We start from the raw sequence: 288,358 nt of genomic DNA, 5'->3' as shown, positions 1-288,358 counted from the left end.
CAAGTGCCCAAGAACAGATGACTGGTTAAAGAAACTTTGGTACATCTACACAATGGAGTACTATGCAGCTGTTAGGAAAGATGAAATCATGAAATTTACTTATAAGTGAATGCTCATGTTCAGTATCATGAGTTAACTTCTTTAGAAATCTCTTATAGTCTCAGAGCTTTACATACCAACTATTAATGGAAAGCTCCTAGACTATGCCTCTAATTGAAACTCAGCCATCAACTGTAGAGTAACACTGACCTATGCAGATAAACATCTTCACAGAGATTCCTACTTGACACCTCTAACCCAACACATCAAAATGACTCTTGAAACATAATATCCCTTGTTATTTAAAATTCAATCAGAATACTATTTAGAATATGCCTCAGCAGAATTTGGATTTTAATATTAAAACTAAAACTAAATTGAAGGAGGAGAGGCAGTCTAGAGTGACACAAGCATCTTGGTGGTGATGTATAAAGTGATTCTTCTTTATACATCAAAAATATAGACACTAATACTATTTTGATCGTGTTACCTGAACTATAATAGAAAATTGAAATTTAAAAAATTTTTTAAATTATAAAACAAAATATAATTTTCACTAAAACTTAAATCTTAAATGCATAAGATATCCTTACTACTCTGTTTTCAGAATATGACAAATATTCATGGGGATTGGAATCACATTATAGATCCTCAAAATGATTTCAGAAATAAAGCATTTTATGTAAAGAACTAAAAAACTATTGGAAAAAAGTACTTAGAGGAGCACAATCTTTATTTCATGGACAAATAAAAACTGCTGTGTTGAAGAGACTAATATTATATCAGAAACAAAAGCATACAATATATGTGGATGAAATGGGACAAGAGCACAGAAGTGACTAATGTATGAAATCAGATTTTAAAGCACATTCAGAGTATCCACAGCTTATAAAAAGATATGATGGTTCAACACTGCACAGATCCATTTTAAAGGCTTTCTTTCTCTTTGTGCTTCAGAAATCACATCTCTGGATCTGGGAAACCAGTAACTGAAATTTGTAATTTTTGCAAACTGTTTTCAGAATAAAACATCATGAGCTCAAAGCCCACAAGCTATAGGAACAAAATAAATTTCAGGGAATCTTCAGAGGTTCCCTGATTCCAGAACAGAGAAAGTTCAAATCTGAGGGCCCCAACCACCTGACAATATTCAAAGTGACTCTTTGCTCCTTCCTGTAATTGCTTAGGAACCCACCCGATATGACAACGCCTTACATGACTCCTTTTTACTATCTGTCTAGTCCACCTAAGGATGAATCCCGATAACTAAAGCTTACATGATAAAGTGTCAGCTTTTTGTTTAAAAATGCCAACAGTGCATTAGCTCCTTGCCTATCCTGGAGAGCAGAGTTAATTGGACATAATTTCACTGATTTCTGAAGGCTCAGCTGCTGCCAGGAAGACAGTGCAATATACCAGTAAGAACAAGACCTTTTTAAAGCTATATTAGGTATAATAAAAATAAAATCGTGAGATACTGAAATATACTTCATTGTGATTATATATAATGGATTTCCACTTAGCTAATTAACACATCCATTGCCTCAAATGTTTATCTTTTTATTTCTAAGAATATTTATGTACTACTCTCCTAGCAAACTCTCAATTATGTGATACAATGTTATCAACCATCATAAGATCTTACCCATTATATAGCTAAAAATGTATACTTTTGGGGCTGGAGCAATAGCACAGTGGATAGGGCTTTTGCCTTGCACGCGGCTGAACTAGGTTTGATTCCCAGCTTCCCATATTGTCCCCTGAGTACCGCCAGGGGTGATTCCTGAGTGCAGAGCCAGGAGTAACCCCTTTGCATTGCCAGGTGTAACCCAAAAGGTAAAAAAAAAAAAATAAGTATACTTTTAGCTAGCTTCCTCCTATTCCTCCCTGTTCTTTACTAACAACCACGTATTTTAGCCCATTTTTATGATTTTGAGGTTTGAGCATTTTTTAAAATTTAATCAGTGCCACGATTTACAAAGTTGTCCACAATAGGGCTTCAGAAATACAATGTTCCCTTTTCTAATGCCACCACCCCATGACCCCTTCCCTCCACCAATGACACAGGTCCCCACACATCCCCCATCCAATCCCTTGATAGATACAATTTTTTATTTAATTATTGTAGTCTGGGTCTCTTGCTTTCAATCATGTTGGATTTACTATTCAGCTATGTACACATAGCTCACCTTTACCATCTCCTCTCCCTCCTCTATTTCTTTTACATTCCCTCTCTTTCTCCTTTCTTCTCTATCTGTCTCTCTCCTTCTTTCTTTCCTCCCCCTCTTCCTGTCTTTCCATTTTCCTTTATCTCTCCCTACCTCTCTCTCTACCTTTGTTTTCTCTCCAGACTCTGGGAAACGCAGGGCATGTGAGCAGTTAAGTGAGAGAGAGAGAGAGAGAGAACTGGGACTTAAAGAAGCAAGAAGAATGAATTAAGTCAAATAGCCTCACAAAAGTAATGTTGCCCAAATAGGGGGTCCTTCACAGCCCCACCACCTCTGAACACTAGGGAAACATATCTAGTTTCCTTCAAATCACTGGCATCATCATCACTGTCATCCCATTTTTCATTGATTTGCTCGAGCGGGCGCCAGTAATGTCTCCATTCGTCCCTGTAGCTTGCTAGTATAGCCCGATGGTGTACTGGGGGGTCTTTCAGGATCAGGGGAATGAGGACTGTTGTTGTTACTATTTTTGGCGTATTGAGTATGCCACGGATAGCTTGCCAGGCTCTGCCATGCAAGCAGGATACTCTCGGTAGCTTACCAGGCTCTCTGAGAAGGACGGAGGCTTTTGAGGCAGCCTCTAATCACCTTTACAGGTGTTCCCAATCTACCAAATGTAAGCTTTTTGTCGACTGGCATGTTGTAAGGATCTGCACACTGACAAACACGCACCTGCCTGCATCTCTGACAGTACCTGGGACAGCTGCAGCCTCAGTTGATCTCCTTGAGGTTGATGGAGTGCGCCCAGAGGTTGTTGAGCAGCTGGCAGAGCAGGACCCTATCATGGAGGGTCTATGCCAGGTCGAACACCTGGGCCGAGTCCCAGGTCACCCAGTGGTTGGCTGACAGCACCCCACAGTGGATGAGCCACAGCACACTCTGCCACCAGGGCTCTGTGTCCTACAGCGCAGTGACTCAGCCCAGCTGGGGAAGGCTGCAATGCTGCGTGTTTGGTTTTTACATGCCCCGCCGACACCATTCTGTCCGAATCTTGCAAAACAGCCACTGATGTCCATCAGGAACCACGCATAGAGTTCCAGCAGGGATCATGCGTAGAGCCTCGTGCCTAGAGCTTCAAACTTTATAAGTGATATTGTTATTCTTCATGTGTGAGTCTCGTCCAAGCATGTGGAGAGCAGCCTTGAGCATGACTGTGGCTGGGTTCTGGAGGTTTTGGGCTGCGGGCTCTGCTTGGGGCAGGGAGGGAAACTTAACCCAACCCCCTCCGAGGGGGTCCTGGTGAAGACAGCCGGCGCCGGGGCAGGAGATTCATGAAGGAACGGGCAGAGGAACCCAGGTATGTGGGACCCATGGCTGAGATCTCCAAGCCTGCTCGGATAGGGACTGGGCTAACATTCTATATGTTGGCATAAAGCTGCAGTGTTTCCTTAATAGTCAAACTGCTTTCCCTAAGAGTAGGCCTACAGTGCCTTGTGGGATTAGTCCCTTTACACCAGAATTTAACTTGTAGGGACACTGGGCAGGGGTTATAGTAATCGCATCAGGGCAGGAAGTGCAGCTTTGGATATTTCCTGCGCTGATAGTTTCCTTCAAATATACCCTCCAAATAAGTATACCATGTCCAAGAAAGGATAGACCACAACTTGTTAACCAGCATAAAATGTGACACAATGCTACCTGCTTAATCCAAAGTAAAGGGCCTTGAAGGCCAGAATTTTCAAAGATTCTTTCACGTATTCCTGTGAGTCTGGGTCCTGACAATATTACTATGATGTGACAGTGATTGAGAAGCCCCAACCAGTCATTCCTAAATTTTATTTTCTTTGGTGGTCCTCCCACTATAATATGAGCTTTCTACAAGTCAATCTGCAATTTATAAAAATAGGTTAATATAGAGTGGCAAAAATGGAGAAAATTTATCTGAAATAAGGTAGTTGATGAGGTCGCCAATATCTGGAAGAATTCAATGGGGCAGCAAGTAACAAAAATAAATAGCTCCACTGGAAATAATGATGATGGTTAGAGCAGGATTCCGAGTATCTGTTGACTCAGAAGAACCCAGTCCAGGGTTGAGAGGACAGACAGGGTCCCTAGATGAGCCTGAGGAAGGGTTCATCCTTGATGCTTGTGATTCTGTCCCAAGTAGCAAGACACATTCTGTTCCCTAAGGAAACTCCTGCAGGATTCCTACCATTTTCCATTAGCTTGGCAATCTGGAGAACCCTAAAGTAGGGAATGGAGATAGGGGACTCTGTCGGCAAAGGGAAGATGACAGAATAGGCTTCCCATGAACAATGTCATGAACAAAGGTGGTCACACCCTTTAAAGGGACAAGATTAATCTAAGCCAACAGGGGAAAGGCCCCTTCTCAGGGGGTGGCACTTCTCCACTAAGCAGAGAGAAGAGGACCAGAGAGAGAGAGAGAGAGAGAGCACATGGGATAAGGGGCTTGCTGGTAGCACAAAGTCCACTGAGCACTGCTGGAAGCAACCCCGAGCACAGAGCCCAGCGCCTTGCATGAGTACCACTGAGCATCGCCCACCTCCCACAACCAAAATAAACAGAATAGCAGCACAGTGTTTACCACTCTCGTTTGCAAGACAACGGCTAACTAGACAGTTTAGTTTAAGGCCCCTTTTCCCATTCGATGCCTCCTGCCTCTCCGGCTCAGAACCTTCTGTAGCCGCAAATTTACATTCACTATCTTGGCCTGGTGCAGATCGTGAAGCATGAGTCACCATCACTGTGTGACACCACACATTAGGCTTTCAGGCTCCAGCCATCCTGCCTCTGTAGGCAACTCTGCACTTTTCCAATCTGCAAACTTTTATCTGTGGCCCTCACGTAGTCTTTTCATTCCGTCCTCATTTCCATGGCATAAAACCAAGGAGTTCTGGCAAGTCCCACTGGATTTCTGGCTCCAGGAAAGAAATTCACTTCCCCCGGTGCGGCGGTATTATTCCTGGTCCCAGTCACACCACTATGAAACCCTCCAGGTGGGAGCAAAAAAAATAAAAATTAAAAAGAATTCAGGCCGCCTTCTGTTACTGTAGCCCATTGTGCAGCTTTGTCTGCCTGCTGCTCTCATCCGATTCCAGGTCTTGGTTTATTTTTAAAAGGAGCCTCTTATCCTTTGTCCTCCCTTCCTTATTAATAGCTGCAAATGTCACCTCTAAAACTTTTCCCCCACCCCTGCTTTGGCCAAATAATGCACCCTCCTTCCCCACATCCTCCCCTGGCATTCAATATCGTATCAAATTCAAATAAATCACAGTTAACTTTAACACCCTCTAGCAGTTCGTGTCTGCCTACATCAACTCCCACACTCTTCAGTTGCTCTTGTCACATAAACCGCCTCACAGCCCTCTCTCCTCCACCACTTGCCATTCTTTCCCCTCTTGCCTTGCTCTCTCACCCACCTGAATCGACCTCCCATCACTAACTATCAAATTACTTCTTTCAGAGGAAGCAGAAAAGGTTGAGTCAGGTATCTCGCTTCATCATCTCACCCCACTGTGTGACCTTGAGAAGTAGCAATAATAGTAACGAAGGCAACAATACACATTTATCAAACACGTGTATGTGCCAGCCCATTTGCTTGTCACAATAACCCTACAAGATCAGGACTTTCACCATCCCCCTGTAAGGGCAATAACAACACTCCATCTTTTAAAACCCAGGTCTTTCCATTTAAAAATGAGAGACCTAGTTTTCAAGAATAAAAATAATTTATGAAATGCAAAACATACAATTTATGCCAACTCCCTCTTTCCTAGCCCTATGCCAAACCAACAGTAGTCACTATTTTCTACAATTTGTCTTTTTCATTCAAATGGAGAAGAAGGGTGGGGGACAGAATTCTATTCATCTTCAGCAATTGAATGGTGTCCTTCTTTCTCTCCTTCACCATGTACATAAATTAAGAACTAGGAACCAGAGGTTATACCTGTGAGGCCCCAGAAACAGAATGACCTAAAGCTGAGCGCCACTGCTCCGTGATCCTTGGTTTGATATGTAGCAAAAATAGGAGTTTCTTTTTGGAGGGGCTGATGATTGCACTGTGTGGAAAAGTGTCCTTTCTCTTTGCAGCAAAAGCATCTTTCTACCTATTTCCTAAAATTTCTTCACCAAGGAATGATGCTTTTCATTCCAGGTTTAAAAAGCAAATGTAAGTGGATAGTAGATGAGCTAATCCTTTGAAGTGACTCCAAGTTCCCAGTTTCCGATCTTGTCAACAGGCCATGACAGAGACTATAAAATTACCAGAAAGGGAAACAGGGCAGATAATGAAGACACAGAGACAACTCTCTCCATTTAGCATAAATAACCAAGAGAAGCACCTTTCCTCACTATGGTTAACCTCTTAATAGAAGATCCACAGTTCTCTACAGTAATTGAGATTACTAAAATTTCATATAACATATAGGTAGGGGTATAATTTACCATTCTTAAATAAATATCATCAAGTTATAAGATTATTGTTTATTCCAATAAAAGGTATAGAATAAAGCATTTCTCTATATCTTAATTATTTTCTCAAAATAAACAAAGTTAAGAAATAGTTACTGTTAAGGCAGACCTTTACTTCTAAGGAACCCTAAGCAATGTCACACACACACATTCACACACACACACACACACACACACACTCACACGTCCAAGATTTAATGTCTTTCTATAGCTATCTCTCTTTAGAGAAGAGTTATAATTAGGACATGCTCCTAATTAATTGGAAATGGCACAAGTGAAAAAGCTATAACTTCTCAGACGAGATTCTAGATAGTAGCAGTGATTCTTGTGTTCTTTCTCACCTATGAAGTTTTGAGTTACCCACATATGAATTCCATCTAGCAAAGAATTAACTAAGAGAGGAGATCTCTAAACCAGCAGCCAGCATGAAATCAAAGCCCTCATTTTTAATAGTTTCAAGAAACTAAATTCTTTCAGAAATCACAGAAGCGAGCATGAAAGTGAATCCTCCCCAAGTAGAACCTCCGGATGAGAGCCCTGTCCCAGCAGGGAGCATGACAACAACCACTGACCTGAGGAACACCCAGAAAAAGACAGATCCAAGTTCGCAATTCTGAGCCATTATGAAAACAACAATATGAGAGTTTTAAAACCACTAACTTTTCGGATGATCTGTTATCCAGCAATACAAAGTTATCCTTTGTACTCATTTTCATTAAAAGCATCAAAGGATTTGTAATTTTCAGGATCATAAAAAATAATTTCTATACCAATACTTAATTTGTTAATGGATTCAAAGCATCAGACCAATTATAGCTTTTTGTTCTCTGTGACTCTTAGGACTAAAATGAAAATCAGCTTCAAGCCTTCTTATAACTCAGAACTTCAGAGGTATTTTATGGTAGAATGTAAGGATTATATGGTAGATTGCAGATCAGTTTGACGACAAATCTCTTGTACTGACATCCATAAGTTTCTTGGAGAATTAGAAGCATTTTAGTGTATCAATATCATCAAGGCTGTTGAAATTTATGCAAACTGAGTTCAGCAGGGTAAAGTGACTCTCGTCTGATCCTGGAATTAGTAGATGGCAGAGTTCAGACTGAAACTCACATTTTCTGACTTCAGATCATTGCTCTTTCCAACTCATTACTTTGAAAAACCAAGAAAGTTTGGCCAGCTGTACCCGTCTTGTCCATTTTACCCAAATAAAAATGGAACATCATCAGAGGAAAATTAAAATGCCCTATAGCAGCACTGCAATCCCTAGTTTGTTGTTATCATTTTCAATTTGCAGTCAGCATCTCAGCAGCAAATAGCTAATTGACTGACCAGTTTATAAACACTCCTGATTTTACAAGGAGATTTTTATGGGGCAAGAGCTCTCCTGAGGGTTAACTTGCTCATCACATAGGTTAATTTAAATGGCAGTGAAAATTTAGCTTGAAAGGATAATTATAATATTTCACCTCCTTTTATCTCAGTTATGTAAATGAGGCTTTAATCTCCTCACAGTTCATATTATATTAATACAGGGAATAAAAAGATCTCAATATACTGTGTGCTTTCAGTCAGTTGAGAAGAATACGCTCACGAAGTCATAGTGGATAGGAATTGCGCTAATTCCCATAATCACAGAGCACATATATTATCAACAAGTAAACAGATGGACAAATGCCTTGGCAGCATTCTCACCTGAGCATTGTAAGCTGTCATTTTTACCAGATAGTAAAGTTGGGAGGGAGAAGCTTTTTTGACATTTCTCTCCAACATCAAGAGTATTTACTAGACTGTCAGGGACAAGCTCCCCCCAAATCATATTCAACTTCTGCCCCCTCTTAACCTACAATTTTCACTTCCTGCAAAAGGTGATAAAAGTACTTCCCCTGAGTGACAGGCCCTGTACTGTTGCCTTATTCTCTCCTTTGCACCATGGCTCTTGTGGGAGATGCTGTCATTCACAGTATTGAAATGAGAAAAGTGATAGCTGGAGAATGCAGCCACATCCAGTCGCATAACCATCAAGACGCTGCCAGAGAAGTTGTAACCTCAGGGTATGTTTTTAAAAATCAAAATATTGTTCTAGACCCACATAGCATTAACACAATACAGTGTATTTAAGCTAGCGGTGAGAGAGAATAACTTAGTTTTTCCATTATACCTCAAGGCCAAGCTCAAGGTCAATTGCCTCCAGGAAGTCTTCCATGATTAGTACCACTCTCATAACTCCTTCAAGTGCAGTCATGGGACATTACTTGTTCAGTGTAGAATAACATAGCCTCAGGTAGTTTAGGTTTATTGGGTTGTTCCCATCACAGTGCTCCCTTTCCTCTGTATTTATTTATAACTTTTTTCTTTGTGCTCTCTTGACTTGTAAACCTTGTTTTTCTCTCCTTCCTGAGTCCTTTGCATAGTTTATTCAGAGCCATTTCCTTTTGTATGGGCACAGGAAGACAGTAGTAAATGCTATGCTTTTGTAACCTGGGAGTCATTTGACTCTACATGATATTTTCCTCCTAGGCATCTGTTATATCAACCTAAGCCTCAATTACCCAAAGGCAGGGTCCCGATGAGGGATGGGATGGACCCAGGGCAAGCAGTGAGCTATGTGCTACCCTGGCATCGAGATGGGCCTGGCCAAAGTGCCTAATGCTTAACTATAAGTTAAGAGCCTGGTCATGGACAAATGCTGTCATGATCCAAAAAGTAATAACTTGATTTGGACCCTGCTAGGGTTAGGAATGGTTAATCTGGCCTGAGCACTGTAGTCTGAGTCTGTGGCAAGATGTTCCCAGGGAAGCTGCGCTACAAGCCTCAATGTATCTTTTACTGTGTCCATACAAAAATAACTAATATTAATATGTTACTTAAGATGCTAGGAGGAGAGGAATACCCCCAAGTGGTGTTTCCACCCCTGAACCTTATGAGAGTCAAGAAGAGCCTTCTTATGCTGATTTTCTACCAGACTGGGTGTAGTGGGCCCAGAGGGGTTAGGGGAGAGAGATGAGAGAAGCAGAAAACAGAGAGTGAGGGAGTCCTTGGGAGAGAAGCAGTCAGTCAGAATCCAAAGGGAAGAGTCAGAGTCAGAATGCAGACAGGAGAGAGAGAGCCCAGGCTGCAAGATGGAGCACAGAGAGATGAGCAGGAGAGACAGGAGGAGACGGGAATGAGGGGCAGTGTGAGACTAGAATGGGGAGCTCAGAGAGACTGGAGCAGGTGCGTGGAGAGAATGGAATAAACGGCAACTGATCAATCAACCCTCGTTCCCTCTTCCGTCTGCCCCATGGCCTGGCTGCCCCAGCTGGGCGAGTGGCCCGAGACCACCCTCAAACCCGGGCACCACTGGGGAGAGCCATTGGGGCCTCCCCTGGCCACCCCTGGCAGATTTTATACAGTTCAGGTCAAAAGCAGTATCTAATAATGCAAAGTTTAAGTTCTGTGACTTCAAATTCTCGCACCACTACTCACTAGTTACATGGCTCAGGGGAAAAAGAAAAACAGCTTTGTCTTGTCTCAGTGTTACTTTTGAAATGAAGATAGTATTTTCCTCTTAAATGGCTGGCGATAATCATGAGAGAACATAACTTCGTGGGAAACTAGATAATAAAGTTTTTGAATGATTAGTCAGTGTCAATCAAGAATACTCACTTATTGTATCTTTAAGTACCTAACTATAACAACAGCTCTCCAGTTAAATACTATTGCTTCCATTCTACAATCAGGAAACCAGAGTTTAAGAGGTAAAGTTGTTCACTCCCAAACACACTGTTAATAAAGTACAGAGACAGCATCTAAACTATACCATGACAGGACCAAAGTCCATGTCTAGAAAGTGTCACAGCTCTTCTACTTAGGAAAAGAACTACCATCAGTCTTCAATAACACCTGGATGTATACGTATCTATATTCTGCTCTGCATTGTTAAATTTCCCAGTGGTATGAATTGTTTTACTCTACTTAGGTTTCCCAATGTCTGACAGAACGTTTAACCCATAATAGATGTTCATTATATTTTCTTGAAATTCAGTGGGTTGAGAAAGTTACAGTTTCCAAACAGGAAATGTAAAGAAAGGCTGAAAAATATCTTGAGCAAAAGAAATTTTTGAAAGATGCACAAACACAACCTTATGCCGTCAAAGCCAAAATCAAACAGAGATTCCACCAAAAGTATCTATCCTCCAGTCCACACTTATTGATTATCCTCTGGATGTTCAAATCATCTCCTGGGCACATTTCCCTCCAGATAACTATGTCACACTGACTTCTGTAATTTTTAGAGAACTGGACGGCTGACTCTCCCACCCTAAAGGACACTGAAAACTCTCAATTTCAAGTTGCCCATAAAATCTTATCACTCCCTAATATAGATATCTGTCACACATAAGTCCGGGCTGAGATAGAAGTTAGGATTCTCCATTGCCAATGAGAAAAAAGAAGTTTGTGGACACAGATTCTTCTAGGAAAGGAGTTAATCCATAAGTGTGAGATGAGAAGTTTATTTTTTTATGTAATCATAGTTGGTTAAAATGGGAAGTTGAATGAAGTAGTTCTTCCACAATTGGACTCACTGGCCCCTTCTTACTGATGACTGAGGCATCACCCATTTCTCCTTAATTTTTATCAGAATCTGACTTTAATCCCTGTTATTTAAAAAATCCTATTTTAGGGCCGAAGCAGTATCACAGTGAGTAGGGCATTTGCCTTGCACACAGCTGACCTGGGTTCTATTCCCAGCATCCCATCTGGTCCCCCAAGAACTGCCAGGAGTAATTCCTGAGTGCAGAGCCAGAAGTAACCCCTGTGTATTGCCAGGCGTGACCCCAAAATGCAAAAACAAAAATAAAAAACTCATATGGCTCAATGAAAGATAACCCAATTCAAAAATTGATAAGCACACCTTCTCCAGATGGAGCCCTGGCGACACTGAGCAGCAACTAACATGGCTCCGGGATTCGGGACTGGGACACATCTGAGCCACGGGGGGGCACTGGAGTGGGGCGGCGCCAGCCCAGCCTCCAAGTGGTCCCGGCTGCCAGAAGTCACGCCCTCGACCCACCCTCGGCGCCATCTTGCCACATTCAACAGAGAAGCAGCCAGGAATTCTGGTGAGCAATGCAGCCAGACAATGTTCCGGACCTGAATCGGGGCCAGCAACACTGGGGATCTGGACGGAGGAGGTGCAGCCACCACACCTTCTTCATATGGAGCCCTGGCGACACTGAGCAGCAACTAACATGGCTCTGGGATGCGGGACTGGGACACATCCGAACCTTGCGGCCACTAATGCAGCCACGCAACCTTTTCTAAAAACTGAAAACATACAATCTTTTAATGGAAAACTAATTATCAAATGCTTCCTTAGTAGGGCTGTCTTTCTGGGGGGGAAACTCCCACAACAATAGTGAGTTTTGTGTTGAAATATGGAACGTAATCAAGGTAAAGAGAAAATGAAGTGAAATTCATCAGTTATACAGTTGGGGGTGGGGGGCGGGGCCGGGGGGTATACTGTGGATTTTGGTGGTGGAATATGGGCACTGGTGAAGGGATGGTGTTTGAATATTGTATAACTGAGACATAAACCTGAGAACTTTGTAACTTTCCACATGGTGATAAAATAAAAATTTTTTAAAAATTGATAAGATCTATTTCTCCAAAGAAAAAGGTACTTCTGCAAATGGTCAATAAACATATTTTTTAAATATTCACCATAATTAGTCACTTGGAAAATACAAGTTAAAACTAAAATGAGATGTCACAGCTTACCTATCAAAGTTGCTATTTTAAAATGGGAATTTAGAGTCCATGAAAATGATTCAGGAGTCAAAAGTCCTGCCTGGCAAGCATGAGGAAATGAGTTTGATCTCTGGTGCTGGCCAGCTTGTGTGTGAGCAACAAGAGTGTTGGAGAGAATCTCAGGCAAAATATGAACAACTAAATTACTGTGACCTCCAGGGAACACATGTTTAAGTTCCATAACCATAGTGCTTCCTTCCAGCAAGAGCCATAACAGTGTATCAGCTCTATAATCAAAGGTATGTGCAGCCCCCAGTCATCACAACTATCATGAGAGGAGGGAAGTATATGTGCATGGGTAGCTGGACTGCAGATGAGGCTTAAGAGGAACATACAACTGGAGATGGTGTCTGTGCAAGACCGTAGGTTCCATCAGCATAACATGCACCCCAGTGCCACCAGGTATGACCCTGATGGACCAAGAACTTCAGGGTGTATTCCCTGGGTCCCATGAGTACCATAGAGTGTGGCACTCCACAACAACAAAGGTAGCTCTAAGTGCTGGCGAATATACAGAGACAACATAATGCTTATACACTGCTAGTAGGAATATGAAATGGCAAAAGCGCTATGAAAACAGTTTGACAGTTTCTCAAAAATTGTACACAGAATTACACTGTAACACAGAATTGCACTGTAACCCAGCAGCTCCACTTCTGGTTGCATATCCCCAAAATTCTGAAAACAAAAAGATATAGCTATGTGCCAATGTATACTGCAGCATTCTCCACAATAGTCAGAAGGTAGGAATTATGTACAGTCGCAGTGTACAATGAGATCATCAATGGAATCCTTCTACTGGTGTATGTGTGTGTTATACATTCAATGGGTTATATTTATCAATAAAAAGAAACAAAATCCTATACTTTATACAATTATGAGAACACAGATGGAATGAGTCAGTCACAAAAAGATAAATTCTGTATGAACCTACTTACATGAACTTTTTTTTTCTTTTTTGGGTCACACCTGGGGATGCACAGGGGTTACTCCTGGCTCTGCACTCAGGAATCACTCCTGGCGGTGCTCAGGAGACCACGTGGGATGCTGGGAAACTCAGGTGGACTGCGTGTAAGGCAAACGCCCTACCCGCTGTGCTATCACTGCAGCCCCACATGAACTGTTGAAAACAGGCAAATTCATAGAGACAGAAAGTAGATGAAAGGTTAAAAGTGGGAAGGGAAATGGGAGTTGTTGCTTAATGGTTACTGTGTATCTATTTGGGGAAGGAGATAAAAAAGTTTTGGAAATATTAGGCATATGTTCACAGTATTTTGCGTATAATAAGATTAATATCCCTAGATTGTGTTTGAAGTTATCAAACTGGAAATTTTTACATATATTCCATCATCTCATAAAAACAACTTTTAATGGGGGGGGGGGCAGCAGTAATCAATGAGTTATAACCTGCCCAACTTTCTCCAATCTTTGGGTCAACTCCATCTAATCAGAGGACACATATCAAGGTGTTGCATGTGCTACTGGACACTGAGAAATCCTAAAGTCTTACATTGAACCTTTCCCATCATTCCTTCTCCCTCCTGTCCCATGTAAAACATAGCAGGATGTCACTCAGCCAGAAACTATCTCTTTTCACGTTCACTCCACTCCATAAAGAATTGGCATATGAACTTGGCTCGAGTGACAATATTCCTGCTCACAAAATGACAAATAGCAAGGTTAGCAGGAATATTGTCTAAATTCATTCAAAAACCCAGAGGGTAAAAGAAACAGCACATGAATTTCACTCCAAGGTTTGAAGTTAAAAAAATGGTTTACAGGAAGCTGTTATCTTTCTCTTGGGAATTAATATGCTGTTTTCCTTTAAATATCTTACCTAAACTTCCCCTGAGCAATAAAGTGGCAATTGTAATAAGTAAGAGCATATATTTAGCTTCTTGAATGTCTTTGAAAAAATGATGAACATTGTGTTCTACTTAGAAGCAGATAGTGAGTGATTAAGTGTAGACTGGTAATCCATGATGAGACTTTTCAACTCAACATTCTGCTGTGCACATCCCACATGACAGTGAACAAGCAATGACTATGAAGGAAAACCCTGGCAACCACAGAGCCCTGCATAAATATTCGCAAGCAGTCTGCAGAACATGGAGGGGGAGGAAATAACTGATTCCGTTGTCCTGGATTAAGTAAGCAGTCCCCCTAGAGAAAGAACAGCAAATTAGTAAAGACTCGCTTCTGACAAGTATGCTGTACCCATACAAGTCCAAATCCCCATTTTAAAGAAACACCCAAGATTCACGAAAATAGGCAATTCAAACTAATATTTATGTTTTTCATTTTTACAAAGGAGCAGATTGAGTCTTCCAAATCTCACCTTCATTTATCCTTGAAGGTGATAGTCTAGGTCTCCAGTGCAAAAGAATCCATAAGTATTCTCAGCCCCCTCCCCCACCCCCATTATCTATGCAACATACTATCTGTGGCATAGGAATCCAAGCCTTGTGGGGTAGAGTTTTGGAGAAGAAGCGATTCTTGACAAAAATCACTTATTTTGAACAAATAACTTTGAATGCCTGTTATTTGTGAAGCAGTTTGAATTGAGGGGCACGGTCTTGACGTCCCACTCTCTCCTCCAACCTCTGCACTTTCTCTTCAGACTCTCCATGCCCCCACACTTACTCTCTCCAACCTCAGAACTTAACCTGTATAAATTCTTTGGCGTTCACTCATTCTTTCTCTCCAGTGCCATGAGTAAGGTGTGCCTGGCTTATAAACAGAAAGTTTATAAAGGACTGAAATAAAGTCATGAATAGATATCTGCTGATGAATAAGTGAATGAGCTTCACTATGTCTATTTTAATAAAAAAGCTTTACCCTTTATGTGTAGGCTCAAAATAAGTAGCAATTACAATGGTCCTTCCTCTTTATAAAAAGAAATCAGACAATCCCTGGAGAGAAACAGAGAGAAGAAAAGTGAGAGGCTAACAAAATTATGTTTATTGTGTAATGGTTTAGTTTACTATGGTTTGCTTTCATTTATTTGGCCATTTAAATTTTGACTACTGAAAGTAGTAGATGACATATGTTGGAAGAGTCACTTACTCTAGAATATGCTTGCAACTAATGGTTGACATCGTATGTTTATTATACAGAGAAGAGTCTAGTTCAGCCTTTTATCCTGGGTTTTTACTGTAATATTCGAAGAGAGAAACTTACACTACTTTACAAACTAAAGCCAAGTTTGAATATACTAAGTCTTAACCCTCTCTGTAATTAAGCTCTTTAATGTTGCTAATAAAAGCTAGCAAGTTTAAGTGCCAATTTTTAAATTAAAAACAAATTAATCTCATGAAATGACATCCTCTTCCTCCTTTCTGCAATCCTCACCCAAAAGAAGTCAGCTGAATCTCTAGCCAGATTGGCCCTGACCCCTCACTGGATGGCTGCTCCTGAAGAATTGCCATGAAATTTCACAACTGTTTCAGTAATCAACATTCTGGAGAACAGAAGTTAATGGATTATTGCTACTAATGTGTTTGATGAAAAGTTCATGTTCTTTGGAGTCAAACTTGGTTTTCAATTTCAGTTCTAATTATTTCTAACTAGAAGAAGGAATAAAATTTTTCCTAACAAGTTAACCTCCCTATGCCCCAGTGCATTCATCTATTCAAAAGTTTGTGTGAACAGATTTAAGTGGTTGACACAAAGGAAACATTAATAACCCAATAATAACCGTTCTACTTGGAGAAAATGATGGAAGACAAGGAAGGCAAGGCGTAAAACAATCTGGGTGCCTGTACACCATGGATGAAAAACAATGGGAGGAAGGAAGAAGTGTGATTTTGAGCCCCCACCATGTGCCAGTATGGTACCAAGATCACAACTTCTGCCTCAAGTGACAGAGGGGTGTGAAAAGGGTGGGGAAGGGAGGGAGAGAGAAAGAGATTACAACCAGCATCTGCACTTCACAGATAATTAGTGAAGCTACAGAAGGTTTTAGAACATTTACCAAGTCACACAGCAAAGAAGAGAAAAAATGAAATGAGTCAGAAGGGACAGACACAGAATGATTGCACTCATTTGTGGGATATGAAAAAAACACAATAATTGACTAACACCCAAGGACAGTAGAAATAAGGGCCAGGAAAATTGGTCCATGGTTGGAAGCTTGCTTCAAGTGCTGGGGGAGAAGGCAGTGGAAGAGAGAAGGGACCACTATGACAAAGATAGTTGGAAATTATCACTCTGGTTAAGAACTGTGTGCTAAAAGTAGGTAAAAGAACAAACATAGCCTCTCAGTATCTGTATTGCGAACCATAAGGCAAAAAAGGGGCTGGGGGGGAGAAAGAGAGAGAAAGAGAGAGAGAGAGATTGAAGGAAAGTACCCGAGTACCTGCCATAGAGGACTGGCTGAATCATGGGCAGGGGGAGTGTTGGCAGGAGGATTAAAGGATTAAAGGGAACATTGGTTGTGGGAAATGTACACTGGTGGAGGAATGGGTGTATGAATGAAACTGCATCATGAACAACTTTGCAATTCTGAATCTCTCAGTGATTCGATAAAAATTAATTAATTAATGAAAGAAGAAGAAAGAAGAAGAAGAAGAAGAAGAAGAAGAAGAAGAAGAAGAAGAAGAAGAAGAAGAAGAAGAAGAAGAAGAAGAAGAAGAAGAAGGAGGAGGAGGAGGAGGAGGAGGAGGAGGAGGAGGAGGAGGAGGAGGAGGAGGAGGAGGAGGAGAAGGAGAAGGAGAAGGAGAAGGAAGAACAAGAAGAACAAGAAGAAGAGCTGTAACTTGATTTTGGTCCTTATGACTTCAAAGCACAAAGTTGTTTTTTGTTGTTGTTGTTTTTTATTATTTTTTAATGAATTATTATGAGGTACAGTTACAGACTTACAAACATTCGTGCTTATGTTTTAGTCGTACAATGATCGAGTACCAAACCCTTCAGCAGTGCCCATTCTCCTCCACCAATATTCCCAGTATCCCTCTCACTAACCTCCTGTTCCCCTCCCCTGCTTCTGTGGCAGGTGCATTCTCCTTTTACTCTCTCTCTCTCCTTTAGGGTGTTATGGTTTGCAGTACAGGTATTAAGTGGCCATCATGTTTGGTCTATAGTCTACCTTCAGCACACATCTCCCATCCCAAGTGGGTCCTCCAAGCACCTCCAAGCATCCCATACTGGTAGTCCCTTCTCTATCTGAGCAGCCTTTTACCCCAGCATGTGAGGCCAGCTTCCAAGCCATAGAGCAATCCTCCTGGTCCTTATCTCTACTATGCTTGGGTGTTAGTCTCCCATTGTGTTACTTTATATTCCACAAATGAGTGCACTCTTTCTGAATCATTTCACTTAGCATGATACTATCCCTGTTGATCCACTTATATGCAAATTTGATGTCTTCATCTTTTCTAACAGCTGCATAGTATTCCATTGTGTAGATGTACTAAAGTTTCTTTAACCAGTCATCTGTTCTCAGGCACTCGAGTTTTTTCCAGATTCTGGTTTTTTCCAGATTGTAAACAATGCTGTGATGAACATGTAAGTGCAGATGTCATTTCTACTACACTTTTTTGCCTCTCCAGGATATATTGCCAGAAGTGGTATTGCTGGGTCAAATTGGAGCTCTATTTCTAATTTTTCTAGAAATGTCCATACTGTTTTCCAAAAAGGCTGAACCAGTCAGCATTCACCAGTAGTGAAGGAGAGTCCCTTTCTCCCCACATTCACGCCAGCACTGGTTGCTTTGTTCTTTTGGATGTGAGCCAGTCTCTGTGATGTAAGATGATATTTTATTGTTGCTTTGATCTGCATCTCCCTGATGATTAGTGATGAAGAGTAGTTGTTTCATTTTGTTTTTTTCACATTGCATCCTAGTTTGAAGATTGGCTGATCTTTTAACGGAATTCAAAATATGACGATTATAGTGTATCTTTCAGCTTGGTTTCTCAGGCAAAAAGCCCAAGAGACTATAATAAATTTCGTATAATAACCAAATTAATCATGGGAGCATTATGTGGCTGTATTAGCACATGCTTCATTTTGCTCATATATTTAAGCTTCACCTCAGCATTAGCCAACAGCGGGACATCATTTCCTTATAATAACAGTCAGCAACACCAAAACTCTCAGTTCACTGGTGACATTCAATTAGTGAAAGACTAGATTTTTCTATTAAAAACAATCCAGGATAGTTTTCTAGATCTCCAGAAACTGACCTCAACCCTGATTGTGAGACATTGAAGGCTTCTGTTGAACGATATGGAACTCTGAGCTTTGAAAATGCCAGTCCTTTGCTTTTGGATATTCATTTCCATACAAGGAAGGGGGTCACCGTATCATCATTCACATCTTACCATGTTTAGGACTTGGCTAGGCTGGCAAGAAAGCAAAGCAAGAGGGACTCTCCATGGTGTGGTTGGGTATTGCTCACAAGAATACACACAATGTGATAAATTAGACCACTGTAAACTAAATTAAATTACAGCAAGAGGAAATTCAGGCATAGCAGGAAGATGTGGATGGGGTGGAGAGAGATTAAATGAAGATATAGTGTCATAGAGTGTCATAGAGGAAATGTCTTAGAGAAAACAACCTTAAGCCCAAAGTAGAACTGTGAGATTCTGAGGGTCTTTGAGTAGCCTTTTCTTAGATAAATTGAGTGGATGATAAAACTCACTTTTCTTTCAGAAAATCAAAGAATTCCTATAAACTCCTTCACAAAAATCAAAATATTTTCTTGGAAATTTTACCTATATCAGTAGACATACATTGTAAGGTATAGGTGAATTTTAAATTTTTAATGACCATATTTTAAATGCATTTAAAGTGCCATTAATTTAATAAAATTTTAATTCAAACAGTCAAAAATATTGTCATTTCATCATATAATCAGTACACATATTTGGAAATGAGGCTTTTGAAAAAAAAATTTTATAAATTGTTTATAAAAATTTCAAAAGTGAATTCTCATATCCAGATTTATCCAATATACTTTAAAAGCTTCCCAACTGCTGAATATGGATTCTGAAATTTAAATTAAGTAAAAAGAAAGTACAACCCAGCTTCTCCGCCCATTTGCTGTATTTCAAATTGCCAATCTGTGGATGGCACAGGTCGAGGTGAGAGATCTTATTTATGTCTTCATAGGATACTAAGTAAAAGAATATAGTATCTTCAGTAACACCGGAAAGAAATTTTGATTTCTTCATGACATTCTTCTGTGGCAACCAAATGTCAAAGTTGATCTCCATGTTCAACAAAGTTAAGGCTCGAGTCCAGCTCACGCCACTTGCTGATGTTTTCAAATAATAGAATATCTCTGAAGTCCTTTGTCTAATCTCTATGTTATCTCTCTTGACTAGATTTTTAAATTCATAGACTTCAGATAGTATCCATAGGCAACAGTCAGACTTTGCATAACATTTTTCCTGATTAAGAGTATACTATATGTTTCCAAAGTGCTCTGGTAAGAATATCCAAGAACTAGAGTCTCTGGAAAATATACAAAGTTCTTTCTCAAATTAAAGAGATTGCTTTAGAAGCTCATGACAAAATACAAACAATATCAAATTTCTAATACTACTGAAATACAGAAGAAGGTCTATAAGAAAGTATCCAATTTATTTTTATTGAGTCACCATAACACATACAAAAGCCTAATGAAAGTTATATAACTTTTCGTGCCTGGAAAAAAATTAATTTAAAATGTCAACTTTTAGAGTCCAGAGGGGATAGAATCTCAGATAAAGTGCTTGCTTTTCATGTGGCTGACTCTGGTTTGGTCCCCAGCACCCCTACATGGTCCCTCGGGCCCTGCCAGGAATGATCCCTGAGTTCGGAGCCAGAAGTAAACCCTGAACACAGCTATGTGTGGACCGTCAAAAAAAAATTTTTTAATGTCAAAACTTAGTTCTGTTTGCTTTGTCAGTGAAATGTCCACATCCCATTTATGAATAGGTATGAGTTCACTGATCAAATCTAAAAATACTTTGCACTCTTTTCCTAATCTTAATTTCTGGATCTCTCTAATCCAGGGATAAAATAAATGAGTTTCAGCATATTATGTCAAAGGTTAAGAGAGGGAGAAATGGCCAAAATATAAGCTGAGTAGCAAGGCGTCAGAGGATGTCATTGGAATTCCTAACGTGGAAGAAATATAAAGAATATTTCCCTCCTCTTCATTTGCTGGAAACCTAACACACCAGTTCTGTGTACAAATCAGTTTTCCAAGGAACTTCTCGTGCCAGGGATACGTCCATCTCTTGAGAAGAATCCTGCTAGCTAAGGTTCCTCTGGTCCCATATCGGAACTTCCTTTCCAGCAGCCTAAGATGATTATCTACTCCGTGGGGTGTGCAGAATAAATAAAAGTTAAATGATGATCAAAATGTGGACAACATCTGAGCAAGCAGCATGCACCATGGCAGGAGGGATATCAGCATTAAGCCAAATCACATGCAACTGTGGAAATAAACTTGTCAGACGCAGGTGGCTACTGTGCTCGCTACAGACCTTCTAAGCCATGAGCAGGCTCCTGAGAATGTGTCCTCTGAGGGATGGGTGGGCCGCCCAGCCCTGCCTTCGCCACTGGTTGTCCACACATGTCAGTGATCACCGCTCTTGAACTCCCAAGCCCTCATTGACAGAAACCAGACAAACCAAATGACATTATCAGCGTTATTTAAATGTGAGAACCTCACCAATTTGATCTGTGGAGCTCTACAGGGAGTCGGGAGCAATTTGGGGTGGACAGTTCTGAAAAGAGAGTAAATTGGTGTATTCCACTCATGAAATGGTTCTTTGGGTTAAAGTCTGTCTTTTTTTTTTGTATTTTTCAAATAAAGAAACTAACATACAGAGAAAGTAAGCGGTTTTCCCAAAGTCACACAGCTAAGAAATGGGGCAACTGAAATGTTAATCCCAGGTGGGGACGCGAAAAATTTTTCTTAACCACAATGCTGCAGCGCCACCTATGGGTCCTCTAAAAAACCTACTCAGCAGTCAATTCTTCCATCAAGAAATGGTAGGTTTGTACATGAACAAAGGCAATTGCATGCATTACATATATCGAACAGAAAGGAAGCCTCGAACAATGAAAAAGAAATATAACCCAACAATGGAAAGAGGAAACTTGTCATTTTTCGTGGCAGAAACTCAAAACCATGTAATTTAGGGGAGTGGGTTTATACCGCAGGATTTGGGGATGGCCCTAGGCCCAGCTCTGTGCTGGGGTTGGACACGTGCAGCCAATAGGAAGTAATTTTAAAAGAAAATGATAAGGGCATATGCACGTGATATTCTTTTTTTGCTCTTGTCTACTTTTGTATTTCCTTTCACAGATTTAGGTTGCGTCTAAAAACTACTCAAACTTTTTCCAGTTCAGAAAACAATGCTCAATCTGAGTTTACAAAGAGATGGAAATTAATAAAAATTGTTGCTCATTGAAAAAAAGAAAAGAAAATCACTCCAATTAATTTTAATAATGTCTTCATTGGAATCTGAAGAAATAATGTCTTCGATTGAAATAAAAAATTTTGAAATCCCCCTTTTCTGGAAGATGTCATGTTGAGGAAAGTAAGTCAGAGAGAGATGGACAAATCCCCATGTTCTCGCTTACCTTGAAAGTAGCAATACGGGTAAACTCTTAGCCTGAGGTTACAGAAATAAGAATCACAAAGAAGCTGGAATGGCCTAAAGGACTAGAAAAGAACAGGCTGACTGGTTGTAACATGCAGCCATTGACTTGGGTCTTAGACACTTTGGCATCAAAGCAAGGTAATTGAATTCGTCAAAAGCTTAAGAGCCAATTTTATAACATATGTCCCAAGTTATAATAATTAAGTCCAAAAATGAATCTGCTGCGGAGTCAGGATGAGGTGATGAAAGGGGACCGTGGGGCACTGGTGGGAAGGCTCTGACACTGGTGCGGCACCGGAGCCAGGACACAGTGTGCCTGGAACTCTTCTCAACAGCATGCACTGCTAAATTCATGGTGCCTGAATAAAAGTATTTCATGTAAAACAGCAAAATTGTTAGATCAGGCAATAAATAAATGGTGTCTTGCCAATTCTAAAAATAAAATAAAATTTCATCTTTTGTTTTCCTTTTCCATCTGTTTGACATGAAATTAGACTCCTAAAATGGCGCCAACCGTTCTGTCTTATTGTTTCTGAAGTACGTGGAAGACAGTGACAATAATGGTAAGACCCTGAGGAGGGATATAACTATTCTTGTTATAACTCAAGTTTCGTTTGTGCATCAGCATATACTTACAGAGCACTTTCAAGATTTCAGAAATTGCTCCTGGCACTGAGGCTACCCCAGTGAGCAAAGCGAACCCAACCCCTGTGTTCCAGAAGGGACACAAGTATATCCACCCATGTCAGGTGTGAGGAATGAGAGGAGACAGTGTGATGACGGGGGCAGGTGTTTTTACTAGAATGATGAATGAACCTCCCTAAAATGATACTTAACCCAGGACCTGAAAGAGGTGCCAATGGAAACCATGCTGGAACCAAAAGAAAAGCTTCCATGCAGAAGGAAAGCTGAGGCAGAAAGGACTAAGGTAACAAAGATTGGCAATATATTCAAGAAAGAAGCTTTCAAGATAAAACCCACCGACTTAGTAAGTCTATAGCATCCTATGTATATGTTGGTGTACATAAAAACCACCACCCCCTTTTTTTTGTTTTTTGTTTTGGTTTTTGGCGTACATCCAATAGCACTCAGGTCTTACTCCTGGCTCTGTATCCAGGGATCACTCCTGGTCTCAGGAGATCATATGGGGTGCAGGGGATCAAACCAGGGTCAGCCACATGTAAGGCAAACATCTTACCCACTGTACTACTGTATTGCTCTGGTCCCTTGGCCCCTTAACTAGCTTTCATCTACATTAAGTTTTCCATTGACCCCTATCCACTATTATGCACACACAGACACACACACACACACACACACAAACACACACACACACACACACACACACACACACACACACACACACACACCCAGAACTTCCTTTGACCTCACATAGCTACCTCTTTAGACTTGAACCCAAGGCCTTATACCTCCGGGAGTGCTGAAATGAGCAGCCAGCCTGTGACTCCCAAGGGAATTAAGTGGGATTGTTAAGTGCTTATTTAACTAAAGAAATGGCAACCTTGAAACTTTTATTGACAGTAAACCCTTTCAAAAGACTGTGGCGACCTGGCTAAAAGCGTATGGATGGTGTGCCTCTCCTTCACTAATGAGGCCGTTAATCCTGAAAATTAGCACGATTCCTTGAGTGAGAACCAGGCGTCTGGCGTGTTGAAGGCGCTCCAGGCCTTTCTGGAAACCCCCAGCCACGGGGAAGCAGCCCCTTGCAGCAGAGGAGGCCTGCTGGGATTGACAGCTCTGCTTATTGATTTGGGATTTTGAGAACAAGTCCCTGGGGAGGCCGGTCTAAGTCAGTGGCTGGCAGAATTGGACAAGGCAAGATGGGGCCCTGAGGGAAAGCCTTGGAAGGCAGAGCCGTGCCGCGTGCCCCTTGCCTGACCCTCAGAAATGCTTCTCATTTCTCACAGGACTCATTCCCACCAGGCTGCATTTGAAGGACATGATGGCCCAGAAGAGTCTTGCTCTTGAGGAAAATTTAAAAAAGCCTCTTAAGTGCAAACTTCCAAACTGCCACCAATACGCATGCGCTTTGGCAAAGACAGGAGAAGGAAGAGTGTGGGGCTCAGGCATGCCTGCAGACAATTTGGATTGTGTCTTGAGGATGTGTGTGTGTGTGTGTGTGTGTGTGTGTGTGTGTGTGTGCAAGCGCATGCATGAGCATATACATACACTCTCACATCTGCTTGTGAACAGATTCTAGCAGCCTTGCTCAGGGTAGACTGTGAGGGGCGGAGGCGCTCACCTAGCACCCCACATCACCTGCCAGCCAAGGCAGATGGCAGGAGGATTCTGAGCAAACACAACAGCAGGCCGTCTCTGTCTCCTAAACAAACAATTCTCAGACACGCTCAGGTGGAGCACCCGGGAGTCCTGGGGGTTGGCCACACACACACAGAATAATGATGTGCTTCACTCCGTCTTACAAGAGAGGAGCTGCATCCCCTGGCAGAAAACAAGACCCCGTGCTGTGTGTGCGGAGGACCCTCCCCACCAGGGACAGCCCTGACTGCGCGCTGAGACCCAGGCTTGGTCTGCGCGCGCTGTGTGCTTCCGGCGCGGGTTCTGCATCCACCGCCTCTTCCTACAGCATTTGCAGCGCTTGCGCTCATCGACTCTCTCATCGCTTCCCTTATCTGCACTGAAGCATTAGCAGGTGCCAGAGCTTTAATTTAAAAGTACGGAAAGACAGTTTTCAGCAGGAACCGTCCCCATCTAACCTTGCTAACTTTGCTGTGGCTGCAAATTAGAGCAAGTGCTTGCTTGACTCTGGAAGTGGAACAGCCGCTCGCTCGGTGCGGCAGGGTGAGTGGGTACCACAGTCCCAGAGACTGCCACAGAGTCTTCCTCCTCCCCCTCCCTCCTGACAGGGCCCCTGCCAGCACCACAAACTTCCGAAGAAATAAAGGCAGCTATTTCAGATGCAGAAAACTTGCCGGTTCGCCACCGAATCTGTTCTCTCTGGCTCCCGGCTTCGAGCGTCCGGCTGCAGCCATACGACATTCCCAGCTCTGCTTTTGTCAACCTGAGCTGTAGGACATGGAACATGCCTCCTGCATGTTCCTGGTGCTAAGATACGAGGCACAAGTCCTTCCAAGGAACGTGACCTTGTCACTGAGGCAACTTCAACCAGGCAGAAAATAGCAACAATCCAGGAAACGGCAGGCCAGCTGGAGAAAGAGCCAGCCTGCCTCCCCGGCCTGTTCCCATCAGGACTGTTTCAAAAGACAGAAATAAACTTCACTGTCCATTAAGTCCTTCTGTTATCCGGACTGCAGCCCTATCTCACGCAGGAATCCCTCCCTGAACAGACAGGAAGCTCAACCATAGATTGCTAGGTGGCAAACGGGCCTTGCTCAAGGCTTTCCGTGGTTTGTTAACTTCTTCTCTCTCACCTTTCTAAAGCCCCTTCTTCCAGGTTATCTCAAATGCCGCTTCCTGCAGGATGGGAGGCAGCCACGCTGCAACCAGTGCGAAGGACCCCTGCTGCGGATGTGCCTCAGGCAGAGCCCAGCTGGAGGAGGCAGAACATCTGGTTTCCTTTCTGCCTATTGATTTCCATATTCCAACTCAATCAACTTTAAGAAGAGTCTTTCTTCTGAAATGTGACTGGAAGATGACTAATTGGGTGGTATACCAGTTAACTAAAGTGAAGAGCAGAATAGCTCTGAATAGAAAAATAGTTGTTTAGAGGTGAAAGTTCGGTTGCAGAGGTTGTCTTCCAGAAAACAAGTGAGTTCTTGGTAAGAAGTTGAAAGCCAGTTGGATAAGAAAGTTATGGAGCTGGAGAGATGGTATGACTGACTGGTCAGGTGTTTGCCCTGCACATGGCCAACCCTGATTTGATCCTGCTACCCCTAAGGTCCCCTGAGCCCTACCCTGAGTGTGGAGCCAGCAATAATCCCTGAGCACTAATCTCAGATGTGGCCTAAACAAAAAGAAAAAAGGAAGGAAGGAAGGAAGGAAGGAAGGAAGGAAGGAAGGAAGGAAGGAAGGAAGGAAGGAAGGAAGGAAGGAAGGAAGGAAGGAAGGAAGGAAGGAAGGAAGGAAGGGAGGGAGGGAGGGAAAGAGGGAGGGAAGGAGGGAGAAAAGAAGTCCCATCTGAAGACAACTGTATCGTCCTTCATGGACTAATGAAACAGCACATAATTGGGTCTGGACAAAAGATTTTAGTCCAAATAACACTATTCTCTACTCGGATGAGACCACCAGTCAATCACTTTTAGGTCTCAGTATATTTGCTTCGCTTCTATATTTGAAAAAAAATGAAAATAATAATGAATATGTCCAAAGAAGATTATACGGTGTAAAACTACCCTAATAACGACAAAGGATAATATATATAAATGTGTATAAAAGCACCATGCAGACAATATTTTTGCCACTTTTTAAGTGGCTGGCTCACAATTCACCACTTAGCGGACTTCATGCCTACCAGTGGTTTACCAATCCTACCAGCCAGTGCCAGTGCCAGTTCCCCACCCAAAAGTGCCTCATGCCCATGCCTGCCGCTCCCCTTACTCTGCCCCAGAATCGCCACAGATTTTACCTAAGTCTAGGAATTGACTTTGTTGGGTTTTGCCAGTCTGTTTACTTGTTATTTATATTCCACATGAGTAAAAGCAGCCAGGAACTGCCCTACTTTTTGGTGGGGGGAGGGGAGGTGGTTAGCATGAGGACACACAGTCATGTTCAGGGCTTACCACTGGCTCTGAGCTCAGGCATCACTTCTGGAAATGCTTGGGGGAACATAAGGGGTGCCAGGAATAGAGCCCAGGGCATCCACATGCAAGCCAAGTGTCTTACCAGCCATCCTATCTCTCTAGTCCCAGGGAATCATCTATTTTTAATGATACTACAACCCTACATATTAAATCCAGCTATCTTAGGCTTCAAACCAAATGGTTTGTTTGTTCATTCAATTACTGTGTATTGGGCTGGAACGATAGCATAGTGGGTAGGGCTTTTGCCTTGCACACGGCCAACCTGGGTTGGATTCCCAGCATCCCATATGGTCCCTCGAGCACCGCCAGGAGTAATTCCTGAGTGCAGAGCCAGGAGTAACCCCTGAGCATCGCTGGGTGTGACCTGCCCAAAAGAAAGCAAAAAAACAAAAAACATTACTGTGTATTAAGGCATTGAGTATGTTTCAGATGCCATATTTTAAATAAATGTAACTGACATTTTTAATTTATGATTTTAGAAGCTTAGTTCTGTGTTCAAGTAGCGAAATAATTTATGGAAAGACATGAGTCTATCTTATTTGAAAACCTTAGAAAATTATATTTGTATACATCCCTGAGTCATTCAACAAATATCTGTGAAATATAAACCATTTACAAGTATAGTAATGAGTGTGGAAGGAATAATCCAGAAGATGGAAACTTACCTCTATTTATCTTATGTGTTTCATTAATTAAATGATACACCAGCCCTAATCACATGACAGGTACAGCCATCACTGGTGTAATGATGTGGAAACTGAGATCTGGATCACACAGATGATGGAAGCCAGAATCCCACTAACGCTAAAATTTGACTACATCAGCAGATGTGTCCTTTTCCAAATATGGGAGGCAAAACCTAATTCAAAATATTAAGGCAGATACAAACCAAGATTTAGAGATCCAAAGTTGAAAATTGACTCTTAACAAGACATTTAGAAGTTTTTAGTAAGATAATAATTTGTCATAAAAGATGCATAAGAATCAAAAGGCAAAGGGAAACAGAAGCAGAAAATAATATTAATTATATGTAAAAATGTAATAACAATGCCCTAACCTAGAAGTGTGAATAGTCCTGTTTGAGTGTAGTATTGGTTGATAAAGGGTTTTAGTAGAAATTTGTAGAAAACAAAGAATGAATGGACTGTGAAAAACTTAAATATTTGACAGTAGTATCTGTAATTTACAAACTAAGTTAGTTTCACTCAAAACATTTTTTTTAATTTTGGGCCACACCTGGCAATGTTGATAGGGCAACTCCTGGCAGAGTGATGCCAGCAACTGAACTCAGGTGGGCCATGTGCAAGACAAGAGTCCTACCCACTGTACTATCTCTCTGGCCCCTCATTCAAAACTTTTAATAGGATCCACAAGTTCCTAAACCCACAAGAGTTATTTATACTAATTTTTATTGATATCCACGATGAGCTGAAAGTATCCTTGCTTGATAAATGCATTCAAATGCACATCTACTATGCATCTAATCCACGTTGTCATTTCAGGGGAATTAAATTCCAATGACATATTATAAAATAATTGTTTAGCTTGTGGCAACTTGTGGCAAAAACAAATTTTTTGCTCCACTCAGAACTTAGGTTGGCCAGAACTCATGTACTAAGACTTCTGATTACAACTAATGAAAACCAACTGATTCTGGCACAAACTCATTCTTGCTTTTAAAAAAGGAAAAAAATCAAGCAACTTACTGGCTCCTGTTATTAAGAAAGCTCTAGCTTAGAAATGTCATCTGCATCCAAGGTCTTACATTACATAATAGAAATTAATATGCTTCTGCTCTTCTGTTTCTTTCTGCTTGGATGTCCTTCAACCAGCAGCTTCTCACTTAACTGTAACTAAACAATGTTTACCACCAGATCCCCATGTTGATACTAAGGAGAGAGAGAGGCATCTCTCCACACAATTTCAACCATAGACAGCATCAAGCCGGGGCTGTGCCCATCGGTGATCAGTCATTCTGCATGACTCTGTCTCAGAGAAAGTTGCTTCTATCAGAAAACATACAGAATACCCTAAGAAATTAATTCCGTGCATTGTGTCAGCCTAGTCTCTCTCCCCCTTTCTGCACACACTCAAGTCCCTCAGTCTTCACCAGATGTAATATTGTGTGCTTCCCTAACTGAAATTCACACACTGAAACCATAACCCCAGTACTTCAGATTGTGTCGGTTTTTTCAGAGAAAGTCTTTAAAGTGGTGATTATGCTAAAATGAGCCCATTAGTTTTCCTTAATTTTATCTGTCTAGAATTCTTAAGGGAGAGGGGGGGAAAAGGGACAAGCATGAGATACCAGGTATGTGTACAGAGGAGAAATCACATGAAGACATCATGATTTTTAAGATCAGATGAAACCCTCTACCGTAGTCTTAAGGGAAACACTGATTGGAGTTAGGCCTCTGGGTAATGCCATCAGATAAAAAGGTAAAAAGTCCATCTTGCCTTGAGACCACCAGAGAGAAGGGATCTGTGTGGAGAAGCCACATTGAAAGAAGCTCAAGTAGTGTGTGGTCAGAGTAACCTCCTAACACAGACGTGAGAATGGAGACACCATCTAGGACTCTACACCCAGTGATTCTGCAAATAAATGCAGTTCCTCTGACATCTGACAAGAAACCTAAGAAAGATCCCCAGAAGAAATGTCTGACAAGGCTCCATCAACCAACGAGAGATAGAAAGACAAACACAGTATTTTTGGTTTCTTTTGGGGGGGGTCACATCCGGCAATGCACAGGGGTTTCTCCTGGCTCTTCACTCAGGAATTACTCCTGGCGGTGCTCAGGGGACCATATGGGATGCTGGGATTAGAACCCAGGTCAGCCGCGTACAAGGCAAACTCCCTACCCGCTGTGCTATCACTCCAGTCCCGACAAACACAATATTTTAAGTCAATGAAGTTTTGAAATAGTTCCTTATGCATCTGTAGATTTCCCAAACTCTAAATTAGTATTTTTAATTAGATAAAAGGCTATTCTAAATCAAGCCTACTTTCTTCATGATAATATTTAACAAATATCCAAAACTTTGTATATTTGTTTGCTGGGGCTGCCGTGACAGAATGACACAAACTGAGGAGCTTAAAGGGCAGAAAATTGTTCTCTCACAGTTCTGGAGGCTTCGAGTATAATATCAGTGTTGGCAAACTTTTTATAATATCAAAGTTTTCCCTGCGGCCTCTCTCCTTGCCTTGTAGGTTTTCTTACTCTGTCCTCATGCACCTTTTCTCTGCTTCCATCCCTGGTGCTCCTTCTTGTCTTATAGGGACACCGATCATAGTGGGATAGACTCACTCAAAGGGCTTCATTTCCACCGCATTGCCTATTCAGAGGTTCTCTCCAAAAACAGTCACATTCCGAGGGACTAGGGGTCAGGGCTTTCACTCAGAAGAACTGGGATTCTGACTCAGTTCAGTTCTGAAGACTTAGAGCACTGTCGCCACATAACTGTTTCTACTATGAAATAGCATCTGTCATTACAAGTGAACCCAGGCTTGATAAATGACTGAATAAGTAAGCACTACAGGGACATATTTAAATTTGAAAGAATGTACATGGATCATCCCAAGTTAGATGTGCCTAGTCAAATATCTACAACTCTACATCTATATCCATCTAACCTAGAGAGACATTTGCTGGGTTTTGCCACTTAGTGTCTGAGCAGGGAAGAGATTGAAAGCCTACTAGAATTCTATATGCCTATCAGTACATGGTCATGTGCTCAGCACCTTGAGTCCTGTAGGGGAAACTGAGTCCCATGACAGAATGGAAAGGGCACAGGTGACCTTGATGACAAGCACAGTGGAACAATAAACACAGAAAGTGCTCTCTCTGGAAGCCAGAAGAAGGGTGAAGAGGGACACTTTACACGGTGTATGCACGTGCATGCACGCGCGCGCGCGCGCGCGCGCACACACACACATACACACACACACACAGGCACGCACGCACGCACGCACGCACGCACACACATATACACACAGGCCATGCTGCACCTGGCATATCTCCATAGATCTCAGGATAACATTGCGACACTAACACAAGTCAGCAGAATTATGTGCTTCTGTTGCCAGCATCAGTATTGATTTACTTCCTGCCCTAAGAGAAGCTCTATAACCTCCCAGGGACATAATCCCCCATTTTCGCTGAAGGAAAGGCCCTTCTTGACAGAGGCCTAGGGAGAATCTATTAGCTCCCTGTCACACACTGGGGTTTCAGAGCCAGCACAGACAGCTTAGTTTTCAGACTTTACTTCCCAGCTAATGAGTCTATAGCCTCAACCTTAGGCTTAAGTTCTTCACCCCTGGTTTCACCCGGCCCAGACAGCTGAGCCTTCTTTGGGAGTTCTGAGGTGATAGGCAGTTCCGGTTCAGTAAAGCTTAGTTCACCCAACATCTGAGAGTCTCCATGTTGCTCTCCTACTGAGTCAGCAAATTAGCATCCTCTATTGGACACTCCTTTTCTGGTTCGGGAGGAAAGTCTACTCTGGATCAGTAGATATAGCTCTTCTGGAATAACACCTAACATCAAAGTCGAAATGCACAGCACACTCCCCCTTCTATCTTGAATTGCGATCCTCTCCACACTATTCATTTCACTGAGGCTGCTGGCTGGGGGTGGGGGTGGGAGATGCCTTTACCAACCAACAGACTCTCATTTCCATAATGTGCAGGTTCAATGGGGAGTCCAGAATGTAAGAACCAAGAGACTGAGGACTTGTTTGAAGTTCTGTTTGTATAGCAAGCATGCTGGCTCCACTTCTAGTTATTGGGAGTTTGGTGAAGCTCTATGCACTGCAAGCTACCAATTTTTCACATCTTCTCTAGAACAGTGAATTGTATGATCAGTCACCTTAGCCAGCCATGAGGTGCCCATCACTTGTCACTTGTCACTTGCCATCCCATTGCTCATTGATTTGCTCGAGTGGGCACCAGTAACATCTCCATTTGTCCCTGTCACTTGCTAGTGTAGCCCAAGTGTAGCTAATTCCTGGCTTCTGCTCTCTCCAGGAACACGAAGAGCATCAAACCATTCATTCAGGGTGTTGACAAAGAAGACTGACCACCTCATAGGTGAGCAGTCAGGCATTCTTTAGATGTCCTATGGAATACAGTTGGTAGCAGCTCTAGTTCAGCTGTCATCTCCAAATCACATTACATGTCCAGCCCATCTGATCTTTAATGCCTTGGCAAAGGAGACAGCATCCCTGATCCTCTATCATGGACAGAGGTCGGAACTCCAGATTCCTTCTCTCACTTGAGTGAAACGTGGTACTCCAAGCATAGCTCTTTCAATTCCTCTTTGGGAAACCCAAATAGTGTTGTCATCCTATTTTCGTAGGGCCCGGGTTTCTTTCTTTTATTTTTAAAATTTTTTTAAAATTTTATTGAATCACCTTGAGATAGTTACAAGCTTTCATGTTTGGGTTATAATCTCACAATGATCAAACACCCATCCCTCCACCAGTGCACATTTCTCACCACCAATATCACCACCAATATTCCCACCCTCCCTCTGCCTCTAAGGCAGACAATATTACCCATACTCTCTCTCTACTTTTCAGCATCATAACTTGCAACAAAGACACTGAGAAGTCATCATGTTTGGTCCGTTATCTACTTTCGGCATGCATCTCCCATTCCAACTGGTTCCTCCAGCCATCATTTTCTTAGTGATCCCTTCTCTATTCCGTCTGCCTTCTCCCCTCCGCTCATGAAGCAGTCTTCCAGCTATGGGGCAATCCCCCTGGCATAGGGCCCAGATTTCTGAGGCATATGTTAGTCCAAGAAGAATGGTGGAGTCAAAAAGATGTGCCCAGAGGCAAAGGTTCTTCATCCTCTTAACAACTTCTTTGACTCTCTTTAAGGCATTCCACGCCGCTCTATTCCTCCTGCACAGTTCTTGTGCCAAGTCTTGGGCTATATGAGGTGGCCATATAGATTTTATTTCTGGGTGCCTCTGAGGGTGTTTCCAGATAACATTTGAATCATGGGTGGGAGCAGTCAGAGAGAGGGCTCATCTTCTGTGCCCCGGACTAGGATTTAAATCAAGCATTTTGGGACCTGAACTGAAAACGCACCAGCCGCTTTCCTAGATCTCCGGCTCACAGGCAGCAGATGGTGAAACTTCTCATTCTCCACAGTCATGAGCCAATTTCTGGGAAAAAAAGCTCCTTTGGAAAGCATAAAATTCTATTTTTTGTTTGTTTGTTTGCTTGTTTGTTTGTTTTTGAGAGCCCAGACTAATGCATACCCTGCGTTATTTAAGATGGCTTTGGGAGAGTGGTGGGAATTGGGAGAACAATAAAGCTCCCTGTATTCACCTCTGGAGTGGCCAATGACTAGAATTACATCTCTTCCGGTAAGATTTGAAAGAAAACCTGGCACCATCCACTTACGCATGAGCCGCAACATGTGTGAGAATGACAGCTGGGAGAAACAAGTGGTCCAGAGGAGGTCACAGCAAAGCCAAGCCTGAGACAGTGAGGGCCATACAGTTTCATGGGCTCAATCAGTCAGTCCGAAGACCAGTCCCTGGAGGACTTGACAAAAAAAAAAAAAATAATAAAATCAATCCAGTGCTAACAACTGCATTGATCCCCAAGAAGCATACACTGGGTCACCTTTAGGCAAGTACTCTGAAAATAAAGGAAGAAACATCAGGGCTACCAAGTTGTGGTCAGACGTTAGAACAAATTTAAGTTGCTGGACTCCAGAGCGCCAGGCTCTCTCCATAGGCATCTTGCCCATTAGCCTGCCAGTGTCTTGATTCAATACCCTTGAGGTCTCTAAGTAGCAGCTTTACAAGGGTAATTGAAAGGGTATTACTGGCTGTCTATTTATCATGGCTTGATCACCTAACACTAGGGTACCTATTAGGATGAGCTACTAGACTCTGTGCTAAAGGTTGCCTCAGCTGGAAGTTTTTCAGCTGCTTATCCAACAGGAGATAAACAAAGCAAGATTCTCCTCAAATCCTCTCATTTTGGACCAATCTTATGTGCTAATTAATCATGATTACTCCTCCATACAGTAAGCATATTTGAAGAGATTAATCTACCCTAGCCTCGGGTAGTGTCCTAATTAACAATATGCTGAAGCAGCTTTCTCCTTGTAAGTGTAAATACAGCATTGATGGCATTTGCAAGACAACAATATGACTTTATTTGGCATGCATGCTAATGGAAGCTACACTGATCTATTAAAAAACTTTCTGTCCTTCGACCTTTCTGCCTCATTGTCTTGGCTGCATAGTCATGTACTGTCAAGTACTGGCAGAATATACGGCTCAGCTACTTAGGCTGTCTTAATAAAAAAAAAAAAGTTAAATTTAAAAAAATTAAAGAGTATGGCCAGGAAAAAGTCCTAGTTAAGATATTTTACTTGGGCAGGGGTGGAGAGTTATTTGTTTGAGGACCACACATGGTGGTTATCCTTAGTTCTACTATACTCAGGGGTTACTCCTAGCAGTTCTTGAGAGATTATATGTGGTGCTATGTATCAAATTCAGGTTAGCCACATGCAAGGCAAGCACTTTACCCACTGTGGGTGTGTTCATCTCTCTGTCTCTCTCTGTCTCTCTGTGTATCTCTGTCTGTACCCCTCTCTCTCTCTCTCTCTCTCTCTCTCTCTCTCTCTCTCTCTCTCTCTCTCTCTCTCTCTCTCTCCCTCTCTGTCTCTCTGTCTCTCTCTCTCCCCGCTAAGCTAACACCCCTCCAAGTTAGGATATTTTCAAGCTCTATTGTTCACATTTTTCCACCCAGTCATAATAGTCAACACATCATTATGAACCAGAGTTGAGTTGAATGTGATAGATAATGCATTTTTTCCAACTGGTTTGCTCCTTTATTAGTAGGGAAATAAAAAAGATTAATCTGCAACAACAAATGACTACCCATCCCATTCACCTAAGGCTAACCGCCTCAAGTCATCCTTTGACACCCTTCCTACTCCCATATATCCTTCCACATTTCACTTTCTCTACACCCCACCAATTTCAAATTATATCTAGGATTCCCATGTCATAAAGAAAGAAAAAGAAAATCAAGGACAGAAGAAATACTATGTAATCTATTTACAAAGCCATCCCAGATTAGTTTCAATTTTCTCAAGCTTTTGACCCTAATTTTATAAAAGAAAGGATCCCCTGCAAAAACTAAGCTGGAATAGGAAATATAATGTATGATATGTATAGGTAAAGGCCAGGCACTTAATATTGGAAGAAAGCATTTACATTCTAATTCTTCCAATGCAAACGTACATAACAGATGAAGAAAACAGGTAGGTATTGATCCGAGATGTCAAATTTTGTGGACAAGAAGAGAATGATGCAGTCTTAAGCAAAAGTTGGTTTGTGATTGTATTCCAACCAAAGTTTCAGTTAATCTCCTGGGGAATCTCTGAAACTGAAACAAGCCTTCAGATCAATTACTAGATGAGAAGAATAATGAATTACTACATTTTGATAGTTTTATGAGAAAGACCCTTTTGTAAAAAACTTTTTATTAGTGAATCACCATGAGGTACAGTTACAGACTTTCATGCTTGCATTTGAGTCATACAATGGTTGAGTGCCCATCCCTCCACCAGTACCCATTTTCCACCACCAATGGTCCCAGCACCCCTTCCACCACCTCGTCCTCCCCCCACCCCACCCACCTCTGTGGCAGGGCATTCCCTTTTGCTCTCTCTCCTTTTGGGTGTTGTGGTTTGCAGTAGAGGTATTAAGTGGCCATCATGTCCGGTCTATACTCTACTTTCAGCCCGCATCTCCCACCCCAAACAGGCCTTGCTAGCACCTTTTACTTGATGGTCCTTCCTCTATCTGAGCTGCCTTTTCCCCCAACATGTGAGGCTGGCTTCTAAGCTGAGGAGTAATCCTCCTGGTACTTATCTCTACTGTTCTTGAGTGTTAGTCTCCCATTCTGTTACTTTATATTCCACAAATGAGTGCAATCTTTCTATGTATAACCCTCTCTTTCTGACTCATTTCATTTAACATGATACTTTCCATGTTGATCCACCTACATGTAAATTTCATGACTTCATCTTTTCTAACAGCTGCATGGTATTCCATTGTGTAGATGTACCAAAGTTTCTTTAACCAGTCATATGTTCTATGAGACAGATTCTTAATAAAGGTGTGTATATGGTATTTCAGGAGTTCCCAGGGGAGAGAACACTAAACTAGAAATCAAATGCAGAAAGCTTTGGGGAAATCTGCCATGGAAGAACAGCGGGGAGAGGGGTGAGAAAGAAGCTTAGCTTTCCTTCTTGGACAATATTTGTGGTTCACTCATGAGAGGGGAAATTACTAAAAACTCATTATAAGTCAGATACCAGCTATTAAGAATTCAAAAGTGAATACAGTCTCATAAGTATCTGTTCACATGGAGCTTCTATTCTTGTAGAGAAGAAAAGGAATCGTCAACAAATTCAGGCATATAACATCTGCTTAGGGACTTTTATGTTTGATTAAGAAAGAGAAAATAAGACTAGGGAATAGAGTGATAAAGACAGTGGGTGGGTGATTTTAGATAAATTAATCCAAGAGTAAAAAAAAATATATTCAATGGGGCAACTGAATAGAGTTGAAAGAAACCAAAGAGTGACTCATGAAATTTCCTTGATGAAGAATATTCTAAAGATAATGGCAAGAAATGTCTAAGAAACACTACTACTTTTAATGAATTGCTGAATTTCCTCATTCATCTGTGCCCTAATTGATGAGTATTCAGGATGCTTCCAAGTTTGTCCATTGCAAAAATTTTGCACATAAATCCTTTTGTATTGTTCTATGGGATGAATTCTCATGAGATTAATTATAGGAAGATTTCTGGATGAAGGGACATACATGTTTTTATAAATAATCTTCAACAATATATAGCAACTCACAGCCCCACCAACAAAGTATGAGAATTCCCATTTTCCCACATTCTTGCTAGCATTCATTGAAACCTACTTTTTGTCAATCTGCTGACCAATCTGTATATCGCATTCCATGATTATACATAGCAAAGCAGTTTCATGTTTCCATCCATATATCATTATTTCCTAAATTGCTTGCCCACATCTTTTACCAAGTTTTCAGTTGAGCTATATGTCATTTCCTTGTCAAATTGAGAAACATTTTTGTAGATCAGAGATCTTATCTCTTTCTATATTATAATTATTCTCTTCCTATTGGTAATTTGATATTTTTTGTCTATGGTTTATTTTTTTCTATGTAGAAGTTTGTGTTTTTAAGTTATCAAATCTATCAATCTGTCTTGTGTATTTCAGTAAGATTAAACTTATCAGTATCAAAGCAAATATTGTCATCCCTATCAAACCCGGAGTCTAAAGCTCAGAAAATATTCATTGTCAGAGATATTGAAGTTATAAAATTGAATTAAAGACATATCATTTGGGCAACTGAAATCAAAACTGTATTTATAAAATATCTTTAAATATTTTTTTTCTGAATAAAAGAGATAGTGCAAGGGTTAAAGCACTTGCCTTGTGTACAGCTATTTCCTGGCACACAGCCAAGTCCTGGTCCCCGAGAGCACCACCAGGAGAAACTCATTAGTACAGAGCTAAGAGTCAGCCCTGACCATGGCTGGACATAGTCAAAAATCACTCCCCCTCCCCCCCAGGCTGGAGTGATAGTACAGCGGGTAGGGCATTTGCCTTGCATGCGGCTGACCCAGGTTCAATCCCTGGCATCCCATATGGCCCCCCAAGCACTCCAGGAGTAGTTCCTCAGTGCAGAGCCAGGAGTAACCCCTGAGCATTGCTGAGTGTGACCCCCCCACAAAAAAGCAAAAAAAATAAAATCACTCCCCTGCAAATAAATGTCATGTTTCACCAGAAAGACATGTTATTATTTTAAAGTAATAATATATCAATTTTTATTTTATTTTCGTGCTTGAAATTCCTGAAAGTTTCTTAAAATTTCAGTGAGGTAGTAATAAATTTCATTACTACTGCTCAGTCTGGCTCTATATTCAAACGACCAATGTCTTCCTGATTACGTGACTCAGGAGATATTTCCTTCCCCCTCCCAGATCATATGCTGTCAAACACTCTCTCTTTTGCCTTAGCTCAGGACTCCTCAGATCCTCCTCACAGATGTCACCTGAATATCTTCTGAGTTCACTGTGTTTTATCTTCCTTTATCTTCCCTAAAGACTCACTGAAAAAATCTTTATTCTTCCTCTGCCATCTGCTTTACCTCCTCTTTCTAGTCCCAACTCCCAACTTCCTCTTTCTAATTATCCTCAACAGAAATGACTCACAATCCACACAATTTTGTTTTTAGCAGGAACTGAGATCCCAAAGTTACCAAACAGCAGTACACAGAAGTAGGTTTCCCTCAAGTGCAGTGTTACTGAAGAAAAATTATTGCACTTGAATTTAGATTTTTTTTAAAAATCACAGGTACTAAGAGAGAAGGCTGTATTCTGGTTTTGTAAGTGTTGATGTGAAAATTAACAAGTTTAGTCATATACACTTTTGATGTGAGCTAGCAAAATTATATTAGTAACAGCAATTAAAAAGATTAACATACGTTATTGAAAATATATATCCAGAAACAGGGGACATCAGTCCTAATAGCGGGAGTAAGAAGTATTGGTATTATCTTCATCAACCTCCAATCTAACCACCATCAATTAAAAAGCACCAATATGATTGGCTTAGGCAAAACAGATTCTCCACCCTTGGCATCAGGTTAGAGACTAGTATCTGAAGCAGGTCATCAGACAGTAGATCCATTTAAAACAAGTCCTATTAAAAAACAGAAAAATATATGCTTCCCACTCTTCAAACTTCTTTTCATGTTGAATGTAATCCCATTAGTATAAAACTCCACAATCCTCTCTACTCCCCTAATCCCTTCCATTCAGGTTAATGGGAAATAACTGGTAAATATGGAAAGAAAAGTGACCGAGCAGGTTCCAGCACTGCACACACACCCCTTATTGAGGCTGGGTAAGCATGCAATCTCCTCTAAATCTCACTGTTCTATATTTTGTAGAGAGGCTAACATTTAATTCACAGAACATTTGGTTTGATGATCTAGGAACATTAGAAAATAGAGCAGGTATAAAATGTGAACCAACAAAATAGTCAGGTACATATTCAGGCTTCTAAAATACAAGGTACTTGGGTTTGGGTCTTTGGTATGAGTGCAGGGATAAGGTGCTATGATCTTATTGGTTCCTACAAACTTAATTTTCTCTCTACAGCTCCTTTTTTATATGTGTATAACAAAATTTGAGAAGGCCAGACCAAGAGACATCTTACTAGACATCTTGGTTCATTAAGAAGCTCAGAGTAGCTTCTTCCATGTGACAGGATCTAGCCACCTGCAATGTCTAGCAAAGACATCTGAGTCACATAAAAGGAATGGAAGTCAGAAAAAAGGCAAAGACTATAGAGTCCCAGCCACAAATGGGTAGCCTCAACCAGCAGCAGTTACACATGGTTTGGTAAAATTGAATTCCACGCTCCTCTATTCAGCAGATCTCTGTGCCTTTGCCACACATGGAGACATCTTAAGATGCAGGTTACTCATGACTGACCTTGCACCCAACCTTAGCTTTTTCTAAGCATGTATTGACTTACAATTTTGTTCAGTATTCCCAGATGCGAACCCAGACTCCTGTGCAAACAATTTGTTAAAAAAGTGTTTTCAGGATAAAATAATAAGGAACTACACAGGACAGGAACTAATGAAAGTTACAGTTTTGGCTCAAGTCTTTGTCACAGTATGAATCCTTAGGACTACACTGGATGATATATTTAGTTGAAGAATTTATTCTGACTCCAGGCAAAAATACTGGGTACTCCTACTCCCCAGAAAAGTGATGAATACACTTTGATAGTCCTCTGAAGATGAGATTTGTTCAGGGGAGGAGCTTGCCTTGATGCCATATTACTTATGAAGTTCATGTTGAAACTCTACTCTACCTGAGCATTAAAAATTTCTCTACCAAAAACTCAACAAAATCAGGGTTTACAAGGTGAATCTTAGACCTAGTGGGGATGTTCCAGCAATATCTTCCACAACCTTCTGACAGCCTTGACAATGGAAGCCACCCACTAAGGATGAATCGAAATGGAATAAAAGATTTAGGTCTCTACCAACCTTCCTGCAGCAACTCTTCCATGTACAGAGTCTCAACTTTGGAGTTTGTATTACAGGATTAAAACTCACTTTCAATTTATCTGTGCCCCCTGTGGACATTTTTCTCTTCCCAGAGTCAAAATCTCTACGTAATATCATTGATGAGCACCTTTAAGGTATCCTAAAAACACTAGAAGCAAAAATATTATTTGGGATTTTGGTGTTGGTATTTTGGAAGATCAAAAATTATTACATCTTCCGTTACCAAACCGATGTTCAACATGATATAATTTTTTTCATTCATAAATCTGTTTATTTATTCCTTCAAAAAATATTAGTAAAGCACATTCAGCTTGCTAGACCCTGGGGGTGTTGGGCAAACAAGATAGAGTTCCTCTATCAAAAAAAAAAGTGCAAATTCAGTGGGAAAGCAAATCAGTGAGACAAATATTACAGTGCAAAGTGTCAAATTCTATGATAAATGTCTGAACAAAGGGGTCGAGGAATCCCAGAGGAGATGAGTTATTTCTCTGGCAGCTGGAAGGAAACATGCAAATAGAGGCATCCTTGGCAACGAGCCTCAAAGAGGAAGAGCGTATCAAAGAGGAAGAGCGTATCAGTCCTCACTCCACAGGGAGGCCTCCAAGTCATCAGCTGGGTGTTTCAGCTGTCCTTTCTGTTTGAAAAGGAGCCCCAGAAGCCACCGTGTCTGTACACATGAAGAATGAATGAACTGAAAACTGTAGGTTGGATTGTGATATGGCAGACCCTTTCCTGTCCCTCCCCACTACACACACACACACACAAACACACACACACATAAAGTTCTTTCTCTTAATCTCAGCTTCAAGTTCATTGAAGGAACCAAAGAGATATGGCCTGGGAGAAATCTTTCTTTGACTTACTATGTCAGGGCACATTGCTGCTTTTACTGCTTCCTATGAAGCTGCCCTTGTGAAATTTACTCCCTGAGATTGAATCCTACATTCTAGCCACACTTCATACTTTCAAGACCATAGTGAGTTTTCAACTAAACTATGTGCTATGCATGTTATCAAGTAGAATTATTCTTTTCTAAGACACTAAGAAGGTTGTTCACTTACGAACATGGGAACATGAATATATGGGGACCTCCATGGAGTTCTTCCAACCCTAAGAGTTGTGATGTAATCAAGGTGATGACAATATGAAAGCTTCAGAACCAAAGGAAGCACGCAAGGGTAAGGCACCTTGCAAGCAGCCAACTCTGGTTTGATCCCTAGCACCACATATAGTTTCCTGAATACAGAGCCAGGTGTAATCCCTGAACACAGAGCCAGGAGTAATCCCTGAGCACCACTGGGTGTGACCCCAAAACCTCCACAGAGAAGAAAAGGAAATTAAATAGGCCATTGAGCCTGGCAATTTTAATGCTCAGAGAGAAAAAGACAAGTATAGTAATAAAAAATTTTAAGTATTTGGCTTTGAATACAGCCCAAACTAAGCAATAGATTCCTTTATATTAAAACTAATATGTTGACCAAATAAGGCATCTTCCCATCAACCACTGCCACAGGGAACTAAGATTCAGTTATAGGTTACCTAACACAAGTTATATTTAATTTTCACTTTTCTGAAATCAAAAATGGTGCCCCAGTGAGCAACTGTCCTGCAAATGATGAGGCTGTGACATAGCTGCTATATACATACACATATATACATTGAAATTATATATCGTCCTTCTAATCAAGTCTCACCTTTGATAAGATTTATTCATTAAGAAATCACAGTCAATTAAGAAAAGATCAATGATTCTGTCTTGAAACTCTATTCCTAAAGCATAACAAATTGAGCTAAGAATGAAAAAAGAAAATAAAAGGCAAGAAACACACGCACAACAGACATATAATCTTACCCCAAGAGACCGCATTTGTGTACTAGAATCTTGGCAAAACTACTCTTGCAAATGGAAATGCTAATGTGTCCTTAACTCTTGATAAAATATTAGCAGAGATGTAGGTACATTTGCTCATCTCCAGGAGACCACATTTAATGGATATAACTCCCTGACCTTTAAGATTTTACTTATATTTTTCAAGATGCCCCTGAGAGTCCTTTCTCTGTTCCCATTTAGCCATTGGTCATAGGATAACAATGCTCTATGATATAAGTAATTGCTTGTAACAGTCAATGCCCTCCAGGGCTTCTTTGGAACCTGGAAAGATTATATCTCTAGGTTGGAGGAACTGGAAGAGGTGATTTAGTCTCTTCTGGCCTTGGGGCTAGAATGTACTTAAAAGCTGTCCCAACTAAACAGAAATCTGAACTTCCCTCAGTAACCCTTTCCAATTTTCATCATAGCAAGGAATTCTGGCTTTATTTAACCTAAGTATGTTTCATTGCAGCTAATTCACATTCCTCTCATTTTGTCCTCAGGGAAGCAAGAGATATTTGGCCATCAGTATTCTAAGTTCCTTACCCATTTGAAAATGCATAAATTAACTCTATTGACTGCTTCTCCACTTTATGTTTATTGGAAGCATAAAGATATACAACCTATTGTCTGAGAAGTAAAAACATGTTTATTAGAAATAATAATTAGAAATAACAAAGTACCACTATTTTCAAATACTATTTCTTGTCATGTATATCAGAGTTTCTCTTTAACAATGAACCTCAGAATAATGTAGACACACTGTATAACAACAAAGTCCCTCTCAATAAAAACTGGACCAACAGGCTTCAAAGAAAATTTTCGAAGCTATCTGAGATAAGGTTGTAATTGACTTGACTAGGCAATTAAAAAAATTATCCTCAGACGAGAGAGGTACACGGGTTAAGGTGCTAACCTTACAAGTACATGCATGTGCACATGAGTATGTGTGTGTATGTGTGCACACACACATACACACACACACACACACACACACACACACACACACACACCACAGAGTTCCATCAGGAGTAATTCCTGAGCACAGAGCCAAAGGTCCCTGAGAATCACATACTCCACATATACCCAGAACAAGAAGTCACAAGAAATCATCCTCATGATCACATATGATGTTGGTTACCTGGACCAACATCATATGTGACCTGTCAGTGAGCACCATCTTGTGTGAAGTTTAAGCTGCGTGCTCTAGCACCAAACTTCTTAAACCAGGGTCATAACCATCACACAACCGCATGTCAGAAAAAAACTTGACAATGGTTAAAGATTTCTGGATGTGTAATAATCAAAAAATAATTCCAAATCAAATGCATAATGAATCCAAAGTCTTTCTAGCAGCAGTTTCCTAAGTTGCATTTCTTGGGCCAAAAGAGTTCAGGAGTGGAAAAAGTTTAAGAAGCCCTAATACACCAGGCAAAAAAACACTAGATTCTGCCTCTGGAAACTCAAAGAAAGGCAGTCTATTTCAAGAATAGTAATTACATTTCCCCCTGCATGTCAAGTCTTACTGATTGATGATGTCTGTGCCAAGTGCTATCTTGAGAATGATGAAGCTTAGTTTAAGGTTGGCGGGAAAGCACCAGGACTAATTAGCAGAGTCTACCCAGACATGGAATAAGAGGGCGGCAGCAAGTATCCCTGGGTGTTAATGTGTTTTTTTTACCTCCCCCGTCAAGCATTTCAGACTGGAACTCAACCCACATAAGGAAGATTGCTTCCTCTGTCTAGCACCTTCCATCATCATTGTCTCCTTCTGGTCCCACAAAAATAATGTCTCAAAAGATAGCCACTGGAGTTTCCACTGCTTGTGGGCTTGGTGCTTATATTCCAGCTCCCATGCCCAGGAAGAAAGGAAGTATCTCTGTCACTGTTCTTTTTACTCCCAAAAGAACACTCAAATTCACACCAACACTGATCTTCCTATTCTGTCCCCAGCCCTGCACATGTTTGGTGTGATAATATCTGAAAGCCAAACAGAAACAAATTGAATTACAGGAAGTAGTTTCAATTTCCAGGGTCAATTTTTTTTAAGTTTTCCTTCACGTTTCTTCACTTGGATACTATTATACCGTCACTAAGGAGAGGAAGCCACTGTGACTGGCTCACCCTTGAAAATGGTGACATGGGGATATGGTGCCACCAGCAGGTCAACCTGCACCTGTAGGGTGAGTGCATCCGCAGCCTGTTGGTGACTTCAGGCTTCCTGATACCCCAAAATTGCTGCTGTGCCTTTGGCCAGACCCCAACAAAATGGGGCCAAGTTTACCAAAAAATTAAGCGGTCAAAAGTTAGATATGTGGGGGGGCTGGAGAGATAGCACAGCGGGTAGGGCGTTTGCCTTGCACGCGGCCGACCCGGGTTCAAATCCCAGCATCCCATATGGTCCCCTGAGCACGGCCAGGGGTAATTCCTGAGTGCAGAGCCAGGAGTAACCCCTGTGCATCGCCAGGTGTGACCCAAAAAGCAAAAAAAAAAAAAAAAAAAAAAAAAGTTAGATATGTGGGAGCCACACCTACAAATCACCTCCAGCTATACAAGCTAATTTTTTGGCCTTATTTCAGAGACTCATAAATAAATCTCAAAAGAGATCAAAAACCAAAGTTAATCTCAGACCCAAGCATAGCTGAGTAGACCAGGGTAAATCAGAGGGGTAGGGTTAGGTTGGTGACCATCCAACAGAGCCCCCTGGCAGCCACTTGCTTCCACAGTCCCAAATCGCTGCCATATCCCTGCCCTGACTCCACCATCTCAGGACAGACCTCACCAAGATATAATCTGCTGAAAATTTGGGTATGCAGATTTGGTGACTGAAATCTCCAGGCTTTCTCGGGGGTCGGGATGGGCTACCTCCCCCCCACACCTCACTTACTTCTGGAAGCCTCATCAGTCATATCCACACCTCAAAGTAGCCACCCAATTTTAAAGCTACTCCAGCCTTACCATCTTGATAAAAATATTGAGTGCCCTCTTGGCACATGTATTGCAAACCATAGTGCACAAAATGAAAAGGAGAGAGAGAGCAAGAATGAAAGTGTCCCCCATAGGGGGAGGTTGGGATGGTGGATGGGGTGTTGGAGGATGTGAAACGGGATATTAGTGGTGGTAAATGTACACTGTGAAGGAATGGGTGCTGCATCGTTGTATGACTGAAACCCAATTATGAACAGTTTTGTAATGGTCTATCTCACAGATATTCAATTAAAAATTTAATTAAAAGAAGTAATGTGGAGTTCATACCCAATTCAATCAGCATAATCAATGACTAAATAAAAATCAGTATTCCTACATTAAAATTTTAAAAAAAGAAGAAAAAAGGAAATGGTGACCTGATGATGGAAAAACAAATAATTTCTGAGATGGCCTGACACTTTCACAAAGAACTTTAGAAACGTCTAGGAGAGAATTTTTACAGAAATAAAAACAGGTTTCCAAATCATAGATCTATCAGCCCTTAGTCGACCAAAAAATCACAACTAAGATGACTAAGCCTCAAAGAATTTCCTCCTCAATTAAGTGCACCCTTATCCTTTGTGGACTGCAAAACCAACAGAGGCTTTTATTGGTTTCTTCCCATCTCTCCAAATGTTATTTTCAGGTATCTATTGTCATTTCAAACCCGGCACCAAATTTAAGGACCAACTCCAGCTCTCTTTTCATAGTTTCTCCCTCCCATCTAGAGTCTACCTCCTCAATTTTAGATCTTAGTCACCTACATCTTTTTCCAAACCAGTGATGGCAGCAGTGACTAGTACTCACTGTGACCTACCAAAAGATAGGGTGCAGTCTTCACTTATTCTACAAAAAGTTTGATTCGAGACCTTCGAGCTCCCATCTGTGCACAGGAGCAAATGGTCTTCAACAAATCTACCCAACGAAATCTTTTCATTTTCCAGCTCATTCAACAAGTTTAGTAAATGAGACCCTCAAGTTTGACTCAAATTTGAGAAAAAAAATGAACATAAAATTCCTTTAAAAAATATATAAATGATCAAAAGGCACATGAAAAAATGCTCCATTAATCATCAGGGGCATGCAAATCAAAACAATAAGGTATCATATTATACCACAGATTACAAGAATAACCAGTACTGGTGCAGATGCACGGAGAAAGGGACTGTCATTCATTGTTAGTGGGAATGTGATTGGTTCAGCGTTTTTGGAAAACAATATGGGCATTCCTCAAAAAACTAGAAATTGTGCTTCCATATGACCCAGCAATACCACTCCTGGGAATATTTCTCAGGGTGCAAAAAAAGCATAGTAGAAATGACATCTGCACCTGGTATGTTCATTTCAGCATTGTTCACAATAGTACCTGGAAACAACCCAAGTGCCAAAGAACAGATGACCAGTTAAAGAAACTATGGTACATCTACACAATGGAATACTATTCAGTGTTAGAAAAGATGTCACTGTAACTGTCATCCCATTGCTTATCGATTTGCTCGAGCGGGCACCAGTAACGTCTCTCATTGAGAGACTTATTGTTACTGTTTTTGGCATATCCAATACGCACAGGTAGCTTGCCAGGCTCTGCCGCATGGGTTCGATATTCTCAGTAGCTTGCCAGGCTCTCCAAGAGGGGCAGAGGAATCGAACTCGGGTCGGCCACATGAAAGGCGAACGCCTAACCACTGTGCTATCGCTCCAGCCCATAGAAAAGATGAAGTCGTGAAATATGCTTATAAGTGGATGGACATGGATAGTATCATGCTGAGTGAAATAAGTCAGAAAGAGGGACAGACATAGAATGACTGCACTCATTTGTGGAGTATAGAACATCACATGAGGCTGACACCCGAGGACAGTAGAGACAAGGGCCAGGAGGATAGCTCCATGATTGGAAGCCTGCCTCATATGCTGGGGAGGAAAGGCAGTTGGGATAGAAAAGGGATCACTAAGTCAATGATAATTGAAGGGATCACTCGGGATTGAAGATGTGTGCTGAAAGTAGACAAAGGACTAACATGATGTCCTTTCAGTATCTGTATTACAAACCATAATGTCCAAAGTAGAGAGAAAGTAAATAGGAAAAGGCAGGCCATAGAGGCAGGGGGTGGGGTGGGGTGGGGCTGGGGGGGCCAGGAGAGATATTGAAGACATTGGTGGTAGTTAATGTGCATTGGTGGAGGGATGGGTATTCGATCATTTTATGACTGAAACACAATCATGAAAGCTTTCTAACTATATCTCATAGTGATTCAATAATAAAAAACTAAAAGTAAAAATAAAAAATAAATTTTTTAAAAAGTTTGACCCCATTTTGAGAAGCTGAGGTTGGTTCAGGCTCAGCAATAAGAGGTACAAAAATTAATTAGCAATGTCAACCTTGATATGGGAAGATCATTGGTACTATCCTCAGACACAGGTAACATCCGATTTTAAATGCACAATGCAAAGTTCGCAAATCAGAGAAGGACCCCCTTTGCTGGCTGACTAGTCCAAGAAGTCTGTATTTCAACTGAAAGATAAAACTGTCATACCAGTAACAGAAATCTATAAGGCAAGGTGTCTAAACTGGAGATTAGATTAGAATCATTTTTCAATTTAATTGTAGAATTTTTCCACTTCTCCTACCTTTGGTCAAAAGGAAAACCCTCCTTAAGAAAATACGTATTTTTCACATGGTACTTACATTCATCCTCTATTACATGGCCTCTATTACAAGGCAAGCATGCACTTGCCTTGCATATGTCTGACCCAGGTTTTATTTGTTTACTTTATCACGATCAGATCAACACTACTGGTATCAGGCAATTTCCTGGATGGTGTAGCATTCCAGCATTCTGAGTAAAATTGAGGATAGTTGGATTGCTGAGCCACCCCCAATTTTGGGATTGTGTCCAATCCAACTTATCACTCATGTTTTTAATGAAAGAGATAAGTGATTTCCTTGTCAATTAAAGAAAAAACAGGGAGGGGCTGGAGTTATAGTACAGTGGGCAGGGCATTTGCCTTGCACGTGGTCACCCCGGGTTCGATTCCCAGCATCCCATATGGTCCCCTGAGCACCGCCAGGAGTGACTCCTGAGTGCAGAGCCAGGAAGAACCCCTGTGCATTGCCAGGTGTGACCCAAAAACAAAAAATAAATAAATAAAAAGACAAAGAAAAAGAAAAAAACAGGGACCAGAACAATAGCACAGCAGGTAGGGCACTTGCCTTGCACATGGCCTACCCAGGTTTGATCCACTTCACCCCATAGGGTCCCCCAAGCCCACCAGAAGGGATCAATGAGTGCAAAGACAGGAATAAGGCTGAAGCATGCCAATGTGTGGCCCCAACCCCTTTCCCACAAAAAGGGAAAACATTGGAATTTTAACTATAACTATTCTCACAATTGGTATGAAAATGTCAATGATCCTAAATCTAGTGCAAAAAAAAAAGACAACCACATCAACAAGACTTAAAAAATAAGAGATAAAAATTAATTATAGGGAGAAATAGAAGAAAGTTATCCTCTATACTGTGAAAGACACACAGCAAAAAATGTCAGTAAACAGAATTGTACATTTTTAAATATTTCTCGTATGTATCACTTGTCATTTGTATCACTTGTCATCCAGTTGCTCATCGATTTGCTCAAGTGGGTACCAGTAACATCTTCATTCATCGCTGTCACGTGTGAGTGTAGCACAATGGCGTCTGCTCACTCCAGAAACACGAAGACCCTCAAACCATTCATTCAGTGTGTTGACGAAGAAGTCTCATCATCTCGTAGGTGAGCAGCCAGGCATTCTTTAGATGTCCCATAGAATACAGTCGGTAACAGCTCTGTCCAGCAGGCATTTCCATATCATATTATGTGTCCAGCCTATCCAATTTTCTTTTTTTTTAATTTTATTTTATTTTTATTTTTTGTATAAAAATAAAAAGAAATGGAAAGGGCGCGCAGGCGAGCGAGGCAGGCGAAGGAAGGAAGAAGGCCAAACTGGTTGCTCGATCGGTTTATTTCATGTCCATCTCCATTCTCCTCTGATTCTCCTCCTGCTTCTTTCTCCCCCATCCTACTTCATTCTCTCTCTCTCTGCCTCTCTCCCGGCTCTCGGTCTCTCTCTCGATCTGTGGATCTGGCCCCCGTGGATCTGGGCCCCGTGGATCTGACTCCCATGGATCTGGCGCCGTGGATCTGGCCCGATGGATCTGGCTCCATGGATCTGGCGCCGTAGATCTGGCCCCCAACCCACTCTTCCAGCCTAGTTAAATCTCCACCGCATGAGGGGGTTGGGGCATACACATAGGTGTGGTCAGCAATAGGGTAAGGTTCTTTTCCCTCAGGGGATGCTTCTCCTAGGACTAAATTCTCTTTCAGCAGGAGGATCCACCCAAGGGCAGAGTCCCAAGAATGTGTTTCTCTTCTCCTCAGCCAGCAAACATATAAGAATTCATAATATTAATTATTTTGTATGGACACAATAAGAGATGAATTAAAGCTTATAGAATTGCTCTCCTGGGGCCATCTCAATCTCAGACTACAGTGCTCAGGCCAGATCAGTCTTTCCTATCCCTGGCAGGGTCCCAGTCTCATAATTACTATTGGATCATGACAGCATTTGTCTATGATCAAGCTCTTAACTTATAGTTAAGAATTAGGCACTTTGGCCAGGCCCATCTCGATGCCAGGGTAGCACATAACTCACCGCTTGCCCTGGATCCTTCCCGTCCCACGTCGGGGACCCTACTTTGGGGTGCTAGGAACTGAGGGCAACTGAGGCTTAAGTGGAGAAAGCAGATGCCCAGAAGGGAATATTGAGGCCAATTAAGTCTTAAGTTATAAAAACATAATATTGTCTTCTTGTGTCTATACAAAAAAGACATAGCTTTAAAGTAAATTATTCAAAAGGCATAAAGAGGAGAGAAAGGCAATGTTATAATAGTCAGTGTCCTAGGAAGTTCTGACCTTACCAATTAACAGAGTTTGATTAAGGGAAGAGCAGATAAACTGGTAGAATTGGTTACAGATAAACAAAAGAATGGGAGTGACTCGGGAGCACTTTGATGGGTGTGACTGATAAACCTAAGCTCCTTGTGGCAAGGGGGAAGGACAAACCAATGATATCCAATTTTTTTTAGTTTATTTTTAATTAGAGAGTCATCGTGAGGGTACAGTTACAGATCCATACATCTTTGTGCTCATGTTTCCCCCATACAAAGTTCGATAACACATCCCTTCACCAGTGCCCATTCTCCACCACCAGTAAACCCAACATCCCTCCCCCCCTCCCCAGTCCCGTCTCCCCCCCTCCACCCTGCCACTATGGCAGGGAATTCCCTTTCGTTCTCTCTCTCTGATTAGGTGTTGTGGTTTGCAATAAAGGTGTTGAGTCAGCCTATCCGATTTTCGACGGCTTGGTAAACAAGATAGCATCCCTGATTCTTGATTGTCAACAAAGTTCGGAACTCCAGATTCCTTCTCTCACTTGAGTGAAACATGATATTCCCAGCATAGCTCTTTCGATTGTAGGGTCTAGGTCTCTAAGGTGTATGTTAATGAAAGAAGAACGGTGCAGTCAAAAAGATGTGCCCAGAGCCAGAGGTTCTTCATCTTCTTAATAACTTCTTCGACGCTCTTGAAGGCGTTCCATGCCGCCTCTCTTCCTCCAGCACAGCTCAGGTGCCAGGTCATTCATCATGTTAAGTTCTCATCCTAGGTACACGTTAACTGCTTGCTGCATTCAGAGATGTTCATTCCGTTGAGAGCAAAAGGAACGTCAGGAACTAGTCCGTTTCTTATGAACATTGTCTTCATGAGATTCAACTGCAGTCTGACCTTCCACACTCATGGTCGAAATCTGCCAGCATTCATGCCATTTGGTTAATGTTTGGTGTTATTAGAACAATGTCATCAGCGAAGTGGAGGTGTTGTAGTTGCTGACCGTCTATCTTCACTCCCATTCCTTCCCATTCCAGTCTTCACATGACATTCTCGAGGGTGGCACTGAAGTTTTGGTGAAATGATATCGCACTGCCAAACCCCTCTCTTTATGTCAATGATCACCTCCTTGTAGAATGGTGAGATCCTGGTGGTGAACCCATAATACAGCTCACGGAGGATCCTGATATACTGAGTTTGAACACCCTATTTGGCTAGGGCTTTGATGACTGCTTCAGTCTCAACAGAATCAAAGGCCTTCTTTCATTCAATGAACATTAGACAGAGCGGCATCTTGAACTCTCGCGAAACTTCAATGAGCTTGGTCACATTGTGGATATGGTCGGTCATGCTGAATCCTTTTCAGAACCCAGCTTGCTCACATGGTTGTCCTTCGTCTAGTGTTCTGCCAATCCTATTCAGGATGTCTCGAGTGAATAACTTGTAGACAACGGACAATAAGCAGATCAAGAGATAGTTGCCAATGTCATGGATGTCTCCCTTCTTGTACAACAGGACGGTCCTGCTGGTTTTCCATTGGGATGGAACCTTGCATTCAGACAGGTAGCATGTGAAGAGCCAAGCCAGTGTATTGACAAGTACTGGTGGTAGATTCTTCAGGTATTTGGGTCTGACCTTGTCTGGACCGGGTGCTGTATGCTTCTTTACTGACAAAATGATGTGTCGGATTTTGGAAGGGAGAATGCTGGGAACGACATATCCATCCTGCAGAATTTGGTATGTGGACAGGTGGACATGTCTATCAAAGAGATCCAAGTAGAAGTCGTGGATAACCTTTTCATTGCTCTTCTGGAAGATGTGATAGATTCATCAGAACATCAGAGGACAGTCATCTTGGTCTTATAGTTGGCGAAGGACAGGCAGGCATTGTGAATACTTTTCCTGGCTTCTGCTGCATCGGCCAACACTGCTGCTCTTCTCTCTTTGAGGTCTTCCTTTATCGCTTCTTTGAACAGTTTTGTGAGCTCGGATGTTAGCTTATGATTGCCTGAGGCTCGTGCCAAACCACATTGACAAATGAGCTCGAGGGTTCTCAAAAACAGGCATCTTCTTGTGGCTTTCTCACTCTTGGCATTCCTCGCACAGTCATGGAGGTGCTAAAGCAGTCGATCATATTCCTTGTCAATGTTATCAACGACGGCATCTTCCAATATTGCCACAATAGCAACAAACTGCTCCCAGTTGGTGTTCGCTCTGGGAGTTCTCTTCTTAAACTTTGCAGCCCTTTGTCCCTGCTCCATGAAGTAGAATTTTGCATGAAGGATATGTGGTGGTCTGATCCCATTTGCAATTTTGGGACAATATCGACATTAGTCAGGCAAAATAGTTAATTGAATATGATGTGGTCAGCTTCATCGTGGAACTGTCCACCGGGAGATTCCCATGTCCAATCTTTAGATTTGGCCTTCTGGAACTGCGAGTTACCACGGATGGTCTTGATCTACATGATGAACTCAGATAGTCTCTCACCCTGTTTGTTCCATTCTAGGCCATGGGTCCCGAATTGGAGTTCTTCAAACAAACTTCTTTGTCCTATCTTGGCGTTAAAATCACCAATAATGACCTTGTAGAAGTCTTCTTTATAGAACTTCTCCAGCTCCAGCTCCATATAGAACTTCTCAATTTCTTCTTCATCATAGTTGGATATTGGTGTGTAGACAATGAAGATAGAAACTGCCAGCAATGAACCACATCTATTCATATGTAAGCATTCAATTCAGGTTGTTAGACATTCAAATGAATCAGTGCTCATGGCCAAGTTCTTGTTGAGGAGGACACCGACACCATCGACACCTATACCGAGGAACAGTTCTTCTCCAGTGTCGAAAACTGGTGTAATGTGATCGTTGTCTTCTCATCTGAGTCAATCCAATGACATTGTACTTGATCTTCTGTGCTTGCACCATCAGGTCCTCGATGGACGCTTCCAATGCCAGCATACATGCATTAAAAGTGCAGGCAGTCATTTTAGTCCTTCTTCATTTTGGCAGCCTAGTTCATCCCTGAGATTTTAGAAGCCTCTACCTGCTCATCCTTCTCAATGCTGCTGTATTGGGGGCTCTCCAAGGGCCAAGAGAATGAGTCCATTTTTGTTACTGTTTTTGGCATATCAAATACACCACGGGTAGCTTGCCAGGGCTGCCGTGCGGGGGGGGCAAGTTGTAACGATCTGTTCTCAGACAAACACCTTGTGTGTGGATATACTGCTCACGTACAGAAAGTCCTGGCCAGATCGAAACAATTGATGCAAGGAGTCCAGCCCTGCACCTGCCTGCATCTCTGGGCAACACCTGTTGGTTCACTCTTCACCAGTTGACACCATTGCCATCCCCTCACCACGATGAGGCAGTGAGCCATCAATGGGTGGTATACATATAAATATGTATGTATGTATACATATAAATATTTTAATACTTTTTTGATTCTAATAGGAATCTCATGGCTTTAAGTATGTGAGAAACAATGTTCATTAAATCTTCCTGGTAGCAACTGGACTAGGAAAACAGGAACTAGAAAACAAAGAATGGAGACCCAGCAAGTTTGTCTCACTATTGAGAGGATTTTCATTTTATGCAGATTCAGAGGTCTGGGATGCTAGCATCAGTGAATTTTAAAATAAGGAAAGCAAGATTATGGTTATGGCTTTACAGCCATTGAAAAAGGGATCAGAGAAGAACTAGACAAAGTCAATATAGGAAAACAGACTAACTCATTCAACCCACATATTTAAATCAGAGTTCAAGTTGAAAAATCTTTTAATTTGATACTTCTTTGCCATGTACTCTGTAGGGGATTGAAATGTGTTTCCCAAAAATGTATCCAAATCCTAATACTAGTACTTATAAATGTTACCTTATTTGGAAATAGCCTTTGCAGATATGAATAAAGCCCATTTGGGACTTAAGTTAGGACAATAACTGGCGTCATTGAACTCGAAATAGAAAGGAAATGGATATTTGAGATACCATAAACACAGAAAATAAAGTCATATAATGTGTGTGGGGGTTGTAAAGATTGACAGTTTTAAAATCATGAACCAAGAAATGCCAAGAGCCACCAATAACCAAAAGAGGTAAAGGCTCCCCTAGCACCTTCCTTGGGAATACGGCCCGTCAATACTTTGATTTTGGACTTGTTGCCTGCAGAAGTATGAAAGGATAAATTTCTGTTCTTTTAAATCATTTATTTTGTGATAATTAGGTAGAATCACCCTGGGAAACTAATATATGATAAGTTTAGAGGGGAAAAAAAGCAGACTAACATAAGGACAGATGTCTAGCCTTAAACAGTTACATATACTAGTGCAATTTATTAAAAATCAGCTTTCTATTTTTATACAGAAATCTCATGTACTTGGCATGATATGACTATGCCCCAATGATAAACCCTCAAATCTAAGTGTCTTAGCATCTCACAAACCCATAAAAGGTTGACATGGGAGAATATTTTACATATTCTCTCAAGATCTGAAAATTCCAAACATAGTTGCTGTGCCATATGGAGTACATCACCTCCTGTGTTGCAAGAGCAAAAGAAAACGCCTAGAAATTTCATATCAACACCTCTATGTCTTAACCCAGAAGAGAAAATTACAACCCATGTACAGAGCGCAACAGCAAAGGCAATTTTAAAATGTAGGCAATAAAGGAAGTACATTGTGAGTATTACTTTTACTGATAAACTTTATTAATACAAATCAACTTTCTAAATAAGTAACACTGTAGCACTGTCGTCCCATTGTTCATCGATTTGCTCGAGCAAGCACCAGTAATGGCAGAGCCTGGCAAGCTACCCGCGGCATATTCGATATGCCAAAAACAGTAACAATAAGTCTCTAAATATGTAAATAAATAAATAACCCCTTAGTAGATTCTAAAAGGGAATTATTGAGTTTTGTCTTTGAACTGTGACAAACTTTTCTTGATGCTTTTTAGCAGTATATCAGATAGCTTTCTCTGGACCACATGCTCTTGCTATTTTAACACAGTGTGCAAAATGTATTATTTTTCACAGCTACAGTACAATAGAATCAGAAAGAAGGGCCCCAAGTTCCACTCACATCTAGTCTTCTGTGGTTTTAATCCAGATAGTGACAACTTTTGGCAGCATCGTATGTGTAGTTAAATCATCCTTCCCCAGTACAGCTACATCCTATAAAAGTTTGATTCCCCATAAGTCTCAAGAAAGATGTCCTGCAGCATCTCAACTCTTGCCAACTGAAGACCAGAAAGAAAAATATGCCAAACCTTTACTACAAATTCTTCCTAAAATATCTATAGAACACAGTGAGTTATTAAGTGGAGTTCAAACAAATATAAAAGAATTTTTGATATTCTGAATGGTGCAGTCCTGGAAGGTCATTATTCTTAACAAGAGACTGATCTCAGAGGAGAATCACTCCTCCCAAAGCAAGACAGCAAGACCCCCATACCTCGATCAACTCATATCATAGAACTCATTGGAAAATCACTTGGCATCGTGCCTATCCTGTTTCACCCAGGTCTCGAGAGTCCGACTCAATCCGAGTTTACATCCCAACAATTTGAAACAACAACAAAATCTGGATTCCAATAATTACCACTGAGTATGAATTAGGAGTGGGGGTGGGAGTAAACACTCTTCAAATTGCAGTCTGCAGCAATTTCCAGCTGAGGTAAACAAGTTTCACAAACACAAACGTTTGCAGAAAATTCTTCCTGTGCTGGTAGAGAAAAACGTTCGTAAATTGATGCAGGTGGTCCTGGTGAGACTCCAGTATTGCATTCGGGTATTCCCTTAAGGATGTGCTCCCTTCCTGCTACTTGTTATTTTTGTCTACAAATTAATAGGCACAGTTAACCTGGAGTTGGGATTTAACTGGTGAATGGGGAATTGGGGCCTAAGAGACCGCTGCACAAAGGAAAGAGCGTGGCCTCCCCCACAAGGCACTGTCAGTTCCCGGTAACAATGCCTTAAGGTCAGAAATAAATGTCTTACCTTGCAACAGAATTGGCCTGAAGGAAGAGCTAAGAAGCATTCATTTCCCTTACAGCAAACTCGACCAAAATGGTGGAACATATTAAAGAACTGTCATGTCCTGTCACCTGTCTCACAGCAGGGATCTCGAGACCTTTTGTTACTCCCCCTACTCCAAAGCACTCAACACCACCGTGACCAAATTCCCAAGTACTGTTGCACACTGCACTGTCATTGTAGCAGTTGTTCATCATTTGCTCGAGCGGGCACCAGTAACGTCTCCATTGTGAGACTTGTTGTTTCTGTTTTGGGCATATCAAATACACCATGGGGAGCTTCCCAGACTCTGCCGAGCGGGCGAGATACTCTCAGTAGCTTGCCGGGCTCTCCGAGAGGGGTGGAGGAATCAAACCCGGGTTGGCCACGTGCAAGGCAAATGCCCTACCCACTGTGCTATCGCTCCAGTCCAAAACAAAATGAAGGAATTTAATTTTCCAAAACGGAATCATCAGGGTATCTGGTCACTGGACCCCCAGTGTGGTGGAGCTTCTGGCTTTAGCTCTTAGTCTAGAGGGCCTGATCCCAGCAAACAGGGTTTATTGCTTTCCAAACTGATGTCCAATGGCTCTTAACACAACAATCCTGCATGTAGATGACACCTCTGTGAGCCCGAGAGTTGACATGTAAAACTTACCTACAAGTCATGCCAGGAATTTCCATGACTTTCCACAGATTTCCTTATGTGCTGCAGCTCCCTGGCTTGCTCTGTTCCTAGAAAGGCCCAAACACTGTGCCAATAAAATGAGCACCCGCTACCAGCCCACACAGCACCCAAGGGAAAGGAAACCAGATGAAAGACTACAAAGACAGCCAAGTGCAGAGTCGTTGCCCTGTCAGTGTGTAGGTGTCTCGGTGCCTCGCCCTTTAGCCGTGCAGCTGGACCCAAAGTGTCCACACAATGGCCACACTGACAGTCTCCATCCACATCCGTCCATCCCACCAAACTCCAACCATGGCCATGGAGGGAAGCAGAGAAATAAAGTATCTTGGTGTTTTCATGAGAAATACAAAGAAAAGAAATATAGGCAGAAGTGCCAAGTGGGGGCAAAGGGTTTGGACAGAGATGTCTTCAGTAAGAAAGGCCTTAGTCCCAGTGTCCAGTGTCCAGTGGACCGTTGCACAAGTCAGAGGAGAACAGATTCAGCACCCAATGACTCTAAACCCGTGGCACTGATCTTAGGTGATTGACGAAAGAGAAACATGAAATACTGCATGTACCAGTGGGTAGCTTACTTAGGGTTAATTTAGATTTGAACATAAGGGCTGTTAATACTGATGGTTCCAAACAGTCCTGTATTAGCAAGTAGTTAGTCGATAATGACTAAATGGAAATAAATGTGTTGCTTTTCTCAGCAAATTCTGATAAGGGTTTGATAAACCCAAATGATAGTCCAAACTTAAATGATCTAGATTCATCTATCAATAATTAATCACTATCTATTGTGATAGACTATCCAACATCTTTGACTCTTGTTTAGAAACAACAGTTCAATTTTGTTCAGGGAAATATTCCTTCCTTTATTCTCATTTGATGATCTCTAGATTATATTAACTCGACACCTGGCCTGGCTAATGAGAACATTACATCCTTCAGCCTCACTGATGGGTCAGGGATGGCTAAGCATTCCAATTAAAATCAATGACTTTAGCTGGAGGGGGGTGCCAAACGAGGGCAAGAGAGAGAAAGGGAGAGAAAGAGAGACAGACAGATTGGCTCCATCTCTTCTCATTGTTTTATGTCCCAGACTGGTGAGAGCTAGATGGAGATGTCTCAGCTGAGAATCATAAAAACAAACCTTGGGGAGTAGAACTGAAGGCTCTAGAAATCCCAGAACCTGGCCATCATTTGTGACATGAATTGAGCATAAATCCAGACATGACTGGAGGGGACAAGTTTTCAGCTACTTTAACAAATTCCTTGTGGTTGTTTCAACTCCTTGAGCTGGCATTGTTTAGACATAGACTTACACAATTATGTTTCCACACTGTGAAAGTAACTTTTAAGATATAAAACACATAGACTATTCCCACAAGAAATTTGCATTCTGGATAAAATAGCATGTATCATGGGACCCAGGGGCAGACATTTATTGTCAAAATGAAACAACCTGCCACTATGATAAGGTTTCGTGAAAATTAGAAAAATAGAGCATGACAAGTTATTATAAAATCCAGGGTTACCCAAGGTCCTGTTTTTAATTCTGACTACTTTGTTAAGAAAACCCATTCCAATGATGATTTGAGACCCTTGCTAGCGCAGATTCAGAAAGCTTGAAACCTCCCTCCACCACCATCATTTCTTGCTTTATTGTTCCTTGTGCATGGAGCTTTAGTTTCTGAATTCTAAGCTGTTCAGAGTAAAGCTCTGACACTAGAAGCTCAGTTACAGTTACACAAAGCACAGAGAATGTCAGAGATGCTATATAAATTATACACAGCAGAAGTGATGAGAGAAAAGGGGTTAGAAGGAAATTGTGCTCTTCAGAGTTTTATGAACATAATATTTCAAGCTGAAACTAGAAAATCTGGGAAACAATTTGTACTACATAAGAGTGGAAATATTGGGGAGTTAAGGTCTGTGTTTCTAATATGTTATGATTAACCTAGGAATAGAAATAGAAATTTTATGATCTGTATCATTCTCCCTCAGTGGAATAATATCTTGTACTTATTTTTTTAACTATATAGAAATGAATCTTCAGATCAAAACATCAGATCTTTTTATGGAGACTTTTTCTCCTATGCTCTGAGTATTTATAAAATTAGCATATAAACTAATTCACAAAGATTAAAACTATAAAGCATTTGGAAAAGCATTCAAAGTATTTGTATTCCATGAAAATATGTATAAAATTTAAAAGAAGTAATGTTGTTCTTCAAAGTTTAATGTACATAAAATGGCACAAAACAGCAACAGAGGTTCCTAAGAAATACTTACAAGATGTGCTAGAGAGATGGCACAGTGGGGTAAGTCTCTTGTGCATGCAACCAACCAGGGAGTTCAATCCCTGACATCCCATATGGTTTCTGAGCACTGTCAGGAGTGACTCCTGAGTGAAGGCAGAGCCATGAGTAATCCCTAAGCATCTCCGGGTATGGCCTTAAAAAGGAAAAGAGGAGGGGATAGGATTGGGGTGGCAGGAGGAATACTGGGAACATCGGTGGAGAATGGGCACTGACGGAGGGATGGATACTCGATCATTGTATGACTGAAACGTAATCATGAAAGTGTATCAGTCTATAATTGTATCTCACTGTGACTCATTAAAAAGTAAATTTAAGACAAAGAAGAGAAATAAAAGGGATTTTTTAAGTGGGATATAGACATACACTCCCTGTGCCATTCTCTGAAGTATCGTCCATTTTCTCTCTGTATTTCCCCATTCCCCAAAAGATATTTAAAGGACCCACACTATATGGATACTCATAAAGTAATCACTCATAAAGTATCACACTAAATACTCATAAAGTATCACAGTAAATGGATACTGAAAAAGTAGTTATATATATATATCCTATAAAATGTTCAATTCAAGGCTCATTCTTCATGGCATCCAAGAGAGGAAGAAAAAAAAATGTGATCCAACTTTGAAAAAATAACATTTGGGGGCTGGAGATGTAACTCAAAGGGTGGAGCGTGTTCCTGGCATGCACAAGGCTCTGAGTTAGATCCTCAGGACTACACAGTCCTGCCCAAGCCTCAGGCCACTGTCAGGCTCAAGCACTGAACTGCTATGTCTGACCCTCTTGGGCAGAAAACTGCCAGGAATGGTTCCTGCAATAACCGTCAACACCTGTGGGTGTGGCTCCTATAAAAAATTAAAATAATGTCTTTAACATAATCGGAACTGGAGGGCATCATGCTGAACTAAATTAGTCCAAAGTGCTGGAGTAATAGCACAGCGGGTAGGGCATTTGCCTTGCACTTGGCCGACCTGAGTTCGATTCCCAGCATCCCATATGGTTTCCCAATCACTACCAGGAGTAATTCCTGGGTGCAGAGCCAGGAGTAACCCTGAGCATCACCGGGTGTGACCCAAAAAGCAAAGAAAAAAAAAGGAAATAGATAAGTATTGAGTTATCCCTCTCACATGTGGAGAATAAAGAACATAGTAAGAGTGAAAATGGACAATGACAACAGTCCCCAAGAGTCAGTCTATAGAATTGTTTGCTAACAGGGAGTGGAGTGGGGGGAAGGACCTAGGAACAGTGGTAAAGGGATGCTGATACACTAGTGAAATGCAATATTGCATTCCAGGAACACTGCCATAATAGTATTGTAGATCAAAGTACCAAAAGGAAAATAAATGACAACTTTATTTAAATCCGATTAAAATGCACATTTTAAAATGTAAAACTTATAAAACTTTTGAAGCGTACAATAGTTTATAGTGTAGTCACAAACTACAGGTATTTACTACCCACCAAATCTGTAGAGTTTAGTCATTTGTACAATGCATTTATATTATCTAATTAGCTGGTATGTAATTGTTCATAGCATTCCCTTACATTTTTTATTTAACTGACTTTGTAAGTTAAAGTCAGTGCCCCCTATATTTCTAATTTTGATCTCTTGGGGCTGGAGCAATAGTACAGCGGATAGGGCGTTTGCCTTGCACGCAACTGACCCGGGTTTTATTCCTCTGTCCCTCTCAGAGAACCTGGCGAGCTACTGAGAGTATCTCACCCGCATGGCAGAATCTGGCAAGCTACCTGTGGCATATTCGATATGCCATCAACAAGTCTCACAATGGAGACGTTACTGGTGCCCACTCCAGCAAGTACAATGGGACGACAGTGATGCAGTGATACAGTGTCTTCTACCCCCAGGAGGTGTTTGAGTGATCCTGACAGGCAGTAGTGCACTGGCATACAAATGGGGGGAGGGGACACTTTCTTTTCCCATCATCTCTGAGCACAGAGCCCTGTCTCTATTTTTGACAGTTTAGGAAACATCTGGGGAACCAGAGGAAAGGGGGGAGGGTTCAGGATTGCTGGTTCACTTTGTTTTTGTTTATTTAGGGCCACAGCTCGCACTTAATTCTGCCTCTGCTCACAGGGATCACACCTGGTGGCCTGGGGCGCCATAGGGATGCTGGAGGAGGAACCCTCCCCACTGTGCTTCCTGGTGCACTTTAGAAAGATTAGGAGCCCCTGCTCATTTTGTCTCATGGAAAGGTCACCAACCAAGCACTTAACTGGGGGGCACTTAATTGTTCGGTTCAGTTAAACATTAAGATAGATTTCCACGGGGAGGGCACTGAGTAATTGTTTTCCTGAGATGGAGTAGTGCAGTAGGCCAAATTGTTTTGACAAATCTACCTTAAGATTTGTCCATTTGACTGATAATTCCAAAGAACAAACTTCCATTTAATAGATATTTTTCTCTGTTCTTCATTTCTTCACTTTCATTTATGTCTACCCTAGTTTTTATTTCCTTTCTGTATTTGCCTGGGTTTTAATTTGATCTTCTCTTTTGAGTCTCTTAAGGTAGATTACATATTGATTTGAAATCTTTATTTTTAATATAGATGAGTAATACTTAATGTTCTAAGCACTGATACAGCTACATAAGATTTTACGACATGAATTTTAATTGTCATTCAACTCAAGGCATTTCATAATTGCCCTTCTGGCTTCTTCCCTGAGTCATTGGCTATTTGGGAGTATGTTACTTAATTTCCTTATAATTATAAACATTTTGACTTTCCTTCTATTGAAGATTTCTAATTTCATCTCTGGTGGTCAAAAAATGAATTTTGCTTGGTTTTGATCCTTTCAAACTTGCTGAAACTTATTTAATGACCATTGTCCATTGTACATATTGTACATATCGCTGCCCGTGTCCTTCAGTGATGGTCATTGTTGGGTATCATGTTTACAACTGTCTATTAGGGTGAATTGGTTTCTGTTTTTCAAGTCTTCTATTTCCTTATTGATCTTAAATCTGGTTTCTCTGTTCATTTTATTATTGCAATAACTTTGTCTTATTATATAGATTTCTGATATCAAGCTGATAAATCAGTGTCTGTATATAGCACATGATGTTCACCATGCTGAATTGTAGCTTCCACCCACCTCTATAAAATTGATCCCATTTTACTGATTATAAATGTGTCGTTTGTTGATGATAGTGAAGATAGAAGCTTCAAACTATTATTTTTAATTTCATTTTTCCCTTCAATTCTCTTGGTGTTTCCTTCATGTACTGAGAAATTTTATTCTTAGGTGCATATATGTTTAATATTGTTACTCTAATTCTCCTCAATGTATATTAGTGTGATTGAAATACATGTTCTATTCTCTTACTTTCAACCTTGTGTCTCTGAACGTGAAATGCCTCCTGTAGACGGTATACAGACATTTTACTATTATGTACATAGCTTCTTTTTCATTGGAGACTTGAACACCTTTACAGTAATTGATAAGACAGATCTTAAGTCAACCACTTTTGCGGGGAGGTGTTTTTTTTGTTTGCTTTTTGTCTTTTGCTGTTGTTCTTTTTCCCAAGTATCTTATGTCTTCGTTGTTTTGGATAGATTGTTTAAACACTTTTTAAATTAAATTTTTTAATATATGTTTTTATTTATATCCTTAGTAATCTCCAAAGGGTCAAAATAAACATCTTAAAATAATCTATTTCCATTAACAGCAATTTAATTTTAATAGTGTACAAAAATTTGCTCAATGTAGGTCTAGTTACTTTGCCCTCTCTTATATGTCATCGGACAAATTGCATTACAAGGTTACCAACACAGTCTTGTAATTATTGTGGCATACAATTATCTCTTAAGTCAGATAAGGAAAAAAAGGTAACAAATGAAAATGAATTTAAATTGTGTTTAATCTTTACCTAAAGTATTACTTTACTAGTACTCTTTTTTATTTCTGGATTCAAGTTCATTTATGATATCCTTTCATTTTAGTGGAAGAATTTCCCTTAGTCTTTCTTCAAGAACAGCAGTTATATTGACAATAAATTCCCTGTTGTTATTCTTCTGGTATGTCTAATCTCCATCATTTGCAACAGATCACTTTAGTTAAATATGAATTTCTGATTGATACATACTTTTCTTTCTGCATTTAAAATATACTAGCCATCTGACCTCCTCAATAAGAAATCAATGTTTAACTGTATCAAGGGTTTCTTGTACGTGATAAATCAATTATATCTTGCTACTTTAAACAGGATCTTCCTGTTCCTGGAGCAAGCAGATTTCATTGGGTTACACTAGCACGCAACAGGGACAAATGGAGACGTTACTGGTGCCTGCTCGAGCAAATCAAAGATCAACGGGAAGACAAATGACAAGTGACACTTTAAATATTCTTGTCTTTACCATATCTATATATACACTACTATAACATGTTTGATGAGTATTTTTCTGAGTTTATCCTCTTAGATCATTGAGTTCATTGGATGTGCAGATTAAATTTGATCAGATTTGGCACATTTTTTGTCTAAGATTTCCTCAGATATTCTTCTGCCCCTACTCTCTTCTCACCTTCTAGGACTCCCATACTTGATAAAGTCCCCAAGGATCTGAGGTTTGTTCTTTTCTCATTCTTTTTTTTTTAATTATTCCTCAATTTGGATATTCTTGGTTGACCTTCCATTAAGTTCCCTCACTTTCACCATCCAGTTCAAATCTAAACTCAATCATAAATGTTTTATTTTAATATTCTACTTCTCATCTCTAGAATGAGTTTTTCTTTGTGTTCTGAGGCCACACTCAGGGTGCTGAGGAGATATTCCTATCTTAGTGCACAGCTTTTGCTCCTGGAAGTCCTCAGAGGACCATGTGATACCAGTAATAGAACCAAGGACCTCACATAGATAAGGCCCTACCACTAAAGCACATTCCTAACCCAATTTGCTTTCTTTCTTATAACTTTAGTTTATTTAATAATAGTATATTTGGTTTAAAAATTTATGATTCTCATACTGTTTATTATTTTTTAAATATATTTCTTTGAAAATATGTATGAATTGACTTTTTTAAGTTAGGAAGCTGAACATCTAGAGAAAGTTTTTATTGTGTATTTCTTTGTTCAACTATATTTCTCTGCTTTCTTCATGTGTCTCAATATTTTTACTGTCACTGTACTATCACTATCATCCTGTTATTCATCAATTTGCTCAAGCAGGTACGAGTAATATCTACATTGAGACTTATTACTGTTTTTGGCATATCAAATACATCACAGGTAGCTTGCCAGGCTCTGCCTTGCAGGCGAGAGACTCTCCGTAGCTTGCTGGGCTCTCCAAAGGAGGTGGAGGAATCAACCCTGGGTCCGCCATGTGCAAGGGAAATGCCCTACCCACTGTGCTATCGCTCCAGCCTATAAATTTTAAATCATGTGTCAGCTCTGTAATGTGATTCTCCTCTCCAGAGCGTGTGGTTGCTTCTGCTTCTACCTCTCATTCGTTTAGTGGCATTTCTGGACCAATTCTGTAAAAGTCCACATTCCTTGTGCTATGGAGCTACTGAAGTTTCTGCTTGGTTAGCTTAATAATTACGGGACAGAAATCCCCTTAATCCCTTGCAATCAATATGTTTCCCAATCTAGGTAAGGGCTCTCTGTGTATTCTGGGACACATATTTAATGATCCGTCAAGCAGTTCACAATTCTTCATTTACTTCATTTACTGTTCTTGCAGAGCCTCAAGTTAGCCTTTCTTTAGAGAAAGTACCTTAAAGTTCCCTCAGTACTGTAAACATGCCTTTACAGTGTCAAGAACATGTTAGAGTTAAATAACGCTAGGGACACCTCATCTCCCAGTTTTTATTTTTAACTTTTGTGGTCCACTTTTTGTTAGCACCAAGAATTTCATGACCCCTTGCAGTATGATGTCAAACATTTTCACTGATTGTTTTCAACAAATGTCTTCAGGTCGGACTGTTTTAGGAGTCATTCCTGAAGAATTCTGATTTATCAAATAATTGCCTGAAAAGGGCTTATTTCAAGAAAATGCCAGCTTGTTCAAATACTGACTGTGAGGCTTTCCAGGGAAGTACAGTCCCATTGTGTCTTGTCCAGTGGTTGCTCAGATGCCGGTTCATTGTTCTTAAGGCCATCACAAGACAGAAAAAATGGAATGAAATTAGGACAAGTTAACATGCCACAAGACTCTTGTTTTTTGTATTTTTTTTAATATTCAGCTCTTTTCCTTCAGCAGACATGATGTAGATTGCTATAAGCTCTTTTATAATTTTCAGAGTTGCAAAAAAGTTGATTTTAATGGCATTCCCACTGTTTTCATTGCATTCATAGAGCAGCAGATTCTCAGAGAAACTTAACTCTGCCATTCTCAAGTTAGATCTAGTAGACAGTTATTGTAACAAGTCTTTTTTAAGTAGAGAATAAAAGTGTATAAATAAATAATAGCACATGTATAATTGAGTAGTAGAAACAACTAAAATCGCATAAAAATGTAATAGAAATAAATAATAGTGTGGTTATTAAAATGATTGCTGCTATTTGTTTACTTCAGCCTGTCTAATTCAGAGTCCCTACTGATGGGCCAAATGAATTATTCAAGTCGTACTTGATGTCACATTCCAGACAAAAATTGACAGAAATTAGTCCTGAAACTTTCAAAAATGAGCAGATATGATTCTGTGCATCAATAAAATAGATTGTATTACAATTACATAATAAAAACAAAATATCAATTACTTGACCCAAAATATCCTATCTCTCTCATACTTTATGTGCAACAGTAGAGCGCAGGGTAAAAGGATAGAGGAACTCTGATCATGACAGTGACCCAAGCTGATGGAGACTGCATCTAACAAATAATTTTGTGAAAGTACATCTGCTACTGATTCTTAAAACATCTACACAGAAGCACTATAAATCCTGTTTAGGTTTTATAGCTTGATGGGGCTCTTCCCTCATTCAACAATCATTGGGCAACACAAAGACAGCTGTGCCTAGCTCTGATGGAATCAGAAACATAACATCCAATCAGATCATAGGAAGGAGAGAAGACTCAAAACATTTTTGACCAACTAGCATGTTTACTGCAGAGATCTTCTCATTTTATTTGTTTGTTTTGGGGCTTTTGGACCACACCAAAGAGCTTACTCCTGGCTCTGTGCTCAGGGGCCACTCCTATGGTGTCAGAAGGTACTATATGCAGGGTTAAGAATTGAAATAGAGTAAATCATGTACAAGGCAAGTGCAAGTCATGTACAAGGTTAAGTGCCTTAACCTCTGTATTATCTCTCAGCCTTTCATTTTATTCTTTATCTTTTACTTATGTATTTATTTATTTATTTTGCTTTTTGGGTCACACCCGGCGATGCACAGAGATTACTTCTGGCTCATTCACTCAGGAATTACTCCCAACAATGCTGGGGGACTATATGAGATGCTGGGAATCGAACCCGGGTCGGCCACATGCAAGGCAAACTCCCTAGCCACTGTGCTATCACTCCAGCTCCTATCTTTCTCTTTCTTAACAAGCACTTTTGAACAACAACAACAAATCTACATTTTTCACAATGAAAATGTCTATCAGTTCCCTAACCAGGTACCTCAGAGGTTTCTGAAGATCGCGGTTGTTTTCTTGTTGTGCAGAAGTTTGAGGAGAAAAGCAAAGGACACAGACTGAACCTGTCCCTGTCATGTTCACAAATTGCTACATGAAGCATGAGATAATGACAGACTCCATCCTCTCAAATCTGTGAAGGTGCTTTTCGGATAACCGGTTCAAATAACTTCTGGTCCTTTTGTATTCTCAAACACAGATGGCTCTGACTGAGTTCATCTATAAGACCAAAGGATTGCTCGGGAGTGATGAAAAATGCTTCTCCTTTTCCAGTTAAGTCTATTCGAAACCAACTTCCTATAGTCCACTGAAAAATCTTAGAAATTAAGTGTCTTCTTTTTTAAAAAGACAAACAAACTATATATTCTTTCTGTGCAGATAATTACAAGAACCAAGACCCCAGTGTGAATCAGTCAGAGAACTCTGTTGACTGCAGCGTAGGACTGCTACAGGAAATCTGGACCAGCTCCTACAAGTAGATCATTGGGGAAAATAATTTGTAAAATTGGCACGCAGACCTCAGATGCTTTGGTATTGTAGTTTCATTGCAGATGGCTTATGTAAAGTGGGGAAGAGAGGTAGGAGCCTCAAAAGGGGAATCTAGCATCTTTCTTTTTGCCTACTCCTGTCACCAGGGAAGTGCCTCCAAGTATGCTGTGAGCATCCTTCACAGAACAGATGCTTGTGCATTACCAGCAATACCGGACAATCATCTGATTGTGTCTGAATCCACTTAATCTTCACATAATGGGAATGGGGTCCCACCACCTGATTTCTCCAGGAGCCACAGCTTCAGGCTGAAGCAAGGAATTTCCCCTTTGGGGGAAATTTTTAAAAGTCAGTTCAGCCCTCTGTCTATGGTTCCCCATGCCCCTCGTTTTCATCACCTAACCTCACAGAAAAAAATTTTAGAAGAAAATGAATAGGGAAGTGAGATAAGTTTATTTGAAAAATACGAGGTGAGAGAGCATTATGCATAAGAATGAAGGTTTTCGGCCTTATCCAGGACTGGATTACTCTGAAGATGGGAATATATATGGATATTTTCCAGAACTGGCTGAGTCTGGAATATTTTACACAAGTATTCTGTACTCTATAATTTCTATCATTTCATAGAAATAAATTAATAATTTATTTAATTTAAATGAATAATTTCATCATTTCATAAAATTATAGAATAAATACTGGGGCTGGAGAGATAGTACAGTGGGTAGCGTTCTTGCCTTGTACCTAGGCTTGATCCTTGGCATCCCACATGGTCCCCTGAGCACTGCCAGGAGTGATCCCTGAGTGATCCCTATTTCTTTGTAAATTGTGAACTTTACCCAATTTTCAGCTACCGAGAGTATCTACCCACCCACATGAAAGAGCCTGGCAAGCTCCCCATGGCTATTCGATATGCCAAATACAGTAACAATGACAGGTCTCATTCCCCTGACCCTGAAAGAGCCTCCAATCGTTGGGAGAGACTAGTAAGGAGAAGCTGCTAAAATCTCAGGGCTGGGGGATGAATGGAGACATTCCTGGTGCCTGCTGGAGTAAATCGAACAACGGGATGAGAGTGATACAGTGATTCTGTACTCAGGGTTTACTCCTAGTTCTGTGCATGGGGATTACTCCTGGAGCGGCACTGTATATGAGGCCTCGATCTTTGAGGCTAGTTTTGTTTGGAGATACCATGTCTTTCCCAGTGCACATTTTCAGAGGCCTCTTTCTCCTAGTCTGCAATAGTTTTATTTCACAGGTTAAATGGGTACTTCTAGGTCCCCCAGGTCTTGTGTTTACGGCTTTGGTCCAGGTTTCCCACTGGTCACTCAATGGTCTATACTGTGATTGCTCTTGTCCTCCAATGACCTTGTCCCTCAATGGCTGGAGCTCTCAATGACCCACTGGTCTTGCTGATATTTGCTATTCTTTGTCCCTTTCAGCTTCCTTTGTTCTCAGTCTACACACACATGTTGAGAACTGCTATTTTTTCTGCCATCCACCCAGACGCAGGTGAGGGAAGTTGCCTGACCCGTGTTCTCTTTCATTTCTTTATTCCTGCCCCTGGCTATTTCCACCACCCACTTGACTGGCTATGCCTCACGCAGGTGAGATTTTTAATGACCAACTAACTAAACTAAACCCCCTGCCCCTTGCCCCCTACCCATCCCTTGCTACTTCCACCCACCAAAACAAGACTTCAGTTTGACGCTGAAAAACTTCCTTCACAAATTTCTCCTTTCCTAAACTGAATTACTCCACAAGCACAATTATTTCAGTCAACAGATTCAGAAGTAAATATGTATGTCAATTTCCAGAATGCTGCTGAACAAGTAAATACATTTTTTAACTGTGTAGAAATGTATTAAATTCTAGTCATCATTCAGTTTATTTCCCTAGAGAAATTCTGGTAAAATTAATTCCAGTAGGAGAAATCTGGTTTCCTCATTTAGAATTGACAATGACGGTAACTCTAGGAATATTTTGGACCACAATACCACTTGGAGGGAAAATTAAAAAAGGTTAAGAGGCAGCGATTCAAGGGAAGACAAATGTCTGACTCACTGAAGAGAATCCTAAAGGGAAGTTCAATCATTGCTAAAGAACTGCCGTCTGGGAAGAAAAGGATGCATGTACATTTTCTCATGTTGAAAAGGCCAGAGATCTATTTCATTTGACTTCAACGTGGGAGTTGTCTGCAAACAACTGCTGTGTTATACACTGAGCTAAGCTCCCTGCGCCCAGGTGCCTGTCAAGCTCATAGGGGCTTAGAAGCCCTTGGCCTAGTTTCTCCCAAGAGGACATGCTCCTTGGTGCCCTGAAAGTGATGACTTCCCCAAATAACACAAGAAGTAGAAACACCCAGGAAACAACACAGCCAGAGCCCAAGAGGCCTCTAACCTTGTCCTTACCAAAAAGTAAAACACATTGTAGGTATCTCACAGTTGTTTGGCAAACTAACTTATTTATGTTTTTAAATAACATCATTAAAAGATAGGGAGAGAGAGAGAGAGAGAGAGAGAGAGAGAGAGAGAGAGAGAGAGAGAGAGAGAGAGAGAGATTATTGTTTTACCAGTGGGGAGAAAGAGTGAAAGAGATTGCTTCTTCCCAGAAGCTATAGACTGTAAGTGACTTAGGGCTAGTGATCCCCACTTTCTCCTAACTGCCTGCACCTACCTTCTCCTGTGGCTGATTATTGGGGAACAGCTTTTCCCCAACATGCCCAGACACATTGCACATCAGGTCCAGTCAGACGTGGGGTAAAGGATGACAAGCATGTGGAGAAACCACTCTGAGAGACAGCTGATGGTCATTCACTTTATTGCCAAATGCACACATACTTTATGAAGGGTCTCAGCTTAAGAGGATGGTCCAATCACGTAAAGTTTAGCATTACTGACCTATCACCTTTCCAACTCTGCTTTGCCCTGGCCCATTCTCAACTAGAGCTAGATGCTGTAGTTATGAATGACTAAGGTGACAGATCTTATTTGCTATGCAGGGACAGATCTTATCTGCTCTGGTGCCTGTTGCCATGCTCCGCAACTGATATCTCATTTCTAATATCACTATTCCTGTCTCTCTCTAGGATATCTAGTCTTTCCATTGCCTGGTCCATTTTATTTCTGTTATCATACGCCATTGTGCCAGATTTTGAACTAAGGGCATAAGCAATTGTGTTACAGGAAGAAAGACTATTTCCTGTTCTGAAGGAACTACCCTTCAAGAAGACAGAACAGAGTAGAAGACTGCTACAATAGAGGTAAGAGGAAAGTGTCTTGAGTCTTTACTAATTTAGCTATTGACAAATACTTTAGCATTGAATAGCCTGTGTGCCAAGCACTAAGGTGACCAGAGAACAGCTGTGAGGATGCCATGGCAGGAATGCTCTACGCCAAGCACTAACACTCGTGGAGGAGACAAAAATGACTGCATTGATGAGAGATGATGAGACAGGGATCTGGATTGATCTCTAGATGAATGATAGTCAATAGATAAATTAATGATAGACTGATGGCATTAACTGGTAGATGATAGACTTACAAATGGTAAATTGCTGATAGAAGGATGGATGCCTAAGAAGAGGACAGATACATAGCAAAGTAATATTAACAGTGCTGAAGGTGAAGAAAGCAGGAAGAGAGTATAGTTCAAGGTCTAGTGTGAACAGGGAAGTCACACATAGAGGTACACACATAGATGCATCACCAGCACTGAGACTTACAAGTCATTGAAGAGGGCAGACAAGTACCTCTGAAAAAGCTTTTAGGCCAAGTGGACAGCACATATACCAGCCCTATGGAGATGTACATTTCCCTCCAACCATGGCCAGGGACAAGATTGTGAAGACGAAGCATGAGCTAAATTAAAGAACGAAGGTACTACTGATGGAATAGGAGGACAACCCTACTCAAAGCAGAAGTAGGAGGTCACAAAGCCAGGAGACCACGCAAGAGAATTCTTTGTGGTTAATTTTAAAACTGGCCAAGACAGACACCAAATTTACCATTTATAGGTCTATCATCTATCAATCAATGCCATCAGTCTATCATTAATTTATCTATTGACTATCATTCATCTAGAGATCAATCCAGATCTCTGTCTCATCATTTCTCATCAATACCTTGACCAAGGTTAAGGCCAATGGCCACTGGCGCAGGCATGTGACTTAATGAAAGAGCTTGCCTCACATGTGTTTAACCCCAGGATCTGATTTTTTTTTTGCTTTTTGTTTTTTTAATTTATGGTTTATTTCTGCAATCTGGATAAACCTAAGGACCCGACCCAGATAAGAGGCAGGCAAATAGCAGGTATGGCCCATGGCTACCAAGAGCCCCCCTAAGACTCTCGAGGAGGCCTGCCCTCCCTCTGATGGTTAGCTCAGGGCTGTGCTGGACCTTGCTGGCTTCTTTGCAAGAAAAAGCAGTGCCTCAGTTTTTCCATCAGTCTAAACCCTCCTGCTCCTCAGAGTCCTGAGAGATGAGCTCAATGCAGGCAGGAAAGTCCAGGGAATTCTCCAGGCACAGTGCTCTGGAGGTACAAGTTGTAACCTCTGTCTGGGCAGCAGAGGGTTTTCATTTCTACATTAACTCTCTGGGGTTTTTTGTTTTGTTTTGTTTTGTTTTGTTTCTTAACCTCAGAAACAATTCCACCACACAGAAATTCACAACTGGAGAGAAAGAGAAGAGAAATTTTACTTCCACATAATCCAGAACATATAGCCCATCCATCTATCACAAAGCAGGGCAGGAGGATCCAGGGAAATATCATCAGACAGAAGGAGCCCTGCATGGGGGAGAGCTACCAGAGGAAGCATGTAGAGAAAGGAGTGATTTGGCCAGCCTGCTGGAGGAGAAAGGCAGAGAACAAGCAGGGCACCCCCACAGAGAGAGGCAACCACTGATCCGTCCCCCCTCATCCCCAGAAACAGGAAGTCCAGAGAAGGAGCCCATAAAACAACCAGCAGCTCATTCCCTGAGCCCATAAGCCAACTGCTTCTGCTCTTTGATGCCCTGCAACCAACCGAACCACCAAGGCACTATCAGTTTGCACTGCTAGGAACCATTTGATTCTACCTGTTCCCTCACAGCACAGTCGGTCACGAAGACAACCTGTGACACTCAAGGTAGGGCTTTTATCACAACCCATAGCTGGGAAAGCAGAACTAGTTTCCATGATGTTATGTCTTATGTTGAGGAAGCAACACCAGCTCCCACTTTGGGCACATGATAGGGATACTTTATTCATTTTCTCATAGATCTGACAACTAAATACAGTGCTCCTGCTGTTCTGAGCATTCGGGACAAGAGTATTCAAGACTGAGAGGATTCCATCCCTGGATTGCTCGTGTGCTATAAAGAGAGGAAGTGTCAGGAGAAGTGACTGACAAGGCATTTAAAATGGATGTGCAAAGGTAGGTGATAGGAGGTGATCACTGAGAAATAAGAATGCCGGCAGGCAACTCCCAGACATCACAGAAGTGACAACAAAGTCAAAGTGAAAGAAGGGGAGGGTGATGAATGGATGGATGGAGGGATGAGGGAATGGATGGAAAGATGGACAGAAGGACAGGTAGGCTGACAGGTTGAGGGGAGTGTGGTGGAGATGTTACAGATTCAGGCAAGGCAAACACAATCTCTGAGACCTGACAGTCACATAGATTTACCAGCTGGAAGAGAACAGCTTGAATGGACCAGCAGGATCAGCAGGGATCATGTTCAAACAGAAACACCAAGTCATTTGTTGTGGGGTGAAGTCTGAGTCTGCATTTCTAAAAGCTCAGTGGATCCTAAGAACTCCTTGGTACATGAATCCATACTTTGAATAACAAGGAAGCAAACTTCCCATAAGCAGGAAATGAGGTCTGGAGGAAGTAGCAGGGCTACTACAAAGAGAGAGACAGAGACAGAGAGAGACAGAGAGAGTGAGAGTCTGGTGTCTGTCTGTCTGTCTGTGTATGCTCACACACATGCCTACACAAGCTCATATTCTTGCAGAAGATATGGGTTCACGACTAAGTATGAAGCAGATGAGTGAGAAATAGAGACATCAGCCTTAGAAGACCACAGCACAAGGTACATTGTTTTGGTAGAAAATCAAGAAATGGCTCAGGGCAGATTACTGTCCCCTCTCCCAGCACCCACAGAGCACTCGCCGGCCGTGCACAGTCACCGGGGTCAGCAGCCAGCTGAGAGCCTCGGTGCGGGTGCAGGCCCCTTCCTCGGGAGGCCCCTGTAACTGGACTGACTGCTCAGGCTGAGTAAGGTCCTGGGGTGCTTGGACTTGACAGGAGAAAAACAAGTGGACCCCAGAGTCAGCACACTGCTGCAAGAGCGAACGAGTACCCAAGCCTTTTTATTTAAATCTAAAAAGAGAGTCAACCTCCGTCTGAATATTAAGTCTGTAGACCAGACAGATTGCTTACCTTTAAGATCCGTGAAAACAATAAAGCTATTTTCATTTGAAAGAAAGTAAAAGTGCACAAAGGGCCTGCCCTCCTGGAAATTGTTGCAGATGGACTGCAAAATCAAGTATGCCCACGCTTTTCCAAAATGTAACCTGGACTGGCAGCTCCAATACAAGAAGTCACAAGAATGTTCTTGTTATTTGTTATTCAATGTGGACCCCCTCCCACCACCACAAAAAAAAAAAAAATGAGTACAGGAAGGGCATTAGAGCTGAAAGAAATACGGAAGCTGGAATGGGTTTGTTACCTGCTCTGTCAAGCCTGTCTGAGGCTGGGAGGACATTCTGGGCTGCTCCACCTGCCCTTCATGCTCAGGTAAGCTGCACTAAGTTGGCGTTTGAATAAACAGAGCATGGAGAGATGTTTCTCGGCCGAGTGTACTCCGTGGAACACAGACGAAGAAAGAGCCCACCTAGAGGTTTCTTGGAGTTCAGAATCAACTCTGAACACGTTCGAGTCTGTGTTTCATTTCTCCAGAGTTTTCATTTGTCTGGTCTTAGAGTTTGACAAGATGTGCAAAAGGACCTCTCACAGGTACGCAAGACAAGCTTCCTACTTCTTGTCATATAAATGTGTGTATTATTTCAAACTAGGATCAGTCAAGATCCTGAAGACTCAGGGAAAAAGTTGACCACTCATTCCCTCAACCATCTAACAGAATGGAAGTTGAGGGTTTTGCCCAGATTGAGGATTATCCACAAGAAACAACCCTTCCAACATAAAACCTATCTAGAAAGCAGGTTAAACAGCCACAATGCATGTGGTCCTTTCATGTAAGTCCATTTCTTTTTGATATTTCTGGCTTTATCTATATTCCTTGGATCACACACAAAAAAACAAACAAATTTATTTTACTGACATATGCTTTAGAATTTATGTCCATGTAGAGGTAAATTACATACAAATTACATATAAATACATACAAATCTTCATTTGTATTACATACATATTGTATGTATTACATATATACTTGTATGTATTACATACATATTGTATGTAATACATTTGTATTAAATGCAAATCTTCATTTGCATGTAATTAAGTTCCTCCTCCTCTTCTTCTACTAAGCTATATGATGTTCATTTGATTTTTCAATCAACCTGAGAAGAGCCCTATGGCACAGGGCTGATATTTTTCTCTATCCCTACATTGGTACCCTTGGACAAAAGAGTGAATCGGGGTTTGGGTCCCAGGAAGAAAGCCTGTAGCATCCCTAAGCTTATCCTGATGGTTTCTGGCCAAGAAAGAGAGACAAAATTGATTTCTTGCCCATGTTGTCTAAAGTACTACTGACTGGGTTCTGGTTGTAGGTCTTAGATAATTCCTCGCGAGACATGTGCAATAGTATCATAAGCAAAGAAATTCCCTTCTATTCTTATACTCCAGCTTGACATAAATCATCCTATTGTTTTGTCTGGACAGAATTCTTTCAGGGTGAGCACCATTAGTCTCTGTTTAAAGAGGGAAAATGAAACTTCGGTGCAGTATAGATAAGGAAAGGTGTGCAACTGCTAGTGCTTATGGAAAATAATTGTATCTAAGAAGCAACAATTTCCCAGTACCAGGCGTCCTCTGTGAATCAGATTTTTCCAATAGAATTTTGGTGTTATGTTAAGTATAAATTCAGCCGGAGCCTCTGAAAAAGTAGGACATCCGGGAATCATTAGATCACGCAGGCTACTTCACACCACTTAGAAGATTAGTAATCTAAGAGGGCACACAGAACCCACTTTGAAATTTCTTTTGCTTTCCAGCATCTAACTTGAAACGGCTTTCAAATATATATATATATATATATATTTTTTATCAAACTTGTATTATGAATATAGCTGCTGTGAATCAAGGGCATTTTGGAGGAAGGAAGGTTAAGGAACCAGGGATTTGCAAAGTTTTAAATCAGTTCGCTCTTGAGTTACTTTTACAGAACAACCATAGAGTTGCTCAGCGCTACTTAGGGCTCTGGGATCCCCATTATAATTCCTGTCAAGTGCACATCTTGACCAGTGACAACCAGAGTAAAAGTCATATTTAACAGAACTAAAGGAAGAGATTCATTTTCATATTTCCAAAGTATTTAGAGAATTTAGAAAGGTGTTTTATGTGGAGCCCTTCTGACCATTTAAAAACTCAGAAATTCACTTGAAAGATATCTCCTGAAATTCAAATCATAGAGTAAAAGCTAAAAATAAATATGTGATAGATGAAACCCGTCAGAATCAAGAGAAGGCACACAAATAAGGCTACGCTGAGACAGTTCAGGCTGGAGGGTTTGAAGGGGCCAGTGGAAATAAGAAGCCTATGAGAAAATGGCATTTGGAGGGCCCATGCCCTGGGTCTAATTCACAGCAGATGCTGCTGCTCCACTTGCCTTTGAGGGAGGGAGATGGTTAGGATGGGGGGGTGCGAGGTTCGGGGGAGAGGCAGGGCCTAGACAGATGCATCTGCGCTCTAGTGAAAAACAAAAGCTTGATTGTAGATTCAAGAATCAACCTCAGGCTGGAGCAATAGCACTGCGGGTAGGGCATTTGCCTTGCACGCAGCTGACCCGGGTTCGATTCCCAACATTCCGTATGGTCCCCCAAGCACCGCCAGGAGTAATTCCTGAGTGCAGAGCCAGGAGTAACCTCTGTGCATCTCTGGGTGTGACCCCCCCAAAAAAAATCAACCTCTAGTCTGTGAGTAGTGAAACTTCTCCGAGTGCCCATAATAAAAATATACTGAGTGGCTTCTTGGTGCCCAGGTCTGTGATGGACATTAGTAATATACAGATAAATTTTAAAAGATCCAGAACTTGCACTACTGGGACCATTAATCAAAAAGAACAATAAAGAAACAATATTCTAAACAGACCAAGTCGCCAAATCGTCACAGGTAGATTGATCTCCAGGCTGGAAACCCTGCAGCCTTCTCAGAACTGGCCAGGAAGGTTTTCCTTCCTTTCCCCATATGACCCCAGGCAGCCTCCACACCAAACTCTTCATATGTGAATGGCCCAGCTCCACAGCTCCTGGAGTGAACAAACAGGATACCTCCTCCAAATTTCACAATACTAACAGCCCTGTAGGAGCACAGAAAATTTGATGACCGAGTTACTTAGAAGCCCACCAAACTCAAGGAGCAAGAACAGTGACACAGAAGGTTCAATCAGCACCGGCCAGCTCAGAAAGCCTCAGTCAATGATGCTGGTAACACCACTGTGAAATATAATAATTATCACAAACTGACTTTTATTGGTGCATTTTCTGATCATTTCATTTCTCATTTTTTTGCAATAAGCAACATGAAATAAATTTGCAAATCATGGTGTTTAAATAGAAACTTTTTTAATTGGTCAAGCAAAAACTTTTTAAAAACATAGACACTTGCAGAAAGAAATAAAAAAATGGGAAGGACCTGAAAGTACTGATCAAGTGGACCTGACTTGACCAGAAGTTTAAGAAATGCCTCCCCAAAGAAGTGAACCAAAATAAGGAGTAGGGGGTGAAACAAAGAGTGAAACTTATAGCATTTATTAATTCAATGAATTGTCACAACTCTATGAAAGTATAGAGAGCAATTATTCCCATTTGACAGGTAGGAAAATTGAGCTATAGAGATGATAGTTAGGTAGTGCATCACTAATACATCTGTTATTTGCACAGTTTTTGAAAGATCTCATCTTACTTAATATTGAAAACAAAAAAGAAAAGAAATAAAGAAGACGGGAGAGATCACTCAGCAGCTTGGGGTGCAGGATTCATACGCAGAAGTCCTGCTTTCTGGCACTGTGTGGTCCTCTGAGCATCACCATAAGTGCCCCTGAGCACAGACCTGGCAGTAGACCATAAACACAGTTGGGTGTGATCCAAAATCAATAAAGATTGGGGAAAAAGGAAAGAGTAGAGGGGGGAAAGGAAGGGAGGGGAGGGGAGAAGAGAACGTATAAAAGGGAAAGAAAATATTCTAAAGATAAAAATCCAAAGTCATTTTGAGTTTTTCATTTCTCTTAGCTCTGGAGCATTCTATACAACAGGGAGTGGAAGCAGCAAGGACCATGAGTCATCTCTGAAAGTGGTCCAAGCATTCTTTTGTTCTGCACTCACAACTGATAGATGAGTCACCTGGGTCCAGCTCCCTTGGAGAGCCTTCATCGTACCTGAAGCCAGTCAATACTAGCCTCCGCCCCTCCTTCAGTTTCTTTTCCCACTGCTCTAGTAAGTGGTCCATGACCTTGTTTTCCTCAGACGATGCTCCTTCTCAGCTCTCTCATACTGTTTTGTCTGCTCTGCAGGGGTGCTATTTCTTTGTTTGGCTCAGATGTACCTAGTCTCCCTTATCACTTCTTTGCTAAAGCCAGGTTGCTGTCCTATTCCTGAAGTGGAGTTGCAACATCACTATTATGAATGGCATTCTGTCACCTCTTGTCATACTAATTGACAAGTCACTCCCCTTACTTATCAGACTTCGTTCTCCTGTGGACAGTTTGTGCCTTCAAAATACTAACTGAACCTCTCCGACCCCAGCACCTACCCTTGAGTTTTACTTTGCTGCTTCAACAGCTTTTTTCTCTAACCAGACCATGCTTGTCCTTGCTCCTAAGTGTTCCCCCTGGTACTTCCCATAATTGGTGCTTCTGCCCACTTTTATTGTCATGTGGAGGTCCTCTTAACTGTTCTCTTCCCCAACCACACTCACTGTCTTAGCCATTGCTGCAACTACATGCACCCAACTCTTCTTGCTGCATTCCTTGCTTTTCTTTCCTTTTCCTTATAGAATGAGATAATTTCAGGTATGCATGTTCACTCCTTTTAAGTTTTCACCATTAAGTTGTAAATACCATGCTGAGAAAAATGAACAGCTTTTTCTCCTTCTTCATTCCTAATTCACCCTTACATTTCTAATTCACTTATAATACAGATTGATAAAAAAATCATATATGTATATGTGCACACACACAAACATACACACACATAAACACACACACATTATGAGACTAAACTAATGGTTACCAGAAGGAAAGGGACAAAAGGATTGATTGGAATGTGAAAAATACGATTGGGCTTTCAGTGGTGAACTTCAAGCCCTAAACGTATATACAGAGATTTATAATGATGCATATCTGAAAATTAATGGTATAATACAATGTGACTTCCATTTTTTAAAATTCCATAAATGTCTTGAGATGAAAGGGCCAACCTGGGCCATATGCCTCTCTCTGCTTTTGATTGCCAAGAGATATAAAAAGGGAATAGAATCAACTGCACATCTGCCTGGGTGATGACAGGAAACAGCACCTTCAGTAACCCTGGGACAGTGAAACAGAAAGACTGTTTGCAAAGGTGAGGACAGAGATGGGGAAACTCAAAGAACTTTAGGGCTGGGAACACCCAGGACGAGAAGGACACAAGGGAAGACAGTTAACAGAATCCAGAGATAGTGGAAGACTGGAGTGAGGGAAACTGGCCAATGCAGGTACCAGGCTAGAGACAGCGAGAATGACCAGCTCTCACTTCAACTCTCCGGACCTCTTGCTGGGTGAATATAACAAGAACCCAAGGGGAAGGTGATGATGTGACTCTCACAGCTCAATATCCCAGACGGGGAAGACAAAGGAGGGATTATATCTAGGGTTCAAGGGGAAGTTACTTCTTGTGTGCATGGTTTTTCTTCACACCATCAGGATGGTGCAATAGAGAAGTAATTCACCAGAATGATACTGAGCATAATTCCACAGTACATGCTGATTTACAAAAAAAAAAAAATGATCTCCTAGTCCATTCACCATTCACTCCTTTTTTGTGGGTCATACCCGGTGATGCACAGGGGTTACTCCTGACTCATGCACTCAGGAATTACTCCTGGTGGTGCTCGGGGACCATATGGGATGCTGGGAACTGTACCAGGTCAGCCACGTGCAAGGCAAACTCCCTACCTGCTGTGCTAACTCTCCAGCCCCCTGACCTCTTTAGACTCCCCCCTTTCTATCTCCCCTGAGTCCCCACGATGCCGGAAGCTGCAGGTGGCTGCAGCATGCGTGAGACCGTTTCCTTTCCAGGCTGCTACTGCCTCCGGGGTGATGCCGAAGAAACTGGAAGCATAAAACCGAGCCGTGTGCTGAAATCCTGAGCTCAAAGCTGCAGGAGATGGTAGTAGAACAAGAGATTTGAATTTCATGCCCTCTATCACCTGGGCCTGCGTTTGGGAAATGCAGACGCCCTAAAATGCTTATCTCGGAAATGACATGATTCAGGCTCAGAATCTTCCAAAGGATTTGGGCCGCTCCGTGTTTTCCCTGCAGATGTGGGCGTCTGCTTCCTCCGCACGGCGAAAGCCGGCAGACGTGGTCTCACATATCCCAAAGATGCCTCGAAGCTTTTTATATGTGTTTTGTTTCTTAGGAATCTAATTCTGTGCTTTGCCCCCCCTCCCCAGCTCCCTATCACGGGTACAGTCGAGTATTTTCTAAGAAAATCTTTAAAGGGAGCTCGTGGTTAAACATACAGGAAGTGTGAGCAGGGACGTTTTTATATTTAACCTTCCCCTCCCTGTTTAAGGAGGCAAATGCCCTGCTCCAGTTAGCAGCCCATTGCGTGGGAAGGTCTAGTGCATGAAAAGGCCCCTACTCTTGGACCAGGGCCACAGCAAACAGCAGCACCAAGCAAACTTCCAAACCCCTGCCGCCAGAGGCTGTCGTTTGTTGCTTGCTTTCCCCAAGACACTGACCCTTCCACTGAGGAGTAAACACTGACCGCAGCCATGTTGCATCAGGAGCATCAAAGATCCAAGCTGCTTCCTGGGAGGGATTTTGAAGTACTAATTCAGTGTCCTGGATCAATGGAAGCAGAAACACCTGGTCGTTTGGGGGGGGGGGGGGCGGGGGGGTGTTATGCAGCAACACCCTCGTGTTTTGCACATAGCCCAAGTTGAGACCCGGTGCCGTGTCTGCAGAAGCACTCAAGGCGGGCTCTGTGAGGGCGCTGCTAGGTGCTCCCTGTGAACAGGTTAGGGGGTGAAAGGGGGAAGCAGAAGGAAATGAGACACGGGCGAGCAACTGTAGGGAAAGGCATTCAGAACAGGGCAAGGTGATTCGAGAGCTGGCACTCGGCCTCTGGGGACTCCTCACCCCTACCCTGCTCTCAGAGGGTGTGCGCTGCCTGCCTTTTCCACCACAGACGCTGCCCAAGGCCCTGCCTCTGAGAAGGCACACAGTAGATATGCAGCGTGGCAGTGCATGTGACAAGACCAGACTCCGATAAGCTCTGATGAGCAGTTGGAGGGATATGGTTGAAGTTGCTCTTATCTTGTCCTTACCCGAGACAAAGCCTCTGAAGTGTGCTTGGCCGTTCAAGCCTACCACGGTAGAATACCCTGTTGTTTTCTGTTTCATCCTCTTCTCCCTCTCCTCCATGTACAGGGGCCCACTTCTGAGTTCACCCAGGATGTTTCTGTGTTTACAACGCAACATGTGAGAAGAGAGAAGGCAACAAAGAGGAAATTTAAATGACCTGCCCAGTCACTGCTCTAGAAAGTAGAAGAGACAAAACATATATTCAAGCCTGGTTCTCTAGGGAGTCCAAAGCCCAAATCCCTTCCATTAGAACTAGATTAGGGTGTGGCACAGTGGCTCCAAACATGATAAGGGCACCCTCCAAAGGGGAAGTTCCCCGTGGGCTCTTTGGCTCTGATTTCTGCAAATGCGTTTTCAGTGTGTCTGTGTGTGCCAGAGGATGGGCCGAGAATCATGGGGATTCGAGATAAACAAGTGTTTTTATCACCTTGAGAAACCCATAGTCTAATGGGGCGGTACCTTTGCAAATAATTGATCAACATGAAGGAAGGGGGAGAAGACCAGGAAGTTCACCAAGTGGATGCAGTGAGAGACTGATCTAGAGAATCACACCAATAAGGTGATATTTGATCTGCATGTGGAGGAAAGTTTGGGATTCAGACAGCAGATGATGACAAGAAAAGGTGTTACAGGCAAAGAAGCAAGCACTCATCAATGATGATAATGATGGGAGCAATGTGTGGAAGCATGGAGATTTCTCTCAGTAAAAGCATCAGTATCCTCCCAAACAGAACTCCACCCCAGGAAGTAAGAAATTCCTCACTGCTGGAAAGGTCTATGGCAATATGAGTCATGGTTGAGTCACCTCGCCTCCTGGGTGGTCCTGCAGGAGTCAAACTCAAGCCTGGCACACCCTGGAGTTGGAGGGAGGGGCGCAATGGGGGTGGAAATGCCCCCAATCAGATGGTCCAGGTTGGACCCTGGCTTATACACTGACTGTACACAGGAGGGAAGTGACAGAGCCTCTCTGAGCCTGGGGCTCTATTCCTATGGCCTCTACCTGCAGCCTCACTGCTGGAATTACATGAGCCTCCCAGGTAGGGTGAGCATTTATCCCAGAATCTAAGAGTTGAAGCAATAGTACAGCAGGTAAGGTGCTTGTTTCACACGTACCTGACCCAGAGTCAATTCCCAACACCCCATATGGTCCCCAGAGTCCAGTCAGGAGTGATCTGTTGGTACAGAACCAGGAATAAGCCCTGACCACCACTTTGGTGTAGCCCTAAAACAAAACCAAACATAAATTGAATATTAGTTCACAACATAGAACCTTGAACAATGTTGATCTTATTACCCCCCAAAGATTAGAAATAGACACTGAGGCATCTGGACCCACTCCTCTCACCTAGGCAAGGTGCCCTTGATGCTGGAGGGGAGGGTGTTGAGCGGCACTGGGAAGCAGTGGGAGGTACTGGCCATCCCATGCAGGGCTGAGGAGAGAGACCCTGTCAGGGGGGATTGGAACCTGTCTTCATTGCAAACTACTATGAACCTCCTGGGTTTGTTCACTTGGGTTTGCATCTCTTTTTCCATGAATTAAATCCATCAGTGTCTGGATTCCTGAGCACTGTGGTGCCTACTTCAATAGGGCTCCCTCCCTCCCCTTCCCTGCCCCGCTCCTTCCCACTGCAGCACCCACAAAAGCAGCCCGATGGGCCTCACCTTTGCCTATATGATCCTCCTTCCCAGTACCCCGATGCTCTGTGTGAAAGGCCCAGGAGTCCTGGATGCGAAACCAAGTGGCTCCTGGCTTGGTAATGCCTTCCTACAAGGTGTCTCCTTTTTTGGTTTTAATTTCCCGTCTTTTGCTTTTTTTTTCTTTTTGGCCTACCCTATTGTGACTTTTATGGAATTTTTAAAAATAATAAAACTTTCAACGCGAAAGGTTGAGAACTCTCCATTAGAAAATCAACCAGAATTGAGCTTTTACCCAGAGCAGCCAAAGGATGAATTGAAATGAGTACATAAAATTCACATCCCTCCAATTGAGAAGTCTTAGGGCAATTTTTACCAAGAGCCAGTGCTCTGAGGCCTCTCTGGCAGGTGTAAAGTGCCTCGGGCTTCCACAAAGCCACAACCAGCCTTGTTTTGCAAAGAGCAGGAGCCTTAATCAGCCTCCGTATTAGCAGCTTCCTTAAGTCCCCTTCCTGCTGACTTCTCCCCTTTGCGGCAGCCCTAAACGATGCTGTTAAGTAATTCAGTTTGAAGAACTCTTATGGAGATCAATTTTCCTAATGCACACACAGCATAATAGAGACTGGGCGACTGGAGAGAGGGAAATCGCTCGCTTTCTCTCGCGCTAAATCAGAGTGGGAGAATAGGAATTACTGATCGGGCTGTAGTGCCAGTTTAGGCTTCACTTCCCTGTGGCTTAACATTTCCTGACTTGGCACTTTGCAGAAAGGTTACAACTATTTATGTTATGCGCAAGCATTGCATAGCCATTAGAACTTCTGTACAGCTTCAACTGGGACAGGGTTGGGATCTCAATGCCTACATCAGAGTCCTTGAATTTTGGATGGCAGTTGTCACTCAGAATTGACAGCACAGGGCCTGTTTTGGCAGAGGTGTATATCTCCATGCGTGCAGTTTTCTAAGCTATTTCTCATAGTCCCAACGCACGGTACAATCTTGATTCCTTCACTAGTTAACCCTTCTATAATACATTTTTATATCCTGAATAAAAAATGGTTACGTTGTAACTTAGCAACTATCCAGCAGATGCAGATCCTGGATAAAGGCAAGTCTGGGTAATGTGTAAAGATTTACTGCAACTGTGCAGCATAAATAAAAGGCTAAAACCTAACAGACAGCAAGCCACAACAGAACAAAGCATTGGCTGGTCAAAAGTAAGAAGCAAGAATATTCTAGAAACTGATCAGGAAATTGCTTTGGGAAAGGATAAAGTGCCTGCTTACACATACGTGTCCAACAATTTCTGATTATCATGAGCAATCCAACATGGACGTGATGTAACCCATGGCTGGTGTTTTCTGTGAAAGCTGTTCTCTTCAAAGCTCCGAGCTCCCCACTGATACGCCTCTGTGATTCAGATTTTCCTAGTAGCATTTGATTTATATATGAATATGTATATATATATATGTATATATATATATATATATATATATACACATGGAAAAGTAGGGCATCAGGGACATTAGATCACCAGGCTACTTGAGACCACTTAGAAGATTAGCAATCTGAAAGGGCACGGGGACCTGCCTAGAAATGTCCTTTGCTTTCCAGCATCTCATTTGAAAGAGCTTCCAGGAAGAGAAGAGAAGGGGTGTGAGGGAAGGAGGCAGCGGACACGGATGGGGCTGCTGGGCATCAGACGCATTCACAGATACTGTCAGTGAACCCAGGTCCCCGTGATGCCACACTCTCCCCCCATCCCCTTGCTTTTGTCTGTTTCCAGAGAAGCTGGTTCATTGCAAAGAAGCTCAGGACCCCACTGTCATTCCTATCACACTCATTTGGGTCAGGCCAGGCCAGGGAGAGAGAACGCCAGGCTGCTCCCCCTCCAGCTTGTCCCTTCGCTTCTCTGGGTGGTGGCTTTCCCTTCTGCAAAGCACCCCTTCTGCTTTCCTCCACAGTGGAGGAAACGAGACTTTCCCCCCAAAGACTTGAACTTCATCCCATGTCAGCGTCACATTCGGGAGAGGGCTGACCAAGGGTGCTCAGGAGAAGATCAAAACCCCAGGTGGGAAGCGCATCATGTAGCCCAAGGGCCTAGATGACAGACTGGTGGCAGCCAAGGTGATGGAGATAAGCTCTTTTTGGAAGAAAGGGGGACATCAGGGTACAGTTCCACTATTAAACTTTCCACAGAACATCTTTCTCTCCTTACCAAATGCCTAGTTTGATGCCCAGCAGAAAGTAGGTCTTCCTTCAGTGAAGAGTAACTGAATGTTGGGGTTGGCAAGAGGAGAGAAGGGGTGGGAAGGGGAGGGGGAGGGTGTGGAAGGGAGAGGAGGGAAGCAAAGAAAAGGGAAGGGAAAGGAAGGGAGAAGGGGAGGGGAGAAGACAAGGAAAGGGGTGGGGAGGGAGAGGGGAGGTGGAGGGGGGGGAAGGGGAGGGGAGAGAAAGGAGAGGGAGGGGAAGGGAAGCAGAGCAGAACAGACTAAGGCCTGACCTGTCGTGATTCCAGCTCACAGCTATGCTTCTTTCCCGAACACAGAGCCCAGGGGAGGGTCTCCAGGAAGAGACCCCAACCCCCTGCCCTACACCGACAAGGCTCTAGTGAGGCTTAAGTTTGCAGGCTTATTCTGTGCAATCCTTTTCTTTGCGTGTTTCATTGTTTGGGTTCAGGTTTTTTTTTTAATAATTTATTTATTTTTAATTAGAGAATCACCGTGAGGGTACAGTTACAGATTTATACACTTTTGTGCTTATACTTCCCTCATACAAAGTTCGGGAACCCATCCCTTCACCAGTGCCCATTCTCCACCACCCATAAACCCGGCGTCCCTCCCACCCTCCCCAATCCCATCTCCCCCCCACCCCACCCTGCCACTGTGGCAGGGCATTCCCTTCTGTTCTCTCTCTCTAATTAGCTGTTGTGGTTTGCAATAAAGGTGATGAGTGGCCGCTGTGCTCAGTCTCTAGCCCTCATTCAGCCCGCAACTCCCTTCCCCCACATGGCCTTCGACTACAATGTAGTTGGTGATCACTTCTCTGAGTTGCCCTTTCCCCGGAACGTGAGGCCAGCCACGAAGCCATGGGGTCAACCTCCTGGTACTTATTTCTACGGTTCTTGGGTATTAGTCTCCCACTCTGATATTCTATATACCATAGATGAGTGCAATCTTTCTATGTCTGTCTCTCTCTTTCTGACTCATTTCACTCAGCATGAAACTTTTCATGCCCATCCACTTAACTACAAAATTCTTGACTTCCTTTTTTCTAACAGCTGCATAGTATTCCATTGTATAGATGTACCAAAGTTTCCTCAACCAGTCATCCGTTTCGGGGCATTCGGGTTTTTTCCAGATTCTGGCTATTGTAAACAGTGCTGCGATGAACATACATGTGCAGATGTTGTTTCGATTGTACTTTTTTGCCTCTCTGGGATATATTCCCAGCAGTTGGTGGGACATAGTGAAAAAACTCAACGAAATGAATGCCTCACCAAGAATACTTTATCCGGCTAAACTCTCACTCAAACTCGAAGGAACCATACACTACTTCTCGGATAAACAACAGCTCAGGTCCTTCATAGACTCAAAACCAATCTTGAAAGAAGGTCTAAAGGGGCTACTGTAAGACAAGGAGGAGCCCCATAAGAACAACAAATCCCACAGAAAGATGACACAAAACCACATCACAATAATCTCTCTCAATGTCAATGGCCTAAATGCACCTATCAAGAGACACAGAGTGGCTAAATGGATCCGGAAATTAAACCCAACATTCTGTTGCCTGCAAGAAACACACCTGAACAAACAGAGTAAACATAGACTCAAAGTCAAAGGATGGAAAACAATCCTCCAAGCAAACAACCCCCTTAAAAAAGCTGGAGTGGCCATCCTGGTATCCGACAACATAGGTTTTAGGATGAAAAAGATCAAAAGGGACAGCAAAGGTCATTTTCTGTTTATCAAGGGATATGTACAACAGGAAGAAATCACACTCTTAAACGTATATGCTCCTAACGAACGACCGGCTAAATATTTAAAACGACTCCTAACAGACTTCAAAGAGGACATCACTAACAGCACAATTGTAGTCGGAGACTTCAATACGGCCTTATCGCCTCTAGATAGATCCACAAGAACAAAACTCAACAAGGAAACACTGACTCTGAAAGAAGAAATTGAAGAGAGAGGCCTAATAGACCTATACAGGGCCTTACACCCCAAAAAGAAAGAATACACATTCTTTTCCAGTGCACACGGAACATTTTCTAAAATAGACCATGTACTGGGCCCCAGAACATACCTCAATAGAATCAGAAAAATAGAAATTGTATCAACCATTTTTTCAGACCACGATGCGCTGAAGATAGAAGCTAACCACTCACAAACACGGAAAATCAAATCAAACACCTGGAAACTAAACAATTCAATGCTGAACAATGAGTGGGTCAGGAAGGAAATCAAGGAAGAAATCAAAAGATACTTAGAAACTAATGAGAATGAAGACACGAGCTACCAAAACCTATGGGACGCAGCTAAAGCCGTGTTATGGGTTCAGGTTTTTTAAATTTTTTTATTAGCACCTGTTGGGCTGGAGCGATAGCACAGCGGGTAGGGCATTTGCCTTGCACACGGCTGACCCAGGTTCGATTCCTCTGCCCCTCTCGGAGAGCCTGGCAAGCTCCCCGTGGCGTATTCGATATGCCAAAAACAGTAACAACAAGTCTCACAATGGAGATGTTACTGGTGCCTGCTTGAGAAAATCAATGAGCAACGGGATGACAGTGATACAGTGATACAGTGATTAGATGCTGCCTCCGCAGGAGCAGCCCACTTTGGCTTTGAGAATCTCATCATGATCAGCTGGGCCGGGGCTGGTCTGTGTGAGGTAGAAATAGGGCTGCAGAGGACGGAGAAGAACAAGAGGGGAAGAGGAAGAAAAGGAAGGCAGGCGGGGAAAGGAGGGGAAGAAGGGGGGAGAAGGAAGGGAAAGGGAAGGCGGGAAAGTGGGGGAAGAAGAGGGGGAGAAGGATGAGGAAGAAGAGGAAAGGAGGGGCAGGGGAAACGGGGAGCTAGAGAAACAGCTCATGGGCTGAGAATCTAGTCTACAAGCTGGAGAGCAGAGATGGGTTCCCCACATGTGCATTCCCTCCACAGGCAGGAGAGACCCCCAAGCTGGAGCACACAGCCTCCAGGGGTAGCCGCTGAACACGGCAGAGTGTCCTGTCACAACGAAAGAAAAAGAGAAGAAGGGAGAATGGGAGAAAAAGAAAGTCTGGGAGGAGTGAAGAGGAGTAAGAAGAGAGGCAAGAGGGAGGAGAAGAGGGCAAAGGGCTGAGGGAAGGGGAGAGAAGGAAGAAGGGAGGGAAGAGGAAGTTGTAGAGAAGGAAGGGGAGCATGAAGGATAGGCTGGAGAAAAGAATGGAGGGGGGAAGGCGAGGGGGGTAGTGGAAGAAGCGGAAAGAAAAGGGGGTGGGGCTGGAGTGATAGCACAGCGGGGAGGGCGTTTGCCTTGCACGTAGTTGACCCGGGTTCGATTCCCAGCATCCCATATGGTCCGCTGAGCATCTCCAGGAGTAATTCCTAAATGCAGAGCCAGGAGTAACCCCTGTGCATCACCGGGTGTGACCAAAAAAGAAAAAAAAGGAAGGAAGGAAGGAAGGAAGGAAGGAAGGAAGGAAGGAAGGAAGGAAGGAAGGAAGGAAGGAAGGAAGGAAGGAAGGAAGGAAGGAAGGGAGGGAGGGAGGGAGGGAGGGAGGGAGGGAGGGAGGGAGGGAGGGAGGGAGGGAGGGAGGAAGGGAGGGAGAAAGAGAGAGAAAGAGAGACAGAAAGAAAAGGAAGGAAGGAAGGAAGGAAGGAAGGAAGGAAGGAAGGAAGGAAGGAAGGAAGGAAGGAAGGAAGGAAGGAAGGAAGGAAGGAAGGAAGGAAGGAAGGAAGGAAGGAAGGAAGGAAGGAAGGAAGGAAGAAAAGGGGGTGAGAGAGGGGAAGGGGGAAGGAGCAGGGAAGGAAGAGAGGGAAGGACAGAGGGGGAAGGAGAGAGGCAGAAGGGGCAGGGAGGGAGAAACCAAAGGAAGGAGGGAAGAAGCCAAGTGGGACTAAGAAGAGGGAGGAGGGGAGGCGGAGGCGAGGGGAGGAGGGCGGGGATAGGGAAAGGGAGGGGGCTCCAAGGCCTCAAGGGAAGAAGATGCACAAAGGAAGGGTTGGCTGCGAGGCCACACCCAGGAAGCCACGCAGCCGTGGACTCGCAGTCCTGATGTGTGCAGGGCTGCCTGCCGGGGAGCCCGCGCTGGGAGCAGATGGCATGCTGCGGTCCCATGGGGAACAGGGGAGACTGACCACGGGAGCCGGGGCAGCAGCCACCTCCCCAGGTGCTGAGGCATTGTGAGCACACACCAGGAGCGGTGCCCGGCAGCCTGGAGCAGCCCCGGGAGGGGCCAGGGGCCTCCAGCCAACTCCCAGAGGGAACCAGCCCAAGTTCTAGCAAGTCCCGACGTGTCTTCCCCTTTGGCCGGGTTCCACGGCTGGTTACCTTGCTGGGCTCCCTGACCCACGGTGGCAGCCTCTCTCCTCCCCTCTCCTCCGGGTTCTGTCTGTTTCCCTCTGTTCTCACTTCCTGCCCCCCTCCCCCCTCCCACCTTCACCTGGAAAACGCCTCTCTATTCTTCGTACTCACCTTCCCTGCTCCAGGTCGCCCCCAGGGCCCCCCAAGCTGGACCTCTAAGGTCCTCGGGTCACCTTCGAGGCAAAAAGACCACCTAGAAGCCTCTCAGAAGTCCTGAATGTGAGGACATGGCAGCCAAGAACCTGAACTGCAGCGGAAGAGACAGACCTTCGCAGAATCCAAGGAGTCACGTGGGTGGGGCAGTGAGGGGCAGAACAGCCCCCACAGGCGCAGGAAACGGGGAGCAGCCGAGCAGCTGGGAAGAACTCAGAAGTGTTGAAGACATGAAGGCAGAAGCGGGAAACCCAAATGGGTGCTTGGAGGCAGGAAGGTGGCCTGGTGGAGGCAGGGAGGATGGCTTTGTGGAGGCTGTGAGGTGGCCTTATGGGCTGTTTATGGAGGAAGAAGAACCAGATTGTTCAGACTGTGGTTGTTTGTGCTCTAGGTCATAGACCTGGATTTCTGGGTTATACCTGATGGGCCTGTTCCCATCAGAAATTGTTTAATGTGTGCCAGTGTGTGCATGTATGACTTGGGGCCACATATCCTGATATTGAGAGACTTCCCCCAGCTCCCTGCTTAGGGACCCCTCCTGGTGGTGCTCAGGGAATGCTTCAGTGCTGGGGGTGGCACCCGGGCCCTGCTTGCAAAGCCGGCTGAGTTCTTTCTTTGGCCCCAGAAATGATTTTTGCACCAAGATTGAGATAGCAGAGACAGAAGGTTACCGAGAGAAACCTTCCCCCAGGAGTAGCTAAGAGTCCCTCATCACCACTGACAGTACTTCCTGCTGTCCAGTCGGCCACTACCAAGAAAGCAGAAGCAGCCCCCTGTAAAAACTGCACCCAGAAGACCCCTGTTCCGTGCAGTTGTTCCTCCGTCAGGACCTGTCCACACTTGCACATCTAATAACTCTCTACCTTTCTCTACTGACTCAAGTCAATTCTTTAACCAGCCTGTGCATAGGATTGGTGACTTTGTGGAACGCTTTGAAAGCTTTAAGGACACTTGCTCTGCCCCTCACCACTTGTCCCCTAGCACAGGCACAGGGACAAGTTATGTGGCTGCTTTTGAAGGGGGCTCGGCAAGTGGAGGCACGGGCAAGGAAGTGGCAGCGAAGAAGATACCACAGCTCACCCCACTTCTAAATGACAAAACAAGGTGGGGGGCAGTCAGATGAAGGCAGGGGACAAGAGCTTAAGGCTGGACTTGGAGCAAAACGGAATTCAGCTTTATCTGAAGTCAGCCCACGGTTTACAAAACGTGTATCGAGCCACACTGAGTCATTAAAGGCAATGGTGCAAAAGAAAAGAAAGAAGGGAGACACTTTAAAAAGCACAGATGAAAGAGAAAGAGGAAGGGGGATGAGAAGAAAGGACAAAATAATAGTTGACGCCCCCAAATATAAATGTTTACTAAGCACCTAGTAAGGGCCAAGTGATTTTATAGGCAATGGGATTAAAAAAATATGGAAAGACTATGAATAAAGACCCTCCCCTGACAAAGGATGCGGATAATTAAAAAGCTAAATACATTCCAAATGGGGATAAGCAATACAAATTAAAAGTCACCTACATAATGCTCTGTCACTACTTGATATCGTTTTTCTCTATACCAAACAGTCACATCAAACGGTGGCTCTGAACCACTGCGGTCATTCAGCTTGTCAAGACACAACAGCTTGGACAAGGGGCAGTGGGGACAGTCCACGTCTGTCCCACTTGGGTCACTGGGCTGTCCAAGGGCCGGAGACTAAAGTCACTAAGAACTGTGGTTTGGTCTTCCTCACAATATGGTGGGTGGCCCCAGAGGGAAAGCAGAGATGGAAGGAGAACATCAAGCTGACACCATGTTACCTTTCCAACCCGGCCTCGGAGATCACTCAGTGCTACCCGCTGTCATTCTGCTTACAGAAGGGAGCCGACCCCCTATTCAAGGGGACAGTATCAGCCCACAGATGTCTGTGGGAGGAGCTTCAAAGAATATGCAGATGTCACAGGGAAACATGAGGCCGGAGGATTGATCTTTCAGAGAAGCTGCTTTGTAAAAGCCACCAATTATCAACCCGGGTTCTCCCGCAAAAGAGAACCAATAGGAAATTTGATATATTTGCATATCTTATAGACAGTCTATATTAGGGATATTTTTAAAAAAATAAGACAGACTGGGCATAAGTATACATGCATGATGAGATGTTTATTCAACAGAGGGACTCTTTCCATTGTTGGAGGTGGCAAATCTGAAATGCCACACAAAGCAGACAGCCAGTAGCTGGAAACACAGTGGTTGCAAGACTGGAAGGCCTTAGAAGACTGAACAGGGTGTGTGGACGTGCCCCAGGTCTGCTGGAGCAGGCCCTAGCTGTCTGCAGGAGCCAGTTTGTTGGAAGAGACACAGGAAGAGGAGGAAGAGGAAGCCACTCCCTGGACACAGGAGCCTGGGAGGGTGGACAGTGCAGGGGCCATACTGGACACACGCAGGACACTGAGCACAGTTGGCCGCGGGACAGAAGCACAGAGGCCCAGAGGCGGTTCCTGGTGGAGGAGAAGTGGGTCTGGAACGAGAAGCATCAATGCTCCGAAGGCAGAGCAGAAGCTTCAGGACCAGCCTGGTGTCAGAGGGGCTACGCACTGTTCCCCAACTCCCGGCTCGGGAGTGAGCAGAGGCGAGAACCCGCTGACCCCCCAGGGGCAGCCCCTGACAAATCTGACTTAGGTTCAAGGAGCCGCAGAGAGGCGACCCCAGGTGAGGAGAACTCATCTTCGTCTGCCCATCTCTCTCCGGGAGAGGCGGGCCAGAGCCAGTGGGGAGATGCAGGGGCCATGCATTACTTATAAGCCTCCACTGAAATGTAAATTGGGGTGAGTTTATTGGTTCCCTCGCTCTTAAATGGAATCATAAAGTATTCATTGGGTCCAGCCAAGGCCTTTCAGATCTGGAGCTCCACAAGAAATATGTGGCATGCTAAGGTTACATTAATAAAAAATAAATAAATCCGTGTCCAGGAAACGCGTGCGCATGCACTCTAAAACTGCCCATTCTGTAGATATTAATGTTTAATGCGTTGGTTAAAGGCAGTCAGCTTTGCCGAGCACAGCAACAACAACAAAAAAATGCCGCCACGTTCACTACTTAACATCTCAGCGCAATACCTGATGTTTGGGGTGGGGGGGCACACAGACAGGCTGGAGATGCCACCCCCCGCCAGCTATCCAGAAGGGTGCTCCAGCAGGGCTGGGGGCCACCCCCTAAAGTAGCTTCGCTCCGAAAGTCCCAGCCTGCAGGCAGCTGTTGAGAATGGAAATTCGAGTCTCCCCTCCTGCTCCCAGCCCTGCATGCTCAGGAGTGCGGGGAGCAGCTGCTGTCTGCAGAGCTGCAGGGCTGAGAAGCCTCTCAGAGAACAGCTACCTCCGCAGGAACACGATCCACTTCCCAGGGCCCAGGCCCTGTGCGTCATGGAGGCCTTGATTCCGCCCCCTTTCTGCGCCTGCTGGGGTACAACCACCAACAAAACTGACCACGCTTGTTTTATTTAGAGGAAGTGGGGTTGGAGATCGGGTGAGACAGCAGCTCAGGGGCGCCCAAGTCGTGTTTTGCTTCGGGCCACTTACACTACCTCGGGGTTTTCTGGTTGTTGGAGGAGTGTTCGGAACCATGGGGAGCCGGGATCAGATCCCACCCAGCCGAGGAGGGTGCTGTGTGGCTGAGCTGCGTCCCTGCAGCGCTGGGCTCGGCCTGCAGGCTGCAGCGCCCGGGACTGGCAGCTCTGGTTGCTGCCACTTGTCACTTTGGGTTCCAAATCAATGCTGCGAAATGCAGCTTCTCTTCAGCTGATTTGCAGTCAGAAGTCACCTGCCATGCCCTGGACCTGCCAGCCATCCGCCTCCCCCCACCCGCGCCTGGTTATCTCTTATCCTCAGGCACCTCTGGAAAGTGACAGTGAAATGAGAAGGGACAGGTTCAAAGAACAGAGCTGCCTTTCAGGGCTATGTACTTAAGCTGGGGGGGGGGGGCGCTGAAGGAGGGGGGAGCGGGCACCTCACACCGAGGACAAGCTAATTCAATGGACACTGGAGGAGTGGCAGCGGGGCCTAAGAGAATAAGAGAATTGCCCTCCTCCCTTCCTCCCTCCCTCCCTCCCTCCCTCTCTCTCTTTATTTCTTTTTCTTTCTTTCTTTCTTTCTTTCTTTCTCTTTCTTTCCTTTCCTTTATTTCTTTCTTTCCTTCCTTTTCTTTCTTTCGTTCTCTTTTTCTCCTTCCTTCCTTTCTTCCTTCATCCTTCCTTCCTTCCTTCTTTCCTTCCTTCCTTCCTTCCTTCCTTCCTTCCTTCCTTCCTTCCTTCCTTCCTTCCTTCCTTCCTTCCTTCTTTCCTCTCTCACATACACCCCTTTCCTTCCTCTCTCCCCTTCCCACCCTCCCTCCCAGTCCCATTCCATTTCCGTGCATATTTCCAGAACACTGCATCTTCACTGAGAAAGGGAACCTTGTCTCTAAGCCTTCAAAGGAAGTGGCTTCTCACACCTGGTTTTAGGACAACTCTGTGCCCACCCACCCCTCAACCCTAACTGAGGTATGCTGAAGTCCAAATACTTGGCCTTGGAATGACTGACAAGCTGAAAGAGTAGAAAAATGAAAAGAACCTCCTCCTCATCTGGTTGACATTGCTTACTATTTTCTGCAGTGCTTTGGTGCAACTGATGCTGGGAAGCTTTTATTCCAAAATTTAAATTTAAAAAAAGTCCTCTCATATGCAGATGGCCTATGGGAAAGTACTCTCGTCAATCATGATTAGGGATATGCAAATCAAAACAACACTGCATACTATCTCTTATCTCAGGCCAGTGAAAATGGCACGTATCAGAAATTCTGAAAATAGCCAGTGTTCGCAGGGTTGTGATGAGAAAGGAATCTTCATCCACTCACTGTGGGTGAAAATGTCATCTGGTTCAACACTATGGAAAATAATATGAAGATCTCTCAAAAAAATAGGAATAGAATTCCCATAACCTAGTGATACCACTTCTTGGCATCTAGCCCCCAAACACAAAAACATTAATTCAAAAGAATATGTGGAATACTATATAGCTCTAAGAGCAAAATAATGAGATTGTCAACAACATGGGTGGAGCTAGAGGACATCATGCTGAGTCAGACAGAAGAAAAGGGATATGATCTCTCTGTGCTAAAAGTAGGTAAAGGACCAAGCATGATGGCCTCTCGCTTTCTGTATTGCAAACCTAATACCCATAAAAGAGAGAGAGTAAGAGAGAAATTGTCTGCCGCAGAGGAAGGGGTGGGATGGTGGGAGGGGGAGGGATACTTGGAATATTGCTGGTGGAAAATGTGCACTGGTGTAGGAATGGGTGTTCAATCATTGTATGACTAAAACTCAAACAAGGAAGTTTTGTAACTGTAGCTCATGGTGATTCAATGAAAAATAAGATAAAATTTAAATACAAAAAAAAAAGAATTAGAATGGGACTCGAGGGTGCTCTCAGGAACGTGGGCGGCACCGGCCCCACTTGCCACCAAGATGTGATCCTGGGGGCCACACATGTGCGGCCTCCCCACAGCTGCACGAGCATGGAGCATGACTCCAGAGCCCAGCTAAACTACTCTTGGTATCGGCAGCTCCTTGCAGAATGTCTCCAGACTGAGAACTAAGCCTCAGCCCCATGCCGGTCCAGGAGGGGAAAGGTTTCTCTCTCTCTCTCTCTCTCTCTCTCTCTCTCTCTCTCTCTCTCTCTCTCTCTCTCTCTCTCTCTCTCTCTCTCTCTTTCGCCTTTTCCTTGCGGGGGAGGGGGGAAGGGCGTGGCGACCGCCATATTATGAGGACCACAGATGACAGTTACAATCTTGCAATGATCCAATATCTGGAAGAAATTTCCCTGGACTTATTTGCTAAAATACAGAAATCCAAAACCACACGGCAGCTATCGCGGCCACACGACCTCATATCTCTTCACAACAGGTCTGACTCTAGTGGGGAACTCCTACAATAAAAGTGAGGTTTTTGTTGAAATATTGAATGTAACCAAAGTAAAGAGAAAGTAAAGTAAAATTTATCAGTTCAGGAGCGGGATGGGAGGTATACTGGGTTTTTGTTTTTTGTTGTTGTTGTTTGGTTGGTTGGTTTGGTTTGGTTCTTTTTTTGGTGGTGGAATATGGGCACTGGTGAAGGAATGGTTGTTTCAGTATTGTATAACTGAGACTTAAACCTGAAAGCATTGTAACTTTCCACATGGTGATTCAATAAAATAAAAAAATAAAAGAAAAGAAAAGAATGATCTCTCCCAGATGAGGGACGTAGAGAAATACAGCCAAGAGAAATGAAGGGTCAGCAGCAACACCAAAGAAGATCCGATCCACACAACTAAATTTGGGGGTCCTGACAGGAAGGGGCCTTGAGTGTTACTGGGGGAGGGAGGCGGATATACTGGTGATGGCTGAAATTATGTGCATCAGAAACCATCATTGATGCTACTGTAAATCACAGTACCTCAATCAATAAAAAAACTTTTGGAAAAAGTGTCTTCTCAGATTCCTGACCTGACTTAAAGGCGATGCAAGCTAAGCTGTTAAAATTCATGGATACAGCAGTCTTCCAGCTGAAAACTCTGGGCATCCTTGGGAAGGGCCTGGACAGAACGAGACCCTGTCCTGCCACAGGCCCAGGAGCTGCACCCACACTCACAGCTGCCACCACACTCATGGTCCAACTCTGCTACTTCACAACTAATCTCTACAGAGATACCAAACCAGTAAAAATCCCAGATACACCGGGTTTCAGGCTGAATCTCCTGGGATCTTTTCAGAGTGGAGGCAGGCAGCCACAGCCCCCACCCTGTACTTCCAGAAGCCATGCCCCCAACCCACAGCTGCCACCGTGTAATCTCATTGGCCCAGTTCACAGAACCTGAAGTTTCTGGAATACCTGGCCACCCATAATTTCACAATACTGACATCCCGGTAGGAGCACACCAAGTTAGACAGGAAAGTAACATAGGAGCCAACTGTCACTATCACTGTCATCCCATTACTCATCGATTTGCTCAAGCGGGCACTAGTAACATCTCCATTGTGAGACTTGTTGTTACTGCTTTTGGCATATCGAGTACGCCATGGGAAGCTTGCCAGGCTCTGCCGTGCAGGCAGGATACACTTGGAGCCAACTAAGCCAAACAAACAAAAACAGTAACGCAGAAGACTCAGCTAGCAACAAGCAGCTTAGTAAACCCTGAGACAAGGAACTTACTGACCCCATGGTGAGATATAACAATTTTCACCAATTTCTTTTACAGAAGTATTTTTTGATAATTCTATCAGCCATTGAGAGTCGTAACGAGCAATATAATTTTTTGTGCCTGCAAGGAGTCAGGCTTGGGGATGGCGGGGGGGAGGTTTGGGAAAAATGGGGGCAATGGTGGAGGGAAGGTCAGTCTGGTGGAGGGATTGGCGTTGGAACATTGGATGGCCATAACAGCTGCATTATGAACAACTTTATAAACCACAATGCTTAAGTAACGTTAATAAAACAAGTCTTCTCTTTCCTGAAATTCTTTGAAGACACAAAAAGAGCATCCGCCAGTGGACTGGTGAGCAGGTTGGCTGAAGGCAGGATTTTCTCCATAAAGAAGCCCCCGCAGGCCCTGGGCTGGGGCCCAGCCTGTCCCAGCCAGTGGCAGAGTGGGCTCCGCAGGCTGGCTGACGCTCCAAAACACTTAGAGTGGGTGTGACATGTTCAGTACCCCACTCCTGTCCTGGTCCTTCCTACATGAACCTGCCACACTCTGCTCTAGGGTCACTCACAGAAGACCCAGGACCAGGCTCCTTCCAGGCACACCCCTGAGGAAGATGGTCCAAAAGGGGGTGCCCAAGGAGGGGGATTTGTGCGGGGAAACACAAATGGGAAGGAGCAAGGGACAAAGAGCATCAGGGTCCCTCGGACCCCATATGCAAACAGACTGCCCACACGCCCCAAACCCCCTACTTCCTTTCCAGCTCAGTTTAAGCAGATCTCCATCGGGGGCTTGCCTCGCCGAGGGTTTTCTCTGCACATTGTGGATGGCCACGTGCACAGAATTGACTGTGTCTCCAGCTGTCAATCACCCCCCAAGTCTCACCCCAGTTGAAGTGACCCCAAACCCGCTCGATAGTTATTGCATTAAGTACTTAGAGTACTTAGGCACAGTGGGGTCAGCAGGGTGGACTCACTCCTACTCTCTCTGGACTGTGGCTTTATTTAGGGGAAAGGGAGCTACGCTCAACAGTGCTCAGGGCTTACTCCTGACTCTGTGCTCAGAAATCGCTCCTGGTGGTGCTTGGGGAACCATATGAGGTACTGCAGATGAAGCTGGGTTGGCCAGGTTTAAGGCACGTGTCCTACCCTCAGCAATACCCATGCAGTGCCTGTCGTGTACTTTAAGATACTTCTTGCTTTACTGCTACAGGAATTGTGTGCGTGATCTTTAGATCTCTGCTACTCATAAACAAGGGGACTAGTTGTCACCCACCCAATGACATCCTAGTGACCTCCCTGGGCCACTTCTGCTCTCTTCCCAGAGAGCATCTCCTGCCCCGGTGGTGCCCTGGTGAGGCTCCTGGCTCAGCCCTGACTTTAGACAACATGGCTCAGACTTCGCAGAACAGAGTGCCCTGATTTATCCTTCCCAGGAGGCCTCAGGGAATCTAGCGCAGCCCCTTCTGGAAGGCACTCGCCTCACCACACTCCCACGGGGCTTGCTAGAGTCTTCAGAATCTGTCTTGCAACCGTGTCCCCTCTACAGACCCCAACGCATTCATGCCTAGAGCTGCTGCATAAACCTCTACCAACTGGCAAGACGGCGCACTGGGAGGCCTCCTGTAGTTCTGGGGCTATGGGGTCTGAAATGAAGGGCTGGGCAGGCTCCTGCTTCTCCAAACCCTCCAGAAGCTTCCCTTGTGGCTTTCACACTCCTGGGGCTCCACAGTCCTCAGTGTAGTTTGGCTGTGGTCGCATAGAACAAACCCTGCCTCCATCATCACATGCCCCGTCCCCCATGGAACCCTGTCTCCTCACCGTCTCTTCTGAGGACGCCAGCCACACCCAGCCATTCGGCATCTCTCACTGACACTCGGTTTCTGATCAGCCCCATCATTCCCTGGTGCTGGGTGTCAGGACTTTGCCGTACAAATGCTCCCAGCTCCTAAAGGGTGACAGCAGGTCCCGGAGCCGCAGCCTGTTTCCCTCCCCTGGCAGAGCACCTTGGGTAGAGTGGTTTATGCCAAGGGCAGGGGAGACACAGTTGTGTTCAGTCTGGCACCAGGGGAGCGGCAAAGAACTTCTAATAGACTGCAGGGGACCGAGACATGGCCGAGCCCAGGGCTGCCTCACTCTCGCCACCAACCGCGCTTCTCGGCGCAGGAGGGCAAGCCCGCCGAGCTTGGCCGGAAACAACTCAGACTCATTACTCCATTGATTTTGAATTCGGTTTTGGCTGTTGTTGTGCTCAGATACTTTTCGCCATCGCAAAGGTTTTCACAACCCCCTCATTATGTAACCCGCTCATGGAACGGTTTTTAAAGCCAGGGCAGAGAGGCAGAGACCACTGTACGGGTGAGGACACTGAGGCTCCACAGTGGGCAGTGGCTGGCCCAAGGTCACAGCACTAGGGGGAGCGGGTCGGGTCTTGAGTCAGGTCCCAGGCACCTCTGAGAGCTTTTCTCCCCCCTCAGAAATCCTGCCTCTCCTTGCAGGAGGGACTAGCTACCACCCCACCGATGCGTCCTGAGTCTGTCTTCATGAAAGAGAGACATTTTTTGGATGTAAAGTTTTGGAGTAAAAGCTTTCCAGAGCCAGTTGCACTAAAACACTGCAGTGAACAAATTCACCTTCAACCAGATCAAGAAATGATCATCATTATCATTATTTTTCAACTGATCTTCAAGTCCATGTTGCCAGAGATATCCAAGTATGCCTTTTCTTTCCTCCTGTGTCCAGTTTTAAGGAAAAAAAAAACAGAGAAACTGAATCACAGTTTCAGCTAAATCCATATTTAATTCCTTATGTATTTTTTATGTTTTTTGTTTGATGCAGGACTGTTTACCTAGTTAATAATGGAGTGGAATCTATTGTCGGCAAGTTTCTAGACCTTTCTTTCTTACTCAGTCTCGAAGTGCCCCCTAGTGAAAGGTTTTGATATTTAAGAAGCTGAAAATCAGGGTTTTCAGAGAGCTGAGGAGAATTTTTGAAAGAAATAGGACCAAATTGGGGGCAGAAAGGAATATTCTCCTGTTTCAAGGGAATTAGAGCTGGATTGTCTTCAGATCTATCTCAGAGCTCAATTCTGGATGCTCCCGCTTGTCCCCATGACCCTGACACAGGAAGGGATCACCCAGAGAGAAGACCACAGAGACATTTCACAAGCCCCACCCCAGCAGCCAATCAGCAAGGCCGGACACTGCAGCCACGGGGATGCTGACGTGTGGGAGGCAGTCAGGCAGGGCCAAGAACCAGCACCAGCATCAGATTGTGTTTGAGCAGCGTTGGGAGAGCGTTTGCAGGAACAGACAATGGACGTCGCCTCTTGGTCATACATGTGGACTCTGAAACCACGTTGGGTGAGGGGTGTGGAAGCGGAGGTTTATGTTTTAAAGCCAAAATTGTATCACTGTATCACTGTTATCACTGTCATCCCATTGCTCATCGATTTTCTAGAGTGGGCACCAGTAACGTCTCCATTGTGAGACTTGTTGTTATGCAAGTAGGACGTTTGCCTTGCACGCGGCCGACCCGGGTTTGATTCCTTTGTTCCTCTCGGAGAGCCCAGCAAGCTACCAAAACTATTTCGCCCGCACGGCAGAGCCTGGCAAGCTACCCATGGCATATTCAATATGCCAAAAATAGTAACAACAAAACCAAAATTGTACACATGAAAAAAAAAATTTGGACTCAAAAAAAATTTGATAATGCAAAGCAAAACAAAGCAAAAAAAGAGAAAAGGTTCAAAGGAACTAAGCACCAGAGAAGCAGGCAGCGAAGCATTAGCTCCAGCTCACCACTGGTTAGCTCTCTAGCTGCAACCCTCGCATTAGGATTGCCTTTATTTTATGTTTCTGGTTGAGGTTATGTGATTTATAGTACTTTAACAAAAGTTCGTCACACTCTTAATTTCAGCACAACACCCAACACCCATCACCTGCATACTCCCTCCCTCAATGAGCCCAATATCCACCTTCTCAATCCACCACTCCTCTCCCCATGCCCTCACCAACTCCATTGTGTGGGTCAGTTCTCCTGTTGTGTTGCCTTTGGCCCATTGTTCCTACCTTACTGTGTTACTTTAAGTACCACATATGAGAAAAAAACACTGTATCTTTCCCATTTCTACTGACTGGCTTCACTCAGTTTGATATCCTCTAGTTCCATCCATGTGGTAGAAAACTGCATGATTTTGTTCTTTATTAGAGCTGCATAATATTCCACTGTACCTTTGGCACTGTTATAAATATCCACTCCTTTATCAAAAGGATGGTTATAGCCACTGTTGATGTGGAAGTGGTGAAAATGAAACCCTGAATAAGATAAGATAAGAGAAGATAGATAAGATTAGATAAACCAGATGGATGACTTTCACACCAGTAATGAATACCTGAATACCGGTGTGAAAGTCATCTATCTGGTTCAGCCTCTGTTCAAAAACAATTTGAAGATTCCTCAAAAGAAAGAAATAAGAATAGAATTTCCATATGACCCAGGGGTTTCACCTCCTGGTATCACCCCCAAAATGCAAAATCATATATGTAATATATCTGTACATATATATGAGCAATCCTATATTCATATTTACATTTAGAACAATAGCCAAGATATAAAAACAACTCAAATGCCAGATTAATGATAGATTAATGTATAAAGAAGTTGTAATATTTATATATATAATAGAATACTACACAGCTATAGGAGAAGATGGAATCATGAAGTTCACTGAAACTTGCATGGAACTAAAAGGCATTATGTTAAGTGAAATAAGTAGTAGAAGCATGTGGCTGAGCACGTGGCTGTCTGGTATCTGTTCAGCAGCAACTCTTCAAGCCTCTGTCCTCAGCAGGTTGAGAAGTGGCTCAGAAGAAGGTTCAAGATCCACTCCCCCGATAGCACAGGGGGTAGGGCATTTGCCTTGCACACGGCCGACCCGGGTTCTAATCCCAGCATCCCATATGGTCCCCTGAGCACTTCCTGGAGTAATTCCTGAGTGCAGAGGCAGGAATAACCCCTGTGCATCACTGGGTGTGACCCTCCCAAAAGAAAAGGAAAAAAAAAGTCAGTTCTTATCACATGAGGCTGACACCCAAGGACGGTAGATACAAGGGCTAGGGGGATTGCCCCATAGCTGGAAGCCTGCTTCATGAGCAGAGGGGAGAAGGCAGATGGAATAGAGAAGGGATCACTAAGAAAATGATGGCTGGAGGAACCAGTTGGGATGGGAGATGCATGCCAAAAGTAGATAATGGACCAAACATGATGACCTCTCAGTGTCTGTGTTGCAAGCCATAAAGCCCAAAAGTAGAGAGAGTATGAGAATATTGTCTGCCATAGAGGCAGGGAAAGGGTGGGAAAGGGGGGGTATACCCGGAATATTGGTAGTGGGGAATGTGCACTGGTGGAAGGATGGGTGTTTGATCATTGCGAGATTGTAACGCAAACATGAAAGTTTGTAACTATCTCACAGTGATTCAATAAAATTTTTTAAATTAAAAAAAAAAATCTGCTCCCTGGAGCAAGTCCCTTGACTATTCCCAAGCTTAGAGTTCTCATCTCAAAACAGAGATAACAACATCCATGGGAAGCACAGCTCTTGGCACACCTGGTAGGTGCTTGGAAAATGCTGACTCCTTTCTTCAGTGCAACCTCTAGTGCCTTTGCTCATTCCATTAACTTCTTGCATGGAAAAGCGTGGCCACACCCATCAGGGGAAGAACCTGCAAAAAGTGTCAATCGCTGCTAGAACAGGCCATGCACCGGAGAACAAGTGAAGAGAGCAAAGACGTGTGTGTCCCTGCCCCTCTACCCGCCTGTACCCCTGTTTCCCATGCCAGGGCCCCATCAGCAAAAAAGCCATTTCCCCTGCCCTGCAAAGTGCCCAACACAACCTCCCCTCCTGCCTTTCCTGCCATCCAAAAGCCCTGGGTCCCTCCTTAAGCCTAATGAGCAGTGCTACCCACCCCAACCCCACACCCCACCCTACTCCCCCAAAAACAAAACTTACATCCAAGTGTAAAGGGATCTGCCAGAGAAAAGAGCCGGTGACAGCTTAGGTATTCCCGTCCAGCTGCTCCCAGGCTGGGAATTATGGCCCACAAAGGTGAATCCGTTCTCAGAGCTGCTTCCCCTGGCAACGGCTCCGGCCGCTTCCTGATGGATGTGTATACAGAAGTCACAGGCGCGACTCTGCACGCCCCATTGGGTGAGCCACCCTGGAAGTCTCCGGGGCTGATGAAAGCTACGTCTGCCCACCCTGACTTAGCCCATTTATCTGCCTAGAGGGAAAAAAAAATCACAGGGAAATAGAACAGCCAATTTGAAGACCGAAGTTGCTTTTTCATTATTGTGAAACATTTAGTATAAAAGGATATTTATCACCCATTGCTTACTGCATTCCACTCTGGTGGCTAAAAATAAGTCAGGCAATGTCCCCACTCTCCTGAAGGTGGTTAGGATTGTGTTAGCAAAGCTGCCAGGGGTTGAAGCAGCACCCAAGGGTGAACCAGGAGCATTACTTGGTGGAAAGTAAACACAGCACCCCCAACAGATGCCTACCAAAGACAAAAGCGCACAGATCAGGGTCTTGGCAGAGGACATTATGACTTCTTTCTGAAACCAATGAAAACACCCGCAATGTGACAGGTCCCCTCTGCAAAACACACCAAGTGAGCAATTTCCAGGAGGCCAAACTCTTTCAACCTTCACATTATCCCTTCACTGACCCCATACTCTCTCTTCCTCTAACCATCTGGATGAGTCAAACATTTGCAACCGCAAGAGGCAGTCCCATGGCCACTCCAGGGCTAAACAAGCAAGAGGCACAGTGACAGATTAAGAAAGCTTTGTTGTCCTCATGATACTGGGTTGGAGGATGGGTGACTCATGTCATCAATGCAACCTCCTAGTTTGCTCCATCAGACTAAGGGCTATTGGAAAGAAAGGGAGCAGGCAGGCATTGACAAAGTCTGGGTTGCAGATCTGGGTGTGTCAAAATAGACAATAAAATCTGCTCCTGAAGCCCTAAGGCACATTCTGTCTTACTTGCAAGCTAAGCAAAGGAAAGCATTATAGATGATTTATGTGAAGTGAAGGAAAGAAAGAGAGGAGTCTGGAGAAGGGAGCCATCTCAGTCACCCAGGAAAGTGCCCGGGGAAGTTTAGCACTGATGAGAGCCTGCCAGGAGCACCTGTAAGGTGCTTATGCATCACCTTATGCATCACCAGCCCCATCATCAAACTGCTCCCAAGTTCCACGTGATCTACACACGTGCAAATTCATCCCTGCCACCAAGTTTCTCAGGATCCATAGATCTGAGACCGAAGCAAGGAATCTCTCTTTGGAGGAAAAAGAAACTCAGTCCTAATTTCTACCCAAATTCTTTACAGGTTCATCACTTTCCCTTGCAGTAAAGAATTTCAGGATATGAGGGAGGAGAGAGAGAGAGAGAGAGAGAGAGAGAGAGAGAGAGAGAGAAAGCGAGGCAAGGCAATAGTACACATCTCCAGTTGAGAAGCAGGCCTCACCCTGGAATAGGAAAGTGCATCACTTGCTTTTGCAAAGTGGATTTTATAGCTTTTCCCCAAACTGCCCCCATTGGGGCTTTCTATGTAGATGAGAATTGGATATTGCCACGGCGCTCTAGACTTTTAGTGAGCCACCTTTATCTTCCTAACATGGCCTTGTTCCTGCTGGAGCTTCTCTCTGGAGGGGGTCCAGTCATTTCTGCGAGGGCACTGGCACCAGTTAAGATTCTTCCATGCCTCGTGTATCCATAAAGTGGGCCTAGCCTTTATACTTTTTCCCTACCTTACGGCTAGCGGCAGAGTAACTTCTTTATATCATATCTTGCTATTATTACTGTCCAAGAATCCATGGTCCTACCTAGCTGCCTGTTTTTTCAGGGAAGAGTGATAAGAACAAGAATTCTTATCTAGGGAAACTTGATGTTCTTCATTTCTTGTTTGTTTGTTTGTTTTTTGTATTTTGGGTCACACACGGCGATGCACAGGGGTCATTCCTGGCTCTGCACTCAGGAATTACCCCTGGCGGTGCTCAGGGGACCATATGGGATGCTGGGAATCGAACCTGGGTTGGCTGCGTGCAAGGCAAATGCCCTACCCGCTGTGCTATTGCTCCAGCCCCGATGTTCTTCATTTCTTTGGGCTGGTTTCCAATTCTCCACTCAAATAGCCCATGCTTTCTGTTATGCTGGCAGAGGAAGGGGTGCAAGAGGTGGCAGCTGACCTGGTTAATGTGATTGGTCCTTTTCAATCTCACCTGCAAAATGATAACCAGTCAAAACAGATGACAGAAAGGACTGGGGGTGGGAGAGAGCCCGGCCAGGCAATTTCCTCTTTGACCTCTCACTGAGCCTGGGTGGAATACAGGGGCAGTTCTCTCGCATGGCCTGTAAACAGCGGAGAGCCCAGGGAACAGGGGGACACTGGGCCATGGTCCACGGGGGGAGGGGGGGGGCGTGTTCCAGTGACAGACTACAGAGCAGCAGGCAACATTAAATGGGCACGAATTCCAGGCCTCCAGCTGCAGACCTCAGACTTGGAAGCCGCATACATGGAACGGGACCAGGCCTCTGTATACTAGACCCAAGACCATGCAGGGACAGGACAAGTGACAACAACACACTAGTTAGAGAAAGAGAGAGAGAGAGAGAGAGAGAGAGAGAGAGAGAGAGAGAGAGAGAGAGACCAGGAGACCAGGACCTTAGGGAGAGAACTTAAACCACCTACTAAAACTCTAAATTCTTAGAAATCTGGAGTTTGGCCATCCAAATCTTTAAACATAACTCAAGGACCTACTCTATCACTGTCATCCCATTGTTTATCAATTTACTCGAGTGGGCACCAGTAATGTCTCCATTTGTCCCAGCCTTGAGATTTTAACAGCCTCTCCTTACTCACTTTTCCCAATGATTAGAGGCTTTTTTCAGGGTCAGAGTAATAAGAGCTGTTATTGTTACTGTATTTGGCATATCAAATATGCCACAGGGAGCTTGCCAGGCTCCATCGTGTAGGCAGGATACTCTCAGTAGCTTGCCGGTCTCTCCGAGAGGCAGATATATATATTTCCCTTTATGATGATGTGTCCTGGAGCGTGGGGGCAGTGGGGTACTGGAGGTCGGCTGCCAAGGCAGGCTCTCACCCGTCCCCCTCTGGGTAGACCCTGGTGCGGAGTCCAGTGGCATGGTCATGGGGGCCTCATTTCATGCCCCCTTCCGGGAGAAGCAGCTGTGAGTTCTGGAGGGTGGCCGATGGGGAGATTATCTGGCGCCGGCAGGAAGTGGCTTATGGGTGTGTTCCCTGGGTGGCCAAGACTGGGGAAAGCAGACAGAGGATCTCTGCTCTTGGGTCCCGTTGAGCCCAGAGTCCAAGATTACAAAGTTCCGCATTACCTGGGTTCCGAGGGACTTGCTAGGACTTACTAGGGAACAAAAATCAGATTAAACCTGACATCACAAGAGATTCCAGTAAGGAACTCACTACTGAGTTCCTTACTGGAACTTTGTCCAAAAGTTATCCAAACTCTGGCTTCCTGTCCCCAACCACTCTTGGGAGAAGCACTTGTGCAAGCACATGCCTGGCCTGTAGGGGACACTCATTGGGCTCTGGTGACAGAATAATGAAATACAGGCACCACTGGGCCCATCCACAGAAGGAAGAAGGCAGCTCACTCAATTCATGATTGGCTTCTGTCATGCACAGACATGAGGAGAAAATTCCCTCACCTCTCTGGATTTTTCTTATGCTGGGGGAGGAAACAAATTCATGTCAGACATTAGGAGGAAAGAACAAATGTGATGACATAGAACAGATCAAGGGTTTTGACCCGTGAGTTAATGGGTGGAAGAGGGGTCTGGGTGTCTGGAAGAGAGAAAGGGATATCCCCCGACTCCTATTCTCTCTGCAGATACTGATGGGTTTCTCAGCTAGGGGGTCTTCATGCATGTGACTCTATCTGGCTCAGACTTCCCATGTGAGGGACCTTGAGACCAGGGGAGAGTATCTCAGCCTCCAGCCCTGCAGCTGGCCTCAATTCAAAGCATTGTCCAGGCCAGTGCGGACCACAGGCCAGTCCTGAGGAAGTCACTTCTGAGGCTCTCTGGGAAGCCGGTTCTGAGCGGGACCAGCAACATCCCAGGAAAGAGATACCAGACAGGTCCAACTGAAGTGAGCCAGCAGACAGGGGCAGGGGGCCCTGGGAAGTTAATTTCAAACATCCCTAAAGCCAGGGTGTGATCTGGAAAGGAGTTCCTGCTTCCAGCTCCGGATTGAGACTTCAGCTCAAACACTCAGCACAGGCCCCCACAGAGACCTCTGCAGACTCATGAAAGGCCCCGCTAGAGGGGAAAGAGCCAGAGAAGACTGACTGGAGGCAGCTGGCCTTTCCCTGCTGACCGCCCTGGAAGCAGACTCTGATCTGTGTAGAAAACCTAAGCCCTGGGCAGCCCAGCATAAAAGGCCTCTAAAGCCAGCTTTGTACGCATCCAGCTGTGTGCGTCATCTGGGAAGTCGCCCCTCTGTCTGGTGTGAACTTCTCCCCTTTCTGGGGTGACTCCTCAGGGGGTGGGAGGCATTATCTGCATCCTTCCTTGGGGTGGAAAATGTCTTGCTTTTAATTTCTGGGGGGGTTCTCTTTTCTTTCTCCTCTCTCATACTTTCCAGTATTCCTCACTCTCCAACTCCTGAAATTCTTTGCTACAAAAATAGCCCCTGAAGCTGCCTGTGCTGTGCAGAATCTCCTATGGGCTCCTGTGAGTTCTGAGCTCCTGGGCATTGAGCAGAAGGTGGTGTCACCGAGCAGGAGGGCAGCAGCTCTCTCCGTGTGCCTACTGCCTCCCCGCTCCGGGCTCCTCATGTTCCCCGGCTGCGGTTGATTGTTCAGTCTCTGAGCTTCAGTCTCTCCTGGTGACACTGGCTTCACTCTTGAAACCCAGCTGTCAGGAATGCTTAGGGATCACTTCAAGCCAATGTTTTTGGGGTATCTTTGGAGGGTTGTTGGGCCACACCCAGTGTTGCTGTGGGCTTATTCCTGACTACACTCAGGAATTCCTCCTGACATTGCTCGATGGACCACATGGGATGCCGGGGATCAAACCCAGGCTGGCTGCCTGCAAGGCAAACACCCTCGCTGCTGTACTATCGCTCCCGTCCCTAGGCCAGTGTTTATTAACCCGGGGCCTAGAGGGTCCCAAGGACCGGATGGGATACCACAGTGAAAAATTATATATATGTCGGACTAGTAGGACAGGAAGGAAACTAGGTTTGGGTCGGGGAAAGGTTGCAAAACAAACAGGTTTACACTGGTGGGCAAGCAGTTTAATAGTGCTAACCCTGCTCCAGTCCTCAGAGGCTGGAGGAGGAGGACCATGGAAACGGCTAAAGGGTGGGGATAGTAACACTGCAGAGGGGGACACAGGTCAGCTAACTGCCTTCCTGGGACCCTAACTCGGAGTCTCTGCATATGCCCAGACAACAGGAAGTCACACTTGTCACCCCTATATGTGCTTGGCTAGAGAACCAGGAAAAGCCAAAGGGATGGAGCCGGCAAACACCAACCAGGGAATGCAGAGGACAAAGCACCCACCGCAGACCTGAGCACCTCGGGGCTCCCTTCACCCCCAAACAACGGAGGGACAGAACCAACGCCTGAAAATAGCCTGAGACTTTACAAGAGAAACAGTTTGTTACCAGGGTGGCCCCTGCACCATCCTGAGAAGTCACAAGGACCAAGAAGAGTGGGCGGAAGTGCCAGGACAGGTGAGGCTGTGAGGGGCCAGGGAGAACTCAGTGTTCACACCTGCCCTGCAAGCAGGAGGCTGGTAAGACCCAGAAAGTGATCCCGGCACCGACCATAAGTTCACTCGTGACTGAGCAGCTCTGCTACCCAGGTCCCTGCACCGCCACAAAGCAGCATCTTCTTACAACACAGTGCGAGTTCTGCAAACTTCTGGGGGAGACCCCACCCCATATCGCAGGAGAAAACAGCCAAGGCGACCCCAAGCCCCAGTTCCGGTGTTTGCAGCTTGAAAGCCAAGATCCCAAAGACAAGAACCATTGGGAAAATAGCATGGTTTAATTCAGGGCTGCATCTGAGAAGGAAGCAGACTGACTCCTGCCTCCCCACACCCCACCACCCCATCTTGGGTACCTGGTCATGGTGGCCATTTTTACAGAGAAAACGGAAGCACCACTCCAGGAAGCAGGGCATCAGGGGGGTCATGAATTCCCTCCTGGGCTGACCCCCTGAGGCCCACTTCTCATGTATCTGCAGGTCTAGATTTCTTTTTATTTTTTTTTATTTATTTCTTTTTTTTTTTTTTTTTTTTTGCTTTTTGGGTCATACCCAGCGATGCTCAGGGGTTACTCCTGGCTTTGCACTCAGGAATTACTCCTGGCAGTGCTTGGGGGACCATATGGAATGCCAGGGATCGAACCTGGGTCGGCCACATGCAAGGCAAACGCCCTACCCTCTGTGCTATCGCTCCGGCCCCTCTTTTTATTTTTTAAACTTTTATTTTATGTGATTGTTTTTGTTCCATACAAAGCTGTTCATAGTTAGGTTTCAGTCATACAGTGTTCCAACCCCCATCCCTTCCCCAGTGTACATTTCCCAGTACCACCAGTGTCCCCAGGTTCCCTCCCATCATTCCCCACTCCCCCCAGTCTCTCCTTCTCTCTGTCTCTGTCTCTGTCTCTGTCTCTGTCTCTGTCTCTGTCTCTCTGTCTCTGTCTCTCTCTCTCTCTCTCTCTCTCTCTCTCTCTCTCTCTCTCTCCCCATCCCCACTCTTGGGGGTACTGTGGTTTGCAATATAGGTACTTCTTTAGCTCTTTCTCTCTACTTTTCTTCTCTCCTCCTCCTCTTGTCCCCTTCCCTCCCCTCCCCTTACTTCTCCTCTGTCTCCTCTCCTCTCCCCACCCCTTTCAGGCATTGTGGCTTGCAATACAGATACTGAAAGGTTATTGTGTATATCCCTTGACCTACTTTTAATACTCAGTTCTTGTCCAGAGTGATCATTTCCAACTATTACCGTCATACCGGTCCCTTCTCTCTTACCTACTCTCTGCCCCCCACACACTGGTGGTTGATTCCAACCACTGAGCAGTCCTCCTAGCCCCTGTTTTCCCTGGCCTTGGATATTAGTTTGCTACTATAATTTTTTTATATTTCACAAATAAATGCAGTCATTCTATATCCCATCCGGTTACAGGGTAGAGGGGAAATCTCAACACTTTCCAGCCATCCCTAACCAGACAGATTCTTGTTTCTAATACTAAATTCAACCCACTTCCTTTGGGCCAGCTTCAAGGGGAAACAGAATTAAAGACATGTGTCACCCACATTTTCACTGACTAAAGCATGACCCCTTCCTCCCGCGCCTTTTATCTGACCTGTAATCGCTGTATTGCTGACTCCCCCATTGCCAGATGTATCTTAGGGCTATGGTTGCTTGGTTATGCTCTATTAATACACCGCCACAAATATTTTCACATCTATGTCACAGAGCCCTGCTCTGGTTTTCTTGGGGACTTTGGGGAGGGGTGGTGAGAGAGATTCCCCTTTTTCTTGGAGTGAGAAACTCTCCTGCTTGTTTTTTCTTGGGGATTCTTTTCACAGGGGCTTGAGAGAGATAGCCCCTGAGAGATTCCAGATCTTTCCTTCCATCCCCCGGGCCTTCATTGGCAAATCTATTCATTCCTTGGAGGGCACGGATTGCTGTCTGGAATTTGCCATTGTAATCATTCCTTGAGAAAGCATTTGCAAACACTGTTGTGAAGGCTCAGACATTCAGACATGAACCCTGGGCAGGATGAGGAAGGTAAACCTGATATTTAAGAGGGAAAAGCAGAAAACAGCGTGCACTGTTATTTCCTCTGGAAGAAATTCCTCTGAGAATCACACTTAGCCAGAGCCATTTTTACAAACTCCTCATTGGAAAGCGGGTCTGGGGGAGGGGGGTGGTGGGTATTTCCTACCAGGAGAGCTGCAGGCTTATGTTTCTTTATAGCAGGTATTAATCTCCACATTGGGCCAAGCTGGCTTTTGCTTAGTCAGCACAGCTCCTTTAAGTGACCTGATTCTGTAGTTCTGTTATTAATGTGATGAAAATGCCTCTCCTATCCACTATACTTTGTGCTCTCAATGGAAAACTGTAGCTCCACAATGCCGTGGCTGCCACGGGATGACTTACATCAATATGAACCCAGGTAATCATCAGCCCTTGTGCATCGGGCACGTGGTGCCCCTGTGGCTGGGCCGAACCTCCCCTCCCTGGCCCAGTGGCGTCGGGACCACCCACTGCAGCTTTTCCAGCCACATCTTGCAACTTTTCCTCTCCATCCCTGTCAGTGATGTCAGCTGTGTCCACGACCCTCACATCTGCAGGACGAGGTAGGGAACTGCATGTGCTAAAGAGAAAAAGAAGCGTTGATTAGGAAGAGTAACCAGCCCCGGGAAGAATAAATGTCAGAACAGCAAAGAGCCTCTTCTTTCTCACTGTGTGAAACTGCCTTAGGGATCTGCCTGATGGACAATTTTCAAAGCCAAGAGGATGGGGACTGGAGTTGCAGGAGAGTGTAGATTAGATGCTAATCAGGAGGCTTTTTGATACCATTCAGTGCCCACCTGCTCCCACCTAAACTGGGATTGTCAGGGGATATCTACTCATCGCTGAGCGAGAGGCAGAAAATTAAGGCATTGGCCCCTGGGAAGTGGGGGCTGCAGGGGAGCGGATCCCACCTGAATTATTTGACGGCACCAACAAGTCCAATCACTTAACCCCCTCTGCTGAGAACCTGGGCATCCCAGAGCCGGCAGCTGGCCGGCTGGGCACGAGAACACATCATCTCACCACCCCGGCCTTCTTCTGAGTCCTCCCTGCCTCCCCACACAGACCTTGGACCATTCCCTCCTGCCTCGCCCGGGAGGCGCCTCCTCCGTTAGACCGCGTTCAGGCAATGCCGGCATCGGGCGCGTCCATTCCAGGCCTTTCCAGGCGACGGAGGAGAGCCCCATTGTCCAGCAGCAGCTGTTCCCAAAACCTAAGGCCTTCGCGACTTCACTCCAAACACCCCAAACAGGGGTCTGCAGCCCAGAAGGCGTTTCAGGTTCCTTTCATTCAAGTCCTATGTTTACATTCCCCTCTGGGTTACATTCCTAGTGTGTTACTAGGAACATCTGGGAATTACGCTCCGGATGAGATCTCTGGACACGAGCAGCTTCCCTCTGGCATGGCCTTTGTTCTGGCCTTCCTCTTGTTCCTTGGTATCTTCCTAAATGAGAGCTGCTTTTTTACTGAGAACTTAATTTGCACCACGCACCCCACCCCATGTCCCCCTCCCCCCAGCAGGCAGAGTCATTACGGTACAAAGTACATAATATCTCCATGATTCAGGCTCAGGACGATATCAATACATGTGACAGTGGGTTAACACATGTGTGAAAAATGTTGCAGAACACACTGGAAAGGAAACCTCCCTGGGAAATTAACCCCCCAGCAGCCTTTGAAAAGTGTTGATTGGAGTTGATTCTAAATCAGTATATGCTAGCGACTCGGACTGTTACAGATATGATTATAGTAAGTATAGTATCCCTAGTAAGAGGGATACTAGAGGGGAAAGTTGTATTTTTTTAACCCTACAAAAGACTCGGGGATGGGGGGTGGGGGGTGGGGGGTGGGGGGTGGGAGTGGAGGAGCCACTTAGCGATACTTATAATGAAGCTGTATTAAATTGCAACAAATAAATGTCCTCTTGAAAAAAAATACCCTTACATTAAAAAGCTTCCACGGGCTGCTGAGGGCCAGGAATGTCAGAACTGGAAGGCAAAGTACCAATAATGGGCTTCAAGGTCTTCACTTGACTGGCGGTGAACCAGCCTCAAGGGGATAAAGAGACTTGGCCCCCTCCCCTGATTAGTGCTACTGTTGCCCTCTTTCCTCATGCAACAGTTAATTAAACTTGGACTAAGGAAAGAGGGTCAGAGGAAAGGAAGAGCTGATTCCAACAAACTGGAGTGGAGTACTGAAAGACTCAGACCCTCTTCCCTCTGAAGCCAGCCTGGAATGTAGCAAGTGCTCAGTGACATGCCTTTCTGAAGCGGCTAATAATTACTGGTACATAGGACAGGGTAAGACTCAGCATCACAAACAACACATTCTCTCTGCAGTGACCAACAGTTCGTTAGAAGGACCCCTAATTGTAGAGTTCTTTCCCCATTGCTGTTTTCACAAAATCCTCATGCTTTATTGTAAAGCCACAGATGAACCAGCTCTTGATGAAGGAAAGGGTGAGGCTGGTTGTCTTGATCCCCAGAAGATGAATGCTACGATTCCCAACTCCATTGTACCTTAGGGGACTTTTTTATGGAAACTTCAAAATTACTCTGCCAACCTCTTGCCTTCAATGCACAGACTCTGATGGGATAGGAGACTGAGCGTGAAAGTCTTTTAACCCAAACCCTTGTGACAGTGGCATTATGATTTATAAAGGAAATACATGCTTTAGTTCCCTCCCCTCCCCCAGCACGGATCCCCTAAAACCAATGGAATTACCTGAGCTGAGAGTGACCAAGTGTTATTTGTTGCATTAAAAGAGTGACATTTGGACCGAATCAAAGGCTGGATTGTGATTAGAGGGTTGAAGTTTGTTTATTTGTTTGTTTTTAAATTTTTTTATTGAGTCACCATGTGGAAAGTTACAAAGTTTTCAGGTTTAAGTCTCAGTTATACAATGCTCAAACACCCATCCCTTCACCAGTGCACATATTCCACCACCAAGAATCACAGTATAGCTCCACCCCATCCCCCCACACCCCTAGCCCCCCACACCCCTAGCCCCCACCACCACCCCTAGCCCCCCCTTGCCTGTGTAACTGATAAACTTCACTTTACTTTCACTTTGATTGCATTCAATATTTCAACGAAACTCACTATTATTGTTTGGAGAGTCTCCCCCCTAAAGTCAGACCTGCTGGAAAGGAAGCATTTGAGAATTTTTTTTTCCATTGCTGAGAATGAAGAGGTATGAGGTCGAGTGACTGCACCTAGTGGCCTCACGGTTTTGGGTTTCTGTATTTTAGTATTTTAGTAACTAAGTCCAGAGAAATATCTGCCAGAAATTGCATCACTGCAAACTTGCACTTCTCAATTATTTATATTCCACATATGAGTGCAATCTTTCTATGTCTGTCTCTTTCTTTCTGACTCATTTCACTCAACATGATACTTTCCATGTTGATCCATTTATATGCAAATTTCATGACTTCATGTTTTCTGACAGCTACATAGTATTTCATTGTGTGTATGTAGAGGGCTGAAGTTTTCAACCCTACTCACCCCATGTACCCCAACCCTCTTCGGGGGATGGAGCTTGCATCAACAACCGCTGGCCAGTTACTTTACCAATAATGCCTACAAAGCCAAACCTTCATTAAAAAAACTAAAAGGGCAGGTTCCAGAGGGCTTCCAGGTTGGTGAACATCTGAGGTGAAAGAAAGAAGGGGAGCACTTAGAGAGAGCGTGCGAGCGCCACGCCCTCTCCCAGTGTCTTGTTCAAATCCTCTCTTCCAAATGGCGGTTCTTGAGTTTATATAATTGTTTATTAAAACTAGTAGTCTATTAAATAAAATATTTCTCTGAGTTCTGAAGTCTCTCTAGCATATCCCACCAACCCACAAGAGTAGATGGTTGGGGTATCCAGTGTAGTATGGATGACAGCAAGGGACTGTATATGTATATGTTTGTGAGTGTGCATGTGTGTGCATGCATTCTGAATAACTAATAATTAACATGGGGGCTGGTAGATGATTTGAAGGGCTGGAGCAAATGCTTTGCCGGCGAAACTCCCAGGTTCAGTCTCCAGCATTGCATGGATCCCTGTGTACTTTTGGAAGTCCACTGCTCACCCAAATAAGGACAACTAAGATGCTATTTTTATCATTCACCTGCAGCGCTGAGGTAGGGTGCTTCAAGCTACTTTATGCAGAATAGGCTTCAAAATAGTTCCTGCCTCAGACTTTCTTACTGCTGCTAGAATCTTCTCTTGACCAAAACTCATCTTCCTCTCCATATAAGCCAATTAATGGTCCCAGAACTCTGCCTACACAGAACCAATGCCACATTTTAATATTCTTATGGCAGCCTGCTCTGAACATCAAGGCTCCTTGTCTTTCATTTGTCCTTGAACCTCCTCCATGTTTGCAAATGTTTAACCCATTAACGTTCAGGAAGGGTCGCCATGTCTTTGTACTGCCTAGAACACAAGATCTTTGCCTAACAATCAAGGTTTCCTGCACTTTCCCAGTTCGAGTCCTGGGATAGCAATCATGCGGTAAGTGCACCAAATCACCTATTCATTTATCTCCTAGAAAATAAGTCCTTAGCAATTGTCACTTAAACCTGATTAGAATGGGAAAAGGGAAGGAAACCAGGATTTAAATAGATGGGTGACTTTAAAATGAGATTCTATCGAACACACAAAATCATTAGCAAATGTGAACGTGATGGATGGAATATTATTACATGGAGAGCAATTAGGGAAAAGATTCACTTTGTAGCACTCACTTATGAGAAGGTCATCAAACCACCTACTTCAGGACTGGATTTGTTTTTGCTCTAAGATTCAGGCACCAGCAGGGAATCATCCATTCTGCCTTCTGTCTGTAGAGCTGCCACGGGCTCCCCAGAACCGCCAACTGCTTAGAGACAGACATGGAGACACCCTGTGTCATCTGTAGTGAGGTTCACCACGGCATGTGCTGCTCCATGGAGTTGTCACTCAAAGAAAGAGAGAATGTTGGGGGCTACAAGAAGGAAGAGCACATTGGGGCCGGAGCGATAGCACAGCGGGTAGGGCATTTGCCTTGCATGCGGCCGACCTGGGTTCGATCCCCGGCATCCCATATGGTCCCCCAAGCACTGCCAGGAGTAATTCCTGAGTGCAGAACCAGGAGTAACCCCTGAGCATCGCTGGGTGTGACCCAAAAAGCAAAAAAAAAAAAAAAGAAGGAAGAGCACTGCCATCTCTGGGGCTTGGGGAATACATTACAGAAACATATTTACAAACAGCCCATTTGGAGGGCATTTTTGGTATTGTAGGGTTTGTTTGTTTTTTTTTTTTTTGGCTGCTGAGATCCTAGGAGAAGCTGAGTAGGCGCCCTATGAATAGTAGGGATTTGAAGGACAGTGCTTATTGTCCGCAAAGCAGGCTAAGCTCAAAGCCAGGAAGTGCGTATAAGGGTTAAGACACTTGCCTTGCACATAGATGATCCAGTTTAATCTCCAGCATTTGATATCTCCACTGAGCACTGCCAGGAATAATCTCTGAGCCAGGAGTCAGCCCTGACCCCCACCAGGTGTGGTTCCAAAACAAAAGATTTTTCACAAGGAGAAGGCTAGCTTGACAATGGGGTGAAAAGGAATAAAAGTAGTTTTGGTAAGAAAAATATTTTCCACAAATGATGAAAGTCAGGCCATGGGCAGTTTGAGCTATTAAGACAACTAATATCAATCCCACTGCCCCAGCCACGTAAACTCGTTAGCCCAGTTCTACAGATCCTAAAGTTTCTGGAGCGGCACCTCCAAATTCCACAATACTTTCATCCCAGTAGGAGCACACCAAATTAGATGGGAAAGTAACATAGAATCCAACTAAGCTCAATAAACAAAATCATTAACATAGAAGGCTCAACTAGCAATGAACATCTTAGTAAACACTCAGAAGAGAACTTAATGACCCCACGATGAAATAGAATAATTTTCACAAATTTTATTTTACTGGATTATATTTTTCTATCATTCCATTAGCCATTTAGTTGTGATAAATAATACAAATTAATTTTGTGCCTGTGAAAGTTTTGGTGGGTGGTTGGGGAAACGGGGACAATAGTGGATGGAAGGTCACACTGGTGGTAGGATTTGGTGTGGGAACACTGAGCACACGAAACACTGTATTATGAACAACTTTGCAAACCACAATGTTTAAAGAAAAAAAATATTCTAACAAAAAGACAACTAATATTCTCTCAGTAAACTGTGGGTTCTGGAGACTCAGGGATGGCTGAATGGTTCAGCACTTGTCAGAACCTTTTCTGTCCTCCTTCAGTTAGTCATGTCATCCCTCAGACTGCCATCAGCTCAGACAGAGACTCCACCAAGGGAGTCTTTCACCAGAAGGCAACATTTTCCCAGACCCGTGTTCCCCAGGTGACTTCCTCTTAATTTTGGAAGTAGGTTATATGTCCAATCTAGTGCAAATGGGAGTTGAGAAAATGGAATTGAATTGCCATGACTGAATGAGATCCATTCTGAAGGTCCCCGAGGAAGGTCATACACTTGGGCTAGTAACCAACAGTGCTTACGAATATTGGAGACACGCAAAGCAGCAGGAAAGAAAACAACTCATCACCTGGTTCAAAATAAAGAAACAACTCACTGCCAGCATGGTTAAAGCCTCTTCTGTTATTCCAGCTTTCCTTCTCTCCTTTCTTTCTACAGGAGGAACACGACAAAAGGAACATTTGTCATGATTTTGGGGAGGGGAAGATTGAATGTTGTTCATTTGCATTATTTCTCTCTTTCTCCCCCTTCCCTATTCCCAATTTTAAGACACTTGCATATACTGAACTTTCATGCAGATATTATACTACAAATATTAATTTGAAAATTACTTTCTTTTGATCAATATTAAGTTTGTAGAATTAATTCATATTGATCCAAAGTTCTAGTTTATTCCTCTGTGCTATGTGGACTTCCATCATAAAAATACACAATTTATTTCTCCTCTAGGATGTTTCCAATATTTTACTATGATTATTTTTCATGTCTCCCAATATATGTGTAAAAAACATGTGTATACTAGAGCTGTATACATGTAAATACACACACAAGTATGTGCATATATATGAATTCATATAGATTAATATAATGGCACATATCTAAAAGTGTAATTCTGGGTACTCACATCTTCAACTTGACTTATTAATGCCAAATTTTTCCCTAAATCATTGCACTAATTTTCGTTTCTAAGAGCAATATCCAAGATTATTATCCATTATTTAAGTCCCGTTATTTCACTTTTTTGCAGGGTAGGGTGCCCACCAAAGAGAGTTGAGGGAACCGAGGACCCCTCTCATCAATTTTTGGCCAACTGGACTGGAGGGTCAATGCAAGGGCCAAGGTCATGGTGCGGCTCAGACCCTGCCAATCCTGGCCACCAGCAGTGAGGGGGGATCCCGAAGGGCTGCACCCAGCAATGCTTGTGAGGCCGTGTGGTGCCAGGGACAGAACCAGAGCCAGCCACACGTCAGGCTATACCTCAACCCTGTGCCATCTCTCTAGAGCCCAGCACTACTCTACACCTAAGTAAAATGTGATGCTGCCAAATATATTCGTATTTGTCAGTTTGATGGGGTGAAACACCAGTCTGATGTGTAAATCAGCATTGTTTGTTTCTATCTTCCTTTCGCTTACTATGAACTTAAGACTCTTTCCCTGTGTTTATTGGCTATTGGTGTCTCCACTAAATTATATCTTATCCACTCTGCCTTGTTTGTCACTTTTTCTCCTCAAATTATAGAAGTTCATTTTATATTCTTTCAGAAAAAAACTAATTCTAATGCAAATTGTATGCCTCTATTTTTGCCTTGGCTTGTGAGTTTGAAACACAATGAACTCCCTTCCTCCATTAGGTTCACACAGATACAAAGATGCCCTTTTTATTCTTTTCTTTATTTCTTCTTTATTTATTTATTCATTTATTTATTTAGTTGTTAGGTTGGGGAGCCATTCCCAGCTGTGCTCAGAGCTTGCTCCAAGCTCTATGCTCAGAGATCACTCCTAGCAGGGCTCTGCGGCCTTATGGGATGCCCGGAACTGCACTCAGGTTCACAGATGGCAAGGCCAGGGCTCACAAGCAGAGTTCCTGTTTGTGGGAATCTTGAACCAGGCAGTTTCCCATTCTAGACTCATTCTTTGGGGATTGAATTCAGTCACCCACCAGTTTCTCCCTCCGGATGTAGAAAAGGAAAGAGCACTCAGCGGACCAATCTTGGCCATGCAGCATAGTCCACGCAGTTGCTCAAGGCCCCGGGGACTTGGCCTAACACTCACCTATTACCCTCTGGGACTCTGTAAGGATTTTATGTTTGAAGCATATTTTGCAAGCGGAGTGCTTGTGGGAGAACAGAGCTTGCACATGAGCAGAGGAGATAACGCCCGTGGGCATGTTGGCCTCTGCCATGCTGTTCATGGGCTGCATGAATAAATGCCAGGGGCCTCACGTGTGAGAGATTTCAGCAAGTGTCTCGGACCATGGTACAGAGTCACTGACAGCCCTCGAAGCCACGCTGTCCCTTGTCAGTTATGAGGGTGTCTCTTTATAGGAAGGGGGAGCCGGCCACAAAGCACACAGAAAAAGAATGCCGGGGCTGGAGCGATAGCACAGCAGGTAGGGTATCTGCCTTGCATGCGGCTGACCCAGGTTCGATTCCCAGCATCCCATATGGTCCCCTGAGCACCACCAGGAGTAACTCCTGAGTGCAAAGCCAGGAGGTAACCCCTGTGCATTGCCGGGTGTGACCCAAAAAGCAAAAAAAAAAAAAAAAAAAAATGAATGCCATGTGAAGGAAGCCGAGTTCTGTTGCCTGAAGAGAGGAACCCACCAAAACAACCCTTGGTTGCTTTTCCCAAAGAGCCTCAAAGAGTGGAGGGGAGGTGGGTCTGCTAAGCCAGCCTCTGCCTCTCCCTGCAGGCTCTGCAAAGATAAACTCTTGATGCCACCCCTGGTGAACAGTCCTTAGGAGGGCAGCCCAGCAAAGCCCATCACAGCCCTAGAATTTCTTTGCTTCTTCCTTCCCTGTGCTCATCAACCTCTGCTGCAAGTGGTCTTAGAGACGGAAAGATGAGCATCTCTTAATTCGTTTTTCTTTCCATCCTTTTACTCAGCAGGAAGCTAAAGGTGGAGAGTATTGGGAGAATGTTCCAAGAAATTGAATTATAAAGCGGAGTGAGTTTTGAGTTTTGTGCAGCCTTGTTACTCTGCTGTAAGAATATGTGTGTGTGTGTGTGTGTAAGCTTGTGCACACTGCAAAATATGCCTATGTCATTTCAGTAATTATATGAGCCAAATGCTCTTGTATTTCCATTTAAAGGAGGCAATATAAGGATCAACAATAAAAAATCATATTAATAATTAAGTGCTTAATTTTTTGTTATGTAGAACATCAAAGAGCAAGTGTAAAATGCTAGGACAAATTGAAAAAGGGACCACAGAAGAAAGGATAAGCTCCATATTTCATGACCTTTTTCCTGCTTTCAGAAAAGAAGGACCTACATTTTTATTTTATACTGAGCCCGGGAAATTATAGCCCTGGCCCAGTTCTGGAATCCGACAAGGGCTGCAGAAAACATTATTTCCACTTGGTGCTCTGAACTTTTGGCTTTTCCCCAACTCCCAAATCTGGATCTCCCTGATATTGTTCCTTCTTCCTATTTCTATGCATATTTCAAACACAAATTTTACATAATCACAGTGCTCAGGTGTGCAAAAATGTCACCTTTTTCATTTCTCCATAACTGATATAAATTTAGCTCTCGAGACACCATTCACCAGTGATGGAAGAAAAACATTCTGCTGATTCAAGGAAACTCAGTGACCTTGAGAGGTTGAGCTCCATCAATTCAGGACACTCTCCCTGCAAATTCCCCAACACAGACACATACCTTCACCATCCACACAGATAATGAGACTCAGGCACATACACACACATACATAAAAATGAACTCATATACACACACACATACACATACAGAAGCATGTACTTACAAATACAGAGACACTGACACAATAACATGCCTACATATACAGGCACACAAGTACACTCAGAGACTCAGATATAAACATATGTATATATTCATGCGCATGCAGATAGTCACAGACACATGCAGAGGAGTGTGTAGGCACTACGACACACATACACATGCACATAGGTATAATCACACACAAATGCAAGCATAAAACTCTACACACATACACAAACACGTACACGCACACACACACACACACACACACACACACACACACACACACACACACACACACACACCTTCCCCCAGGGAAGACTGGAATCTGAAAGAGAAGACAGGACCAGGACCTGGAGCACAGACTCTGAGACTCTGCCTACAGGATCCTGGGGGTCCGATCTTCTGTACCATGTGGTCTACCAGGCAACACTCTGAGTGACCCGTAAGCAGTGGGTCTCATGTGGTCACAAAACCAAAGCTAAAAGTGGGGCAGGAATCCCTGGCAACAGCCAGAAACATTTTTCTAACATGCTTGCTTCGTGCTATGCAAACCCCCTTTTCTTATTCCTCGTCAGCTGAGACCCTGAGTCTGCACCAGAGGCCTCTGTTCACACAGTCCTCATGCTCATGCACTGTCTTAGCCCAGTTGCCCACCTCAGCCCCTCTCCTCACTTCTCTGGAGTCCCTGGAGATGGAGCTGGACTCACATTCAAGATGGCTAAACTATGGCCCAGGGACCAAATCTAGCCTGCTACCTGTTCTCCTCACTCGCATTTTATTGGAACACAATTAGGCCCATTTATTGACATTCTGCCCATGGCTACTTCCACTCCACTGGGGCCGAGCTAATTCATTGTGACAGAGAGCATACAGCCCACAAGCAAAGATACTTATTTACCGACTCCTTATAGGAAAAGTGTGTCAGCCCCTGACCTACACACACGGGTTGTACCTTGCACTCGCTGTTATTGCAAGGCAGGACTGAGTCTCTGCTTGAGCAGGTTTTCTGAGGCAGGAGGCCAGGCTTGAGTTCTCTGTCGCCTTGCTGAATCCTCCAAATTCATCCTGGGGTCTCCATCCACCCTTGGGTGTGACCACACAAGTGGGGGAAAGGGAAAAAGAGGGACCCCAGATAATCTGCTTCATCCATAGGGCAGTTTCCATCTCACCTGTCTAGACTGCTGGTGGGAATGACTCAGGACCTCGGTAGCCAAGACATGAGATTGCCAGGGACAGGTGACTTCCTCTTTGACTCCACACCTGGGTGGGTGGCAGTTCTCATACATGTTCACACAGAGGGAAAGCAAGTGCTGAAGGGACAATGAGTGGAGCAGAGCAGAGGGGTGACGGATCTTGAGGGGCAGAGCCCTGAATCACCTGCAGCTAATGTCCAAGCTGGACAGCTGGACACTGTCCATGTGAAGGAGGGACAGAGACACTGTACATAAAGAGGGACTAGGATACTTGCACCAGGAATGAGGCACCAGGACACCATAAAATTTCCTCCTAAGAAAAAAGCAACCAGGAACGTAATCGCTTGTTTCCTATGTCTGCAAAGCCGCTGTGCTAGATCATTTGGATATATTCTCTTATTTAATTCTCATCCGCACAACTACCTGGCCGGAGAAAGATTATTTATTATCTCGGGTGGGGGGTGTGCAATGAGATAACAAGCTCAGAAAATACAATGTGCTTTCTTCAGAGGAAGCCAGAAGGCAGAACCGGTGTCTTGTCCCAGATCCGCAGCCCTTCAGAATGATCGCATAAGGGGGACCCTACTGTCCCCAGCAGCTATCAGCTGGAGATGTTTAAGAGAAACCTTATGTGCATGTTAAAATAAACACAAATATATTGTGCATCAGGAAATTTAATAAACTCGTTCAGGCCAGCTAAGTGCCATGCTTTGTTAGGACTTCATACCAAATGCTCTAGAGCTCAGGCTGACGTTCCCTCCATGAAACATGATGGCCAGAGAGCTACTCAAGGGGTAAGGCACTTGTTCTGCATGAAGCAACCCTGGTTTAATCCCCACTGAGGCCGGTGGGCCCCCTCGGGTGGCTTATGTGAGGCAGAGAGGGGAAAGACGGTCACATACTCCCGACCTGCCTCTGTCATCCCGGCTAGGAAAATTGCACTGCACTGCAGTCCTATTGTTCATCGATTTGCTCAAGTGGGCACCAGTAAGGTCTCCATTGTGAGATTTGTTATTATTATTTTTGCCATAACTAATATGCCACAGGTAGCTTGCCAGGCTCTGTTGTGCAGGTGGGATACTCTCAGTAGCTTGCTGGGCTCTCCAAGAGGGATAGAGGAATCGAACCCCAGTCGGCCGCATGCGAGGCAAATGCCCTACCTGCTGTGGTATCACTCCAGTCCTAGGAACACTAGGGCTGATAAATCTGTGATGAGCCCTGAGCGGCAGGTGCCAGATCCCGCCAGCCCCACCGGGTGGCTGTCAATATCACACATGATATCCACTTGGCACAGGAGTTGATCCCCACCACTCGATTTCTCGGGAAGCCATGGACTCAGGTAGGAGTGAGGAGTTGCTCTTTGCAGGAAAAGAAAGTCAGTCCTCGGCCTTACGCAGTGTTACTGACTTCTTGGCTTACGTCGCAGAAAAGAATTTTAGGAGTAGACGAGCAGCGAAGTAAAGACAGATTTCATTTGGAGGCTTTTAGGAAGAAGAGAAAGTTAGAGAGTAACTCGTTCAAGGCAGAGAGAGCCCCTATGCACCTCCCAACATTAACTATGAAAGCATGAGATTACACATCTCAAGAGGGGGGATGCCGGTGACACACGTGTCTGGGTGCCAACATGTGCTCTGCCACAGGGGCACAAGCAGTACATGGTTCGAACAGCATCTGTGTACACTTCCTTTGTTCAATGTGGCTTTTATAGTGTTTTCCCAAGATGCCCCCACCTGGGCTTTCTAGCTAGGTAAGAGTCCATTTCCAGGCTGGCTGCCAAGGCGGTGGAGCTGAGAGTGGTTGAGGGTCTTTGAAATTCCTTTCCAGGTCATTTGTTTCTGTTGGAGCTTCTCGGATGGGGATTTCAGCCTTCCCTGGTTCTGTTGCTGGCGCCAGGTGAGGATCTTATCAGGCCTTGGCTCCTGTATTGCTGCCTTGGCCTTATTGGTTTTACTCCTTCCTGGGAATCCCATTGTCATGGTCCCTTCCCCGTCTACTCGCCTAGATCACCACCACTGCAGCAGATAGATTCCAAAGCATCACCAAAAGTGATCCCTAAGCAAGATCCAGGAGTAAGCCCTGAGCACCACTGGATGTGATCCCAACACAACCTCCCCCCAAAAAATTCACAAAACCCAATTCTGCACAAGCTTACAGCAGCAATGCATTAATATTTTGTTGGTGTTTGAATACCGTCTGGATTCCCTGTGGGACTTCCAATGGAGCCTCTCCCATACATGCGGAAATTGATGCTTTGTCTTTATCCCTGTTTCTCCCCCACCCAACCCCAGCTTCCCATTTTCAGCTCTGAAATGGATCCTATGGAGATCCTGATAAGGGAAAGGAATGTTTTGACTTGTTTGTTGATTTCAGCAGCAAATCCCTGGAAAATACCACAGCTATTGTGTTGAAATTCACCTGGGGTGGGGGGAGGGGGAATGTTTCTGCTTATTAGAAAACAATCTTTGCAACAGGAGCAACCTGTGCAGAACATGTAGAGATCAGAGAGGAGAGGGGCCCAGACAGAGGCCCTGGGGTTGCTCATAAACTCTTGAGATGTGCTAATGGGTCCAATCTGAGAGGGAAGCAAAGGGAGCAGAGTGGGACAGTTGAACGGTTTAGACACCCACTGAAACTCTGGCTTTAGCCCGAACTGAAAAACACCGTTTAGAAAGCGTGTTACCAACAGCTCGTTGGGAATTATGCCACAAGCCTCCTCTTTCTTCCAGCAACACTGTGGGGTAAGAATTGCTCCCAGCTGGAGCCCAGAGAGAGAGGGTAGGGGTTAAGGCACATGCACGGCCCCCCATGGTCCCCGAGCGTCGCTGGGTGACGCCATGGAGGCTGCCAGCACCAGCTTACAGGACATTAATCCCTGGCATCACGTCTTCCGGTTCTTGCATGGACCCCCCTGCCCAGTTGGGCGAGAATTTCCAGACGGGGCCCCAAGCCTCCTGAGCACCACCAGGGAGCCCCCTCCAAAGACATTATTTCCATTTTACTTCTGAGCAAAAACAAGGCAAAAGATCATGCCCTTCCCTTGGTCACTAAGCTATGAGGCAGCAGAGAGGAACTTTAACTCAAGGAAGCAGGGGGCACGCAGCGAGGGTGCCCATACTCGGTCTGCCACGCTGATACTGGCAGCATTATCACCGCAGTGTTAGTGTCCAAGTGCTCTGGGGTTTTGTTACTTTTACATAAGAAATGCTTTATCCTGACGCACTGCTGATCTAAAAATCACCGCCCTGTAAGTGCAGCTAAGAGGGTGAGTAACGGCCTTTCCTCTGAGGGACCCGGTATAGGAACTGGGCAGAGATGTGAAGAGGTCGTAAGTTACAACCACAAGAGCCAGACAGACCTGGTTGTCTAGGCAGGGATGAGACAGGGCCTCAGGAGCAATTCGTGCATGTCCAGATGGAACTTAACACAAATCCACTGTCAAGGTCTAAGCCAAGTCCACCACAGGTCCCACGCTGGACACGTCTGCCTTGATACACTGTCACAACCCAATCTAGGAACTCCATTCTTTAGCTCATCTCCTTTTGTCCCATAAATGTGTTATGTTACCTAAAATTCTCCTGTATAAGTGATCTTGTATTCCTGCTCAGGGCCATAATCTCAGACAGGTTTGCCTAATTACGGTGCGTCAATATTAATAAAATATTCTTTTTTGCCTTAAGATTGACACCGTGTCCTTGAGTAAGCGAACTTCGTTACAACTCCACTCACTTGACTTTTCCTGAATTGTACCCTTTCATCATAAATCTGTAAACTTAAAACAACAAATGTAGCTTCTCTCAGAGCATCAGCCCAGGCACATGCTAAGCCTAGGGCTGTCTGGTATCACGGTTGTCACACTCTGGATGCATCTACACACCCTCGGGGCAAAGGTTAGTGCTGTCACAGTTTGGGTTTGGTCAGAAATCCGGCAAGTGCCAGCCACCTACAGCTCGGTGATTCCATGAGCTTCTGCAGAGAAGGGAAGAGATCCTGCCCACGGCCAGCCTGGAGGATGACTGGTCCTCTCACTTGCCACCTCTCACTTGAGCGCCTCCAATTGGCTGGTCATAACGCAAAGCCAGAAGGGGAGCTGGAGTCTCCTGCAAGTCTCCCGCCTGCTCCCCAGGGCACAGAAGAGCAGCCAGCGAGGCCGCGGCTTCCTGAGCAGGACACAACAGAGCTGACCGAAACGCTGGACAGTTGGTTTACAATCACAGGAGCTGGAGACACAGACACAGGTTAAAGCATCTGCCTCACATATGTCCAACCCTGGTTTGAGCCCCGGCACCGCTGGAAGCAAGAGTAGTCCCCAAGCACTGCTACATGTGACCCTAAAAAATGAAATTAAAAATTAATCCAAATTTGTAGATCTGGGAGTCGTAAGATAAATTTTGTGGCTTTTTTTTTTTTTGGTGTAAGCTTTGTGGCTTTGTAAGCCACACCCAGGGGTGTTCAGGAATCACTCCTGACAGAGCTGGGGGCCATCTGGGACTGGATCCCAGTTGGCTGCATTCAAGGCTGGTGCTTCCCCTGCTGTGCTCACTCGCTGGCCCAAAAGGGAGTTTGGTTTTGGGGGACCGGCAGTGCCAGGCATTGCGACCAGGGCCCCTGCACCTGATGCATCGCATTCTAGCACTTTCTAGCACCTCTATTGGCTTTATATAGCAAGTCAGGAGCCCCCAGCCCTGACCCTAGAGAAACAGCCTCATCCACTCATGAGAGTCGTCCCAAAGTCCTGTTCTTATGAAGGAAGAGGAAGGACACAAAGTGAAAATATTGCTACATTTTGTGAACATCTAGAAGATTTATCCAGTAACTCTGGGAAAGAGGTCGGGGGTCCTCTCCAGGAGAGGGTGCAGTGAGAGGCGCCCCTGACTCTCAGTCACTCCCACAGGGCCCCCGAGAATCGTCCCCTGAAACATTGCCCTTCCCAGTCGACTCCTAGCACCCCAAGAAAGCCCCAATCCTAACCTCTAAGAGGCTGAAATGTCTCCTCCACTGTAGGTAGGCCTGGAGCGGGGAGCCTCGTCTGACAAGTTGGGAGCAGGGGACATCCAGCACCATCCGGCTCTGGAAAGACCACAGCAGGTGTCCCCGCAGCTCCCCGAAGTCATTACGGCTTCCGAGCCCACTGAATTGCTCGCTAATCACAATTCCTTGCACTCCGAGAACGCTGGCCCTCTCCGGACTGCCAAGTAATTTACAGTCGCTTATTAATTAATTCTCAGCCCCCCCCCAGAGACGACAAGGCAGAGTTGACAGATGTGTGAAGTGGGCCCAGGGAGGCGAATGCCATTCAGCCACGGCCGCTCAAGGTCAGTGGTCTGGCGGCTCCCCGCACCCAGCCCCCACGCCACGGCGCTCCTCGAGGCTAGCCTCCCCCCAGCTCTTCCTGAAGAGTCTGAGTTTCTTGGGTCAATTACAGGAACTTTGCTAGTTCATTTCCGGGGTGACTGGGCTGGCAACATGGGGTGTCGGCAGGTTTATGATCCACATTGGGGATGCCACGGGAGTGAGCTCAAAAAGCTTCCCTTGGCCTCTTTGCTCTGCAGGGAGCGTGTTTGCAGAACCCGCGGAGCTGGGCTGTGACACTGCTAGAGCCTGAGAAACGTGGCCTCACCTGACCCCAGCTGCAGGAAGGCGCACACACTTCTCCCAGCAGAGAGCGTGGATACCACCAGGTGTCCACATGTGAGGCCGCTCCCCTTAGCAGCTGAGCAGCGTTACCCAAAGCAAGAGGTTCCGAAGCTTCCTGGAGATTGCCGGTGGGCATCCTTTCCCAGATCTGCACTCAGGAAGGCTGCCGCCCAGTGCAAACCAGCTCCAGCTGAGCAGGTGAGTGTCGGGAAAGGGAGAGGCTGCAGCTCTGTCTGAGAGGCCCAGGATGGGGGATACTCACACGGTGCCGCAAACAAATGGAGAAAGGATGGGGCTAGGCAGGAGCAGGTGCTGGCGGCACGCGACCTGCAGCAACTTGGATGGAACTGGAAGATACCGCATTAGGTGAGACCAAGCACAAGACGCTCTCACTTCTCGGTGGCATAGAGAAGAACAGGACAAGGGAACTACAGGTGCAAGAACCCTCGGACCTGGAGTATAGAAATGAGAGGCAAGAGGAGGAGACGGAGTTGGGGGATAAAAGGAGGGGCTGTGGAGGGAACACAGGGACAGGGGACGGGGCCTTGGACTCAGCAGGGATCTGAGACACCGCTACAAGCAGGAAGAAGACAGGCTGGGGTGGGAGCCCCACTGGTAGGGGGACTCTGCCACTGGGGCTGGGGTTGGAGCTGGAACACCGGATGCCTGACATTATTACCGACAGCTTTCTAAGTCACAGTGCCTAAATGAACATTGGAAGAAGGAAAAAGAGAATGAAACTGCTGGTTGAACAGTGGGGATAGGAGAGAGGCACCGGGTAAACTAGTTGTTCATTTAACTGATCATTTTAAATCTCGCTGGCAGTAAAGTTATTTGTGCAAAAACGGATTTTCCTGTGCTGGTGGGTTTGTGAGAACCGCACAAAAGATTCGCATACAAAGTTTGAATGATTGAAAATTAGTTTATTCTTTTGTATAGATAAAGCAGATGGGTCCGGGCCCCTCCCCATGTGTGCAGGACTCTCCTGTACCTGTGAATGACCTCACTGGTCCTGGCCCTTATGCTGCCCCACCCGTGACCGACTTCCCCATCTATGCAGTCTGCTCACCTCCCGTGAGTGACGGCCAGGCCCTGTCCCTGCGCCTCTCTCTCTATCCTGGCCATGGTCTCCAGGCTCCGGTCATGGCCATAAGCACGTGCACAAGATCCCTGAGTTCTGTCCCTGTCGCTGGGCCTGTCAACTCTACCCCAGCAGTTCCTGCCACCCTGTCCCAGTGTTCCTACTCTCTGGCCACAGCCACACGCTCCTGGGTGGGACTCCTGTGCTCAGCACCTTGTCACCACCTGGGCATCCGAGCCCTGCCCGAACCTGAGCTTTCCCGGGCCTCTGCGCCCTGTGTGGATGCTGCCTGCGTGGCCCTGAGTGACCCACCTGTACTGGCCCCTGTCTGGGCCGGGGCAGAGAGGAGAGAGTAGCTCAGAGAGAGTGGGGCTGGCGGCTGCTGTCAAAGCCCACCCCCAGCCATCCCATTCTCCACTCTGATTGGCTATCTCTTCGTGGGCGGGAATTTAAAGTGACCTGGTGCCCCACAGCCCTGTTCCTGCGGTCCCAGGTATCCAGACAGGTATCCAGTCAAGATAGGTAACTGGGCGGAAAAAAAGATAAATAATAATTGGATGCTGTAGTGGGAGAGAGTAGGAGATAAAAGGGAGCCCCCAGCCAACGTGTTTTCACTCTCCCCTGGGCCCAGATAGACCACGGAACAGCAGGTTTTCTCACCCACGTGTTGCTGTGGCGAGAGACTAAGGAAAGCTGAGGGACCAGGAGCCTCCAGGATGCAACTCCACAGTGGCCAGTGACAGGTTACAGAGCAGCGGCCCCCAGCCCGGGGACACAGTGACCTGCAGGGCTCCAGCTGCAGAACCAGAGCAGGAACGTGGACAGTGGACAGAGAACAGTGTAGTGCAAGACCAGGTCCCTGCAAACTGGAGGCAGACAGACAGCCTCTGTCAGCGCCCCCCTCTCCCCCCAGATGCCATACACAACCAGGATGCCACACTCGAAACCAGGAGTCAAGGGACAGGAGGAAAGAATTCAGGCAAAAGGAGACGCTTGACATGGGGACGAGACCTGGATTCATCTACTTAAACTCTACAACAATTTTCAGTCCTCAATCCTCTGGGTTTTGTGTGCAAACCTCAAGCAATTCATGCAGTTCTCAAGACCCCTGGAGCTCAGGAGTTTATCCACCTGCGTGGCAGCTCTAGCAGAGGAGGGCAGGGGGGTCGGGGGGACAACAAGAAGTAGCACTGACAGAGGAGGACACAGGGTGACAGGAAGTAGCACTGGCAGAAAAGCATGCAGGGGCAACAGGAAGTCTTAGAGCCACAGTCAGACAGGTGGTGGGGAGGGGTCTGCAGGCCCCAAGAGTTGCAGAAGGGGCTGTGATGTCTCGGCGGGGGGGACTGCTCCGGGCTGGGGTCCAGCTGTGTGTTCAGTGCATGGGTGAGACTTGGCTTCCTTCCACCTCCCGGCAGTCTCGCTGAGCCCTTCTGGAGAGAATGACCCAAAGTCAAAATCGGCAGAACAATCAAGAAGTTCCTTGGACAGACACTCCCTTGTCCCCCTCTCCCTTCAGACCTGCGTGGGGTGGGGTTCTGCCCGGGCCTGGTGTCCTTCCTGGCAGATGAGGGAGCAATCCTGGACAGTGGTCTAGGAAACATCTAGAAAGGCCTCGGGAAGCCACAGGTGCAGTTTGCCCTCGTTTTAGGCTGCTTCACTTTTTTGCACTTTGCAGCCTTAATGTGCTGGTTTCTGTCGTGAGAATTGAAGCTTTGGTAGGAGCCTGTACCGATGGCGTCATTTTCCCAATGCCCATATCACACCTCAGTGTCACATTTCCTTAAGGCATCCACATTGTATTCTTTGGCATAATCCAATGGCATATTTAATAAACTCTAGTGCACATGACTTTTATTTGCGGTTAATGAGAGGGTTCTGTGTGTGACATATTCCGGCACAGTGCCCTCCTCTAAACTGTCTGCTTCCCCCATTTGTCCCAGTGTCCCTGTCCCTCCCTGCCATATGTCTTATTCCTCACCTTCACTCCCCTGTGGTAAGCTTCCTACTAAAGATCAGTTCTCAGTTTCTGTTGCCTTTGGGCATTTATTACTCCTCTCACTTGTTTCTTTACATCCCACCTAGGAGAGCGACCATTCTGTAAACACAACTTTTAGATGCCCTAGAGAGGCTGGAAGAGAGTCGGGGGGAGCCACTGGCTTGCACATGGCTGACTCAGATTCAGTGCTCAGTTCTCACAATGCCTAGAGCCTGCCAGGAGTGACCCCTGAGCACTGCCCAGTCTGTCCCAAAAAAACAAAAGTAGGTGCAGTGGGAAAGCAAATCAATGTCTGTGACTTAGTTATTGTGTGATTAGAATGGGCTGGTTCCCAGCTCGCCAGATCTCTGAAGGGCCCTGGACTCTAGCTGTGGAAGCCTGACACTGAGTGGCTGAAGATGCACTTAGCAGGGATACCTTGAAGGACGGGCTGGAGCAATAGCACAGAGGGTAAGGAGTTTACCTTGCATGCGGCCGACCCGGGTTCAATTCTTCCATTCCTCAATCTACCAAGAGTATCTCACTCGCATGGCAGAGCCTGGCAAGCTGCCCGTGGCGTATTCGATATGCCAGAAACAGTAACAACAAGTTTCCACATTGGAGACGTTACTGGTGCCCGCTGAGCAAATCGATGAACAACGGGACGACAGTGCTACAGTGCTACCTTGAGTGATGTGAAGCAGTGATGTGATCCATGGATTCAAGCGAAGCATGTGGCAGGCAGAGGGAGGGGAAGAGGGCAGCACGGGCCCATCAGTGCGCCTGGGCGGGGACAGGACCACACCGCACACTTCACACTTGCTTCTTGTTCACCACACTCTTCTCGATTGTGTCCTGTCCTGAGATTAATCTTGCACTTCTCTGCACTGCAGGGGAATGGGTGCCCTAACACGAGTTTTATGGAATGGCTCACTACTGAGTATTTATTATCCTTAATTCATGATTTCCCCTCCACCTGCCCTCCAGCACTAAATCTTGATTATTCATAATTGGCAGTTTCTGATCTTATCTCTGCTCCCACACAGCCCTGGGAGAAACTACAACTGCTGCATCTTATCAGAGGCATCTGAGATCTGTGACTAAGTGTTGGAAGGAACAACTGGAATCACTCTAGAGCAATTGACACACACTGGACGCTTCATGTTTTAAAATGTCATTATTTGATTTGATGGCACACTTGGTTGTGCTTTAGGACTTAACTCCTGGTGGTGCTCTTGAGTCCTTATATGGCGGTGGGAATCAAACAGACAAGCTTACCCTGTACTATCTCTCCCACCTTCATTCTTTCTAGCTGCCTTCTGACTTCATTTTCTGAGTTACCAAGTCGAGTTGCCCAGACAAACCTATACTTGATATTGGTGGTAGTCTTCATGACTACCAGTCCTTTAAATTGGTACTGGATGATTTAAGTTACAGGTAAGAGAATCAACACTGACACTACAGGAGACAAAGATAGAAATGAGGCCCAATGTTGAGAGATAGGACAAGTGAACAGAATCACAATGAGATGCTTCTCTGTGCTCACCATAAGGGTAGAGACCAATTATTCATTTATTATAAAATCTTATAGATTTAGCAGTTTGCAAAAGATTTATCAAATCAGTGCTCTCCATATTTGAAAAGATAATACTTTCCATAAATTTGTCACATGAGAAGCATATGATGAGACAGAGCAATGTGATGGCAATAAAACAAGATGCTACCAAAAAGTGGTCCGAAAAAGTGTATAAAAGAACTCGAGAAAAAAGAAACATGGGCCCTTAGTCAAGAGTGTGCTGGCATGGGGTAGGTCCATGGGTGGCCGATCAAGACCAGTGGGCAGGTAAATTAAAATGGGTTCCATGTAAAGTGCGAAGTTTGACTAAATAGTGACTGTTTGGAAAACATAGCATCTGGGGAGTTATCAGGTACACTGGAGACAATTCCCTTTTTTCCTGATCTAGTTGGAAACAAAGGATGAAAAAAAATCCTGAGATATTCTAATTCTTTACTAGAACCCTCCATTACCTGGTCTCTATCTCTGCCCAAAACCAAAGATACCTGCAGGAAAAACCTCACCTGCAGCCAAAATCGCCATCATTCCCTCTTCCTGCCAGGTGGAGCAAAGTGCGACACAAATCTTCCAACCGCCTCCTTCCCTGGATCCTACACAGCCCGGCAATATTCTCTATCTCCCTCCTGTGGGGGAAAGCACTGTACCTTCATCTGCATTTTATTCTGAGCCAAACACACTTTGGGCAAATCAAAAAGAGATGATGACTTGCTGTCAGCAATGTCTTATGGCTTAATTAAAGACAGTAATGACTCCAGGGATGGGGAAGCTGTTCCCGCTCTAAGCCAGCCGGTGACTAGCATGTTCCTTCAATTAGAAAGAGAGGAAAGGAATAGAACAGGACAGTGCAAGAGCAAGAGAAGGTCGCTGCGCCAGGCAAGGGGGAGTCCTCCTCTGATTTGGAAGGGAGAGGCAGAAAAAAGCCAGAAACTACAGCTTTAGTTGACAGAGCTGCCTTCGTATCTGACCTGGGAGACAGGGACACACAGATCACAGATGTCCCCACAGAAGCAACCCACAGTGTAAGTAGGTAACCCAAAGCCAAGCTCTCCACAGTGGAAGAATGGCTGGATTTCACTCACAGACACACACTGGCATACTTATGCATGCACGCATATGCACACACATACTTCAGAAATACTGAAGGAGATGCCCGTAAACAAATTTTAAAGCCTTATTTTATCACTGCAAATTCAGACTCCTGAACTTCGGCAGTCAAAAGCATCGTATGTATCTGAGGAAACCTACCTTCATCTCGGTGATTCAGAAACCTGCAGACATCCCCTGATGATGGGCAGAGGCACGGCCACAGCTCCAGTTGGAATGAGCCCCGTGTCACAATCCCCCAGAGCTCCCCAAATGCCTTTGCCATCTATCGCTGATTACAATGTAGGAAGACAAACATAATAGGTTTATTCAAATTTAAATGCACATTTGGGAGACAGGTTTGTATTTTACTCAGCAATAACCCTGACTTTATCCATTTATTTATTTCGCTGCTTAAAGAATATAAACTGACCAGATTTTTTGGTCCAAAAAAAGGAGCAGTCTTATAAGTCTGGAGCAACATAAAGACCGGAGGAAGAACCCTTCTGACGATTGCAGCATACAGTCAGAGCACAAAACAGAGAGCTTCAGGCTTTCCTGGCTCTGCTTCAGAACTATGTCTGCCTGCTTTTAAGTTGAGCCCAGCCACTTAGGGTTGCTGCCACGCAACATTCTCTCCAAAATACATCAAATATTAAAATCCCTGTTTTGCAGAAAACACTTTACACGCTGAAAAAGGCAGAGTCCTGTTGAAGCAGATTCCCCTTGTTTTCTACCTAGAGAGACTCCAGCCTCTTCCTTCACCTCTTACATTTTATGAAAAAAAAAAAAAAGAAGATATTCCCTTCCTTGCAGAACCAGCAAGAAACCGGCCACAGTTAGAGACCACATTGGATCCAGGCCAGGGGGGACCTGATCGCCAGGGCCTCCAGGTCACTCGGGAAGCCGGAGATGTACCGCCACACGTCTGCGGGCGGATCCTCACTGGGGCTGCAGAAGGCAAAGCAGAGCTGAGCGCTGCTGCCGCGAAGCCTGAGGCCCGTTAGCCGTCCCGCCTCTCCTTTCCTTGCAGAAATTGGTCCTTCAAGCCTAGAATACAGATTCCATCCTTTCGGGAATCATTTGTTCTTTCAAGGATCTTTAAGACTCATAAGTTATAGATTCAGAGATTTAGGTTATAGATTCGGAGATTTAGATTTTTAAAAGCATGCAATGGAGGGCGCGGGGTGGGGGGAGGCCAGGTCTCTGGGGTGCGTGTACGTCTCCTACACCTCAGTGTGTGTGACCCGGAGTGACAGCCACATCCATCAGCTCGTTCGTCCAGACATCCCTCAGGAAGCCACAGGCGCTCTCCACCCTGGACTCCCAAAGGAACGTTCCATCACCATCCTGGCAGGCAGGCGCCCCTTCGAATGCAGGCTTCCCCTGGCCCTCTTTAAAGAAGTTTCTGATTTTACTCAGGGAGGCATATTATTTTGCCTTCACCTCCATAAGGTCTGTATTTCTTTTTTTTTTTTTTCCGTTCCATTTGCAGAGCTTGGCCCGGTCCGTGACTCCCAGATTACAATTCTCCTGAGCACCGCACTGAAAGCTTCATTTCCATCTGCAGACCGTGTCTGCTTATTGGGGAGATGGTTTTCCACGGGGGCGTCTTCACACCACCTCCAGCACAGCCCGGCTCTTCTCAGTTTCCAATTCCCTCAAGTCATTCAGCCTTTGCAAATTCTGTCAATTATACCCTGAGCATTTGGACGGGAGAGCTAGGTCTAGCCCAGGACTTCCAGGCCTGAGGCAAGATGAGATTGTGCCAAGGTGGAAATGCAAACCTCAAACTCCTTATAACAAGATCCCACTCGCCAAAGGCTGTCGCGGTGAAAGTACATGCTCTGCATAAAAGGTGGCTTGTCTTCAATTTTTTTCTTTTTTCGTGAAACTGGGAAGGCAGCTGGGATTTTAAATGTTCCAGAGGAGGTGGATAGTTCATTGCTTTGACACAGATTTCATTTAACCCCAAGGTTAGAGTCACTGAAACTCTGGGCCCAAAGATAACCATGCCCCTTGCTTGTGGGAGAATTTTTTAAATGACCTCAAAGCGGATGGATGGAAGATCTGGAGGCACCTGGACAGAGGAAATCTCTGTCCAGAACGACTTAGTGAAGGTGAGAAGTCTTGCCTTGTGGCGATTTACCACAATAAAGCAAATCCAATTGGCACCTTTGACCTCTGTCCAGCAGAGTCAGTTGCAAAGAATGAGACAGACAGCGGGCGCGTATCCAGATTTCAAGCTCGCCTCCCCAGCAGTGAACCAAGGGATGCAGGGCTACCCCTGACACGTGCGCACTGCTTATGTTTAAGGGTTCATTAGGACACTTTGCAGGTACATCAGAACTAAAAGGTACATTAGGAGCAAAGACTGGACTATTTATATAGCTGTGACTATGCCGTGAGAAAGTCAGCATACCCTTTAGTATGTAGCACTGAAGTCAAGGCAATCTCCTATCCTGCCCAGCTGCACATTTGCAGCCCACGTTGTCTAAACGAGATATTAAAGACATGATAATCTCCTCTTATTGCCTGGGTGCACATCTGCAGCCCTGATTGTCCAAATTAGCTAACCTTACCCAGGGGACTCTCCTGACCTTGGGGTTATTATGAAAAGGACGATTTCCCCACTTGGCCGCAGTCCAGAAGGACACAGAAGCAAGAGGTAGTGATAAAGCCTGAGAGGGACGAGGAGAGTGAATGACGACCACACTCACGCCTGATGCGTGTGCACTGCCCCAAGGAAAAGCATTGACTGAAGGAAAGGAAAGTAGCAAAGACATTGCCTCAGATGTCGGGGTGCATGTTGTGAAGCATGGCTATAGGCACTGAGCAGGCGAGACCCGACCCTGCAAAGCGTCCCAGCAGGGAGTATCTGGGCACAGTTGGCAAGAACAGGGTGTCAGCACCAGGTGTCCGGCCTTGAACCTCACTCGACCTCCTCGTCACCTGAGCCCAGGACACAGAAACTGTCACGTGTGCTTGGTAAGTCACCCTAACCACAGCAGCTCGCCTTAGCTGGAGTTGGACGGGGCAAAGCAAAGTTGGTGAGAGGCAATAGCGCCAGCCTTTATGTGGTTGGACTGGGCTGTAAAGCCGAGACCCTCTGTAAAACATGAGTGAACTTGGCAATAAAGTGAATAGCCATCAGCTGCTCCCGAAGGGTGTGTTCTCTGCGCGCCCTTCATCCTTCGTCCCACGTGTGTCCAGACCCTGGTACGCAACGTGTCCTGGCACCGTTGGGGAAAAACTCTTCCCCAACAGGTGGTGGTGTATGGGTGTCCAGGGGTGCACCAAGTCTGCCTTGACTTAACCTCCTGTTGTGGATTTCAGACTTCCCACCTCTCCTAATCCTCCCTTTCCTCCTCCCAAATAGCTGGGATCTGAGGGCCTTTCCTGGATTGTCACTGTCACTGTCATCCCACTGCTCATCGATTTACTCGAGCGGGCACCAATAACATCTCCATTGTGAGACTTGTTACTGTTTCTGGCATATTGAATATGCCACGGGTAGCTTGCCAGGCTCTGCCGTGCGGGCGAGATACTCTCGGTAGCTTGCCGGGCTCTCCGAGAGGGGCAGAGGAATCGAATTCAGGTCGGCTGCATGCGAGGCAAACGCCCTACTGCTGCGCTGTCGCTCCAGCCCCTGGGCTGTCACAGTAGCTATAAACTGCCATGAGCTGGCAGGCATGATTTTGATATGTTAAAGTACAATAGCGATGATGGGAGCCGGAGTTTGCTCAGAGGTCACCCGAGACTGGCCAGCACTTTGTGCCTCGGGTTGTAACACAATGCGCAGAGGCCGTGCTGGGGGCTCCCAGAACTTCAGCGAAGTTCCTGAGGACCATAAATGAAGCCAGCCCCCGGCTGGAGCCTCACTGTCTCCGAGCCTTGAGCCTGCCTCCTGACCGCATACACTTCCTGTCAGCCTCCCCAACAGAGCCAGCAAAGACAGGTGGGGGCGTCTGCAAGGGTCAAAGGCAGGAGTGGCAGAGCCCCTCACAGGCAGGGGTGGGTGAAGTAGGGCTGCTTCCCAAATCTCCCCGCTCCTGCTGGGTGGGGTACACACACCTTGTACAACACACGACCTGTCCCAGGGGCAGCTTCCATAGAAGTCAGGCCGACCTCCGAAGCCAGACTCAAAGCAGGACGTGCACATTGCAGGTAGAAAGCATGGTTCTGGGTGGGAAGGTTTTGCAAGTAGGGCGGAAGTGAGGTTGTTTCTCTCAGAGAGCAGGAGAGGGTCACTGTGAATTCCAGTTGTTAGGACAGGGTGACACCCATTCCAAGGACCGTGAGATTTCCAATGAAATCATGACAATTGTCCCAAGGGTACATGGATAAAGACTCTCTTCCTGGTGCTCCAAAAGGATAAATATCCAACAGTCAGCTGAGTGCTTCCAGTTGGCCCTGGACATCCCCTGGCCCCTCCACCCTCATACCCCAAGCTTGTGGGGCACTGGGGAACCAGGTCATCAGGAAAACCCAAATACCTGAAAATGGAAGGATAGAAGGACTCCATGGAGTTCTTCCCCAAGAGTTTGGATGTAATCAAGGTGATGGCAACAAAAAGTTTAAGGGCAGAAGAAATAGTACAGGGTAAAAGTACTTGCCTTGCACATAGATGACCCTGGTTCAATCCCCAGCACTAGATACAGTCCCCTGAGCATGGCCAGGAGTAAACTCTGAATATAGATGCAGGAGGAAGCTTTGAACACGTCTGGTATGTGGTATGCCCCCCCACACACACACCCCCAATCCCCTGTAATCCCAGCCCCACCCCTCACTCACACCCCTTTGAAGAAAGCATCCATTCGACCTTACACCAGTGCAAGATGTAACCAAGCTTTTGTGAGCAGGAACACTGGGGAACTCAGGTTCCATCCTCTGCAACAAGGAGATTTCCTGGGACCCCAAAAGACAGCACTGGGCCATCCCTAAGCACCAAAACCCAAGGCTGAAAACAGTGACTATGCCTGAGGATGAAACTGAATACTTAGGACTTGCCACACACCAAAGCAAATGACATGGAATAAACTCGAAATGGAAGATTTAATTAGCAGCTGCGCAATGACTGTGCTCTCCAGCCATTAATCTAATTCTCACACACAACTTCCCCTCGCGCACTTGCCGTGTTTCTGTTCGAGGCTGACACGAAGCTCACATTTGTCTCCTTCTGGATCTGTCCAAACGCCTCCCCCACTCCCTTGTAGAACAGACTGTTTTCTGCTCCCTCACCTCCCATAGTGGTGGGGAACATTCATTAGCCACAAAACAAAATCAAGCTATTGCTCCAAATGAGAAGCGTTGAATGTTCCGAGCACACGGAGAGGGGCTATTTTTCCAACGCCCGCAGCAGATGTGGCAGCTGAATGTATGTGCGCTCACAAACCCGCCGTGAACAGCCCGCATAATCGGAACAATTACACATTGCAATATGTTCAGTTTAGTGTAATCAGCCCGGGCCATTCTGGGGAGGGAAAGGGAATAAATAGGATTGTCCTTTTGTTCTTTTAAATATTGCAGCTTGTGGACTCTACCTGCTCACTGATAAATTTGACATTATTGAAAAAATACTGTAATAAATTTAGAAACAAAGATTAGTCTCTCTGAAAAAAATTACACAAGGAGCTTGTGGAAGCAGGAATAGGCGATAGCTAAGACTATACTGCCATCCAGAGGCATCCAGGAGAAACTACAGCCCCTTTACTTCACAGAGAAGTGAAAACCATCTAAATAGAAGGTGGTTAGGTGGTAGGTCTCCTAATGGCAGGGAAAAGGAGCCTCAGGTTTCTAAATAGCAAACACCTGACGATTTTATGTGGCTTAGATCAGTGCTCTCCAAACCTTTTTGTTCAGTTACTTCCCTGGGGCCTGAGATATTGGAGAGGTTGAAAATGGATGCGGGGGGGGGGGGGGGTGCTTGGAGCGATAGCACAGCAGGGAAGGTGTTCGCCTTGCACTCGGTCAACCCAGGTTCAATTCCCAGCATCCCATATGGTCCCCTGAGTACCACCAGGAGTGATTCCTGAGTGCAGAGCCAGGAGTAACCCCTGTGCATCACCAGGTGTGACCCAAAAAAGCAAAAAAAAAAAAAAAAAAAAGGATAAGGGGCTATTGAAGGGACGCCCCAACTCAGCCGGCACTACACGGGGACCTGAATGAGTGACTGGGATGTGAAATGCCTTGATCAGTAATTTAAAAATATATATTGTATATATATATATATTGCTTTTTGGGTCTCATCCGGCAATCACAGGGGTTACTTCTGGCTCATGCACTCAGGAATTACTCCTGGTGGTGCTCAGGGGACCATATGGGATGTTGGGAATTGAACCCGGGCTGGCTTCATGCAAGGCAAACGCCCTCCCCTCTGGACTATCGCTCCAGCCTCAAACATTACATACTTCAAGGAGAGTAAGAAGAGAGAGACAGGAGGTAACAGGCGAGGGGGCAGGGCCTGGGCACATGAGTGGTATAGAAGTATGATGTATTTATCAGTCTAAACTACAAAGCCAACAGCACTGTCACAGGCGATCCAAAAGTCAGCCACCACATTTTAAAACATTGCTCACAGAGGCTGCTTGGGGCGGGGGGGAAGGGGGAGGAAACCTGGGTTTCACTGGACTGAGGCTGGAACATGGTACGTCCATGGAAACCACAGGGCTTAGACTTTAACTTCAAATCGAGGGAAAGGGGCCACACAGCATGGTGCCAGGCTCTGCATGTGTCTCTACTGCTCAAATAAAGGTTTGCAGGTTCAAACAAAACATCCTTCAACTTTCAGTGAGCAACTGATGGGCACTCTCTGGTTGATGCCAGGTGCCTCGTCCTCTGAGGCCACGGGTTTACACCGTCAGAGACCTGAGAGTACCAGTGTCATGATTTCACTGTATCACTGTCACTGTCATCCCGCTGCTCATTGATTTGCTCGAGCAGGCACCAGTAACGTCTCCATTCTGAGACTTGTTGTTACTGGTTTTGGCATATTGAATACTCCACGGGTAGCTTGTCAGGCCCTGCTGGGCGGGCAAGATACTCTCGGTAGCTTGCCAGGTTCTCCGAGAGGGAGGAATCGAACCTGGGTCGGCTGTGTGGAAGGCAAACGCCCTACCCGCTGTTATGAAGCTGAATCCCCTAACTTCTGAAGGAGAAAGTCTGCTTCCCCCTTGACCACTGCTGCTCGTAGCTCCATTTTAGCTGACTTAAGTCTACATTTCACACACCCTTGCAGATTTCTGGACTCTGAGACTGGGTAGTTGACTCTTTCTCATAAATTCTGCCCCAGCTCTCGGGCTCACAGGACACTCACGTAAATACCAACCCTAAATACCGACAGGGTGTTAGCCGTATCTTAACAGCACAGATGGGCGCTAAATTAGCAAGACATCTCTAGGATACAAAAGGGGATCTTTCCATGCTCTAGTAAGTCACACAGAGAAACACCTTTCCTGTAAAAAGAAAAAAACCCACAAAATGAGCCAACTTACTTAACAGAGTCCTATACTGAGTTCCTCTCCTGCTGGGGCGTTTCTCTCTCTTCCACTTCCTTTCCAATAAATGTTTATTTTCTAACTCTGAATTTAAAAGCATCTTTATCACTCGATAGTTTCACCTTTGAAAATATTGAAGAATCTGGGAACCACGGACCAACACAGGCTCTCCACTCCTGCACCAGCCTGGGTGGACAGAGGCGCAAAGGGAGGACCTTTCACCAGTAGGCGTGAAGGGACTGGAGATGGGGGCACGGTGGGTGGGTGGGGAAAATGCCCGGTTCACAGTGTATCCCCTCTCCAGATCCCCCATACACACACTTTTCCCCTTTTACTGAATTTTGTGTTCTTCTAGTTCCAGCAGTTTATGAGAAGTCCGATGCAGCTCTGTCCAGTTAGGGTTGTGAATTGACCTAGTTCTTTCCTGGATTCTTGGAGTCCTTTTGCTCCTTTGTCTTCACTCCTCCCTCCCAGCTCTCCCGGCTTCTTTGTCCACAGGCACAGAAGAGCATGTCAGGAGGAGATGGATAGTGAAGTGGAAGAATTTTGTTTAGGAAATTGGGAGCAAGGGAGGGAGGGGGTGGGGGAAGAGAGGGAGGGAGGGAGGGGGGAGGGAGAGTGTGGGCATGGGAGTCATGCTTTAGAGAGAACAGTCAGAACTGTTCCACTTCAAACTGGAACACAGGCTTCTCGAGAGGGGACAGAGCCTCTCAGGTTTTCATTTCCTGTTCATCAAAGCTCAGGCATGTGCCTATGTACATTTTTTAGGTGATTTCTCCCTTCCTGGTGCATTAACTCCGTCACTATGAAATGCCCTGGTTTATATGGAAGGATAATCTTCGCTTTGAAGTCGACTTTGGGTGGAGTTGCTAGAGGCACAGCCGCTTTCTTATACTAAATCACAGTGTATTATTTCTTTCCTTTCCTTTCTTTTTTTTAAATTAATGCACCACAATTTAAAAAGCTATTTATCGTTGAATTTTAGGCAAGCAATATTGCAGCAGGATCCTGCCACCAGCGTCCACCTCTCTCCACCAATGCTCCCAGGTGTATTATTTCTTTTATTTATTTATTTTTGCTTTTTAGGTCACACCTGGTGATGCACAGAGGTTACTCCTGGCTCTGCACTCAGGAATCACTCCTGATGGTGCTCAGGGGACCATATGGGATGCTGGGAATCGAACCCGGGTTGGCCGCGTGCAAGGCAAACTCCCTACCCGCTGTGCTATCACTCCAGCCCCCCAGGTGTAATTTCTACTCCTTTGTTTACAATTCCAAATACATGTAGTCTGGAATCTAAATTAATATATTTATAAATGGAATATTGTTAAGTCTTAATTTTCATCCAATTTCAACCTCTTAAATCAAGAGTTCAGTCAATTCATTGAGTATTCATATAACTGGGCTCATTTCTATCCTATTTATTTTCTCTTATTTCCAAACATTCTTATTTTATTGTTTCTCCATTTCTCCTTGCTTTTTCCCCCTTATGGCACTGTAGCACTGTTGTTCATCGATTTTCTCGAGCAGGCACCAGTAACATCTCCATTGTGAGACTTGTTGTTACTGTTTTTGGCATATCGAATACTCCCTGTGGCTGAGCACATGAGGCACCAGAGCACATGTGTTGCCTGCATCTCCCCTCTTGAGATGTACACTTTCATACCTAATGCTGGGGTGTTGGAATATAGTTCTAAATATTTTAGTCCTGACTTTGGTTTGTCCTTTCTCCCTTGCTATAAAGACTTTAGCTTTATCTGGTAATTATCTCTAAACAATTCTAGACAACATTGGTATGTCCTGTTCCCCTTGCCACAAGGAGCTTAGGTATATCGGTCACGTCCATCAAGGTGCTCTCCCATTCCTTTGTCTATCTGTGACCACTTCTATGCTCTCTTCCCCCACCAGTTAATCAACTTTTCCCCTAATCAGACTCTGTTAATTTGTAAGGTCAGACCTTTCTAGGACAATGAACTTGTATTGTAAGTTAATATTGCCTTTCTCCTCTCCTTATGTCTTTTGAATAGTTTACTTTAAAACAACGTCCTTTTTGTATGGACAAAGAAAGATAGTTGTTAATATACTTTGGTAACATGGGATTTAATTGGCTTCGAATATTATTCACTCCCGGGCATCTGCTTTCTCGACTTAAGCCTCAGCGCCCTTACTTCCTAGCACTCCCGAAAGCAGGGTCCCAACTAAGGACAGGACGGACCCAGGGCAAGAGGTGAGTTATGTGCTACCCTGGCATCGAGATGGGCCTGGCCAAAGTGCCTAATGCTTTATATGTTAAGAGCTTGGTCATGGACATGTCATGTCATGATCCAAGAGCAATTGGCCTGAGCACTGTAGTCTGAGATCGAGATGACCCCAGGAGAGCAATTCTATAAGCTTAATACATCTCTTGCTATGTCCATACAAAATGATTAATATTATGAATACTTATATGTTAGTTGGACAAGGAGAGGAGAAACACACCCATGGGATTCCGCCCTTGGGTGGGTGTCCTACTGAAAGAGAATCTGTCCTGGAAGCAGCATCCCCTGAGGGAAAGAACTTTACCCCTATTGATTGTGACTCCTATTGATTGTGACCACAATCATGTGTAAGCCCTGACCCCTCATGCTGGGGGATTTAAGGAGGCTGTAAGAGGGGGTTCAGGGAACAAGCAGAGAGAGAGATGGGAGTGTATAGAGAGGAGACTGGAATAAACTGCAACCGAGACCAACCAGCCTGGCTCCGTTCTTCCTTCACCTGCCTCATCATTGCCATCAACCTCCCCGGGGTGGGGGAAGCGTCTGGAGACTACCCCCACCAGGGCGCGGGAGAGATAGAGCACTGCTGCCCTGTGCCTGGTGTGGTGCCCCCTCTCCCTTCCTTTTTAGTGTGTTTACACACTGGGTATGTGTAGGGACTCTCTCCGCCTTTGGAGAAGCCAGTGTTCTGTGGAGTGCATTACTCTTTCTCACTTTCCCTCCTTCCCCTTCCTAAACCTCCAGATAAAAATCTGCTTTTACTTCACAGATCATCTGCTCCTGAAAGTCTTTTCTGTGAGACAAGACAAGGACCCATTAACTCTGGGTAAAGCACATAAGTCACGGGGTGGGGGGGTGGGGAGCAGGGGGTAGGACATCAACTTCAGTGTGAAATATAAAATGCTTTTAAAGAGAATGGTGTCATGCTTCTCCCCTATGTTATTAGTGTTATATATTTTATTCTGCATGTTTTAAATTCCAAAATTCAGTACACCTTTGGCTTTCACTTGAATTTTGTGGCCAAAAATATAGTATAGGGGTTAAGCACTTGGCATTGCAAGTAGTAGACCCAGATTCAAAATCCAGCACCATATATGACCCCTCAAGCACTATCAGGAGTGATCCTGAAACTGCTCGGTATTGCCAAAAAAAAAAAAAAAAACCCAAAGCACATAAAGTTTTGTTTTGTTTTTTTTATTAGAAGAAAAAAATTAAATACATTTATCCACAGATTTGCTATTTTCAATTATTTGCAAGGAGTTTTTTCCTGGATGTTATTTCTCTTAAGGCAAAATTAAATTAAAAATATGGTGGTTTATCATTTCATGTAGTACACATATTATGGCAACAAATTTTGTTTTTATTTATCTGAAATTCTGTTTCATCCTATGTTCATGCTAGATGGAGAATTCTTGGGTGATGATATTTTTTCTCTTTATGATTTAAAATGCCAAACCACTGCTTCTTGGAAGAAGTCTTTGTCATACGCATCATTTTCACTGTAAGTAATGGGTTTCCTTGGCTGCTTTTAAGAGTGCATCTTTGTTTTCAGAGAATGACTATGATGTATCTAAGTGGAGTTTTCTTAATACTTGCTTGGAATTTGCTGAGCTTCTTAAACAAATAGGTTCATTATTTTCCTATCAAATTTGAGACATGATATTCAGGAATATATTTCCCACCTTCCTTACCATCTCATACTTTTGCTTTTTCTGCTTCTTTTTTTAATATACTTGCCTGGGGTGGGATGGGAAGGGGAAGGAGTACATGTGGTTCTGTCCTCGGGACCTGGTCTCAGGGCCCTTGTACTCATTCTGGTCACCCTGCTCAGATATCTGGTCGTAGGAGAAAAAAATATAACCCTCCTTTTGGAGCCACTGCTCTGCTGTGCTCTGAACGTTGCTGAATGCAAGCCTGTTATAATAAAATGCAGGGGTTAAGGCACTTGGCCGTGGCCAGGGCTGACCCCGGCTAGATATGGGTCACCTCATAGGGCCAGAGCACAGTGGCAGCAAACAAATGCATTCCTTCCTCTCCCTCCGAGGCGAGGCCTTGCTGCCATTTGTTAGTGCCTGGCACCCACCCCGTCCCCCGCGCAGAAGATTGTGGCTGCCTGACCAAGAGTCCCGCAAGGCAAGTACACAGAGTAGCAGGGTGACGGGCCCAGAAAGGCGGAGTAGAGACCTACCATTCCCCAAACCTGGAGAAGCTCCTCGCGTACAGAGGAGGGGACAGCAAGCGTTCCCTGATACAACCAGAAGCTTCCGAGAGGCTTGCGGAGAATGAAGCTGCTGCTGCTGAAGGTCACCGACTCAAGACAGGGCACCCAAGGTGTGTTTGGAAGGAAGTCCCCTTGTGCCGTGAACACCCTGGCTGAGAGCCACCACTCTGTGCTCCACAGTGGTTGGATTACACCTACCCCAACCCCCAAGTTCACACACAGACACCAGCACCCTGCACTGTGGAGACAGAGGTGCAGTGCACGTGTGCGCGTGTGTGTGCATGTGACATGCACACATACAACCAGACAAGGAGGGAGCAAGAAGGCAGCCGTCTGCCAGTCAGGAAGGCCTTCATCAGAACGGAGCCATCCTGGTACCTAAGTGATCACTGAACACTTACTGACGGGTTTCTTCAACAAAGCAGGTGCGGATTGTTTACACCTTTGGTACTGTCATACACCCAGTGCTCAGCACATTCAAAGCTCTGGCTATGTAATTATTGAAAGAATAAGCTCGACTAGCACAAGTAATCACATTAATTGCCAGGTACAGAGAATAAACATTAATGCTGAGCTCAGGAGAGGAAGTGGAACACCAGAATGGGATAACTTACTTGAGGCCAAAACACCTAAATAGTGGGGTGAGAGAGAGTTCCGGGAGTAAAGCACTGTCACGTGCACGACGGCTTGAGCACTGCCAAGGGTGAGCCCTGGGCGCAGAGTCGTAAGAAATCCCCAAGCACAGCCAGGTGTAGCCAGAAAAAAGGAAAACAAATAAAAACAAGCAGCCTGACTCAGTCTGTCCTAATAATCTATCCAGAATGCACTGGGCATTCAGAGTCCGACTCAAAGGCCGTCTCTCACAGAAGATGTACCATCCTGAACTCTTCTCAGAAATTTCATAGAAGACAACGAAAAAAGCAACATACAATGCACATTTCTCTTGTGCAGGTGTTTTCTGATGATGACTGCAAGTGCCTGTGAAATCTGGAAAGAGAATGCCCGTTACTCATTTCTCCATTCACCAGGAGTGTAAGTATTCAGTGTGTCCAACAGGTCCTGACAGCCCAAAGGCAGAGCGCAGAAGTTTTCTTTGCTGGGCAAACAAGCAGACCTGCTCTTGGAAGGTCCTGGGGTGGCTGCTGAGCACTCACGCAAGAGCCACCTCACCCAGATCCGGGGCCAGCTGGAAACCTTCCTAGATGGCAGAGTTAAAAGATTTAAAGGTTACACATCTACAAATGGACAACAAAATCCAGGCAAAAGCAGCAGCTGAGAGTTAGAAATTGAGGAGGAAGCAACCTGGCTCATCACAGAAACCTGCATGAAGTGGCTGGGACCGGTGAGGGGATGCCGAGATGCGAAGGTGAAGACGAGGAAGCAAGCCCCAGATCCTATGGTACTCTACTGGGGCAGGAGCGGTAGCACAGCGGGTAGGGCGTTTGCCTTGCACACAGCCAACCCGGGTTCAAAACCCAGCGTCCCATATGGTCCCCTGAGCACCGCCAGGAGTAATTCCTGAGTGCAGAGCCAGAAGTAACTCCTGTGCATTGCCAGGTTTGACCCAAAAAGCAAAACAAAAACAAAAACAAAACAACAACAAAAAAATACTACCCATATGGTACTCTACTGGTCTCTGAATTTGAGTTTTTCCCCTATAGGAACTGGAAAAACAAAGATTTTTAACTAGGAAATATCCTTTGCGTTTAACTAGGATTAGCAAGTGTAGCAATAAGTGTATGCAGGTGAGGTTGAATTTGGTTAATTTACTAAAATTAATAAAGTAGGAAAAAGCAGCAAGGCCTGGGACAGTACTAGAGATTCTGGCGGAATATTCTGGGATTAATCTGACAGGGTTTGGTGATGTGACAGTACAAGCACCTTTCCCCCCACTCTCCCAAGGTCCCATTCCCTGGCCCATTTCCAAAGGCAACCTCTGACACTTCAACCTAGAGTGGCACCCGGATTTCATGTTATCCCTTCCATCCAACCACCCTCTTTTCATTTCATGCCACTGTATTACACACACACACACACACACACACACACACACACACACACAGAGGAATATCTTGGGTGCTTATAGAAACCTTTTTCAAAAATCAAACCTGAATCGCTAATCAGCTAATCATTTTAAAGCAAAATAAAACAAAAAGTCTTATTCTAAGAAATCAAATACCTAGGTGGTGCCATCTTCAATCTCAAGGAGCAGAAAGAGCCATCATTTTTCAGCAGTTAACAATCCCATCCATGAGGGCTGAAGCGACAGGAGAGGGAGTAGGGCGTTTGCCTTGCATATGGCTGACCCCGGGTTCAATCCCCAACATCCGATATGGTTCCCCAAAACACTGCCAGAGGTAATTACTGAATGCAGAGCCAGAAGTAACCCATGAGCATAGCCAGATGTGACCCCCAAAAGCCAAAATAATAATAAAATAATAATAATAATAACCACCCAATCCCATTCATGGGCAATTAGCCCACGAGCCCACGTGGATATTTCAGAACTCTGATGCTTCCATTAAAGAGGAAGCCCTTAAGAGAAAAATAAACACAAGATACTCTTAGCAGAACCGCTGCTGTGAAAGCATTCGAAGCTGCAATGTCGCCATCTCCTGGAAGAAGCAGCAATGTTGACCCAGAGTCCTGCTTCAGCAGGCGCCCACAATCTGCTTTGCATGCTGGGAACAGGGGGAAGGGGGCTGCCCGATGCTACCCCTGGCACACCCTACTGTCCTCACCAAGTGCTGGGAACTGCTGCCCCACCCTCAGCTCAAGGTTCTCTTTGGCTGATGCAGCATACCCAGTGAAAACAGTGAACTAGTAGAGAATCCGCTGGGGAAATTTCTGTAATTCATGGAAGGATCCTCAATATCTCCCCACGAATAAGAAATGAAGACCTGGAACTGAGGTCTCCTGCAAGGGGCTGTTTGCAGTGACAGTAAACATCAACCGTGATGACTGCCTGGAGGTCGACTCAGAAGCTTTTAGGAAAACAGTCCTCAGTGGGTTGAGAGGGAAAATCTCAAAATGTGAACAAATGTTTTCCAACAAGGACTATGCCCTCTTTTAGGGTTGAGAGGGAGGCAATCTGGACTTATGCTAATGCTGTTTCTCTTTCTGGCAGACAGTTGTCCAAAAGGAATATCCTTAGTGTCATTTTGCTGGAACTAGACTACTGGTTAGGAGACATCCTAGAACTTGCCCTTGGACTTAGGGGTTTTGACCCTCGAATTTAATTGTTCTAATTTGCTTCTTTATAGGAAAATTAGGAAATTAAATTTAACCAACCTCAATTTAACAATATGAGCTACAACTCCTCTCCGCTTTGCCCAAAAGTTTCCATTTCCCTAGCATTTGGTTCACGTTTTCTGCCACTGTCCTCCGCCCAAGGATCTCCTTCAATGACCCTCCTTTGAAATATCAAGCTTCTTCAAGACCTATTTCCGTCTCATTCGTTCCTTCAGGACAGATCTCTGTCTTCGTACCTCCTGAGCACATCAGGATACATGGTACATGGAGAATGGTACCATGATGGTACATGGTTGAACAGAGTAAGTGGATTCTAGATTGCAGTTACCTATAATATCTGTAGAAAGACAGACTTCAACCACATGAGAAGTAAAGCTCTCATTTAAGACCTAAAAACAGATCAATCTAAACAGTATAAATCTGAGGTTTCTTGGCTTACTTTTTAATAAACATGAAAAAGGACTGAACTTAGAAAAAAGAAGTATGAGTTCTATCACTGAGTTACATCTTCTATATTTTTGAAAAATTATTAGTTTACAAATGAAGAACTAAATATACATGAACAAAAAACTTCACTGTAAGTGAAGAACAGTACATATTCAAGAGCTACTACATTTGAAACATGTCAAATTTTAGAAAAACACTAAGACACTAAGAGTGTTTAAAAAACACTCAAGAACTTAATGGGCAACAGACATGAAGAGACAATTCACGAAAATATACAGAACATAAAAAACTTTCCAACTTCACATTACAATCCTATTAAACGAGCAAAGTTTTAACCAAATGGATATTCAGAAATGATTTTGAAGTAAGGGTACTCACACACTAAAGTGCTGTGTGTATATGCATATAGACACATAGGATATGTAAGTATAAACAAAATATCTTCATACTTTCTGTACATTTCTATACTTAAGAAATCAAAATGTTGATTAAAATTTGCTACGTGATTTAGAATAAGGTTTTATCATGTGATATGACCATCAGCCAATTAAATCATTTTCTAAGCTTAGTTTCCTACCAATGAAATGGGAATTGAAAAAAATAAAATAAAAAAAGGAAAATCAAACAGTACATACCTAGAAAGCTGGTGTAAAGATTAAATGAGAATAAATTTTAAAGGTAAAAATAATGTTTGGCATATAAAGTACTCAGTAAATGTTAAATGGCATTATTACATCTATCAGAAAATTGTGAACTCCCAAAATTCATTTTAAAAATAATAGCACATACAATCTTAAAATATTGCTCATGAAAACCTTTTAATGATGTTAGAGCAATGATTGTAATTTATTAAGTGAAAAAGTATAATATAAATTTAAGTGTATTACTGTGATTTCAGTTATGTATGTTACACTATCAATACATATAATATTTAGCAAAAACTTATGCAAGTATCAAAAGCAATTGGGGCAATATAATTTCACCTGCGTGCATTTTTCTTCATACTTTTCAATGATGAATCTTCACAATAAGGAAGACAGCACTTTTCAATTAAATTTGGAAAATGGCACAGTTTTATAAGGCTAAAATAAGGTAACAAGTGGGTAATCCCGAAAACTTATAGTCAACTCTTGACATGTAAACCACGTAACACAGAAGTGATGGCTTTCCAAAGCATAATGATCTGCTTTTGAATTTACAAATATACAGCACTGCTAAATAAAATACAAGCTGATTATCACTTGGTTGACTCTGCTTATAAATAAGTGCATGGTATTTAATACAAACAATGCCACCCCTGACTTAGGATGGCTTGTGGTCTCTATACAGCCACTTCCATCTCAGCCAACTGCATGGTCTGGTACCCGTGTGGTATCACTGTATCACTGTCTTCCCGTTGCTCATCAATTTGCTCAAGCAGGTGCCAGTAACGTCTCCATGGTGAGACTTGTTACTGTTTTTGGCATATCGAATACGCCACGGGTAGCTTGCCAGGCTCTGCTGTGTGGGCAGGATACTCTCGGTAGCTTGCTGGGCTCTCCGAGAGGAGTGGAAGAATCGAACTCAGGTCAGCCACGTGCAAGGCAAACACCCTACCCGCTGTGCTATCACTATCCATCCAAAATTCCCCTCCGACCCTAAGTAGTAGTGCGCCTTGCTGAGAGCTCCTGGCCCCGATCACCCCCCTCCTCACCTCACTCCAGGCTTCAGGACTAGCCTTTATCTTTCCTACCGACTAACCCAGGGCTTCCCAACCTTGTTCCAACCACGGTTCCTTTCCCAATCTTGTCCCCTTCCTGTTCCTCTGGCTGGTCCCCGAGTCTTATGTGTCTCCCCACTTGCCATTTTCTCGATTTCCTCCTGTGGCCCCCTGGAACGTCCTAGAGGCCCACAGTGGGGCGTGTGGCCTTCAGCTTAGAGACACTTCATGACACTATAAAGTTTTCATCCATTTGCAATTTTCAAAGGGAAGATTCTTTTAAGAGGAGAATTCCAGGGGCTGCAGTGATAGTACAGCGGAGAGGGCGTTTGCCTTGCAGGAGGCCGACCCGGATTCAATTCTCAGCATCCCATATGGTCCCCCGAGCACCACCAGAAGTAATTCCTGAGTGCATGAGTCAGGAGTAACCCCTGTGCGTCGCTGGGTGTGACCCAAAAAGTAAAAAGAAAGAATTCCTCCAGGTCTATGAGAAGAAAATACAAGGCGTATTTCCTCCCTCCATTTGGAAGTCTTTCCAGAATGCTTTTCAGTTTTTAATGCATTATTTCTCCCCCTTTGCTAGCAGCAGTTGTAGAGTCTCCGTTGCTCAACATTTCCTTTGGGTTTCCTTACCTTACGAACTGTGCCACACAGCCTACTCAGTCTATCAAATATATAAATGTCATTCAAGACCTTCGTAGTACTTAACAACAGTACTAGGGAGAATAGTAAGCGTTCGTAATTAACTGGAGATTTCAGGAAATTTTATACTCAACACAATTTTCTCTTGGAGCAAATCTCAAAGAAACTTCCTATTCATGAAATTTCCTCTAACCGGCACTGGATCAGGTATCCAAATTTCAGCCAGAATGCTAAAATAAATAAATAAATAAAACCTCTAGATAATTCAGTTTTTTACCCAAATACCCATCCACATTGTATTAACCTGATGATACATCTCTTAATTTAAAACATTTAAGCAGAAACTTCCCAGATTGTTAGTGTACTCACTTGCACTGTGATAATCTTCCAACAAATGCAACCCTTATAATAACCTGTCAGTTTTACAAACTCCAAGCTTTACAAATCAATACAACACAATCTAAATGCACCATAAATTTATATTTGTTAATCTTGATATTAGAACATTAAGACATTTCAAACTACATAAAAATATGACAAACAATATAAAACAGAAAGAAATTTGTTGACAACTTCCTTCCAAAACATCACTATTTCTTATATTGCAACTAAGCAACAAGGCGGCTTACACAGTTCTCCAGGAAACATAGTGTTTTTAGTGGAGTGTTATCAACAAAAATCAGCACAGTCCCACACAATAATGTCTCCAATTTATTATCATTTCCACAGTACAAATTTTTCACAAACCATAAATCCTTTGCAGTTATTCAAAGTCTGTAAACAAGTTTCCGACCCCCCAGTGCCCCCCACCCCACTTCAGTTTAAGCTTGTGAATGTTTTAAGTCCTTCGATCAAGTTTCAACTCTTCCACTTTCATAAGGAATCAAGAGCCTTCTCTCTTAAAATTATTTCTAGTTCTATCATACAGCCTGCAATGCAGTAAATCACAGTGAAAGCCCTGGGAAAAACAAAACAACATGATCTTTACAGCAGGACTTGAAACTTTATAATATTAAATGCAGTTAAAGAAGCTTCCCATAATAAAAGCGTGGGTTTTCATTTCCAGAAATCAAGTCAATTAGAAATCCTAGGTTCTACTTAAAAACCCATTTTGATCTAAAAATGAAAACAGTCCCCTATCCATAGTCATTTTATAAACTCTATACAGTTTCACTTGCAGAGATTTGTTTTTATTTTTTTTTCCAGTCTGGAAAACAGTAGTGCAATTAGTTTTACTTCTTTTAAGTCACTTAGTCCAAGATGTAAATAGCTCTGTGGAAAGGTAAGAAGATGCTCTGGTAAACAAGAAATTTTTTGCAAGCCCATGCTGGCTTACTAGTTCATTAAAGCTTGTAAGTCCATAGTGGCTTCCACAAAATGTTGTATATACATCACTAATAACAAAGCAGAAATAAATAGGCAGAATGACTGTAAACTGTCTCATCTCAATGATTTCTTTTTTTTTTTTTTAGTAATAACACATGACGACTGATTAAAGAGTCATTTAAATAAGCAGACAGTAGACAGCTGCCCTTAAGGACAATCCACTGTGGCCTCCACTCTGGATAGCCCCAGCAGTTACATTCCTAAAATTAAAATGAAACAGGGGTGAGATAAAGGTTTCAAGATGCCACTTCAATGCAATCCCCAGTCAGTTCACTTCGATTTCTTCTTAAAAAGGTTTTTGATTTTAGATGGCTTTTTGCTTTTCTCTCCGTTGTGACAGAGGTCATGCGGGATGCTGCTTATCCTCGCTACGCTTGGGGCCTCCTGGGCTGGTCTACTACTGTCGTTGCCGGCCGAGGAGCATGACGTGTGGCGAGGCTTAGGCACCGGGATGCCGCTGGAGAGCTGGTTCATACTACAGGACTTCTCCAAGATGCCGTTGTACACCTTGCTCGCGGGGCTGAAGATCATGCTCTTGGTTTCAGTGAGGCCCACACAATCAGGAGAACCCCGAGAGAGATCTGCGGCCACGGGGGAGTCGCCCCGGGACGAATCCTCGAGGGAAAGCTCATCTCTTGAAATCTTCCGAGGAGACAATGTTCGGTATATCTCAAGGCTCGAAGGAGGAGACTGCTTCCTTCCAATGGAAGAGTTTAAGGAGTCACATTCGGAAGCGGTGTCTGGTACTTCCCTGGATAACAATAAAAGCCAAGGTAAAAAATCCTGAATACGCCAAAGAAATCAAGATTATCCAGTGACTTTCTGACTTCAACTAAAATCTAAGAAATTTCAATTTCTTAACTTATGAAGATGGAAAAGGGAGAAGTGCATAAAATTTCTTTATGCATTTCAACAAAATCACTACATTCAATGACTAAACCACATGGCTTAACAAAACTCAAAGTTAAATTTGAGCAAGAATTAAACAGTCATAATGTGGTTTCCTAAGGAAAGAGGAAAGAAACATATGAAGCTAAAAAATAAGTTCCCCAAAACTCAGTATTAAAAAAAGAGGGAAGGGAGAGAATAGATTCAATAAGGAAGTGGAGAGGAAATGAAAGCCAATAACAAAAGCTATTAAAAAATACCTATAAATCCTCTCAGGCATTTTCCTTTGTAAATTTTACCCCTTTCTTCACAGTAAAAAAAAAAAGGGAAGGCACAGAGAAAGAAATGAAAAAATAAGGCTTATGCCCTTAAGTCAATATGTGTAGCATTCCTTCCCAATATAACTCATATTCACTACTTGTTTCCCCCTCAGTGTACATATACATCCCTCTTCCTAAACCACCATGAAGTTACTTCAATGACTGCAATAGCTTCTGAATTATTCTATTTCCATTCTTTTCTTCTCAATGTAATTTTTTAATTAAGGTAAATATATATATATAAGATAACATATATAAGATAACAACATATAATGTATGTTGCCAGTATACAGCACAATTTTGATATTAGTATATACTAATCTCATTTAAAAGTCTGTATTTTCTGGCACTGCCATGTAAAAAACTCCCTTCAGCTGTTTCTCCCATTCACTGCACCTTCCCCTCTGGTAACCATCTGCATCTATTCTGGTTCCTCCCTCTTACTTTTGGCTCTCTGGACAACCACCAATCACAGCCCATCTTCTCAAATCTTGCCAATGTTTCTCATAAAAAAATTCAAAGCCCATGTCACAGCCATGGGGCCTTGGTCATACCTCCATCTGCAAACACCTTCTGCCTCATTCCCCAGGCCTCACTTCTCCCCCGTGACCATCCTGTGACTCCCGCGGGGCTTGTGCCCCACACACCCTCCACAGGTAAGAGTGCCAGCCTGTCCTCGCTACCTGGCTCACTTCCAGTCACTGCTAAAGTGCTGTCTCTCTCCAGAGATGCTTCTCCGAACCCCTGTGCAAGCCGCATTCTCTGCCCTTTAATCCTTGTTTATATCCCAGCACTTCCCATATTTTCAAATACTTAATAATAACTTGTTTATCAGTTTCCTCAAGAAAAAGGAAAAAGGTAATGAGGAAAGGACTCACTCCCCCTGTTCTTTTTTTTTTTTCACTACAATAATGAAAAGCCCACAGAAAGCATGAAATTAATAAGTGACAAATGAGTGAGGAAATACACAGATGAAAAAAAAAAGAAATCTGGAAGGAAAAGGATCATGTCTAACTTTCTTTTATTATACACAGAAATCCTAACACAAATAATGTTCATTCCATGAAAGAAAGAGCTAAGAAGCAAAAAGTGGAGTCAAGGTAAAAAGTGACTGGCAAAGAGTAAGCAAGAGGAAGAAGAGAGCTGTAGACAGCCGAGAAAGGGGAGCACGCATGATTACCACCTACCAGACAGAGCTAAGTCAGTACCTTGTCTCACTTGTCCTGGCAGATCAAGTTATTAGCAAGTGCAGCACAGCATGGGCTAGATGCATATTTATAGAATGAATGAGCCGAAGAGTCCCTATCCTTGCATGACCTATGACTGCTAGCATTATTTGTGTCATGACAAGTATGCTTGCTGGTGGGACAGCATTCACTTCTGAGTGTATCCTATGTTGACATCATATATTTTAGACATACATTAGATTGCTGAATATATTTATCTGTGCCCATATTACTCACATGTGGACATAAAGATTCTCTTTCTTAGACTGTAAGCTCTCAAAAACTACAGAAATCCCTGGGCAGATAAAAATGTAAATAATGGCTTTCTACAATACAGTTGCACGTGCTACATAATTTTCAAATGCTTTCTCAATCTAGTAACAAAGACTGCTGGTAGAGGGGAAGAAACGACTTCAGCAGGAAGAGAGGATCAGATTCAAATCAATCCTTGGTAAGGTCTTTGCCTTTGGTATTCTTCTCATCAGTCTGTCACTGCTCCCTGAAGCAGGTCAGCTTCCAGGCTCAAAAACTCATCTCTTAACAATTTTCGTTTGTTTTTAGTTTTCAGCCACACCCAGCTGATCCCAGGGCTTCCTCCTGGCTCTGTGCTCAGGGATCACTCCTGGAGCAGCTCAACGGGCCATATGTGGTGTCAGGAAGCAAACCTGGCTGGCTGCCTGCAATGCGAGCACCTCGTCTGCTCCCGACCCTAGGTCCAATGTTACAAATGCATTTTCTATTCTGCGATGCTGTTTGGCTGAATGCGTGTGTATGAAATTTTAAGCTAGGTTAAAAATATTTTTAAGACTAGTCTGTAAGTTCCAAACAATGTGTTAAAGAATACAGATCTAAATTAGGAGGCCTGGGCTACTACTGAGGTCGTGTCATTAATCCACTGACCCAGCCTGGGCAAATCATTTACTTTGTCCAAGTCTTAATTTTTTTGTTAAAGTAACAGAATCTGATTAATGTCATTATCATTTTTGGTTCTAACAGCTACTTACAAAACAAAGTGATTTGAAGTGCTGCTTCTGATGCATAATCAATCAGATATGAAGTGAGATACTAGATAGATTTCCTTTTTTTTTTGGCTCACATCCAGAGATGCTCATGGGATTCTCCTGGTTCTGCACTCAGGAATTCCTGCTGGCAGTGCTCAGGGGAACATATGGGAAGATGAGGGTTGAACCCAAGTTGGCCGCAAGTGAGGCAAACACCCTACCTGCTGTCCTACTGCCCCAGCCCCAAGATAAAATATACTTTAAAAGCTCCCACTCTTTCCATTTCTTTGGAATGCTGAATTTAATTATGTGCACCATTTACTTATTTTTATATTTCTTCTCTACGCCCCCAGAGTGACATGTAATTGAATTCAAGTTATATCTAAAACCCATATAACAAGAATTTAGTTCAAATTGAGGCTTAAATGAATGTATACCCGCATGATGCACAGATTTATGAAAGATCCCTAAAAAGAAAATGTTATTTTTTGAGGATTCTGGTGGTTCAACACTTAAAAACACTGACAATGGGGAGATGTTTTTGACTTCTAAATTCGTGTACTCATATTTATAAACTGTGAATTTTTGACATTACTATTTGAAACAGGAACTAACATTCTATCCATATGAGAGCAGAAATCCTATTGGGTTGAACAGCTCCAAGAGTTTTCCTACAAACTTCCATAAGCCATATAAAATCATTTTTGTCAATCGTCACCTTGCTGGGTGGCTATAATTATTTGCAAAGAATATAATTATATCCAAAGGCTAAAATTATTTGGATATTTTGGCATATCCAGGTTTTCTGTGTACCAGAAAATAAGTCTAACAATAAGTCTCTCAATGAGAGATGTTACTGGTGCCCGCTCAAACAAATCGATGAGCAACGGGATGACAGTGACGCAGAAAGGCTAATCTTGCAAGTGTTAACCAAGAAAGCTCCATCAAATTCTCTAGTTGCAACAAAAACAGGAAATATAAACTATCTTTTTAGGTGTATGACAGTAAAATCATCTGTATCTTTACTAGATGAAACAGTGAAATGTGAAAACAATTATCTAATGATGTCAACTCAGATAAAAATCATATGCTAAAGACCTATAAAAAACTACTGAGTACATCAAACCTATTCCCACTGGTTTTGTTTCTGGTGTGAAATTGCAGGGGTCAGCCACCTGTGAAGGTGCAAACGAACAGCAAGGGAACAGCATGCTGCTCCAAAGAGGAATGGTGCTTAGGAAGAGACCCAAATCACAATAAACCTCACAGAGCGTTAACATGTGTAAGGTGAGCCAGAACTTAATGTTGCTACACCTATTCTGTAGAAAAAAATTACTAGAAGTATGATTTTTTTTCCTCTTCAAGTTCCTGAGATGTTTCTAAAATCTTTGCATTCTGCTGTATCTTGTCAGTTAGCAAGTATTAGCACCAAACAATCATTAAGAAGCACAAATATTTTAAAATTCAAGGCCTGTTTGATATCTCCTTGACACTTAAGCTCTTGTCTATTTTACATGGGAAATTATTCATGAGACAAATTTATGTCTGAGACTTGAATCAACTGTGTACGATGGCCTCTAAGCAGCTGTATCACAAAGTATCTGTGACGTGCAGAGTCCTAAGAAAGAGCCCAAATCCCCAGCCCCAGTGTTCACACAACTAACTACTCTCAGTTATTTATTCACGATATCGGTGTTGCTACGAAGGGACTGTGCAACAGAGTCCCCACGCGCTTCCATCTTACTAGAGAGAGATTACTGTCCAAGTGAGCCTTTTCCATTTGGGTGTAAGAAGTCAGACGGAGAAAGACAGACTCACAGCAAAGAAGGGATTTGACAGAGGGAAATTTCTGTTGCTGGCTTTGAAGGTTCTACAAGGAAAAGCAGCCAGTCTCTAGGAAGCCGGGGCAGCCCAAGTGCAAGCAGAGAAGCAGGGACCCAGTGCTGATAAGAACCACAGGGACTGAAAACTGCCACCGCCAAGTGACCCAGGAGGAGGACTCCATGGGCCACGTAAGGAGCCAGTTCAGCCAACTCGCTGAGCTAGTCCTGCCAGGTCTTGAGGAGGAAAACCCAACCACATCAAGCCTGGATTCTATCGTGCAGAAGAGAACTGACAGCGACTAAATGGGTAGGACTCGAAGCCCCCAAGTTTGGGGTTCAAGTACTATGCAACAAGAAAAAGAAAAACGCACACATTCTCTCTCCCCACCACACACCCACCTAACACCCGTCCACCCAACACAGACTGTGCGTGGTGCCCGGCCAATACCATTGTTTTTCGGCGGAGAAGTAAATGGCCTCCTCCTCCTCTTCGTTTCGATATAGAGCAGGGCAACTGGACACTGAGAGGATATCTGGATCGGGGGAAGGCAACGAGTGCTGGGAGTGCTGGGGGTGGTGGGGGTGCCGAGGGAGCGCCGGGTGTGGAGCACGCTGGGACTGTGGCGAAGATGGCACAATGCTGCGACGGGAGCGACACAAGCTACTGCTTCTGGCTAACGATCCGGCGGGCTTAGCCATGGTCCCTGGAAACCAAGACAGACATATCAAAACGCTCATAAAACCCAACACTGCTCTCGCGGCACATGGTAAATACGCGCGCGGAAGAACGGATGTTACTGACGCCGCGCCCGCCAGTCTACCTTCACTGACGTAACCACAATCATTACCATCCTGGGAAGCTAAGAAAGAGAAACAAAAACACAGATCTGAAAAATAAACAAGTGAACATGGAAACACCAGGCTGTAACAGGAAGCGGGACATTATTACCCCCAGGGCTGAAAACCTTACCCAAGGTAACAAATGCTTAAATTTTAAAAAATCAGAATGGCATACTTCCAAGCAAACTGTGTATTAATCTTTGGAGAATACTAACAGTAAAATGAAAGAATCAGCTGGATTTCCCAGGACTTGTCTCTTGAGATCTCGTACCTGTCATAGACAGGAAGAACAAGCCAACCCTTGTTTCTTCAGCACTGAGGACTGTAAAACCAATCGCAAGTGTTCGGTCACCCTTTTCCTGCTCCAGTCCCAGTTTAGATCCTTTCATGCAATAAACTTCCATACCCGCGTGATTGACTGAATGAGAAACTCACTGCTTTCATTAACAGACAGAGCCTCCCAAAGAAAGATCTCCTCAAGTGTCAACTCTTCACTCTTGGGTAACGCTGCGCAGTTCATTGTTACGCTGGTGGTGCTCTCACACGCCGATAACATATAAAAACCCGGCATCTGCACCCTTCTGAAGCCTGCGCTTTAAGGGTCGTGAACTTTCCAGACCCATTTCAGGTGTCACTTCTGGACATTCTTCTATTTAATCTTACTCAGAGACCTACAGGTAACTCCAACCACTCAGGGGTTCTCATCTTTCCTCACCTGACATTTCCTTCCGCTCCACCCCACCACTATGCCTCATCCTGCCATCACTCACCACTGCCCCCTTTTTGAAATTATAAATCAGGACATCACACATCTAGATCCTGACTATTTCTACCTTCCTAGAAATTCACCACTCTCTTCCATCCACTCCTCTGCCCCCACCGCCCATCTCCTTTCCTACTTCCCACAGCCACTTACAAGTTAATGCTGTGAAGAGAGAAAATCAGATAAAAAAATAAAAGGTAACAGCCCCCCACACCTCCCCCCAAAAATTTCAGAGTGTTTTACAGCTAACCCTTTGAGGGAAAAGAATTAGATCTACGTTGTTTCTCCCTCTCAACTCATTCCTCTTAGCTCATTCTTCGGCCATTTAGCTGCAACTATTCTAAGTTCACGATCTGCTTCCTCCTACATTAAGTGAATGTCTCAGGTCTTGACGACTGACGAGCAGCACAGGTCAGAATTACTTTCTCCTGCCCTTGACTCCTGACCACGTTCTCACCTCTTTACTTCTCCTTTAACTGTTGCAGACCTTGTTCTAATCCTGTTCCATAATTATTATTTGTTTAAAGTATTACAGTTTAGATAACACAGTTACCTAAACAGTCTTTCCACTGTCTGTTGCTGTTTGTTTTGGGGCCACACCTGGCTATGCTCAGAGTTTACTCCTGACAGGGTTGAGGGGACCAGACTGGGTGCCAGAGATCAAACCCAGGCCAGCACCCCACCCGCTGTACTATTTCTCAGCCCTTTCTACTATTCCTCTGGAGCAATTTCGTCTACTCCCGTAACTTCGAAACTTCAATCATCACTTGCATTGCACAGCCGCCCAATCTAGACTCCACTTTAACCCTTCTCATAAACTTTAGAATTGCCTCTTGGACACTGGACACCCGAAGAGAAGTCCACACATGCAACATTTTCCTCCTTAAACTCACTCCTGTTTTCCTTAAGAAATAACACCAGTATCCACTAAGTTTTCTGAACTGGAAATACAGATATTTCTGACTCCTCTTTCTCCATTGTGATTAAAATCACAAAGTGTTCCTAAGTCTACCTCCTTGATATTTCTCTAAACTTCCAGTCCTCGGTGTCTCTCCATTCTACCCACATCCCCCATAACCACCATCTGATTCTCCACAGCTATACCCTCTCCTATTTAATCTCTGCCTCCAGCTTATTCTTCATGACACTGCAGCTTGCATAACAGCCCACATGACTACCCTATAATGGAAGTGAAATTTGACATTTTATTGCATAAAACCTTTAAATGGCTCCGTAATACTTTTGGGATTAAAATTAAGTCATGGTCCTTACCAAAGCTCAAAACGCTCAAGCTATCTAGTCTGTATTTCAAAACTCGTATCTCTCTTATTTATTCAAGAAAATTAGGCACACCTAGAACAGATGACTGGTTGAAGAAACTTTGGTACATCTATACAATGGAATACTATGCAGCTGTTAGAAAAAATGAGGTCATGAACTTTGCATATAAGTGGATCAGCATGGAAAGTATCATGCTAAGTGAAAAGAGTCAAAAAGAGAGAGACAGACATAGAAAGTTTGCACTCATCTGTGGAATATAGAATAACAGAGTAGGAGACTAACACCCAAGAATAGTAGAAATAAGTACCAGGAGGTTGACTCCATGGCTTGGAAGCTGGCCTCACATTCTGGAGAGAGGGCAACTCAGATAGAGAAGGGAAAACCAAGTAAAATGTGGTTGGAGGCCATGCGGGGGAAGGGTGATGCGTGCTGAATGTAGACTAGAGACTTAACACGATGGCCACTCATCATCTTTATTGCAAACCACAACACCTAATTAGAGAGAGAGAACAAAAGGGAATACCCTGCCACAGTGGCGGGGTGGGGTGGGGGAGATGGGATTGGGGAGGGTAGGAGGGATGCTGGGTTTATTTGTAGTGGAGAATGGGCACTGATGAAGGGATGGGTTCTCGAACTTCGTATGAGGGAAACATGAGCACAAAAATGTATAAATCTGTAACTGTACCCTCAAAAAAAAAAAGAATGATTTAGGAAAAATAAAAAGTGTTGAAACATGAAAAAAAAAGAATATTAGGCACAGAATACTCCCCCAGCTCCTCAGAAATAAAGTGTTGGCTGGAGCGATAGATAGCATAGCGGGTAGGGCGTTTGCCTTGCACGCGGCCGACCCGGGTTCGATTCCCAGCATCCCATATGGTCCCCTGAGCACTGCCAGGGGTGATTCCTGAGTGCAGAGCCAGGAGTAACCCCTGTGCATCGCCGGGTGTGACCCAAAAAGCAAAAAAAAAAAAAAAAAAAAAAAAAAAAGAAATAAAGTGTTATCTCTTCCTTCACACCTCTGTTCCCCCACATCTCCCCTTCAGCTCCCATTTTAGGACTTGACTACACTGACGATTCTTCCAGGAAGCTTCCCAAGCCCCTCCAACTTTGAGGTCAAATTGCACCAGCTTGTGCTCACATAGTAACACCATAGTCCATTTCCCCAATGACATAGTTTAGCTCAAACTCTGTTTTTCCTCCATCAAACTGTAAGTTCCATGGATGCACTGTGTACCATGTTCAACACTGCATCATAACTAGCAATGTCAGACCTACCCAAAAAGCAGATGTACAATAGGTTATTTATTGAAAAGATTAAGGGATAATTCCAATGAAACTAGCCAAATAACTTAATGTATTAAAGGAGAAAATGAGCTGAAATTAAAAAGAACATTTTCAGAATTCCTTTTGAGGTGGGCGGGCCAGGGGAGTTGTGGGACACACCTGGCAGTGCTCAGGGTTAACTCCTTGCTCTGCAAACAGGGACCACTCCTGGCAACTCAGAGGAGCATGTGGGGTTCCAGGGATTGAAGGCATTTACCATGTGCAAGGCAAATACCGCCTCCTGTACTGTACCTCCAGCCCTTATCTTCAGAATTCTTGACTACTAAATTACTATAATACTACATAAAGCTTTTCTCAATACTACACAAAGCTTTTTCCAATCATAAATTGTAAAATATGGAAATAGTTGTAATTTAGAGAGCAAACAGAATTTTCTCTCATTTATAATGATTCACAAATTGGAGCAATAGAAGAAACCATGGAAACTTTTAATCCAATGACCTTATTTTGGCAAAGAAACTATATTCTACAAATACTATACAGGAAACTGTACCCTACAAATAAATTATATACAAAGTGACACAAGTAAGTCCCAGAAAAGTCCCAAACATTTTCACTGATTGCTGGTTATTTCAAATATTCAGCAAATCTTAGATTCAGCATGACTAATGTGTGGTAAGAAGGTCTAAGAAGACTCAAGATTCACTAGAAAAATGAATACTGTACAGAAAGAGGAAAGCTATTCAATGAAGTTTTAAGAAGAAAGCAGAGAGTTTGCAAGGAAAGTGTTAAGCAACTCTATAAAAAAAAAAAACATAGCTAAAGATGTGAATCAACACAGCTAGAAACTGTTCATAATTTTAAATCTTCTCCAAGCATTTTCTTCTTCTATATGTTGTGACCTGTGTCTATGTATATGTACAAATCCCTCCCATAGAATTACATCCAGCTGGAACTAAGAACCCTCTTTGTTGCTCGAAGGGGCCAATCTACACAGACAATGTACAATTACACTAGCACAGAATGCACATAGAATTAACAATCAGTACACTTTAATCTTGTAACTAGTTTTCCTCTATATAACATATGTTTTATGATATCTTCAGGCTATTATTAATTCCTACAGAAGGGAAAGAGCCATCCGCATCTCTAATTTATGAGTAGTTAAATGAAACATTAAAGTTTAATATACAGAAATTTATTTCCAAGGTAATTATTTATTCTAATAGTAGATAAACACACCCTATATTGGCAAACTATACTTTGTAATGTGTTTCCTGAGGCAGAGAAATACAATTTTGTCTCAAAATATAGATTCTTCTCAACAACAACCCAAAACAAGAAGTGATATGTGGCATTGGGTTTTAACAATATATGGCAAAGATAGCTTGATCAACTTTTCACAGCCCTAACTACACACCTTAAATACCTTCAAACACTCCAATATACTGAGTACAATCTCACTACAGTCTCCAATGCACAGCTCAGTCTACACACAAAAAATTTAAAAGTCTAAGATGCCACAACAGAGAAACTAAAAGCAGAACTAATAGGAGTAAGAACAATGCTGCAAGTGCTGTGAGACTCTCAGCCTCCAGAATTTGAGGGTCTGGGTTTTAACTGGAGATATAAGTGAAGTCTTGGGTGCACAGTAATCTATTTTTCAAGAGGGTAAGAAAGCAATAGGCAAATTTCAAAGATAAACAGATGAACACAAGCATATATATAAACAATGACAAATAAAATAATAAAAGTAACGACCTGTGGAACATTCAAAACATTCGGCAACATTAATATATAAGATGGGAAATGGAAATTAAAATTAAATGATTAAGAGATCCACTGGGGAAATGACAAAAATAGCTGCAAAGAGGTATGGAAAATAGAAACCACAAAAGAAGTCCAAACAGGTCAGTGAGCAATCAATGTGACTAAGTTAAATTTATCTTAGTTGGCAAGAGATCCTCAAATAGGATGCAAACCTAAACCAGATATTGCTGTTTATTATACAGAGAAGTGTGATGACAGAAAGTCCCCCTCACCACCACTTTGTTTAAAGGCAGAACATTTTTGAAGAAAGCAAAGAGAAGGTAGACAGAAGTAATCTAGAAAGCTACTGTTGCTATTTTAAAGTCAGAAAGTACGAATTTGAAAGCAAAAAGTAATAGTTACTATAAGGCAATATTTGCATAATTATTAAAGAATCTGAAAGGGAAAAACAATTCACTATTTCTGGCTTTACTGGGGAAAAAACTCAGGAAAATTCAGTGTTTCTGTATAGCGATCTGCATATACTTATAAGCATTTCTGGGGCTGGAGAGAGAGCAGGGGCTAAGGCACCTGCCTCATATGCTGGCATCTCCAGTTCAATCCCTAACACCAGCAACATATATGGTTCCATGCGTACTGCTAGGAGTGAGCCCTGAGTGCAGGGCTAGGAGTAAACCCTGCACACTGCCATGTGTGGCCCAAATAAACAAAAGAAAGAAAAATCAAGACTGTTAATACATCTGCAACAACTAGAGTATGATCTAAAAAAAGAAAAAAATAGGGGAACCAGTATCCAAAAAACTACCCCTCCCAAAGTTTCTTCTGTCAGGCTCCCAGAGATTAATCTTGTAAAAAGGGTTTGCAGAAATGTATTGTAAGATTTCACGTTTTACTTAAACATATCCAAGAGGGGCCAGAGAAATGTACAGGAGTTAAGATACATGCCCTGCATGCAGCAGAGCCTGGTTTGGTTCCAGCACCACATGGTCCCCCAAGTACCTCTGGGTACAGTCCTGGAAACAGACACCACCAGGTGGCCCAGATAACCTCTAGGATGGCAGGCCTGAGGAACACAACATCTTAGGCTCTTGCCTGTGAACCCAGGACATGATTGGCCAATAACAAGAGAGAGGGGCCCTTGGGCCTCTTGAGGACCTCCTAGGAGCCATCCCACAACAACAAAGGCATAAAGGTAGACCTCAAGAAATAGAACCGATGACTACCAATTATTTCCAAATAAATCAATAAATCCACAGAAACCTTAGAAAAAGTATAATGAAATTATTTAATGGAATCTCATAAGCAGATCCTAAACTCCGTAATAATTGGCTGACTGCAAATTCTGAATCCAAAATATAAGGGAATATTTAGACAGATGACACATCAATACCAACTATAAAGCTAAATATAATAACTAAAGCAGAGTGGTACCAGTGGGACAGAATGTTTTAAAGGTCTTTTACGTTATTTATGGAGAGAGTCGATATTACAAGTCAGCAGGGACAGAACCGGAAGAAGCTGGGACGACTGTTTACTCATACATAAAGAGGTATATTTAGGGGCTGGAGTGATAGCACAGCGGGTAGGGAATTTGCCTTGCACGAGGCTGACCCAGGTTTGATTCCCAGCATCCCATCTGGTCCCCTGAGCACCACCAGGAGTAATTCCTGAGTGCATGAGAAAGGAGTAACCCCTGTGCGTCGCTGGGTGTAACCCAAAAAGCAAAAAAAAATTTTTTAATTAAAAATTATAAAAAATATTTTTTAAATAAAGAGGTATGTTTAGATTCATGCCTCACAGGGGCCGGAGTGATAGCACAGCGGGTAGGGTGTTTGCCTTGCAAGCGGCCGACCCGGGTTCGATCCCCGGCATCCCATATGGTCCCCCAAGCACCACCAGGAGTAATTCCTGAGTGCAAAGCCAGGAGTAACCCCTGAGTATCGCTGGGTGTGACCCCCCCAAAAAAATAGATTCATGCCTCACTATATGAGCAAAAAGAATTTCCAGGTGGATTGACAGACTAGGGGACTAAAGCAAAATGTTAAAACTTATAGGAAAGCAAACAATCCAAAATAACATTTAAAAAAATCAGATTCTTAAGTTTTAAAATTTTTAAAACATTATGATTTATAAGAAAAAAAAAACAATAATATAGCACAGCCAAAAAAAAAAAAAAAGCAAGCCTAGGAGATAATATCTCAAAAGTCAAATAACCAGGAACAATAAAAACTCTTCCAGATCTGTAAGGAATCTTGAAGGGCACCTGCAGGAGGAACAAGCAACTATGAGGGGAAGAAATCCAAATGGAAATGCCAACAGACACATGATACTCGAGTTCAGTGGCCATCAAGGAAATAAAAGTATTAGTAATAGAAGCATCATATCACATCCTTCAAGATAGAAGGCAAATAAATCAGATTATTTTCAATTTCGGTGAGGATACAGGCAGACACTCTTGTCGTGTGAACTGGCAGAACCATTTTGAGAGCGGGAGATGCCTTTCCAATGGCTAAGAAATGCAACTTTCAGTTCTCCCCAGAGAAATCAAAGCCACGGGCAGGGAAAAACTACAGAAAATGCCTATTATTGCACTGTGTGCAGGGACCAAGAAGCAGAAAGACCCCATCTCAGCAGAAAAATGAATAAACTTTGTTTATTATTATGATAAATATATAATGATGGTAAACTCAAATAATGAATTTTTTTCCTATTTTTAGACGTAAAGTAGAATGGAGAATGAGGCATGTGAGGGAGAGAAAAAGGTGCTCGAGAAAGGATGCTGGATTCTCCAGCGCGGAGAGACTAGGGTACCTCATAAAGTAAAAAGAGGCTTACACACATCAGGTGGAGATGCGGGTGACCCCCAAAAGGTACATCCCCATTTAGGGGATGTACCTAAAAATTAATTTCTGCATTATCATTTATCAAATAATAGTGGCAATTTACACATAACAACAGCAAAATTTTAAAATCACTCAGGGAAGTATGCAATCAAAAGCCTTTATGTACTCTCAACACTAGTTCTGTCGCCAAGAATGTGTTTTTTCAAGCTCCCAAATTATGGTTTTAAAACTAAACAGAGTGGAGTACCAGAGTTGTGCCACTGGGTGGCGGCAGCACTCTTAAATTGTGGTCTGGCTACACATTACAATCTTTTTCCAGTGCTAATTCACTTGAGCACAGCGTTTCTAAAACATCATCATACTGAATTTGAAACCAACTCTTGTACTTTTTCATATATAAGAGCTCACATTCTGTTAACTACAATCACATTTAATGGTAAGTGCTTCCTTTTACTGCCCATATGGATATAACAAGGAAGAGCTTTTAAATAAGGACTAAGCCGGGGGCAGGGTGACAGGTGCTTGCCTTCGTGCAGCTGACCTGGGTTTGATCCCCAGCACCCAATACCAGCCCCTGAGTCCTGCCCAGAGTGATCCCTGAATGCAGAGTCAGGACTAAGCCGATGTCGCCCCAAAACAAGTATTAAAAAGGAATTAATTTAGGAATCCATTTTGATACCTACTTCGAAACTGGAACTGAATAGCAATTCCAAGAAGCAATTGCAACTTTTTAAAAAGTTATCCTTTTCAAACAAAATCCGATACTAATGAATCAGTTTTGCACTTGTCATAAGGGCACTGAATTCAAATTAACAAGTCAATCAAAATATTCAAACTGTGGAACCAGCCCAGATCTATCTGATCCTACAACCGACACTACACTGAAGCAGTTGAATTCAACCTTCCAGCATTCTATTAGCTGCTTTTACTCTTCCACTCTTCTGGCATTTCTGGCTGCTACTAAACAAAGATATAAAGCCACAGAACTGAACATAAGCAGTCACCCACAATTTATCTGCAATATTGGGTTTTAATTAAATGACTTTTTAAATTATAACAGTTTAAAGTCAGAACTTCTAAAAATCTTTGACAGAAAAATTCAAAATAGAAAATACTCATTTCTCAGGTTTTTCTTCAAAAACTAAAATTCCCTTATATGTTTCCAAATAATTATTAAATTCCATTGTATGTTCTTTGCATATTCTGTTCTACCTAAAGACACTCATGCACACTATGAAAATGAAGCAGGCAAGCATAAAGGTAAGTGTTCTATGCTTCTCAAATAATTTCTAGTACAAGAAACTTTAAAATCCAAATTCTGCAAAAAAGTCAGAATAATAAATGCTCAATTTTTTAAAGAAATAGTTCCATTTTAACCTCCTACTGAAAATTATAATGTATAAGATTTTTTTCCAAGAATAGAGCATAACAAAGCAAAAGTATTTTAAAAATTGTAATGATTCATGCCACACCTGGGAAAAGCTTTAAGAGGTACAACATTGTGTGTGTATATACATATCTTTTGAGGTGCTCTAGGCTCATCTTTCTAGCAACAGAGGTTTTGTAAGCACAGTTTAATTTTATTTAAAGGTAAATTGATTTAGTATTTAATGAATTATACAGCAAAGTAGTTCTTTTTCAGCAAAATGATAGATTCCAGAGAATCCGCAGCAAGGCCTACAGCCCTTGCCTCAACTCCTGCTGATTCCAGATTCGAAGCCCGGGCACGGCTCGGAGTGCACTAGGGGTCACTCCTGAGAACAAGCCAGAAAGAACCTGCCGAACACCACTGGGTGTGGTGCCAAAACAGAAAACTACAACCCAAGCTGGAAAAGCAAAATATTGAAAAACAAGCCTACTGTGAATGGCAACTCAAACGTAACCAAAGGAAATCAGATTGAAAGTCACATAGTCGATTAGTTACTCATAAAATGAAGGTTGGGAATTCAATTTTTTTTATTATTGAATCACCCTAAGATACAGTTACAAAGCTTTCATGTTTGAGTTTCAATCATATAATGATCGAACACCCATCCCTCCACCAGAGCACATTCTCTACCACCAATGGCCCCAGTATACGCCCCTCCCCTTCCAACACCCCCCACCGCCTCTATGGCAGACAATTTCCCTGTTTTGGGGCATTATGGTTTGCAATATAGGGAATTAAAATTTTTTAAGATCCTACCCAATTTTTTTTTTACCATAATACCTCTCATCTATGGAATATAAAGAGACATAGTATGGGAATAACAGGGGATAACAAATAGCCAAAGACAACAGGACCTGAGAACTGGGTTTCTCTTGCTAAACTGAGCAAGAAGATGGAGTAGGGAGTGGGGGAGGGTGACCTAGAGGCAGTGATGGAGGGAGCAGGCTACTCACGGTGGGATGATGCTGGAACCCTGTATGCAAGGAACCCTCCCGCTAACAGTACCATTAACATTGTGCAAACTCCCCTACGTGCCTCCAAAAAGTGCTCAAGGACCTTATTCATCACACAACGATTTTGTAGGTACAATGTGTCTGGCAAAACATGTTTATATGTCATGTGCATACACATGCATGCACAAACACATCTCAGAGTGAAGACAAATGAAAACAAGAGTGAATAAAATTTTTATCATAGTTTTCACAGTAATTCTTTAAAAAAATATTCATAGTAGAAAGTTCACCCAAAATGCCACTCCCTGCTGAACTCACCACTTACCGGGAAACTGTGACACTATCGGTGGTGTGTCCTCATCTAAGTCATCAACTCCCCCAGCAATGGGGTAGGGAGGAATGGAGACTCTGGGCATCACCACCCAGCTGTGATCCGAGTACAGGGAAGAAGTCAGGCTGGGGAGTCCTGAGTTATGGGCGATCTGAAAGCCACAGATCTTCTCGATCTGCTGCCAGCGAAACAGTCGTTCTCGTAAACACGTTGTCAACTCAGAGAGAGCTTTCCTGGAAAAGGCAATATAGGAATCACTTGTTGCAGGCAAGTAGCTTTAACATGGCACTCGGGGGGTGAGAAAAGCCTATCAACTAACTAATTTGAAGAAGAACCTACCAATCTTAGAATGAGTATAAATCAGATAATCATACAGGGAAAATGAACAATTTAAATATGTTTTCTATAGATTACTCACTGCAACAGAACAAAAATAAACATCTACAAAGATGTTCTTACTTTGCTTCCAGAATCTTGTGGTCGACCTCGTCGAGAGAGGAGCTGTGTGCAACATGCAGAGTCCCAAAGACGGTGCTTCTCTTCTTTTTAATTTTCTCTGCCTGAAAATCAAAGAAGAGATGAATAAGGCTAAGTCTGGAGTCAGGGGAATGCACATAAACTAATGAAACTCCTTTTGTTTTGACTATATTAAATACAATAAAAGCAGTAGAAAGGTGTTAGCCAAGATATAGCCCTGTCTTCCAAAGTCGACAAAGATGGAGGAGAAAGCATGCTTTCTTAAGTCAAGACAATTCAAAACTTTTCTCTGAAGAACTTTCCTCTTATTTCGACAACTTAGAAAGATCTGAGTATCCCATTAAAACTAACAGTGACAGTAACTATCCTCTACCCCAACGGAGATGTTAGTGAATGAACTAAGCTTTTGAAATATTTTTTACTTGAAATCAGATTAAAACTTATTTCACACAATTTAATAAATCAGACATTGATTTCTAGTAACTACTAACCTGAATCAGACATGAAGCAGCAACCTAGAGGAGAAAAGCTCCGTATAAAACATTTATGGTAATAATAGGAATGATTTCTTTTTAAGTGACACAAAGGTCATTTTGAAAGGTTAATACATTTCTTAATAAAGTGATTTAACTTTCCAGTCTACGATTACATCAGCTTATATAATACATTCCAAATCATAAAAAGAATCTGTGCTAATCAAATTTTTATTCAGATCTCTGGATCCCAAATGGCTAATCCTTAGAAACTTAGCAAGTTTTGAAATATAGTAGAGTACCTCATCCTTAGCAATAGCTAACTGCATTTCAGCGTTCTGTCTTTTAATATTGTAGTACTGTACTTCCACTTCATGTGTTAGCTGGAGCCATTTCTGAAGTGCATCCGGAACAGACCAGCTACTTCTGAGTTCGAATTCTTTTTCAGCCTTTTTCAGAGCCATTCGAACCTGGGAAAGAAGGAGGGAGAGGAGGCAAACAGGGGAAGAAGAAAGGAGTAAGAGGAAGGGGAAAGGAAAGGGAAGGGAGAGGAAGAAAGTGTGACAGAGGGAGAGAAAGAAAAATGTATTAAAGACATTTAATTAAAAGGTCAAGGGTAGAGCACATGCCTCATGCCTCACGTAGGCCCTGGGTTAGACACAAACCACCATCCCAAGAATCTTCAATTCGTGAACTTTTAAACAAATATTTTTATACCAAAAAAAAAAAATGCAATTAAGTATGCAGTCTCCAAGTAACTTTACATCATAGTGTGTGTTGATAAATTTCCAACATTAAAACCAGGGGCACTAGCACAGGGATGAGGGGAACAGGCTTTGCAGTGACGGGCCAACAGTTTGATCCTCTGCCCTGTCTGCTGGCCCACGCATCAGGCCACCGGCACTACGGGAACCATGGCATCCTCTGGCGTGGGCACTGAATCCTCTGGCTCAGCTGGCTGGGAATCTCTGGGAATAGCCCCCAAGGCCTTGGCCTTGTTGGGAGTACCCCGCACTCCTTCACCCGGTCCATACAGACAAATTTAAAAAAAGCTGGAGTCTAAGGGCACCTTAAAGCCAGTAAGCTGAGTTATAAAGCTAGTTGGTAAAAAAGAGCAGGGCGCAAAAATAGCTTAGTCTGCTAAAGATTTAGCTTTTTTAACAGCCAGATACATCAAGAGAAGAAATGTCCAAGGTATGTAAAAACAAGCTCATCATACTTTTTCTCACAGTGCATTATTTCCCCTATGGAGTGAGACATGTAGAACTGTTCTCCTGCCCCTGCTTTTGTTCCTAGAATATCCCCCTGTAGTTTCTTAGACTCCTTCTGAAGTTGGTCATGACATTTTTTATGGCCAAGTTTTACATGTTATTTTATACTTCTGTTACAATAACACCTGAAGTGTGTAGAAAGTTACAACCTTCTACTACTTCTACTTAATTCAACATTTCTACTATGCCATAGAGAAGAAAAACCCGCGTTGCATTTGTAGATCATACATAAGCTTCAAGAAGACAAATTCAGACTGATTAACATGAAAAAAATAACATAGCTCTCGGTGTCAGGATATTCACTATTTCTCTGAGCTCCTGCCCTTTTGGGAAGCCAGACAAAAAACAAGAATGTTCAGGTAGGTGCAAGTGCGACGGAAGAACATGCTTTCTTTTTTTTTTTTTTTTGCTTTGCTTTTTTTGGGTCACACCTGGCGATGCACAGGAGTTACTCCTGGCTCATGCACTTAGGAACTACTCCTGGCAGTGCTCGGGGACCAGATGGGATGCTGGGAATTGAACCCCGTCAGCCAAGTGCAAGGCAAACGCCCTACCTGCTATACTATCGCTCCAGTCCCCGGAAGAACATGCTTTAAAAAGTCTCGCCAAGAAGAATGACCCAGAAAGAAAGAGTCCATTCAAGGAAATGCTCCACTTAAAAACGACCAAGAACTCAAGCTGAAAGACATGGAAAGTGCCCGGGAGCGAGCATAGCAAGCGGGGTACGAGCCAAGCAGAGTCGGGCATGCATGGGAGCCCGGTTTGATCCTGGGCACTGCATGGTCCTGAGACCACAGGGTACAGCCCTGAAGGCCCTCCAGCACTCCCAACAGGGCCCCCTCCTCAGGCCTTCCCAATGAACTGACAGGGAGTCACTGCTGGGGCACCTGGCCTGCTGAACTCCACTCAGGAGGACCAAAATGAATCCAAGAACATGCACTGAAGGCATATGCCAGAATGGCTGAAACCCGTCACAGATGCACGCACCCACACCTTCAAAGTGTGAGGGAACTATGGAGCACCTGGCTGCAAGAACATTCTGGCTACAAATTTGTTTTCCTCAACAAAATGTCTATTCCAAAAGAACGTGCAGAAGCGTGTTTGATCTGAACAAATGCAGCTTATTCAAATAAATGTTAACATCTGCCAGAATAAACTAAGGAAAAGTACTATACACAAACTTCTGATAAAGAAATAGAACAGCTGTCCGAGAGACTGCTGAAACAAATTACATCCAAGACTTGAAACAAATTACAGGAGAGTGTTTTTGTTTTGTTTTGTTTTTTCCCCAAACTCCCAATTAAAAAACTAAAACCACAACGGGGCACTAAGAAGGCAATCCAAAATACAGACAGGTGAAAGAAAGGATAACTAGAAGTTCCTCACTGGCAAACCCTAGGCCATAGTGCCTGACAGACACCAGCACAAAGTGCTGGAGCCAGCCCCGCGCTGAGTAAGACGCTTGGCTAAGCTGTGTGGCGTCCCAGCTAATCTCTCGGGAAGAGAGAATATGAGCTCAGGTCCTGTGACACGGAGCTCTACAAACTACAGAGTAAACTGAAACCTTTTCTAACGAGATTTTAGAGCTAAAACGGCCATATAATTTTCACTGCCAAGGAACTATAGCATGAATCCAAACAAATTTCACTTTTCACTTCTTTTATCGTACTTTCCTTACCATTATATTTTACTTATTTCTCCTAACATAGTTCAACAAACATTTGGCACAGAATTAAAATATTTATAGCATAGAGACTAAACTGTCAATCCCTCAAAAATTTCAATATTCTTACCTTCAATAATTGCAATTATTTCAACTGTTTTCTAGTCTACTATTTATAGGTTTATCATTCACCTAAATTCCATCCCTTAGCTTAAATTGCATTGTTATTTACAGGAGAACAGAAGTAGTGAAAATTATGTAATAGCACTGACAACATGAGTCACTTAATTTTTTTAATATTACAAAATTATGTTTTAAGCTTAAAAATATTTTTAAATTATACTATTTATAAATTATATTATATATAATTTTATATATTATATTATATATAATTAAACTATATTATACTATTTATAAATTATAGTATAAATTATACTCTTAAGAATGAAACAACAGTAGGTTAAAATATGGTATCACAGAAAGAACCTAAATCTCTTACACCTAGCTTCAAGGCTCAATTTTAGAATTTATTATTTCTGTAATCTTCATGTTCTTTATCATGCAAGGTTTACTATCTCACAAGGCTGAGAGGCATTCTGACTTCTCCTGACTATAGCTAGGGTTCTTGAGGCCTTAAAGACAAAATGATATATGAAAATTACTTAAACCACACAAAATACAGAGTGGTAGTTTATTCACCCCTGAGCTTTTTTTTTAAAGAAAAATAGTTCTATACAAAACATGCACCATATTTAATTCCAATTTCGAGAAGTGTCCCAGTTAAACTTACTTTTATAAACAAAGGTTTTAATAGCAGTATATGAAAACACATACTTTGGAGTAAGTATGTATTTGGAATAAAATCTTGCCTTTGTTGTGTGATATCTATGTGGCTTAAAACAAGCTATTTAACTTTTTTATGCATCTCATATGTAAATAAGGATAACAATACACTGTGACTGAAATTCGTGAATAAAACATTTGCCATTTGCACAGCATATCCTTCTGGCATACAAGACGTACAAAATGGTTTCTCTTATTACTGCAGTCCTGTTGGACAGAGTTCTTTTAAACACCCATTTCTCTTCTTTAAACCACTGCTTCCTGGCTCAGGTTCTCACTGGGATCATTGTCTGTGCTGGGACACATACAGGGACCTTGGGGGGACGAGGAGAGGGGAAACATGATCTGTATATGCCCAAACTCTCAGATTAGAATGTTTGTGGCTGGGGGGCCTTTCGTGTCATGTCTTCCCCTCACTATGAAGCAATCATTTGTAAAACTCTGCAACAGGTTTATGATCCATACCAAAGAAAGAGTTGACAATCTTTTCAACTCTGGGAGCAAACCAAGAGTTAAAAGTCTTAGACATCTACATCTCTGCAGACATTCTACTTCTCTGCAGGGACTTCTAGGAGTAAAGAAAATGATGCCTGATTCATAAACATAGTATAATTTTGCCGAGAACTCTTTTTGTCAGTGCCCATGATTCTATTTTAAAATTTATTTATTTTTAATTTTCTAGTGTAGTTAAGGTAAGATGGCTGCAACAATGTTCATATTTATGCTTTGGATATTAAAAAAAAAAATCACTGCACCACCCGATCACCAAGACTTCCTTGATTCTTTATCGCGTTTTCTAAAGATAAGGGTTGTCTTATAAGGTAAGGTAAATAGCTCCTGACAGCAAAATACGCATAAAAATCAGTTTAAGAAGACAAACTCCTCATAAGGAAAAGATACAAAAAACAGATGGCTGGAGTGTGAAGGAAAAGAATAACAAATGAGACGGCTATGTTCAAAAGAGAATAACAAATGAGATGGCTGTGTCATTCTTCCAAGAATGACAACCCTGAAGAAAACAGCATTGTACACCAAACGATTTTCTCATGACCTGAAATTAATATTCATTCAACACATAATTTCAATCATGTCATTCTTATTTCTCAAATAGCATCCCATTAAAAAATATACAACATATACAAGTAGGAGGCAGAGTATCTAGGCTCCAGGCCCTGCTTTAAGAGTGAGTCATTCTCTTACCATGAACAAGTCCTTTTACTCATTCTAATCCTCTATTTATCAATAAAGAAAGGGACAGAGTCAGACGACAGAGACCAAGCAGTGGCTGAAGGGATGTGCTCTGAAGAGGAAGGAAGGAACCATGGGCCAAGAAATGTCGGCAGCTTCTAGAAGTTGGAAAAGGAAAGGAAAGCAGATCCTCCTGTAGTGCCTCAAGGAGGAATGCAGCTCCACAGACCTATTTTAAACACTGACTTGGAAAACTGTAAGGTAATATGTGTGTTGTTTTAAGCCACTAAATTGGTGGTAATTTATTATAGCAGAAATAGGAGACAAATACACCTGGTGATAATTAAATTCTCCCAGCAGCCACACCCTTTTCGAAAGAACTGTGCAATGCTGAATACCTCTATTCTATCCTGAGTACACACGGACTTGGTGGGGTACTGTCCAAGATATCCTTCTGACAACGCCGGAATTTTTGGCAGATAATTATCCTTCTAAAACTACTTAACAGGGTGGGAATGGACATTAACAGAGACCCTTTATCTTTACAGAAAGCTTTATATTAGACAGACTCATAAAATCTGGGCTGGAGCGATAGCACAGTGGTAGCCTTTCACACAGTGATAGCCTTTCACTCAGCCAACCCGTGTTCGAATCCTCCGCCCCTCTCAGAGAGCCCAGCAAGCTACTGAGAGTATCGAGCCCGCACGGCAGAGCCTGGCAAGCTACCCGTGGTGTATTCTATATGCCAAAAACCAGTAACAATAAGTCTCACAATGAGAGACATTACTGGTGCCCGCTCAAACAAATCGATGAGCAACGGGATGACAGTGACAGTGATATAAAATCTACCTAAGTAACAAATCTAGGCAGCAGTCAGACATTGAAATATGTTGCAGATATTAAAGCTTTAGAAACGCCTTAAGTTGATTCAAGATTATTAACATGACAAGGGATAAAGTGTCATGACTGGATGAACACAAAGGTCACAATATCTTTAGTTACTGCATTTTATCATATGGATTTAGATCATCAATGCTTGCAGTACAGGGAAGGAAGACAGACAGATTAACAGATTGATAAACAGAAATAGATGCAGTTTCGGGGTCACAACTGCTCCCAGCATTGCAGAGAGACCGAAAGCAGAGCCTGTGTATGCACATGACGCCTTCCAGCCCTCTGGGCCACCTCCCCAGCCCATTAGAAAGGTGATCTTGGCTGAGTACACAGCGGAACTAAATGTAAGAAATTACAGAATAACAGGACTTGGCTTCTGAGAGAGAAAACAGAAATACACTAACATACGTTTTAAGAAAATTTAAATACCTGCTCCAACTCCTGTTCTGCATACTGACGTCTACTCAATTCACATTCGGCTCCCTCCCTCAACTCTCTCAGTCGACACGCTTCCTCCTTGGCATAATTGATCTCATCCATCATTTTTCTCTCGAGATTTTGCTTTTCTACAGCAACATTTCTGTTTTCTTCCTGTGCCTTTTCAAGCCTTGTAGAATAATAAACATAAAAATTCCCTTATAAAGATTTGCAAATGTTCAGTACTCAGTTAAAAAAACTGTGTCAAGCAATGAGATATGTTTCTATCAGGACTGAGTGTTTTATTTATTTCTATGCTATCATAATTTTTCTATTAACAATCTTAAATTTGGATAACGGAACAGGGAGTCAACTATACACAATTTTGGTTATCTTGATCTCAAAATACAGGAATACCAAGGAAACACTTCTTAACAAAGAGACTTTTAAACAATGTGTGGCTATGTTAAAGTGCTAAACAAAAGTAAATATATTTCACCTATGTCTTATTTCTACTGGTCTTCTACCCATTTTTTCCTCATATACACTTTGTGACAAAAATACTTTTCTGAAAATGAAACACAAAAACAACCCTGGTGTGTTCCTAACTGCATCTACATGTATGAACAAATGCCTCCATTACATTACAAACTGTATTTTCCTATACAAATAATGACATAATCTTTTCTCTTCCCTTACCTTTCTTGCAAGTCCATCAGACTTTGCTCTGCAGTTTGCAGGCTCTCTAAATCTTTCATCATTTTTGCAACATGTTCTTTTGATGTTTTATTTTGTGTGTAAGCAAACCAGCACCCTCCAACACCAATTACTATGGAAACTGTGAGTATAAAATCCTTCATCCAATTATGAGGAGGGCCTATGAAGAGAATAAAAATTAATCAATTACTTTGAACATAACAGAATCTCAGTACAGACAGGAACTATGGCCATTTCATATATAAGCTCTACCCTGCTAAAAATTTGCTCTTCAGTGGCCTGAGATATGGCTCAAAGTGGTGGAGTTCAATCCCCAGTACTGCATAGCCCCAAGTATAGCCAGATGTGGCCGAGAGCCCCCAGCCCCCCTGGACAGAGCACTGCCTTCTCACCTCACCTGAGCACTACACCATCAGCATGCACAGCAGAATCATGGAGTAGTAGCAACAGGTGTAAGTGCTACAAATAATGAGTCCTTCAAAAGCTCACCTGATTGTAACAATGACACGATACAGTAGACCTATAGGATGGCAGAGTTTTGCCCCTGCTGCAAATAACCAAAGTCCTCACAACCCCTGAGAAAGCAACAGAATCTCCAACCATGTATCATCAGAATGGTCGGCAGCAACATGAAAGGGATCACAGAGAATATCTCATTCTTATGTTCACTCTACTGTGATGCATTGAAACAAAAAAGTGGAACAACCACCAGAAAGCATTTTCTCCGGGCACATAAATGTAGCTGTGTAATCAATGAATCGGTATTTGTCAACCTGAGGGTGATACTGACCCCTAGGAGACAGAAGTTTTGCTTGTTGGTATTAGGAGGGTAGGAAGAAGGGGATAGCTGTTATTGGTACGAAGTGGTTAAAAAGGCAGAGATGCTGTGAAACATCCAATGATACACAGGACACTCTCTTCCTCCTGCCCCTTCCACTAATAATAAAGAATCCAGCCCCAAACTTAAGTGTGCTATGGTTGAGAAGCTGTGGGTTAAACGGTTCTGAAAACTATCTTGGCTGGCTTTTCGCCAGAGCTCCCTGGGTTACTAGAAAGATATATCTCCTTTCCTAGAGGGCTGGATCTGATGGTAACCCTCAGAAACATTGCTAAAGTCAAGATACCTAAAGGGAGGAGTGAGGAAAGAACTACTCTCATTGGCTGTCATACATGTGTATATGTAAGTACATGCATGACTGCATATGTGTGTGCATTCCCCAGCTGTGCTCAGGGCTTACTCTTGGCTCTGCATTGAGGGTTCACTCCTGGCGGGGACCATGTGAGGTAGCAGGGATTAAACCTGAGCCAGCTGCACGCAAGGCAAGTGCCTTAACCACTGTACTCTTTCTCTGGCCCTATTTCGTATATCTGATAAGATGAGGAGCCCTATGGACAACAGCACATTCCTGTTCCTAAATTTACAATTCCAGGGTTCATTGATGTACTGCATAATATGATAAATAACATGCTTTATGCCGCAGAGACACAGGGTTGAATATTTCCAGAGCATAAACCCACAAGAAATTCGATAGAGAAGGCTATAATCTCAAAAGGCTCTTTTTTCATGTCTACCTCTGACAGAAAGGGTAAAGCTCTGCTTTGAGCTCCAATGTAGACCCTGCACGGGGTGAGATAGAATCACCAGAAATAACCGAAAGGCACAAACCACACACCAGACAGCTCTTCAACAAAAACTCAGAATGTATCTCTGATCTTTGGGTAATTCCAGCTTTCTTTAAAAATCTAATGTGTTTCCACAAAATAATTCTGAAACAAACACATTAACTGCTTAGCTGATTTTTAATTAAAGTAACTCTCTAACAGTCTTTGGAGCTAGTTTGGCATCTTTTCAAATGCCAACAATAATGCTTTTTTTGAGGGAGAAAATGGCTGGTTCTTCCATTAATAAAATGCTCGATTCCTGACCAAGCTGTACACAGAAACAACTTCAGTTGTTTAGTATCTCTGTCAACTGTTCACTTGAAAACTAAGAAATCTCACGAAAGACAGCCCAATGGTGGGTTCGGTTGAAACCCTAAGACAAGGACAAGACTGGAGGGCATCATCTCCGTGGAACGCATGGCATTTCAGCAGTGTTCTATTTCCTGGGGTCTGTAATCTCCACCAACACTCACACGGAGGGGAGGGGAGTTCCAGCTGTTTCAGCAGCTGTTCTTTCAGCCAGAGCGAAAAAAGAGACACCAGGAAGTTATGGAACCCATCCAAGCAACTCCAGTAACTCTTTTATTTGCTTTTTGGGCCACACCCAGTGGTGCTCAGGACATACTCCATACACTGTGCTCAGGGTAGGTACCATATACGGTGCTGGAGATCAAACCTAAGTAAACCACATGCAAAGCAAGTGCCCTACCCGCTGTACTATCCCTCTGGTCCCAGCAATTCTGTTTTTAGCAGGACAACAGTCAAAGGGGAATCACAGAAGTCTGCAAGACTCCAATCTCTGAGAACTGAGATTAAATACATACTAGTTTTCCTGAGTTTTAATTTTAAAAGCAATTTTTCTTGTATAATTTCATTTTACCATTTTGAATTTGTAAAATAGTATGATTCCTCTAAAACGTGGAATCCAAATACCTTGCCCCACTAAGACATATACATATACATTTTTTAAATTAAATTAATTATGTTTGCCATGAAGAAAAGAAGAAAAAAAATTAAAGCACACATGTCAGGGTTTATCCTCCTTACAAAATGTGATGCAGCAATTTCATGCATAATCCTCTTCAAAACAATCTGAGAAACAATCAAAACACATTCTCCACCTTGTGTTTCAGCCAGAATCATCTGTTACTGTGCAAAGCTTCAAGAGGACTTTGCTTTTATTCCAGATCTTTAAAAACTGCTTTCTTAGCAGCTAATAAAATTAGGACAGGATCCATTATTTCATGCCATCAAGTCAGTGAGACTGCACTGCTTTAAGAGTTCTGCAATAAATATCCAGCTATTACAACAGCAAAATTAAGCTGCCATACAGATCCTCTAGAACTAGACATTTCATTCTACATTATAATTTTTACTACTTTTTACATCAAGTCTGAAAACTTCGTATTTCATTATTTCATGGAAAGAACATCTAATTTTAGAATCTTTAGTTTTAAAATAGCATTACTTTTCTTTGATACACACAAAAAAGAAAATTCTTAGCAGTTTACTATTTTTTAACTTTTTCCTTCAAGTCATGCATTATCTGGTTAGTCTTTTGTATTATACTCTGTGAGAGTGAATACTAACGTGTTAGAGGTCCGAATAAAACCACATCCAGTGCCTTGAGCTGTAGCTTTTGTCTGTGACTCCGGTCGCTGATTTTCAGCTGAGAGGTCATAAACGAAGGTTCATGCACTGCTATCCTGTCATTTAAAGAATACATACACATTAAATAGAAACATTTCTAGTAAATTAATTTACACATCCGAGCAACGTGCTTCGTTCCTTACTGATTATTACTGTCAAAGCTCATTCATGTGTACTGTAGTACTTTACTACATGTTATCAAAAACATTTTCAAAGTGAATTTAGTTGCACAGAGACTGTATATTAATGATTTGGTTGCTACATAGTTGTTTGTTTTCTAGAATTATCTTCTGCTGTATCTTAACTATGATTTAGAAATTTATCAAATTCAGAGCATTCATAAATTCCTTTGCCATTTTGCTATTATTATGCAAACTGTTAATAATTAAGTTCAATAGCAGACATTTTTAAATAGCTCTTAATTTAGAGCATGTCATGTTTTTTATAAGTATCTTAAAAATCTGTACCTTTACATTCTAATATTTGCACTTTCAAAACTTAAAAGTCCACGATGATATGAGTGGAAAGCAAGAAGTCCGCCCTGCTTGGAGTATAGTGAAAGGGTTCATGTAATAAAAAGTACTTAATTTATCAGCAATGAAGAAAGCATGTCAGGGGCCAAAAGGCAAAGATGAAATAAAGGAAATAAAATCACTTTGTTTTGGATTTCAAATCCAAGCAGCCAGAATTCAACTAAGATTGTATGGCAACTAAGTTTCATGCGAACAGAGATCTTACAACACAAAGTCTACTCATAATAGTATAATCATTAATAACAATGGTAATAAAAACAAGCATGTACTGTGTGCCAAGTCCTGTACAAAGAGTGCAACTCAAAGTCAAAAATTCCTAAAATATACATCAAATTCCCATTTTATAGATGAGAAAACTACACTACTGAAAGGTTCAGTAACATGACCAAATTATGTAGCCACTAAGAACTACAGCAGGGAGGGACTCAAACCCAAATATATACGATTCTTAAGACTACCCCAAAACAAGACTTCCAACTCCACACCCATTTTTGCTGAAGAAATGAAACACACGGTGAACACTGCCTGAGGTCCGGCCCTAAGCCACTGGCTTTAAACAACTGGATTTTATTTTGGAAAAGATTAGAATGTCCAAGTATGGAAAAACTACAGGACTTACATGAGACTTTTTACAAAACTGCAAAGAATAAAGGACTCTAACTTTGCCTTTACAAAATATCTTCATCTTCATCGCAGTTATCTTCCCTGCCGGCTTCTGTAATACCACTCACATGACACATATCAAACCGTTGAAAGCAAAAACTACCTCTGCATCCCCCAACTTGCATTGTGCTAGGCAAAAGTAGATGCTTGATATGTTTGTATAAATGAATGAATGCATGTATGGATGCACGAATGAATTTAGAGCAAGGCTACCAACTGACTAAAGTTAAGGAAGACAATGAAATGTTGTAAAAAGGAACGTATGTGACAGAATTTTATGCAAGGTTCCATATGAGCCCAGAGGTGGAAGTGATTCTACCTGAGAGGGTGAGGATGTCAGGAAAGTTCACACAGGTCTGAAAGGAATGAGGAGGCATGTGTCAGGTGAGCCTACAGTAAAAGGCTTAAGATAACCATTACAACTAACATAAAATCAGCACAATTCTGACTATTTCAGATGTAATGCTATTTTAAGGTCACTGAGAGGAAACAATAATGAGGTGCTATATGCAAGGACACATCTGGCATGTACCATACATTCTCATCAACATTGTCACAAACAGCTCTCACAGCTGAGTTTCTTGCAGGACGTTATGCAACTTACATAGTTGTTTCCGTTAACTGATGTGCCCCCTTGAAGGGACTCATCTAGTGCCTTTTTACCACATATGAGGGGACTGACGAAGGACATTCCACTTTTCCTTTCTCCTCCCTTCACAAAGGCTCCAATGGGCTGATGTGAAAGTTGAACTTTTACATGTAAACTTTCCTTCGATAGAAACCTGTTGGCTATTTTAAAACGCTGATCTTATTAAGTGTGTGATATTATCTCAACAGTTCTACCAGAATTTGAAGTATCGCTGGTGATCTTTACTTTCCCAAAAGAATAGAGTGGCAAGTACTGCCGAAACACAGAAGAGCCTGCTTTATTTTATGTTACCGTTACAGAAAGAATCACCCGGATGTCAAAGAGTTAGTACAGTGGCAAAGGCACACATCCCACCTGAAGCAAACCCTGGCACATGGTCGCCTGAACAGGGCCAGGTGGAGCCGCAGAGACTCCCCAACTCTACCTGAGTGGCCCAGATAGTCTCCACATTGCAGGGCCTGAGTGACATCACTATCTCCTTAGATTCCCTCATCCCTCCCCCCCAAAAAAATGATCCCCAAACAGACAATACAGAAAAATGCCATAAGTTCCTCATAACCATGATGAACACATACCTTAAAAAAAAAATCATTTTCATTTTAATGTTATTCTGTTTTAACTTTGGAATGTGGCTCACTTAAAAGAATAACAAAGTCTTTTTTTTTTCTTATACCTAGTACCCAACTGTACCATAAACATAAAAGACACGTAATATGCCCTTGCTTAACTGACTCTTATCCCTGTAAGTTCGTCTTTGTGGTCATCTGTAAAGTAAAATCAGAAATACTGATAATTTTCAGAATTCATTTTAAAGGAGATAGAAAAAACATTGAACAATATACAATTTTTTTAACCACTTACTGAAACATGGTATATAAGCAAATTAATTAGAAATACAATGTATATATTGTACCATGTGCAACAGTAATAAAAAATTATTTAATACAAGGAAAAACCTAAATAACAAAGAAACAATCTTTTAAGGTCAATAGAGCTGTAACAACAGAATTACTGAAAATTTTAATACTGGAATCTTAAATGGTATTAAGTTAACTAATGATTTCTCAGAAAATATAATTTTAAAAACCATTAACAATTAATTATAGGGATTTCAATTAATTTCAGACATTGCAAGGATAATGGGCACCATAGGCTTTACTATCAGACCTACTCAAATACAGCCTTGAGCAAAATACTAAACTTCACTGACTTTTTTAATCTATAAAATGGGGATAATAATACGTTCTCCATTTCAACCCTGAAAGATTTAATTGAAGTGAATCTACATAATATGCATCTTGAATAGTTGCTGTTATCTATGTACTAAACTTCATTTTTTAAAGTTTGTTATAACAGATAATACTAACTGCCTATTGTTATTAACATAATATACCAGTTAAGGACTATCTTCCCATTAATATTTTTGTATAAATTGATCTGGATCAAATGAGTAAGTTTCTAATTTGCCTTATCATGTAGTCATGGTTTTTGTTACTATCTAAAAAGAGATATAATTAGCTCATCTTCTAATTCTCAAAATTACTCTCCATGGGAATAAATTTTTAAAAGAGCCTTTAATTAGGTAAGAAAAACATTAAAATTAAAATTGGAAAAGTCATATCTTGAAACTTAAAAGAGTAGATTTATATTAATTCCTTTGAGTTGAGCTCTTAATCATAGAAGTAACTTAGATATTTAGCACTGCAAAATATCAAGGATATAATTCTTCAGGAGTATTAAACATATTTGGGTAATAAAGACTCACCTGGGAAGTGTTGTTCCTTTGACATTATTATCTCTAAAATTCTTCTCATACTGGGGCAGTTCAACAAATTCTATCAACCACTGAAGGGTATCCTCAAGGGTCCAATTATGAACTATAAGAGATGAAAGGGAATGACAAATTTTAAACATAACTGCTTTCAGAATTTACATGTATATAAATGTACATACACATTATACAAATTACTATGTATGTATATATAATTAAAATGTCAGAGGAAATATTTTACTTGAATTTTGAACTCTATCCAACCAGCATGAAATGGAAAAGCATTACAGACGGACATACCTCCTGCCCTAGAGGCTTACAATCTAGAACAGAGGAACAGAAAAGACATAGAAGATAGAACAGATTCAACAGAGAAGAAACCGGGCGTTCCAGTAAGCAACGCGGCCGGAGAATGCTCCGGACCCCAGACCGGGCCAGCCACACCGGGGAGCCAGACGGAGGAGGTACAGCCGGTACACCTTCTCCAGATGGAGCCCTGGAGACAATGAGCAGCAACTAACATGGCTCCAGGACTCGGGACTGGGACAGCTCTGAACCACACAGCCGCTAATGCGGCCGTGCAACCTTTTCTGAAAAATGAAAACATACAATCTATTGATGCCATCCAACATGCCTGACTGTTAGAGGAAAACCTCCAAATAATGATAGTGAGATCCCTGTTGAAAATTGAATGTAATCAAAGTAAGGAAAGAGTAAAGTGAAAAATGTCTGCCACGCAGGCAGAGGGGGAGAGGGAGGGGGGTATGCGGGGGTTTGGTGGTGGATAAATATGAAAACTTTGTAACTGTATCTCACAGTGATTCAATAAAAAATAAAATTTTTAAAAATTTTTAAAAAGAAGATAGAACAAAGTACTCACATGGATAAATTTATACAGAATGAAACATCTGTTACTTCCCTGTAGAAAACTTAACAGATCTCTATTTACTCATTCTTTCATGTAGTCCATCATCCATATTCCAAAGTAAATTTCCTGCATATCAAGTTCCAATCTAAGCATTGTGAATACCATAATGAACAAAATGGGTATAAAGCCCTTTCCATATAGAACTAAATTATTTCCAAATGGGGAGAGAGAATTTGGGAAAAAAAGGAAAAGAGTAGAAAAAAATTTTTGTTTTTCTCCCTTAGATGATGGATGCTCACAAATTAACTGTGATCCTCACCTCATGATATATGTAAGGCAGAAGGATAAGCCATACATCTTAAAGAGTTTTATATGTCACTGATAGTGCAATAAAACTAGGGTGTAGGGAATTAATGAGAAAGGGCTTCTCATATGCAAAACAGATTATTACATAATAATTCACATGTACAGATAATTAAAATAAGAATGACTTAACAGGCTAATAAAGTTGCAGATTTTAAAGTTGCTTAAATTTTAAAAAATGAAGTGAGAAGAGTTCAGGGAGTTTAAAGAGTTTTAAAAAAAGATGTCAGGTTGTGCATCTCTAAGAGCTGTTATCTAAACTGAGACCTAAATCTTACAAGGAAATAACACCATAACAATCTGGGAGAAAATACCGAAAAAAATGGGAAAAGAAAACAGAAATTCTGTCTTAAAATAGAAATTAATTAGCTAAATTTGAGGAATAATTAAGAAACAAAGGTTCTAGGTAATGAAAGACAACAATTTTCTAATAGTTCCATAATTACAATAAGAGGCATAGTTTTCAAAACACCACTCTTCGATGTTAAGGATGGAGGATTAATAAGGAACTAGATACATAAGGAGATTATTCCTTACGTAACTGTACAAGCAAAAGAAGGTATTACTTAGAATTATAGTGCTATTATAAACACGGTCATTATGAAAAATGATCAGATTCGGGCCATAAGCTGGGGATCATGCTGTTAGACGTGCTGATGAAATGGATGGGGGCGGGGTGCAGCAGGAAAGTCATTAAAAAGGATATAGTGTAGTACGACTAACAGACTTAAAAGAATGGGGAGCCATATGAGGGTAGATGATCAAGATCAAAAGTCCTGATTTTCAGCTATGCTATATCTGAAGTACGTATTAGACAGTTACAAGTAGACAGACACCAGTAGTCAGTAAACAAAATCTAGAGTTTAGGAAAAAGTAAGGTCAAGAACAGTAGTTATAAACTAGGAGATGTTTACTCAGAGAAATGAGATCACCAGAAGAACAAAGAAAGCTATTAGGGGGTACTAAATGACTGGTCCTACAAGCTTCAGAAAATAATAGCAGAATCTCTTCTCCTAATACTCTGCCTTTATTAAGCCCCTTATGTGCATTTTCCCTCTTAAGTCCTTTTTAAAAACTTAGGAGCCACTACCATGAAGTTCTCCATTTGGGAGATGAAGGGCTGAGAGTTATGGAACCCAGACCGTCAGGAGCAGGACTACACTTGTATTCAGGCCAACTGATCTTGGGACCTGAGTCTTTGAGAGCAGTAACATTAAATAAAAGAGATATAAACAGCAATTAAACTCTGGAAGCAGTGCAAACAGTCAGCTCAAAGAAGACAATAATGAGTCTATCAAAAGGAATGTATGTCAGTGCAGAATCAGGAGTTCTAGGGACGGGGCGATGACTCAGTGTAAAGCACTGTCTTCAAGCATGAGGCCATGCACCGAGTCCTAATGGCACCGCACACACTGAGCGGATTCTGGCAGCCCTGCTGTCTGAGATCCCTGGAGCCATCAGCAATTTCTGGCTCAGCCTGCAGTCAAGTGTACAAATATGGCACAGCAACTAGAGTGCCACCTCCTGCTAACACAGAAACTGCAAGAATGTGCAGACCAGGCACTGTATCCACGAGCGTGATCCCTGTTCGTCAGCACATGCAAATGCTGCCGCAACCCCAGCAAGGACCACAAGCAGAGAGTGACAGCAGAGAGTGACTGCATGCCACCAGTGAACAGTGTGGATCATGGTAAACATGTGAGCAAGTACCACAACCAAAAGGAATGCAGTCTCCAGCCATCACAACTGTGTGAGTCCCACAATCAAGTGCACCACCTTAACATCAACAGAAGGAAGGGAAAGAAAAGGAAAAGAAAAATGATGAAGAGACCCTCTGCTCGTACAGACTATGATCCAAGAGGTCTTCTAACCCATTTTGGCACCCAGAGCGGCTTCTTCCAGACATGCATCTAGACTATGAGCTGTACCATGATTATGTGCCGCCCGGGGAGGGATTTTCCCTTTCTACCCTGGTTTTCTGCTCGGAAAATGGCGGCGGTGGCGGCATCATCCACGTGGCGAGAGCCACCCCCTAAGACGTCCACCCAGAGGTAGGAACTTTCCAATGCTGTGGCTCATAGGTGATCATGGGATGGGGGCGGTATCGGCACGCCCTCGGCCCAGATAAGATCCGGAGTTGCTGCTCTCGAAACAGACCCTCTGCTCGTACAGACTATGATCCAAGAGGTCTTCTAACCCATTTTGGCACCCAAAGCGGCTTCTTACAGACATGCATCTAGATTGCGAACGGAACTAAAATATCAGAAATCCAAAACCGCCCGGCCGCGAGCTCATAGAATCCTCATTCTCAGCAATGAAAAGAAATTATTAAATGATGCTTTTCAGCAGGCCTGATTGTTGGGGGGAAATTCCAAACAATAATAGTGAGTTCTCTATTGAAATATTGAATGTATTATTGAATGTATTCAAAGTATAGAGAATAAAATGAAGACCATTAGTTCCTTAGGTGGGGGCTGGGTGGAAGGGGGTATATTGGGGTTCTTGGTGGTGGAACATGTGCACTGGTGAAGGGATGAGGGTTCAATCATTGTATGAGACTTAAACCTGAAAGCTTTGTATTTTTTTTTCTCACGGTGATTCAATATAATAAAATAGACAAGCACATTAAAAAATATATGTGTATATTCTTCAGGTTGGAGAGATAGTCCACTGACTACGGCACTTGCCTTCCATTCAGCAACTGGGTTCTATCCCTGGCACCACAGATGGTCCCCCCCACTCTGCCAGGCCTAATCCCTGACACACACCCAGGAGTAAACCCTGGGCACAGATGTGATCCAAATATAAATAAATAAATTTTTTTCACAAAAAAAAAAAAGAAAAGAAAAATGAAGAAGTCCACACTGCCTGCATTTGAGGGTTCAGGAGAGCAAACTGCTCAAGGACACGGAAAAGGTCAACGTCGAGTGAAGCAAGCACATGAGCAGTTAAGAGCAGGTCTGGGGATTCAACTGCGTATAAATAAGTCTGAGAAAATATCTTCCTGATAAACTACAGAAAAATATTGATTTTGCAAGCAAAGTTGCCTTTTCAGAACCTGCCCTTTTTACCTACTTTTATAAACTGTAAACAAAAATACGTTAAAAAATCATATACGGTAATTGATAGTTTTCTATTGAGGCAAAGCTTTGATTTTTAAAAAATGGTTCTTTCCTTACGAGTACCAGCCAAAAGTTCAGGCCTTGAGTGCTCTCCACTGAATTTAATGCAAAATTCAAACTAATCTCCTTATTCTAAAGTTTCTTCCAATCCAAGATGAACTGCCTTGAGAATCACCCTGGCTCCCCTGCCAAGAAACAGACAGTGCAGCTGCATGTCACACACCCACACAAAAGCCTCCACCAAGAACAGAGGGTAAGATCCACCATTTCCGTGGCTGTTCTGCTGATCGACAGCAAAAGTCTCTGATCTCAGCACTAGCAAATCAAAAACATTCCCTTGATTCTCAAAGAGCCAGCACAGAAAGAAAGGGAGGAAATAAGATGAAGATAAATACTTACCCAAGTGCCTGAATAATGTCTATGCAATGGGGAACAATTATTTGGGTGACACTTCACTACATTTTTTGTGCTATCTGGTCCCTTTGGTGATGCCCAGAGACCATCTTCATTTCCCTCAGTCAACATTTATTCTTTATGTTTTTATTCTTTGCTCAAATACACAGCAGAGATCAGTCAGACTATGCTCTTCCACAGGGCCTTTGCACCTTCCGTTTCCTAACTATCTCTCTGACTCAGCCTTTTTATTTACTTTATTGAACCCTGTCCAGCTCGTTAAAACTTACAGCTCCTCAGGGGAAGCTTCCCAGACAGTGTTAAATGATCATAAATTACTCTGGATTTTTTTGCATAGGATTTCATGAGTTATAATTTTTATGTAATTATTATTTCAACATCTGCTCCACCAAAGTCTACTTTCCTATCTCATTATTTCATACCAGCTATTGGTGTAATTTGTCCAGGAAATTTATCTGAACCACAAGTTTACTTGACAAGTATTATAAAAACCCACACATTTCAGGTTTAGAAAAATATTCATATTTTAGTGAGGAGACCTCAAGACAGACATAAAACTTTACCTGTATTATTAAAGCAAAACAGATTTTAAGAATTATTAGGTTCCCTTACCATCCACTTCTCACTACTCTTTCACACATGCTGTTGCAAAACAGCTATGCCACAGAAAGCAGGCCCAGGGAAGTATGCTATTCCTTTCAGAAACACATTTTCCTATCCCAGAGCTCTTTTGACATTATTAACTGACACAGCTTTGGTCCAAAATCGTGGGCAGCACTATATACTGCTGTCTCTGAACAATCTGTAGCCTTTAGTTTAGCCTTTAGCCAATGGAAGTAACCTGGAGATGGAGAATGACTGATTCCAGTCTCAGCTGCACCACTCTGATACCACAACCAAGTCATTTAACTGCAACGCCCATTTCTTAACACACAGAATTGTGCAACTGAGCAAGATCATCTTTAAAAATCATTCCCATTCTTTTTTATGATACCATTATGACAAACAAGAGCTAGTATTTAAAATGCTACTAATCTACTAGTGTAGAAACATGAATGACAGAATATTGAAAAGGAAAAATGTGACTGAGAACATTCAGAACAGCAGTTAACATTATTTACATGTGTTTCATTTTTGTTTGTTTTTATTTTGCTTTAGGGCCACACCCAGTAGTGCTCTGGGCTTACTCCTGACCTTGGGCTCATGAATAACTCCTTATAAGGCTCAGATAACCATACGTGAGGCCAGGGATCAAACCAGGATCAGCCACCACATGCAAAGCAAGTGCCTCACAGGCTACAGTATTTCTCCAGCCCCTTTACATGTATTTTAAACCCCACAGGATATGGGGCCAGGGAAGTAACACAATGCGATGGGGGTGCATGCTTTGCAAATACAAAGCCCTAAGCTCAAGTCACACCACCACATAGTTCTTAAAAAAAATAAACAGCACGGTATTTGCAGTGATATTTCAAATAATCACTCCAACACCATTTGAAAATAATCACCATCATGTGTAACCTAAGAATCTATGAAGGAAACATCGGTAATTAGATGGAATATTATGGACTGAAGTGCAAGCTTTGCAAACTGGAGGCGCAAGGGTAAATTTACAGCATACATGATCCCTCTCCCCAGCCCTCCCAAGCACTGCCAGGTGCCTTCCCCGCAAAAAAAAAAAAAAAAAGAAAAAGTCAAACTAGGTCTCAGAACAAAGCCACTTCTAGAGTTCCCAAGCTGTGCACAAACACTGCTGTCTAGAGTCAGGTAAGTAACCCAGGAATCAGACTGAGAGCTGAGGCTCCAGTGACACTCAGCTCTGCCACCTCCCTCCCCTTCCTGCACCCCAACCTGACAGTCTCCACTTCAGCCTGGCTGGGTTTTCCCTTTTTATGCCATACTTGCTGTTTTAAGTTAGTTTGGGGGGGCAACACCCAAAAAACTTGGGGGCTACACAGATCCATACAGATCATGGCTTTGCACTCTGTCACTCGGCCACACCCCAGACAAGATCTGCTGCTCCTTAGTCTGTAAGTCACAGCTCAGAGGAAGACAAGACAGTAGTTACGATGCTTGCTAGCAAAAGCTCAACCTGGGCTGCAGCCCAGCACCACAGGACCTCCCAAGCATCACGGGGGCCCCCAAGCAAGGCTGGGTTGGCCTTGGTGGGCCCAGCCCTACAGGGCCTGAGCAGCAACGCATCCTTGGCTGAACACTGCAACACCAGCCAACAGCAGCATATTGCCTGGGTCCTGTACACATTCATACACATTCTCACTAGCCCTTCACCCTTCTTTGATATCAGATTTTACATTACACACTTTCACAGACACAACCATTAGCCTCTACCCACCCCCCCCCCCCCAGCCCTATACCATGAACACACTTGAGGGTCACTGTTATCCCTTCATTTTATATAGGGAAATTTGGCCAAGAGAAAAACAAGTAATCACACACGGTCATAAATGCCCAGTAACTGGTTGAGATAGATTTGAACTCCATGACTCAATATAGTCATGGTCAATGTAGGTGACCACGGTTCATGATCAACAAGGGTGATTTCTCATTTAATAAACATGCTCACTATTTAATTCTAAAACAAAAAGCACATTTTTTTCTTCATGAATTTCAACTGGATATGGGAGTATGGTGCCGCCAACAGGTCAACCTCTATCTGTGGGGCAAGTGCATCAGCAGCCTAATGGTGCCTTCAGGCTTCCTGACACCCCAAAATTGCTGCTGTGCCTTTGGCCAGACCCCAACAACTTGGGACCACGTTTACCAAGAAATTAAATGGCAATCACGGTGATTCAATAAAATTTAAAAAAAAAAAAAGAAATTAAACGGCCGAAAGTTAGGTATGTGGGAGCCATGCCCACAAACAACCTCCAGTCAGCTATACAAGCTCATTTATTGGACGTATTTCAGAGACCCACAGATAAACCTCAAAAGAGATCAAAAACCACCATTAATCTCAGACCCATGCATGGCTGAACAGACTGGGGTAAATTGGAGGGGGCAGGTTGGCCTGTGCCTGCCCAAGCAGAGCCCCGGCAGCCACTTGTTTCCACAATCAAAAATCACCACCATATCTCTGGCCTGACTCCACCGCCTCTGTCCTCTTGGTGAGGACAGACCTCACCAAGATATAATCTGCTGAAAATTCGGATGTGCAGGTTTTGTGACTGAAACCTACAGGCTTTCATGGAGTTGGGGTGGGCTACCTCCTGACTTCCCAGTACACATGGAAGCACTGGCAGTCACCCCCACGAACCAACTCCAGCACCACTTTGTAAAATCTATTACTGGGCTTGCTTCAGAGACCCATAGATAAATCTTGAAAGAGATCAAAATCGAGAGGCACAGCAGTGAGTCCCAGAAAACACCACAGAATTGGAGATCTCTCCGGGCCCCATACCAAGCCAATTTCACCAGGGCACCCAGATGGAGCTAGTACACTCTCCCCGCCTACTCCAGATGGAATCCCGGCAACCAAGAGCTTCCACAAGCAAAGCCCACATATGAGGGTTCCAGAACTAAATCTCCATGCCGCATGGCACCAGAGGTGCCGGGCTGCCCCTCCCTGGTTCCCCATCCGCTCATCGGCCTGGCTGTCACACCCACATCTGCCTCCGGGCACCATCTTAGTGCACCTACAGCCCTGGTCCAGAGACACCCAACTGAATCCCAAAATGGATTAGTGCCCTACGGAAATGTCTCTGGAACCCAACCATTTACAATTTAGGATTCCAGAGGCGTGCAGCAATGGCACCCATGATATTCAAAATGAGCAATGGACAATAAATGATCTAGCATCTGTCCTGACAGGCAGGCTTGAATGGTGGTGGAAAAATTCTAGCGAAACATAATGCCCAAAAGTAGAAAGACAGTGCTTGGGAAACTGCCTGCCACGGAGGCAGGGTGAGGACTGGGATGGGGGGAGGAGGGATATACTGGGGACTCTAGTGGTGGAAAGTGGTCACTGGTAGAGGGATTGGTGTTCAATCATTATATGGCTGAATCTCGAACATGAAAGCTTTGTAACTGCATCTCACAGTGATTCAATTAAAAAAAAAATTCAACTGGACATATGGTACTGATGGTTGCACAAAGGTTAAAAACTCTATATGAGCAATCTGCTGAAAGTCATTGTATTCACGGACTCAACACTGCAGTCGCAACACACATAGCAGATAACAGGGAGTGGAGGGGCACGTTTTTACAGAGAGTCACAGGAACAGGGGCAAGACAAGGATTCTTCAATATCCTTCCCTTTTTTTCCATCAACCAGACTACTTAACAGGGATGGGTTCCATCATTTTGTGCCAAAACAGTTTCCTTTCTTCCCTGCCCTTCCTACTTCCTGTTATCGCCTAACACCCTAAAATTATTCTAGACCAAAGATTGCTTAACTACACACAAAGGAAGAAAAAAAAAATCAGTCAATCCTTATGTCACACTATACAGAAAATTAATACCCATGCTACAATTTGTGTTAATTAAAGCAATTAATTAAAGCAAAAAAAGCAATTATGAGCCACCAGTGGTACATACATGCTGGCATCAATGTGTTAAAAGACCTTGTATCAGATCCCAATCCATAAATTACATCAAGATATACATAGGACTATATGTTACTGACTTGAGAGGTGTCTTCAAGATTCAATGTCAAAAAAACAGAAACAAAATTAAACAAACTAAAAGAAAGGTTTGTGCTACAAACGAAAAGATGACTAGAACAGAAATGACACCCAACTGAATGAATGACAGGAAATGTTTGTTCACCACACATCTGACAAAAGGCTAATATTCAAGATTTATAAAGCACTCACAATATTTTAACATCAAAAAAATTCTAAGTGGGGAGAGAAGATGAACAGACACTCCCTCAAAGAAGACATACATACAGATGGCTAATAAGCATAAGATAAAGTGTTCTTCATCACTAATCATCAAGGAAACACAAATTAAAGTGTTAATGAGATATCTCACACCAAAGGGATTGGCACACATCAAAAACACTGGGAACAACCAGTGCTGGCAGAGATGTGATGAAAAAAAGAACCCTCATTTACTGTTGGGAATGTCATCTGTTTCAATCTCTATGAAAAACAGTATGACTTCTCAGAAAAATTACAAATTGAGCTTCCGTGTGACACAGCAGTTCTACTTCTTGGCATCTACGCCAAGAATGCAAAAATATTAATTTGAAAAAATATTTGTACTCCCATGTTCACAATAGTCAAGATTTGGAAACAACTCAAGTGCACAACAGCAGATGAGTGGATAATGAAATTATGGTATACATATATATATATATATATATATACATACATACACATATACACACACAAATGGAATACTACTCAGTTATAAGAAAAGTTGAAGTTATGCAATTTGCCACTATTATACTGAATGAAATGAGTCAAAGGAAGGAAAAATACTAAATTATGTCTCCCATATATGGAGTATGAAGAAATACAGTAGCCTGTAGTCCCGTTGTTCATTTGTTTGAGCAGGCACCAGTAACGTCTCCATTATGAGACTTGTTGTTACTGTTTTTGGCATATCAAAACACCACTGGAAGCATGCCAGGCTCTGCCGGGAAGGCGGGACACTCTGGGTAGCTTGCCGGGCTCTCAGAGAGGGATGGAGGAATCGAACCTGGGTCGGCCGCATGCAACGCAATCCACTGTGCTATGGCTCCAGAGCTGAAGAACTACAGTAAAGGAATAAAATATAGCCAATGGCAACAGATCCAAAGAGTTTACCTGTAGAAATCTGGAGAGAGAGAGGGGCAGTGAGAGACAGAGACACAGGGGGCGGGGGGAAGGGTAAGGTGTTTTTTTTTTTTTTTGGAAGAGGGAGGAGGGTAGGGATATGGTGGTGAAAGGGTACCTTGAGATAGTGGTGGAGGACACCAGTGTGGTGGGTGTGTGGTGTTGGACTACTGTATTCCTAAGACATTACTATAAACAGTAAATTATGGTGCCTTAATAAAAATAGTAAGAGTAATACTAAACATTTTTAAAATGTTGCGCACCAACATCTGAATAAGATGAGAAATAATTAACTGGGTCTAGAGGAGAAAGATGTTAGTTGTAGGATCTATAATAATAGAAGAATAAAGAGATATGAGGGCTGGAAATAGCAGAGAGATAAGGAGACTGGCATTCCTGTACCCACCCAGTTAAAGGTGCCTCCTACAATTTGACCCAGCAATACCACTGCTGGGAATATATCCCAGAGGAGCAAAAAAGTATAGTCGAAATGACATCTCTACTTATATGTTCATCGCAGCACTGTTTACAATAGCCAGAATCTGGAAAAAAACCCAAGTGCCCTAGAACAGATGACTAGTTGAAGAAACTTTGGTACATCTATACAATGGAATACTATGCAGCTGTTAGAAAAAATGAGGTCATGAACTTTGCATATAAGTGGATCAGCATGGAAAGTATCATGCCAAGTGAAATGAGTCAGAAAGAGAGAGACAGACATAGAAAGACTGCACTCATCTGTGGAATATAGAATAACAGAGTAGGAGACTAACACCCAAGAATAGTAGAAATAAGTACCAGGAGGTTGACTCCATGGCTTGGAGGCTGGTCTCCCATTCTGGGCAACTCAGAGAATGGAACACCAAGTAAAATGTGGTTGGAGGTCATGCGGGGGAAGGGTGATGCGTGCCGAATGTAGATTAGAGATTGAACACAATGGCCACTCAACACCTTTATTGCAAACCACAACACCTAATCAGAGAGAGAGAACAAAAGGGAATACCCTGCCATAGTGGCAGTGTGGGGTGGGGGGAGACGGGACTGGGGAGGGTGGGAGGATGCTGGGTTTACTGATGGTAGAGAATGGGCACTGGTGAAGGGATGGGTTCTCGAACTTTGTATGGGGGAAACATGAGCACAAAAATGTATAAATCTGTAACTGTACCCTCACAGTGACTCACTAATTAAAAATAAATAAATTATTTTTAAAAAAAGGTGCCTCCTACAGATGACACGGTCAGTCAGGCATAGGTACATTCCTCAGTTATACAAATGATATTCTATTTAAAAGAAAACCTCCAGCTAAAAATGGTATCTCCCTCCCCTGAATTTCTGTAGTACTTACTATTTCTACTAAATGGCATATTGGATATGTGCTGCCTTATTTTGTAACTGTTCATATAATGATATCTTCTAGTCTCCTTCTACTATATATATTGTAAGCTTCCATAATACAGGAATTATTGAGTTCAGCATAAAGCTACCACTTAAATACTGGCTGAATGGAAAACTGGCTTCCTTCAACAAGGAGCTGGTCTGCTTCCAATTAAGTGCTAACTGCTATCCCAATGCTGTGTACAGACTATTCCTTAGCTGTGTGTGAAAGACAAATATTATAGTTTTTGTTATAGCTGATTTCAAAAAAAGCACAGGAGAATTTCTGCCTTGAAACAAAATCAGAGACCTATAACCTCCTATGTGTGAGAAGGTGCCAATTTGCATCAGTGTGTTTGTTGAGGAGAGAATCTGTGTGCTTTTAGTCTGTCCCTAGCCAAAGCAAACATAATATAGAAAAATCAGAGTGAAAGGTAAATTTCAAAAGCTATAAAATGTACACATACATTTTATAGATACATACATTTTATAGCTTTTGAAATTTACCTTTCACTCTGATTGCTCCTTTCGCAGTTACAAAAGGCAATCGTATAAAACCAGTGCACTTGGCCATATACTTGTATTATGTTACAAGACTAAAAATACTAAACAGCTTAGTGAAGTACCACCATATAAGTTTTCATCTGTTATATTTAATGTAAGTACATGCTGTCCTGAAAACCTTCTAAGATGTTCTGTGAAATCACCTAAATACTATTGGGGGAAAATAATTAATTTCTAATTATAAAGTATTCGCATGTATATAAAGACATTAATAATAGCAGTAACTAACATTTTGTGAGCACATGACAACTTCCTGTAACTGTGCTCAGTATCTCACGTATTATCTTATTATCTCATAAAGTTCTCTTATACCTTTGTAAAACAGGTTTTATAACTAGTGCTATAATCTTTGCTTATAGATCAGGAAGCTAAGGTTCAAAGAGAGTATGAGTAATTTTTTGAACTCACATACCTAGTAGCGAAGATAAGATTCAAGACTATATCAGTAAATTTATTCTGCATTTCATTCTTTAATAATTCTCCTACAAAGGGGCTGGAGCGATAGCACAGAGGGTAGGGCGTTCACGGTGCACACGCCAACCCGGGTTTGATTCCACCATCCCTCTCAGCGAGTCCAGCAAGCTACTGAGAGTATCCTGTCCACACGGCAGAGCCTGGCAAGCTCCCCGTGGTGTATTCGATATGCCAAAAACAGTAACAAGTCTCACAATCGAGATGTTACTGGTGCCCGCTCAAGCAAATCAATGAACAACGGGACAACAGTGCTACAGTGCTACTTTAAAAAGAATCCTATTTCCAGGTTGGGAACAATAGCACAGTGGGTACAGTGCTTGCCTTGTACACAGTCGACCTAGGTTCAATCCCCAGCACACCATATGGTCTCCCAGGCGCTGCCAAGAACCGATCCCGGAGCAGAGTAAGCCCCAGTGGGCACTGTCATGTGGGGTCCAAAAACCAAAATAATAATAATAATAATAAATAAATAAATAATCCTATTTTCTAAAGCTATTAAAAAGCTCCACATTTCAAAGTTTTTCTAACATGTCAGCTAAAAACCTAGTAGCAGTTTGAAAAACATCTGAGTCACTGATATTTCTATCAAATACTACTTTCTGAAACACACGTGCATACCATTACCAGACTCTTACATTCAGTTACAACTGAAAAAATTTCTACTTACAAAAGCCTCAAAAGGCTTTCCTTACACTGATGAATTTAACCCACCACAGAAAAATGTAATTAACCTATGACTCTGCATAGGAGGACTCAAATAGGGGGGGAGCAGGCACCGGCAGGAGGAACCTGAACCAAATGTGTGAGAAATGTAACAAGTGACTTTTAAACTCAGCAAAGATTTTGTGGTATCTTTGCAAGGGAGATACTAGATGATCAGCTGCTTGGCACGGTTAGGACAGGCTTATCTTTAGCTCACTGCCAGACTGGGAGCGTCTGGTTTGCATGTCGGTCAATGGGGCATGTCTTCTTAACATAGACTAGATTCCTAAAACATGCTAGGCTTGGACACACCCTGAACTCTGAGAAGTTCATTTATCAGAACTTGTAGCAAAGGAAAAGAAAAGCTACTAGTACATTTGCTCTCATTCTTTTTACCATGTCTTTATTTTAGAAATGAGCTCTAGTCCAACATTGGTACAATGAAAACTAAGGGAAAATCTCATTGTTCTTTTCTATTGTAAACTGCAATCTTACTTTTATGTTATTTTACTGAGATATCACGGTTATTTATGTTATGCTATATATTATGAACAGACTGGAGCGATAGCACAGCGGGTAGGGCATTTGCCCTGCACATGGCCGACCTGGGTTCAATTCCTCTGCCCCCTCTCAGAGAGCCCGGCAAGCTACTGAGGGTATCCCGAGAACAGGACAGAGCCTGGCAAGCTACCCGTGGTGTATACGATATGCCAAAAACAGTATCAACAAGTCTCACAATGGAGACGTCACTGGTGCCCGCTCAAGCAAATCAATGAACAATGGGACAACAGTGCTACAGTGCTATTATGAACACAAAGATGGTAACATAAAAACATCTCTAAAATATTTAAGATAACTGAAGATAGAAATTGAAACACTATTCTAAAGATTAACAAAATAATGTGCAAATAATTTTAGGAGTAATAAAAATGCTCAAAAAATGTAAATTATAATCACAGATAAAGCCAGATTTTCTTTTTAATTTCAGGAATGCACTTTATAAAGTATTCAATAAAACCAATGAAACTAATAATTATAAGGGAACTAAATGTTTATCTCATTATGGTGTCACTGAAGTAATTATTAGTATCATAGAGAGTGAATGTTTAGTATTTCCTTTATGCTCAGTAAATATCTTACTTTTCACTGGATTAAGAATAAAGAATTCATATCAAATTAAGGCAAATTATTTAATAACAGACAATATTTATCATTAATCTCTCCCCTCCCAATAAGGAAAACAATGTCAAAAATACAGCAGGCACTAAACAAACAAGGAATGGATGATAATTAATTCTGAGTGGATGGAAAAATTAATTTTCAAGAAGGTTGCCAGGATAGTGTCACCTTAATTCACTCTTTTGAGCAGAATTTCTTGGTAAAACAACAAACTTACAAAAGCATGACTAAGCATCATAAAATGAGAGAATGCTGTTTTTCAAAGAATATGTTTAATAACTAAGTTCCTGTTTTCTAAATTATAGCTTTAAAAATGTTTCCTTTGATTTTTTGTTATTAAAGTGATCTTTAAATGCTTCACTTTTCTCTGAAATTTAAATGTTTCTTGAAATGACTTTCTGTACGGTTATTTGGGATCATTTTATTCAGCAAATATTTACTAAGTGCGCAAGTAATTACTATTGGGCACAGGGGGGAAAAAAGCAAAACATCAGAGTCAAGAAATTATTACCAAGACTAGCAGAAAGCTTGGTACAAGGAAACGTATTGACTTTCAGAGGGGTTCAAGAAAAAAATGAACACAAACGCCCAGTTAATAAGTACCTTCTTTCAAAATGGAACCAAACGCAGGCCACAAATTGGGCTTTCACAGCTTGTCACCACACAGTCTCCAAGTATAAAGAGACAGTACATTCAAAACTTGCTAATTCTAGTCTTTTTCTACAGTTAAAAAACTATACAATCCAATGATTAAAGAATTCTCAAGATAACTTTACACCGGAAATTTCTACATGATTTGCAACCATGCATAATTTTTCCAGCACAACTCTTAAAGAAGTTTCATTTAATATACTCAGCAGTGGTCTAACTAAAGACTATGAAGTTTTTGTTTGTTCGGCTGGTTGATTTTGGTTTGGGGGACACATCCAGTGGTGCCCTGGGATCCCTCGTGGAGGGACTCAGAGACCACAGGGGATGCCAGGGATCAAACCCAGGTCAGCACATGCAAGGTGAATGCCCGATACCCTCTGTACTACCCACTCCTGCCCTGCAGTAACTACTAAGTTTAACCTAATCATTATTAATGCCAGAACAAGTTTTAGGAAAAAATTGCTTGTTTTTTTGAGTACTGACACAAAGGATAAAATACTGAAATGCTCAAGTGCCACCTCATTCACTGGGGACTTCTATCAGCAGCCAGAGGCTTCAAAAGGAAAAATATAAATAATGTGCTTCCGACATAAAAATAAACTCACAGTGATGAACTCATTAATGTTTCATTGCACAGTGCTCACTCAGGCTTTTCTCCAAACTGTTCAATTCAAATTCTTAAAACCATCTCACAATGTTTCAATTGCCTGGCAGTCACCAGGTTCCCTATGAGGATAGGAAGTTAGCTTGGGGTGGCCAGAGAACATAATGGGGATATCCAGGTAGTGGCTCTGGGAAGGGAGAGCTACATACACACTAAAGTCCTCAATGAGAAAATGATCCAATGGGGTCAAGAGGCTGGCTACAGGCAAAACAGCTGGCAAAATAAAATAATCTGCTGATAATAACGCCAGGCGTTCAATGTCAGTGAAAGAAGGTATTAATAGTGAATGGTCAGCCCTTGACTTTTTTTTTTTTTTTTTTTTTTGGTTTTTTGGGTCACACCCGGTGATGCACAGGACTTACTCCTGGCTCATGCACTCAGGAATTACTCAGGGGACCATATGGGATGCTGGGAATTGAACCCGGGTCGGCCGCGTGCAAGGCCACTATGCTATCACTCCATAGTCCTAGCCATTATGCTATGACTCCAGCCCCAGCTCTTGACTTTTAATAAAGAAAATTAATATGAATAGTGTGTGTCTTAACTCTCCACTCAGAATGTCTAGGAACAAGACAAGTTCAGTAGCGACAATGACAGTAAGCAAATCTGGTGTCTAAAACCCCTGCAGTTAGTAAACAGGAGTACCTGGAGGAATGGTTTTTCCCAGGGCTAGGGCTGAGCAATGGCAAAAATGAGGCTAGACATCTTTCTCATGCCAGAGAGGAAGGAGCCAAACTCACATAGAAAAGAATATCAAAGACAAAGGCATAAAGTTTACAATCTAGCCAAATCTGGGGCAAATACGATAGCAGCACACAGCAACCCCACTGAATAAAATACAAATTACTAATGTATATCGTTCTATGGAACAGCCATAAGATTTAGAGATCACTCACTCTCTCATTTCTTTTCTGCAGGTATCTGTTGTCTTCTACCCTTGTCTCTCAGAAGCAGGAGGAATATCTCAACAGGCATGGCTGGCAAGCAAGAGGCCCAAATTTGATCCTGCACATCTCATGGTCCCCCATAAACACCGTCAAAGAGACCCCAAACACAGAACCAGAAGTTGCCCCGAGTGCTACCAGGTAGGTGTGACTCAAATACTAAGTAAATAAATCTCTTCCTTACACTTAAATACAAACAAACAAAGGAATGTTGGAATTGAAAAGATCACCATTTGGCAATGATGAGATAAATTCAGGAAACATGCACTAATGAATAATAAAACTAAGTGAATGAAAGTAATAGGAGTATTGTGCTTTAGACTGTATTTCTTCACAAAAAGTTTTACTAATTACTATGGAAGAAACAGCAACATTAGAGCCACAGAAGCAAAACAGACATTATTTTAATTAAGTGATTAAAGATAGCAATGTAACTTCTATTTTAAATGACACCATCTACACTAATTTAGATTGAAAAATCAGTGGGTTGATGCTGAAGTTACATGCATGAAAAACCATTATTAACAGTTTGTAAACCACAAGTCTTAATCAAAAACTGTTTAAAAAAAAACATTTCTGTGACAGTTAAACTCCAAATGCACAAACAATGTAAACATCAAAATATCAAGCTCTGATTTGAACATAATCTACAACATGACACTTTGAAGATTAACAACCGAAGACATACAAGTCCAAGACATACTAAGGAACTGTTCAAAATTAAAGAAGTCTTCAGTGTTAGACCAAGTGCCTACAAGGCATATTCTTGGATCTTTGGGCTACAGCAGTGATTATTAGGAGCAAAGTCAACATGTGTGAAAGGAGCTGTCTCTGGAAAAAGTTGCATTAGATTTACTTGTTCTATTCCACACTTCCCAATGTATTTGGAAGTGATCTCAATTCGGCAAATAAAATTTTTTTTAAAATCATTCTATTATTTTTCAATTACATAGCTGGAGGGTTCAAGTAATGAGTAACCTCTATTTCACTACGTTTGAAATTACCTTTTTTAAAATATGGTAATCTTTTTATACAACTAATGATAACAGAAAACACTATGCCATTAGAAGCTACAGACTACTTTTTAAGCTCATATCAAGAACTAATTTAACCTTCAAAAGATTTAATACTCATTAAAGCCTCTAAATGGGCACTATTACAGGTTGCATTAATAGATGGGGAAAGTTAAGGATAGAGAGATTGAAAGATTAGCCACAAACCCAGTAAATGTTAAATAAAGACTTGAATCAAGCAGTCAACATCCCTGCTTACTTTTGGAAATCAGATGTACTTTGGTGATTCTCAAGGAATCAGTGTCTAAAGATGAGTAGCCTTGTAATTAGGAAGCATGTTGAACAGTGAGTTACGCACAAAAATTTATCAAGAATTTAGTTTTACAATAAATTCAGTTTCTAATATTTAATATAGTGCCTAAGAAACTAGTTATTGGTTTGGGGGACATTCCTGAAAACTAACAATTCTAGACATAGCCCTAAGACATATATCCAACAACTTAAAACTTTCCCATTTTTAAAAGTTTCCAATTACAAAAATCACGGTCTGATACACACAATTGAGCATGCTCCTGAAAAGACAATGAGAGAAATATAGAGCACTACCAAAAGATGGCTCTTCAACCATGTCAGGAAGCAATCAGCTATGGTGACCTTTGTGTTAAGGTCACAGGTGATAGGGTAAGTGGGTGAATCTAACATAAGAAGTCAAAATACAGAACCCTGTTATTTGTTGCTGAAGTAGAGACCGTGCACTATCATTAAACTCTGCCACAAAATACGCGGCACTGGTCAAAACATAAAAAATAATGGTAACAGACTTTTATACTCTAACAACGTATAATTCAGAAACCAAACAACTGCATAAGCAAATTTAAAAGGTAAGGAATTGCTTGGGCTCAGTCTCTAATTACCTCCCTTTATCTGTCCTTTTCCCAGACACTTCTATTGACTTCCAAAATGGCAAAGGCAAGTTTAATGGTTTTGAAATAACTGGCATTCAAGCTTCTCACAAGATCTGATTCTACAAATGTTTGAAAATGGTTACTAACATGCTTGTGATATAATAAGAGATATCTAGCAACAGAGAATCATGTCAACAAGTCTCTTTCCTGCCTTCATTCATTTTTTCATACCTAGCAAAACACATTTTAATCCACAAGCCAATAAAACTATCCATTTTTTAAAATAGGGCCGTTAATTGAAATGACAACCCAATAAGACCTGAATTACCAACACTTGCATGGCAGTAGTTCTTTGTCAACAAAGACTTAACTGAAAAATATTTCAAACATTCAACTTTTTTAAATGTCAGAAAAATGCTTTTTCTTCAAGCACAGGGCTGGGAGTTCTTAAGAAAACCCTTTCCTTTACCATTTTAGTTGTAACTATCATTAATTTCACTCCAGCCAGTTGCCTATATATACAGTGTTACCTATGCTTTTTTTTGTATCTCCTCGTTCTCTTAAATCACTTTCATTGTAGCATTGTAACACATATAACACAAAATTCATATCCATTTTAAAAGAATTAAAGCTCCATTAAAACATCATTTTATAAGGACTTTTTCACATAAGCATCATGCTCATTCACCTCCAAAAATCTTTTGCAAGATAAAAATTTTATCAAACTGGAACCCAGTAAGCAGTAATTCCCAATTCCCACTACTTTACTTTGGATTCTTTATATAAGGAGGATCATACTGTTACTTCTTGTTTTGTGATTAGTTTAATTCATATAGCATAAGGTATTCAAAGTCTGTATGTGTGCGTGCACACACAAGCGTACGTGAGTGTGTGTGTGTGTGTGTGAGAGAGAGAGAGAGAGAGAGAGATTTCAGTTGCTTCCGATTTTAATTATTTTTAAATCGTGTGTATAACTGTGTGACGCAATTCCATATACCAGGGGATTTCTGAAGGTCAGTAATGACTTTTTTGGCGAAATATAATGGCTCTATGCCAACAGTAATTATTTTACTACATCAAAACTACCAGTTGTTTTCATCACTCCTCTCTACTTTCAAGACATTTTAAAACATTCAGATAAAGAAAATAAAACAGGAAAAACATGGGCCATGAAAATAAAATTAAGAACAAGTACAAAATGTCCGTGAACTCTTGAAGTTACAAGAAGCAGATAAGGGGAAAAAAATGAATCACAATTCATGAGACAAGAGTAACCTATATCCTTAGGAATGCATCTATTCTTATTGCAGAGAACTAAAAGGAATATTCTTCAAGAAGGGCTCTTGGCAAAAACCTGGCAACATGATAGACTATGCCCTCAATTCTACAGCCAGCCTCCAGTTCCTGCCTGAAACTCTACTGGAGACTTTTAAGTCACTGTGCTTTCCGATTCACCCCCATCATCTCTGATGATCATTACTCATTTACCTAGCTAATCCTCTGCTTCTATTTTATCAGCAGTATTCCAAGGGACTATTCTATTTCCTTTCTTTCATTTCATAGGATTAACATTATTCCTCTATGTGAGTGGATCACAACTCTACTTTGTTTATTAAGAAAATTAAACAGTCATAAGCACCTGGTGATAAACACCCATTTTTTTTTTACATTTTTTAAGCTGAGTACATGGTAGAAATAAAATAATGGCAAGCTTAGTAAGGCAAAAATTTAAAACAAATCCACATGGAACTGATTCCTGTCAGGAAAGGGGGAAGAACAGTAAGATGTTCGAAAGAGTCTACTGCTTTCTAGCTCATCCATCACAGTGAAAACTGTACGGCCCACATTTTTAAAAAAGGCTTTCTCAATGGACGGAAACCTATGGCATCCCTGGAGATGGTCATAGCAGAACAGAAGTGCAGAATAATTCAGGTGCACAGAAAACCACAATTAAAAAAAGAAAGTTTTATACAGAACTTCCTTCTTGAAGTATAAGCCTCATGTTTGTGAAGGGGTGGGGTGAAGTGGCTCACAACATATCAATTTCATGTGCTCCAACTGAAGATATGTTAGTTTTGTCAATTAATTAATGTTAATTTTGTCAAAGTCTAGAGAGGTGTCCTTTATTTCAGAACAAAAACCAAGAAAGGAGTTATAAAAGGAAAACCAAACTATTTCACAGTTAAGTACCTTCTACTATTAATTGCACCAATGAGTATATACAATGACACTAACTCGATTAAATCTAATCCTAAATTACAGAGTAAAAGTATCAATAATAAAAAAGAGAAATAAACAAAAACTCACTTAATAAAAACCAAAACAGAATAGAGCTAAAAACTGATTAACAGAGCTGGAATGAAGGGATCAAAAACTGAAATACTAAGAAGATGATGATTCAAATTAGCAACTCATTATAACTGCTCTAAACCCATGTGGCTAATTTCATAATAAAATGAAAAATATCCAATTTTTTTTAAAAAAGGCAGCATATTTTCTCAAAGAAAAAACCAGATTTAATTAACACAAAACTGATCAAGTAATTTTCAAACTCATCAAGTTTGAAAATACTTGCACTCTAGCAAAAATAAATGCACTCTAGCAAAAAAACAAAAATCCATGTTAATATTAATTTCATTACAAAAATAAGAGGCTATAATTTTATAATTATTAACATTGGCTAATGCTATATTTTAAAAAACATAGTCCAGCAAAAACCCATTCTTCTTAAGCACCCTTCAACACTGATCTGTAAAGGAGCAACAGGCATTGTATTCTCTACATACAAGAAAGTCTGACTACAAGACTTTGTTAGTAATGCAAATAACATGTCATTCTGAAACTAGACTCTACCTCAAGAACAGGCCTTCCTTTGTATGAGCCACTTTATGTGGTCAACAGAAACTTAGTACACCTCCACAGACATCTAGCACGTTATCACATACAAGTTGAAAAGTGTTAAGAACCCGAGTGAATAAAAGCATGTGAATCCTCTTAAGAGTACTGAGACTTGAGGCAGGCAAATGCCACTGACTAAAGCCTGTCCTGCCCCGACCCTGGTGACTGTGGGGATCCCCCTCAAACCATGGAGTCTGCTTGCCCGGTTCTTCAAGGCTGACCTCTCCTGTCTTTAGTAATCATTTGACTAGATGCTAGTGAGGACAGCCCCCAGGTCCAACCCTGGTTTCCTGTGGGGAGATGCAAGATGCTTAAGAAGAAGATAACCTTGCACCTTATATCTTGCTTTCACTGCCATCTCCAAGTGCATATAAACACTTCTGTACTAAATAGTATTTTTTAAAGGTGGGGGGGTTTAATACTCAAGTGCTGTATATTAATATTTGTGATTATGTGTATAATCACAAATTGTAGAGAAATTGTAGATAAATTGTAGAGATTTTTTTCAGCGTGTTTTCTTGAATTTTGCCCAAAGATACTGGCTTTGAATTTTATTTATAATCTTCCTTTCAAGCTATCTGCTTCAGACTCCTGTAAAGCTTCCCCTCTACCAATTCTATGGATAAATGTCTGTACATCTGAGGAGGGGAGTCTTGAATTTTTTTAAGGGGGGCACACCCAGCTGTGTTCAGGGCTTACCCCAGGCTCTGAATTCAGGGATCACCTCCCATGGGCTCAAGGGACCATACGTGGTGCTGGGGACGCCTGTGAGGCACGCCCTACCCACTATGCTATCTCTCAGGAACCTCTCGACATTTCGTCATGTGCAATACTAATCAAAAATATTTTTAAAGCTATTAATCCAACAGAGCACCTACCAATAAAAAGATGACAATAAATTAAGGAAATTACCATTCTGTGCAACTCATAGGACCCCTGAGGTTGACCTTATTTATTCTATTATACTACTACCAGACAGTGCCTACTATGAATCTCATTTAGAGATTTATCATAGCCTTTACTGCTTGTTCCCAAGCTTTCTCCACTAACAGGGTGTAGAAAGGTGGAGAAAAGAAAACATTTTTGTAGCTCCTTCTTAGTGACATATTGTGATTTATAATAATGTCAATGACAGAGTTGCATGTTTTCCTTTCTCAGTACCTAAGAAAGGAAAACACCCAAGTACTTACTGTATTGATTGTGAAATGAATTGCCTTCAAGCTCAGTAGGTTCAAAAATTACAAGGAGGTGTGGAGTAGTGAGAGTGGGGTTGAGGAATAGATTTCATTATGAATAAAAATAACAAGACTAATTCAGTTTTTTTCTAGTTTAAATTATTTCCCAGGATTCATTAATTTTTATTATTGCCACTCAGAAACTCAAAGTTTGTCTTCCTGACTGTCATAAATTCTTCTTCCTAAACTCTTGTACGTTATAATATTTTCTAAAACAAAAATCTCCAAAGAGTGCAATGACAATCAAAATTACCTAATGTGCTATACCATCTCTCACACATAAAGCAAATATTGCCAACCAACAGCTTCTACAAAAATAACTGTTTTTGTAGTTGGGGTCAGACATAGACCAAATATTTGCAATACCCTAAGCACTACCAACTAGCAAACACCAGAGGTTTGGACATCAATTGGGGCTAATCTGGGTCTCACTGCTCTCTGCCTCGCTCTTCCTTCCTCATGCATGTTGGCCTCAGGCAGCATGGGTCTTGTTTTGTTTTTATTTCAGTTTGGGGGAGGATTTTCTTCTCAAGCCCTTTTTTGGTTTTTCACTGAGTATGCAAGTAACATAGTTTGTGACCGATAAGAATCTTTGTTTGCTTTTACTTAAGACCCTTTTTTTTATTTTTATTTTTTTATATATTTTAATTTTTTGATGTTTTTGATTTTTGATTTTTTTGCTTTTTGGGTCACACCTGGTGAAGCACAGGGGTTACTCCTGGCTCTGCACTCAGGAATTACTCCTAGTGGTGCTCGGGGGACCATATGAGATGCTGGAAATCGAACTCTGCTTGGCTGTGTACAAGGCAAACCCCCTACTGGCTGTACTATCGATCCAGCCCCTGAATAGCCTTTTGAATCTCCTCCCCCCACCCCAGATTTTCATCCCCTAGGATTTTATTAGTTTTTTAATTGATATCTCTATCAATTTTATTAGTTTTTTAATTGATATCTCTATCAAATACTGTCATGTACAGTAATATCAATGATGGTTTTATGTATGAATAATTCCAATACCACGCCCACCACCAGGTTTTATGATTTTATGGTGGGGTGATTTTTTTCCTTAGGCTTTAAAAAGTTGCTCTGACTGATCTTCTCTCCTTCTTTCCAAACCCCTCTCTCTAACGTACCCTCCTTAGGGCATGAGGCCCGGCATTGGAAGTCTTGGTACTCCTGCTAAAATGGCTGCACAGGAAAGAAGAGAGAGGATTGGTGTGGAATAAGCCACTCTAAACTTTCTGATGGGATGATTAGTTTTCTTAACTCCTGTTAGACTCGTTTTATTTACTAAAGGTCTTTTTAGTTTTGTTTTTTTTTTTTTTTGTCTAGTTTTTGCCAGACTCAGAGGTGTTCAGGCTTACTCCTGGCAGGTCTTGGGAGAACATAAGTAGTTCAAACCCTGATGAGTTGCATGCCAGGCAAGTGCCTTACCTGTTGTACTCTCTCCCTGATCCTGCTAAATTGGGTCATTTAAAGGTGGGGTCTTGGTGATGGGTCTCTGGCTTTTAAATCAGACTGATATGCCCAGGTTTCCTGAAGTAGATAGGGACAGGGCATGCTGAATGTGCAGGCTTCAGTTTTCATTTGGTCAGTCTTACATCTTCTTACTGGTATGTTTAGGATTTTCTTTTTAAAGGTTTGGGAACTTCTGATAGATTAAACTGCTTGTCTGGTTGGTTAGGAGTCATAGGGTCTCTGGGGTGGGCTTCGTGGGTCTCCTGAACACTGTTTTGGGAGGCCTTCAACCCCCCTGCTCCCAAATAACTTATGACCACTTAATGAGAAGCAGTGCTATGTAGGGTTGAGGTTGCTAAATTACAAAATAAGAGCACAGTGCTTGAAGATGAGGAGGGAGTGGTGAATTGACATGTTCATAGCTTGCTGTTTAGGCAGTCTGTTACGTGTTCCTTTGCTGTTACTGGACAGTTTTAGGAAAAGTCACATGTGAAATGATGTGATAATTTTGTTATAATTGACACGATCCCTGTTTTTAGTTGCACATTTGCTAGTTAATGTATGATAAGACCCTGTATTTTGCGTCCAGTAGACATTGTACTGGATGCTGGGTATAAAGATGAATTTCACTTGTCTATGTACCATGGAGAAAATAGTTGAATAAGAAAGTCAAAGTAAAGTGGTTTGACCCTGATCTTACTTGGAAAATTTTCATTGTGAAATATACTGTGTGTGTGTGTGTGTGTGTGTGTGTGTAAAGAACTGTTGATCAGTTTTGTGCATGGGATCAGTTTAATGCAGATGTGACCCATTTTGAAAACTAGTGTTGGGTTTCATATGATTTTGACAAATTAGGTAAATTAATTACATCCCAAAGACCGGGCTGGGCTGGGCTGCCACATGAAATCTACATGTCAGTTACAAACTAGGCAGCACCTGAAATCTACATCCCAAAGACTAGGCTGGGCCAGAGCCTGGAATCTACAATGTCAAGTCAGGCCTGGCTAGCACCTAAGATCTGCATGTCAAAGACCAGCCAGGCTTCTTGTGAGAAAAGGAAAACTGCCTCTGAAATTATTTCCAGAAGGCAGCTGAAAAAGGGAAAAATATTCCTGTCTGCAGTACAGTGTCTCCAACATCTCCCCCCTTTTTGTTTAGGACAGATTTTAACCATCATAACAATTCAAGCTTAAAATAAAATGCTAGGCACAAAAAGTTCAATAACAATAGCAGAATACCTATTCTCTAGGACAGATACTCTTTCAGCAGGACCCATCCAATGATGAAATCCCAAGGTTGTGTTTCTCCTCTCCTTGTCCAACAAACATATAAGCATTCATAATATTAATCATTTTGTATGGGCATAGCAAGAGATGCATTAAGCTTTTAGAATTGCTCTCCTGGGGCCATCTCAATCTCAGACTACAGTGCTCAGGCCAGATTAGTCTTTCCTATCCCTAGCAGGGTCCTAGTCTCGTCATTACTTTAAGATCATGACAGCACTTGTCCATGATCAGACTCTTAACTTATAGTTAAGAATTAGGCACTTTGGCCAGGTGCATCTCGATGCCAGGGTAGCACATAACTTACCACTTGCCCTGGGTCCGTCTCGTCCCCCGTTGGGACCCTGCCTTTTAGAGGGCTAGGAACTGAGGGCAACCAAGGTCAGTCAAGAAAGCAGATGCCCGGGAATTAATAATATTCAAAGCCAATTAAATCCCAATTGCAAAGGCATATTAATAAATGTCTTTCTTTGTCCATACAAAAAGGACTTGCTCTGAATAAACTATGCAAAGGACTCAAGGAGAAGAGAAAAACATTATTTACAAATCAACAGAACACTAAGAAAGAAGCTACAAATAAACACAGAGGAATGGGAGCACTGTGATGGGAGTAACCCAATAAACCTAAACTACCTGAAGCTATGTAATCCTACACATGGGGAAATGGTCCCATCCTTTTACTTGGGTCTTACCTTAACTAAGGACATTGTAAGTGTGGACCTTAAAAATTGAATAAGCATTTGTGCAGGCCTAGTAATCTGATATTGATTATTTGTATTAGAAATGGGAAGGAATTGAATAAAATTATTTGAGAAAAATTATAGTGGTTTATATATAATCTGTTTATGTAATTTACATTTTATTATGTATGTTTTATTATGTACATTTTATTATGTCTGGCTGTTTCCAAGTGCATATAAAGTCTGTATGTATTCTCTACATACAAGAAAGGGTCTTAAGTAAAAGCAAACAAAGATTCTTATCGGTCACAAACTATGTTACTTGCATAGTCAGTGAAAAACCAAAAAAAGGGCTTGAGAAGAAAATCCCCCCCCAAACTGAAATAAAAACAAAACAAGACCCATGCTGCCTGAGGCCAACATGCATGAGGAAGGAAGAGCGAAGCAGAGAGCAGTGAGACAAACATAGTGAGTAAGTCAATTATATAATCTGTCTTAGAAGGTGATATATGATATGGGAAAAAGAAAGTGTGAAGCTGAGTAAGAGGGACTCAGTGTCAAAATACAAGAGCAGGGACAGGGTAGGGAAGCTGGTTGGCAATCTGAAACAGAGTGGTCAGGGCAGGTGGCCTCACTGATGAAGCAAACACCCCTAGATAATGACTTTAATAAAGGAGGTAAGGGAGCGAGGTTGGAGCGCAGCCCTATTCCTGCAGTTACAGAGCAGCAGGAGTCCAGCTAGGGTAAAATACGGTGAGCTAGAAAGACGGGCAGGAGGAAGGGTAGAGGGAGGCACAGACAGATTCTATTGCGGCTCACAAGTCTTTTCAGAAAGACTCTGGACTCCTCTCTGAGCCCATGCAGGTATTGAAGATGGGAGCTCAATCTTAAATAGATTACTTTGAGAAAACAAGAGCACAGGAATACACTGGGAGAACATCAGGCAGTGACTAGCACAACTACCCAGGCAGGAGATGGGCGTCAAACAAGAGTAGGAACACAGCAGTTGATGAGAAGCCATCAAGTAGTTTTTCAAACACGACTAAAATACAATTAAGGGCTCACTGAATTTATCACCTACCTAAATTTTAAAATATATTAGAAACAGACTTATAAGCAGATTTCCAAGTCTTTGGTGATAACTACACATTGCTGAGGCATCCCATACCTCATATAAAGTCTGCTACTGACTTCTCCATTATTCTAGTGTTCTACCCTAGAAATTTATATTCATTTATTTCCATTCCAATCTAAGTTCACATTACTTGAAAATGATATGGGAAGGAAAATTTATACCACTGACCAAGAAATATACATAGATTTTAAGCTATTTTTCTTTCTCAGTCAGTGATATATTTTTTTATTTCTTTCCTTTTTCCCACTCTATCTGAACAGATACTTCTTTTAAAAAGTGAAATATGTAAGCAAGTGATAAGTCTTCTTATTAATAAAGTATTTAACATTTGATGGGATAGTTTTTTGTGTGTTTTTCCATTTCTAAATGATAGTCCGGTAAACTTTATGATTTCTTTATACCCCCAACTTGGAAATGTAGCCTAGTTTTATTCTCATTTCATTATTTAAACTACCAGAGAGAAACATAGGATGCAATATAATTGTCTGTCACTGTTACTGTCACTGTCATCCCATTGCTCATCGATTTGCTCGAGTTGCACCAGTAATGTCTCTATCGTGAGAACTTGTTCTTATTGTTTTTGGCAACTTGAATATGCCACGGGTAGCTTGCCAGGCTCTGTCGTGCAGGCGAGATACTCTAGGTAGCTTGCCGGGCTCTCTGAGATGGGCAGAGGAATCAAACCCAGTCAGCCACATGCAAGGCGAATGCCCTACCTGCTAAGCTATCGGCTCCAGCCCTATGATTTTCAAATAGTAGGAGCTTCAGAAAAAAATATTTTGGTCAACTGTTATTCAAAAAAATAAACAGGTTTAACAGACTTTTAGAAAAAATACTAGGAGCTTTTTAGTATCAGGCATCAAACTGATGTCTTAAATCACGGACCTTTTTTTGACCTCTATAAAGGCAATGTTCACTGCTTTTAATCATAAGAGTAGTTACCAATGGGGAAGCAGAGCACTAGAACTGATGAGCGATTGTAATCGCCAAAGCAGCCTTACCTTCTGACGTTTTCCACTGTTTCCACAAATCCTCCACTGTTATATGCTTATCTTCTCTGTGCAGATGACTGTGTTTATTAGTAGCATCTTTATATTTCATATCTTCTCTGATAAACTACAAAAAGGAAGCACTAAAATTAATATGCTGAAATTGACTGCTTTGGTCTCTCTAAAATGAAGACATAAGAAGGCCAGAGTGATAGTACTGAGGGTCAGGCACTTGCCTTGCATGCAACCAACTCAGACTTAGCTCCAGTACCACATGTTTCCACAGGCAGAGCCAAGGCGTAAGCCCTGAGCACCTGAGCCCTGAGCCCCGGGCAGCCGAAAAGGCAAAAACAAAAGAAGAAGAAATCTGAAATCCAGTGGGTAGCAATTTTTAGATAATCGATTGGTAGATATCCTGTATTTTACATTCACTTTATTCTTACATTTAAATAAGACATGTTAGTGTCTTCTACTTATGTAATAACAACAATAAAAAATTACTGTTCATCATCAACCAAAACATTATATAATGTTTTCATACACAATTAAGTTATTTTATTTCACAGCAGCTCTAGAAGTTAAGTGTATATATTCCCATTTTACACAAGATGAAACTAAGACATTTTTTCCCAAGGCTGAAAGAATAAAAGCATAGCTGAGATACTAACCAAAGCAGCTTGGTCACATTTGGGATCATAGCATACTGTCATAATATGAAACATATATACCAAACATTAGTGACAGTTGTTTCAAAACATAATAAATACTCAATGACTATAACATATTTGCATGTTCTCTTTAAGTAAAGTTAAAAGCATTGTTTAGAACTAAAGTATTTAAGTACAATCTCTGTTAATCTTACACACATATGAAGAAAATGTACTGTTCTTTATTTTTTGTTGTTTTGTTTTTGGGGGGCCACACCCAGCAATGCTCAGGGGTTACTTCTGGCTCTGCACTAAGGAATCACTCCTCAGAGTGCTGAGGGGAATATGGGATGCAGGGAATAAAAACAGGGTCAGTATATGAACAGCAAGCTGCCTACCGGCTATTTTATCTCTCCAGCCCAAAAAACTAACTTCTCTTAGCAAAAGAAAAAAAAAGCATGTTTCTCTATCATCTTACTATATAAGATTATTCAATTGAACTGCCTAACAAATAAAAAGCAACTTTTTTTTTTTTGCTTTTTGGGTCACACTCTGTGATGCACAGGGGTTATCCTAGCCCTGCACTTGGGAATTACTCCTGGCAGTGCTCAGGGGACCATATGGAATGCTGAAAATCGAACCTAGGTCAGCAGGTCAGCCATGTGCAAGGCAATTGCCCTACCTGCTGCACTATCACTCCAGCCCCCTAAAAAGCAAACTCTTTTAAACAGCTTCCTGACCATTTCCCAATCCTAAACCTGGTAATCTTTCAAACCTCATCTCTTAACACTTTCCGATAAAAATCCATTACTCTAATTATATGGGCTAATGAATTTTTAGATTATTGCGCTGTTTCTAATTTTTCTATATCTACTGATTCCAAATATACAATAAAATCATACAAAAATATCTCAGAATCCACAGTATTGAAAGTACAAATTCCCTATAACCCAAGTAAAAGGATATAGCAGACCCCATATGAAGTCACTTGTCCTAAACCCCACATCAACAAACCCAGATTTTAAACCTAGCTTTATTATAACTTCAGCATCTCCCGAGAAATGTCACCTTTAAGCATACAATCTGGAATTTTCAAGTCATCGCAAACAAGGTAACCTGCTGACAGACCCTTTCATTGCCCCCCAAAAGTGATTTTACAAGCTATCCTTTTTTTTTTTTTTTTTTTTTCATAATTTATTTATTTTTAATTAGAGAATCACCATGAGGGTACAGTTACAGATTTATACACTTCTGTGCTCACACTTCCCTCATACAAAGTTTGGGAACCCATCCCTTCACCAGTGCCCATTCTCCACCACCCGTAAACCCAGTGTCCCTCCCACCCTCCCCAATCCCATCTCCCCCCCACCCCACCCTGCCACTGTGGCAAGGCATTCCCTTCTGCTTTCTCTCTCTAATTAGCTGTTGTGGTTTGCAACAAAGGTGTTGAGTGGCCGCTGTGCTCAGTCTCTAGCTCTCATTCAGCCCGCAACTCCCTTCCCCCACATGGCCTTCGGCTGCAATGTAGTTGGTGATCGCTTCTCTGAGTTGACCTTTCCCCGGAACGTGAGGCCAGCCTCGAAGCCATGGAGTCAACCTCCTGGTACTTATTTCTACAGTTCTTGGGTGTTAGTCTCCCACTCTGTTATTCTATATACCATAGATGAGTGCAATCTTTCTATGTCTGTCTCTCTCTTTCTGACTCATTTCACTCAGCATGAAACTTTTCATGCCCATCCACTTAACTACAAAATTCTTGACCTCCTTTTTTCTAACAGCTGCATAGTATTCCATTGTATAGATGTACCAAAGTTTCCTCAACCAGTCATCCATTCTGGGGCATTCGGGTTTTTTCCAGATTCTGGCTATTGTAAACAGTTACAAGCTATCCTTTTTGATCTTCCACTCTGTATAACTCTTTGGAACTCTTTCCTTCTTGTTAGATGGACTATGCCTGACTTATAAATTATTTATGAATAGCTGTTTAGATATTTAAATTTATTCAGATGAAATTTTAGCAACCCCCCAAATTGGCAAGCCTTATTTTTATGAATTTCAATTAGCCACAATAAACATCATCTTCAAACAAATGAACATCAGGACTGACCCAGAGAAGATCAGGGGCCACCTGAGCCAATTGGTCGAATATCTCTAGGAATGGCCCCCGAGCCCCCTGAACAATGCCCTTCCCCCCTTCTTGCCCCCTCTCCCTCCCCCAGGCAAAAAAGTGAAATTACCAAAATAAGACACTTCTTAACACAAATCACATGAAAGCCCCTCTCTCTATCTCCTAGATATGTGACCTTCCAGTCGCAATATGTGATTAGAAAACACTGTAAACAGGAACCAGAGAGATAGTCTAGTGGCATGCAGCTGACCTGGGTTTGATCCCCAGCATCTACATGGTCCCTTGAGCTTACAGGGAGTGATCCTTGAGAGCAGAGAAAGGAGGAAGCCCTGAGTATCTCCGAGTGAGTCTCCAAAAGCAAAAACAACACCTTGCCCCCACCCCTCCACCCCCCCCCGCTAAAAAAAAAAAAACTGTAATTACATTTATTTTATGTTGAAATCCAAGTTCAAATGGGTTTCTTTTTTTTATTTTTTGTTTTGTTTTGTTTGGGAGCCATACCTGAAGTGCTTAGGGGTTACTTCCGGCTCTGCAGTCAGCAATGGCTCCTGAGATGCCTGGGATAGAAACCAGGTTGGCTGTGTTTGAGGCAAGTGCCTTGCCTGCTGTACTATGTCTCCGCCCACCACGCCCCACTCCCACCCCTTAGCAAGATGGAAATTTTTAACTGAGCAAAAACACACTAAAAAATCAATAGTTTCCTTTAAACACTCTTCCCAATATCCTACAGAATATCATACTAATCTCACTGTTCAGACCTTTATGTATCTTAAGAAGCTGCAATAAATGATAAAAGATACTGCAGAAATTATTACAGTCATCAGTCACGGTATATTAAGAATTTACATGCTGAAATAAATTAAAAATTCAGAAAACAGAAACTGAAATTCTAACACATAAGTCTTCAAATATTTTACAGTAAACAAACTTTGAGTTCCCTTGTAAACACACCCAATTCATATGCAAACTAATTACAACAAAGTTTGACTTCATAATACAAATAAAGGAGTATTCAATAAAAAAAAACCTAAATATTCTTTTTTAAAAAATGGTAAACAACAGCGGCTAGAGGAGTACACTATGACCAGACAATAAAAGATACTCTGTCAAAAACAACTACAGGTGGTAGACTACAACAGTGGTTTCCAAAGTGTGGTCACTGGACAGGTAATAGCAGCATGACTTGAACATGTAGAAAGGTCTCATTCCAGACCTACTTAATCAGACGCTGAAGGGAAGCCAAGTCATCTACGCTTCAATGAGTCCTCCAAGTAATTCTGATCACAGTGGACTTTGACGCTCCAACATGAGTTTCTGAGTAGAGAGTAATTTTAAAAGTCTATATTCTAAAATGCTTTAAACAAATTATGATGGGAAAAATTGATTTTAAAGAAGATTAGAAAGAGACACGACCGTTAGAAATCCAGTAAAAAGAATAAAATTCAGCAATCCAGAGGAGAAAATACTGAGTCACAGTTAAAGTATAAAATAACAAAAGTAGTAAATACTTAAAGAGAAACACAAAACATTTTTTAATGAAGGAGTGATTAGTTTAGATGAAATTTTCTCAAAAGTAAAGAAGGCAATGTAACTCTTTTAGCATTTAGGATACAGAGGTTAAGATTCTAGCAAACTAAGTGTGAGAATGGAATTTAGGACAGAAGTCTGAAGTGAACACACAGAAGTGATAATTAAAGTCATGAGCCTAAATAACTCTTCTGTGAAAGCCAAAGAAAAGGCCCAAAGCCATGTATTTTATGGACAAGACTTCTGGTTTCTGGTTCCACATGCAAGCCACCACATGCAAGAAACTAGAAAGTTGCTCCTCCCTCCTAAATACAAGTTCAGGGTTGGGCAAACTAAAAAGAAAATAACTTCCGTGGATCCCTAAGATAAAGGCAGACACAGGGCAAACCACTGCCACCACATCTGTGGCCACCAAAAGGAAGCCTCCACTTAACTAACTGGAACAGACTAACAGAAAATAGTGCTGGGCTGGAAAACCTGAGCTATAAATAAATTTCCAAAGACTCAGTGCATACAAATCTTAAGAGTTTGAAACCTCAGGTATAGCCAAACAATGGAGCGGGGGACCCCAAATACTGTGAGGTTTTCCTCCAAAGCTCAACCCAAAATCCACAGTAAAGATGGAGGTCAACAATGTCTTCAGCTTGAGTCGAGGCTACTTCCCAAGCCCTTGAGCGGTGTAAATTTTTCACAAAACAGAAGTGAAAGTGGAGTGAAATTCAACTATAAAACTATAAAAGTTTTATAAAAGTTTTCATAAAACTTTTATTTTATAAAACTTTCAACTCCATGAAAAGAGCTTTCAATTAAGAGTTGAAAGAAAATGTGGAACTTAGAGGATATCAAAATAAAAACTACAAGTTGACGAGAATTAGCAAAGACTCTTCAAATCATTTTAATCAAGGTAAAATATTCTTTCCATTTTGAAAAAGTTCTATTTTATCAACTGAGCCTAATAATAGCTCGAGGTTCAACCCTCTGGGCCCAGTCCCTCCATAAAAAAGGCCAGAGGGGCAGTAAAATAAAAAGCAATCTATCACACTTGATAAGACCAGTATCACACCATGAGCAATAACAAGCTAGATCGGACCTAGGAAGGTCAGGATAGCAAGAGTTAACCAACAGGAACATCTTTTCTAGCTAAGTTCATGCACTCAAGACATAAATAAGTAAGACTCACACTGAATATAGGAAACAAGCAAGTAAGAGGGAAAGAGCTGGCAACAATATCAAGAGATTTTCCAACTAAAATTAGAGTGATTAATAGGAGTGCAATTCAAGAATATATAAATGAAAGATTTTTTTCAGTGTTTATGGCTCAATACTGCACACAAGGGTCAAAGAGATACTGCACAGGTTAAGGGCACTTGCCTTGCACACGGCTTACCTAAGTTCAATCCCTAGCATCCCATGCACTGCCAGGAGTGTTCCCTGAGCACAGAGAGCAGAGTGATTCCTGAGGACAGGCACCAGAGTGATTCCTGAGCACAGGCAGGCATGACCCAATACAAGAAGCAAAAACCAAACCAAACTGCCCACAAGCAAAAATATTTTTTTTATTTTTATATTTTAAATCTTGAAACTGCATTTAGAAAGTAAAAAGAATTTGAGAATGTTGACCCACTCTCCTTACATGCGTGACCTAAGTAACAATCTAAATCTCAGCTGACTCTTCTATAAAATAAGAAGACTACCTCTATTTTTCTAGGGGGAGAGGGGAATCACTGGAGATAATGTGAGATAGTATAAGTGTTTTACAAATCATGATGTCATAATCAATGTACGTCAAAATTATCTGAGAATAAGAACAATTTGCCTTACATCTCCTGACACAGTACAATATATTACCTCAAGACCACTCAAACAACAGTCTATATCAAATCACTCTTCTTAAGACCATATGGTTAACAGCTACAACACTAAATCCTGGGAGAAAATCTGGCAGGTCAGACACTGGAATAGTGCAGAGCAAAACACACTATTATATAAAACTCCTTCAGATATGAAAATTTGGGAAAGCCAGAAATTTACAACTAAAAGAAATTTAAACATCAATGGCAGGGTCAAAGGGATTAAAATAACCTTTAATAAGAAAGAAAAAAAGGAAGGAAGGAAGGAAGGAAGGAAGGAAGGAAGGAAGGAAGGAAGGAAGGAAGGAAGGAAGGAAGGAAGGAAGGAAGGAAGGAAGGAAGGAAGAGAAAATATTGTTAGTTGTATTATTTCTAGGGAAGAAAAACCCCACTCAAGACTCTGAAAAATAGGGGGCTGGAATGATAGCACAGCGGGTAGGGCGTTTGCCTTGCACGCGGCCGACCCGGGTTCAAATCCCAGCATCCCATATGGTCCCCCAAGCACCGCCAGGAGTAATTCCTGAGTGCAGAGCCAGGAGTAACCCCTGTGTATCGCTGAGTGTGACCCAAAAACAAAACAAAACAAAAAAAAGACTCTGTAAAATAGAAAAAAATCCCCAACTCTATCATGTTATTAGAAAAAACCTCCTCTACAATGTAAAATAAATTAAGCTGAGAGAACGAGCAATAGAACAGAATAGGGCACACCTGAGTAATTTCTGAGCACAGAGCCAGGAGTAACCCCTGAGCATCACTGAGTGACCCGAAAACAAAACAAACAACAAAAGAATTAAATTCGTAAACTAAATAGAACCAAGATTTACCAACTTTACAAAACTGAAGATGACATAATGTTTAGATCAATTTAACAGCAACTCAATTAGAGCAAGACATACTTAATGTAAGTAAAATAGAAAGTAAGCTGTGATGAGACATAGGGTGAGGAATTTATACAGCCCCATTTGCCAGGGACAGCCCTTCCATCTGCTGTCCTGATGTAACTATTAATAGCACTCTCACTCTCCAATCTATTCCAGTTTGGGGCTTGAAGAGATAGTACAGCAGGTGGAGTGCTTGTCTTGCATGAGGCCAATCCAGGTTGGATCCCAACCTTGCATGTCGTCTGCTGAGCACCAGGCAGGAGTGACCCCTGAGAACAGAGCCAGAAGCTGGAACACTGTCAGGTATGGCCCAAAAGCAGATCAACAAAGCCAAAAAACTATTCGAGTGTGGATGATGAACTATATATCCACTTTATCTATGGCAACAATATAATGCAGATAGCATTGATGCTAGAATTAATGCCACAATGTTATTTGATTCAACTGTGAAATGGGAATAAGTTCTGTGCCCACCCAAATTCAGAGATCTTTCAGAAGATGAGGCAATACGTAGAGTTTGCTACACACACACACACACACACACACACACACACACACACACACACACACACACACACACACACACAAAGTATTACATAAATTCAACACCATGCTGTGACTCTGAAAATGCCCAGGAAAGGAGGGGGAGTGGAGGAGCGGGACTGGCAGTACAGGCAGGCTAGAACCGAGGAAGCCCAGATGCAGGTCCCGAGTCACACGCCCACTGCTCTGGCCCCTTGCAGTCTGTAACCGCATTTCATACGGAACTCGTAAGGTGAACTGAAAAGTAATGAAGCAGGAATGAGAAGTGCTGTTTTTTCTCTGAAACTACAGCATTACCCCGTGATCTAGTGGAAGGAATTTTGAAGGAGTTGAGATGTACTAGCTGATACTGGCACAGTGCTGTGCAGAAAATACCTATTTATCCTAAATGCAGCTAAACGACACATTGTCAATGATGCTTCTCATATGATGTTCGACCAAGAAAGCACTGTGGGGGCAGGAATCCATCTTCATCAATCAGATTAGAGAGTCCGTGGTGAGTCCGTCTATTCTAGTCTTTCTCAAAGTGGGCACTACCACCCTCTGGAGGGCAGAGCTGAAATAATGGAGATGGCAGTACAACGGGGTACAACTTTGTGGAACTGGGTGGCAGTACCACCTTGGGGGTACAACTGGTGGGCACTTCATGATTGCTTGCTTTAAAGAAAGATAGAATTGGGGCCCAGGAGAGAGGTTTAAGCACTTGCCAAGATGCAACAGCAAGGAGAGCTGGGAAGAGAATAACCCCTGAGCTACTGGTATGGCCCAATGATCGCCTCCAACTCCAAAATAAAGTACCTTTAAACTATTCCTATTTTAATATCCTAAAATATAATTAAAAAAAATAATAAATAAGAAGGTTGTGTCCAAAAAGACAGTACAGTGGGTAGGATGCTGGCCCTGCAAACAGTCAATCTAGGTTTGATCCCCAGCACCTCAGATAGTTTCCGGAGACTACCAGAAGTTCATCTCTGAGTACAGAGCACAGCTGGGTGTGATCCAACAACCAAATACTGTTATTTTTATTAATTATGTATCAAAAGATATAATAATCTTTTCATTAAAAAGTAGAATTTCAGGCAGGCACTGAGTAATTTTTCTTATGAAAAGAGGGTATGGGACAAAAAAGTTCAAGAAATTCTGGTCTAGATGGTTAATAAATGATAAACAAAATCTCTACAATTTCCCTTTGTCCTCTTCATCTCACATTTCAGGTGAACGCCAAGTGATTCTTGACCAAATAAACTCGACCAGTATTTCTGAGCATGTAAATTAAATCACCTTTCACTATAAAGCACTACTCAATCGATAATTTTTATCAGACATATCAAAAATCTCAATTTCTAAGACATATCTTAGTAAATAAAAAAAGGTTTTTAAGAACATTTCACAATGAAGTCTTTTGAAGGATGTTACACCACTGCCACCATCTTTATCCTTAATAATTCCATGGATTGAGACTTTCATATCAAATCTCTTCAGTCAGCAGAGTGTAAAAACAAGCCAGTGCAAGTGACCCTAAGAATGGCTTCCAGTGATCCCTCCATCCTTGTAGACATGACCCTTGAGGCATCTCTAAAATACAGCATGGCAGAACAGCAAACAGCTATCCCTTCTCAGGTCTCTCCCTCCCTCCTTCGTCGCTCCCCGGTTTTCCCCTTTCCCTTCAATCACCACCACCACAACTCAGCCCTTACCATCACACCAAGCTTCTCCTCTGTCCTCTGAGAAAAACCCACGGCAATGCTATAAACTGCCCAGTGGCATCATGACACAGAGATTCAAAGGCAAACCATCCAGAGGAGCTGCCCCTGGATTTCTGAAGCACAGAAACCAAGATAATAAATGGCTATTCCTATGAGCCATTAGTTTGGGGGAAAATCTGTCACGCACAAAATAGATAATTATATATGTTGAAATGTGAAATTTAATTTGTTTATTCACTTACTGTGTTTCACACGATTCAAAACTCTTTAATCTTAATTTTAAATGTTTCTCCTTTTTTGTTCAATTTTTACTCTCCTTGTTCCATACCTATATCTGTATCATTAATTGTTTTCTGAGAATACAGAATAACAGCTACAAAGGTACTTTTCAGGTAGAATCACTAATATTAGAAAATAATCAGGAATATTAGGTCCAATAATATTTTTCATATAAGTTACAAGGGGTGCATATGCATGCATGCATGTATATAGAATTTTACATGCTATACATTAACATAATGCATATATATAAGTCAAACTGACAAGAACTAATATTCTAAAACTAACCTTTGGGGGAGGGTCCTAGGGGGTCTACAACCAGGGTACTCAGGATTTACTCCTGGCTCTGTCCTCATGGATAACTCCTGGTAGGATAAAGGACCATACAAAATGCCGGGGATTGAACTCAGGATCAGTCACTAGCAAAGCCAGTGTCTTAGTTGCTAAACTAGCTCTCCAGTCCTAAAATTATTTATTCTAAACAACATAGATAAAATGGAAGAATTTCAATTAAAAGGAAGAAACATTAGGAAAAAAGAAGAAAAAATTTTTCCTGGCTCTGCACTCAGGAATTATTCCTAGCAGCGCTCAAGAGACCATATGAGATACCAGGGATCAAACCTGGGTCAGCTGCATGCAAGGCAAGTGTTCTATGGGATGTACCATCTCATTAGTCAGGAAGAAAAAACTTGAGGGGAGGGCAAAGTAAAGACAAAAATCACATATACTAGAAACTAAAATATTTTGCAATCACAAAGTAGACAACAACATAACACCAATGTGAATTCTCACGGCCTCCGACCACTTCTCACCACTGTGCTCCAGACAATAAAACCATTAAGTTTTAATATTTAAAATATTAATATAAATATTGCCACTGTCACTGATATCCTGTTGCTCATCGATTTGTTCGAGCAGGCACCAGTAATGTCTCTCATTATGAGACTTATTGTTACTGTTTTTGGCATATCCAATATGCCACGGGTAGCTTGCCAGGCTCTGCCGTGCGGGCGCACTACTCTCGGTAGCTTGCCGGGCTCTCCGAGAAGGGCAGAGGAATCGAACACGAATCAGCCGTGTGAAAGGCTAATGCCCTACTGCTGTGCTATTGCTCCAGCCCATAAATATTGTATGATAAATGTTATAAAATATAAAATAAATAATACTAAAATAATATTTAAAATATAGATCAAATATCTATACATCCCAACGTATTCTAGAAAATATGAACTAGATTGTAACCAACAACTCATATATCCTGAACAGATCACAGACTCAGCATATATCAATATTTAATCTTTTTATTCATGGGCTTGGAGAATATTACTTAGACAGTGCTTTACATCCTGTTCCTAATTTGCAACACCCTAGTCTTATGATTTCAGTCTAGAACAGCCATGGAAAGTCACCAAAAATATATTCTCCTTAGTCTAAATACTTAGTCTACATACTTTGTCTAAATACAGTACACACCAATGATACGTAAACATTTGTGGACCCTTGTGGGTTTATGGACCAGTGTTTGAAAAATACTTACACTTTAAAAGAACAGCTTTCAATTAGGCCTATTATGACCATCCTATTTAAAATCACAGGCATTCCTCATGTACCTACCCTGATCTCTCTTTACCTGCTTTGTTTTTAAAGTTTGTCTTTGCATGCCCAGAGAAAGTTAAATGAAGGATTAAAAATGTACTTGAATCGTTTGAGTATCTTGCATATAAGTGACCTTCAAATATTAGCTCAACATTAAATAAACTGGAAAAAAAAAAAAACCTTTTCATCTGACAAAAAGAAATTCAAACAAAGCATGCATTAAAGAAGAAAACTTGTTCTGAACCAGAATTTTCAAATGCCAAATTATTTTTAAAATTTTAAAAACCAGGGAGGCTGGAGCAATAGCACAGCGGGTAGGGCATTTGCCTTGCCCTCGGCCAACCTGGGTTCGATTCCCAGAATCCCATATGGTCCCCTGAGCACCACCAGGAGTAATTCCTGAGTGTATGAGCCAGGAGTAACCCCTGTGCAATGCCGGGTGTGACCCAAAAAGAAAAACAAAATTTTAAAAAGCAACATTCCAAACCAAAATAAAAAATCACTAAACAAATTCAGTATTTTAGAACTGCTTTGATTTTTTTTTAAGTTTTCTGTCAAACTTCTGACTTTCCTAATTATGTCTATGAGCAGCCCATAACATTACAACTTACTTTAAAAAAAAAAAAAAAAAAACATGTAAGAACTGGAAACAGGGTACAGAGGATAGGCCATCTGCCTTGTATGCAGCCAACCTGGGTCTGGTCCCTGACACCCCATATGGTCCCCCAAGCCCAGCCAGCAGTGATCCCTGAGCACAGAGCCAGGATAATCCCTGAACATACTGGCCAAAAAAATACAAGAAAAAAAATACAGATAAATACAAACCAAAGTGTAGCTACACTGAACCAACGGGAAAACAGTAGTCTGAGAACTAACTCAATGACTCATTCCTTATGTCATATCATAAGCTCTAAATCAGTGATGAGCAACAGAATTACAGCCAATAAATATGCTTTTAAAGTTTTGAGAACTCACATTGAATAAAAACAAGTGAAATCAAATTTGTAGTTTACATATTTACCATTTAACATAACATATTATACATTTTAAAGTATTAAAAATATTTAATATTTAAATATTATTAAAATATTTTAAATATTTTACATTAATTTCCTCATACAAATCTTCTAATTTGAAATGCAGTTTACAAGGGTAGCACAACTCACTTTCATTGCTGGTAGTCCACTGTAGCTAGTACCAAAGCGGTAGGATCCTAACAGATAGACACACTGCTTTTAAATATCACTAGAAGAAACACACAGGAAGATATCATCTCCTGTTTTTAAGTATAAAATATTAAAGAGAGAGACAAAGTAGAAAAGTATCTGTCACAGAGGCAGGCTGGGGGTGGCGGGGCGGGGAGAGGTGTGGCAGAAGAATATGGGGGACACTGGTGGTGGGAAATGTACACTGCTGAAGGGATGGGTGTTAGAGTACTGAACACCCATCAGTATGACTGAATTTCAGTATGACTGAAACCCAATCACGAAAGTTTTGTAACTGTAGTTCACAGTAATTCAATTTAAAAAAATGATTTTTTAAAAAATGAACTTTTGGCGTTCGCCTTTCACGCAGCCGACCTGTGTTCAATTCCTCCGCCCCTCTCAGAGAGCCCGGCAAGCTACTGAGAGTATGGAGACCGCACGGCAGAGCCTGGCAAGCTACCCGTGCGTATTGGATATGCCAAAAAACAGTAACAATTAGTCTCTCCATGAGAGACGTTACTGGTGCCCACTCGAACAAAATCGATGAGCAACAGATGGCAGTGACAATAAGTGAACTTTTCATATTAATAGAACTCCAAGCTCTTTCATTTTAAGTTTTACTGTTTAAGTTTTCAGTAATGTCCTGGCCCAGACAGATTCACTAGAGAATTCTTCTAAATCTTTAAAGAGGACTTACTCCCAATCCTTTTTAAGCTTTTCCAGGAAACTGAAAAATCGGTAACACTTCCAAACAGTATCTATAAAGCAAATATCACCTTCATGCCAAAAGCAGACAGAGATACCACAAAGAAAGAGAATCATAGGCTGATATTTGTTTAGAACACAGACGCAAAGATCCTCAACAAAATCCTAGCAAACAGAATCCAATGATTCATCAAAAAGATCATACACCATGACCAAGTAAGATTCATCCTGGAGATGCAAGGATGGTTTAACATTTGCAAGACAATCAACATGGTCCATCATATCAATAAAAGAAAAAAAGAAAAGATAAAAACCATATGATCATATCAATGGTTGAAGAGAAAGCATTTGACAAGATCCAGCACCCATTTATGATGAAAACTCTCAGCAAAATGGGCATTGAAGGAACTTCCCTCAATATAGTCAAAGCCATCTACCACAAGCCATTCTCAATGCAGAGAAACTAAAAGCCTTTCTTCTAAGATCGGGCACAAGACAAGGTTGCCTGCTCTCACCACTCCTATTCAAAATAGTACTAGACGTACTGGCCATAGCAGTTAGGCAAGAAAAAGATATCAAGAGGTCAAGCTATCACTATTAGCAGACAATAAGATAGTATACTTAGAAAACTCTGAAGACTCTACAGAAAAGCTCCTAGAAACAATAGGTTTGTACAGAAAAGTGGCAGGCTACAAAATCAACACCCCAAAGTTCATGGCTTTCTTATATACAAATAATGAAAGAGAAGAAAGAGACATTTAAAAAAAAATCCCATTCACAACAGTACCTTAGAAATCAAGTACTACGGAATCAGCTTAACTAAAGAGGTGAAGGACCTATACAAGGAAAATTACAAAACACTACTTCAAGAAATAAGAGGACACTAGGAAATGGAGACACATCCCCTGTTCATGGACAGGGAGGATTAACATTATCAAAATGGCAAATACTCACCAAAGCACTATACAGATTTAATGCGGTTCCTATCAGAATACCCATGACATTTTTCAAAGAAATAGACAAAACACTCTTGAAATTCCTATGGAACAATAAACCCCCATGAAAAGCTAAAGCAATCCTTGGGAAAAAGAAGATGGGTGGCATCACCTTCCCCAACTTCAAACTCTACTACAAAGCAGCAGTAATTAAAACAGCATGGTATTGCACTAGAAAGAGACCCACAGACCAATGGAAAAGAGTTGAATATTCTGTCACAGACTCTCAAATATATAGATCACGTAATCTTTCACAAATGGGCAAGAAATGTGAAGTGGAACAAGGAAAGCCTCCTCAACAAGTGGTGCTGGGAAAACTGCACAGCTACCTGCAAAAAAATAAACTCTGACCTCTGTCTAACGCCAGGCACGAAAGTTAGATCAAATGGATTAAAGACCTCAATATTAGACTTCAATCCATAAGGTACATGGAGGAAAATGTAGGCGGAACCTTCCACGACACTGAAGCTAAAAGCATCTTTAAGGATGAAACACCACTAACCAAGCAAGTGGAAAAAAACAAAAACAAATGGGACTACATTAAACTAAGAAGCTACTGTACCTCAAAAGAAAGAGTGAACAAAATACAGAGAAAGCCCACAGAATGGGAAAGAATACTTACTCAATACCCATCTGATAACGGATTAATAAACAGAATATACAAGTCATAAGTAGAATTGTACAAGAAAAAAACCTCCAACCCCATCAAAACCTGGGGAGAAGAAATGAACAGAAGCTTCCACAAAAAAAGAAATACAAATGGCCAAAAGGCACATAAATGTTCCACATCGCTAATCATCAAGGAGATGCAAATCAAAACAACAATGAGATATCATCTCATACCACAGAGACTGGCACACATTCAAAAGAACAAAAGCAACCAGTGCTGGCATGGATGTGGGGGAAAAGGGACACTCTTTCACTATTGGTGGAAATGCTGACTGGTCCAGTCTTTCTGGAAAACAATATGGGCATTCCTTAAAAATCTAGAAATTGATCTTCCATATGACCCCGCAATACCACTTCTGGAAATATATCCCAAAGGTGCAAAAAAGCACAACAAAAATGACACCTGTACCTGTATGTTCACTGCAGCACTGTTCACAATAGTCAGAATCTGAAATCAACCCAAGTGCCCAAGAACAGATGACTGGTTAAAGAAACTTTGGTACATCTACACAATGGAATACTATGCAGTTGTTAGGAGAAATGAAGTCATGAAATTTGCTTATAAGTGGATGGACATGGAGAGTATCACGCTAAGTGAAATGAGTCAGAAAGAGAGGGACAGACACAGAAGGACTGCACTTATCTATGGAGAATAAAATAACATGAGACTGATACCCAAGGACAGTAGACACAAGGGCCAAGAACACTGCCCCATAATTGGAAGCCTGTCTCATGAGCTGGGGAAGAAGGCTGCTGGAATACAGAAGGGATCACTAAGACAATGATGGTTGGAGGAATCGTTTGGGATGGGAGATGTGTGCTGAAAGTAGATAAAGGAACAAATGTGATAACCTCTCAGTATCTGCACTGCAAACCATAAAGCCCAAAGGCAGAGAGGGTATGGAGGAAATTGCCTGCCACAGAGGCAGGGGGAGGACTGGAAAGTGGGGGGGGGGGGGGGGTGGTAAATACAGGGACGTCGGTGGTGGAGAATGTGCACTGGCGGAGAGATGGTTGTTTGATCACTGCATGACTGAAACTCAAACATGAAAGCTTTGTAACTGTATCTCACGATAATTCAATTTAAAAAAAAAAAGTTTTTAGTTCTAACTTTTATAGAAAAATGCCAGAATTCTACTGAAATTTAGAAGAGTCAATAAAAATCCCAAACCTATAATGGCAGGCATGCTTGTTTTCCATAGATAATGATAATACTTCACACAAATGAGTTACACTTAACATTTGACGATAATACAAAGAAGATCAGAATAGGGAACAGAGAGAGGGCTCAGAGGAGGGGACGTATGTTCTGGCCCTCACAGCCCCGAGTCTCACTGGACTGGAGCACTACAGCATCGTAGAACCAAGGAACCACCTGGTCCCCAGGCTGGGCATCTCTGGAAGTAGCCTTGAAATCTACGGCACCGCTTGGGAGGCTCCCCACAAGATACAGATTAAAATAACTTAGAATTTTAAGAACTATCATCAAATGCATATAAGCTGCCAAATAACTCCATAAGCTTAATACCTGTCTACATATGATACGTAATTTTAGCACTCTTTCTTTGGAAGGTGTTTTAATGATGAACAAAAATCAAAAAGGCAGGGGAGCATAAAGCTTCATAGAGTATTTTGTAATGCTAATACAGTAAGAAATGTATTTGGTTCTTGTTCCTGAGCTCATGCTAGTGAAACTAGGGGAGTGGGACTGGGGAGGGCGAGAGGGAGGAAGACCAAGCTTAGACAGTCTCGGGGTCAGGCCGGTCACCAGAAAGAACAAGTGATTAGAAGGCTGGAATTTTCCGTCTCGGACTACTGACCTCTGCAGAAATTAAATCAATAAAAGCCGCAATCTGAGATTCAGAGAGTTTGCAGGTTGTGAATATATGGATGTGCTAAGGTTAGTGTGCCCAGAAAGTTAGAAAAGTATTTTCCTTCTCCTAAACCTTGTCCTAAACTCTTCTTTCATTTGGCTTGTCCAGTGTTAGATACTACACCATAAGCCAGTTAAACATAAGTAAAGCTCTTTCCTGAGTCCTCTGCATAATCAAACCCTACAAAAGAGACACTGCAAGGACACCCCAGGTGTATATGTCAGTAGCACTGTCAGTAGCGAGCATAAATGGCCCAAGTCCTGTGCCAAGTCTCTGACATGGAAGCTGTTAGCCAGACAGCCTCTGAAAGCACAGGATCTTCAGCAAACTGTCATCAACAGCGTCAGAAGTAATTACGAGACACCCATTTGAGGGTGAACAACTGGCTGGGTCGAAAACCATCCAAAAATCACAATATCTGTAAACTGATATTATCAATTACAAAAGAAATTTTTTATTAGATTTTTTAAAAATAAAGAATCTAGCCTTATTCTCAGCTCCAAATTAATTGACCTCAGTTAAGTTCACTTGCAACTTCTGAAACACAGCTTTATCTCCAAAGCTATTTCCAGCTTTGGAAAGTGAACCTGCACACAACCTTTGAACATTTTATAATAAACTACTTAAAATTGAACATGGGGCTGGAGTGATGTACAGCAGGTAGGGCCCTGAGCATCAGGGTGTGGCCAAAAGAAAAAAGAAAGGTGGCAATATCAAGACTAAAATTAATGAACTTCAAGATGAAGAACTCAAGCTGCAAGAAATGAGAAAACAAAGACTCAAAATTTTAGTTATCCTGTCTTAAAAGAAAACCACAGCAAATATTTTTCTACCTACTTCATCACTTTCATCGACTTCAATCCCACCGTCTTTGTCATCATCCATTTGCTTGTGTATTGTCTGAAGCGCTTCCAGACTGAATCGATCCTCTTCAGTGAAGCAGGGTGGACTCAGTGACAGGCAGGGATCTGAAACAGAACCATGGACAATCCATAAACTGTCATGCCACGACACAGGTTATCAATAGGGAATATGTCTTCAAGGAAAACCAACAATTACATTTCAGAATCAAATTACAAAGCTGCCTTTACCAAAACACTAAATAAATTAGATAGATATAGATATATAGAAAGACAGACAGACAGAAGACTGATAGGCAGGGACTGGAGCAGTAGTACAGGGCGAAGGGCTTACTTCCAAGCCAGGTTAGTCCCAGGCACCCACATATGGTCCCCTCTGCCCACCAGGAGTAAGCCCTGAGCACAGAGCCAGGAGTAACCCCTAAACACAGCCAGTTGTGCCCTCCCAAAAACACAGTTGACTAGAAAAAACAGTTCCATTTATTTGATATTAGGCAACTCTAACCACGAGTGTCAGCAGTATTAACTTCAGACTGTTTGCATGCCTGTAGCCATTTTCTTCTTATTCAATCAATCTATGACTTCCCAAATACATGATCTCCCCTCTTCTAAAAACAGAACCAGATGCTGGAGGGACAGCTAAGTGACAGCAAGTGCCTGCTGCCTTGCCAGCGCAGACCCTCGTTCAGACATCTGTGTCACCCACCAACAGGGAGCCAGGTGTGCAGCTGAAAATGTGTGTAAGGACGGCACACAGGAAGACAGTGACTCCTGACAAGCATGTATGAGCACCACAGCATCCCCTTCCCTACAGCCCTGTGAGAAAGAACCTACATAACCACACAAGCACATGGTCCAGTGTGGCCAGCTGTGTGAGCACTGCAACCAAGCATGTGTGTCATACTCCCACCCATCATCTCAACAACGAACGGATGAAGTTGAAAATTAAAACCTAAAACCAAAAATCAGGGAGATAAAGAATGGAGCCTGTGCTTTGCATGTATGAAGCTCATACCACATGACCCCCCCACAGACAAGACCAATGGGTATGAACCCGGTGGTGACCCCTAAATCCTATCAGGCTGGCCACAGTGCAGCTCGAGCACTGTTGACCTGGGCAGTCTGCATCACTGGGCCAAGCACTGCTTGGGAAAGGTCCCCAGGCTGCCCAAGCACCGCTGGGAAAACCCCCATATAAAATGGGTTGGTGCCAGGAGATAGTGCAGTGAGAGTGCAGAGTTGCGGTAACTGAGTCCACCAAGACCGTTAAGTGTTAACTTGAAACTGCTCACCTTAACTTTAACAAATTTTAAGTTAAAATAGTGAAACATGTCATTGCTACTGAGAAAAAAATTGAAAAATAAAACAACCAAATTTGATTTTTAAAAGTCTACTTCAGTGTATGACTTCCCCCACTAAAAAATGTCATGAATACTAGAGATTGGTTCCCTCTCTGAACACTATTACAGCCATTCAATAAATACCCACTCAGTACCTACTACATGTAAGACACCAGAAATAGCACAATAAACAGGAGGGGAAAAAATACTCAGAAAATTCATTTTCCAGTAAGGGAGTTGAAAATAACGAGTAACAGACAAGAAGAAACAAGAGTGGATATGAAATGCCAAGTTTTAATTTTTTGATCTCATAGTTATGATCAAATAATCTAAATCCTCAACATTATATTATCAATCTCTAATTGCTCTATGTATCACTGTGTCCACACTGTCAAGCTTATGAACAGATTAGACCATACTCTTAACATTTCTCACAAATTTCCAACAACCAGAGTTTGGTTGCATACTTTCTGGGCCTCTGATGAACTGGTAATGCATATACAAATGAAATTAAAAAGTTCAAGGCTCCTGCACCATGCAAACCAGTGAGAGGCATTAAAAATTAAGGAGAGAATATGCCAAATACAACACAGCTAGCAAGCAAGAGAGAAAGAGGGTTCTCGAGCTACAGCAGCAAATGGTGTTGGGTATCACTGAGAACAAGAGCTTCAGGTGGAAGACTGTGATGGAAGGACACAGTCTGGAAGAGGAAAGAAGCCCGAAGTTTTCTAAAAAAGCCTTGGGGAGTTTAAACAACGGTGGCTGAAGATCTGGGGAAGGAAAGAAAAGACAAAAGCATGTGGGGCAGGGGCGGGGAATGGCATGTTCAGTGGCATGAAAAAAACACATAACGTTTAGAATGAAAGGCATGTCTCTGATCCATGAAGAGAGACAAGAGGACACGAGATCAGGTAGGAGATTTATACAGGGACTGGCTAGGCCCCTGAAAGTGGTTTTCCATATGGAAGAATTTGGATTTTAATCCCCCGAACTATGAGAAGTCCTTAAGGGGTTTCAGGGAGAGGACTGCCACAATCGGATTCCTCACAGAAGACCATTCTGGCGACAGGGGACAAGCAGCTGTCAGGAAGTGCTCCCGTGTCCAGGCAGCACTCAACAGCCCTGGCCTCCCAGGAACCGAGGCGGCAAAGGATGACGCTAGCTGTCGGGCTCGGCAGACTGCCAGGTTGGAACAGTGCAAGGAAAGGAAGACAGGAGGCGAAGTTATGCCAAGAGTGACCTATTTCTCCACATCAAACTATTTCCTTTTATACAATTACCTACTGCCCGGAAGTCTAACCAAATGCTTGTGAATTCTAAACTCCATTACTGTTCCCAAGTCTTTTTTGTCATTCCTTTCTCAGTTGTAACCCTTCAAGATTAATTCAGCACATTAATTCAGGGATCATTTTTAAGTGCAATTATTTCCAAACACATAAACAGCTGTAAGAGATCTGTGCCCATAATGAATCAAGCATAATGGTACTAAAGACAACTGTGAAGATACTAAAACCATTCTCCTTGGCAAACAACTCACAAAGACACCAGCCTCAGCTTCCCAAAATGCACCAGCGTGTAATCATGTACGCCATAGCCAGAACATGCCTCTCCTTTCAACAAAATTCATTCATTCATTTAACTATGACATGGAATGAGCAGAATGTGCCAGACCCTAGGCTTGGCTACTGCATCCCCTGGAAGAAGACCAATGTCCTCCTCTCAGAGCTCTCCCCACCTTCTGTTCATGCAGTAGGGGGTGACACAGCACATGGGCATTATATGCTGAGCATCCTTTTTTCTCTGGGTCAAGACAGCACTTTCTGGACCTGGAGCAATAGCACAGCGGGTAGGGCATTTGCCTTGCACGTGACTGACCCGGGTTCGGATTCCATTCCCAGCATCCCATATGGTCCCCTGAGCACTGCCAGGAGTAATTCCTGAGTGCAAAGCCAGGAGTAATCCCTGTGCATCGCTGGGTGTGACCCAAAAAGCAAAAAAAAAAAAAGACTAGCACTTTACACTGAAGTAAAAAGAAATCAGCTAAGCCTTAAGCAAAGTTAGCCCACCTCTTTTATTTAAACCCCACTTTATTTTCCTCTACTTAAAACCAAAGGAATGTTCAGAGTGTTTCACCTAAAATGAACTATCTTCTACATTCTGGGCAGCAGTGCTACGTTACGTACATAATTTACTGTTCCTACATCTCTAAATTATTTCCATTTCTCGGGTGAGAGAATAAAGACTCGTGAATAACTTTTCTTTAGATTGTATCCCTAAAGATGAAAGTTAGGGTTCAAGTTGAGTTTCTGAAACTCTAATCCATGAGGGGTAAGTAAAATCCCATGCCTGAGTCACAATGAAGAGACAATTCAGTGGCGAAAGCATCTACTTTGCAAGCTGCACCACCAGGCAAGTTTGACTCCCTGGTGCCACAGCATGCGCCAAGTGCAGTCTTGGCAGCTCTGTGAGACTCCCCATCACCGAGAGCAACTGCCAGTCAAAATGAAGCCAGTCACTGGCTCGGCCCAACGTGCGCGCCGCAACCAAAGAAGAAAAGATGTGTCAGCACTGCAGTCAGCAGAGCAACTCCCAGTGAGCACTACAACTGGAAAAGTTTCTCACTTGGTGGGCTGCAACCCCATCAGGATCACATAGCTAAAAAGAATCATAGAAATGTCTTACAAGGGACCCTCTGCGCCTAAAGACTTTGATTCCAGAGATCTAACACATTCGGGCATCCGGCGCAGCATCCAATAGCAATGCACTGGGACTGCGAACTGGGCTACAACTCTGTGCTGCCAAGAGGTGGATTTTTTTCCTCCCCACCCTGTCTTCCTGCACGGAAAACAGTGGGTTGGCGGCACCCACGTGGCAGGAGCCATCTTCTGAGACTCCAAACCCAGAGGTATTTGGTTTTTACTTTTGGGGCTCCCAGGAACTCATGGGAAGGGGACGTAACCAGCACGCCCTCGGCCCAGATAAATCCGGAGCCACTGAGCGTGAAGCGGACCCTCTGTGCCTAAAGACTTTGATTCCAGAGACTTCTTACAGCAATGCACTGGGACTGTGAGCTGGGCTATGCAATTTCTGGCAGAACTTTCCCTGGACTTTATACAGAAATCCAAAACCGCGCGGCCGCGTCCACACGACTTAACGTTTATAATTGTCAGCAATGTGAAATGGTTCCTTTTGAACAGGTCTGACTTGGGGGGGAAACTCCAAATAATAACAGTAAGTTTTTGTTGAAATATTGAAGGTTATTAATGTAGCAGCCACCTCTCTGGACTGTGAACTAAGCAAAAGCCCCACGCTGCCGACGCGGCGTGGCGTACACCATACTATGAGGCGCGGGAAGGGGGATGAGGGGGGGAAAAAAAAAAGGGAAAAGGAAAAAGGAAAAAAAAAGAGAGTTATGTACTTGTAGCAGTGGGGCTACATATCTCTTCATTTCCAGCAATGGAAAACTAATTATCAAATGCTTCCTTGGTAGTAGGTCTGTCTCTCTTGGTTGGAAACTCTAACAACTATAGTGAGCTTTGTGCTGAATTATGGAATGTAATCAAGGTAAAGAGAAAATGAAGTGAAATTCATTAGTTATACAGTAGGGGGTAGGGGGTGGGGGCGGGGGGTATACTGGGGTTTTTGGTGGTGGAATATGGGCACTGGTGAAAGGATGGGTGTTTGAATATTGTATAACAGACATAAACCTGAGAACTTTGTAACTTTCCACATGGTGATTTAATAAAAAGTTTTTAAAAAAAATGAAATGTCTTACGATTTATGATCAGTAAATGTGTGCCTTGCACATGTGTCCTACACGCTTATATACATAGGGTCACATAAAAATGTTCTGGGCTGAAAGGGTCCTGATGGGCCTAAGACATAGCCCAGGGCTCAAGGCACTTGCCTTGCATACAGCTGACCCTGGGGGATGAAAGGAGAGGGGGTGGAAAGAAAGAAACTACATCTGGTCGCTAAAGTCAAGAGAATAAATTGCTGCTTCCTGGTCCTGGCTGAGGAGCTGAGCGCACACCATGCAGCATAAATGTGTGTACGAAGCAGCCCCCTGAGCACTTCAGGATTAGAACCGGCATCAAGAATATACACCAGGGGACAAAGCACTAGTACAGCAGGTGCAGCATTTGCCTTGCATGCAGCAGACCCAGTTTGATCCCCAGCAGCCCCTAAAGTCCCCAGAGGCTACCAGGAGTGATCCCTGAGCACAGAGCCAGGACTAAGCCCAGAGCACTGCCAGGTGTGTTAAAAAAAAAAAAAAAGTACATACCTATACTTCCTGTTTTAATTTATTTTTGGTAATAATGTATATTCCTTATTATTTCGGGGGGTACACACTAGCCCTGAAAAAAATTTCTGTACGTGTAACACAGTGACTAACATACAGGCTGAATGGCCTAAATATAAGTAAATATTAGAAGCAAAATAAATTAACTTCTGAAAACATGTTATTTACCTCACAATATACAAATGGCAGACTCTGGTTTAGAAGGTGGGCACTCAGCGCCTGAGATATAGTACAAGATTTAAAGTCATGCATCACGTGAGGATAAGCCTCACGTGATGCATGACTTTATCATGGCTTGATCCCCAATACCACATGGTTTCCTGAGCACCACTGGGAGCATCCCTAGAGGCCCCCAAGCATTCCTGGGTATGACCCTGTAAGTCTCAGCCCCTCGCAGTGAGCTGGGTGGGTCCCTGGCCTCCTCATCATCTCTTAGGAAACCCTCTCCACTGACAAAAAAAAAGAAAGCCAAGCATGCAAATGTACCATCAAATAAAGCCAGATATGGCATATGAATTGATCAGCATGTCAGTTGGCCAAACTAGGGAACAGCCTGTCCTGACAACAGCAGAGACAGCCTAACTAGGGAAATGCAGAGACTATTTAAAGTGACAACAGGAGAAAATACATTAATAAGCTGTTCCCTGAACTCCTCCCCTTTCAGCCTCCTCCACCTGCAAAGCTTTCGCTCAAGTACACCCATGGCTGGTTAACTGCTTCCTTCCCAACTCTATCTCCCCAGAGATCACCTTATTTCTCTACCTAAAAGAGCCTTTCTCTTTCTCTGGCTTTTTTCCCCAGAGCACTTTGCACCATATTGCATCTTTGTTGATCTGCCTACTGCCCAGCTCCCGAGTGGTAACCAGTCATGAGATGACAGCTTCAATTGATCGTCCTCTTCCCCAGCACCTTACACACTGTCTGGCATAGACAGCACTCAGGAGGGAAAAAATTATTTACTGAATCACTTACCTAATGCTTTTTAATAGAACACCTCATGCTTTTTCACTATAAGTGTTGGAAGAAAAAGACATCAAAAAATTAACTGGTTGGATATAAAAATTTATTAAGCACGGCTGGAGAGATATAGCACAGCGGGTAGGGCGTTTGCCTTGCATGGGGCTGATCCAAGTTCAATTCCCAGCATCCCATATGGTCCCCTGAGCACCGCCAGGAGTAATTCCTGAGTGCAGAGCCAGGAGTAATCCCTGTGCATCGCCAGGTGTGACCAAAAAGAAAAAAAAATTTATAAAGCATCCAACTCTCTATAACACTACAGTTAAATTTGAGCAATTGGTAGACCTCTGATAACATTACTCTTCTGATTAAAACTATTCAATGGTCCCTAAAACCTGAAGTACAAAGTCCATTTTATTTATAGTCAAATATCACTACTCAAATATTTACTGAACAAAATAAATGACATACTACAGAAAATAACACAGGGGGATTTTTATTTAAGATGATCTTAAGCGGCATAAAAGCAAGGGCTGAGTCTGTTACAGTAATTATATTTTTAACATTTTAATAGATGTTTATGAGGACGAAGAAACTTGGGCTCCGGGCACATCTTTTTGACTCCACCATTCTTCCTGTACTAATGTATGCCTCAGAGACCTGGGCCCTACGAAAACAGGACAAGAACACTATTCAGGTATCCCAAAGAAGAATCGAAAGAGCCATGCCAGGAGTATCATGTTCCACTCAAGTGAGAGAAAGAATCTGGAGTTCCGACTTCCTCGACGGTCAAGAATCAGGGACACTGTCTCGTTTGCCAAGGCGTCAAAAATCAGATGGGCCGGACACGTAATGCGATTCAGAGACGACTGCTGGACTAGAGCTGTTACCAACTGGATTCCATGGGACGTCAAAAGACCACATGGCTGCCCACCAATGAGATGGTCTGACTTCTTCATCAAAACCCTGAATGAAAGATTTGAGGCTCTTCCTGTTCCTGGAGCAAGCAGATATCTAATGTCACGTTGCACTAGCATGTGACAGGGACAAATGGAGACATTACTGGCACCCGCTCGAGCAAATCAAAGATCAACGGGATGACAAGTGATACAAGTGACAAGTGATGCTTCACTTTATCTAGTAACTGCACCTAAATGTTTCTGACAATTACACTTTTGGTGGCATTAAGGAAGAGAAATTAGATGCTCAGGAGTCGAGTTAGAAAAAGGGAAAGGAGAACAAACTCAAACTGGAAACAAAACAAGCGCTGGCCAGCCCACAGTTTCTCCATGAAGTCTCTCACTGCTCCCTGGCCTCACTCAGACTCACCTCTCCTCAGCAGATGCTCCAGGCATCCCGGGAAGGAGATGCAGGGGGAGGGGTGATAAATAACTGAAATGCACTAGCCAGTACCAAGAGCAACGCACTAGCCTCTGCTGGGCCAGCAGTTCCACGAAGGGAGAAAGAAAGGCCTCTCGAGAGGGGGCTGAGGGAGCGGTGGGTAGTAGTGCACTGCTGTGAAGCTGGAAAAAAGAACCGGAACCATCACTCAGTGATGGGTTCACAAACCTTAGCAAGAAAGCTACACAAAAACACGGATGATTTTTATTTCTCTGTTCTTGAGGGGTCACCTCCAGAGAGCTCAGGGGCGACCAACGCCACTCTCGAGGGCCCTGCATGCAGTGCCAGGGACTGAATTCAGGACTTTTTCTACACCCTAGGAACATGCTTACTGCTTTAACTACCTCCCCAGTCCAGAGGACTTTTAAGTGGGCCTGTGATGTAGCCCAAATGTAACAAAGAATTGCTACTAATTTTGTATGGTGCTTTCAAGTGCAAAGGCATGCTGTCCTACCGAATCACTTTTCTTTTAAACTGGAGAAGAGGTAATAACATTAGATTACACTTCTTTTTTCTTTTGGGGTCACACCCAGCAATGCACAGGGGTAATACTCCTGGCTCTTCACTCAGGAATTTCTCCTGGTAGTGCTCAGGCAGGGGACCATATGGCATGCTGGGAATCGAACTCAGGTGGGCCAAGTGCAAGGCAAACGCCCTACCCGCTCCAGCCCCTTAGATTACACTCTTACAGCCTTAGATTACATCCAAAGATGCCTATTCTAAGACTCTAGGTATTATGTGAAAGAACATAAACTTTAGCCATGGGAATGATTTTATAAAGAATCATACTAAAGTGGCAACTGACAAAGGATCTTACTAAAGTAGCAACTGACAAATGAGTCCTAATATGACTGACATTCCAAACCTAAAAGTCACCCCTTCTTCTCTTTAATAAAACCAAGGTACATTCTTATGTGGTTAAGTCAAACCAGTAAGTCACAAAATGTGGAAAAAGCAATTTCTCATTAAGCCTTGAACAGATCAAGGATCAAAATATTATATTATTTTATCATCCCAGTTCATTTGACAGATACAGGGGATGCAGTTCTGAATCCTAAGATAAAAAACACTTTGAAGCAATAAGTAAACCTGAAGGAGTAATCCAGTGCTCAGAACTAGTTTCCCTCCTTAATACTTTCTACTTTCAGGGTCAGCAAATTTCAGGGAGAAAAGATCAACTTAAGACAGGGAGCAGGCCAACCGTTAATCGCAAACCAGTGGCTGTGGTCTACTGCCAACGTGGGACATCATGGGCTGCCAAGAACACGGCTTACCATGCCAGCAACTGTTTATGAATCTCATGATTAGGATTTTCCTGAGTACTACTACTTGAGAGAAAGTTTTAAAATAAATGTTGCTTGTATTTAGTACTTCCATTAATAGTTCATGCATTGATCCAATCAAATACGTCAATCTGAGTATTTCTGGAGTAAAAACATGCAGACCCAAGACTTTGGTGTCATGTTAAATCAACAATCCAATTTAAACAAGCAGGAAGGGACTGTCTCCTCTGTCCTCTTCGATCTTTGTTAGGGCAGAGTCTGTCTTATTCCCTTACGTTCCCAGGGTCTAACATACACCACTGAGGTCTACAGTAGGATTAAGGAATGCTAACAAAACTACTGATGATTTCTGTTTTTCTGTTTCTAGGGGGCATACTGCCACAAATTCACTTACTCAGTACATATGTTCAGGCCATTTTCCAATTCACTGTCCTTTGACTTTTTCATTCCTATTTATTTCCCCACGTGCCACAAAAAGGTCCCTTTTCCTTACTTTCAAACATTTCTTACTAAAGATCAGGGAGATGCCCAAAGGGCTAGTGCATGCTTTGCAAGCAGGAGCCCTGGGATCAATCCCCACCACAGCACAGTTCCCCAACTAAGCACCCTTGAAGCAACATCTGGAAGCAGCCCCTAAGCACTATCAGGTGTGGCCCCAAACAACCCCCCCCAAAAAAGTGCATGCTAACCTTCTTCAGGCCCAGAGGTAATGCCTCTGCCTTGAAACTATCTCAGTAAGCAACTCATCAACACACACCTCCACCCAAAAAATATCTACACCTACATTCATGGTTAACCAACAGCTTCTTTCCATGCATGGAAATCTGTGAGCAGAGGAGTACTTAGGTGGCTTTTCACTTCTACTTTCACTGACAGCTGCTGAATGTTTTTCCATTTTGTCTTACTGCTAAATGACTCAAGAAAGCAGTCAAGGATCTCCCTATAATGTACCATCTGTTGTATATGGGGAAAGACCATAAACTATGTATTTTATACATAGCTTGTAGTATTTTAAAACTAAAAAATGAACAGGTGTATGCATTCACTTATTCACTAACTTCTCATTTCCCCAAGTGCTATAAAGATATAATGAAAATATTATTTTAAACAAAAGGAAAGAACTTGGGCACACATAGACAGAGAAATACAGAAGCAATTACCAACTTCCCTCGAAAGATCAGATCCGAAAGCAACTGAAAACACGATGAAATTGAGAATCAGGACTCTAAGAAGTCAGGCTTCTATAAAATAATCCCAGGCCACTAGCACTATTATATACACATAAAACTTTGTTTATTTTTATTTGCTTTAGAAGGAAGAGTATAATTCAAACTTAGAACCACAATGCAAATCCATTAAATTCCATTGAACTATAAAGTTAAACATGCACAAATTGGGAACGTTTATGTATATTTTACAAAAAGAAAGAAGAGGGAAGAAGGAGGAAGCAGAAGGAGCACCTCCTGCCCCCCCCACCCAAACACAACTTACAGTGAACCAAGCTCATTAATACTATGCTACCTGTGTCAACATTTGGGAAATAGATAAACCATTGTTACCATTCAGACAGGGACTGATCCAAAGGCATAGCATTCCACACTCTGAGTGGAACTAAAGAACTGGGGGAAATGAAATTACCATCCCAAGCTTGCAGATGAGAAAAGCTGAGCAGGTTATGGGAGATGAGGGCCCGGGGGAGCTTTCAATTAGTTCCCATCCTGCCACATACTGGATGAGGGAAACTATATAGCTTCTTTGGCTTAACTTCCTCATCTCCAGTTTAGCTTCTTAAGTTGTAAGTTCATAACTGAATATGAGGATTGCTCTAAAATTAATTTCTGACTTATAAGTCATAAAATGTTTGAATTATGTATGCCTCTTTCACACTCCTATATACCCAGAGTTGTGTGAAAAATTCCCATCGGAAAAGGGATCGACTAGAGAAAGGTTACGAAGCCTTGATCTACAGAACAGGAATTATAATAACCTTGTAAGGCTGCTATCAGAATTAAAGGAGGCAACAATATATAAATTACTACACACTGTGGCACATATTTAAAGTTGGTATTAAAAACACTTACTAGAGGAGTCCAGAGAGAGAGAACAGGGGTTAAGGCACTTTCCTTGCATGCAGCCACATGGTTGGATGCCCAGCACTGCACATGCTCCTCCGAGCACTGTCAGGAGTGATCCCTCACCACAGAGCCCTGAACACAGTGAGATGTAGCCAAACAGACCACAAAAGAACATGCAACATATACCTATTACTACTAAGATGCAGAGAGGGACGATGCCCAATAGAAATCAGCTGAAAATCACATTAGGAACTCAGAGCTGGAATCTTTCCATAAGAAAACGATCTTTTATATCCAGAAGTTTGGCTGTGGGCATATCAGATGCTTTCATTTGCGCAAGCAATTATTTTTAAAAGTTCTTAAACATTTCTAAGTAAAAACAAATCAACACTTCCAACTGAAAAACAGAGTTAACTACCCAACTTGGTCTCAGCAACAGACATGAGTGCTTTCTAGGTACTAACAATCGCAGAACAAAACAAGGAAGACTTAACAAAGCTATGACTGGTTCATAATGGAAGAGGGAAGACAAGGTAGGTCTGCAATGTCGCTGTGGTCACAGTAAAGGAAGGAGGCCATAGCTATGGGCCTCAGCACTGCCGATGCCAATAACTCCACTCTCAGAACTGCTCGAGGCCAAACCTCTCAGGTCAATCTTAACTAAGTCTCTCATATACCCCATCAATACCAAGACTCCTGTAGACTCAACCTTCAAAATAACATCCACACTGGGCCATTCGCTTTCTATCATCACCATTCCTCACCCTTGAATGGTTTCCCTCCCCTCCTTTCCTAGCTAAGTCCATGGTCATTCATTCTAATCACTTCCTGGCAAACACCTTAAACTCCCATGTCCTTCACTCACTACATTAGACTTTGTTGGCAAAGCGATAACCCTGGTAAATATCTCATTTTCATCCACTCTACACCTGCAGCTGTGCAGATTGTGATGTCTTAAATCCCTGAGTACAGACTTCAACTGCACCCATAATGCCACTTGGCATTAACTTAACTCCCTGGTCTGACGGCTACCACACTCCACGTCACACTTCAATAGCTTCTCCCCACCCATACCCAAGTGATGACTGCTTCTTATACTTCACCGAAAGGAAGAAACTGCTTTATATTTATAAAGCAATGTGATGAGAACGTCAATATACTTCTAAAGACCCAATGAGCAACTACCAGTTTCAGTACTTCGTACTGTGTCCCTGGCCCATTGTCACAGGTAAACTATTCAAGCTTCCACATAATGCCAGCCCCTGAACTTGTGAATTAAATCTCAGCCCTCTACAAAGACAAGTGCCCCTGAACAACAGATGCAGTTCATTCTCCTGCCTTTAAAAAGAAAAAAAAGTAAATACCCTCAACCCCACTTCACTATCCCCCCAAATATTTGTTCCCCTTTGCAAAAAAGGTCCTTGAAAATGCAACTTACCACTTCTCATTGCCTCTCCTTGCTTTCTCTCTTTAAATAAACTCCAACCAGGCCTGCACACTCCGCAGTCTGCCTAAACTGGTCTGGTTGAAAGCCATCAGCAACTTCTACTTTACAAAAGCCAAAGTTCAATTCTCATCTCTCATGTTACTTGATGAGTAAGCATCTGCAACAGTTGGTCTTTTTTTTTTTTACCTTCCAGATAAACTGATGGTAGAAATTATACTAAGTTTCTGAACCATCAGATATTTCATAAACATTTTACCCATTAACAGCATGAAAGCTTCCTCACAGCCGATCCAAGAAACTCCACCTACCACATGACACACTGGAACACTGTTCCTTCCAGTTCAGGACAGAAGGAAAAGACAAGATTCAGGGTGGCATCAAGTAGGTAGAAACTGGCCTAAAAGGACACAGTGTCAAAAAGACTGACAATTACTGCATTCTTCCTACCTACAGAACTCAATCAGCAACTTCTAAGAAACGATTTAGAGTAATCTGGAATGGAATGAAAGAAGTCATTCACAAAACAGTGCTGAGCTTTTTAAGTAGTATTAGCTTTGTTTCCTGTAAATATGTATGTGACTGTGTAGATCTTTACTGAAAGGTCTTATTTACATTACCATAATCCAGGCATAAGTTTATCTTGGGGAAAAAGTCATTAAAAAAGATGTGACTTATATCCTAAATAATGTAAATTAACAGCAAGGTTCTTTGCAGATAAGCATATCATGTGATTAAGAAAAAATAAAAGGTGTCATCTAAACATAAACATTCTTTGACAGGGAAGAAAAGTGAGACCAACATATGTACATGGTCTAATTATTTAAAGCTAAGTAGCATGGGTAGGACGTTTGACTTGTACACAGCTGACCAAGATCCGATCCCCAGTACCACAAACGGTGCCCAGAGCCTGCCAGGGGTGATCCCTGAGTGCAGAACCAGGACTAATTCCCATTAACTAAATTCCCATTCCCTTCTCACCATCTCTCCTACCACAGAAATAACCAAATCACTTCTCCCACAGCCTCTCTAGAGGCTCCCTAGCTCTGGTACTTCCACATTACAAAGCTTCACACGTTTTGTGGCCACCATGTCCTTTGAGGGTATGAAACTGGTCACAACACCCCTTCTTCTAAAATCCCTCAGGCTTAATCTTCCAAAGGATAAAGCTCTATCTCCACAGCATGAAATACAAGACACACCGTAATCCCTAGAGAATCACTCACCAGTGATTCAGCCCCCTCTAATATAGCATTCTTTACGGTTGGGTGTTTCCTATTCTTTGCCCTTACAACATTTTATGCGTCCCTATTATACTTGAAAGTAATTGCTAACCTGTCCATCTACCTTATCCCAGAATACCCGCATAGGAAGGGTATACCTCCAACTTTGGAGTCAGACCTGATTCCAATTCTGAAGCCCACTACTTCCTAACCATCTAATCTGCATCAAACTTTTTTTTTTCTTTTTGGGTCACATCTGGCGATGCTCAGGGTTTATTCCTGGCTCATGCACTCAGGAATTACCCCTGGTGGTGCTCAGGGGACCATATGGGATGCTGGGAATCAAACCCGGGTTGGCCGAGTGCAAGGCAAACACACGACCCACTGTGCTATTGCTTCAGTTCCCTGTAGCAAACTTCTTAACACTGTTGGTTGTTAGTTTCCTTCTCTACCCGTAAAATTAGCAAAAGACATTCAGCTTTGCACTCCTATAACAGCAATAAAAACACAAATAATGATATTCAGTTCTGGAAACCCTGCAGAAAATACATAGTTCTAGAAACCCTGCTGGGTATTGCTGGCGGAGAGAGCAAAGCTCAGTGAGTCCTGCAGCTGCCATGAGCAAACACCACATCCAGGAGCAACCCCAGCAATGAAGGACGAGGATAAGAGGCCCAAAAAAGTTCACTTTCAAACACATTTAAAAAAAAAAAATTTTTAACTTATTTTCTACAAAGATGACTAGGATTTTAAAACTGCTTTTGAAAATCTGGGCTTCTCCCTTTACTGTGTCCCTCCTCATTTTACAAGAACTGCGCTCCCTGGGAGGGGAAAGGCAGAGTGGAAAGGCAAAAAAGAAAGGAAAAGAGGAAAGTCTTAAATGGCAGGAGAGAGCAGAACTGAAGGTAAGGATGAGCAGCTGAAATTCACTGTGTCAACCAGAGGGGCTGGGATCCCAGCACACTGCAGCAGTGGCAGACAGGGAAAGACACGCCCTCCTGGGGTCAAAAAGACACAGACACTTAACATTCGGAGGCTTCTGAACTTGGAGCCACTAACCTTTCCATTAGTACTGTCACCTATGAATTAGAAGGAAACCATTTTATCAAAACTCCATTTAGAGAGGACAAGAAGATAGAAACAAATGAGCTCTAAAGGAATCTTTTACAATTAGTTTGAAATTGTTCGTGCAACTTCAAGGTATAAAATAACATTCTGCAAAATGATTCTGAAGGTTCTTAAAGTAAAACTGCTATTGAAGAATGTCAACTACTGAATTATGCAGTCACTACAGGGTCTTACTTATTATATGAGATGAATTTTAATCCCTGAAAAATAAAACAAAGCTCTCCTTGTCCAAATTCTAGGGTGGAATTCAATAACTACTTTGACAGCAGTTTTAATTACTGGTAACTTAAGAAACCAAAGGCTTAAAATTCCTTTTTTCTGCCTAATGTCGCATGTACCTAACCTTTGGGTATGATACAACTATGTACCTAGAGAAGTCAGGCTTCTCTAAAGGAGCTAATAATGAACCTGAAGGAAGTTAAACTCAGAAAGCTCGAGGATTTATGAAGCAGGGAGCCGATACTAGAACAGAGGTTCCCTCGGGTAGCACCCAAGGCTACCACTACCACCACCTCCAGGTCAAAACATCCCCCACTTTTGAGTGAGATCTCCCACTGCTGGAAACACCTCATGAATAGCTCTACTTTCTCTTATAAAACTCAAATCGATTCCAAAGGTTCCTACTGACTCCTCTCCTTTTATTTGAGCATTTTACCTCTATTGACTCTTAAAAATCATATACATATATAATATGTATTTTGGTGTATATAGCTCTTCGTGATTTGTTTTGGTCTGCTGCTTTAGGTGGATGTGTGCTGGCTTGGCCAACACCTGGCAGTAGTACTCAGGGATCACTCTAGGCAGTGCTCAGGAACCAGAGGCTGTGCTGAAAAAGGAACCTTGATCCGCTGCATGCAAAGCAAGCAACTGAACCTCTGTACTAACTTTCCAGCCCACTTCTCAATCAAGATCAAAACTATGAGATGTAAATAGCTTGTTTAGAAATAAGGAATTTGAAGGGCCGGAGCAATAGTACAGTGGGAAGGGCATTTATTTTCCTTACATGTTGGCCAACTCAGGTCCAATCCCCAGTACCCCATATGGTCCCCCTGCACCACCAGGAGTGATTTTTTAGTGTACAGTGAGGAGTAACCCCTGAGCATCGCTGGATATGGCCCAAGTTAAAAAAAAAAAAAAAAAGAAAAAGAAAAAGAAATTTGAGACCTAGAAAAATTAAGATAAATACCGAAAATAGTGACTGGCAGAGCCAAAATACAAACCTAGCTTTATAGTTCAGTCTTCTAAGGTCCCTTTATTATTCAGAGATCTTATACACTTGTGAAGATTAATGCACAAATCTAAAATCTGTATTTAAACAGTAGCTTGCTTTTTTAAAATGCAACCCCATTTGCACATAATTTAGCTATAAAGGACAATAGAAAGGACACAACAAAAAGCAGAGATGAATGTTCCACTGCTCCACTCAAACCATTTCGTGCAGAATCGCCAGGAGTTGCAGTTTTCATTTGTAACCACTTGCTTGTCACCAAAGAAAGACACCACCCCCACCTTCTTTCCAAGGAGCTAGGAACAAAACCACCTGGTAACTGTTCCTACAAGGAAAATCCCAAACCCAGATGGTTTCATTATTTCTAAGTTCTGCCAATAATGAAGGAAAAAGAAATTCCAACAGAAATTTTATAGTGAAACAACCGTTTTCACATTTTAAAGACAGATTTAAGAATATACTAAAACTAAAATAAGTATAATTAGAAATGGAATTTTAAAAGTCAACCTCACTTGTGAACATACATATCTGAAAATATTAGCAAATTAAATCTAATAACCTACAAGAGGATACATCATGATAAAGCTGATTTTATCCCAGGAATAGAAAACTGGTTTAACATTAAAAATCAAGTAATTTACATTAGCAAATTAAAACTCAAAACAGAAAACTCAAAGTGACCACAGTAACATATACAGAAAGCATTCCATAAAAGAGAATAATGCATGCTAAAACTTTTGGGACTGTGAGGGAAAATTCCTAAACTGAATTTAAAAACCTACACAAGTCACATTCTGAATCCATGCTGCAAACACTGCCTCTGGCGTAAGGAACAAGCAAAGGATTACATTATCCCCTTACTGTGTATTACCAAGGTTGTATAGCACTGCAGGAAGGAAAAAAATAAAAGGCAGAATAAAATTGCAGATGATAAAATCTAAAAGTCAATAAATAGACATCAACCTACTTCTAAAGATTTACAATGATAGAGAAAATATCAGGGGAAACACCTCCTTGGTGCCTCTGTAGATGGCTCAGGCACCAACTCTTTACTCTAAAACTGATAAAAGGGAATGGGTCATAGGGGGAAGGAACTGGGGTTTTTTTCCTCCCTTTCCTATAAGAAACATATTTCATGGAGACCAAAAACTGGATAAAACTTCTTGATAATCCAGCACATACATTTATTTACTGGTCCAAGACTTCTCAGTAGACATTACAGACTCAATAATTAAATTCAGTAATTAAAGGTCTAAGAAAGGGCTTGAGCATTGGAACAGTTAGGTTTAAGGCAGGTAACGACAGCCAAAGCTTGGAGAATCTGGAACATTAAACCTCTCACTTAATATACAAGGGCTCCAAGAGGAATGTACCTCTCACCACGACCGTAAGCCTCAGCTTCACTGAGAACTCAGAACTGTGGCTGCCCTTCTCTGCAGGTTAGCAATTGCAGCGGGACCGAATAGTACTGAGACAGTCATGTACAAAGAGAATCCTGGACCCTAAGGATCCAAGGAGCAAGCAGGCAGTGTACAACTGCCAGATGCAAGGTGGATAAGTTGCCTCACTGGAAAGCAGTCAAGAGGGCAGCGAGAACAGTCTGGCCATCAAACATGTGTGACACTGGTCAGGTGACATGACACCTCTAAAAGGGGTGGGCTGGCTACTCTATCAGAGCTTCCAAAACTTATGTGATCTATTGCCCCCTTTACAGGGGAAAGAGGAAAAAGCCCCTCCATGGTCCCTCTGGAAATCTCCCTTCTTCAAGCACAAGCGCACCCGGGCTACTCACCCCCGTCACTCCAGGGGGCAGTACCTCCCACTCTGGAAAACACTGTGCTTGGCTGATCTGTTCAGGCAAAGGAATGTTGGTCAAGTGAAAAAATATGATATTTAATTAACAAAACCAAAGTCAAGGCCCTTCAATAAATTCCCAAATTTCATCAGGCTTACTGGCTTGGACCCTTTAAATGACGGGAGGATTAATTTCCCTGAGGAACTTGCTACTGTCACTGTCACTGTCATTCCATTGCTCATCGATTTGTTCGAGCGGGCACCAGTAATGTCTCTCGTTGTGAGACTTATCGTTACTGTTTTTGGCATATCCAATACGCCACGGGTAGCTTGCCAGGCTCTGCCGTGCGGGCAAGATACTCTCGGTAGCTTGCCGGGCTCTCCGAGAGGGGCAGAGGAATCGAACATGGATCGGCCACGTGCAAGGTGAACACCCTACTGCTCTGCTATCGCTCCAGCCCGGAACCTGCCACACAGAAAAAAAAAAATCATCTATTTCTTTTTTTTATTTTGTTTTTACAAAGTTGTTCACAATAATGTGTTACATTTAATATTCCAACACCAATCCCACCACCATTTACACCTATCCACCACCATACTTCAAATTCTTCCATTCTGATCTCCAAACCCTGCCCCAAAAGCAGGACCTACATAACTTATTTTGTATTGAAAATAATCTATTTATTTTCTCCCAAATCCCCTCAAAGTGGGGATTTTACCAGAATGCACTGGAAGAAGGAAAATGAGACTTTCAGGGAGTATTGGAACTGACATGAATTCCTAGACCCCCTATACATAGCACTGTGGTCCACGTGTCAGAGTAGAGATTGGCAAAGTCACCAGGTGATCAATAGGGTTTAACCTGGGGTTGGTTCACATTAGTATAACAGGTCCCCCGAATGCATCGATCTGTTATTTTTCCAGTTCCAGAGTTCATGACCAGAACATGCAGACTAGCAACAGGCTGAATATCTGCATCAGTTCCCAGACTTGTGCAGTGAAGGCTGCAAGGAGGGAAATGCCAAGAGGCCACTAGAACCTCTTGAAAACCGTAGGTCAAAAACATCGCTAGTCATCAGGGAGATGAATGAAATCAAAACAACAATGAGATATCATCTCACACCACAGAGACTGGCATACACTCAAAAGAACAAAAGCAACCAGTGCTGGCATGGATGTGGGGGGAAAGGGACGCTCTTTCACTGTTGGTGGGAATGTCAACTGGTCCAGCCTTTCTGGAAAACAATATGAACAGTCCTCTAAAAACTAGAAATTGAGCTTCTATATGACCCAGCAATACCACTTCTGGGAATATATCCTGAGGATGTTCATTGGATGAACATGCAATATGTTCATTGCAGCACTGTTCACAATAGCCAAAATATAGAAACAACCCAAGTGCCCTAGAACAGATGACTGGTTAAAGAAACTTTGGTACATCTACACAATGGAGTATTATGCAGCTGTTAGGAGAAATGAAGTCGTGAAATTTGCCTATAAATGGATAGACATGGAGAGTATCATGCTAAGTGAAATGCGTCAGAAAGAGAGAGGCAGACATAGAAGGACTGCACTCATTTCTGGAGTATAGAATAACATCACATGAGGCTGACACCCAAGGACAGTAGATACAAGGGCCAGGAGGATTGCCCCATAGCTGAAAGACTGCTTCATGAGTGGAGGGGAGAAGGCAGATGGAATAGAGAAGGGATCACTAGGAAAAGGATGGCTGGAGGAATCCGTTGGGATGAGAAATGTGTGCCGAAAGTAATAAGAAAAAACAGACCAAACATGATGACCTCCGTGTTGCAAGCCATAATGCCCAAAAGTACAGAGTATGAGGAATATTGTCCGCCATGGAGGCAGGGGGAGGGTGGGAAAGGGGGGTATACCAGGGATATTGGTGGTGGGGAATGTGTACTGGTGAAAGGATGGGTGTTTGATCATTGTGTGATTGTAACCCAAACATGAAAGTTTGCAACTATCTCACAGTGATTCAATAAATTTTTTTTAAAATAGACAGTATTCAATATTCACAGAGGCACTGAAGAAGCTGCAGCTATCACCGAAGATTTAAAATATGAGAGTCATGTCCCCATTCAACTTATCTACCTGGCCTGTGCCAAAAACAGGGCTTGGAGAATGCGATTATCATAAACATAACTGTACAATGACTTCTATTATAGCTGCTCTGCTGGGTGTGTATGGCCTTTGTTTAGGCAAATTAACACACCCTTATACCTTGTATGTAGACAGAAATCTAACAGATGCTTTTTTTTCTCAATACCTAATAATAAAGATAACCAACAGCCATTTGTGTTTAGTTGACAAATCCAACGCTTACCCTCACTGCCCCGTCTCCAGAGTGCCTTCTTCACCAACCTTGTGATTCTGTAGTTTACTTTGCAGGGATCTGCCAGTCTTTCCCTTCCTTACACAGACCATAACACTCATGATAGTACTCAACAGATCCAGTTGGCAAGAAGTGACAGCTACCCTCATCTTAGTGGTAAAACATTTGCATGACAGACAGTGGGAAGTAAATTGTACAACCACTGGGAGCTGAAATAATAGTACAGCAAATAGGGTGCCTGCCTTGCCTGAAACCAACCCATGTTCTATCTCCATTATCCCACAGGGTCCCCTGAGACCCACCAGGAGTGGTCCCTGAGTGCAGAGTCAGGAGTAAATCCTGAGCACAGCCGGGTGTGGCCCAAAAACAAAAACAAAACGACAAAAAAAATAAAAAATCCTGTACAAGCACTTTGAGAATTTATACCTAAGTGTAATTTCTAGGACTCTAATAGTATGATGCATGTCATTATTTCTGCTAAGAAAAAATGAAGTTGCTGCACCTGCCTCCCCCTTCTACAAATAAAAGTCAGCACAGTAGACCACCAGATTTTTTGTATTTTCAAACTACTGGATTCCAGAAGCAACACATTCCTATTTGGTCATACTATACTACACTGGTCCATTTGCGAAATATATCAGTCATAGTTTCCAAAAAGTACAGAACCAATAATGTGCACGTATGTGTACAAATATATACACACACACGTATACTTACAGACACACTTTATGTATATAAATAGTATATTCTGAAATGAAATGAGGAGTGTGGGCATAAACATGAGTTAATCTGTGTTAAGGAATTTGTCCATTTAATTGTGGTGGCTGGTAAGTCTAAAATCTAAAATCCACAAGCCCTTAGGATTAAAACTCAAGACTGTGTGTCTTGGGGGAGCATTCAAGGACCCCAGGTGCATCCCACTGTGAAACTTGATCACATGAACCCGATGGCTCGAAGCTACAGCCCAGGGGTGCAGTGCCACTGGGCCCAGCAGTAGTGGGGGCCAACCATGGCCATGAGTGCTGCTCACTCGACCTGGCAATGCTGACGGGGAAAGGTGTGGTCAATAGGTGCCAGGGTTCAAGCTTCTGTCCTTGTACAGCATGGTTCTCAAATTCAGAATCTGTAGAATGAGACCAGCCACCATTCCTGATGATACAGTCCTTGTCTGGGAAGTTTCAACTTCTTGCTCTTAAGCCTTCAACTGATTGGATGAGGCTCATTCAGGTGGTTGAGACCGATCTCCTTGACGTACTCACAGTCAGCTGACTCAGATGCCAGTCAGGCCTTGAAATTACTTTCATGACCAAGTATCTGACCAAACACCAGGGCACCACAGCCCAGTCAAGTAAACACAGAGTATTTGCACATAGCCTGAAAAGCTCCTATTCTTTCAAGCAGGGTCCAAAAGAAGAGAAGGCCTTCCAACAAGTAGGGCTACACTTTGAGGGCCATATGATCCAGCTTGTCCAATCGTGCTTGAAGGACTGGAAGCAGAAACACTATTTTAGAACCCTTAGTTATCCCACATAGGTTAATCACAGCACAGACCCTTTGAGTTTTGGTGCAAGCCCTGTCATCGTCTAAGAATCTGGCCTGCTACTGGGCCTGAGTAGATACCAAGGCTGAAAATGGCCACCCAGGTATGAGTCCAATAGGTGAACTCATATGGCTATTAAGAACTGAGTGTTATCTGATCCTCCAAGCCATTATGTTGGACATGTACTTCAGCATCAAATGAAAGCAGTATATAGAAGGTCAAGTGACCCAGAGGGAAAGCACGGTGGCTAAAAGCACCTGCCTTATAAATACAGGATCACATGGCCAAATCCCTGATGTCCACACAGATTGATTTCCATATATATACATCATATTCCTTCTCTCTCTCTATCTTTCTCTCTCTCTCCCTCCCCCCCTCACTCCCTCACTCCCTCCCAGGAAGTTCCTCAACATCAGACAAGTGAAAGAGAAAAAACCTGACCCACAATTACAGAAGACTCTGCACACGATCTGCACATAATACACAGAACCAGAAGTGGGCAGGGGCAGCACAACAGCCCCTATCAGAGACATCGCTGAAGGGGTGGTGAAAGAAAATCCACCTTGTGCATGCACCTGACTCTTCATTCTGCGTGGAGGACCACTTGGTTAAGTGCACCAATGGATCATCTATCTGGCCAGATATATGGAAGAACATGACTGGGAAACTGGCACCAGGGTGATCTAGTCCGGTGTTTCTGAACCTTTTTTAGACCGTGGCTCCCTTCCAACCTTGCTTCCTCTCTGGGCCCCCTATATTACTGACTAACCCCTAGTCTTGGGTATCATCTGAGATTTAAACCATGGCTTTTGGAATATTCTGGGGGGCCACAAGGAGCCATATGGCCCCTGGTTGAGAAATACTGATCTATAGAAAAGATATTTGGATGGACATCTTGAAAGGCAGAGGGGGGTAGGGAAGAGGTGATGAAAAAAATCTGCATCCCAAGTGAAAGCTTGCCAAATCACAGGACAATCAAGTAGAGAGGGTGACCCAATCTATCTGATAACCAATTAGAGAGGATGGCCCAATCTATACCAATGAGCCTCTCCCCAGTCACACCCATCACTGCCCAATGCACCCAGGAATGGGGGGAAGGTGGGAAGTCCTACCTACCATGCCTGGTTAGCTGCTGTCACTGCCAAATATTCAGAAGCAGCAGAGAAAACTCTCCCCAGGGTGTTCATCCAGCTACTATGTGACAGATCAAGTAAAATGGATAGCACCCATCATGGAAGGGGGCAAGGTTTTCTCATGCTGTAAAGGACACTTTTATTTTTTAATTTCTTATTAGTGAATCACTGTGAGGTACAGTTACAAACTTATGAGCTTTTGTGTTTGCCTTTCAGTCATACAGTGACCGTTTACCCATCCCTCACCCATTTTCCTCCACCAATGATCCCAGTATCCCTCTCACCACCCCCACCCCCCATCCCCCACCACCCCACCCTGCCTCTGCGGCAGGGCCTTCCCTTCGGTTCTCGATTCTTTTGGGTGTTGTAGTTTGCAACAGAGGTATTGAGTGGCCTTCATGTTCTGTCTATAGTCAACTTAGAAAGGACACTCTTAATCAAGATTTGCCTTTCCTACTCCAAAGTTTTGCTAACATCATAGTATTCCACACAGAATTGCCTCTTGACAAGAAATTCACTTCACAGCCCATAAAGTATAACAACAGTGCCAAATCCCATGGAATCCAGTGATCTAACCATGCTTCCCCATTATTCTGAAGCAACTGGTTGACAGAACAGTAGAGGGGCCTTTTGATTATTCAGTTACAGTGCAAGTTAAGTGTCTGGGGCAATTCTATCAATGAGGATGTGTGTGTGTTTGTGTGCGTATAAGTGTGTGTGTATATATATATGTGTGTGCACACACATATATATACATATAAAATGTGCTCTCAATCAGTATCCAACACACAGCACTGTTTTTCCCTTAGTCAGGAGTCAAGATAGTGCCCAGTGACTGTATGTTTTGATGATCTGGAAGTCTTAGCTCCCCAAATTGGGAGCTATGCCAATTCCACTAAGCTGAAATTAAAATTACCATCCAGGTATTTAGGGCTCCTCTGTCTCTGCATCCTCTCTCTTTCTGCTCTGGTTCTCCACGGGAAAAATTGAAATGTGATTACACAATGGTAGTAAGAAAGATTAAACCTGGATACAGGAGCTCCTTTTAAGGTGACTCGATGCCATGCCCTATAATTAAGCCAGCAGAAAACTACAACAACCCGATTGAGGGAGGATTACTAATGATGCAGACACTTCAGGAATGAAGATTTGGGTCATATCACCAATCAAAGAACCACAAACAGGTAAGGTGCTTGCTGAAGGCAAAGAGAATATGGAATGGGGAGTGGAAGAAAGTAGTCATTAACACCAGCTACAACTCTGTGACCAGTTGCAGAAATGAACAGTGTAATTGCTATCAGTATTTTTCCCTATTTTGTTATGAATCTGTTTAGAGATTTACATATTAAGCAAATATTTTTGTTTCATTCCCTCCCTTAGTCCCTTATGTACAACGCAAGCTATAGGAATACTGCTACACCATGGTGCGTAGACTATGGAGAAGAGGAAGCCAGGACCCTGCGTCCTCTCCTAAGGAAAGTCTTAGCCTGCATCCAGTTGTGTGCAAGAGAATTACGATATCAAGCTAGATTCCAGGATACCTTTGTTATGATTTTTACTTGGAAACTAAATATGGTTTTTTAGAAGATGCATGTGAATGCCAAGTTGACTATAATGGTTAGTTGTGTGTGAACTTAGTTAAGCTACTGTATCCAATTACCAAATCAAACATTAACTTAGGTATTATGCTGAAGGTAATAAGTAAACAGAATTAATATGTACAGTCAGTTCAAGCAAAAACATTTACTTTCCAAGTGCAGATGGGACTGATCCAATCCATTAGAAACAGCAAAACTGAAGCATCATCTCATAGATTTTGGACTTAACAGTCCCTATAATCATCTGAGACATTTCCTTGAAATCAATGTCTGTATATATAATTTTATTTAATTATAAGTATTTGGACTGAACTTAAAAGAAATTTCACTGCTGAAAATTTGAATAAAAGATACGAAGTTTGCCAACATACAACAGAATTTCTTTGGAATATGATTTTATTAGATATGCCCGAGTTTGATTCCTCCACCCCTCTCGGAGAGCCAGGCAAGCTACCGAGAATATCTGACACACATGGCAGAGCCTGGCAAGCTACCCATGGAGTATTCGATATGACAAAAACAGTAACAACAAGTCTCACAGTGAAGATATTACTGGTGCCTGCTCGAGCAAATAAATGAGCAACGGTATGACAGTGATACAGTGATACAGTGATACAGTGATAAGTATTTAAATTTTTAATGTTACAGTTAATGGCTATTTATGCTATATATCATTAAACATATATACACATATATAGATTATATACACATACATACACAAATATAAAACACATATATAGATTTTCTACCATTAAGAACAAAAAGCAGCCCTTCTTTATTTTGAAAGACAGACCCAAAACCTGTAGAAAGTACAGAAAATTTTCAGCTTAATTTAGTAATGAGCCATACACCCCCTCTCTTAATGGAAAAGGCTGCTTGAGAACTGAGAGTTCTCCGCAACTAATAGCATTTTAGGAGCAAATAAACATCAGGTATACACTAGGGGTTCTGAGAATCAGAACATCTGAGCATTCAGACTTGTCCATCCTTTATACTGTGAAGGTTCTGTAATCATGTTGCTCTTATTGCAGATTAGCAAAATTAAAAGAACCCAAGTGGAAATTGCTTCTAATGTCACTTAAAATCTTATGTATTAAAACCAAGTTTCAACTTCTGCTCTCTTACAGGCCCAGTGGGCTTCATTATTTGATGTATTGCACTTATTGCAAGCCAAAGAATATGAATTTTTATAGCTCACTCCAAAGGGACGAGAACAAAAAGAAAGCAGCTAAAAGTTTTTTCAAAGAAATATTTCCATGTAGTTTACATGTTAACCCCTTATTTTTAACAATCTTCTTAATGCAGTAAGACTAGTTTCAAAAAAAAAAGTAAATGTTATACATTTAATGGCTTTATTTAGAAAAAAATATTAGCCATTTTATGAACTATTATTAGCCATATATTGTGCTTGGTACCCTATATGTTCACTAAAATTCTCACCTAACCTTTTCCTTGAGAGATAAGGATGTTTTTTTTTTCTGTATTATACTCAAAATAAACTCAGAATATTCAGAACATCCTGCCAATCTAATGAGCAGAAGAAAAGCAGAACCAAGACTCTAACTCATAGGTAAGCTTGGTACTTGGCACAGTAATTCTGCATGTGTTATGAAAGTTTAAATTTGCATGACACAATAAATACAGATTAATCAGATAAGTGCATTATCTGGGTAAAATAAGAAACTATTACAACAAGAATAAAGTAAGAGAAATTAACCATTTACTAATTATCCTCATTTATCTAGTAAACACTGGTAGTAGATTCATTCTCTCTACTACCTTTTCAAAATTAAATAAGCTGCAGTTATATAATCAGACAAAATAATGACAGAAAGTAGTAAGATGAAATAATCTTGAAATAATCTAAGAAATCATACAAAATCAAAAGGTTAAATACCTAAAGAAAAGTAAGAAACTAGCTAAAACATGAACAAATAAAATAAATGAAGCTTTTGATACAGTGCTTAAATAAAAACTGGAGATAGGGAAAAGTATTTGTAATTAAACCAGCACAGAAAAGAAAAGTTAAGAATCAGAAAGAGGCTGGAGAGATCTTATAGTAGGTAAAAGCCTTGCATGTGGCTGCCCCAGGTTTGATCCCTATCACCAGGTATGGCCCCTCAAGCGCCAGGAGGAGTTATCTGGAGTACAGATCCAGGAGTAAGCCCAGAGCATGGACAGATGAGGCCCAAAAAGGAAACAATGAAATTTTTAAAAAAGTCAGAAATGAAAGATAAATGAGATCATTATTGACCAAGAGTTGGGGGGGGTGGGGGGAACAGACTAAAATAAACCTTAAGCTCTAAAGGAACTGAGGATATGGAGAAAAGCAAAGCTCTCTGGTTTGGTACTAGACTATCTCATACTATGTAATATTTGAAACTATAAAATTTTTACTTCAATGTCTCAACTCCTTACATTATATTAACACAGCTAAAGATTTTAGAGTTTTATATCACAATGACTTTTTTTACTGCAATTTTTAGTTTTTATTTTATATCATTTTCATTTAAGGGCCACACCTGAAAATGCTCATGTTTTTTTGGGGGGAAACTTCTGGCTCTGCACTCAGGAATTACCTACCTAGGCAGTGCTCGGGGAACTATATGGAATGCCATGTACCGTACCAGAGTCGACCACATGCAAGGCAAATGACCTACCCACTGTACTACTGCTCCGGCCCCTCACAATGATTTTTATATGACAAGAAACCTGATTGGTAGGGCAACAGAAGGATTGCTAAGATGCTCTGCTTTCACATCTCCAACCACCTGGATCTCCTCCTATCATCTGCACAGCTAACAGAAGAACTCCATCACTCTCTTCTGTGAACAACAGTCTCCTAAAGAGCTCCCTATTCCCTGATGAAAACTTTCAGACTTTAAGCTCAAAAACGTAACTAAAATGCAAGTCAAACCACATCATGCCTCATCTTGAAACTCTGCAGTGACTCTCCTCATTCAGAGAAATGCCAAAGTTCTTCTATCAATCCACAAGGCACCTTCGTTCTGGTCGTGGCTCACCTCTGACTTATTCTCAAGTTGTCCCTACAGCTCCCGGGTTTCCATAAATAGCATCTTCAAAACTGAAGCAGCCCTCACACTCCCTCTCTGACCACTGTATACAGAAGCGCATATACACTTAGGCATGATAGTCTCCAACCCTCTCACCTATTTAACTTTTCTCAACAGCATGAACTATCTCCTGACATGTTATATCCATGAACATAACAGACAATGTCTTATCACTTAAATATAAGTCCACTGTTTTCTCTTAGTCATTGCTCTGGACCTAGAACCAATGCTATACGTGCTTAAAAAGCAGGCTGAACTAAAATTTTAACACTCTTCTCAATTATGTGACTATGCTATATGTGACTATGCTAAATAATAAAAGCTTTAATCAAGACAATTCAGATATACTTTCTGGTTCTCCTTTTATTCTTCCACTGATGTGGTTTTACAGTGACTGTGAAAGGGAAGTGAATGCTCCGTCTATTACATGCTGCTCCTTTTCCATTTAACCACAAATTACAAGCTTCCAGATTCCCAATTTCCTTATTTTCAAAAAAAGAGGAACTAGTCCAAGGTAATCAATCAGCTTCTTAAAAAAAAAAAAGTACTTAAAACTCAGATTTGAAAGAATGTCTGAATTTTCTTTAAACCATTATAGCATCTCTCAGAAGCTGCAATATATGAACAGTGTTCATTTATATGCACATATAAAAATTTATATGTACACATACTAATATATATGCCCCTGAGGTGTTATAAGGTATACATTTATAACCTGAGGTACTAAAGTGCAATTCATTTTCATAATGCAGGTTAACATTAGAACTTATGTTTCCCTGTTCCTAACTTCAAGTGTAGTAAACAACTACACTTATTTGAAAGTTCCTTCTGACATTATCTAGGCAAATTACAGATAAGCCTGAGGAAAACCCCCACAGAAAACCCGCAGAAATCCTCAGGAAGAAAGTTCCTCAAGAAGAAAATCGAATGGCCAAGAGGCACATGAAAAAATGCTCATGATTACTAATTATCAAGGAAATACAAATCAAAATAACAATGAGATATCATCTCCTGCCACAGAGACTGTACACATACAAATGAACAAGAACAACCAGTGCTGGTACGGTTGTGGGCAGAAACAGACCCTCATTCATTGCTGGTGGGAATGGTGACTGGTCCAGCCCTTTTGGAAAACAATATGGACATTCCTCAAAAAACTAGAAATTGAGCTCCCATTTGATTCAGCTATGCCACTTCTGGGAATATACCCCGGGAGGTCCAAAAACACACAGGAGAAACACCATCTGCACCTCTATGTTCACTGCAGCACTACTCACAATAGCCAGAATCTGGAAACAACCTGGAGTGCCCAAGAACAGACGTATGGAAAAAGAAAACTACGGTACATCTACACAATGGAATACTACACAACTGTTAGAAAACTGAGATCATGAAATATGCCTATAAATGAATAAACTTGGAGAGTATCAAGCCGAATGAAATGAGTCAGAAGGAGAGGGACAGATGACTGAATTCATTTGTGGAAAAAAAAATAATAACAGTATGAAACTAATATCCAAGGCCAGAGAAAACGGGCCAGGAGGACTGGTCAATGGTTGGTCAATGGTATGGGAGATGGAGGGTGATTAAGATAGAGGAGTTTCCATTATGACAATATTAGTTAGAAATGATCACTCTGGACAAGAACTGAGTGTTGAAAATACGCAAAGGGATCTGTATCGCAAACCATAATGCCTAAAATAGAAAGAAAGAGAAGAGAGGTGCCTGCCACAGAGCAGGCTGGGGTGGAGGTGGCTTGAAGGGGTGGGAGGGAAACTGGGGACACTGGTGCTAGGAAATTACACTAGTGGAGAGATGGGTGTTGGAACGTTGTATGACTGAAATGCAATCATGAACAATTTTATAATGCTCTATCTCACGGTGATTCAATTTTTAAATAAATAAATAAATCCTCAGGAGATCATCAAAATATATTTTACAGGGAGAATCTAAGACGCTACCAATAGTATGACAACTCAGGCCTCACTACGCATCTTTCAGCTAGCTCTGGAAGTTATCAAAAAACAACTAAAACTATCCAATGAATGATACTATCACATGTTGATGATTCCATATTTATATTACACTCAGAAGCAGTAATGTTCTGCTGTAGTGTTGAAGTAAAGATAGTGGTAACTCTAGACAGTGATAATAAAGGAGCCAGAGAGATTTTAGAGGTGAAAACAATGTGTATTTCTTGACCTAGGTGCTAGTAATACAGTAAAGTTTCATGCATGAAAAACAAGCTCACCTGTATACTCTTTCTGTGCCTTCTTCTACAGTGTTATACTTAAGTCAAAAATGGAAAGTATTACACCAGTTCAAGGTCATGAAAGGTAAGGTTAAATAGCCCTCCACAGATCAATAGTCCTACAGAATACTTTCTAAAGTCCTAAAGAATGTGCTTTCTGCACGTGAACTAAAGATAGCACTGATCCATTAAACTACACCCAGTATAAGGCAAGAAGTCAATTACAAATTTTAGAAACAATGCTTCCATAACGCTTGAGTTTCTAAGTCAAAGGAGTCAAGCTATAATTACTCAAGAGTCCAAGGTGAAGTCCTGTTGGTGGAATCCCCTCTCCTTGCCAGCTCTAGGCATATGTAGCTAACTTCTCTACGTCTGCTGCCTCACCTATGAAATAGAGAACTACTTCATAAGTCTGTTATGGGAACTAAAGGACAAGAGAACAGTGATAGCAACCAAAAGCTCCCTTTTCAAATAGCTTCTGGAGAACACTTTCTATAGAGCAGCTTCTTTAGCCATGAGTTCATCTACTGAAATCACCTGAAGTGGCTCCATGGTAGCAATAAGGCATACTGATGCCATTCTAGTTCTTTTAAAATCCTTTATTCCAAACTGGTGGGCTAGGAGGACACAACCAGCTGTACTCAGGATTTACTCCTAGCTCTGCACTCAAAGAACCATATGTAGCACCAGGAATTGAACGAGGGTCAACCATGTGGAAGGCATACCTTAACTAAACCCTGTATACTCTCTCCAGCCCCTAATACAAAGATTTTTGAGAATCGGGGCTGGAGAGATAGCACAGTGGGTAGGGCGTTTGCCTTGCATGCGGCTGACCCGGGTTCAAATCCCAGCATCCCATATGGTCCCCTGAGCACGGCCAGGGGTAATTCCTGAGTGCAGAGCCAGGAGTAACCCCTGTGCATCGCCAGGTGTGACCCAAAAAGCAAAAAAAAAAAAAAAAAGATTTTTGAGAATTATGGAACTATTTAGAATACTGCATTATCTGAGGGAAATTCTGGGTAGGAACGTAAAATTTTGTTGCTTGGTTTCTGTTTGGGAGCCATACCCAACGGTCCACAGGGGTGACTCCTGACTGTGCTCCAGGAACTAAGCAGGACCAGTGCAAGAACCAGGGTACACAGCGTACAGGGCAAACACCCCAACTCCTATACTATCTCTCCAGCTAAAAATAATATCAGCAGCTAAGCTTTCTAAATATTAGTAATATATAGAAAATATTGTGTTACATCCTTCTCTTACATTTATCCTGTTCACCACAACTCAATTAAGAACAGTGAGGCCAGAGAACTGACAAGACCGTGGCACACAGGAGCAGCGTACGATGCTTGCCAGGAACTGAATGAGCATAAAGATGAACTCTTCAGCCCAACGGTGTCTGAGCTCACTCTCGAGCAAGCACCTTGCCTGACAGAGAAATATGAACACCTCAGGGGTGTAATCCCATTATTTTATTCCACTTGAAATAATTTAGGTTTGCTGAGAGATTCTTCATGTGCTAGGTGTTAATCCAGGTGACACTTAGTAATTCTTTGTTAACAATAACACCTTATGTCAAAACCTGACTGGATAATTTTGTATTTCATGGTGTTTTAATAAAATAAAATTGGGGGAAGAGGGAACGGTAACTTTTCTGAGAATAAGAGAAATTCCAATATTCATGAGATGGGCACCCAAAAGGAAATATATTGTCAAAGACTATAGAAATTAGTCTTAGAGATCTGCAGGCCTCGCTCAGTATAGCGCCATTATCTCACATGCTGCCTTTGCCTCCATTACAAATGGGGCATTACTTGATACTTGGCACTGAATACTTCAAATAAATATAGAAAGAAACTTTCATTTTAAATTAACTTTCAGAAAGTTTTTTCATGCTGTATTCATTGTATAAATCTGCTTTCAGTGCAGCATAGCACATAGAACAAAACTGTAACTTTTATTTGTGTTTATACAACATGGTTTTCTAAGACACTGTGGCACGGCATTTCCCAATCATTTCCTAAGGGAGCAGAAAGTACACGACAGTAAATGACAGTTCATTTATTGAACACTAAATAACATAATACACAGTACAGGCATCCAGATACAGGTATGTGTGCATGTGCATAGTCTCATTTTTACCAGAATCTTGAAAGACAGAGATTATTTTTTTTTCCAAAGAAAGAACTGAGGCCTGGAGCGAGGGCTAAACAAGAAGCTGGAGCTCAAGTTTTGCGTGGTGGAGCCTCTGGTTCACTTTCCAGCACTACATGGTCCCCAAAGCACTGCTGGGCATAATTTCCAAGCACTGTACCCCCAAACACACAGTGTGCAGATGATGAAAATGCAGGTTTATGTGACTCTAAAGTAACTTCACTCCATCTGATCTTATGTTCCCTGTCCTTTTCCTCTCCAAAGCTCTCAGATCCCCAGTCTGAACCAGGGAGGAAACACAGAAAAAAACATCTTTGGCTGATCAGACCTTAATTTAATCTATTTAAAAAAAAAAAAAAAAACACTAGCAACGTGGACTTCAGACTATGCAATTAGGTAGGATGAACTTCAGAATTTAGATAAAAGGGTCAATATTCACAAAGAACTTGGAACAGAAAAGAAGCCAAACAACATTGGTAACATTCATGGTAAATTAGTTACTCCTCCAAAACCCTAATTAAGAAATACAAGCAGGCTAGAGAAATAGTATAAAAGGTTGGGTGCTTGCCTGTGCATGGCCAATGGGAGATTTGATCCCGAGTACTCCATATGGTCCCCTGAGCTCCAACAGGAGTGATCCCTTAGTGCAGAGCCAGCAGTAAGCCCTGAGTACAGCTGGGTTATAGAAAGAGAGAAAGAGGGAGGCAGAGGAAAGAAGGAGTGAAATATAGACTGACTCAAAGCCAGGAGAGACAGTACAGAGGGTAAGGTACCTGCCTTGCACCATATACAGTCCCCCCCAAATATCAGCAAGGATCACTCCTCAGCACAGTCAGAAATAGCCCTTGAACATGGCCAGGTGCAGCCCAAATCCCAGGGAAGGGGAGAAAGAAACCAAGAAAGCAAGAAAGGAATGAATTCAAGAAATTGGGTTTCTAGATGATACAGAATCCAACGGAGGCAAAAAGAAACTACCAACAGTCGAAGACAAACAAAATTGAAGAAGATGGAATTATAGTTCATCTCAAGGAAAGCACAGCTGTTTCAATGATACCACATTTTACAAAAATCACAATGGAATGTCAGGAAGGAATCTCTCATCAGCCTTTCATTAGTTTAAGAGATCTGATGCCCAGATCACTCCACGACTCAATCCTAGGGGCCAATGTATGTTTAACAATACACAAAAGAGAAAACAATCAAACTCTTAGTAAGTAAAGAAATGAAGCATGATTGAGCACTCTAAGGAGCAAGGATTATTTTTTAATAAAAACATCAACATGCACTGAAGAGCACATTCCTTCCAAAAAACAGTTTGGACATTATATATGTTATGGCCAGTAATGTAGATCTTCTTAAAGTTTTTAATCGTATGCTTCAGGGAATACATCCCAAAATATGAACTACAGAAAAGGCGTCTGCACTGAAAACTTGCATCATGCACCAGAAGGGCAACTTCAGGGCGAACTCAGCCGGGGCCTCGCACACTCACAAGGAATTTCTGCTAACACTTCCGTAAATGCCCAGTCTTTTAGCCAGAACTGGGGCCTTTACCAAAACAACCTTCCCATCTCAGTAACTGATCTGAATGGTAGCTACCTGATTAGAGAGTACTGCTCTTTATCATTTGAGGTTCCTTGCTTCTTGAAGTCCTACGTTCCAAGTCCAATTACTTGTCTAGTATTTCGAGTCCACTGGACATTTCCTTTTCCAGTCTACTCATAGTCATGTGGATCCCCCTACATACAAACACCTTTTTCCCTCTGACAGACCTGATGTTAATTTGATTATTCAACCTGCCCAAGAAGAACTCGGAAAGGCAGAGGGGTCATGTGCTCCTCTTCCACCCTCACAGCACACAGAAATGTCTTATAACAACAGTTTTCACAGAAAAACTGAGAATAGGAAAATAGGGACAAAGGAAAGGGTTTAAGGCAGGTGGAGGAGGTGGGGGGTAGGGGTGGGGGGCAATGACGGAACAACTTGCCTGGCATTGTTCCAAGCTGGTTCAATCCCTGGCACCACATGGGCCCCGGGCACTGTGTAGAGTTAGTGGTCCCCAGCACCAGTGGGTTCAAGCAGCAACACATTAAAGACTGCAGCACTGAAGGCTCAGTTAGCCAAGTATCACTGGAGGAGCCCCCTGACCCCCAAGTGCTCAGAGTGCTCAGGAAGCATTCTGAAAGTAAAACTTTTCAATTAATCTATCCAACAGCAAGGATAGGCAAAGAAATTGTACCTTCCATCTCATTTAACAATTTAATGTAGAAATTAGAAAATAGTTGTTGGGGTTTTTTTGTGGGGTTTTTTTTTTTTTTTTGCTTTTTGAGTCACACCCAGTGATGCACAGAGGTTACTCCTGGCTCTGCACTCAGGAATTACCCCTGGCGGTGTTCAGGGGACAATATAGGATGCTGGGAATCGAACCCAGGTTGGCCGAGTGCAAGGCAAACACCCTACCCGCTGTGCTATTGCTCCAGCCAGGGTTTTGTTTGTTTGTTTAAAAAAAAAAAAAAACACCATGAGATATACAGTTACAAAGTTGTTCTTGACTGGGTTTTGATCAAACAATGTTCCAACACTTGTCCCTTCACCAGGAAAACAGAGTTTTAAAAGCAAGATGAAAATTACAACTACATGAATTGCAATTATACAAAATACAGTCTTTAAAAAAAAATCTTCATTTTGGGACTGAAGAGATAATACAGCAGATAAGGTGTTGACCTGGGTTCAATCACATTCCATAAATCCCCAGAAGTAATTCCTGAGTGCAGAGCCAGGAGTAACCCCTGAGCATCACTGGGTGTAGACCCTGAACCAAAAATAAATCTTTAAAAATGAAAAACAGGAGGCAGATAGCACAGGGGTAAGAGCATACTTTAGACACAGAGAACCCAGTTCAATCCTCGACACCACATATGAATGTGCACCACCAAGAATGATCAGTGGGAATAAGCCCTGAGCACTGACGGGTGTGCCAACTGCCCCCCCCCAATAAAAAAGAAAAATACCAAACTGCATGAATTCATTATCCAAAAATTCTGTGGATTACCTATGATATATCCTGCTACTGGCAAGAAAGACATGGGTGCAAGCCTTTTGCAGCTCACATTTCCATAGGTACAGATTAAAAGTTAGTAAATTCAAAATACAAATATCAAAAAGGGAATTCACCAAATGCTTTATTTACTGGGGAAAGGCAAGAGGGATTACACTTCTAGGTGATCACTAAAAGACATCTAGGAAAGACACAAAGTCAAAAACTCAAGTCAGTCACGGAAGAAAAGCTGAGAAGAAACAGAGAATAACCAAGATATCTGAATTATCAAGTTACAGCTCTCAGAAACAGAAAAAGAATTTGGCGCATTCTAGCATCAGGAGGACATCAGTGTGGGAGAAGAGAGGAAGACAATCTGGAGAGGTAGGCCACCTAAGATTTTTTTATAATTTATTGTATTAATGATGGGAAGTCACTGAAAGAGGAACAAAATGATTTTATGTGTGTTTTTTATGGGCTTCTGAGAGAACAGCTGAGAGGAGAACAAGAACACTTAATAAAAAGTTGGAGAGAGAGCTGAGCTATGGCTAACACTCAAAAGCTGAAGCCTGTGCTTTGCACGAGAAGGTCGAAGTCGATCCTGAAGATCCCTGAGGATGTCTGGAGTAACTCCTAGTACTGCTGGGTGTGACCCCAAAACCAAAACGAACAGAAAGCTACCACAGAAAGCTCAGTGAGTGTCAAAGGTGGCGTGCACTAAGAAATATAGCGACAGACACCGAGAAAAAGTCAAAGAAATTCAAGAGACATGTGAGTAGTTAGATCCAAAGCATTCACTCACAAAGATGGTCAGTAGGTTGGCGACAAGGTCCCAGAACAACCAGGTATAGCTCCTGGGAGTCTGACTGAACCAATATTCTCAAAACTTACAGTGTGTTTGTAGTAACAGAGAATTAGTTAAGTACATTATGAAATACAGATAAATATCACTAATGTCTGTGGAAATTTTACTTCTCTTACTATCAATAAGGTAACAGATATGATACTTCAGGCTTTCAGTTTCCTAAAATACTCAATAATTCCTCAATTAATTACTAAGAATGATAATTACTAGTCTCATCAATCTGTTAAGAAAATTAAATGTGAACCTTTTGAAACACATCACAATGATTGGACTCAATAAATTAGAGCCGCTGGAAGTTACCATAATTCTACCTCGGCACCGAGAATAGAAAAGGTAGTTAATGAAGGTGGCTGAATACACAGATTATTTAGTGGTGGGACAGGAACTTAAACCCCAGTCACATGACTCAATCACTAGAAAACCATACTCTTCACCACAGGTACGCAATGAAGATTAAAAAAAAAAAACTCTGAACCATCATATTATAAGATCAACTAAGGAGACAGAATCCTCAGCAGAGATTTTTAGTACAAATATAGTACTTAACTCTTTAGATAGCATCTAAAGAGTTAAGTACTATAGTCAACTAAATTAACTAAAATAGTTGGTAATTTCTGAATCACAAAACTGAAAAGCTTACTGATTTAAAAATTAGTAATGCAATCTGAAAAAGCACAGGTCAGGGCCAGAGCAATAGTACAGCAGGTAAGACGTTTGCCTTGTGTGCAGCTGACCCAGGTTCGGTCCCCAGTATCCCATAGGGTCCCCCAAGCACTGCCAGAAATAATTCCTGAATGCTGAGCCAGGAGTAACCGCTGCATATCACGGGGTGTAACACTGGGTGTCACCCCCCAAAAAACAGAAAAAACAACACAGGATAGGAACAGGAATTTAGACTACAGGGATGACAGAAACAGAAAAAAGGAAAAAAAGGTGGTGGAAAATCAAAAGCTGATGCAAATCAGTTCCAAGACTGGCTGGCAGGTAGGCAAAGCTCAGAGGAGAGGCCAAAATATAGGTCCACTGGCAGCAGCAGAGTGACAGGAAGTGCTCTTGGCCCACGGTCTCACACCTGAACAAAGTCCCACACTCCCTGGGCCTAAGTCCTCTCTGTGATGCAAAACATAGAGAATGAGAAAGCCCCTCTCCCGATCCTCCCGATCCTCCTGTTCACAAGTCCTACCAGATAATCATAAATTGAAGATTCAAATGCCAAACATCAAACGTCACTCCACTCCGGACACTAAAGCATCTGAGCGATAATAGTTGTAGTTGGGGATATTCAAAGACTTGTAACGGAAACTTACCTAAATCTTTGCCTCATTTTATCCCAGTAAATCAGCACACCCTGGACCACTGTGGTACCTAAGAGTATTACAAAACAATTCCAACTAATGAAATGAGCAAAGCTACCTCACTGATGAACTGAATAACATACTAAAACAGTCATCACTGTACATATGACCTGCTAAAAATCTAAAAACAGATTTGAAGCAACTCACACGCTGAAGAAATTCTAAGCCCAGCCCTTCTGATAATAAAAGAAAGATATAAGGAAATGTTCCCGACAGCTGTAATACGCAAATAACTCTTTAGTAGAGCATTTTCTTTCAAACAATATAAGCATTAAAAGAATTGCAGGAGACTGTTAACCCTTACTTCAAAGTCTATTTTTCCCATAAGATCCCATCTTAGTTCAATTTCAAAATCTACCAGGGTACAATTTTTCAGGATCATCATGAGTAGAAAAGAATAATCTACGAGCATACTGAATCTTGCTTTGGAATCTATATTTTACTAAAAACAGCTACTGTTTATCTAGAGATCTTAAAAAACTGACTAAAGACCCCCAAAAAATTTTTAAACAACTTATTTATCTTAGTCTCTTTTAATTCCTGAGCAGAGACCATTCTCATGTTGCTTCATTATAAATTCAAAACCCAAGATTACATAACAATTTTTACTCCGTTGCAAATATACAATATGAAGGGAAAAGGCAACTCGAGCTATTAACAGTTAAATATTCAAGATTTATGATACAATACTGACTACAAGGCCACCTATCAGAAAAAATTTGAAGACCTCAAAGTGTAAAATCTAAATTTTCAGAATACTATAAAAAGCTGGCTGATAATTTCATAAGCAACTTTAAACAATTTATCACAGATTTTTATTTTTAACAAAATTCAGAGACTGATACAGCTACAAATTTCGAAGCATCTTAAAATAGATCCTTAAAAAAACATTTGAAATGTGTGACAAAAGGAAAAATAGAGCACAAAGGAGTTACTAGATTTGGGTTCTGGTTTTAGATCTATTACCTTGCATTACATTATATTTTAAAGTACATATGTATATGTGCTTTGCTAAGACTCAAAAGAGATTTCTCATGACTTGTGTAACTGATATTCTAAATGAGTAAAAAAGGACTAATAAATAAAACCAAAGTACCACACAACTTCAATTACAACAGCCTCTGGTGACCAGGGAATAATGCAATCGGAGGTGATTGGGAAGTGAGAAGGCTGCCAATTTGATATTCTGCATATATCAAAACTACAACTGCACAACAAATAAGCACAACAGTAAGAAGTGAAATCATGACAGCAGAGATTCCATTTGTTTCATTTTCTATTCTCTAGCCAAAAAAGGAGGGGGGGAGGGGGAAGAACATGATGTTCATCCAAACAGTATACTCTTCAGTGCATGGTACAATGTAATCTCCCTGCTGGATTCATCCCTAACACCTGGCTCCTTTACCTTCGTTGTTAAGCAGCATTCCAGCCGCCCCATCCCTTTGCTGCAGAGACGGGGCACCAACACACGCTGAGTTGTGGTACTGGCCAGGGGTCAGGCGTCTGGCCCTGCTGCTCACATCCCCACAGGGCTCGTTGGGGCCACACTCATCACAGCGCTAGCACATCATCACATGCTGGTGGCAGCATTCACGGGCACCAGGAGACTCCTGGGAGGAGTGCTCAGACACACTCACCTGCTGTGCTCACTTGCAGTTGCAGTGCTCACACATGACTGTCCTGTTGTGGCACCAGGGGTCCCGAAGAGCAGAGCAGCTAGGGCTGTGCTCGGCACACATGGGCAGTCCAGGACCAATAATCAGCCTCACAGTTTTTTTCCCCCTTGGTTTTTGGGTCATACCTGGATGTGTTCAGCACTTACTCCTGGCTCTATCTATGCTCAGGAACCACTCCTGGTGTGCCTGGGGGACCACATGGTCTATTAGTTACTGAACTCAGGTCAGCCACAGGCAAGGCCAGGCCCTTACTGTTCTATCTCTCTGGCCTCAAGGCAGATAATTTTTGCTAGATCACCCTTCAGGAGCCATAAATATATTTCTTAGTCTGGGAGATTACAAATCAGATAAAATTCTTTTTAATAAGTACATTTTAACTACCCTAAGTGATCAAAAGATGTGAAGTTAACAATTAAAGTTGAGTTTATATATATATATGTATATATAGGTATATATATATGTGTGTGTATATATATAGGCATATGGGCAACATATTATTTGTAACTGCCCAGTTTATAGAAGTACAAAACTAAAACTTGAGGACGAAGAGATAGTACGGCTAGCAAGGCATTTGCCTTGCACAGTCAATCTGGGTTCCATCCACGGCACACCATATAGTCTCTTGAGCACACCAGGAGTGATTTCTGAGTGCAGAGCCAGGAGCAACCCCTGAGCACCACTGGGTGTGAGCCAAAACACAAAAACAGGAAAAAAAAAAACAAAAATTTGATCCTATAACATTTTTCTACTGTAAGTTGGTGGATACAAATAAAGAGTAATTCTTCCCAAAAAAAAAAAATTTGACACATAAAATGTTTCAATACAAAGACATCCCAGATAAGTATAGATATTGATGAGTAAATCATGATAATTCAGACAAGCTACCCATATATATCAAAGTGTTGGACATACTAGGTCAAAGTGTTATTTGTACATCATTAGTCATTACAGAGATGTGATAAGGTATGAGCAACCACAACAAATTACGATGACTGATTATATTTCAGTAAAAGTCTTTATCAGATACAACTTTTATGAGAAAGAACATAATAGGTACTTTAAGAAGGTTACAACGAAGAAGACAAAAAAGAAGACAATGAAGAAGGAGAAAGAGAAGAATAGAAGAAAAGAAGAAAGAAGGAAGATGAGGAAGAGGGAGAAGAAGAAATTAATATTTTGGAGAAGGAAGTATGTTTTAAAGTCAGAAAAACTTTTAATTGTGCAAATTTTTTTCAATATAATAAAACCTAGTCTATGAGATTGCAATAAAAAATGTAAAATATCCCCCCCCCCCAAAAAAAAAAGCATGGTAAGAGCCACTGCGATGCAGCATAAGTAGACGGGTAACACCAGTTCAAATTGCAACAGAAAGTATACGTTTGTACAAGTTTTTTAAAAAGTCAAAAGTGGCAAAAGTGAGATCTCACTGAAGATAATTTGAGGAAGATATGGACAGTGATCATGTTAATTTTTTTTGCCCACCTTTACACTTCCATATAACAGTGCACTGAACACAGAATACGTTCAATACTTACTACTGATTGAACTAGCACTTGGATAAAGCCTTGAAAGACGGAGAGGACACTCTACTAAACAAAACATGCAAGTGAAGAATAAAAGAAAGAGTAAGGTGTGTTTGAATAATACGCTTAGCCGAGTCATATAAATGCTAAGAGTTTATAACCATGATCAACTTCACAAATTTAACTTGGCATTCATGGGAAATACTAGCAACTTGATTAATGAAAGTAGTATATATAAAACAGTGCTGTAGGAGAGTTACAAAATGACTGCTTCTGCCTGCACCAATGTTTTACTTCAGAATTAATGTGGTAGCAATCAGAATTTAAAGAAGTAAGAAAAGACCACATATGACTCCAAGAATTGTGCTTTGTTGCTCAGATAAACAGCAGTATCATTAAAAGAAAAACAAAGACATAAATGGTTTGGAGATGAAGAAAAATCATGCAAAAAAAATGTCATTTACTGGGCACCTATTTCTTCTTAGAACTTATGATACGCTACTTTATTTAACCTTCACAATAATCCAGTGAGATAATTATACTCCAATTTTTAAAATAAGGTTAAAAAAAGTCAAAATATTTCCCTCAAAACTTGCAAAGATAGTTTTTTTTTCCCTGCCTAAGAGAACCTCCATTTCATTCAAGTATAGGGCAGGAACATGCAGCCCTAGGCGAATGAAGAACAATTATGTGAAATAAGAAAATCCTAAATTTCTTTGTCTAATAATGCAGGGCTGAACTGAGATATCAGTAGGAATATAGTGAGGACGTGTTTTAAAGGGATGGGGGAAGGCAGGGGAGACTTTGGATGTGTTTTTGCATCTTAGAGATTATCAGGACCCATAAGGTTGTCAATCAGAGATCGTCTGAGATTCCTCCTGTTCCTTCACTCCTCTTTCCTAATCCATCAGCAAGCCAAATCAATTCTAATTCCAAAGTATCTTTCAAATGGACTCCTAAAACCACCATCCCAGGCAACCTCTCTGTGTTCAGTACTGCTTCGAAGAATTCACTGCCCAAAAAAAATCCATCTGAAACAGCTTTAAAGTGTATGTAAGTCACAGAACAACTGGAAATCTTGTGTTCTGCTGGTGGGACTGTAAAACGGTAAAATTACCACATAAAGGCTACTCAGGTTGTTAAAAATATAATTGCCAGGCCAAGGAGATAGCCCAAAGGGCTGGAGCACAGGACCCCAGATTCAATCCCCAGCGCCACAAGGTCCCCTAACCAATGAGTAGCCCATATGACCCAACAATTCCACAACTAAATTTATATCCTAAAGAACAGAAAGTAGAGATCCAGTAGATCTTTTTGCACACCTGTGTTTATAGAAACACTATTCACAGCTGCCAGGAGGTAAAAGTAACCCAAGCATTTATCAACAGATGAATAAATTGTCTTATGTAGTACATATATTAAAAGGAATATTCATCCTATAATCACTTGCTGAACTAATGAATCTAGAGAGTATTATGTGAAGTGCAGCATTCTGATTCCCCTTAGAGGAAGTATCTAAGTAGTCAAGTTCATAGAAATCGGAGTAGAACATCAAATCTATACATTAAACAGCAAGCATTAATAGATATTAGACTGGTAGATTAATCAAAGATTAAACGTCAAAACAAGTTCACGGAAATAGAAGTAGAACGGTAGCTATACAGATATCCAACACCAAATCCAACATCAAACCTACAGATTGAAATAAGACAGTTGGTCAACAATCAGAGAGCACTTACATGTTTCAGACTTTGTTCGAAGCCCTTTACATAGATTATCTCATTTACTCTGCAAGTTCATTTCAGAGATAAGGAAATTTAAACACTAACAAATTAAATCACCTCGCTGAAATTACAAAACTACTGTGAGGCTGGGATTCAAGCCCAGGAAATCCTGCTGCATTCAAGCTTCTTAGCTGTCCTCTTAATCACACTGCACAACGACATGACCCAGATAAAAGTTCAAGATATAAGATGTTATTCTTCTTAAAAATCATACCCTACACTTAAGGACAATCATGAAAAAAGCACAAGTAGGAATTATCAATCATTGAAGATACCATTTCTGAAAATCATTGTTTAATTTTTAAACAGTATTCTTTAGATAGGAAACTTTTTAATAGTAAATTGTAATAAATAAACTAGTAATTTACCAGCATTGGGTCTTTAAACAATTAATATCTAGAATTTAACATCATGGGAATGTTTATTCTATTTCTCCATCTACATTTTCTAATTCAATTCCAATCACATCCTGTCCTTAACATAAAGTTCCTTGGCACTCGATCTTTTTAATTTAAAATTATTTAAGTATAAGTATTTGAAGAGATGATTTAAGAAAATTCTAACTTTTGGGGCCGGAGCAATAGTATAGCGGGTAGGGCATTTGCCTTGCAAGCAGCCGACCTGGGTCCAATCCCTGGCATCCCATATTGTCCCCCAAGCACCACCAGGAATAACTCCTGAGTGCAGAGCCAGGAGTATCGCTGAGTGTGACCCAAAATAAAGCAAAAAAGAAATAAATAAAAAATAAAATTCTAACTTTCATTATATGTAGCATATATTATGTGATAATAATAACCTTTGTATATTTTATCCCAAAAATTATATTTCTAATATAGGGATAAAATATACAAATATTTGGCATAAATTTGAATGGCAAGTGTAAATATGAATGTTCGAACATCACAAGCTGGACACTGAAAGATCTGCCTTCCTGAGAATAAAGCGAGTCATAATTTCCATTTAAAATCCTCAAATCCCAAAATATTATTTCCCACTCAGCTTTCTCTTCTCAGACCATAGGTCTATTTTATGCTTTTTTCCTACTTAAAGAACTTCTAAATAATCTCAGTAAACATCTATAATTTGGGGGAGGGTAGTGTCTATAAAGAGGGACATGGAACTGTTCACTAATATCCTACTTCTCCACTTCAAAACTGGAAATGCCATCTTTATAATGCTTTTAAATTATATAGCACATACCCTCTGTTCTTATACCCTGATCACAATATATCGTCACCCTTCTAGTGACACATCTCCTAGAGCACAAGGCAGGGTCAATATCTTCCTGAGCCTGAAATTCCAAACAGCTAACTTGGTGATTTGCTCATAAGAATCACTAAGACTTTTTGTTTGCTTATTTTCATTTAATAACATATAAAATACAAAAGAGTAAAGAAAAGAGAACTACACTTACATCACCCTTGTTCCAAAGGAAGAAAGTGAGCTTATTTTCAGCATAGTAAATGCGTAACAAGAAGTTTCTAATAAATATTCTAATAGATATTTTTAACAACTGTAACAATGCTACCATGACAATTCCTCAAAAAAGGTTACACTTTTTTTTTAATCATTTTACCCATTTTCAGGCAGTTTCTAAGTTTATATTATGCTTGCAATGAGTTAAAACTGATCACTTTCAGTATCTCCCCAGATCCTCACATCATGCCCAGCACAAAATAGTTGCTTAATGTTTAAAACATGGGCATGTGAACACACAAACAGATTCACTGCAGTCTGCCTAGATCATTTTGGCCCAGACCACTTTCAGTTCACTGAAGTATCCACCCTGACAGATAAAGAACCAAACCTGGATGCACATCTAGGGAAGATTTCATAAAGCAAACTCAAAGAACAACAATTGAACAGAGATTTGAAGTAGGTTTTATTTTTATTTTGGGATCCAGAAACAGAAAGAAATAACAAGCACTAACATAGTTTGTGGATGACAAGTAATGAAGAGCTGGAAATCACAGTCAGAAAACAGAAAAAATATCAACATCTTATTAACGGAAAGTACGGTACTTTACTGCTGAAAAATAAAAATGAAGAAATGCTGGTTAAATTATCTATTACAGGGCTAGAGCAACAGTACAGCAGCTAGGGCACTTGCCTTGCACACAGCTGAACTGGGTTCAATCCCTGGCGTTCTATATAGTCCCCTGTGCCACACCAGGAACAATCTCTGAGTGCAGAGCCAGGACTAAGTCCTCAGCACTGCTGGGTGTGACCCAAAAACAAAAATTATCTATTACTCAACCTCGGATAGATTTTAAAATAAGGAAGTATTTGCACAATTACATGAAATGTAAAATACAGTTTGTTGAAGAGCAGATAAATATCTCAAGCTCTGGTCTACAAAACTTTTTGTTGAGAACCACTGGAGAAATAACTACAAACCACATTCATACCTCAAGGAATTAATGATCCCTGTAAGCATTTTTAACCACATAAGAGACTCACTTCATGTGCTGAAGGTTGGTGTACATGAAACTCCCAGCTCCGTGCTCCGGACTGCTCTGAGCAGTGCTCAGGTGATCGCACAGTGCTGGGAATCAAGCCTGGACCCTGACTGCAAAGCATATACTCTTCCCATCCAGCTATCTCTCCGGCCTGGGTTCACGTATTTTTTAAATGGAAAAACCAGCATTAAATTTAGTAAGGATAGATTTTAAAGTGTTTCAGCTCCTTATAATGACTTGTCTAAAAAGATCAGAGAAAGAAAATGAAAAGGACTTGGTGCGGGAAGAGAGTACTTTATGCAGAAACTAAGACCCATAAGCACACAGACATTCATTTCAAAAAAAAAAAATACTGGGACTGATTTTAGTCCTTCGGTTCCCCAACTGTGTATTAGCCCAAGCAATGTATTCCTGACATATTCTCTGCATCCCCGATCCTGGTCAGGAGAGCTGCCTCTGTTTTAAAAGAGCACTCAATATCCACCATTCTGAAACTACTCCTGGTCTTACTCCCAATACTGTTCCACTTTACTTGATAAGGCTGGCTAAATCTAGTAGAAAGAAAATCAATGGTAGGACACAGCCATGATATGATGGTTGTGCAGTACAGCCTCAAGAGCCAAATGAAACAAAGCCAAAATAGTCATCAATCACTGGCCAGGGTTCCCTACCCCCAATCATTCCCTACCCCCAACATAGAACTTTCCAAGTACTGAAGTTCTCCGAGGAGGAAATGTTCAACCAGACTAGAGGAACACAAGTCTGATGACACAGACTTAGAAGACAAGGACCCTTAAAGTCGGCAACAATGAAACCAGTCAAAGGAAAGCACTGCTAAAGGTAAGATTAGGAAATGGAAATGTTATGGATTGAGTATCTAGTTGCCTACTAACATGGAGATGCAGAAGGATATGGAAAAGAAAAAATTCATTTAGCTTTGCTAGTGGGCATCACAGTTTAGGATCAAACTTGAAAATCAAACAGAAATCAAATTCAAAAGTTAATCTTAAAACAAACACTCAGTATTCTGAGACACTGCTACTCACTCAATCCTCCTTTAATTAACTTTTTCCATGTCCTAATCCTACCTGCACTAACCATTCTCTTTTGACTGCTGGGTAAGGTTGGTAAAGTTGAAATCTGAGGTACTTTATTAACTCAATCTGCAAAAATAGAGAACACTAAAAAGTTTATCATATAGTAAACATAGAAATCAATCGTCATGTAAAGTCAATCATGCACCAAAAAATAATAATTATCTGACCTAGGCACCTTTGAATAAAATACAATAACACATGGTATTCTTATCTATTGCCAAATGTTTGTACAAAATTTTTGCTAAATAATTCTCCAAATATCGAGAGTTCAAATTTCAAATACTTTTTTTTAATTATTTTTGGGTCACACCCGGCGATGCACAGGGGTTACTCTTGGCTCTGAACTCAGGAATTACCCTTGGCGGTGCTCAGGGGACCATATGGGATACTGGGAATCGAACCAGGGTCGGCCGTGTGCAAGGCAAACGCCCTACCCGCTGTGCTATCACTCCAGCTCCCTAAAGTACTTTTTATTTTTTGGACTTTCTGTAAGCATTCCTTTTTAAGAACAAAACAAGTGGATTATAGACTCACTCACCTGTGCGCACTCGCGCGTGCACACACGCACTCACACATCCCACCACAGCTACAGCCAAAGATTGATGAAGAAAATGAAGAGTAATGGCATAGGGAGACAGAAAATGGCAGCTTCAGACTAGCATGAGCAAAATTCAAAAAAGAGTAATTTCACAAGAGGAATAAAGGTTTTTTAATACTAGGTAAACTATACTGGGTTAAATTTTGCTATATTATAAACACTAGAGGGTGTAAACTTATTTCTAAACATTCCTTAAACAACATACATACAATACTCAAGTTTTGTACATGGCAGGTACATATTCAATCCCTGGCACCACATATTATATTCCAAGTCTATCAGGAGTGATTCCTGAGCTCAGAGCCAGGAGCAAGCCCTGAGCATAGCCAGTTATGGCCCAGTACCCATTTTTTTAAAAAATGAAAATGGTATTTCACAATTTTAATTTTTAATCCTCCCAAACGATATTTTTAAATGTGCATTTTATATTTCTAATTACATATCAAATTATTAAAATGGAATTTCAAGTAAGGGATGTAATAGAGCTTACAAGACTGATCAGGAGGGAGAGCACATGCCTACCACACGGAAGGCCCTGAGTTCAATCCCTAGCAGTGCCCACAGTGGCTGCCGCAGCCTCAGAGCACCACTGCAGGTGGCGACTTTAACAACAACAAATGTATATGTGTGCGGATATACATGTATATCATATTTATAAGCACTGGAGAATGCTGCATTAATTCATTTTTTTCAAAACAGAATATAGAAGCAAGTACTTCCAAAATTAAGATGCTTTTAAGAATTCTGAGCAGACAAAATTCTAGGGGTTTGGACATTAGTTCAAAGAACTGAGGCACATGCCTCAAACACTTGAAGCTCCATACTTGGAACCTGCCAGGTGCAAGCAGGTCTGGATGACCCAGCACTGCCATGATGTGTCTGTGGTGGCCCCCAGCATCACAAAGCCTAAGGGACATCACATCACCGGGGAAAGCGAGCACAGCATCCACGCTGGGCAAGTGTCACCAGGAGCATTTCTTGAGCACAAACCAAAAGCCCTATGTCCCATTGATGCCAGAAAAATTATATATATTCTGCATACTTGCAAATATTAAAAATTCACATCTTGTGTGTGTCTGTGTATTTATGTTCATGTGGCTATACACATAAACTATTTCCTGGGGACCATATCAAAGTAAGATTAATCACTGCCCACTGGGATCAACTCACTGGTAGTTCAATCCTTCAGGCAAAAAAGAAAAAGCAAAATTAATGTTTTAAATTAAAGTACTGCTTGAGATTACAGTCACAAAGTCCTCAGTCACCATTCTAAGTTGCTTCAAATTTCAATCAAGTAAGGTTGAAATTTTCAATCCTCCAAGAGCTCCTCCTATTTGTGTATGTGTGTTTATATGTATGTGTATATATGTGTATATGTATATACACACATATAATATACACATATATACACAACTTAAGTCCTTACAACCTCGCAATTTATATTTTGGTTCCATTTTATCAAAGCAATTGTACACTGAATCTTGAAAATAACTTTTAAAAAGGAAATATAAACAATAATCCATTATGTATGTATGTATGTATACAGGTCTGTTTATTTTGATGAATAATCATAGCCTCTTACTGCATAAGATAACTCACCCAAAACTAACCACACAATAGATAATTCAAAAGCAGTTTTTTCTTTAGATGTTGTAAGCAATTTATTTTTAAAGGACAGTAAAACCCTAAAGTATGACTCTTAAGAGGCAAATTTCAATGAAAAAAAAGGTTTTCAGGTTTCAATAGAAAGACAAAAATTATCAGAAATTATCTAAGGGTACATATTAAAAATCTGTAGGGGAAAGATGTTTTTTGGTTGTATGTGACGGTGCAGATAAGAATATTAACTTGTAAGATAACTTTAATATTAAGTCAGAGCAAACAATCCTCTCAGAACTCAACAATTTTTCCATTTCAAAATTCACAAGAAGCCATGGTTTATTAGTGGAGGTCTCTAATCCACTTCTATCCACTTACAATGGCTATGACAACACAGCCATTTTTATTTTTTTCTTCTTCTTTTTTTTAATTTATTTATTTTTTAATTAGTGAATCACCGTGAGGGTACAGTTAGAAATTTATACATTTTCGTGCTCCTGTTTCCCTCACACAATGTTCGAGAACCCATCCCTTCACCAGTGCCCATTCTCCACCACCAATAAACCCAGCATCCCTCCCACCCCCAATTCCAGCTCCCCCCACCCCACCCTGCCTCTGTTGCAGGGTATTTCCTTTTGTTCTCTCTCTCCAATTGGGTGTTAACACAGCCATTTTTTAATTCAACTTAAAGTTCTACTTCCTGAAGTGTGTAAGCAGCAATAAGTAGATTCTGTACTTAGCACAAAATCTACGAATGAAAACTATAAGAGAAAGCACAATTTACACAATCATAATAGGAAGACACCCTACAGGGACCACAGAGTTCAGAGAAGTTTTCAATGTGCTCTAACTTTATCATGACTTCTGTTTACCTACTGGAGATACCAGCACTCTCACTTCATTATATAAACTCACTGACATGATTTGAGTTTAATTTGTATACTGCGTTGCTTAATTCTTTTAAATTTTGGATGGAAACGTTCAACTAGTTAGAAATCAAAGGAGAACATTAAAAAATAAATCCCTGGCTTAGTACTATTTTAGTAAACTTACTTTAAAACATTGCATTGGTATGCTATATCTCTTTATCCAGTAAGGACCACCTACTCTTTTTCAAAAATGCTATAAGCAACTCAGTAACTTTTCTTCTTTTTAATTTTCTGGGCCACGCCCAGAAATCCCCAGGGGTTACTCCTGGCTCTGTACTCAGGACCTTCCTGCTGGTGCTCAAGGGACCATATGGGACCCCGGGAATCGAACCCAGGTTGGCCTGGTGTAAGGCAAGCGCTCTACTCACTGTAATCTCTCTCTTGCCTGTAAATCAAAAACTTTTAAGCAACCCAAAAGTATAAAGCTTATCAAAATAAGATTCCACATGAAGTAACTTCCCTGATATGATCTAAAGAGTACGCAATGTTAAGCTTTTAAATATTATCTTCTAAATCATCTGCCCGTCTAGTAATTTTTATTATAATATTTTATAATACTTTTTTCAAATATTATCTTCTAAATCATCTGCCCTTCTAATAACAACATTGACAAATTAGGCAATTACTTAATAATCAAGCTTTCCAGCCCAAATATGTCTTCTCCCTGTCTTCCTGCAAGTGGCATATTTAATAACCTATAGTTTTGTCTGCCTACTTGCTATTCTTCACATTTTAATTTGCAGAATTAAAACTACCCAACCATAACACTACCCAACCTTGTCCTCGCACACACAACGCTCCTAATGTTTGGTTCTGTAATCAATTCATCTGAATTGCCCAGTGATCGGCCGGTTTGAAGTTTCAAATTCCATTTAAAAGGGTTTGATAAGTTTCTGGGCAATGCAAGTTAAATATTCTGATCATTATGTTCTGCACTCCACAACTTCCAAAGGGCTGTGTAAACATCCTGTCACAGAACTCGGAGAAATGGCTGCTTTGCAGAATACAGCGCCCGAGCGCCACTGAAAAGCAACAGCTAGCAACTCCCAAACGCCCGTTGGACTTAGTTTAAATTAACGATGGGTCATCTTGTTCCGCTTTACTTTTTCCCTCCGTCGAGGTGCAATTAAAGGAGGAAACCTCCAGATGGCTCGTACTCCGAAAAAAAAAAAAAACAGCAAAATAAAAGCATGCCTTTAGCTCCACTCCTTTTCCCAAAGAAATGAGGGTATGGCAACCCCAGCCTCTCAATCAGAGGTGCCTGGCTCCGGTTTAGGCTTCCAAGGGCTACTCTATCCTGCCTGGCCTGACCAAAGGTGTTTGCAAACTTTTCAACAATTGCAACAATGTTCTCTTCTCAAATTAAAAAAAAAAAAAAAAGTGCTCGGTGCTGTCAGGCGGAGAGAGCTGCGGGACTCCGGGCCCGCGAATGCCCCGCGCAGGGTCCATTTCAGGTCGCTTTCGGGTCCCCGAGGCTGCCGCCCCCCGCCACCACCTCCCACCCTTCCCCACGGCCGCCCGCCGCCGCGCGAGGCTCCGCACGCTGACGGGCTCTCGGACGCCACGAGGCGCGCGGGCTCTCAAAGAATCCGCTTTCGCAGCCTCCCCGGGGACCCGGGGCTCGGGCGGCTCTGCACGCCGCCACTCGTCGCCCGCCGCCTCTCAGCAACAGCACCGGGGCGGACTCGGTGCCGCGGCGCGGCTGACTTCCCCCGGCAGCTTTTGCTTTTTCTTTTTCTTTTTTTTTTTTTTTTGAAAGAAAAAGAGAGAGAAGCGAGCCCTGCACCCCGCAGAGCCCCAGCTGGCTCCTCCGCAGCGCGAGCGGAAAGCACCGCAGTGCGCGGCTCGCAGCCCCCGGGGGCCCGCTCGCGGGGCGGCGCGGTTCCGTCCCGGGCGCGGTGGCAGGGGTGTGGGGCGCGGGGGAAGGAAGGTGTCGCGGGTGGGAAGGGACCGCCCGGGCCCCGCGCCGCCGCCGCCGCCGCCGCCCCCCGGCCCTCGCCTCACCTGTCAGGAGCGCGGGGCTATCGCCCGCGGACGAGGCGGCCGAGCCCGCCGCCCGCCGCCCGCGGAGGTGCCGGGGCACCAGCTCGCATCCGTCCGCCGCGCCGGCCAGCAGCAGCCCGAGCAGCCCGAGCAGCAGCAGCAGCCGCAGCGCGCCCGGGGCCGGGCCGGGGCCGAGCACGGCAGGGGGAGCGCGCGGAGCCGGAGCCCGGCGGGGCAGCGGGCCGGGGGCCGCGGGCACCCGCCACTCCTCGGGCCGCCCCCGCCGGCGCTGCCGCCGCCACGGGCTCGGACTCATCCCCTCGGCACCGGCGGCCTCCGGAGCTCGGCTTCCAGCTACGTTCATTGGTTCCGACTGGGTTTGCTTTTTTTTTAATTAGGTGAGGAGCAGAAAGGTGCGGCTAGTCTTCAGGCCGCGCGCGACACGGCGCTACTGCGGCAGCGAGTCGGGAATCCGCTGCTCTGGCGCCTGCAAACAGCAGCCCCAGCGCCCGCGCCGCCGCCGCCGCCGCCGCCGCCGCCGCCGCGGCGCATCCCCCCGCCCCCTCCGGCCCGCGCCCGTCGTAGTACCACGCTCGGCCCGACGCCTCCACCCCTCACACACTGGCTCGCATACCAAGCCCCCGCCTCCTTCGGCGCCTCCAGCGCGCACGCGCGGGCCCGCGCCACGGCGCCTGCGCGGCCCGCCCCCTGGGTGGGGCTTCCCGGGCCCAGCGCGTTTGCCGGCTTGTTCTCTAAGGTTCTGACTGAGCTTCCCTAAATGCTGAGTTGGGGGTGGGGGGGAACCTCTCCGCCAGCTCTGCCTCGGGTCCTCGTGCACTGCCCCCAAGGCGACAGTCGAGGAGAGCAAGGGGCGAGCGTGGAGCGGGGAAGAGGAGGGACCTCCCGGATCGTTTTGCGTCGGGCGAGTTCTCAGAGTGGGGACGGCAGCAAAAAATAGTTGCCTGGGTCAGGAAAACCGTGTAATCGGAAACGGCCAGGTCTCCAGGATTTCAGCGGAGGAGGGGCTGGCAAACGGCAGGCACCGTGGATGTGGAGGGTAGCCTAGCCTAGCGTTTTATTTACTTGTCAAACAAAGCCTTTGGTACTTGCGTCTGCGCCAGGCATTGTTCTAAGCGCTTTTCAGTGTTACTCATTGGAGCCCCAAACTTACTGGGTGGGGTTAACGTTCCCACGTTTGCAAGTGGAGAAACTACGGCCCCAGCAGTGTTAAAGTACATTTCTCCCCAAGATTCTACAGCTAATAGAGACAAGACCAAGTTTATTCAAAATACTGAGAAAGAATTGTTTTAACTTCTGACTCTTCGTGTACAAAGATTGCCTAAAGACTCGCGACTTCTCAACCCCCTCCTACACGTAGTCTCTGCTATCAATTCAAATAGGTTGGCAGAAGAACCGTGTTTCAGGCTTAGCATGATTACACACACACACACACTCCCAGGGCACCAAGTTACTTAAAATTTGCAGAGGCAGAATTCTTAAATATAAACACCCTATTTGGTATTGAGTTTTAGTTTTTATGATATGTTTTTTATTTTTTCAGGGGATAGGTTTGTTTATTGATTTTCTCAAGGCAAGAAGATACTCCGATTACACAATCTCCCAAAAATACTTTGTAGATCCCTGGTCAGCATAACCATGAATGTGTGTGAAGGCAGATAAGCATTTCATGGCAGACTCAAGAATTTCTTTGAGGTGTATCTCTCTCTCTATATAGATAGATAGATAGATAGATAGATAGATAGATAGATAGATAGATAGATAGATAGATAGATATACCATCACCCATGGTGCTGGAGGGAGAGCAGGAGAGAAGCATGGGTCCACTGTCTCTGTAGGTCTGGAATTGGGTACTCAGGGTTAACTCAGCCCTGAGGCTTGAGGGACTATTGCCTTGTGGTGCCTGGTCCTCGCACCTACTGTGTGCTCTCCCTAACCCCACAATTAGTTCTCAGCAGACTGCTTGGGGACATGGTCTTTAAGTCACTGTTTTTATAGAGCCACAAGAAGATTATTTTTTTCTCTGCTGAGAAGCATAGCAGTAAAATCGCATATGTGCCAGCTAAAAGACCAGGAAAATATACAGTAAATAACACGCTTGATTCTTACCCTGCAGGCAACATTTCATTCAATATTTACTGAGGGCCTGTATATGTCACAGAGTGTGCTGAGTAATGAGGATTCACCCGAAAATAAAGAGACTCTTGAAAAGGTCATTTAAGTCATACAGAGGTATAAGACAAGCAATTCTTGCCTATGAAACCTTACATCTAGCTCAGGAGCTTAAATGTCCAGCCATTAAACAATTAGAGATGGTAGTTAGTAAGTTGCCAAATTGGATAGGGCAAGTTGTGTTTGAGCTCTAATGGCAGTGTAAAACCACCAACAAATTAATAAATCCCCAGGGCCAAGCTTTCTTAAATAAGATTATTTCTCTTTTTTTAAGATAAGGATAATACTGACATTGAGAGGGTACTTAGATGAGGGTTATAATTGTATTTATTTCTCTCACTACTTGAACAAAAAGAGGTGATTGGGAAAAACAACGAACCTGCAGCCACTGAAAGGCCATCTCTCAGGCAGGCCAAAATCCAGAAAAATTTTTTAAAAATCTTCCATCCCATTTCAACTTTGACAGAGTTGTTAAGTTTCTGACACTTACATGAGTGATAAGAATGTATTTTCTGGAGGCTGGAGCAATAGCACAGCAGGTAGGGCGTTTGCCTTGCAAGCCACCAACCTGGGTTCAATTCCCAGCATCCCATATGGTCCCCTGAGCACCACCAGGAGTAATTCCTGAGTGCAGAGCCAGGAGTAACCCCTGTGCATCGCCAGGTGTGACCCAAAAACAAGAATAAATAAATAATGCATTTTCTTGTTGAACAGAGGTGCAGTATTACTGTACAGCTGACAACCCCGAAAAGAGGAAGCCTATCTCTAGATTTACAATACTCCCATTTCCAAGGCAAATATAAACACAGGGTTCCGGCGGAAGCAAGAGCTTCCCTTTCTTCTCAGCTTCCATCCAGGTCCCACCTCTCCAAGCTCTGACTTTCCCTTATCCTTGTCTCCCTGAAGCTTCCCTTTCTCCTATAGCCAAGTCCTATTTAAACTCTTACTTCGCGCTGGATCTTCTTTCCTTGATCCCTCCCTGACTTCCTCCTAAAGTCCAGTTTATCTGTTAACGTCCAAACCTCGCCATTCACCATTTATTTACAATACTTCCTGTCTGGTTTATGACTAATATATATGACTAATACATGTATGGATGACTTCAAGTGTCTGATGGGCAGCCCTGAACTTTAGAATCAGGAGAAGCTGGTAGAAAGAGCAGCCCCATCATGTTCCCGCTTGTGATCTGCAGCCATGCCCGACTGTGCTTAGTTGCCTGGGGGGCGTGGGGGGGACCATGCAAACTGGGCGCCTCTGGGGTTGGTGGTGGTGACAGTAGAGTGAAATCACAACGCCTCTGCATGATGCCTGGCAAACAGAGAGAGACTTTTTGTCAATCATTCCCGGAGAAGTGGTCCCCGGCTCCAGGCGCGTTTCCTGAGCTTATTTCTATCAGGATAAGCGCATCGCACTTGGGCACTTTTGCATTTCATTTCCCGACAAATCCAATGCTCGCTCCAAAAGGCGCGCCCAGCTCGGAGCAGCGCAGCCGGCCTCTCTGCAGCGCAGAAGCCAACCGGCCCTGCCCACGCGCCGGTTCCCTACCCAGCTCCTTCTTCTCCCTTTGCTCCCCCGCAGCCGGGATGCGCCACCTGCTCCAACCCGGAGAACCGGATCTGGGCCGGCCCGCAGCGCGCCTGCGCCAGTCCGCGGGGCCGCGCATGCCCGCCGCCAGGTGCGCGCGTGCTGGGGCTCCCGCGGTTCCGGGCCGCCGCCGGCCCGCGCCGAGCCCGGCTTCCGGTTCCCACTCCGGGGGCGGCGCGATGACGTCACCGCGTGGGTGGGCGCGACGGGCCGCGGGTGGGCGTGCAGCAGACGCGTGTGGGGAATTCCTGCCCGGAGTTCACCGGGGTGGGGAAACTGGCCCACCCACCCGGCTTTCCCGGCCAGCTCGGACCCCGAGAGCGGGTTCAGTGGAAGCCCTGTCGGCTTTGATTTCGTGCCTTTGCCAATCTGGAGGGGGCCTGCGCTTGCTTTGCGTGGTTAACCCCCCCCCCCCCCAGAGGAGGGCCAAGAGCTGACTTGTCATTGATGGGATGCTCTGCTGCACACCAGCCGCTCTCTTCCACCGTGGACCCTCCCCACCACAAGCCTGCAAGGGGCTCTGAGGTCCCAAGAGCTTGGGAAACCTCTCCAAAGCGCTGTCTCTAGGATACCCCAGGATCTGAACAGTGAAGCTTTTGGCAACTAATAATGTCCTCAAATTGTGGAATGGATGTTAGAATGGATACTAGAGTATTCCTCAACTACTAGTGGGGGCTGCAATCCCCATCAGTGCATCTTCTCTGAGCATAGGAAGGATGCCTTTTAAAGAAAAAAAGGTGGGGAAGCCTGTTGTGCAGATAGTAAATCCAAAATTTCTTAATATGGTAGCTAAAAAGGTGTTTATTACCTTGCAGGTCTTTTAAAAGCCATCCAACAGAGCAAGAAAAAGTCAGATTTGCCCACCAGAGCCTAGGGCTTATGGGATAAATGAAGGGGTTGGGAGAAAGAAGACAAGTTAGGCTATACCCAATGATCCTCAAGGGCTTACTCTTGGTTCTAAGCTCAGAGATCCCTCCTAGTAAGTTGGGGAACTATATGTGGTGCCAGAGACTGAACCCAGGTCAGCCATGTGCAAGGCAAATCACTACCCACTATAATATCTATGCCCAGGTCCTGAGATCATTTCTATTATTAAAGAGAATGTTCGCCCTGCTACCTTAATTTGAAGTCCCACTGGTACTATTGACCACACAGTATAAGTGCTGAAGCAGTTGGAGTGCTGACAGAGCCTGTAAAAAGATGAGTAGCATTGTGAAGATAAAAGCACTGGTAGTCATAATTGAAAATAATGAGAAAACAAGAATTGCTTTGCTTGCCCACAATTTAATTCTTGGGTAGTAAAGATGGTTCTGAAGACAAAAGGCCAATTATGCAACAAATTAAACATAATGTGCCTATGTTCTTGTCAGCAAGAGACTGGAAAAGTGGAGGAATGGGAAAACTTCGGAGTATGATCAAAGAATAAGCTGCTTAACAGATGCCAACAAAACTATTTTTTGGTAGTTATTTTGTTTCACTTGGGGACCACATGGCACTCCTGGCAGGTACTCCTCTGCTCCCCTTTCCCCTTCTCCTCAGGGTTCCTTCACTGAGACTGTCCACAGTGTCCAGGTCACATTTTGAGCACATGGAGCCTTCATCTCTTCCACTCCTCATAAAAGAATCTCCAGGTTTCGTGTTCCTCTCCATGTCTACACTCTTCCCCTCTGTGTGCTATGGAGAATGTCCTGCCCTGAGATTTGGGTGATAATATAGACAATTAACTTGACTTAACAAAAAAGTGCAGGCAGGGACTTTTGATGGTGCTAGGAATCCAATCTAGACCCCTGCATGCAAAGCCTGGGCTCGGTTTCTTGAGCCATCTCTCATGCCCCAACTAACCTAATTTAAATCACGCAAAACCAAATGTCAAGCCACGTACTAAAGTAGATGTTTCGGGCAAAACGTGGTTCCCTGGATTCAAAGTACCAATCAAGTATTCTTAAAAGCAGAAAGATATTATCTAGTATTGTCTTTCCAATCCTCAACTTCAAGTAGACAAAATATGTCTGTTTTAGCAAGATGACATAAAAGTTGAGTAAGATGACATGTGAGCCTATTTTAAAGGTACAAAAAGTTACCCCCGACCCCATCTAATTTGGGGGAAAATTCATTACAGAGACTTAAGTTTAGCAAGTAAAACAAGTTTGTTGAATTTGGACAAGTGAAAACATGGTGGTAAATTCAACCACTTAGAATCTAAACCCCTCATAAGTAGAGAAGGTCTTTTATCTTGGATGTTGGTACTAGGAAAACTAAGAGTTTGGTGGAGAGGGGGATCTTATTTAAATTATGAAACTTTAAGAATATAGACTCTGAAATTTGCATAGCTCTTTACTATGTAGCTTTGGTTGAATTACTAAGGATATTAATCTTAGTAACTCAACCAAAGTTTCCCCTTTCATTATAAAAACAAAAACAAAAAACCACGATATTACATAGAATGGATTAAGGAGGTAAAATTAGATCATAAGGGTGTCTGGTGCATTACCATTATTCTTTAAGTCCTTGAGGGTGTTAAGGACAAGAGCCCTTTTTCCAATTAAAGTGTGAAAAAGAGGAAAGTGAAACAAGAAATCACAAGAAAAATGTTTTAGAAAATTTACAAAGTCAGTTCATTAAGCTTGCTTCACTATCTGCCGGAGGAAACTATCAACGGTGATAGTTTTACTAAGGGTCCCAGGGAAAGGAACCTGAGGTAAAAGCTCCTGTAACAATAATTCCTTAGAAAAGACCACCCCTGGGAAAGAAAAAAAGAGAGAAAAGAGGTAGAAAAAAATCAAGGAGCTCAAGTACAGCCTGGCCACAACTCTCCCATGTCTCCACGGAGGACTTGGGGTCCACAGTGTTTTGGAACAGAGAAAGAGAGAACAATGGCACTTGGTTCCTCTCCATCAAAGATTACTGCCGGAGCCCTGACACTCCCCCACTTTTGAATGTGCCACTTCCTCTTCTAGGCAGCTGTCCTTGAGGTCAAAGGGTGACCTCCACAAGGGTGGCATGATTCCTGTCTGAACTCAGCAGGTTAAGTGAAGAGAAGCTGATAGCACCCACATTGTCACCCACAGCTCTGGCTTACTGCTGCTGAGTTCCCCACCTCTGGGGCAGTGCTCTAGTGCTCCAGAAGAAAGCAAGGGGCTCAAAGCTGTAAGCAAGGTTTATCATTAAGCCCTGCCTCAAAGCAGTACAAGGGATCTGGGACAAGAGAAGCATCACAACCACTTTTTTGGGGGAAGAAGGAACATTCAGAGATCCTCAAGGGTTACTCCTGGCTCTGCACTCAGAAATTACTCCTGGACGTATGCAGGGCACCATATGGGATGCCAGGGATAGAACCTGGTCAGCAGTGCGCAAGGCAAATGCCCTACCGCTGTACTATTGCTCAGGCCCCCAGCATCACAAGCTTTTTGTAAAAAACTAAAGCTCGCCGAGGGGCGCGTGCACTCACGGGCTCTCTGGGCGGCTCTGTCTCACCGCCCGCATTCGGTGCTCTGGAACCACTGTGTATGGGCTGGATCGGGACGGCCATTGGCCAAGGATAGGCGAAGGAAGAACGAGGACCAAGCTGGTTGCTGATTAGTTACCGTTTATTCAATCTTCCATCTTTCTCATCTCCCGCACTCCCAGCTCCGGCCTCTCTCTGGATCAACTGCCACCTCTCTGGCTTCTCTCCTCTCTCTTACTTCTCTCTCCCACC

General features: G+C 42.5%; 1 protein-coding gene and 1 long non-coding RNA gene across 4 annotated transcripts; both read right to left on the bottom strand.

Moving 5' to 3' along the window:
* Positions 1–128,904: 128,904 nt before the first annotated feature.
* LOC129404794 (uncharacterized) lies at positions 128,905–133,090 on the bottom strand. Its single transcript, XR_008630121.1, has 3 exons — positions 132,959–133,090; positions 132,688–132,817; positions 128,905–129,321 (listed from the first exon to the last, which is right to left on the bottom strand). It is a non-coding gene; the product is annotated as an uncharacterized LOC129404794 (long non-coding RNA).
* Positions 133,091–151,002: 17,912 nt separating this feature from the next.
* STIM2 (stromal interaction molecule 2) lies at positions 151,003–281,496 on the bottom strand. Of its 3 annotated transcripts, XM_055138607.1 has the most exons (13): positions 280,909–281,494; positions 229,684–229,814; positions 212,254–212,368; positions 183,541–183,652; positions 179,871–179,986; positions 176,601–176,778; positions 175,914–176,091; positions 169,928–170,095; positions 169,644–169,667; positions 169,135–169,235; positions 168,670–168,908; positions 157,630–157,885; positions 151,003–152,674 (listed from the first exon to the last, which is right to left on the bottom strand). In XM_055138607.1, the coding sequence occupies exons 1-13, from the start codon at positions 281,249–281,251 to the stop codon at positions 152,194–152,196; spliced, it is 2,442 nt and encodes an 813-aa protein (XP_054994582.1). In that variant the 5' UTR covers positions 281,252–281,494; the 3' UTR covers positions 151,003–152,193. The 3 variants fall into 3 exon arrangements, with proteins under 3 accessions (XP_054994582.1, XP_054994583.1, XP_054994584.1); XM_055138608.1 differs by lacking the exon at positions 169,644–169,667 and having other exon boundaries at positions 280,909–281,492; XM_055138609.1 differs by lacking the exon at positions 157,630–157,885 and having other exon boundaries at positions 152,503–152,674; positions 280,909–281,496.
* Positions 281,497–288,358: the final 6,862 nt, after the last annotated feature.

Source organism: Sorex araneus, chromosome 5, assembly GCF_027595985.1.
Source record: "Sorex araneus isolate mSorAra2 chromosome 5, mSorAra2.pri, whole genome shotgun sequence".
NCBI classification, from domain to species: Eukaryota; Metazoa; Chordata; class Mammalia; order Eulipotyphla; family Soricidae; genus Sorex; species Sorex araneus.
This window is presented reverse-complemented; position numbering and strand designations above follow the sequence as displayed.

Coding starts and splice junctions, on each gene's coding strand:
- STIM2 (XM_055138607.1), bottom strand. CDS start 281,251: ATGAACGTAGCTGGAAGCCGAGCTCCGGAGGCCGCCGGTGCCGAGGGG. Junction 229,815..280,908: donor TAGCCCCGCGCTCCTGACAG/GTGAGGCGAGGG, acceptor GTTCTGTTTCAG/ATCCCTGCCTGTCACTGAGT. Junction 212,369..229,683: donor AAGTCGATGAAAGTGATGAA/GTAGGTAGAAAA, acceptor TCCTTTTTGTAG/TTTATCAGAGAAGATATGAA.